Source organism: Camelus bactrianus, chromosome 3, assembly GCF_048773025.1.
Source record: "Camelus bactrianus isolate YW-2024 breed Bactrian camel chromosome 3, ASM4877302v1, whole genome shotgun sequence".
NCBI classification, from domain to species: domain Eukaryota; kingdom Metazoa; phylum Chordata; class Mammalia; order Artiodactyla; family Camelidae; genus Camelus; species Camelus bactrianus.
The window spans coordinates 51,041,431-51,276,919 of NC_133541.1; the positions used below are offsets into that span (position 1 = coordinate 51,041,431).

The 235,489-nt window shown below is 38.2% G+C and overlaps 5 protein-coding genes, 1 long non-coding RNA gene and 1 other non-coding gene across 14 annotated transcripts; 4 read left to right on the forward strand and 3 right to left on the reverse strand.

Moving 5' to 3' along the window:
• Positions 1-7,397: 7,397 nt before the first annotated feature.
• On the forward strand, positions 7,398-37,781 carry HEXB (hexosaminidase subunit beta). The gene is made up of 14 exons (XM_074359812.1): positions 7,398-7,745; positions 11,296-11,441; positions 15,507-15,572; positions 20,959-21,005; positions 21,268-21,378; positions 29,201-29,302; positions 31,524-31,653; positions 33,037-33,217; positions 33,768-33,851; positions 34,938-35,010; positions 35,787-35,961; positions 36,909-36,999; positions 37,127-37,231; positions 37,599-37,781. Exons 1-14 carry the CDS (start codon positions 7,525-7,527, stop codon positions 37,663-37,665), a joined length of 1,599 nt encoding a protein of 532 aa, XP_074215913.1. The 5' UTR covers positions 7,398-7,524; the 3' UTR covers positions 37,666-37,781.
• Positions 12,320-17,078, reverse strand: LOC141576436 (uncharacterized). The gene is made up of 3 exons (XR_012504847.1): positions 16,987-17,078; positions 13,514-13,630; positions 12,320-12,442 (listed from the first exon to the last, which is right to left on the reverse strand). It is a non-coding gene; the product is annotated as an uncharacterized LOC141576436 (long non-coding RNA).
• On the reverse strand, positions 31,092-81,000 carry GFM2 (GTP dependent ribosome recycling factor mitochondrial 2). Of its 5 annotated transcripts, none has more exons than XR_006722657.2 (22): positions 80,782-81,000; positions 75,591-75,674; positions 74,229-74,313; positions 72,248-72,305; positions 71,705-71,802; positions 68,258-68,383; positions 67,481-67,569; positions 64,150-64,238; positions 62,421-62,481; positions 61,986-62,165; positions 58,674-58,754; positions 57,190-57,338; positions 55,260-55,400; positions 55,077-55,176; positions 54,040-54,229; positions 51,878-51,954; positions 49,750-49,888; positions 43,754-43,933; positions 42,345-42,460; positions 38,808-38,990; positions 37,915-38,142; positions 31,092-35,303 (listed from the first exon to the last, which is right to left on the reverse strand). XR_006722657.2 is itself a non-coding variant. In XM_045512363.2 (22 exons), the coding sequence occupies exons 2-21, from the start codon at positions 75,648-75,650 to the stop codon at positions 38,014-38,016; spliced, it is 2,331 nt and encodes a 776-aa protein (XP_045368319.1). In that variant the 5' UTR covers positions 75,651-75,674; positions 80,782-81,000; the 3' UTR covers positions 31,092-35,303; positions 37,972-38,013. The 5 variants fall into 5 exon arrangements, 3 of the variants coding, with proteins under 3 accessions (XP_045368319.1, XP_074215894.1, XP_045368320.1); XR_006722656.2 differs by having other exon boundaries at positions 31,092-31,840; positions 35,123-38,142; XM_045512363.2 differs by having other exon boundaries at positions 37,972-38,142.
• On the forward strand, positions 54,804-54,877 carry TRNAV-GAC (transfer RNA valine (anticodon GAC)). Its single transcript has one exon. It is a non-coding gene; the product is annotated as a tRNA-Val (tRNA).
• A 99-nt stretch (positions 81,001-81,099) lies between the features above and the next one.
• NSA2 (NSA2 ribosome biogenesis factor) lies at positions 81,100-88,294 on the forward strand. The gene is made up of 6 exons (XM_010949290.2): positions 81,100-81,257; positions 82,912-83,099; positions 83,192-83,342; positions 85,003-85,182; positions 86,985-87,177; positions 88,066-88,294. Exons 1-6 carry the CDS (start codon positions 81,255-81,257, stop codon positions 88,131-88,133), a joined length of 783 nt encoding a protein of 260 aa, XP_010947592.1. The 5' UTR covers positions 81,100-81,254; the 3' UTR covers positions 88,134-88,294.
• Positions 88,295-89,304: 1,010 nt separating this feature from the next.
• FAM169A (family with sequence similarity 169 member A) lies at positions 89,305-177,645 on the reverse strand. Of its 4 annotated transcripts, none has more exons than XM_010949288.3 (13): positions 174,429-177,645; positions 130,516-130,650; positions 129,347-129,446; positions 128,955-129,040; positions 126,718-126,889; positions 113,135-113,314; positions 106,956-107,084; positions 106,200-106,309; positions 103,085-103,124; positions 102,419-102,569; positions 97,703-97,859; positions 94,966-95,169; positions 89,305-93,616 (listed from the first exon to the last, which is right to left on the reverse strand). In XM_010949288.3, exons 1-13 carry the CDS (start codon positions 174,627-174,629, stop codon positions 93,068-93,070), a joined length of 2,214 nt encoding a protein of 737 aa, XP_010947590.2. In that variant the 5' UTR covers positions 174,630-177,645; the 3' UTR covers positions 89,305-93,067. The 4 variants fall into 4 exon arrangements, with proteins under 4 accessions (XP_010947590.2, XP_010947591.2, XP_074215924.1 ...); XM_010949289.3 differs by having other exon boundaries at positions 106,200-106,312; positions 174,429-177,644; XM_074359823.1 differs by lacking the exon at positions 174,429-177,645 and adding an exon at positions 151,585-152,231 and having other exon boundaries at positions 106,200-106,312.
• Positions 107,344-109,616, forward strand: LOC141577244 (centrosomal protein of 120 kDa-like). The gene is given in 3 exon segments (XM_074361406.1): positions 107,344-107,385; positions 108,082-108,540; positions 108,542-109,616. Coding segments are annotated over 3 exon segments (888 nt in total). The 3' UTR covers positions 108,929-109,616.
• Positions 177,646-235,489: the final 57,844 nt, after the last annotated feature.

The following is a 235,489-nucleotide window of genomic DNA, read 5'->3' on the forward strand; positions in this document are numbered from 1 at the left end:
CCCAGTGTTTACAAACAAGCAGGTGGGAGAGAAGATCCATATCTTCTGGCAAGACAAGGAAAATTTAAACATAAAAGATCCTCTGCGCTTTGGCCTCCTCTCTCCACCCTCTGTGCACCGTGTATCTGCATTATGCATCAGCCACACCTCCCCCATCGGCAGGAATACCTGCTCAACATTGTCGTAAAACAAAGCTCATAGAGAGCAACATTGTCCTAGCATCAACAAGACAACTCCTTAAAAGATAACATGCCTCCTTGATCTTCTAAGGGGTCACATGACCCACCAGGATGCAGCTTAGATCTGGATTGTGTAAACTGTCAATAATACGTCATTTGATGTACAGCCCTCTGTCTCTGAAAACGTATATAACTGTGCCTTGATTCCTACCTGGTGGAACTGTTCTCAGCGCTTTCTGAGATGCTCTTCCTCGGTTAAAATCCTCAAATTTGGCTCCAACAAAAACTTCCATTTCTTCCTTAGATTGACTGATTAATTTTCCATCAACACAGGGATAAAATTGTTCAAACAGTGCTTTCTTGGGAGTAGGGGAAAGGCCCCTCTCTCTTCAGGCATTCCAGCTAGTCTTTGTTTGAGAGGTTCACTCCAAGGAGGAACAATGTTTTCTGCAGCAGGATCAGCCAATTCACTGGTTGGGTCAGGAACAGAGCCCACAAGGGTGAGGAACAGCACAGGGTCAAGAGAACGTCTGAGGGTCAGTGCTGTCCCAAAGGCTTTGGGCTGGGCTGGCCAGGTCCTCGTACTTGCTTGGGTGAGGGCGGTAGGGCCTGGGACAGTCTTCCTAGTCAGACACATTTCAACTCTGCATTTCAGTGAGGGCTCATTCCTGGCATTACTTATGCTGGTTAAGCAAGCCTCTGTGGTTTTCTGTAGATTTCAGAAACGGTATTGGAATTCATAATTTTGGAGTGTATCCTCTTGATTAGGGTACTTCAGAGGCTCACCCACCATCCCTGAAATGTGGATTCCTGGTTAGGGGTCCTCAAACTCTAACTGGCCCTGCAGCACACATCACACACACTGCTTACACTGGATAATATTAAAGTAAATTATCTCAGGTGACGTGACATCCACTATCCGTAAGAGGTGGATTGGGAAGGGAAAAAGGCTCTCAGGGGAGAGACGACCTGTCCTGTTGTTCCATAAAGGGATGGAGCCTGGCTCTTTGATATCCAGCCATAAAATGCCTGGATTGTGATCTGCTCAGAGGCTGGATCCAGCCCAGGCGGGGTCACCTGGTGGAGGCAGGGGAGAGTTTGCGTAGGGCATGGGGGTAACATCCTAAGAGCTGCCTGCAGTAGTGTGTCTGTTCCAGCAGCTTGTTTTGTCTTGTGTTTTTCTCTGCACATTTTGTCCTTTGATTCTGAATTCTGTGTTTTCCTTCTCAGAGAAAAATTCCATTTCCTTATAAATTCTTGTTCATCTTTCTGCTAGATGGGGGGTTGAGGGGAGGAGGGGGGAGGTAGGTTTTCCAGATTCAGGCGTCCGCAGCAGGAGCTGACTCCTTTACCAGCTAAGAGAACTTCAGAAAGGCAGCCCGGCCCGTGGGAAGAATAGAACGTGCAGTCAGGCTGAGTGGAATTCAGATCCAGGCTCTCAACCTTCCTAGCAGTGCTTTTCTGAGCCTCACTGTCCTCAGCTGTAAAATAAGACTAATCGTATGCACTTTGCAAGGTTGTCATAAGGGTTTGAGATACTGTTTCTAAAGCAACGGGTAAAAGCAGAGCTTTTAAAATGATGGCTTCTCTGGGCCCCCAGGAGCCTCTTGCTGTGAGCAAAGCATCCAGAGAAACAAACACATATGTGGCATGATCAGGTACAGATAGCAGAAGTGTCATTCATTAAGTGCTCTAATTGTCTTGAACTTGAGCAATTTAGTCTACCAAGGATGGTAGCTCAGCTCATTCTTTTTTAAAATTATCCACATATCTGAGTATAGCAAGTAAGAGTGAACATTTGTCCATGTGGTCATGAACCAATCACATTTCCCTATATGGACTCTTGTCCTCTGGCAGTTTTTCTGTAGAGTGTTTATTGGTCCATGTGAGCACTTTCTGTAATAAATATACCATGCCATTACTAGCTGTATTTGCCAGAATAATGCTTAAAGTTCAAAGAAATTTATTTTAATTGGGGTTACTTAACTCACATACAAAATTTTAACAGATTTTTTTTAACTATTGATTTTTTTTTTTCATGATGAGAATCACCCACATCTAAGCCAAGAGGGAGAGTCACCCCCTCCAACTGTTTAATAAATTCTCATTTGCAATGTCTTCTAGATTTTTAAAAACTTGCCTCATCAACAAATCTAGAATCAATTTTGGGAGGGCTAAGGTAATTATCTCAATTGATTTTTTCCCCAAAGAGTTCATCCGTTGTTCCTGTGCCATTAATTGACAATCCTCTTTCTCCCTAACCTGTGGTGCCGTCCTCTGTAATACTACATTCTTACGTCTAGCAGGGTCTGGATCAGGCTGTCAGTTCTATGTCATTGATCTGTTTGCCTCTTCCTAGAGGAGCACCACGCTGACTCTAGAATGCTGATGAGGAGAACTAGGGGACACAGGGTGCCAAGGAGGCTGGCAGAGAAGAGCGGGAAGGACCTCCAGGGCAGACAGTGCCATCTGAGCATAAACAGGGCAAAAGGGAAGTTCAGGCCTTGGAAGAGGGTGAAAGTAGATATCCCAGTTTGGCTGAAAACTGGGGAGGAATCCGTAAGGGTGAGTGTGAGGGGCCAGAGCCCCAGGTTAACAAGAAATTACTGTTGTTAAGGAGAAAAACTACAGGCCCAAAATGGCGTCACTTGCGCTAAAGCCCACGACACCAAACCTAGATTTAATACCTGCCCTAACCGCAGTTTTCGTCTTCCCCGCAAATACAGGCTTAATTGGCCAGCCTGAAGTTTTCTGTTCAGCATCGAGGTAACCTGTTACCCGGGCCCCCTCTCCGCCTGCTCCCCTCTTAAAGAGGTGAACTGCGTAATAGGCCCTCCCCCCAAAGAAGGTGACCAGATCTCAAACAATCCTTTCTTTTCTTCTCCTAATATCCCCTTGCCCCACCCTTCTTCTGCCTATAAACTTCTTCCATTTTGTTCAACTCCTCTGAGCACCTGAATTTTTACTAGATGGGGTGTTGCCTGATTCATGAATTATTGACTAAAGCCAATTAGATCTTCCAATTTACTCAGTTGAATTTTGTTTTTTTAACACTATGTGCAGTAACATAAAAGATGTACAACTGTGGAAGACATATTATTGCCGTCCTCAGAGGCGAGGGCAGTACACAGAAACACTGACGAAAAAATACCCACCGTGAGAAGGGATGACAACGTCACAAGAGCATCGCCAACAAAGTGCTGCAGGGCCAGTAGAAATCTTAAGTGTCTCCTGATTCATCCTTCCCAGAGTGACTCCACCTCTGCTGACCATCCAAACGTCTATCAGCTGGTAAGTGAGTAAACAGATCGTGGTATATCCATACCATGAAGTGGGGCAAAACACAGGAGTGAATGATTGATACACACAACAACATGCATGAGTCTCAAAATAATTACGCTGAGTTAAAAAGCAGGACCAAAGAAGAGAATGTACTGTATGACTCCATTTCTTTAAATTTCAGAAAATGCAAACTAATCTTTGGGGACAGAAGCAGGTCAGCAGTTGTCTGGATGGGAGGTGAGGTGGGAGTGGGGTGAGGGTAGGGATGGCAGGGGCAGGTGGCAGGGATTAGAGGGGTGGGAAGAAACATTGGGAGGTGATGGGTATGTCCATTATCTTGATTGTGGAGATGGCTCCACCGTTACATACATAAAGCTTATGAGATTTTGCACTTTAAATATAGGCAGGTTGTTGTATGTCAGTTATACTCAAGAAAGTTGTAAAAACAAAAATCACTCTCATCTTACAACAGGTGGTTCTGACTCCATAGATCAGGGATGGAACTCAAGCATCAGTGTTTTCCCCAAGCTCCCAAGGTGAGAAGCCCTGGCTATCTGAGCTGCTTTCTGGTTCTCAGATTCTGTCTCTGTGGAATGAGAGAATTCCTTGGCGGATCCTAGGAAAGTATTCTTTTGCCCATATGGAGTCTGGCACCTTGGTAAAACCAGGAAGTAGCCACTCCCTGGCTGCTGGTTATTTCTGCCTCTCTTCTCACACCGGGCCATGACATTTGCCCTCAATCCGGAGATTTTTGTTTCAGAAGTCTTAGAAGTTCAGCTTCTTGTGGATCTTTGCATTTTGTGGCATAACAGCAGCTTTTGGTCACCAAGATGTTTCCTGATGGATTTGAGATTTTTTTTTTTTAACAAAGCATCTCGGTGCTCAGTCTGCATTAACAGATTAAATGACTAGCCAAATTATATAAACATTATTCATGGATAGAGGAAGGTGGAGGTGGCTTGTTGAAGGAGAGAGTGCGAGGATTCCCACCAGGTGGCACTGTTGAATAGATAAGGGAGTGGGAGAGTTGTTTTCCATGGCTAATTTTTGCAAAACTGGGAGAAATGCTTTCTAGGCGCCCGACCAGATTTAACTCCAAACCCCCTTGCTCTTCTGGGAGAGCCCAGTTTGGTACTACTGTGCTCAATGGAGCTTCATCTCAGTTTTCATGATGGCAATGACAGATTTTACAAATATTTCAGGATTGTTTATGGATATGCTGTGACCACAGAGCGATGTAGTCAGAGGCAAGATCCACATCAAAGATCAGGAGCTCCCCCCAAGAACAAGCTCTTTCTCAGGTGGGCTGCTTCGCCTACCCATCTGCCCAGGTCCTAGGCTGTCCACCCACCTCAATTATTCATATCATGTTCTGTGAGGACGCTGAATTTGCTCAGTATCATGTTCAATGAGGATGCTGAATTTGCTCGCTCAGCGTCCATCCATTTCAATTTCCTTCTAGCATGTCTTCCAATATGTCTTCCTGTATTACAGAGGCTGGAAACTACATTTCGCACACTTCCTTGCTGCTGGGATTCCATATTTAGTTTCTGTTATTGCATGTGGTTACTTGAGAATCTAATTCAGAAGTGAGTTAAGCAGGGACAGAGACAGTGCACGAGGTATCCCTTTTAGTGGTGCAGACTGGAGCCAATCGGATTTGGCAGGCCTGGGCAGTAAAAGAATTTACCAGAAAGAAAGGAGGAAGATAGTAAAGGAGCTTATTAGATACATTGCTTTAGGCAACATCGGGCCACAGACAGAGGTATTTATGCCCCCAAGGGTCGTTTGCTGAGGTCTTTTATAAGGGAGAGTAACCTTTAACTCTTTGTGCTTAGTTGATGTTGGGCCCAAAGTGGTGGTAGAGTGTGATCTCCTGCACAATTCTCTGACTGGTTGATGTTGAGGTAACAGGGAAGGGAGGGGGTCATGAAAGGGTAGGGCTAGGAATTTTGGTAGGGTGTTGTAACCGCTCCTGGTGGCCAGATTTCTGGTCATTGTAAGGTTGATCGTTGTATAGAGTAGTTAGTTGAGCTAAGGTAGGCAGATTAGAAAGGAATGTTCTTTATCTTTAAAGATCGGCAACTGGACGCTTGAGAGGCCTTGGAGCAAGAATCTGCCAGATGTCTTTGGATCCCCCAATTCTAGAGTTAACAGCCATAGTAGAGGCTTCTCCAGTAAGCAGTCAGCTTTCTAGTCACAATGGGACCAGCTGCTCAGGGAATTTCAGCCAAGGATCAATTTCTCCCCTTCTCACAAGATTCTGTGAGCCACTTGATATCCTGTAGTTAATTCCTTTCTGCTAAAACAAGGTGAAGTGGATTCGCTTCCCTGCAACTAAGCCCTGAATGACTGATAAAGGACCTATCCCCAAGCCTGAGCTAGAAATATGATAAATTTCCTAAGTGTCCCTTTTCCTCTCACTCCCCATGGCTAATTGGTCCACAAATACGTGTGAATAAGAAGTTTTAAAGAAAAAAATTATTCTGACACTTGTTAAAACAGTAAGACTTTATTCAGGTCTATCATAGGTGACAAGACTGTCACAACAGAGGAAAGAAGTCAGCTCAACTCTGCGTACAAGAAAGACAGCTGGGATTTACAGCCAATGACTGGGGGTGGGGGTGGGGTGGGAGTAGGGTGAGGGTGGGGTGTCAGGGTGTAAAAAAATTATGAAGAGGAGACATCAAGAGTAGGGGAGATTCTTGCTAAACCACCACCAATGGGATTCTTGCTGAAGGAGGCCAGGGTATCAGATACCAAGGGTGGGGGGATTCCTAATGCACTGACTTTTCAGGATTCTAGCTATTACTGGGCTGTGCTGGTCAAGAAGAGGGCTTAAGGGAGCCAGACTCAAGTTTGGTCAAGGAGAAGCTCTTTGCTAGTTGATAGAAGAAACGGTGCTCTCAGCCTAGAGCAACACCAGGCTGCACTAGCTCTCTTTCCCTTTCCCACTGAACTAACACCTAGGTCAGGCTGCGAGGGAGGAGAAAGCTCAGTGGATTCCCGTACCTGAAGGTCAGGGTGTTGGAATAGGGTAATCAAGGGTGGATGTAGTCAGAGAGCTCCGCAGATGCCAGATTCTGCCATACCGTGCGGTTCGTTAAGGAACTTGTATTTTATTCTAGGGAGGGACAGTGGGAAACAAGCCATTGACATGTACTGAGTAAGGAAGGGACATGACCTAATTGATACTTTACAAGGAAAACTTTGGCAGCTGTGTTTCTGCGTTGGTTGAGGTAGGGGCGAGGCCAGTGGTATAAGCAGCAGGTGGAAAGATCTTTCCAGGCCAGTACCTAAAGGTCCACTTCATTCTTTTATAATTTCTGGGAGGAAACTGAGGGTCAGGAGGGATTCTATTAACACCAGCAACAAAAGACTAAAAGGTCTAGGAACATGCCTAATAAGAAAGACTAAGTAAAGTAGACAGGAGACTTCGGTGACAAGCATAAAACAACTGTATAAATTAAGAGATTATTTCTAAATAAGAAGATTCAGTATCGCCCATTCTCTCATAGAATATCTTCTGCTTCATTTATAACCTCCCACCTGTTCAAAACTCTGTCCTAGCGAGTTCTGATGGGAGTCTCTAATAATTAAAGCTGAATTGCCTTGTTACAGAAAAGTCCAGACTTCGGGGCGAATAATCACCCCAGTTTTCCGGTGTTAGGCTGGTGGGAAAGGGGAAGTTGGGTGTTCCGTGGCTTGAGTCCTCCAGTTTCACTGAGGCCAAGGGCTCGAAGGAGCACCCGAGCTGCAAGCAGGAGCATGGTCAGCGTGCCGCTCTGCTCCTGGAAGAGTCCGGGTTGGGCGGGCTGAGGATCGCCGCCTGGAGTTGGCAGTGGTCCCGGGCTAGGTGCCGCCGGCCTGGGGGCGGAGCTGAGGCGGGGCGGTGCCCGGGGCGGTCCCGCCCTCCTGGAGGCGGGGCCGGGGCGGAAAGCACCATCAGCTGACTCAGTGACTCTGGGTTGCGTACGGCTCCGCCGCGGATAAGCAGAGGTCAGGTGCTCGGGCGGCGGCTCGGGCGTACACAGCTGACCAGGCCGAGAGAAGCCAAACAGCCATGGAGCAACGCCGGCTGGGGTGGCCGAGGCTGCTCGGGCTTCTGGCGGTGCTGGCCTCACGCGCCTTCGCCGCGCGGAACCTGGGCCTCTGGCCCATGCCTGGCTCCGTGCAGATGACCCCACGCCTGCTGCACGTCTCTCCTGACCGCTTCTTCATCGACCACAGCCCGGCTTCCAAGGCCGGCCCCTCCTGCACGCTTCTGCAGTCAGCGTTTCAGCGGTGAGCGGGCGGCGGCCGGGCGGCCGGGCGGCGGGGAGGGGCTCCCCGGGGCGGGAAGGAGCGGACCACCCTGGGTCGCTGTGCTGGCGCGGGGGTCGAGGAGAGGAACGCCTTTGCGACTCTAACCACCCACACAGCCATCCTGCCACCCTCCTATCCCCATTTGACAGATGAGGAAACAGCCTCCGAGCCGGCCAGTGACCCGACAAAAGTCACATGTCTAGAAGATGGCAGAGCCGGCTCGAACCATTACGGACTGAATCCCCTTACCCCTGCCTCCTAAGGCATTTCCTGGGTGCTCTGGAACCCTGGTTTGCGTGCGGGGTACTGAGTAGGAGTAGGTTGCTCAGAGTCTGGCCGCGTTCGCGGGTAGAATGGGCTGGATGGAGGGGAAGGAGGGAAAGGGTAGTTTATTGGAAGAGAGTTCTAGGAGGAAGATGAGTGCTTAAAGCTTGGGGAGCAGGGGTTCCTCAAAGTTGCTTCTCCTTTATAAGGCATCTCAGCCCCTCCCCCAATCTGGTAACAATTCAGATGGCAGAAAGTCTCTAGGATGGAGCACTGCCGGAAACTCTCCTTCCCTTCCAAAAATCTGTGCAAAATGTTGGATATTTTCACCTAGCTACTTTGATACGGTCTCTCTGCTGCAGTATCCGCTGCTTTTTTTGTTTCCCAGCACCAGTCCTGTGCTTGCTCTCCCAGCTTCCTGTTTCCTTCTATAGCATCTCATTTCCATAGCCCTCGTGTTTGTCACCCCTTTGGCCACAGGATGAATTGTGTGGTTGGGGAGGCAGTCCACAGCGCTAGCTTTTTGGGGGGAGCAGGGGGTAACTGGGTTTATTTACTTTTAATGGGGGTACTGGGGATTGAACCTAGGACCTCCTGCATGCTAAATGCACACTCTACCACTGAGCTATACCCTCCCCCCACCTCTTTTTAATTGAAGTTTAGTTGATGTACAGTGTTGTGCCATGGCCTAGCTTTGCTAGCTCCACCGTATGCAAAGCAACTTGCCCTTGGGGAGATGTTTTAGCATGCCACACACTGTTCCCTCACTCTGAGGCCTGTGTAAGTGGGACTGTCCTGAGGGTATGTAGTGCCCTGAAGGGTTGTAATTTGGTGCTGACCTTATTGCCCCTTTCCTCCCTCAAATTTTTCTCTCTGTTCCTAGTACTAGGCATTATAGCTTAATTGTGCTTGCAGGACGCCAGAGAGCTGGTCGAAAAATGCAAAACTAGTTTAGTAACATCTGCTGGTCCTAGATAGGCCTGGAGCTGAAGAGACTCAAGATGTTGATGGCAGAGATGGTTTCTTCTCCTTCAGTTTTTGTACAACTAAACTGGCATTGTTTACCCTCCTTTTAGGTGCACACACTGATGAGCCTTTGGTGTCAAGTCTGCTAACAGGTCAGAATGGCTAGAGTCTAGGTGAAGAATTAAAGCCAAGGTGGTTGGTTGTCTTGGGATATTGAGAGGGGAAAAAAAGTACCTGAAGGCTCTCTCATGTATGATCACGACTAGGAAATCTTTTTTAAAAAGACACACTGTATTTGCTTCAGAACTCTGTTTGTAAAACTGGATTTTCCTTCCGTGCCATGCTGCTAATAAAACAAGGACTCTCAGTAAGCTGCAGTGATAGGAATATGGCCGGAAAGCATAGATGACATGAGTTAGCAAGGGTTAGATAACTAGAACTTGAATCAGCTGTGCCATGGTTGAAAAACAAGGCTTGGCGTTTCAAGGAGGTGCAGGTCATTATCTAAAGACATTGCTTAACTAACCTGTGCCCTGCATGTGAAGCAGCTGCTAATTACACCCTGCATTGTTAGGAAGCAGATGATGAAACAGCCGTTGTGGCTAAGACTTCAAAGCATTCAGGTGAGCATTCTAGGAACTCAGGAGGGGCAGCATCTATTTCAGAGTCAGAGCATGATAGGGTTGGAAATATTGAGGAATGATGGAGATATTCCAAAAGCTCTAGACCTTGGGGAACATGCATACCTTGGGCCTCAGTTTGTTTCAAATCTCATGGCTCCTATCTCTGAAGAGCCCAACTTCTGTCTCAAACCGTGCTTTGAAACAGTATGCATTTTGCAGGCAGAGAGATCTGTCTGTTTGGTACATGGCTGCTTCGTGAGCTTCTAGGACAAGATCTGTCATATGCTAGTTACTCGTTTTTTTAAATGAATGAATAGCTTTGTTCCCTTGGTTCCTGAAAAGCTGAATGAACCCAGATACCTTGGACCCCACTGCCTCAGAACCCTCTGAGTTTTCTAATAGAGAGTTTTAATATCCAGGGCCAGGATTTTCCTTATTTGAGACAAGCCAGCACCTAACTCAAGTCTCAAAGCTGCTGGCAGCTTTAATTTCCATAAAGAAAAAAATTTAAAAAAAATTTTTTTAATGGAGTCACTGGGGATTGAACCCAGGACCTCATGCATGCTAAGCTTTGCTCTCTGCCCCTGAGCTATTTCCCTCCTCCTGAAAATTTTTTTTAATTGTGGTAAAATATATATAAGATTACCATGTTAACCGTTTTAAGTATCAGTGAACTTAAGTTCAGTGATCTTAATTTCCTTTTGAGTCTGTTGAGGTTTTCCTATGAGAAAGGCCCTCGCCACCTTCACCCATTCCATTGTCTTGCTGATTAACTTCCATACACTTTCAGATTCATCAGAATTTCCCAACTTCTTCCCTGGAAAAATACAAGACACTCTTAAAGAGAAGTACCATACCAACCTTCTGGCTTATCAGAATCTATTGAATATCATTTAAACAGTTGCTTAGAAGACTGTCTGATCTTTTATCTTTTAACACCTTCAAATGTTTATTTAATATCTTCTTTGATATTTGGGTACTGGTAGATGGTAAAATGTTAAGGCCCTAGGGAGAACTGCGGTGTGCTGACCTTAGGGGAGTTTATGTATTAGCTAGAATAGTTTTGTTGGAGGGTACAGGCACCCTGACTCAATCTGGCTTGAGCACTAAGAAAACCTCTTATCTCACATATTAGGAAGCCCACGAGCAGGGAGGATTTCAGGGCTAGCTGGCTAAGTGGCTCAACAGTATGATTAGGGAATCTGTATTCCTTCCGTCTCTCCTCTGCCTTCTTTGATGTGGCTGCGGCTGGCCCAGGTATCACATACAAAGAAAGTTTTCTTCTTGTGGATCACTTAGGAGATTTTCTACCATCCTCCTTTCACTCCTGCCCCATCACTGGTCAAAATTGGCTTGCACACGTGGGATGATTGGTTTGTACTGGTTCTTAATGAGAACATCATCGGGGTCACTGGGGGAGTGTGGCCAGGAGACTTTTAAAATGCTTGTGCCTGGTTCACACGCTCAGGATTCCGGTTCTGAAGGTCTGGAGTCAGGATGTAGTTGCAAAAAGCTCCCCAGGTGATTCTAATGTGCAGCTGGGGTGAGAGCCTCTGGTGGGACTAAAATGGGGTAGCCTGGATTTGAGGAGTCAACAGCAATGTCCACCACCACATGTGTATTTAAAACTTGGCTACAATGCTTTAAAAATTGGTTTGAATTTATCTCTCACACAGGTATTATGACTATATTTTTGGTTTCAACAAGTGGCGTCATGGCCCTGCTAAACCCCATAGTGAAATGGATTTGCAGAAACTTCTTGTCTCAGTTACCCAGGACCCAGAGTGTGATAATTTCCCCAATATCTCTTCGGATGAGTCCTGTGAGTACCTGCGTCCTAACTATGTTGTAGTCATAACTGCCTGTTCAGACTTGAGTGTCAGAAGCCAGCTCCATGCCGTGAACCATTGTGAGCTCTTGACTTTATAATTCTTGTTTGAAAAATTTGTAATTAAATACATAATCATTGTAGGAAATCTTTAAGTACAGTTGGTAAAGAGGAGGAAATGAATGACTCATAACCCCCACACTCAGAGTTCACCACTTTTATTTCAGATTATTTTGGCAGAGTGATACATTTAAATATTTTGAATGAAACATATGATGAACAGTGGCATGAAAATGGGGTAATCATGTACCTGTGGTTTTGATATTCTTTTTTACATAACAGTGCATTATAAACATGTACTGCACTAAATGTTTTTCTATGACATTTTTAATAGCTGAATAATGTTCTACCAACTATTCAGATGTGTCATGACTTACATGACTAATCCTTTATTTTGGGATATCTAGGTTATTTATTTTGATGTCTGTGTTTATAGCCATGATCTCTATTTAGAATTAATTTGACACAATACAGAACTGGGAGGGGTGAAGCTTTACATTTTCATTTACATTTCTGTTGTATTATGTTTTTATTTCATTTTTATTTATATTGATTTGACAGTATAATCAACATTTAGCTACATGATTTTTTTTGTTGTTGTTGTTACCTAAAACATTATTCTCTAAGGCTTTTTCCCAAGTCGTTTTAGAAGGAATAAACAAATAAGCAGGCCTTTTCAGGGCGTGCTGACTGGGAGTAGTGTGGGATTGTACCACGGAATCAGAGCAGTATGGGGACATGGGTGATGTAAGATGAGTACAGAGAGTAGACGGGTGAGTTGGGTGTAAAAATGGAAAGGAAACTGAGTATCTTACAGAAAAGAGTGACTCAGACTGCCTCACAGAGTGAAGTACATCTCTTCATCCTCTTGATATACATGAGATTTCTTAATACATCTCTTTGAAAAGTAACTTCATTTTTCTTCAACTCTGTAGCTGTTAGAAACAGGATAATTTGCCAACATTAGTCATGTGATTTCATTTGACGTCAGCACTCAGATACTGTATGAGTTAGGTTTTGCAATCTGAAGTGAGATAGAAATGGTCATTTGACTACTAAGGAATCTCTGCTGACTGGCAAGACGACATATTGTAAATGAAAAAAAAATTGAAATGTGTTGAGGCTGGAGAGGTTACAGCCTATCTTCCCTTCAGCTTTGCAAACTCTTTATTCTGAAAGGGAAGCTTCTTGAGACAAGATGATGGTGAAATTTTCTGGCTGAAGGATAAACTAGTTTTAAGTTTTAAACTAGTATTGATGATGATAACAAAAATAACACACACACACGGAAAGAACAAGATATCAACTGTGGTCTCACGTTATGAGGAAATCCTGGAGGAAGTGACAAGTGTTTTAGCATCAGCAATTAAAAATAAAAGTATATATATCTGCAGAGCCAGAAGTAGACTGATTTCTACTGTAGAGAAATAATTACATATAGCAAGGATGCTCCATGCAGTTTGCCTGCAACGGTGAAGAATTGTAAGCTAAACTGAATGTCCATCACTGGAAGAATATATCTTTTCAGTCCACACTAAAGAAGACTGTACAACAGATAAGAATAAAGAATTGGACTTACAAAGAAATGACATGGGGAGTTTGACAAGATAAATTGCTGACTGGGACAAAGGGAGTTGTATAATACTGTGTACACAAGGATACCCCTTACATACCAGCATATACACAAGAGGGTGCGTGTGAAGCAATACATCCTTCTTACACGTGTGCATACAGGTACCTGGGAAAAGGCCTGATGCTTCCTCAGAGGAAAGGAGGGGGAGTTAAGTGGATATCTCAAAGGGGATCTTCGCTTTATCTATAATTTTGTACTATTTTAAAAAGAGGAATATATTAATGTTATTTGTATGTTTGCCCTTAAAAACAGTACAGAAAGAGTAACTGAAAAAAAGATGCCTCCTATCCCACATCAGGGAGGTGACCATCGTTGACACTAAGAATTTGGCTTTGAAATAAAAATTGACATTCAAGAGCTTACGTGTCCATACGTTTAGAAAACAGCCTCCTCCTGCGTGCTTTATCTCCGGATTTGGCGTTGAGCTGAATCAGAACCCTTTGCGATACCAGCCAGCCTCAGCAATTGGACAGTAACTGGCATCCGGTACCTGCCACATAGTAATGTTTTTATTTTTAAATTTTTTTTTTTTTTTAGTGACTATTTTACGTTCTATTTATTTTTTTTAACACCTTTATTGTGGTGTGGTTCCTGTACAGTAAACTACACATACTTCAAATGTGCAATTTGATGGATTTTGATAGATGTACAATACATATGTTAATACTTTTAGATAACTCTTTGTGTTAACCGTTTCTGGGAGATCTCAAAACTATAATGTGGCAAAAAAAAAAAAAAAAAAAGTTTTTCTGTCAGTGACCAATGGAACGTGAGCTCTATCCAGGTAGCTAACTAAGAATTTGGTATAGATGGAGAGGAATCATGATTAGGTTGCAGTCATAAAAGGAATACCACTTTTAGCCTGGCCTTCAGCTAACTCATGACTATGTCCTTCTGATGGAAAGGCTGCCTTGTCAGAAGACTGTCACCGGGTTATTGGCTGTTGATAGAACTGTTTTCCCCACTTGTGGCCAACTGTCATGTGACCGCCTGGGTAGTGGTGGTGGGGGTGGTGATGCAGCCCCAGATACATTAAATCATTAACCTGCAGCCCTCGGGTGTCTTCCCCGTGGCAAAGTCTGCATCTGTCGCACCCTTTAGCTTTCAGTCTCTGTTCTTCCTGGTACTTTGTCTGTGACTGACTTCACTCCAAACCCCTCTGAAAACTAAAAATGACTCCTGGAGCAACCTTGGGCAGAGTATGATTTCAAGGATTGAAAGACTAGCTCCCCTTTGCCCAGAAGCAGCCAACTGGATCCTCATTCCAGATGGGCATGAACTTATTATTGAGGGGGACAAAGCCAGATTAAGCTCAAGTGACTTAGGAAGTGTGTCTGAAGGCAGATCTAGGATGATATTGGGGGAAGGGAGGTACAGGGCAAGAAGGGGAGCCCAGGAAGAGAAGGGGTAGAGGAGAAAGTACTCTCTGGCCATAGAGGGAGTGGAAGATTGAGTGGGACCAGAGGCGTCACCAAGAAATTACAGGCACTGAGAAGTCTGCACTTTTGACTTAAATTCTTCGCCTAAGTAGGACCCTACTCTGTTGAGGGGTAGCTGGGGAGAATAACTCTCCTGCAGGGGAAAATGAGGAATCGTGGTGATGACACCCACGTTCCTGACTTGAGCAACTCAACCTGCTGGAGTGTGGTGCGGAGGTGGGGAGCCCGGAGTCCGCCTGGTGAAGTGGGTGGAGTACGAGACGGGGAGAGTTCTGTCTGGGGCATGTAGAGTTAAAGGAACCCAGGATGTATGGGAGGCAGATGGAGAAACAGGTCTTGAGCTCAGGAGAAAAGATTGATCCGGAAATACCAATTATATGTTGAGGAAATGTGTGTCCCTGAGGGATTAACAAACCTTTTTTTTCTTTCAGTTTTATGAGATATAATTGACATACAGCACTCTAGGAGTTTAAGGTGTACAGCACAATGCTTTGGCTTACTTTCATCATGAAATGATGAGCACAGTAACTTTAGTGAATATCTATCATCTCATATAGAGATGTGTTGAGAACTCAGGATTAACTCTTAACAACTTTCATATGTAATGTACAGCAGTGTTAGTTATATTTATCATGTTCATTACATCCCTAGTACTTAATTATCTTATAACTGGAAGTTTGTACATTTTGACTGCCTTCATCCAGTTCCCCTTCCTCTGACCTCCTGTACGGTAACCACAAATCTGATCTCTTTTTCTATGAGTTCGTTTGTTTGTTTTTGAAGTATAATTGACCTACAACACCATGTTAGTTCCTCTTACACAACATAGTGATTTGATATATTTGTACGTTTCAAAATGATCACCATGATCGGTCTAGTCATCATCTGTCACTGTACAAGAAACTTTTTTTTTTGTTTTTAATACAGATACTTTACAGGTGAAAGGACCAGTGGCTTTGCTGGAGGCCAACAAAGTTTGGGGAGTATTACGAGGTAAGTTCTATATGTGGTTTCATTGTTATTTTCTAGTAAAGAAATACTTTCAGTTGCTGCTTTGGGAAATCAAGCACAGCAAAACTGTGCTTCCTGGGACCCTTTGTAGGATGATTTGCTGGGTATTTGCAAAACAATTTCCATTAGGTATGTACCACTTAGAGCATGGGAGAAAGAGCATTTGACCTTCTAAAAGTACTTAAAGGTTATTACATTCATACTGCTGTATAATGTACTGTTTGTAGAGTTATAAATGGCCCCAGCCTACTCTGATTAGGGAATTTTGTTTCATTATCACTTCTTGCTGCCTTCAGTAGCAAACATCTCCCTTCCCACACTTTGTTTATTAAAACAAAAGTTCTCACATATTTATTTCTGAACCAGCCTATTAGTGCCGCCACATGAAAAAAAGAGAAAAATCATTTTCCCAATAAAACATGTCCAGCTGTCTGTATTGTGGTGATGTTGTCCCCTGGGTGTGCTAAGATGCTAGTGACCTTGAAACAGCATAATTACGCGTGCCATCTGATGTGAGAGTCCTCATCTCAGCGTGGAGTTGGACCTGATTTTATCCCATTTTCATCTGAATCCATTGGGAAATGGGACAGTTCTACTTCTATTTCTTGGCCAGGAATCACTTGTTCCTGGGGGTCTTGTGAGATGACAAGGTGAGGAACAGAGTCAACCACACACACCCTGATGGCAAAGAAAAGAAGAGAACCTTTCCCCCATTTAAAATTCATATGGATTTAGAAATATAAGAAGTTTACAGAAACAGTTTGGAAAGATAAAAACATACTTTTTAGAGTGGTTGAAGGCAGTGGGGAGAAAGGACCTTAAAAGATTTTCCTGTGAATTTCAGTCTGAACTTCACAGTTTGGGCATTGGGACATTTACTTTTGTGTTCAAACCTGCTTTTACCTCTTTTAAGTGGATAAGATACTATTGTACTGACTTCCAGATTAGTACAGCTTTTAAAAAAGGAGAGGAATAATTTTCTTTAATGTGAGTTAGCCAGTCAAAGTTATAGTAATAAAAATAAGGATGGCTCTGGATTTGACTCAGGTTGAGTATTATCTAGACTAAAATAATCATTGTTAATGCTGTATGTTTTATAGTCATAATAATGATCTAATTATTAATTAGATATAATTATGATCTCATTTCAAAATATAACATGAAAATATCTGTAGATATTTACCGCAAATGTAACTGCAATCATTTTCATCTAGGTCATTTGTATATTATGTTATGTGGCTTTAAGCTTTTATCAGCCTCATCTGCCTGTCTTGTCTGGGGTCTGTTAGGGAAAACAGAGCTTTTTTGGTGTTTGCCTTGATCCGCATCAAAATAACAGAACTTTTGAGAGGGCATTGTGTGCAGCTAGTCCGAGAAGTCTTTATTTTCTGCTTACCGTCAGACTTAGAAAGTAACACGCTCTAGATGATAATTGAGTGTAGTGCTGCTTAACAGAAAATTCCCAAGTTAATTCTTCCTGGCAAGGGCCTGTATTTGGGGGTGGAAGAGAGGCATAGTAGAAATGAACTTTTTTGCTTTCCTATTTCCTGTCTTTTTTTTTTAAAGGCAAACTCGACATAACATTATATTGGTTTCGGGTATACAACATAATGATTTGATAGTTGTATATGTTGTGAAATGATCACCACAGTAAGCTTAGTTAACATCTGTCACCACACACAGTTACAAAAAATTTTTTTTCATATGAGAACGTTTAAGGTTTACTGTTAGCAACTTACAAATAGGCAACAGTATTATTAACTATAGTCATCACGCTGTACCTTACATCCCTAGGACTACTTGTTCTATAAGTAGAAGATTGTACTTTTTGACCCCCTTCACCCATTTTGCCAACCGCCCACCTCTAGTAACCACCAGTCGGTTTATATTTATGAGCTTGGTGTTTAAGATTCCACATCTAAGTAAGATCATACGGTCTTTGTCTTTCTCTGTCTGACTTACTTCATTCAGCATAATGCCCTCAAGTTTCATCCATGTTGTCGCAAATGGCAAGAGTTCCTTATTTTTTATGGCTGAGTAGCATCCCATTGTATATACATATATATATACATCTTTATTCATTCATCCATTGATGGACAGTTTGTTTCCATGTCTTGGCTACTGTAAATAATGCTGCAGTAAACATGGGGGTGCATATGTTTTGGGGATTAGTGTTTTTGTTTCCTTTAGATAAATACCCACAAGTGCAGTTGCTGGATTTCTGCTAGTTCTACTTTTAATTTTTTGAGGAACCTCTATCCTGTTTTCCATAGTGACTGAATCAATATACATTCCTACCAACAGTGCATGAGGGTTTCTTTTACTCCACATCCTCGCGAACACTTGATGTGTCTTGTCTTTTTGAGAATGGCCATTCTAACATATGTGAGGTGATAGTTCATTGTGGTTTTGATGTGCATTTTCCTGGTGATGAGTACCTTTTTCATTTACCTATTGGCCACTCTATGTCTTCTTTGGAAAAAAAAAAATGTCTGTTCAGATCCTCTGCCCATTTTTAAATTGGATTGTTTGAGGGGTTTTTTGCTATTGAGTTAGAGTTCTTTATATATTAACCTCTTAACAAATACATGATTTGCAAATATTTTCTCCCATTTGGTATGTTGCCTTTTCATTTTGTTGATGATTTCCTTTGCTGTACAGAAGCATTTTAGTTTGGTGTTGTCCCACTTGTTTATTTTTGCTTTTGTTGCCTTTACTTTTGGTGTCACATCCAAAAAATTTTGTCAAGACTGTCAGAGTTTACAACCTATGTTTTCTCCCAGAAGCTTGTCTATAATCCATGTTTTAGGTTCAAGTCTATAAGCCATTTCCAGTAATTTTTTGTGTATGGTGTTAGACAGCGGTCTAGTTTCATTGTTTTGCATGTGGCTGTCCATTTCCCTAGCACTATTTATTAGAGAGACTGTCCTTTCCCCATTGTATATCCTTGGCTCCTGTGTTGTAAATTAATTGACTATATATGCATGAGTGTATTTCTGGGCCCTTTATTCTGTCCCATTGATCTTTGTGCTTGTTGTTATGTTAATACCATACTGTTTTGATGTTATAGCTTTGTAATATAACTTCAAATTATGGAGCATGATACCTCCATCTTTGTTCTTCTTAAGATTGCTTTGACTGTTTAGGGTCTTTTGTGGTTCTATACAGATTTTAGAATTTTTTATTTGTGTGAAAAATGCCTTTGGAATTTTGATAGGAATTGCACTGAATCTGTAGATGGCTTTGGGTAGTATGGATACGTTAACAATATTAATTTTTCCAATTCATGAGCACAGAATATCTTTCCATTTATTTATATCTTTTTAAGTATTGTTCATTAGTGTCTTAAAGTGTTTAGTGTAGAGGTCTTTCAAATTCTCAAATTTATTCTAGGCATTTTATTCTTTTTGATATAACTGTAAATAGGATTGTTTTCTTAATTTCTCTTTCTGCTAGTTTGTTATTGTATAGACATGCAACAGACTTTTGATACTGATTTTGCATCCTGCAACTTTACTGAATTTGTTGATTAGTTCTAACAGGTTTTTGGTGAAGGTCCTTAGGGTTTTTTTACATAGTATCATGTCATCTGCAAACAGTGACAGTTTTATGTCCTTTCTGATTTGGATGCCTTTTGTTTCTTTTTCTTGCCTAATTGTTCTGACCAGGACTTCTGGTACTATGTTTAATAAAAGTCGCAAGAGTGGGCATTGTTTTCTTGTTCCCGGTCTTAGAGGAAAAGCTTTCAGCTTTTCACCATTGAGTATATTAACCATGGGCTTGTCGTATATGGCTTTTATCATGTTGATGTACGTTCCCTCTCTACCTACTTTGTTCAGAGTTTTCATCATAAATGGATATTGAATTTTGTCACACACTTTTTCTGCATCTATGATTATATGATTTTATCCCTCATTTTGTTAATATGGTATATCATTTGCAGATATTGAATCATCCTTGCATCCCTGAATAAATCCCACTTGATTATGTTTTATGATCATTTTAATGTATTGTTGAATTTAGTTTACTAATATTTCATTGAGGATTTCTACAATATAGGATATTGGCCTATAATTTTCTTTTCTTGTGGTTTCTTTGTCTGGTTTTGGTATCATAGCAATGCTGACCTCATAAAGTGAGTTTGGAAGTGTTCCCTCTTCTATTTTGTGGAAGAGTTTGAGACTATTTCGTAGAATTCTTTTTTAAATGTTTTGTATAGTTGACCAGTGAAGCCTTCTGGTCCTGGACATTTGTTTGTTGCAAGGTTTTTGATTACTGATACAATCTCATTATTAGTAAGCAGTCTGCTCAGATCTTCTGTTTCTTCATGATTCAGACTTGATAGGTTTTCTCTCTCTAGGAATTTACCATTTCTTCTAAGTTGTCAAATTTGTTGGCATATAATTGGTCATAGTAGTCTCTTATGACCTTTCATATTTCTGTGGTATGTTGTCACATCTTCTCTTTTATTTGACTTTGAACTACTGTCAGACCTTGGAGATATTGTGGGTTCAGTTCCAGACCACTGCAATAAAGTGACTATTGCAGTAAAATGAGTCACACACAATTTCCAGTTTCCCACTGCGTATTAAAGTTGTGTTTACACTATGCTGTAGTCTGTTAAGTGTGCAGTAGCATTATATCTTTAAAAAATACGCATACCTTAGTTTAAAAATAATTTATTGCTAAAAAATGTTGATCATCATCTGACAATGCAGGGTTGCCACAAACCTTCCATTTGTGAAAAATGCAGTATCTGTGAGGTGCAGTAAAGTGAAGCGCACGAAACCAGGTCTGCCTGCATTCCTAGGTAAATTTCTCCTGGCAATCTACTTGTCAGCTAGAAAGATGAATTTTCATAAAGTCAAGGCCAGATAGAGGAATTGGCCTGTAATACAGGGAACAATCCACTTGAGTAGCAAAAGTTCTGGAGATGGTCTTTGCAGGTATGACTCAAACACTGTAAGTTGTAAGTTGGGCCTTTATTTATAGTTTCATGGTGTTTTCTGAGCCTCTTTGCGCTCTGGTAAGTTTAGGTGCCTTCTATATTTTATCATAAAAATTCTGGTAATGCTAGAAATTTATTAAGGAACTAGTATTTTGTTTTATGGAGTCACTATTATTTTTTGTGTTTATCATTCAAAGAAAACCCAGGGTATGAAGTAAAGCATTTTTATTAGATGGCAGCAGGGATTTTTTTTTTTTAATTGAGCTGTAAGTTTAGAAAATATGTTAGAGGGTATATGTATAACATTATATTTAATTTTATTTGTCTTTCCTGGTTACGGTTCTGTGTTTGGACAGTACAATTTTTATTATCTCTATTTTATAAATTGATGCCATAAATTATAAATTTTACTTTTCCTAGGTTTAGAGACCTTTAGCCAGTTAATTTATCAAGATTCTTATGGGGCTGTAAGTATGATTATTATGTTACTAACGTTGTTGGGTAGACATAATGCTACAGAAAAATGTAAACTTTTTGGCTATTGTTTCTTGAATGTTTCTTCTCCCTAAGTATTTAACTTAGCTGGTAAATGTAAATTTTGCCCCTTTTTTTCGGGGTGGGGGGGGTCTGTATTAATATTTATCAAATACTTGCATAGATAGATATAATCTTTATTGAGCTCACATCAAGAGAAAATAGTAAAAATCAAAATTTTATTTTGTTTTATAGTTCACCGTCAATGAATCCAAAATTATCGATTCTCCAAGATTTCCTCATAGAGGAATTTTAATCGATACATCCAGACACTTTCTGCCAGTCAAGACTATTCTTAAGACTCTGGTAGGTGATTATTTTAATCCATTGTCTGTTCCGAAAATGTGCCCTTTTATGTTACTCTATGTTGCTTACATACGCTCTGGTGCAGGTTGGAACAGGGGAATTCATTTTTTGTGTACTGAGTATAAGCACTGGGCTTTCGTCCTTCCTTCCCTCCCTCCCTCCGGAAGTGCATTTCCTCTGCTGAGAAGTGGAGGCTCCCCTAGGGAATCACCCTCTGCTTTTCATTGGGGTGGGGGAGGGGCTCAACAAGTCGTCAGCGTCGTTAAGAGAAAGACTCAGTTTTAATACTGCTTATTGGCCTTGTATGTATAATCCTATTTGTCAAATCATGGGTCTAGACTTTTGGTTAGGAATATATGGTGACTGTACCTCTAGTTAGTGTCCTTTAATTTTGTGATCTCCACTTGCTTTTTTTAAGTGGCCTAGAAAAGAATCTGGGAAAAACTTTATAACTAGGGAAATGTTCCAAAGGCGTATGGAGCCTCGGTGGTGGGAGTTGGGGGCCCGAGGCTGACAATAACTACTTTCTCTTATGGACGTTTTGTTGGTTCATCCCCACCATCACTGCCAGTTTTCAGAGGTGAGGAGGTTTTCCTCCCATGTTTTTCTGCCCTTTCATTTGATCACTTATGAAAACATCATGTTACAAAAAATTTATTTTTACATTCACATTCATACCCTGAATTTTTTTCTTGAAAAGATATTATTGCAATTTTTATGAAAGAAATAAATGCTTAGTGTAAAAAGTTAGAGCACAGATATGCATAAAATAAGTAGTGATCCTGTAATTTCATTTATCAAAGATTGATGTCAATTTTTATCCCATTTATCTCATTTTAGGCTCAAAAAATGAGTATCAGCATATAATATGACTTTTTTTACTGGAATATAGTTAACATGCAATATTATGTTAGTTTCAGGAGTACTAAAAAATGATTTGACATTTGTATACATTGTGAAATGGTCACCATGATATCACCATGACAGAAAATTATCTGTCCCCATACAGAGTTATTACAATATTATTCATCATGTTCCTTATGCTGTGTATTACATTCCCATGACAAATGTATTATATTGGTGGAGGTTTGTTCCTCTTAATCCCTTTCATCTATTTTACCTGCCGCCCACACTGTCCTCCCTCTTGACACCCACCTGTTTGTATTTATGAGTCTGTATTTATGTGTCTGTTTTTGTTTCATTTTGTTTGTTTTGCTTTTTAGATTCCACATATAAGTGAGATCATATGGTGTTTTTGTTTCTCTGTCTGACATTCCATTTAACACAATATTAGACGATGTTGTGGATTTATCCATGTTGTCACAACTGCAACAAGATTTCTTTTTTTTAATGGCTGAGTCCACTATGTCTTTTGATTGGAGAATTTAGTCTGTTTACATTTACATTAATTATTGATAGGTATGTGCTTACTGCCATTTTGTTAATTGTTTTCTGGTTGTTTTGTAGCTCTTTCTTGCTCCTTTCATCTTGTGCTCTTTTCCCTTGTGATGTGATGACTACCTTTAGTATTATGTTTAGTTCTTTTCTCTTTTTTTGTGTGTGTATTTATTATTACAGGTTTTGGGTTTGTAGTTACCATGAGGTTCATATACACCAACCTGTACACACACACACACACACACACACACACACACACGATCATTTTAAGTTGGTGATCTCTTAAGTTGGAATGCATTCTAACAGCCTTACATTTTTACTCCCCCTCTCATGTTTACTGTTTTTGACTTCATATTTTGCATCTTTTTGTTTTGTGTATCCCTTAACTACTTATGATTTTATTACTTTTGTGTTTTTAACCTTCCTTCTAACTTTTTAGGTGATTGATCCTCTACTACCTTTACTGTATGTTTGCCTTTACCAATGGTTTTCCTTTCTGTAATTTCCATATTTATAGTTGTGGTCCTTTCTGCTTGGAGGAGTCCCTTTAACATTTCTTATAAAACTGGTTTCGTGGTGCTGAACTCTTAGCTTTTGCTTCTCCGTAGAACTCTGTCTCTCCTTCAGATCTGAACGATAGTCTTGCTGGGTAGAGTATTCTTGGTTGTAGGTTTTTATCTTTCATCACTTTGAATATATCGTGTCACTTTTAATATATCTGGCCTGCAGAGCTTCTGCTGAAAAGTCAGCTGGTTGTCTTATGGGAGTTCCCTTGGAAGCAACTAGTTGCTTTTCTCTTGATGCTTTTAAGATTCTCTATCTTTAATTTTTGCCATTTTAATCACAGTGTGTCTTGTTGTGATCCTCTTTGGGTGATCCTGTTTGGGACACTCTGTGCTTCCTAAACCTGGATGTCTGTTTCTTTTCCTAGATTAAGGAAATTTTCAGCTATTATTTCCTCAGATACATTCTCTGCCCCTTTTCCTCTCTCTTTTCCTTCTGGGACCCCTATAATGCAAATGTTACTGTGCTTCCTGTTGCCCCAGAGATCTCTTAAACTATCCTCATTTTAAAATTTTTTCTGTTTAGCCTCTGTGATTTCCAGTATTGTCTTCTAGTTTGCTGATCCATTCCTCTGTATCATCTAATCTACTATTGATTCCTTCCAGTGTATTTTAAATTTCAGCTACTGTATTCTTCAGCTGTTTGGTTCATCTTTGTATTTTCCAACTCTGTTAAAATTGCTCATCTGTTCTTTCCCCAAGTTCATTACGCATCTTGATGATCATCACCTTGAACTCTTTTTCGGGTAGATCGCTCATCTCCACTTTGGTTAGCTCTCTTTCTGAAACTTTCTTGTCCCCTTATTTGGAACATATTCCTGTCTCCGTGTGTTGCCTAATTCTCTGTGTTTATTTCTATGTGTTAGGTAGGTCAGTTACATTTCCTCATATTGGAGAAGTGACCTTTTGTAGGAGAGGACCCATGGGGCCCAGTAGCACACTCCTGTCTGGTCACCTGAGCCACCTAAGGGGTGCCCCGTATGTGGGCTCCATGGGCCCTTCTGTTATGGGGTGGACTACTGTGAGTGCACTGGTAGGTGGGGCTGGCCCCTGGACGTGGTGGCTGCCACCCCACGGGTGGACAGATCTGGGTCCTGAGGCAGCTGGCTGTGGGGGCTGGGGTTCCTGGGACTGGTGCTGGCCTGCTGGTGGATGGGTAAGCCCCTGGTGCTGACAGTCTAGAGGGAGGACTCCAGAATGGCACTGGCCAGCACCAGTGTCCTTGTGGTAGAACTAGCTCCCCAGAATGGCTCCTGCCAGTGTGTTTGTCCCCGGGGGAGTCCCAGGAGTCTCCTGCCTCACTGGGAGGCTCTGTAGAATCATCAAGTGGGTCTGACCCAGGCTCCTTTCAAATTGTCTCTGCACTGGGACGTGGAGCCCATGAGATTTTTCGTGTGCTTCTTAAGAGCAGAATCTGTTTCCTGTGGCCCTCCAGCTCTCCCGTATGCAAGCTCTGCTGGCCTTCAAAGCTGGATGTTCAGGGGGGCTCATCTTCCTGGTGCAGGACCCCCAGGCTGGGGAGCCTCGTGTGGGGCTCAGATCCCTCCCACTGGTGGAGAACCTCTGCAGTTATGATCTGATCCCATTTGTGGGTCGCCTGCCCAGAGGGTGTGGGTCTTGACCCACCTACCTGTCTCCTTGTGGTTCCCTCTGTGTATCTTTAGTTGTGGAAAATCTTCTCTGCTAGTAGCCTTCAGGTCATTTTCATCAATAATTTCTCAGTAAATGGTTGTAATTTTGGTGTGTCAGTGGCAGGAGGCGAACTCGGGAATCTTCCTACTGTGCAATCTTGGCCACATCATAATGTGACTTCTTAAAAAACTTACTTTTGTACTTCTGCTACCTTTAAAAAAAAACCTATGTTATGGGCATCTTTCTATGAAAGAATATGTAAGGCCTGTATCATCATGTTAAACAGTTGAATATTCAGTTTTATATCCTGTGATATGTTTTTAACCAGTGTCAGACTGATGGACATCTAGGTTGATTTATTATCACCAGCAACACTGCAGAGTAAGCTTTCTATTTGCACACTCGCCAGGGTTGCTTCCTGAGGATAAATTCTTACAAGTGAATTCCTGGGCTTACAGATGTATTTTATCTTTTGATACATTTTGTCTTTTGGTTCTTACCATCAGACTGCCTTCTAGAGGTCACACCAATATACGCCTGGCCAATAGTGGGGCACACCTTTGCCATATACTTTGCTAATCTGTTGATAAAGTATAACTGTTATAATTTGCACTTTGGTATTTAGTGAATATAGGCCTCTTTTACTTACTAGCTATTTGTATTTTTTATATTGTAAACTGCAAGTTTATTTTTGACATCCATTTTTCCCCCTACGATGTTCATTCCTTCCTTGGCTTAAGAACTCTTTAATGTTGTATTTGTTGATAGATATGTCAGTGATACTTTTATATTTTCTTGTATTTATATTATATACTTACCTACCATATATTGTAAAGTTTTCTAAATTGTTTTTTAAACCATGTTTACAGTTTTCTGCCTGTAGAAGTTTAAATGTTTTATAAAGTAGTATCCTTCCATCTTATCCTTTACTTTTTTGGCCTTGGGAAGTATGCTAAGAAAGGCCTCCAAAACAAGGGTAAAAATATAAAAACAACCTCTCAAATTTTCTTTTAATATTACATTTTTTCCTGTTAAATTCTTGACTTGGCTAGAATTTATCTTAATGTGTTGTAGATGATTGATATTTTAACTTTGTTCCCCAGATGGTTAGTTGGTCTCTGGTCCCGACATCATTTTTGAGCAGTCTATAAAGGCATGCCTAATTTTTTTGTGCTTCACTTTGTTAAGATTTGCGGGTAATTATGATTTTACAAATTGAAGGTTTGTGACAACCCTGCGTTGTCTGATGATGGTTTTTTTTTTTTTTTAGCAATGAAGTATTTTTTGATTAAGGTATTTAAATTGTTTTTTTAGACATACTTAAAAGACTACAGTGTAGTGTAAACATAACTTTTATATGTGCTGGGAAACCAAAAACTCATGTGACTGACTTTATTGCAATACTCGCTTTATTGTGGCGATCTGGAACTGAACCTGCAGTATCTCCAAGGTATTCCTATAATCTCCCCCCTGCTTTTAATCTCATGAAAAGCAAATACTAAATCATAAATACATGAGTCAGCTTCTGAACTCTCAGTCTGTCCTATTTACCAGTTTATCTTCTTGGACCAGTACAGATGGCTTTAATTTCTAAACTTTATAGATATTTTTTTTCTTTTGAAGTAACTTCAAACTTAAAGAGAAGTTGTAAGAAGAGTATAAAAAGAACTCCTATATATACTGTTTATTCAGACATCCCAATTATAAAATTGTATCCTACTTGCCTTATTCTATTGAAACATTTTTTTCCTAAGCTATATGCAAGGTGCATATATGATTTCCAAAGACCCTTTAATGTTTCCATTTGGATTTCCACATCTCAGTAACTACAGTACAACCATCACAAATCCGGAAACTGACATGCTACTACCATCTAAAGCACAGACCTCATTCAGATTTTGCCAGTTGTTCCAGTAACGTGCTTTATAGGTCCAGCGTCCAGCGTGGGATCCGGCGCTGCATTTACTTGTCATGCCTCTTTAGCCACCTTCAGTTTGGAGCCATTAATTTTTCCTTGTATTTCAACACCATGAGATTTTTTGAACAATACAGTCCAGTTACTCTGTAGAATACCCTTTAGCTTGTTTTTTCCACAGGATTAGATTCAAGTTATGCCTTTCTGGCAGGAATAAGACAAGTGATGCTGTGTTCTGTTGTGCGTATCAGGTGGCATGATGCCTTATTTATTCCATTACTTGCAATGGTAACTCGTAAGTTGGCTAAGATGTCATCTGCCAGGTATTTTGTACTTGTTAATAAGTAATTAAGTATCTTGTGGGGCATTATTTTGAGACTTATAAATTCCTGTTGTTCAGCCAGTGTTCATCCAGTAGTTTTTGCATCCACAGATGGTTCTTGCCTAAATCGGTTATTACTAAGATGGCTGCCAAGTGCTGATTTTTCTAATTCCATTATTCCTTCTATATTTATTGTTTGGCATTTAATTCATTATTTTTATTTGTATGCACTCAGGGATTACTGTTTTACTGAGTGGGTTATAATCTGTTACTGTCCCTATTCAGTAGTTAAATTGTCCCAGCGTTGGCCAGCCACACTCCTTCCAGAGGGCTCTTGCATCCTTTTGGCATGTCCTCTTCAGTCTTGGAGTACTTTCTTGCTTTTTAAGCACATGATATTCGAGGCTCTTTCCCAGTCTTGGAATCAGACTTTTCTCCAAGGAACCCTTTTGGTAGTGAATGATACTTTGAAGCCAGAATATAAGCTAAAAGTGTACTCTTTGTATCTAAGCCCTCTCAGCAGAGCCAGAAAACATATGTATGTACATACATATGTACACATACCCATATTTCTTTTTTTGAACAGAAAGTTAAATGGATTTATTTTGTATCATGTGGTTATAGGAACATTTCTAATGCTGTGTATCAGTAAATACATATAATAACTTCTTTACTTATTTCAGTATCTATCCATATGAGGGGTTGGCAAACTACAGCCAAAGGACCAAATCCAGTTCATCACCTATTTTGGCAAATGAGGTTTTACTGGAATACAGCCCCATCCATTGGTCTGCATACTATCTCACTCCACAACTGCTGGGTCACTTGTGACAGAAACCATCTGACTCACAAAACCAAAATACTTACTAGCTGGCCCTTTATGTAAGTTTACTAATACCTGGTTTTTATTAAAAACCGTGAGGAACTCCCTTCCCTGACAATGAAATACTGCCATGATCCTCATTTGCTTCTGTGCACAGTTCCCTTGTATGTAAGCTATTTCCCAGATGCATCAGTAAATCCCTTCAACCCTTGTACTGAGCTTGTTTCATTTGTAAGGAAGAGTTGGCACTCAAATCTCAGAATTGTGGGAATTCTAAGTTCCATTTTTTCCTCTGCTCCATTCCCCAACACAGTAGTAGCGGCAGCCAAGAACTATTTCCCATTCTTGGAAAACTCCTAAATACTTACTGGGAATTTATAAGCTTGCTCCCTTCCCACTGGGCAAAGTTATAACTTACTGTTTAGAATAAATATTTCTTTATAGGCTTCTTGAAAAGTGACATGCCATGTGAAGTATATAAGATGAAGAATTTATACTTCTTCACATTCTTCCCTTGCTGAAAAAGAAATTTTAAAAGGAAGCAGACATGCTGGAAACAATCCTGGATGTAGATAAATTGGATTGTATAATGTATCTGTTATATGATTCTTTTTTCCTTCCCTCTCCCCACTGGTAGCCACTAGTCTGTTCTCTGTATCTGTGAGTCTGTTTCTTTTTTGTTATATTCACTAGTTTATTTTTTAGATTCCATATGTAAGTGGTATCATATTTTACTTAACCTTCCTAATCCATCCAGCTTGTGGCAAATGGCAAAATTTCGTTCTTTCTTATGGCTGAGTAGTGTTCCATTGTATATACATCCAGTATCTTCTTTATCCATTCATCTGTTTATGGACGCTTAGGTTGTTTCCATATCTGGGCAATTGTAAATAATGCTGCCATGAACATTGGGGTGCATGTATCTTTTCCAGTTAGTGGTGGTGTTTTCTTGAATATATACCCAGGAGTGGAATTCCTCCATACTGTTTTCCACAGTGACTGCATCAATTTACATTCCCACCAACAGTGTAGAAGAGTTCCCTTTTCTTCACATCCTCGCCATCATTTATTTGTGCCCTTTTTGATGATAGCCAGCCATTCTGACAGGTGTGAGGTGATAGCTCATTGTTATTTTAAGGTGTATAATTTTTTAACATGTTTGTTTGCAGGATGCCATGGCTTTTAATAAGTTTAATGTTCTCCACTGGCACATGGTTGATGACGAGTCTTTCCCTTATCAGAGCATCACTTTTCCTGAGTTAAGCAATAAAGTGAGTAATTCATGTTATTTTTGTCTGTATACAAATATTTTTGGTATAGTTTCATTAGAAGTTTATAGCTTAAATGTTTCTCCTTATGGACAGAATTAAAGTGTAAAAGTTAGATATTTGTGGTTTTACATTTTTTTAATAGGCTGTGGCTGAGCATTTTAGATCCATAAAACGGTTCCGTTTTTATAACTATTGTTATTGTAAATGTAAACAGTCCCTAGGGGCCACACAGATAAAAATGTACAGACTTAACAAATGTAGGAGACCTGAGACATTCGTGCTACATGTAAGTTTAAGTAACTATATTTACCAAGTTGTCCAAGTGTTTGTTTTAAACAGAGTTTTTTTTTTTTGAATTGAAGTACAGTCAATTACAATGTGTCAAATTTCTGGTGTACAGCAGAATGTCCCAGTCTTGCATATACATACACATGTTTGTTCTCATATTTTTTCCATTAAAGGTTATTACAAGATATTGAGCACAGTGCTATACAAAAGCAGCTTTTTAAAATCGATTTTTATTATGTAGTGGCTAACATCTGTAAATCTCAAACTCCCAAATTTATTTCCTCCCACCCCCTTTACCCAGTAACCATAAGATTGTTTACTAAGTCTGAGAGTTAAATTGAATTCTTTTGAATTCTGTAAACGACTACTACTTTTCTCTCTGAAAAACTACACAAAGTAGGGAATTTTAGACATAAATGCCTCATCTTAGAAAATAATGGTAGTCTTAGAAAGTTGTTTTGAAATTGACTGCATTCCAGAACAGTGGCGCTGAGAGCGAGCCTCGGTAGCATCCAGGTTAACCCCCCGCAGCACAGAGACAGTCTCCCACACCCAGAGAAGCCGTATATATCTCACCCAAAGTTGTAGTTGGGAAGGGGCAGTGCCAGAACTCTGGCTACAATTCCAAATATTTTGATGTAGTATGAATTGATGTAGAGTTGAAATCCTAGCAGCACTCCTGTTGTTGTTTGCTTTTGTTTTATTTTTAATATGGAAAATTGCAAATGTATTCAGAAGAATTTGATGAATTCCTGTTTCCTCATCACTCAGCTTCAGTAATCAATAAATGGCCGATCTTGTATTACCTATACTCCCTCCACTATTATTTTGAAGGTAATTCCCAGACATCACATCTTATTTGTAAGAAGGCCTGTTTAAAAAAAAATTATCACAGCTAAAAAATTAGCAATAATTCAGACAGCCAATCATTATTCATGTTTCCCCAAGTGCCTTTTCCTTTTTAAAAAATTTATTTGTACTGGATGCAAGTAAGTTCCATACACTGTGGTCAGTTAATGTCTATTAATTCTCTTTTTTCTTAAAATTTGTTATTTTTGTTGAAGAAGTTAAGTCATCTGTCCTATAGACTCCCACAGTCTGGGTTTTGCTATTCCATGTCCCTGTGTTTGCTATAAACTGGTGGTTAGATTTAGTCTTGATTCATTACAGATTTGACTTTGGGGATGGGGTAGGGTAAGACTACTTTTTAGGAGTTGAGTGTTTATTTACATACCAGATATATTTATATGTTATATTTATACCTTGAGAAATGTGCCACAGTAACACCATTTAATGGACCTTTACCTTTAGTTACAATCAATATTGAGTTCTAATTTTTTAAGGGACCAAGGGTAATCTTTAAAAAAAAAAATCAATCCACTTACCAGAGCATTTCTGGAGTAATTTTTTAAGCTGATAGTAATTAAAGTGACTTTGAAAGGCAGCTGCTATGTTTTGTAATAATGCACGAATTTTGATTCAGAAACTGACAAGGGCAGTGTATGCAGAGTCTCATGGTGGAGTCATTTTATTTGTTTTGTTGTATGGTTACATGAGGTTGAAACAATGTATAATTGAAAAATTATGCTCTACACTGGGATTTGACACAACATTGTAAAATGATTATAAATCAGTAAAAAAATGTTAAAAAAAAAAAAAAAGTGATGGTAGACATTCCTGAAACAAAAGGTGTTCGTAGAGATAGTTCTGTCAGCACATCTGAAGTTAACCCAAAGTGTGCTGACCCCTTACTGATAAGATACAGTAAACAAATAATTTAAATGAGACATCTAATATCATATGGTACTATTTGATACTTTGATATCTGCTGGCAGGTTTTTCAAGTATCACAAAGTACAAACAGAACTGTAAACAATTTCCACGATCAAATCCACTCTGTACCTTCTAATTTTAATAAATGTGGCTTTTATAGGGAAGCTTTTCTTTGTCTGGTGTTTATACACCAAACGATATCCGTAGGGTGATTGGATATGCTCGATTACGAGGGATTCGGATCGTGCCAGAATTTGATAGCCCTGGACATACGCAGTCTTGGGGAAAAGGTAAGGAGTATGTTTGATGAGTTATAAAAAGTGAACATTTGAGGTCCTGCATCTCTTAACTTTATGACTTGGTATTTGCTCATTTTGTTCTTACTTGTGGTTTTGCACAGAGGTAGCACTACTGATAGTTGTAATTCAGTAACTATTTTGTGTCTGTTGTGAGCAAGTCACTGTATCCAGGCATTGCCTAAAGTATAAACACAAGGGATAAAGGAAAACAAAAAATGAGTTGAAGTAGAACAGTGATAAATGAATTAAACAGTTTCATGAATAAGGTGACACTTAAAAGGGATCATTTTTGAGGAATCAAAAAGTATGTTCCTGTTTCAGACAGAAGAACAGGAAAGGCATCTAGTTGGAGTACAGTGCAGCAGAGAGTAGGAGGTACTACAGGGTCATTAAGAACTAGCTCGGGGGCTTGACTGCCTGGGTTTGAATCCTGCTTCTGCGATTTATAAACTGAGTGACCTTGGGCAAGTTATAGAACACCTCATCCTCAGTTTCCCATCTCTAAAAATGGGAATATTAGCAGTAGCTATCATTAACCTTTTTTGAAGATTGAATGTAAAGCACGTAGCACCGCACCTAGCATTTTTAGAGTATACATGGAGAATAGTGGTCAGTCAGTCTGAAAAAAGTTCAGTGTAGAGAAGGTCTTGGTGAGGAATGTGGGCTTCATCACGATACAGGGAAACCAGTGAAAGTTACAGCCAAGAAGAGTGACATGATGGGAGCCACACCACAGGAAAACCTACGTGCAGGAGACAGATTGGAAGGGGAGAGAGACCGAAGGTGCTAGACCGGAATGGTGAAAAAGAAAATGGAGAATAATATTCAGAACTGAGAGACATTCTGGAAATAGAATCCACAGAACCTGGCAACTGACTGACTCCAGGAGGAGAGGGATGAGTTACAGACAAGATGTTGGCAGGCTTTACCAGAACACAAAACTCAGGAGAAACTATCAAAGGAGTTTGCGGAAGAGAGTTTGGTTTTTGTTAGGTCATACTTGAAGTGAAGCTAGGATATCCTACTCTGTTCAGCAGGGAATTTGAAATACAGATTGAAGTGTGAGGAAAGGGACTGGGGTAAGCTGAAGATTTGGGAGTCATTAATATTCGAGATAATACTTGAAACGGATAAAATTTCAGGAAGAGGCTGATAGAAAGGGAAACCGGTACAGGGATAGTACTCAGGAAACAATGCTCCCTTTTCTTATTTGGAAGACGTTACCATAGTAACTGAGTAAATAAACATGCTTCTCTTATTCTGTATAAAATCTCTTAACACTTCAACAAAACATAGTCGTGTAATCATGTGCAAAAGCCGTGTCTTTGTGACTGAAGTACTTCTTTAGCAAAGATTCTTCATGTTTTCTTCCAGGTCAGAAAGACCTCCTAACTCCATGTTATCAAGGAAAACAGTCGTCTGGGACTTTTGGACCGATAAACCCTATTCTAAATACAACTTACAGCTTCCTGCATGACCTCTTCAAAGAAATTAGTACTGTATTTCCAGATAAATTCATTCATTTGGGAGGAGATGAAGTACAATTTGATTGCTGGTATGACAGTTCATTAAAACTACCCCCTCCCCCTGCTTCTTTTAAATTGTTGCGTTTGAAGTAGGTGTAGAGGTCTCCATGTGAAAAGGGAAGATTTGGGGTAACACCTCTGTAAGGCTGGCAACCCCATTCCTGAGATGGTGGCTTTCTATAGAATGTACCTATGGGTGATACGGCAAAGTAAAAGCTTCTAGGAAGGAGAACTTAAAATGGAGATTTTAGAAAAGGCCAGCTAGTGCACAAGAACAGCTTCCATGAAAGAGGGTAATCATTAAATGGGGGAGATTTTTCAAATAAAATTCCTCTTTGCAAATAGCCTTAGATGGAGGAGAGAGGTGAGAGGTTAGGGAAAGCCATTTTTATAGGAAATCAGCTTTTGGAAAAAATTATTCACAGTGGAATGCTAAGATAACTCATAATTAAGTTTTTAGGCTTATTTTACTATACAGACTTTAACAGTTTTAAATCTGTACAATGTTAGGGAAAATGTTGCTTTAAAAAGATTGAGCATGTTAAAACTTAATGAAATTCTAATCATTGTTTTTTTAAGGAAGTCCAATCCAGACATCCAGAATTTCATGAAATCTAAAGGTTTTGCCAATTTCGAGCGACTAGAGTCTTTCTATATGGAAAAGTAAGTTACTTGAAAGTCTACTTCTGTTTTTATTTCATTAGTGCCTTTTGTGAAAGTGTGAGCTATTATTTAGTACTACTGTATTTTCTCATTTTCTTTCCACGCCTTTGCCAAAGTGCAGGTGCTGTATATTGTTACATAAAGTATACAGATGAAAAATCATAAAGGAGAGTCATCCATAACACGGTGACTGACCTTTTTGCAGTAATTGTTGAAACACAAGGATAGGTGTTGTAAAAGCTCAGCGCAAAGCCCTGGCTACCCTGCGAAGTCACCATCCAGCCCCCGGAAGTCATCCCCTTTGGTCAACTCCAGGAGCGTTTCTTTTACTTTATACCTGTGCCGTCTGCTGTGGTACCATAGCCACATGTGGCTACACAACTTTTCCATCACTGCAGAAAGCTCTACTGGACAGTGCTGCTCTGTGTAGGGAGCAGTAAACTTTTTCTGTAAAGGGCCAGACAGTAAACACTGTAGACTTCATGGGGCACATATGGTTGCATGTTCTTATTTTTTAAACAACACTTTACAAATGTAAAAACCATTCTCAGCTCCTAAGCCAGACAAAAACAGGCTTCAGGCAATAGTTTGCCAATCCCTGCACTGAGCAAGCCCAGAGTCTAGCCTCTTCTTGTTAAGCTTTTCGTGTGATATAGTCTAATTTTTTTTTATCCTGTAGAGCACCTGGTATCGTCTGAGGAAATATTTGTCAACACTGTTGGAAGTTACTTAGGTGACATCAGAGACTAGTTTATAGTTTCCTTTATTCTGAGATACCCATGAAATTACCAAAGATTGATGTTTGTACACCTCCCTGTGAGCGTCCACGTCTTCCTGTCTTTGGGGCACGCTTAGCTCATTCATGCGGCAAATGCCTGTTAAACCCCGCTGCTGTGTCAAGCTCTGAGCCACGTGCTAGAAGAGGGAACCGTGTGGGCCACCACCCAACTTTTGCTAGTTCTGCTGTAAAGCTGTGCTGTATTGAAAAGCACCTCTCAATGTTGTAGTCCTTGGTATAAAACGTGCACTCTACACTTATTGGTAAGCTTGTGATCTGAAATAACTGTGTAATTTTCTCAATGGTAGGCTTTTGGATATGGTTTCAACCATGGGCAAGAGATCCATAGTCTGGCAAGAGGTTTTTGATAATAAAGATAAGGTAAGTATGAAGACTGCATTTGATTCAGATAGGAGAGACTTAATACTCTAACATTTTGGATGGAAGGAACCCTAATGAAGCTTTCCCCAACATTAAGGGAAAATTAGCTTACCTTTCCATTTAAACTTCTGTTAGGCACGAGCTGTACAAGGAGACCAGGGATGATGGTATTTGTTTCATTTCTTCCATCTGCTTCATTCTCTAGCGCTTCCTCCTCATCTCTCCTGTCTCCCCTCCTCCCCTGCCGTCTCATTGTTTGTTAATCACAAACTGAAGTACTCTGAAGTATGTTCCTTTTTTCAGAAGGGCAGAACAAACAGATTAGAACAAATAAGTCTTTACTGCCATTAAGACAGTTTTAAGTAAAACTGTCTATTTTAAATGGCATTTCTGACAGAATTTTTAAATTTTCCTTTGGGTCAACTGAGAATTTGCAAGTCCAGCTACTATTGTTACCTTTCTAGAAGGCTGGTGGCATCCTCATTACTCTAAAGTAAAACAGTGTGGTAGAAATGGGACTAACGCCTTAATTCATTACATGTATTTGGTATCATATACAGGCAAAAGTTAAATATCCAACCTTCAGGTTGATGAAACTTCTAATTTTAAGTCCCTACAAGAAATAGCATTTGGCATTAACTCTGAAGGGAAAGAAGAAGAAAAAAATTTTTTTGAAAGATCTTATTTTCTTAGCTACAGTGCTTTGGACTTTTAATTTCATCTACTGTAGTTACTAGACCTAATAATATATATATTGCAATTTGTAACTTTAATAGCTTTCACCAGGCACAGTAGTTCAAGTGTGGAAATCGGACAAGTTTCCTCGTGAACAAAGTAAAGTTACAGAAGCTGGATTCCCTATGATCCTTTCTGCTCCTTGGTACTTAGATGTGATTCGTTACGGACAAGACTGGAGAGGATACTATGAAGTAGAACCTCTGGATTTTCCTGGTAAGTGAAGCAATCATCATTACTTAGTTTTTCCCCCTACCCTCTCACCAGAGAGCCCTTACCTAGAACACCACCTAACTAGCCAGCCTCCTTTTTATATATGACCCTGGATTTTGCTTGTGTATACTTAGACTGACCTCAGTATCGTTTTAAACTTTGTGAAAGAAACCATATTCTTCCCTAAATAAAAATTCCAAAAGTAGACTCCCTTAGATTATATCTCCATTTTCACTTATAAGATGCATTTTAAAGATGCCTGACTCCATCAACCTTGTATCTCTTCTGAGCTGCCTCTCCAGTGTAAGACACCTAAGCGGGAACCGCAGCCCATCAGTGCCTCCTAGGTTCTGAGGTGGTGGCACACTTGGGGGTGGGCATGTCTGAGTGGTGGAGCTCCAGGCTCTCAAAACCCTATCATTATGTCTAAAAAGCATTTTTGGAGAATCAAAAAGTCATAACTACTATAAAACATAGTGTTTGATAGTCTTTTTTTTTTTTTAATACCAAGAGAGAGATAGCTACTGAAGGCAGGAGTGGTCACTAGTAGGCCACCTTGTAGTCTATGGCACACTGTTCACAGGGAATCAGGGGCAAAATCTTTCTGGTGTACAAGTAAGTTTGCATAAAACCAGAGAACAGTGGTATGTTTAATGTCGCCACAGTAGTCGATATATGCTTATGAATACTGTGTGAGTCAAGTCTGAGTCCCTGCTGGATTCTCCTAGCTTACTGTTTTCGTCTATCTCTGACCGTAGGGCATTCAGGGGGAGGGGAGGAGGGAATCACTACCTCTTTTTGTGCCACAACCATGAACATCGCCCAAGGCCCTGCTGACTACAGGAGAGAAATGTCACCCTAGGATGATGACAGAAAAAATCAGTAGTCTCTGTATGTAAACCTTGAGCTGCAACTCCCTAACTCACATCAATTCAATGATTTTAATGTAGGTTCTGAGAAACAGAAAACACTTGTCATTGGCGGAGAAGCTTGTCTATGGGGAGAGTATGTGGATTCTACTAACCTCACTCCGAGACTGTGGTATGGAATTTAAGTGGTAATATTTAAAGAAAGGTGACTGAGCTTTCCTTCTCCATCCAAGCAGGAAAGCATTATTTAAGAAAACATGAATTTAAACTGTACTGGAGGCATGTGGTTTAAATTTTAGGCCCCGGGCAAGTGCTGTTGGTGAGAGGCTCTGGAGTCACCAGGGTGTCAGAGATCTAGCGGACGCCTACAGCAGACTAACAGTTCACCGCTGCAGAATGATCAGGTGAGACAAATGCTTATTTTTCAAGCTTGGATACTATTAAGTACAGGGTGATTTTTTTAACCATATTTAGTGTTAGCTAGCTTATTGGGGTTTTTTGGCTATAAACAGAAAAGTATACCACCTAAGATGTAGTGATTTAGAAGAAACTGGGAACTTTCTTGGAGGTGAGACAACACTACCTGTAAGGAGAAAATGTTTGGTTTTGGACTTGAAGCTGTTTTATAGATATATTAAAAGAACTCCATCTTTTTTTCAGTAATTACTGGTATGGTTTAGTGATTCTCATTTGAGCTACTAGGTTCCTTGAGATGGAGCTGAGTTATATCAATCTAAAACATCTTTTCTTTGTAATTTATCTGTTCTACAGACGAGGAATAAGTGCACAACCTCTTTTTACTGGATATTGTAACTACGAAGATGGAATGTCACAATGAGCTGAAATGAAGAAAAATAGAAAAAAGCTCGCACTTACCTGTACTACAATCAACTTGAGTTTAAAATCATGTTTTAAAATCGTGTTTTTAAATAAAAGATCTTTTTATTGATTGAATCTCTATCTTACTATACATTTAGAAGACTGTCATCTTTGTGAGAGCAGCTTAAAATCAACCAGCAAAAAACCTTGAATATATTCCAAGCAACTGATAGTAGTAACTTCATAGATACACAGTGCATTCACTAACCTTCACAATCAAAGCATGCTGCTAATTCCATAAAGTATCCTTTTAAATTGTTCTTACTGAAAATGAAGTAGGTGGTTTCTGTCCAAGGATCTTATGCACTTAGGACAAGCCCCTTCTCCGGCCGAGCAGCGTACTTTGGTCTTGAGGATTCATGGCTTGGTAATTAGACAGTTCTAAGGCAAAAGTAGCTGAGCCTGATGTTAGCGTTCGAAGCACAGTTGAATAACCCTAATCAAAATAATGTCAGTCAGTTATGGCAGCGAAGTCATGCCTCAAGTCTCTCTTCCTGCTTATCTTCTGACCATGATCAGGAAAGGTCAGGATTAACCATATCATTTCTTCTAAATGGCTCATTTAACATTCTTTTCAGGAGAAATTTGATAAGTATTGTGGAGGACAGAAAACCAGTAGTGTGGGTATGCTTCGAAAGTGTTCCCTGGACCCAGCATTTGGTGAGATGACTCTGCTGGCCTGACTCAGGTACCTGTCCTAGAGCAGGAGAGGCTGGTGGGGAGGAGAACACTTGAAAGCTGGCAATGCTAGAAGTAAGAGAAGCACTTGGAATGGGAAAAATAAATGGTCACTTAGGGTGGTGACACATTTTGGTACAGCAGACCTCAACCTTTGAGGAGGACTGAAAAAGACCTCCCACCCCACCCCGTCCACCCTGTGCTGCTGAAATCCCCTGGATTCCCCCAGCAATTTATGTCCAAATTCCCAATAGTTCCCTATGGATGAAACGACATGTCTCTAAAGCAAAGCCTTGATGCTGCTTTTAGGTGTTATCTATGTTTACCAGTTATCTATGTTTACCAGTCATCTATGTTTGCTAAGCATATATATATATCCTTTGTATTAAGAAGAGTATGTACTTTTAGTCACAAAGTACCTACCATAATTTCTGCTAGGGGAACAAATCCAATAACAACTTTGTTGTCCTGACGAGTCTGGATTTCCTGAATGTTCCCTCTTCTTTGTGCCAGATCTGCTAGGACAGGGCTGAGGTAATCTCTAGTCACTGTAACCTCGAGATTCATCAGTGGCTCCAAAATTTGCTTATCAGCTTTCTTCAGAGCCTAAAGAAATTAAAGCATGTTTATCCTACTTCCTCAAATTGCAGATCAAATTTCTGTTAAAAAGGGAAGAGTCAAAAACACTTATATACTATCCATACTCTTAGGCCTAGAGCCTCTACCAAAAAGACATAAGCCAGCTTTAACACTCTAAGAAGGCGGCAATACTTGCTTGTACATTCATGACAATAGTGCATCTGAGCTCTCATAAATGGTATGTTTCAAGGGGATGCTTAGTAAAGTCTGAACACGTAGAGCACCTGTGAACATGTGCCCAGAGATAGAAAGATAAAATGGTTTTCCCCTTCCAAAGACTTATTTTTTGGTTTTGATGCCTATAGTAATAGGCATGCTACAAGTCAGGAGGGAAATAAAAGGGAGAGCTAAACATACACACAGTAAGTTAATGGAAACACAGCCTCTCTTTAAAAGGAACAGATTGGTAAATGCGTTTTGGATAGTGTTTGCAAGTGCTGTGGCTACTGGGAGAAAGCTATCCTACCTCTCCAGCCCACAGAGGTCAAAAGTAACAAAACAATGTCCTGTAAATGTTAAGCCTCTGGCTGGTGGTCAGGTGGGATGTAAACTTAGATTCAGCAAAGGAAACCAGATGAAAGAGCTAGAGCTCTGGGATGTGGCCTCACCTCTGGGTTTGGCTGGTCATCTCTGAACCCCCGGCCACCGCTCTCGCCTCATTACTACTGAGGCCTTAGGTGTGGGTATTTCCACTGCGTTGTCAAGCAGTGGCCCGGGCCGCCAACCCTTCTGTCCAGATACCTCACGTCCTCCTCCTCTACCTCCTATCTTCATAAAGCATGAAAAATGGCCAGATCAGTAACACCAATAGGATATTCTCTATCATAGAAATTTCAAAAAAACAGAACACATAGTAGTAAAAACATAACCTCTCAGTTCTTCATAGCTGAATTAAGCCTTTAAAATCATTATCAACCAAAATGACTCGACTACAGAAAACCTAATATACTAAAACTGAATGAAAATATTACTAAAAAATAATGTGAACAGCAAACAACTAAATATATCCTCTGTATTCCTGCAGTTCTTACTAAAAAGCTTTGTGCCACTTCACATAATGTCTTTTAGAACAAAATAATAGAGTGGGAAAAGGTTAAAAATTAAGAGAAAAAAACGTTACAACTAAGGAAAGGATTGAGTTCTGTGTAACTGAGCAGGATGTGCCGTGCTCATGGACCTGTCCTTAGTCCTCCCTCCTCGTCAGTCTTTTCCTTGGCAACACCGCTCAGTTACAGGGCCTCAGAAAGTTTCTACACAGCTTCCTCAAACACTTTCAACTTTACCCAGGCCAGAGTTTCTGAGTGCTCCAGCTTTGTAATCCACTGGCCTGTCCTGGGATAGTGTCTGAATATCCTACAGCAACCCCATCTGCCCCAAACTGAACTCCTGCTTTCTTTTCCAAACACCCTGTCTGCTCTTTCCTCTTTCTGTTGATGGCATCACAAGCCTTCAGTTCACCAGGACCTGCACTGTTGACTTCCCTTTTTCTCAAGTAAGCTGAAAGATTTCCATTCCTGTTGCAGGTATCCTAGTACAGACCCAGTCCATTCCCTATCCTAGACTATCCCTTCCCTACTCCAGTCCATCCTGTATTTTAATGATTATACTACTCTTTTCAAAAACTTTAAATTAGTTGCCACTGTTCTCAAAACAAACCTCAAACTCCTAAATGTGGTTTTTAAAGGTTTCTCTAGAGTCTGACTCTATTTTACTTTTCCAACTCTCTTTTTCACTACTCTCCTGCCTTCATCTGGTACTACAGCTAAAGAGACTCTTTTCCCCCTGTCTGGAATGCCCCCCCCCCACTGTGCCTAATCCTTCAAATCATCACAGCTTAAATATTCTAAGAACCCTGCCCAGATTCCCCACTTTTCAGCTTTTATAGATCTCAGTCTACTCTAATATTTTGGCTATTTGGCTATATTTAATTCCCTTCTAAATCATAAACTCCTTTAGGTCAAGAAAAATGTATGCATCTTATTTGTGTCCCTTTCAGTGCCCAGTGCACGGTAAGCACAACACAGATGACTCAATAAATATATGAAGCATCATTAACTTCTCTTAAGCAGAGGGGCTTCCCCACCAGATGATGTTTAACAAGGGCTAGAGTACCTCCATTAGTAGGATTTTACTTAAAGTAATGACAGCCCCGTAAAGTTAATTGTTGTTCTCTACTATGATCTTAATAAAAAGGCTAACGAAGGCATATTAGATTTTTGAAGGACTGAGGCTTTGGGTTAATTCAGAAACATTACATCATCTTTCTGGTTATTGTATTTCAATACCAAAACCAATTTCAGGAGAAACTGTAAGAATTACTGGAAGGTAAATGTTAACAATTTTATTATGACTACTGTACAGGTGGTATTTCTAACTATATGCTTAGGCAAACAATAAGTAACTATTTTTGAAAGTATTTTTTTAAATCAAAAATTTTAAGAAGTATGAATTTGAACTCAGATGAAAGAGACATTAAATTAGGGACTGAGGGTATTTAAATCAACTTTATAATTACTTTATAATTACGGATTCAAATAAGACTACAGAAAATCAAGTCTCAAACATGGTTCAGAAATACTAGAAAATGGTTATAAAACCGAGTATTTTAGTGCAAAATCAGTCACCCACAAAACTAGAGTATTCCCACACTGAGGAGAATGCATGGAATCAGCGTTCAGCACACTAAGGTCCTGGGGGTTAATCCAGCTCTGGTAGATGACTAGGGCAACACACTCAAGGACACACCCCCCAAATAATCACACCAAGAAGACCAGATTGCTTGAGGCTTTGAGAAGGGAAGATGCTTATCTGATCTGTTACTCAGCAGGACTTCTCTGATTTCAATGATCCTTGATTAAAGTAATCTTTGAATAAACATGAACTCCAACACTGTAACCAATATTAGATCTTCAATGTCCTTTAGGTTATAGTACATTTGGGGCCTAGGTTATAGTACATTTGGGGCCAAACTGATGCCAGAAATGTCTTTTACTCAAACCGACCAAGCTTGCCTCTAATGGCTGTGTATCTGGGATGGGGAAAGCAGAGTTGCCACTTAAGAAAACTTGCCTCTTTGCCAGAATCAGAGGATATTTAATAGCTAGCTGTGTTAAATAGTAATTTCTTAGATCCTCTTTTGAATAAAACCTTAGTGATTAAGAAATCAAAGATTCTCTACCGTAAAAACTCTCATTGACTATAAGGCTCAGATTCAAAGACACAAGGTCAGGCACTGCGAGAGCACAGCTGTCGGTGGATCAGTGGATCAGGATCAGACAATACTGTCACCCTTAAGCAACAAAGATTAGGACAATTCTGTACCTTCTGTATGCATCTGGAGACACAGGCAGAAATCATAGCTGTAGAGGTACCGGGATGAATTACCAGTGAATGTAAAGTAATTGCCACGTCTTGAACTGGGGATCCAAGCAATGGTCCTAGGCAAGGAGAAAAAGTTGTACAGTGTCAGGACTCAATATATAGTAAGGAGTAACTGGGAAGTGTAAAGAGATAAAGAACTTCCAGTTTCCAGTTCTGCATGTAAGTAGCTTAGATGTCATCATTCTGTCCTAACGATAAGTAAAAAGCAGAACAGACTGAAACAAATCTTACTGGATCCATAAGACAGGAGAGGACAAAGAGCAAACCACTGCCCCCAAGACAAGAGAAACAGACAGGTGAGTGCGGAGTCACACCTGGACTGTAACTGAAGAATTATTGGAGGCCCAGTGTGGACAAGTAAGAGTTAAAATTTCCAGGGAGACCCAGTCTTGGGGATGGGAGGGGCACAATTTTGTGAAGTTTACCTCTAAGAGTTCAAGCAGGTTTTCACCGTAAATAGCAGAAACTCAAGGGAGGGGGAACTCCATTCAGAAATACTCCAAGGCACTCTGTTGTTAACGAGGCCTGCCCACAGGGGAAACGGAGCCTGACTGACTTGAGGGAAGTACCCAATTCCAGCCTACTCTAGCCATTCTGTCCCACTTATGGGGGGTGGGGGGGGGTGTGAAAAAAACTGAGAAACAGTTGCGTAGTTCAGAGTCCAAAGGCACGGTCTCACTAAAAGACTGAGATCTAATCCTAGGACTACAGAGTGCTCCCCGACACCTCACCACCAGTAACAGAGGCCTGTTTATAGCAGTTCCTTTTACCCATCCATCATATCTGGCTATCAAAAAAAATTTTAAGGCATATTAAATGGCAAAAAGCACACTTTGAATACACAGAGCAAGCACCAGACCAGACATGGCAGGGATGTTGAATGATCAGACTGGGAATATAAAATGACTATGATTAATATAGGCTGAGGGCTCTGACAGATAAAGCAGACATGCAGGAACAGACGGGCAATGACGGCAAAGAGAGAGATCCTAACCAAGAACCAAGAAGAAATGCTTCAGATCAAAACCACTGTCAACAGGAATGAAGAATGCCATTGACAATGGGCTTCTAAGTAGACTGGACGTGTCTGAGTAAAGTCTCTGAGTCAGAGGATGTATCAGCAGAAACTTTCAAAACTGAAAAGTAAAGTAAACAAAAACCTGAAAAAAACAGAACAGAATACCCAAGGTCTGTGGGACAACTATAGAGGTGTGACATATGCATGATGCAAAGAGATAGGGAGAAAACACCATCAAAGTTAGAAAAGAAGAATGAAACAATTTGTAGTATTAGAAGTGATTAAATCACCAAGTGTGATGCTGATGCTTGCTGTTATCTGAGTACTTTACCTTGGACGCATGCACTGTGAATTCCATTTTCAACAGCCTCTCGTGAGGCCTGTGAAAGGTCTTCACCAACACTTTCTGCAAACTCGATAACTGGCAGAAGAGATGAAGTCTCGGCTGGCTTTGCTTCCAGGTCTACAGTCACAAGATGCCGTCTGTCTCCTAAAGTTCTATCTAAGGTATCTGTAAACAAATTGAATATAGTACCTCAGAGATTTGTTCTGGAAAAGTGTCAAGAAAGTCCAGAAATAAACCCATGCACTTATGGTCAATCTATGACAAAGGAGGTGAGAATATACAATGGAAAAAAGACAGTCTCTTCAATAAGGGTGCCAGGAAAACTGGACAACTACCTGTAAAAGACTGAAATTAAAACATCCTCTAACACCATATACAAAAATAAATGGATTAAAGAATAAATGTAAGGCCAGATACTATAAAACTCTTAGAGGAAAACACAGGCAGAACACTCTTTGACATAAATCAAAGCAGTATTTATTTTCAAACCTCCTGGAGCAATGGAAATAAAAGCAAAAATAAACAAATGAGACCTAATTAAACTTAAGAGCTTTTGCACAGCTAAGGATACCATCAACAAAAAAAGACAACCTACAGAATGGGAGAAAATATTTGCAAATAATGCAACCGACATGGAACTAATTTCCAAAATATACAAACAGCTCATACCGCTTACTTATCAAAAACACAAGCAACCCAATCAAAAAATGGGCAGAAACCTAAACAGACATCTCTCCAAAGAAGACATCCAGATGGCCAACAAGCACATGAAAAGATGTTCAATATCACTAATTGTTAGAAAAATGCAAATCAAAACTACAGTGAGGTTGTTACCTCACGTCACAAACCATTAATGCTGGAGAGGGAGTGAAGAAAAAGGAACCCTCCTACACTGTTAGTGGGAATGTAAACTGGTACAATCACTATGGAGGACAGTATGGAGGTTCATTAAAAAACTAAAACTTACCATATGATCCAGCAATCCCACGCCTGGGCATATGTCCAGAGAAGAATATAATTTGAAGAGACACATACACCCCTATGTTTACAGCAGCACTATTTAAAATAGCCAAGAACTGGAAACAACCTAAATGTCCATCAACAGATGACTGGATAAAGAAGATGTGGTGTGTATATGTATATGCATGTATATGTGTGTGTGTGTATGTGTATATGTATACACATACACACACACACACACACACACACAATGGAATACTACTCAGCCATAAAAAAGTTAAAATAATGCCTTTTGCAGCAACATGAACAAACCTGCAGATCGTTATTCTAAGTGAAGTAAGACAGAAAGAGAAAGAAAAAAACTCTATTATATCACTTATATGTAGAATCTAAAAAAAAGACACAAATGAACTTACAAAACAGAAACAGACTCACAGACAGAGAACAGACTTATGGCTACCAGGGGGTAAAGGGGGAGGGAAGGGATAAACTGGGAGTTTGATATTTTGTACCTCTTGGGGAGCGATGGAAATGTTAGCTATCTGTTGTTGTTTTTAAATTGAAGTATAGTCAGTTTACAGTGTTGTGTCAGTTTCTGGTGTACAGCACATTGCTTCATTTATACATGAATATACATATATTCATTTTCATTCTTTTTCCCATAAGCTACTACAAGATATCAAATATAGTTCCCTGTGCTATACAGTATAAACTTGTTTATCTATTTTATATATACCAGTCAGTATCTGCAAATCTTGAACTCCTAATTTATCCCTTCTCACCCCCTTCCCCCTGGTAACCAGAAGTTTGTTTTCTATGTCTGTGAGTCTCTGAAATGTTAGCTATCTTGATTGTGGCAGTGGTTTCACTAGTTTCTCAAAATTCATCGAACTGTACACCTGAAATATTTGTAGTTTACTGTACAGAAATTATACCACAATAAAGTTGTTTAGAAAAAGAAAAGCATCTGCTTCTGTGTTTACTGTTAAAAACCTGCTCTGAATCCCCTATTAAGATTGCTTCAGTGTTTAGAATGTGTTCAGGCAGATGATCACACAAATTTTGGTATTCAGATTATACTTTTAAACATCTTATATGACTGAAAGTCTTTCAATTACAAAATTTTTATTTAAAACAGAGTACAAAAGTTATCTAATGAAAATTAAAAGGCTTTTAACCCTGCCAACCCACAAACTTAAATTTCATGTATTTCTCCAGCAATATTTTATGCATTTCATGTTTGTGATTTTTTTCCCAAAACACTAGTGATCTTTTTCTGACTGAAAATAGGATCTCTCATTTGCTAACAACCAATAGCTGTCACCAATTTCCAATATTTTACTAGAACAAAACTATGCTGTATTTATGTGAGTGACCATGTAATGCAGTGACTACTAGCCCAAATTCAAAACTAAGAATTATAGCCCAATTTCTCTTCATAATTCCTTTTAAAGCTAAATTTTATGACATACTTCATACTTAAAGATATATGCATAAGCTGAAAACAAAAAACATCCATGAAACCTACTATTACTAAAGAAACAGAATGTTACTAGTAACCTAGAAGCCTTCTGAAGCAATTACTATCATGATGCTGTATTTAATCATTCATGATTTCCTTTAGAGCTGTACCACAGATGCATGTATCCTTAACAACAAAGTTTACTTCTGCTTCATTTTGAATATGTTATACTGCAATTATTTGGCAATTTGGTTTTTTTGCTTCACATTTTTGGGTCATCTGGGCTGATACGTGGTGATGTAGTTCACTCTTCTGCATGAGCAAAAGTACAATTTATTTATCCATTCTTCTGCCCACAAGTATCTGGGGTGCTCTCTCTACGTAAAGTTTTATTACAATACTATTAATGAAGGTTCTTGTATCTCTGAACGCACACATATAAGAGTTTCTCTAGGGCATATACCTACAAGGGGAATTGCTAAGTAGTAAGTTCTATACATGGTCAACTTCATCAGAAAGTTGCCAAATTGTTTTCATAGTGGTTATATAATTTACACACCCACCAGAAGTTTTTTGTTTCCATTGCTCAACATCTCACCAACACTTGGCATTGTCAGATTTTAATTCATGACGGTTTTGTTAGTGTAAAATGATTATCTTGTCCTTTTGACTTGCACAATCCTAATCATTACTGAGATTGAGAATCTTTTAATATGTTCCTGGGCCTCTGGGTATCATCTTTTGTGAAGTATCTGTTCAATCTTTGCTCACTTTTCTGCTTGGTTTGTTGTCATGTTTTTACTGAATTTTTGAAGTGCTCTATATATTCTGGATACTGATCTGTCAGCTTTTAAATATTGCAAGTTATCTTCTCTCAGTTTTTGGTATGCCTTTTTGCTTTCTTTAGTGTATTCTAACAAATTCAAAGTTTTAGTGTTTCCAACCTTCCTCTCTTCTTCTTCCTCTATCTTGCATATATTAGCGTTTATCCTCTTTGTCCTTTTGTGCTCCAAGGGAAACTCCTTTCACAGTTAGGTTTTAAATTCACCTGGAATTGACTTTTCTATATGGCATGAGGTAGGAATCTATGTCTTTTTCCATATGGATAATTATCCCAGGCCCATTTATTGAACATCAGTCCACCCTTTCCTACTGCAATATCACTCTGACAGTAATCACATTTTTTTAAATTGAAGTATAGTCAGTTTACAATGTTGTTTGTCAATTTCTAGTATACAGCATAATGTTTCAGTCATACATATATATTCGTTTTCATTTTCTTTTTCATTATAGGTTACTAGTAACCACATTTCCACATACATGAGTCTGTTCCTAGGCTTTCTGGTTTATTCCACTGGTATACTTGTCTGTTCCTAGCTTGATTAGTATCATAATGACTGTGGTTTTATAAGTATTAATGTCTAAAACACTTTTTTGGGTAGAATTGGTATCTTCATGATACTCTTAGCCATAAATAGTACAGTTTTCCATTTAACATTGGTCTTCTTTAACGTCTAGTTCCCAACATTAAGCATTCACCATAGCTGCAAAATGACGATTTCCCACTCCAGTCCTCCTCTTCATCACCTAACACTCAGCACTCCGCATTCCAGTGTAAGGAAGAACACTCTCTTCTCCTTGTTGTTCTATTATCAGTAAGGACTCGTGAGTTCCAACTTTTTCTCAATGGTCTGTAATTATTGTTTGTAATTATTCTGGAGTTCAAATTAATCCAGATTCAGCCAGGGGAGCCTCTTCAAGCTGGTTCTTGTGCCCTTATGGCATGCCCCCATTATTTTTTTGAGCATTTCCTTTCCTTCTCAGACAACACGATGTTCCATTGCCTGCTTATTTTTGATAGTCTCCTATTTCTTACTAATACTTTCTATCCCCTTTCTTGTTCCTTCAATTCTTATTTCATGTTATGCATATAATTCCAGTATCAGAGGTCTCTGCTGGTCTGACTGTGATATTTATAGTGTATACTGCTTTTCTTGCTCGTTGTGCCTTTTCTCAAGGTTTTATGATTTTAAACCCTTTTTTTTTAATTATGAGGACTTCATATTCTTTTATCTGTGGGATTTTCTTTGAGGCCTAGGCTGAAGATACAGTTATCTAAGGAGGCCCTATATTGTTCTCTCCAAATACCTTGGTATATTACCAATCCATCAGCACTTTATACTAAATTCTTAAGAGTTTTTCAGGTCATATTGCTTCTATGAATTTAGGCCAAAAATGTTATCAGAAGCTGATGGTTACAAATTCTCAGCAATTCTGCCCCTTGCCCTCAGCCAAGTCTCCATGGAAACAGCAGAGATGACTGCGAATTCCTCTAGGCTTTGGTGCTGACTTATTCTCCAAGATTCCTGCTCCAGCTTCCTTTTGACCTCTCGAAATTTCCATCACATCCTAACCAGCTCAGCTACTAATTTAAAAGACATTATTTATATTTTCCCAGCATTTTCAGTTTTTCCAGATGTAGAGTCCAGAAAGAAAAATCATCATGTTATTTGTTCCTATATTCTGCTTGTTTAATTTTTCAAAGTTCAGTGAAAAGTAACCACCTGGCCTTTCTACAAATCACTGAGTTGCTTAAAAGCGCCTAGTTGTCTGAAACACCTTTTTTCTGTATTTCTTCATAAACTTGTCCATGTTTTCTCCTTGGGGAGGACAGCATTAACTGTCATGTTCTTTGGCTTAAGGGAACCAAATTCAAATTATCATATTTTGAAAAATCACGAATTCTTACATTTTGGGACAGAAAATATAAAAACTACACTTTCTCAAAAATGTCATCAGCATAGGATTACCATATTTATTAAATAGTGGAAATTATTTTCCACTCACTGTTTTTTCTTTTTAAACTTTAAAAATTACATCTCTAATTTTGAGATATGTGACATAGCACTGTGTAAGTTTAAAGTGAACAACATAATGATTTAACTTACATAGACAATGAAATGATTACCACAACAGGTTTAGTGAACATCTGTCATCTCATACATATACAACATTAAAGAAATAGAAAAAAAGCTTGTTTCCCTTGTGATGAGAGCTCTTAAGATTTACTCTGTTAAGTTTCATTTATAACATATCGCTGTATTATCTTTATCATGTTTTATGTTTCATCCCTAGTGCTTATTTACCTGTCTGGAAGTCTGTGCTTTTTGACTGCCTTCACCACCCACCCCCGCCACCTCCCATTTTCCAATCACTTTATAGAATAAAAATAACACACCAACTTCAAATTCTTATACTTTCCCGGTAGTGAGGACTGGGATGAGCCATCTACTTCAAGGGCTCATCCTGCTGCAAACTGGCCTGATGAGTGGCTCAGCCAATAGATGTAATGAACAGTAATGAAATGAGGCTGCGTTTAAAACAAAACACATCCTAAAAAACAAGAAAACGCAGACATAAAACGTGTCCTCATTGATGGAAGACACTAGAGACTATGAACTCTGCTTTACGCAGCTAAACTAAGAGATTCAGAAAATCAGAAAGCAGATCCTAGAGAGAAACAAAACCAGCAAATTCTAAGTGTTTTTTGTTTTTTTACCTGTGGCACGAACTGAATTTAGGATGGTCTCTCGGTATGCCACCTGGAGAGGCCCTAGGTAGGTTTCCAGTCCATATTCCCTCTTGATTCGGTCATGAATAATCTCAATATGTAACTCCCCCATACCACAAAGGACAGTCTGGTTAAAAGAAGAAGAAAACAAAACAAAAATCAAGGAAAAAGTTATGCTTATCACAAAATACTAATAAAGGTATTATATCAATACATTTTATTTTTCATTACTTACAGTTTTTTCTGTAATTCTTTTTGGCTCTTACATCAAAATACTGTTTTTAGCTTTTCTGACTAGAATAATAAATCAATTAAAAGTGAATTACAATGTCATTCTTTCATTCCTTGATAGCTGAATTATAGCTGGGCAAGTGGCACCTAACTAGGGCTACACTTCCCAACCACACAGCTGAGTTCTGGCCAATGGAACATAACGTATAGGTGAAGGTGGCAACTTCTGGGTAATGTCTTTAAGGAAAGGGCGTTAAATAAAGCCACCTTCTTAATGAAGATGTAGGCAACTGTCTTGAAATGTGAACGAGGGCAACATTCTGTGAATGGCGAGAATAACCCTCCCCCAAGCACTCCCAACCACATGGCTGTTTCTCAGCCATCCCGGGCACCTGACAGTATTGTGGGCAGTCAAAACTTCCAGACTAGCTAGATCTTTATTTGGCAGAGAAGTTGACCTTTATCTTCTTTGAACCAATGTTATTTTGGGTCCTTGTTAGAAAAGCCAAATTTGCATCAAAACCAATTAAACCATGCTTTTTTTTTTCTTTTAAAGCAACAATGGTTATTCCTGAAGGTCTCTGTGTATGAGAGAGTACAGAGCAAGGAATCAACACTTGCCCCCATCTTATTCATATACCATCTGTGTAGTGAAGAATTAACTTTACCCCAAAGAGAGATATGGCCCTTGCCTTCAGCTACTGGGAAGTTATATCTAGGCCAAGGTGCTGCCTGATAGAACAGTCATTGCTTGTCTAGGGCCTTTGTCCACCAGAAAGTCTAACAACTGATTGACGATGCAGGCTTTGGAATAGCCATATCCATTTACAACCTCAAGAATAAAGACAGTGGCCAAAGGCCACAGAGGCACTAAAGATTAAAGGTCAACCACACAGGCAGTATGTGATCATGCCCCAATTAAAAACTCTGGACACCAAAGGCTTAGATGAGCTTCCCTGGTTGGCTTTGCCAGGGGGGTAACAAGTCCCTGAGGATGAAGAAAGCTTTGCATTTGGAACTCTCCCAAATTCTGCCCTATGTGTCTCTTCCTTTCGGTGGTTCTAATTTGTATCCTTTCACTGAAATAAAACTCTAATTGTAAGGAATAACAAAAAACTACTTGGTATATGACGGCTATAATTTGAAGTTAAAGAAGAGAATTATTTTGGAAAAAAGCAAGTTGTAGAATAATACAATAGAATGACTTGTTATAATATACGTCTGTACATATTTGAAGAAGTATATGCTCTGCTTTATAACACAGCACAGCCGAAAAACTGATGTTTGGAAAAGAATAAAAGGCAATTCACCAAGATTTCAGCGATTACATGTATAGAATGGGATAGAGAAACAGAAAGGGAGACTTTAACTCTTTACTTCGTACACTTGCATGCTATTTCTATTTAAAAAATATATATATTGACATTTTTTAAATCAAAGGTTTTTTTTTAATAAAAAGTTTCTGTTGTTGCACCTTCAGGATCAATTAAACTAAACTGCTACTTGATTTGGCTGGTATTTGGGAAAATAAAGTACTCCATATTCCTCAGATTCCTTTGATTTCAAAGGAAATCAGTTTATCCTTTTTAAAGACAAATTTATAATCTCTTTAAGGAACTTTTTCTAGAATCTTGTATAAACTCTCCCCTGGCTTCCTGAAGAGAAAATGCAGAATGAACATGTGTTGTTCTACTGTGCTATAATACACAGCACAGTTCTCTATCTCCTTTGAGACTCTATTTCCTCCCACATTGTTAGGCTGTAATCACTTCTCATCCATTTTATGTGTGTTATCATCTTTAAAAGTGCCTTTGCATCCTCCCTTTAATAAGCTGCTTCTATAAGTTACTGAAAGATTTCTGGGATTAAGTAATAATATGCGTACTTGTCCAGAGTCAGGATCTAGCTTCACTTTCAAACTGGGATCTTCACGCTGAAGGCATTTCAATGCATGATCCAAATCTAGATGATAAATAATAACTGTTACCTTTACGTTTCATTTAAAAAAAATAATGTACCATACATTCTAGTGGGGAAAACAGATGAACAAGCAAATTTAAAAATTTTTTTTCAAACAGCCATAAATGTTTTGTAGAGAATAAAACAAGGTGACAAGATAGTGATGGGAAAGTACTTGGGTGACCTAGGAAGACTTTCCAGGATGATTTAGATAAAGACACAAACCAAAAAGAATGCCCTCGTAAGTAAAATCCTGAAGAAAAAGAATTCCAGATGGAGGAAATGGCTGTGTAAGGAATGATTTCTTTTAGAGAAACAAGAAAGCCAGAGTAGCAAGATACTGGTGGACAAAAGGAAGAGTAGCATCAGAAGAGAAGGGAGATGTATGGCTAGGATGACATCATGTAAGGTCTTGAAGGAGATGGTGAAGAGTTTGGATTTGCACTAGGAAGTCACTGAAGGATTTTAAGTGGGACAATAACATCATCTGATTATATTCTGAAACGGTCAATCTAGGAGCTGACAAAAAATTGAAAAGCCTTCAGAAACACAAACAGTAATGAGAAACTGGCAGAAATAAGCTAAATTACATCACAAATAAAGAGATGCTAACATGCTCACCCTATGATGAATTATCACAAACAAAGAAGACATAAGAATATAATTGAACCTTGAACAACAGGAGTTTGAACCATGCAGGTCCCCTTTTATTCGGAATGTTCTAATAGTAACTACTGCAGTGTACAGTATACACGATCTGTGGTTGGTTGACTCTGGATGCAGAACCACAGGTACAGAGACTCTGACCATAAGTTATACCTGGATTTTCAACTACATGGAGGGTCGGTGCCCCTATACCCCCTGTTGTTTAAAGGTCAACTGTATATTATTTACATTAAATATGCCATCTAAAGTAAAATGATACTTTAATACAATCAAATTGATACATATATATATTTCCTCTTTATAAAAGACATTAGAAATTCCACAGACATAAAGCTGAAGAAAGGAGCTGAGCAATGAAACAATGAAGTAACCTTAGCAGTCACACATTTAAGTGTTCTTAGGTATATAAACCACGTCTTCTAGACCTGCATGGTCCAAAGGGTAGCCACAAGCCATCTGTACAACATATCACTAGTCTGAATTAACATGTGCTATAAGTGTAAAATTCATAACAGGTTCAAAGATTTAACATGAAAAAAAAAAGTAAAATAATTCAGTAATTTTAATATTGATATTTATGTTCAAATGATAGTATTTTTGATATACTGAGTTAAGTAAAATATATTACTAAAATTAATTATATTACCTTAACTCTTTTTAATGCGGCTAGAGGAAAATTCTAAGAAGCAGGGTGGAAAGACTGGAGCTTGGTTGCCTAATGATGTTGAGGAGCCACCCTCCAACCCCTGGGCTACTACCAACTCAAGGGATATTTTACAAGAGAAGGAAAGAAACTTCTGTCATTAAAACACTTGCTATTTGGGGGTTTGCTGCTCTGTGTAACCAAATCTAGCTGGAAATGATACAGCTGGAATTGTGAGCTTTACTATACACCATACCAAGGAGTTTGGGTTTGTCCTATAAGCAGAGAAGCCACTGAAGAATTTTAGGCAAATATGCTAAAGAACAAAGTATTTAACATTCAAAAAGGTCAAATGACATTAACCACAGTATATAAATATCTTGACTGAGTTCTAAAGGTTGAGCTAGAAAACAGGGAAAAGTTGATTTTTATAAATGGTAATGGGAAATTGAATCAGTAATGAATTGGTTACTGTCTCATCTAATACACTTGAAGGGCAGGCCTAAGGTCAGTAATTTAAAATCCCATAGATAACACCACAAGAACAAGAGTAGGGACAAATTTAAGAGAAAAAGGGCCAAGATAAAAGAAAAAATGAAAAGAGTTTGTAAAAATCAAAGCATCTTAAATAAAAACTAGACAAATCACAAGAAATACTTACCAATGAATGCTAATAAAACTGAACTCAATGACATAAGAAATCTTTTGGCATTAAAATGTAACTGTTTTATCAAAATGATCAGAGCACTAATTAATTGATACACCATGACTATTTGTACCTGGCTGTTTAGCCACTGAAGGTGGTTCTATGGTACAGAAGAAAACAGGTTCTGGAATCTCCACCCCAGCCAGTAAAAGCCTCTCTGCTTCACTGTTCTGGCTATGCTTCTTTCCTCCCTCCCTTTCGGCTCGACGAGCTGCAGCTAACGCGCTGGACTTGGATGAGACAATGGTGTCTCCAGTGGAAGTCTGCAACAAACAAGATGCCTTGGGACAAAACAGACTACTGGCGAACACTCAGCTTCCAATAAGAACCACAAAAACCAAAGAAAAATTTTAATGTGGTACTTTCTTTTCATCAGAACTTAAAAGGGAGAGACATCTATAAAGCTCATTACAACTTTGCATAGGTAAAGCTAACTTAACGTCTACAAGAACTCTATCCAAAACACTGCTGTAATAAATTCTAATAACACACACACACAAAATACATTCAAAATTCATCTCGCAAAACAAATGTATCTTTGAACAAAAGAGATAAAAGAACAAGAGACAAAAATCCTTGCCTTTATGGGGATTTCATTGGCAAAATATCTTTGCTTTCTACCTGATCAATTATAAAGTAATTGTCTGCAACAATCAAGATAGAGGAAAAAAAAAACCCGATGGAAATAGTATTATTTTATATAAACTTAGAACATATGTATGTATCCATAAATAATGTATTATTTTACTTAGATTTGAACTTTACATGAATACAATTAATACTGCTTAGTGTCTTCAATAATTTATATTTTTTTCTTTCTTATTAAACGTTTGAAGGGGAAGGGTATAGCTCAGTGGTAGAGTGCATGCTTGACATGCACAAGGTCCTGGGTTCAATCCCCAGTGCCTCCATAAGAAAAAAAAAAAACCTATACCTTCCTCCCCCCCAATAAATGTTTGAGACTCAACCATGTTGATAAATATGCTACAGTATTCATTATTCCACTATTGATAGCTTTTGGATTGTTTACAGGTTTTTGCTAATACAAAATACCTACTTTTAATAAACAATCAAGCTGTTATTTTTAAGAGAAACCATTTGGTCACTTACATGTTTAAGCCCAACAGTCAAAGCAATGTTACCAGCAGTCAGTGAAGGGATTTCTATATGTTGGTCAGCAAATGGCAAAAGCAGACGACTTATTCTCTCCCTGTAAAACCATGGTTTAAATTAGTAAAAGTACTTTTAAAGAAATGAGTGAAGTTTTAGAAAATAACCTAGGCTTCTACTTACGTGCAGTTTCCATTAATATTATGGACAGCCAACTGGGGTTTTATCATGCCTGAGTAAATGCGCATAAAAACCAGTGGTCCTCGCTGCCTGTCATGGAGAACTTTAAATGCCAGTGCACATAAGTCACCCTTGTACCACTGCCTAGAAAATTAAGGAGAAATTCCAGAAAAGCCTTTAAAATACACTTCCTATGCATCTATACAGATCAGAATCAGTGCACTAACTTAACCCTGATGTCCTCCAAAGATTTCTCATATCTTCTAGTTTAGCTACCCAGGCCAATTAAATAATATATTATGTAACTCTTTCTTCCACTAGACAAAATTATTTAATGGAGATCTTACCGTTAATTTCTCAAAACTAAAAACAATGGATTCTCTTCCAAACATTATCTCTATCAGCAAATAATTCTTGCAAAGAACTCCTTCCTCAAAAAACATACCTAGGAACATCACACCACTTTAAAAACTGTACAGAGTAAGTAAACAAATAGGTACTTTCCAACTATTGCCTTCACTTTCTCCTCCCACTTTCCCTTCAGCTGCACAGTCATTTAAATCCACACTATAAACTTGAACTTGTTTATACACAGTCAACACCTACAGAATGACATCCTAAACTGGTGTTTGAATCCCTCTGAAATTACCAAATTTTGTGTATAAGTACATCTTTCTGAGGAAAAGCTCCATATTCTCACTACTTTAAAAGGAGTCCATGACTCAAAGTAGGTTAGACACTTATTTTTTAAATTGAAGTACAGTCAATTTACAATGTTGTGTCTATTTCTGGTGTACAGCACAATTCTTCAGTCATACATGAATATACATATATTCATTTTCGTATTCTTTTTCACCATACGATACTACAAGATACTGAATATAGTTCCCTGTGCTATACAATATAAACTTGTTTATCTGTTTTACATATACCAGTCAGTATCTGCAAATCTCAAACTCCCAGTTTACCCCTTCCCACCCCCCTCCCTCCTGGCAACCACAAGTCTGTATTCTATGTCTGTGAGTCTGTTTCTGTTTTGTATGTAAGTTCATTTGTCTTTTTTTTCCTTTAGATTCCACATATGAGTGGTATCACATGGTTATTTTTCTTTCTCTTTCTGGCTTACTTCACTTAAGATTACAGAACTTCTCAAATCTTTTTCCTATTCTCTCCGAGGTTTAACTTTAACAAATCCTTATACAGAGAGTTTACAATATACTAGGCACTGTTCTATGTGTTTTATAAATATTAGCTCATTTGTCTCTTATAACAGTCCTATGAGATAAGTCATACTCTCTGCATTTTATAGATGAGAGGCTAAGCAACCTGGAAGACCTGAGATTTAAATCAGGTAGTACATAGTGCATGCTCATAACTTCATCATAATGCCTCTCCAACTGGGAGAGATGAAAAGTGATCAATGTGCTAGTTAATAAGATTACAGTCTACTTCTGTCTGCCATTTTGCACAGAACTCACTCAGATTTTAGACCACTTATTATCAAGGACAAAGCTGACAGAGACAATAGTAAAGCAATGGACTGTCCTTATAGTCAAAAATATTTTGAGCTTATGAAAAAAATCTTGAAATCTAGAATAAATGTAAACATATCTATAGAATATTCATCAAACATCCCCAATATACTGCCTTTTATTTTTAAACTAAGATGGCAGGCTCAACACTTAACTTTTACACAGCAAAAGAGCCACACATTCTTAGCTCCATCTGTAAACACAGCAGGTTACAAGAGATGATGACAAATGTCCCTTTCAAGTAAAAATCACTATGGCTGTACATTATGTTATTTACAATAATACTCTTTACCAATGCTATTCAAGAATGGTGATTCAACTTCTCTTTGTGAAGCACGACCTGTGTGCCTACCTGTCTTTTCAAGGCTGTAAGATTTTAATCTATGCACTTGCATACTTACAGAAATTCATAGTTGCGCTCTTCAGGTGAAGGCAAGTACATGGTAATAGCATCTAACAAGGGCTGGACGCCTTTGTTTTTCAGGGCACTTCCACAAAGTACAGGCACTGCTGTCTGAGCCAGTGTTACTCTGCGTATAGCAGTTTGTAGCTACGAAGCAGAGATATGTAAGTGTTTTATGTGCAGTATACTGGTCTCAGCCAAAATACCTCAAAATTAGATGCCTTCCCTAACCAACCACATGAAACAGCACTCCTCAGAACACTTTCATCATTCTTTATGGTCTTATTCTTCTTTATTTTTCATTGTAAGTAATATTAATCACTACCTGGTACATTAGATATGTATTTATTATTAGATATGTCTATCTACTAGAATGCAAAATCCATACAAACACTGTAGTTAAGTCTCATAAAAACACTGCTAAACCACCTGAAACTAGAAAAGTGCCTAAAATAAAGTAGGTGCATAAAAATATTTCTTAAATAAATGAATTAATATACTTGTGATTTAACCTTGATAATCCAATAGAGTAACTGGTTGAAAGTTAGAAATATAAATATGAGTTAGCAATTTCTTCAAATGAATTAAATCCACATCAAATAAAATCCAAAGGAAAATGAGGTATCAAAGTAAAAACCATTTTTATAAGACCTCAAAACCAAGAAAAGCTAACATGTGCTTGCAAGCTATTGATAAGAGAGATGGTAGGTCAATTTCATTTCAGACTGTAACCTCTTTGAAAGCAGGTATCATGTTATATGACTATAGGGCATAATAAACACCACATTTAAGCACTCAATTACTAAACAAGAAAAAAATTCAAAATTATGGCATTTCATTCAAAAGAAAAAAAATCATTTTTTTCACCTCTAACTTCAAATGGCTCGAAATTGATCTACAGATCTTGTTTTTCTTTCATTCTTTTCATGAAAAATAACCAAGTGAATTTGCTGAGTTCATCCTAGAGCCCATTTAAAAACATAACACATATTACTACTTAAAAACACTTTTCACAGGGGAAAGTCCTTGACAGAAAAAACCAGAAATGCCTTGAAGAAATCTGTCATAATTGAAATACTATCAGTATATTACTCGGTTATTCTCTGGTTTAATGTACTTCAAAAGAAAACAAAAAAAAGGAAAGACTTGCAATAAGTTTCCACTAACAATTAAAACAGATTCAGGAAAAATGTTCTGAGAAAAATGATCACGGTAATAGTCTGAAAGACAGTAAATTAAAAAAAAATTTTTTTTTCTGTGACTTTCCTAAAACTAAAGAATCACAATGAAGAGAAAAGGCTGCAGCGAATGGACAATGTTCTCTAATTTTTAACAGTGTTCTCCTAATTTTTAAGCCTACATTTTCTAATGTTATGCAAAGTTGAAAACAAACACACACACACACACACACACCCCTACAACAGAGAAATCAAACCACATCCAATCAGTAAAACTTGGTCAAAGTAAATGAATAAAATATACCTTTTCAGCTGGTAGCAAATCAAAATTTTCACTAAATTCGCCTAGAACCAAGTCAGCAAATTCATCATCCAAATCTGCAACCTATAAAGAAAGGCTTTAGTTCTATAATTTGCATGCATTGTCACAACTATTAACTTAAGTCTATATACCATAAATACACATTGTCCAAAGATTTCAAGCCACACAACGTAACTTATCCAGGCCAAGGAACTCTTTGCATTTTCTAAAGAGATAAAGAGTTTTTCTTTCAAAGAAAAAGAAACTGAAAACTGAAGATACATTCTCATTAGTTTCCTAAACTCATGGGAATCTATAGTCAGATAAAGCAGCTCAATAAAGTGCTACCTACTCTGAGTGCTCAAAAGAAATAAAAGAAAACCCACAATTTAGAGCCAATAATATATACAATGGACTGCTGTTTCTAGATAAATTGGGGGAAATCTTAGTTCATTAAAAAAAAGTTATAATTGGTAGTTGTCTAATATTTTGAACATTCACCAGATCTCCTAAGACAAAGTAAAAGAACTGATGTTGTTTGTAATCCTTCACTGAGGGAATAAATTTAAGTTGAGGGGATTATGGTACCATTTCAACAATAAAAATGCTCTAATTCATGTTCTTTTCATAATCATCTGCCTATATATGACAGGAGAATTCAGTTGACAATAAAATTAATGAGTTTCAAAAGTTTATAAGAGTACAAAGGAGCAAAACATTCAAACTTGGTGAGAAAAACACATTTTTAACAGCTAACTATAGCAGAAATGTACCCAACCATCCTTCCAAAAAGCAGCAAGGTTAAGCACAGCTTCTGGAGTCAAACTGTCTGAAAATGGCTCTGCTACTTACAAACTTGTTCAAAAAAACTTTCGTCAAGTTACTCACCTCTCTTTGCCTTGGTTACTCATGGAGATAATACTAGTACTTACCCTTGGGGCTGCTGTGAAGTTAACTAATTCAAACTATGCTTCCAGAACATTGGTTAAGTATACAGTAAGTATGGTTTTCATCACTATTCACTTTTAGAACACAAAGTTGCTTCTGGTCCACACTAATCTTATTCTCTAATTTAAAAAAATTTTTTAATTGTGGTAAAATATAACAAACATAAAATTTACCATCTTAGCCATTTCTAAGTGAACAGTTAAGTAGTGTTAAGTACATTCACACTGTTGTAAAACAAATCTCCAGAATTTTCTCATATCACAAAACTAAAACTCTATACCCATGAAACTCTTCTTCATTGTCCCCAACTCCAGCTCTACTTTTTGTCTCTATAAAGTTGAGGATTCTAGATACCTTATGTAAGGGAAGTCATACAGTATCTTTTCATAATTAGCTTATTTCAATTATCATAATGTCCTCAAAGTTCATCCACATTGTGGCATATTAAAACTTCCTTCCTTATTAAGGCTGAATAAAACATAGCACATTTTGTTTATCCACTCATCTGCTGATGAACACTTGGGTTGTTTCCACCTTTTGGCTATTGTGAATACTGCTGCTGTGCACAAGGATGTACAAATAGCTTTCTGAGACCTTGCTTTCAATTATTTTGGATTTATGCCCAAAAGTAGAATTGCTAGATCATATGGTAATTCTATTTTACATTTTCTGAGGAGCCATGATACTGTTTTCCACAGTAGTTGCACCATTTTCATCCCTACCAACAGTGCATAAGGATTGCAATTTCTCCACATCCTTGCCAAAACTCATCTTCTGTTTTTTTGACAGTAGGTACCCTAAGAGGTGTGATGTGGTCTTATTCTCTAGTTCTATACATACATATGTATTCCTTGTAATCATCAGCTTATTATTATCTGATAGTCTCAAATTTTCTTTATTTTTATTATATACTACCTTGTCCTGGAACAACAGGGGATATATATGCAAGTATATGTTGGCTCCTCAACCAGAGTACAAAAATCCTTCTTAGGTTTATTCTGAGGTTTAGGCAGCAATTTAGGGTCACTATTCTGTATAAGACAAAACAAAACAAAACCCTCAAAGGGGAACCAATTATGTAACCAATTATTGATTAATGAATGTCAATTCCACTTACATTCTTTTAAGCCCCTCCAAATTAGAGAAGCAGTAACAGCAGAACAGATAAGAGCTCTAAGCGCCAAACTGAGACAGATTCCAGCTCTGCTGCTTATTACCTATATGACAACTTATTGAAACACTGTTAAGCCTCTGTTTCCTCACCTACAAAATGGGGATACTACAAGTTGCCAGGATGACCAAGTAATACATGTAGAGCACTTATGCTAGATCCTAGGAGGTCCTCAACAACTATTATTCAATAATACAAATAGCAACAATCATTATTATGTTGATGATAAAGTTGATGACTACTATATATTATAATGGAAAATAATCACTTTAAAAATAACTTCATATAAAGAGGAATGGAAAAATTAATGATGAGTGGATCTATTTTGCTCAGATTAATTTAGAAGTGAAAAAATCAAAGGATTCAGACTCATGCTTTTCTCGACTACAAGAATCTGGGAGTTTGTACAGGTTATGTTTTACTTATTGCTCTATCCACTGACAATATCATATAAATATTATAAATATTAACAATCTTACTGCTTTGTATTAAAATTTAGAAGGTAGATGAGGTCCAGAGTTATATATTAAGTATAAAGTTGATTATTTTAAAATTTTCTAAATAATGTGACATCTGCTAATGTAAAAAGCGGACATACCCTTTGACCTAGCAATTCCACTCCTATATTTAACAAATTCCTGCACATGTGTGCAGAGATACACACCAAGATGTTCACAGCAACATTGTTTCTAACAGCAAAGAGAAAACCATCTCAAAGTCCATCCACAAGAGAACAGACAATAAATTGTGGGATAATCATACACTGGAACACTACAGAAGACTGAAAATGAATGAAATAACACATGAACGAATCTCAAATATGATGTTGAGCAATGTAATGAGATATAAACAGTATCATTCCATTTAAGTAAAATTCAGACCATGGAAAGCTAAGTTCTCTAGGGATACATTTGCAGTAAACTATAAAAGAAAGCAAATGAAAGCTAAACACTGCAATCAACATGGGAGTGTAGATGATTAGTGGAAGGGAAAGAGAACAGTAAGTAGCACATAGAAATCCAAGAGTATTGCTAATATTCTATTTCTTAAGCTAGGTGGTGATTACACTGGTGTTCACTGTGTTGTTCATTATACTTTGCATATTCCATATGTAATTTTACATGAAACTTCACAGTAAGTATGATTTAACGTTTATAAATATTTATACGATTTTAAACTCAAAGTATTTATTTTACTTGTTCAATTAAGGCATTCCTTGCTTCCGTTGTCTCCTTCAGCAATTTAGGATCACTCATTTCCAAGAGGGGTTTTCTCTCAAAGTCTTTTCCATCATCTGATTTGGGACTCCAAATAAGTTTCTCTTTACATACTACATCCACCACTCCTTTGAAAGTTTTGGCTTCACCAATTGGTAACTATAAGCCAGAATGAGATTAACATTTTATTAAATGATCATTAGAACTCAATTAGAACTGCAATGGTGATAAAATTTGTCTTTCCCCAATCCCTCCCCCAAAATGTCTCTTATTATTACCATAATCTATACCTATTTTTATTTATATCCTAATTTTTTCCAAAAAGAATTTGACATAGCTTCAAAAATGTTTAGTATGTCACAATAAAACAAATTGATGAGGACACTGAGCAGTTGTTGCTATTAATCAACCAACCTGTAAAAGCAAAGGCTTTGCCTTCAACTTCTCTCTGATGCTTTCAACTGCATAGTTAAAACTGTAGAAAGAAAAATAATTAGTTTAAAAATGTTAAAATTCTTAAAACAGGATTTAAGAATGTTCTCCAAAATTATAACCCTTTTTATTATCCTTAATGTTCACCATTTACAGTTTTCCACAGGACAGTATCATCAAAACTTCTAATGTTGATTTCAGATATCAGTGATTGAGTATCTACCATAATTCTGCCCCCACAGATATTTAAGGTACTATTATTATTGTGAACTTCATTTAACTAAAGTTTGAGGTTAATGTTAAATGAATTGATCACGGTCACAGATGATAAATTGGAGTTAGGATTCAAACGCAAGATGTGTGATTCCCAAAGATTCTTTCCTCTAAAAACTACATTTGTTATCACACATAGCTACCCACTTTCTTCCAAAGGCCAGTCTGACTAATTTTTCTACACTTTTATCTTAGACATTTGTAATCTCATATGCTACATTGTTCATTTCTGTGCTAATACTAGAGTTGGCTACCTATGGACCCCCATGCCATCTTGGCACATGGGCTGATTCATATACATATGCAGACCATTCTGGTTCCATTGTCTTTGAGAACCAGCCTAGTTCTCAAACCAGCCTTTGAGAACCTCCCTCCCCAACAACATAGGTGCTGTCAGTCAGTACAGGTAGTACTTCCATCTACCTCAAGGAACTCCAAACAAAAAAGTGTCAGAAACTTATTAGCCTAGCACATTGTAAGGGTGCTATGCTTCTACTAATCAAAACAAAAGTCCTTTAAGCCAGTAGCCTTAGAATTACAGCAGAGAGTTACAGAAACACAAAGCACACAGTGTGGTATTAGGAGAGGCATAGTTTATGTTTTCCCATGGCCACTCTCATATCACAGACTAGGATCTCTCCCTATCACATTTCCCCACAATCCTTTGTATTCTTAATTTTCGCCCTTTCACATTTTCTCCAAATCCTTCATACACTATTGATTTTCTGAATTCTGCTCTCAGATAGCATATCCATTTTGGAATATCACTCTGTAAGTCTGGAGTATTATGACTACGTCTCAGTATTAACTTTTGTCCTACACGTAGGTTTCAAAACATCTTCTCCTCTCCTAGTTTCCTTTTGTTGAGAGCATTTTACCTAGTAGCTAAAGAAAATCAGGGGACAAGGAAGAACACTGTTCTCTGAGGCAACCCTCTACCTTTAGCAATGACAGGGAGCACTGTAATGTTCATCAATATAAGGGCTATACCATACCGCTCTAAATAAAACCAGTGGAATCAGCAAGACATCACTGTCAGGACCCTAGAAACTAGGACATAGCCTCTCTACATCAGAATCAGAATGATTCATCATCTATCAGCTCTCTTTAATCCCACAGGTTGGTACTTAAGCTATGAGTTAGCGGCTCTGAAATGTTTCTAAAAAAGGATTGAATTGGGAGTCCATGGAATATTTATACTCTATAGAGAATACTATTTCTAAATTTAAGTTATAGTCCATTAAAAGCTCAAACTGCACAGCGAAAAAAAATGTGACAATGAATATATGTATGTTCACGTATAACTGAAAAATTGTGCTCTACACTGGAATTTGATACATTGTAAAATGACTATAACTCGATTAAAAAATGTTAAAAAAAAAAAAAAGCTCAAACTGCATTCTTACTTTGATGAGCCAAAGAAACAGACTTTAAATACCTTGCTCCAATTTTGTCCATCTTGTTTAAAAAACAGATTCGAGGTATCTTGTGTTTATCAGCTTGCCTCCACACTGTGAGAGTTTGTGCCTGAAGCAAAGATAAGGAAAAAACCACACATTAAACAAAAATAACTAGGTTACTACACATCGAACAAGCAAATCTAAGGCCCTGCAACATGGAATTGGGCCCTGTTCTAGCACAGAGTTAGTGTCACTGCACATATACCTCTAGACCCACTCTTACACTGTCAGGTTAAAACAGCTAAGAATGTCATCAAGTATGACTGAAGATTGTGCTTCAAACTGAGAATAATACTTTAGGTGAACTCGGACGCAACACAAAGGGAATTAACAACTGTGATATACTAGGAGACACAGAAAGGGGACTTAACGAAGAACTAGAAGACCTACTTTTTCTTTAAATTTTTCAAAAGTGAATTGACAGAACAAGTAATTGATGTACACTATAGAACATTTGTACAATAGAGAACTGCACAAGCAAGAGATTAAAATCACCTGTAATTCCACACCAGGATATGACCACTGTTAATATTTTGGGGGATTTATTAGAAGACCTACTTTTTGTTTGGCTTCACCTCACCTAGTACACGTCTCAATACTGAACTAATCAGTTTTCTGCTCTGTGAAATACGGACTTTTGCCTTAATTCAGACAGGAACAGAAAAGAGGGTATTATAAAGATACTATTGTGATAAAAATCAGGTATTTGTATTGTGAATATTTGGATGTTCATGTATGTAAACTGAAGAGGATTTAAGGGGAAAAAAGAAGCCAATATCTGTATTGCTAAGTTGCAATTCTCATATGCTTTTCTATTTGGCCTCTTTTAATTCCACTTTCTATACATGTTAAACATAAATAGTGTGACTAGTGGAGTCCAAGAGTCCAGAAGTAGAGCATCAAAAGCCTCATGTGTTGACATTAGTTAAAATAGAAGCCAGTTTGTCATTTTCAGGGGAGAGGTTTGCAGGGGGGAGGTAATTAGGTTTATTTATTTATTTTTCAATGGAGGCACTGGGGATTGAGCCTAGGACCTCATGCATGCACGTGCTCTACCACTGAGCTACATCCTCCCCCCATAATTTGTTTTAGTGGGTAAAATATACATATATGATAAAATACAGCACAAGGGTTAGGGGTACCAATTCCTGCAAACTCAAAAATCCTCTTAAAACTTTACAAGCGGCCCTTCCCATCTACAGTTCTGCATCCGTGGATTCAACCAATGATGGATTGTGTAGTTCAGTAGTCTGTACTTAGTGAAAAAAATCCATGTATAAGTGGACCCACAAAGTTCAAACCCATCTTGTTCAAGGGTCAATTGTACAGATTTTAAGCGTACAGCTCAATAAATTTTTATAAATCTACATACTGGTGATAACTATTACCCCAATCAAGAGACAGAACATACACAACATGATAGATTTTTCTTATATCCCACCCAACCATGGCAACCTTTTGTCACCATAGATTCTGCCTATTTTTGAACTTCATGTAAATGGTATGGCTTCTTTCACTCAACATGATGTTTCTGACATTCACTCATGTTGCTGGGTATACTGGTTCATTCATTTTTATTGTTAAGTTCCTTTACACAAATGTACCAGTTTTTCTATCCACCTCTGAATGTGCACTTGGGTTGTTTCTAGTTTGAGGCAATTATGAATTTAGCTGCTATAAACATTCCAAACAAATCTCTGGTAGGTAAATGTTTTCATTTACTTGGATAAAAACAGAAGAGTAGAACTGCTGAGTTATAGAACAAGTGTATATTTATAAGAAACTGCCCAATAGTCTTCCAAAGTGGCTATAGTATTTTACAGTCCACCAACAGTATCTAAGAGTTTCACTTACTCTACATCCTCAACCAAGATTTGCCATCATTTTTTAATTTTAGCCATTCTTATGGGTATAAAACAGCCTCTCTTTGTAATTTTAATTTACATTTCCCTAATGACCAATGAGACTGAGCATCTTTTCATGTGCTTACTGGACACTCACATGTCTTCTTTGGTGAAGTATCTATTCATTCAAGTCCTTTGTGTACTTTTTTATTGGGGTGTGTTTTTATTGTTGATACGTAGTTCTTCATATATACTGGATTGATCACAAACATGTTCTGTGAAAATGTTAGCACATACTTCCTAAGACAGTGATATTCTCTACATAATCAAGTGTTACTGCACTCTGGAAATTTAATATTCATATATTTTATCTAATGCTACAAATTTTCTCACAGTCTAAGGCTTGCCTTTTTGTTTTTCAGTTTCAAATATGTAATTTTGATAAGGTCCAATGAATCAACTTTGCTTTATGTTTCTTGTGTCTTCTCTAAGAAACTGTTACCTATCATCCAAGGTTATGAAGATACTTTATTTTTCCTTTAGAAAATATACAGATATAGCTTAACACTATGATCTACTCCAAACTAAGTTTTGGGGGTGGTGGTGGGAGGGAGGATATTAAAGCCAATCTTGAGATTATAAGGCAAATGGGGTACCAGCTAAAGAGAGCAGAGCTGACCCCAGTGGCAAAAATTTATTATGAACCTATTTTCAGGATTTATCCAAGGAGCTTTACATTAAGTTTTGGGAGAAAATTCTTCATGATTCACTCGCATTTCCCCATGTTTTGTTTAGAGAGGCACTGACTGCCTTTATTCTGCACTATTTTTTGAAAGGTGTCTATACAATGAACAGCTTAGAAAGACAGAGACAGTGTCTCCCTCCAGAGCAAATGGTAGGTTGGCTTGCAACCTTGGAAGACAATGTCTCCTTTCAGAGCAAAGAGCAAGCATGCTTACTACCCATTATAAAATATTTCCATTCTCTAAGCACAAGGTTCCACTGCATGCGCAGCTGTCACCTGACTTCCCTTTGTCACCCTATGGGACTTAGGGCTTGAGGAACCAACACAAGGAAATGCTGGTGCTCTGGATATTGCTATTTCAGGGACTAACAAATAAAGTCCTTTGTCCCTGACTCAGGAATCTCGTGTCTTCTGCCAGAATACATAAAACTATGACAGACTAATTTGTTAGCTTGAAAGTAAGGTATAATCTCGGGCTCTTCAGAGTTATCAAAACTAATGTTCATACTTCCTACAGAAAAGTAAACTTTCCTTTTACTGTGAAATATATGAGATCATATATAGGTAATATCTCAATATTAAATTCCAACTTCCTTTAAGCCTAGTTCAATTTATATGAACTTACCAAATAAAAGGTTATAGTTAAATCAATCTGATACATTCTACTTTTTGTGAAATCATGCTGTTCTATCTTCACTTTATTCTGACAATATTTTTTACCTCTACACCAGCAGAGGCATCAAACACAGCCACGGCACCATCCAACACTCTTAGGCAGCGCTCAACCTCCAAAGTAAAGTCCACGTGACCTAAAACAAAGATGAGAACTCTAACACTTAAAATCTGTAAACAACCACCACCACCACCACTACCACCACCACATGATCCAGCAATCCCATTCTGAGGTATATATCCAAAAGAATTGAAAGGATGATCTCAAAGAGATATTTATACTCCCATTTTCATAACAGCACTATTAACAATGGCCAAGAGGTAGAAACAACCCAAATATCCACCAATGGATAAATGGTATATACACAAAATGTGTTATATATGTGCGTGGAATACTATGCAGCCTTTAAAAGGAAGGAAATCCTTTCACATGCAACAACATGGATGAACCTTGAAAAACTTTACTAAGTGAAATAAGACAGTCACAAAAGTACACAAAATGTATGATTCTACTTGTAAGAGGTATCTAAAGTAGTCAATCTCAGATCTAGAAAGCAGAATGGTGGTTACCAGGGGTCAGGGGAAGGGAAGAGAAGAGTTGTTTTTTAACGCAGATAGTTTCAGTTCTGCAAAATGAAAAGGTTCTGGAGATCTGTTTCACAAGAGTATAAACATACTTAACACTACTGAACTGTACACTTAAAAATGGTTAAGATAGTAAATTTTATGATACACTTTTCTTACCACAATAAAAAAAACCCACACATACACAAACAAAAACCTCAAATGATACACCAACTCTGCATTACGAGAACAGCACTATACCTGGTGTATCAATTAGATTGATTCTATACCCCTTCCAATCAAATGTAACAGCAGCTGATTGAATAGTTATGCCTCGTTCTCGCTCTTGAGCCATGAAATCTGTCACTGTGTCTCCATCATCAACATCTAACCAGGAAAAAAGATGACATAGTTAGGCTTGATAGCAAGTGTATTTATTAGTATTGATATCTATCCAACATAGTTTAATTTGCTTTAATAGAAACTGTTCATAAAATATTTGGTTTAATATTTGAAGCCCTTAATCCTTCTTTAAATAAATCTTCATTCTAGTAAAAGCTTTTTCAGCAGATTAGTAATTTTTGCATAAAGATTTTTTTTCTGTAACAACTAAGATTAAACTCTGTTTAAACATTTCAATTTCACTGAACCATATACCTCTTCCATTTTTTCCCAGTCTAACTTTCATTACCCCTTCTTTATTTGACATTTCTTATAGCTGATCCCTAGACAGGAGGCAGAGTAGTGCAATAAAGAGGACAGACAAACCAAATTTAAATCCAAACTTTATGTCACCTACTTCTCTGTGATCTTTATCAAGTTATTTAAACTTGTTTGTAAAATAAGGCTAAGAAAACCAACCTTGCTGGGCTGTTATAACGTTGAAATGAGACTACATGTGTCAAGTACCTAGCTCATTAAATAAGTAAACGGTAGCTACATGGAACAAGGTAAAGAAAAAATTCCTTCCAAGTTAAATTATCTTTTACAAACCTTTCTCATTACTAAATTTTCCCACCAAAAGGGATTTACTTATACAAATGCAAATTAAGTCTTCGTATAATTTCTACAGCATAAAGTTATGGATAAAGTTTATTCTGACTACCAAAAAGGTCACTCAAAATTACTCTGCAGTAAAATCCTGATTTATGTATTTTACTCTGATGAAATTTACACAGTAAAAGAAATGACAGCTGATTCTTACCTATCAAAATTAAAGAACCCAGGTTATGATTGCTTTATACTACCACTACTACGTCAGCATTAAACCTCTAAAATGCTAACTAGTTTACCCATTATCAAGTTTGTGTGTGTATGTATGTATTTCTTGCTATTGCTATTACACACAGGGGAAAATAGTGAGAAAAATGTATCCGTCAAATATCAGTGTTAAAGACCTGTGTTAGTATTGCCAGTTATTCAGCTTAACTAACCAAGAAAACAAACATCATTAAGACAAAGACCAAATAACTAACCAAAAATTCTAAATAAGGCACTAAGTTTTTAAGACACTCATAAAAATTTTTACAAAGAGAAAGATCTTTATTTCCTATTACTTCTTTATAATTTACACATATCACTCATAAACTCAACCTTGGATCAACAAGTTCTGTCACAATCTGGGTATTTTCTAGGCCTCTGACCTGAACCAGAAAAGAACCTCAAAACATATTTTATATGTTTTGCATATATACATATACATACACACATACACATATATACAATGGAATTATTATTCAGCTTTAAGAAAGGAGGAGATTCTGACACATGCCACAATATGGATGAACCTTGAGCACATTATGCTAAGTGTTAAAGAAGCCAGTCACAAAAAGACAAATACTGTATGATTTCACTTATATGAGGTATGTAGAGAGGTCAGAGTCACAGAAAAAGAAAGTAGAAGGGTGGTTTCCAGGGGCTGGGCAGAGGGGGAAATGGGGTATATAGTTTGGATTTTGCAAGACGAAAAAGTTTGGATTTTGCAAGACAAAAAAGTTCTGGAGAATGGTTGCAAACAGTGTGGATATACTCGACACTACTGAACTGTACACTTAGAAATGGTTAAGATGGTAGATTTCACGTGCATGTTTTTTTAACAACAATTTAAAAAAAACTTGATAATTACCTAGGTCCACCTAATCTGAATCCTTGCTTCAAGGATACAAACTGGGGATGTGAAGGAAGGATTCTAATCAGATTCATGACACAAAAGAGGACGCCTAACAAAGTTCAAAGTTTTGCTGTTTTCCATTTACACAGCAATAATTCTATGAGAAATTATGTTCCCATCCTCATGAAGATTCTAATCCTGAGTGGTTTTCTCCTCTATAAACATTGTCTCCGCCAATTCCAAGGGTGTAGAGAAATAGTTCTTAATAGAGTGCATTTCAAAATCACTGTTGAGCTTTTGAAAAAGATATTCCCACTTCTGGTATTATGGACCTGATGACCTCCATCTCAAATTCAAAACAAACTGTTTTATCACAGCTAAAGAAAGGCACTCTACAATGACAAAAAGATTGATCAGAGAAATATAACCATCATAAATGTGTATAAGTCAAATAGAGAGTTTCAAACTACATAACAAAAATACAGATGTCCAGGCCATACCCAAACAAGCTGAATCTTAATTTTCAGAATGGAGCTAGGGCATTATTATTTATAAAAAAAATTTTTTAAAGCTACATGGGTATTAAATGTGCATGCCTGGTCAAGAGTCATAAATTTTGGCATACTATAATTAAAAAATAAATTCAAAACTTAGGTAAATACTGCTATTACCATGAGTTAAGGCTCAATAACATTTTAATGAGTATACAGTTTGGGTTTTGCAAGATGAAAAAAATTGGGGAGAATGGTTGCAACCAGTGTGAATATACTCAATTTGACCTCTGGTTAACTTTCTGGCTCTTTTCTTCTAGAGTCCAGAAAACAAGTATGTAAATTACATTGCTAGGCAACATACCTTATGGAAAAAATAATTTCTGTTTGGTAAACTACATCTGACCTGGGAAGAACTATAAATGAATTATAAACACCTGGTGAAGTGGGAGGGTATAGCTCAGTGGTAGAGCGTATCTTTAGTGTGTACAAGGTCCCAGGTTCAATCCCCAGTACCTCTGTTAAAAAAATAAATAAATAATAAATAAACCAAATTACGCCCCCCACCCAAAAAAAATACCACCTGGTGAAAAGTCATAGTTTCAGGCTTCCCTGAGTCGGGTATGGCACAGGGTCCCTTGTGGGAAACCTGGAAGATGGCCCATGAAGCTGTAGTAAGAAATATTCGTCCCTATAGGACATTAAGTCTTCTAAGTGAGGGTGGCTCCTATGAATCTTGTTAGCTTGCAACTAAGCTATCACTTTTGAGTGGCCAAAGAAGATATTCCCCACATAGCTATGTAGACTGCTGTAAGAACTTCTGAATAAGACCTATTGTTGGTCTGCTGGTAAGCTATGGTTTCTGTCTCAGCCTTCTGAATAGACCAGTGCCAACTATAGCCCAAGATAGTCTTACGAATCTGAATGTTCAGTTGAACCTAAAAAGACCCTTTGGTGAGTACTGCAACTACCTTAACCTTATTTTGTAGTTTAGACATCAGTACTTCCATACCATACTCAAGATCTCTACGCGGACTTCTTAATCAAAATACTCTCTGATGATTTTTTTTTTAACGGGGGTTGGGGAGAGGAGGAATCCATTCTAACCTCCCAGTGATCTTGTGTATCCAGAATAATACAGTATTCTTTCTGTGGTGGTAGTTTTGCCTGCATCTATATGAGCCATGATTCCAATATTACGGATTCTGTTTAAAAGGGGGAAAAAAAGACACGTATTATAAGGTGAACATCACTAAAACTGTAAAACCAAATATCTATGCCATGCAAATTTCAAAGCTGGTTAGTATTTTTATAATTTATATAATGGTATAAAAACTAGAAAAATGGAAAACATCACTATCACATTACTCTGATAAAATATCTAAGTAACAAAAGAGCTAACTACAATCTTGTGAATATCTTATATTTATTTCTATGAAAAATGTGATGTTGCTATACTAAAAATTTTTAGCACTGAATTCAGACAAGAGAAAAGCTTTTAAGATACACACCGATATCTACTTATAATTAGCTAGGGCAGAAAGTTATACAAATTAGAGCATTCACTAAATGCTGAATTAAGCCTAAGAGAGAAACTTGTAACTTTTCACAGCAGCCTATGGAAAAGACAGTAACAATGACAGTACTTACTTAGCAACGGGAGGATTGATGATGGAATGAAGGGATTTGATATCATTTCCTATTAAACCTAATAGAAAGAGTGTTAAAATTGAATTGTTAAATTTAAAGAAATTTTCCTTTAATTTACAAATGCAGCAAGTTAAAATAATTTTAAGCAAATACTGTAATTCCAATTAAAGTAACATTCAAGCTAAGTAAAACTCTCATTTACCTAAAATTTATTTTCTTGCAATCTTTAAAGAAAAGGCTATGGATGACAATAAAACAAGGTAAAGTTTTTAAATATCAATTTCTAGATTATATCCTTAGAAAAATATAGATTTATCCCAATCTCTGCCACCTTCTACAATTCTATAATAAATAGAATTGCAGAAGTAGAATTAATGTTCTTAATAATAACTTTAAGGCACTAGAAGATAATGAACCATAGAAAAATATAAAATGTACAGTCCTGTAAACCTACACTGTTGAGGCCTGATGGGCTAAGAGTGATCTAAATGTCAGCTAATAATGAATTTTTGTAATACTTGGACACAATGTTTTTAAAGACAGCCTGTGAGATATCACTGAACAGAAGCTATAATAACCTAATATTTCTAAAAGGCCAAATAGTATTTCTGGAATAAAGTCCATAATGACTTACTTCATGCTTACCATACTTTATTAATACTAATGCAACAATGCAGTTACACTTATAAATTTAATCTAACCTTCCTGCTATTTAAACCAGCTCACCCAAATTTCTGTAATAAATTAAGAAGGCTTCTATTATATTTTAAAAACTGCATGGCAGTTTGAAGACTGAAAGATAACCTGTACTGCTACAGATAAATCTGCATGGGCAAAATACAGAAACCCAGGAACACACCAATAATGCAGGTCACTAAATTCACTTGTAAGGACAAGGCACACAGCAAATGAGTATTTTTACTTCATTACTCTCCCATGACAAAGATGGTAACAAGAACAGCTACAGAATGAAGCTACAGGTGACCCTTGAACAACACAGGTTTGAACTGCATGGGCCCACTTAAACCCAAAGATTTTGTCAATACGTGCATGTCACAGTACTACACAGTATTACTGCAGCTGGTTAAGTCTGTGCATGTGCAACTGCAGCTGTTGTCGGCTGACTGTAAAGTTACACATGACTTTCAACTTTCGAGGGGTCAGCGCACGTAACCCCCTCATTATTCAAGGGTCAACTGTAGTTTCAGTGGATCTCCCATATGCTTGCTTACTTCAAACACATGAAGGACAATCAGGGTACAATTGACCATCGAACAACTTAAGGGTTAGGGGAGCCCACTCCCGTACAGTCAAAAATCCGAGTATAATTTACACCTCACCCTCCCATACCTGGCTCCTCTGTATCCTAGGCTCCTCACGGGCAGATTCAACCAGCCATGGATCATGTAGTAGTGTAGTACATGTTTAGTGAACAAATTCTGCACATAAGTGGACCCTCGAAGTTCAAACCTGTTCAAGGGGCAACTGTAGTCACTTTCTCAGCCTTCAGGCTTTTAATAGCCATATTACCTAACCTAACCTAGCTTAGATAAATAGTAAACCAAACTACTCTTAAGAACCGTCAAAATAAATTATTCTGTTAAACCTCTATTGACAGAAAATACTTCTGGTATGAAAACCAGAAAGGAACTAGGACAATCAGTATTTTACAGCAAGCGCACTCTACAAGTAGACTCACCTGCTAAACCTTTGAGCCAGCTACTCAAGCCACCAACCCTTCCCTTTGTTCAGCTCATTAGACAGCCAGCAGCTGAGGAGCATAAATCTACTGGCATCACTTCCTGGCATCTACCAGAACACTCCTCATAATCTCAAGGAAATAGCCAAGAAGTAAAAGGGAGCCTGAGACCCCAAATAAGGGAGATGCTTGAAAATGAGAGAGGGAGAGAGACAGAGACAGAAAGAAGGGAGAAAGCAAGCAAGCAGTTTAAGTAAAATGAAAAGAATCTAACATTTGTACCTGGGAGGGAACTGTAATTTCTTCCAAGAGGCACATGTGGCTTTAATCTTTTTAGACTTGCTCTTATTTTGTAGCAACAAGTATTCTAGTAAGAAGAAAAAGAAACTTGACATTAATTTTATTTTAGCATTACTTATTACAGTAGTTTTAAGATCATGACTCTACTTTGTCAGAGGACAAAATACTGTGAATCTCCATAAAGTAGTCCTAAAATTTCTTAACTGAACTCTAATTCTTTTACAAAGTGACAACACAAAATTACACTACAGAAAAAAAAATAAGGATAAAATTAATACTGATTTGCTCTTTTGAGCCGACCTGAGATGATGGCTTTCATAGACCTGCAGCATCAGCATCACAGGAATCTTATTTGAAAGACAAATTCTCAGGACCTGCTGCAGATAAGAGAATCAGAAACATCAGAAACTCCAGGGATGGGATTGAGAAAAATCTGTTTTAACAAGCCCTCCAGGTGATTCTGATAGCTACAGTTTGAGGATCACGACTGAAGGTTCCAGAAAGTCAGAAAGGTTAAATAAGGTCGCTCACCCTGGATACTTCAGTTCTCCTTTAAGGCTGTTAAGAGCTGGTGGGGGGTCATAAACTCTGAAGCCATTAGGTGTTTTCACCTACCTTTATAACAGTGGCTACAAAGCAGAATCACCTGGAAAGCTTTTCAAAAACATCTGGAGGATGGGGAAGTGGGAGAAGTTGGGTGAACTAGGAACTGGCACCTTTTAAAGTTCCCAAGGTATCTTCTCCTAATGTTCCCACACAGAGATCAATGTTCTCCATCAATCCATGCTTAGACCACTAGATACACACTTAATGGCTGCCAACATATCTGGAATTGTTTGCAAAGTATGTAATGATTTTGGGCTGCCACAAACTGCTTTTCATGATGTCACGGAATGCATACCTGTGCCTTCCATATTATTCCTACTTGAGTTACCAGGTTTCTGGCAATAAAACACTATTATCCTAAGAAAGAGTAGAGAAGAGACTCAAACTACTTAAATTTTCACTTCATAATGACCAGGGTAAAACAAGATCACCTGTCACTGGGTGTATAGTCTGAAAGCATCAGAAATGAAAACACTAAAGAAAAACTATGTAATTCCTTGGGCCACTAATGACCTCAAAATGGACTATAGATAGTCTCAAAATGCTGTACAGGTAATTTTAAAGTAGCAAAATAAATTTACAGACTAATGATAAGGCACACTTCTTTCTGGTTACAAGTTCTCCCATATTCCCTGTTAAGAAGCTGCTGATATACTAATACATAAGATATACTAGGCCTTTGGGAAGTAAAGTAACTGAAGTCATTGAAGTACATTTAATTTTACAAGAAAAGCTTACATTAATGTGCAAGCTGCATATATTCTTATGGTTCACTACAAATATCCTCAGGCTGGACATCTTGGCCCTCTAAATTGTTATTCTCTGAAAAAGAAACAAAATTATAAAACTAAGTTTATGCATTACATGTAAGACATATGTAAGTCAGTCATGTGTAATATACATCGTAAAAATGTATTACTTTTAAAAATCAGAAACAATATTTTTAGCTATCGAAGTCAATGCATATTCAGAAAATAATTCTAACATAAGAAGTATGGTTCTCAAGCTTAAAACATCCCTTATTTTTCAACATCCTTTAATTCTTCCAGAAAGATATGAAGATACTAAAGAAAAAGATATACTAAAACTACAAAATGTCAGATCAACCAAAATGCATTTTTACGTAAAAGTAAGAAAAATAATTAACTATAGAAAGCATCTTGGTAATTTCTCATTGGTAATACAACTTTTTGGTTTATCTGTGTATTCTGATTTTTCTACCATAAATATGTAAAAATAAAATAATGTAAAAAAATACACAGAAGCAAATCCTCTCTATGATCACAGAAATGAAGGATCTTTAGTTTAAATACATTTACTAAATATTCTCTATGTATCAAGTACACTCTCAAAAGCTATGAGAAATGCATAGAAGCATATGAAACTGAGGGGAATGGGTATCAAGTAAACAGGTAAGGTTATACCGTTGTGCAACATGTCAAAAAAAAAAAAAAAAGCTATGTCAAAACTCATTATTATCCCTTATTCCTCCTAAATCTGCTCCTTTCCATATCTTAAGACAGATACAGTCACTATCCTTATTTAGGAAGTCACCAAGTCCTTTTGATTTATTCCTAAATCTATCTTGAATCCATTCCTCTTCATTTCCAATGCCATAGTTCTGAGTGTTTGCAAAAATCATGTATGTTAGATCCATTCTAAAACAGAACAATGGATTCTAACATAACAGAATACAAAAAGCTCACTTATATGGTTTGATTCCACAGTGCAACTAATCTTTAAAAAAAACTCACTTGTCAAAGTCTGGTATATCATCTAAGATGGTCCACAATTTTCTGAAAAGACTATTAAAATACTCCTCCCTTTCCCACACATATCTACGCTGCAAGATCTTCTTCATACACTTCAACTAAAAATAGAGTAACATATGAAATACAAAAGCAGACATAAGTTGTTTTCTATTAAGCCAGACATTTAAGACTTGCAAAATTGTAACACTCTTCAAAATAAATAATTTGTTTTTGAAAATATAGATATTTTTCATAAAACTGTATTACTTATACTAATATTTAATAGATTTGTTACTTTTAATGAATTATTAAAACCTAAGTTTTGTTTTAATTTCTAGTATTTCAATATTAATTATAGCCTATATAAACAAAACTGTTTGGAGTTCTGAATCATTTTTAAAAGTGTGAAGGGTTCCTATTGACCAAAAAATTTTTAAACTTATTCCAATATTGTGTTTCCCAAAGTGAATGCCCATGATTATGTTAGATTAGAGACCAAAAAAAAAATTGTTTACTAAATACATGTTAGAAAAAATAGCCAACAAAATCTGTTATTTTGCAGACAGTGTTGCCTATGATGAAGTTATTTATGTTAAAATGTGAATTAATTTAAGGAAAATTATTAAGTAATTAATAGCACAAGTGATGTCAGTCTTAAAAGGTAGTACTCAGTGGGAAAAACTGCTTTAATCCATTCTTGACATATATCCTTCAAATAAACAATCTCAAGTCATCAATTCCCTACTTAAAAACCTGTAGAAGTTCTTAATATGAAAAATCTGTCCTCAACTACCTTCACAGCTCCGTACTCTCCCCTACTCCCCACTCTATACAGGAGCTCTAGCCAAAACTCCCCAGAAACATCACACTCTTAACATCTTCACACCTCTTTACGTAATGGTGCCACTTTTCTGAAAGCAGTCCTCTTATCCCCAAAGCCACATACCTGGCAAATTTCTATTCAATCTTCAAGCCCTGGCTTGAAAGCCTTTCCTAATTTCCTACAGTTTTTAATACTACCTTTTCTGTGAAAACACTTGCAATTTAACTTACTCATAACAAACATACTTCCAAGTTATCCTCACTACTGTGAGCTCCCCAAAAGGAGGCATCTTCTACTAGCAGCCTGTGCCTCATTTCTTGACCTATAAAGTCATTTATGCCCTGCCATTGACATTCTTCCTCCACATGGCTCAGTGATTTAACAAAAATTATTTCCTACTGGTGCTATCAAGCGAGTTATTTCACAAAGCCCAGAATTCCTTAGGCCTTGGGCAATACATACTCGCTAAACATTGTAACACCTGACGGTCTAAAAAGGACTGGTAATGAGAGAAAATGGGTAAATACCCATTCTACATTATTAGCAACAAATTACACTACCAGTAAATAAAAGAATCCAAGAACCATTTTTAAAAAATGCCTGTAAGGCTAAATATACACAAACAGGAATCATGGGACATAAAGGGCAATCACAAAACACATGCAAGCAGAACTGAGATGCTGCTGCTGAGGATCAAGCAATGCAGGAAAAGAGACCTAAAGGATTAGGTTAAAATAATCTGTGTTTGCACATGGTATTTGTTACTGTACTTGGTAATTTTCCCTAAATTAGAAACTTTAATTCAGATTTGTGTCTTATCCAATGTTTTTTAAAAGTATCAAATGTGAATTAGGCCAATATGTTCATTATTAACTAACATCAATCCCTAATATCATCTTTGCCTTTTTTTCTTTTTATGCTGAATAGATAAACTCAAGCTATTAACTTAAACTCATTTTCACAACAAAATTTAAGTCACAAGTTCTAGAACAAGCTATTCACCTAAATTTTAAAAATTAGTTCTAGCCTTTAACTTTATTGTAGAAAAAAATCTGACAAATCAACTTTTACTTGCTAAAAAAAAAAAAAAGCTCAGTAAAGATACTCTTAAATTTAGGTCACCTGGCCTGAAAAAGCACTTTCCAAATCCCTGATCATCTAACATTTATTGGAGCAACATGAGGAGTTGGTTATTGGAAACATAAAAATGAGTAACACATGATCCCCAACTTCAAGAAAAAAGTTAACTTTAAAAACCCTACACTGTCTCCTGCATATCACAACAAACATTTCATTCATAATGCTTTTTGCATGACTCTTAATACTGTATCTGTTCCTTATTTAACACAAACAAGCTTGATATTTTTAACAGTCTATTTATAAAGCAGTTCTCACATTCTCCCGGCTTATCCTTCTAATCCTATCTACACCAATACTGCCTATAGTCTCATACAGATCAGAGGAACACATTATTACACTTCTGATAGCCAAAATGCAAAGAGTGAGTATTTAGTAAATATTTTTGGCAAATGTAACAAAGTAGTGATGATACCCAACTCGGCTACTACCAAGTACACAGAAAGAAATTTTTTTCAGAGAGCTTTTTGCTGACATTGATCTGTTTAGGCCATTTTTATCCCATAGTCACAGATGAAAGTAAGAACACAGTATGAAGAAAAACAAGATAGCTGACCACTTTGCCTCTATTTTACACAAATCAAAATGTGACCACTGCTTAACATTTGAAACCGTTTATTTTCTATTCCTGATTCAGAAGGAAAAAGGACATTATGGCTCTGAGACTTAAGAAAAAACTACTGATGAGTTCACAATTTAAACAAACCTATTAAAAATTTCTATAAACAGAAAGAGCTACAACAGGAAATAAGGATAAATCTCACAATGTTAAGCAAAAGAAACCACCACAAAAGAGTTCACACTGTGTGATTCCAATTAAAAACAGGCAAAACTAATCCATTCAATTAGAAGTCCGGATAGGGTTCAACCCTGGGAGTGGGCTTCTCGGGCACAGGTTAACACAATTTCTTGCTTTGGGTGCTGCTTATTATGCGTGTATTCAGGTTTTGAAAACCTACTAAAACATACATCTCCAGGATGCATTTTTCTTTGTGTCATAATTACTGCATGTCAATAAAAAGTCTTTTAAAAACTCTCCACAAACTTTAAATTGTAAGAGAAATGTCAACTGGGCCCTTCACTTGTGGTGAAGAGGCCGGAGTAGGCTTTACAGAGGACTTGCTAGAGTCTCAAGTCTTCTTTGATCTTCACTTCGAATCTCTGAGCCTGTGATCCATCACATCACAGGATCCACGTGAGAATTAAATTTCACAAGAATCTGAGTGTCTACTGTTGCCCTCTAGGTAATGGGGTTAAAAGTAGTGAACAAAAGACAAGAACAAAACAGAAATAATGTATCCTAGTTAGTGGGAACAGACAATAAACAAAAGAAATAAATTTTAAAACATAGCACTTTTTATTGTGATAGGTGCTATACAGAAGAATTAAGTAGGAAAGGGGAACCGGGGCAGTAGTTAATTTTAAGTAAGGAGGTCAGGGAAGGCCTCAATAAAATAGTAACATTTAAGAAAAGACCTGACGTAGGTGGGAAAGGCAACACCAGAAGGAAGTGCATTCCAAGAGGATACTTACATACCTTACTGTACTTGAAAACATACAAACGCTAGTTAGAATTTGTTCGAGTTTTAAATAAAATGACAATCACATTAGAAGATGGAGCCTTAAAAACCTGCCTGAAATCCACACTAAGACCTAGAGAGGTGATTAATGTGATTTCGGTAAGGTTATTTCTGCTCACAACGTAACTGAAGGACGTTCCAGACGGTGGAGTAATTAAGGGAACTTCTGTGACTGTGCAGTAAAAAGGTAAGACTGGCCGCTTTCTGAGTTAGATGTACTGTCTTACAGTGACAGTACATCTGGTAGCACTAGAGGACCACTAAATGCAAATACGCTCAGCACCGTCCCGTACACCAAAAGGCCTCAGGAATTTCAGGTATCAGTCTAGAAAAACAGGGCGTTGTCTTTCTTTTCTGACAGCTTTTACCAATTTTGCTTTCTCCTACAGTAAGTTTTCATTCCTCTGTATCCTTCTCAACCTTGCACACATTACACAAGATGACAGGAACAAAGAAGAGCCGCTCTCGCTGAAGGAGAAAGAGAAAGGCCCACACCTGGGCGGACGTCGAGAGGCGAGATGTGGGCAGCCCTGCCGTCCTCGTCCAGGCCTAGCTGTGGCATCCTGGAGGGTAGCCGCTGGCAAGCGTGGGGCAGGACTCTAAACACGCGGGAGTCGCACGCGCGACTCGGTACTCACCTGTCACTCGGTCGCATACCGAAGGCCGGCTTTTTCCCGCCAGGCTGGTAAGAGCGGAGGTGCGGGCCGCCCCCAAGCTTGCAAAGGCCTTCTGTCGCGACGCCCTACCTCAGCGAACGCCCCGGGACGGGCGGAGGGAAGCTAATTTCTTTCGCTCTCCCAGCACCGGCGCCGCACTTGCCCTCTGTCTCCGCCGGCGCTGAGCTTTACCACTTCCGCCGGCGCCGCGCTTCACCACTTCCGGTGGTGCCCCACTCAAAGGCCGCCGGCCAGCAACTTCCGCACTTCTAGCTGAACGTGGAGAACCGAGGGTCGGAACGGCTGCGTTGCGTTCTCTCTGGAGTCGGCCTTTTTAGAAGCGTCCCTTTCCTGTCGCTGGTGGTGTGTAGTCGGCTCGTGGGTCTCTGAGACCCGAAAATTGAGAGCTTCTTCGCTCCCCGGCTGCTGCACCCGGCGGCTCGGCGGCCGTCACCATGGTGAGAGGGTCTCCTCGGGCGCTCGCGACCGACGGCATCAGAGTTGGCTGGGCTTGAGGGCGCTGGGGCTGGCAGTGAGGAGTGGTAGGCAGAAGTGAGGTACTGTTGAGGGAATGAGGGTGGACACCGTGCGGTGCGCTCTGTAAAGTGAAGACGTTCACTTTGGGGCCGTAGAGTCGGGTATTTGCCAGAGCACAGGCTTTGGAGCCAGTCGGGTTTCATTTTATTCAATTCCTGGCTTCGCCGAAAGTTGTCTGGCCATCAGTGTCAGAGCCTACTGATAACTCTACCGTAGGATTTAATCGCGCATTGATTCTCATCTCTGCGGAGCACACTGAAGGTACGCCTTATCACCAGCCAAGCCACTAATGAATTGCAGAACCGAGCATACAGCCCAAATCTGGCTGCCAGATTCTTTGTTTTACTACATCTTTAATCTCTATTTCTCTGCAAAATGGCATTCTTCAGACCTTTCTCACGGTTGCTGCAAAGTTTATGTGATAGCAGTTGAAAACTCCACACCTGATCCCAACTACCTTGTTGTTGCTTTACTTTACTCTCCGTACGGGAGTTGGCTTTGCATTGTTTTAGTCTTAAAGTACAAATGGAGTGGAGCCGCATGTTTAAAATAAAACATCACTGTATAAAATAAAACAGGCACTTAAAAAGCAAAAGGAGATCCCACACATTGTTGGTAAAACGCAAATTAGTACAGCCACTTTGAAAACAGTTTGGCATATGTCCGCACAAAGACTTAGGTGCAAGTATTTATTCACTAAAAACTGGAAACAACCCAAACATCCATCACTTGGTAAATAAATAAACAAACTGGTGTATCCATACAGTGGGATACTGCTTGTTAATTAAAAATTGAAGTATGGATACATGTAACATGAGGGGATCTCAAAGTCTTACGCTAAGTCAAAAAGTTAGATGAAAAAGCCTCATTACTGTAGGTTCCGTTTACATTTCCTTCTGGGAAAGGCAAAACTAGAACAATAGATACCAAATTGAAGGTGGAAAAAGAGGATTGACTTCAAAGTGACACAAGGGAACTTTCTAGGGTGTTGGAAATATTCTCAGTCTTGATTGTGATTACAGAACTGTAGAACTTGTCAAAACTTATAACTCTATACGTACACCTGAAAAGGGCACATTCCATTCTATGTATGTAAATTATACTTCAATAAAACTGAATACAATTTTTAAATTTTTAAATAAGTATGAACAATGATGATACTGAAAAACAAGATTATTGATATTAAGAAAAGAGATCCTGGAATCAGTTTATCCCTTTTGTGGTCCGGTGGATTTTGGACAGTTCCCTTCAATGAACAGTAACTTTCACTGAGATTACTACAGATGTAAATCTTAATGCCTCATATCTTTCAGGATCAAAATGTATGTACATGTATACTGAAACATTATGCTGTACACCAGAAATTGACATAGTGTAAACTGACTATTAAACTTCAATTAAAAAAAAAACTTATGTCATGTGAATAGGCTTAATAGTGCAAGAGTTATTTAATCAAGTGTACGGTGGATGACATTGGATCTTCTGTACTTTATATGCTGCTCAAAAGAAAGTATTAAAGAATAATTTTGTCAGCAGTTTTTTAAAATTAAAGTAACGCCTCTTGCATTGCTACAGCCACAAAATGAATATATTGAGTTACACCGTAAGCGCTATGGATACCGTTTGGATTACCATGAGAAAAAGAGAAAGAAGGAAGGACGAGAGGCTCATGAACGTTCAAAGAAGGCAAAAAAGATGATTGGTCTGAAAGCTAAGCTGTACCATAAACAGCGCCATGCTGAGAAAATACAAATGAAAAAGACGTAAGTGATCATTTATTTGTTGTATCAAGGTAACATCTTTTGAGTAACAGTTATTAAAATTGATCATCTTGAATCTTTTTCCTTCTTGGTAGTATCAAGATGCACGAAAAGAGAAACACCAAACAGAAGAATGATGAAAAGACTCCACAAGGAGCAGTACCTGCATATCTACTGGACAGAGAGGGACAGTCCCGAGCTAAAGTACTTTCCAATATGATTAAACAAAAACGAAAAGAGAAAGCGGTAAGCAATAAAAATTGGAGTCTTTATTTTTGATGTTGTTCAGGAGAATTCAGGAAAATTCAAATTTGAGATTCTTGGTTTCTTTCTTCAGTTTAATTGGAAAAATGATTTCCAACTATTCTCATTATTTAGATATTGAAGTTTTTGTAAATTTCATTTTGTGTAAAATGTTTAGGTAATAAAAACTGCTTTTCATCACCAGAACATTTTAGGATTCAGTGGGTTTTTTTAAATATTTTTAGAATGCCATACATCTTTATTTAAAAACAAAAAGGTTGTAAGTAAGCAGTGAATCTCAAATTCAGTGTTCTAGTGGCTTCCTATACTTGACAACTAACATGTTTTTGTGTAGAAAGATATATCTGCTTCTTGGTTTTTCTATCCTGCAGTGTGCCAAAACTGGTTAAAAGGTAGAATGGTGGAAAATATCCTAAGTGATTTGACTTAAAAATTCCAGTTTTTTAAAAAAAAATAGGGTTGCGTTTTGTGTCAGATTAGGTTAAATTCTGCTAAAAGCAGAGGAAAAGACATAGAAACTATTTTAAATACCTGTGGATAAGTTGACAGAAATGTAGGTAGCAGAATATGCAGTACCTATAGTTAAAGAACTTATGGTTTCAAATTTGATTTTAAAAATCTTACCGCTAATTTTTGGCATGCAGTTTTCAAAATTAGAGTGGTAGAACTTAGGACCAAAACAAACTTTAGAGGTTATCTACTTAACTCCTCCTCATTTCACAGATGAAGAGACTGTAGTCCATGAGATTGTAAATTACTCTTACGGGCACTTACCTATGAAATGGTAGTTGCTTCTGGAACCTGTGACTTAGTAATAAGTCCAAAATTCTTCCTACTGCCTTAAACTGCTTCCGTTTTCTCATAGGATTTGCATTCTAGGGTCGTACAAAATATCAGGTGATGATTTTGTCTTACTAGTAAGGTAATCTTAAAATCCACTCGAGGTAGAAGTACAGAGATGTGTTAAAAGGTGGAGACAGTCTTCCAGTTTTACACTATTAACTATTTAATAGCAAGCACACATACTGCTTAGAGAAATTACTGCCATATTACAGTATTTTTTGTCCATAACAAGGCATTAAAGGTTTTTTGGCTTAAGCAAGTCTTTTTTTTTTTAATGTACCCACGATATGTAAACTTAAGTAGTTCTGATTAATTAGGAGTTTCTGAGGAGACAGTGCAGACCTCTAGAAAACAATAGAGCCAAAATCTTGTTGGTTAAGCAAAAAAAGTGAATCTACTACTTTGTACAACTAAAATATATTTGACTTTCTTTTAATACCTTTATTGTGGTATGATTCCTGTACAGTAAATTATACATATTTCAGATGTACAATTTGATGAATTTTGATAGATGTATACACTAAGTAACCACCACCGCAAACAAGATAGCTAACATTTCCATCACTCCCCAAGACGTGCAATTTTCTAATTCCCAATTTATCCCTTCCCACCCCTTTACCCTCTGGTAACCATAAGATTGTTTTCTATGTCTGTGAGTCTGTTTCTGTTTTGTAGGTAGGTTCATTTGTGCCTTTTTTTTTTAGATTCTACATATAAGCAATATATAGCATTTTCATATTTGATTTTTTATTCTCATTGCCTTTTACTAACTATAAATTTTAACTGTGGTCTATTTTAGGGAAAATGGGAAGTCCCACTGCCCAAAGTTCGTGCCCAGGGAGAAACAGAAGTATTAAAAGTTATCCGAACAGGAAAGAGGAAGAAGAAAGCCTGGAAGAGGATGGTTACTAAAGTCTGCTTTGTTGGAGATGGTTTTACTCGAAAACCACCTAAATATGAAAGATTCATTAGGCCAATGGTAAGTCCCTACTAGAGCCCAGTGGCTTAAATATCATTTCCTGTGTTAAACTGGATAAAGTGATGTACAGTTTCCCAATATTCTTAGAATTGATACATAAAAAAAAGGTTGAAAGATGTTTTTAGGCTATTTTTGTTATTTTAGGTTATCACAGGAATTGCTTAGAACTCTTCCACTACTATCAAGAATCTTATTTTCAGGTTAACAAGAGGTGAAAAAAAATTTCATTACAGAGACTGTCAGTGAATCCTAACTTTTAAACATGACCTTAGAATCTTCACTTTTCCATATACAAAGTCATTTTACTCATTCAACAAGTGATTACTATATGCCTGACACTTGTCTTTGTGAACAGTTAGAAAACTTGAATGGGATTTTTTTAAAGAGTTAATTCCAGTTTAGTAACAAAAGTATCTTAATGCTTTTGAAAATACTTAGTATGCAATCATTGAAAAAAAGAGAATATAATACTAAAATGGGACTTGAATTTCTGTTGACAGCAGTGATGGTCAAAACTAATTTCCTCCTTGCCTCCCCAAGTATAACTGAACATATATTTTGCAAAATCCCTTTAAACAGAATGAACTAATCTCCCAACTGGATATCAGCCTGCTTAGAAAAACAAAGAATCAGGAAAGTTGGCAGTGTTACTCTATCTCTCAACCTGAATAATTTTCAATGGATTAAAATGTTGTCAAACAGCCTGCTTGTATAAATAAAGTTCTGCTAGAACACAGCCATGGTTATTCATTTACATATTGTCAGTGGCTATTTTTTTCTTGCAGAGTTTGAGTATCTAACAGACCATATGGCCTGCAAAGCCTAAAATAAAATGTTCGCTATCTGGTCATTTACAGAAAGTGTTCACTCATTCCTGAAACTCATCATGTACTCCCCTTGTTTTCATTTCATATTCACAATCTTCTAAATACATTTTGGTAACCTTACCAAGTTCTGCAGGGAGAGAAATATACTAGTCAAGCTGTTGCAGACTTACTGTAGCTTAGCAGATGTTTCTTGCTGTGAATTAATCAGATAACATTCTGAGTGGTATATAAGCTTGATTAATGAGTGTATTACTAAGAATTTGATTTACTGTCATTTGCCCACTTCTCACATACAGACAAAAATCAAATTTAAGAGACTACAAAGCATTGTGGCTTCTAAAGTGCTCTACCCTGAAAGACTATGTCTAGGTGATTGGGTGAATCTGGTCTATAATAGAGACCTCTCTGGGCTCTCTCTCGTCTTTGACCAGTATTATCATCAGCACAAAGAAAGCTGACAGACTTTTTCATCATGAAAGGTGGCTGATGTATACAAAGACTTGGAATCAGGATACTTAAGTTTGATTCCATCCTCACACTGTTTAGTATGGGAACAAGTCATTTAATCTGCTGATCCTTGTTTTATAGTTTAAAAAAAAATAGGAGGAGTTTTAAGGTTATCATGTTTAAATGAGCTGTTTGTGAGCTCCAGCATAGCGCCTGGTATGTAGCAAGTCTTCAGTGAGTGTAGATAACTGAATAGAGGAAAATCTGAGTATGATGCTGGGTAGCTGTTCCACAGTGAAAACTTTTCAGTACATGTTTGGGTGTTTTCCCCATATACTTTCCTGTAACTGTCAGGTTTTTAGTCTGTAGGATTAATTCTAAGTATTTGCTGTGATGCCTTAAGATTGGACATTATTCAGTCCTTTTTTGGCGGGATGGGGAAATGATTGGAAAAGATAAGCAAAAAGGATCATTATTCATCATACTTAACATTTTTGATTCAAAACATTCTTGTGTTTGACTTACTAGGGCTTACGTTTCAAGAAGGCCCACGTAACACATCCTGAGCTGAAAGCTACCTTTTGCCTGCCGATACTTGGTGTGAAGAAGAATCCCTCATCCCCACTATACACGAGCTTGGGTGTTATCACCAAAGGTACCGTCATTGAAGTGAATGTGAGCGAGTTGGGCCTTGTGACACAGGGAGGCAAGGTCATCTGGGGTAAGTTAATTTTTGAATATGGGGCTACTGGTGTTAAAATTCTAAAATAGAAATCCTGAAGTTGACAAAGGACAAAGCAAATTTTAGTGCAGTTAAACGTGATGTGAATCAGATTTCAATCTTTAAGAATATTTTTTATAGAAAAAGTAGCTACGAATGCAGTTCTTAAGTTATGGCTTCAGTTATATAAGGTATACTACATTGCTAGATATTTTTTGATGCTGTTTATTTAAAAAGGCATTATGAGGAAAGCAGATGGGAAGTATGATTATAACTGAAAAATACTGTTAGAAAATACAATAAAATAACCATGAATGGGGAAAGGGAGGCAAACATCAAACATAGCCACACTATTTCAGTAATAATTTAAACCTGAAATACGTCATGCAGTGATTTAAATTTTTTTCCTCATTTTCTTAGTTTTCTGCTTTTAGTACCCTGATATTTCTAAACTTTAATATTCTTTAAAAGAGAAGAACGCACTCTATAGTTTGAAACTTCAAATGAGTCATTGGCATGTACTTCATGTTGGCTGACCTCAATTTTAAAATAGGTTGTTAATAGGTTGAAACTTAATACTTGGTGCTTTTTCCAGTGAGAATGGTGTGGGACAGTAGTAATGCTCAGGTCAATGCACAAAGGCTTATTATTAATACAGCATGCTAACAGTATGGAGCTGGCCATTTGTAAAAACAATATTTATATAAAAATTATATTCGGAACTCAAGCTTGGGTCCTGAGTGATTTAATTTTATAAAATTTCACCTATCCTACTACTGTTTATTTTTTCTTTTCTAAAACTATAAATATTTTGGGCAAAGGTTATATGTATTCTTTAAAGTTAATTATTACCTAATGTCTCTCCTTTTTCTGTTTTGTTTCCCTTAGGAAAATATGCTCAGGTTACCAACAATCCTGAGAATGATGGCTGCATAAATGCGGTCTTACTGGTTTGATAGCGGTTACACACAAATAACTCCTTATAGTTACTGAAAATTACACCTCAATCAGGAAACTATTACTGTGATGTTTCTGAATACTGCATGTTTGTAGTCATCAAGAAAACTACTTTATTGTTACAAAATAAACAAACATTAAAATGGCCTACTTTTACAAATTGGTCTTTTGTGTCTGTTCAGTGTTTAGATGTCCATAAAATTGAATGATTAAAAAATCAATTATAGAAATATCCTGCTTCCTCAGTATCTGCATTAATAAGTGGTACTAAGCAGTGCAGGTCTGTCATTATTAGAAAAGCCACTGTAGTTGAAAACACCTTTTATCATAAAGGTTAGTGTGTACTTAAATGTGAGCTCTAGGCCAAGAAACTTTGTCATGTCTACCCGAGGTCTCTTCCACCTCATTGTAGATTACTGATCCTAAGAATCCTAAGAAATACAGCATTAACACAACGTTTAAATGAAAATACTTTATAAACTAAAAGTATATGAGAGAAGGCACACTACACTATAAAGTTCAGAAGAACTTAGATAAAACTTTTTACCCCTAATTAATCCTTAACTTTTTCCTACAGTAAGTCATGGAGAGAATTAATATTTTAAACATTTTTCCCCTCTCATTCATCATATATAATACCATGTACTTGGAACTATATTTTCTATTCAAGACATATGAGAAAAATAAACCAAAATGGGCCACTCTCCCTTCTGAATGAGCTGGACCACACTCTGTCTATGGAGTGTGTATCTACTTTTACTTTAAAATAAGCACCCAACCCCCACATCTCGTGACCTTTCTCTCTCTTGCCTTCTGAAACAACCTGCACTCTGTCTATGGAGTATGTATCTTTCTGAACAAATCTACCTTTACTCAGAAAGAAAAAGAAAAAAAAAAAAAAAAGACCCACCAAAATGGTTGTACTTTAAGCATTTTCTATACTTTAAACCTAGGGTTGTATATTTTTAGAACGGTAAAAATTTGTTTAAATAAGTCCAGGTAAAATACTTTAAAAAAAGACTACACTGATACCCTTAGAAATTTAGTTACTTAGATAATATTAAAAGGGTCATGCTATAGAGTTGTCAAAAACACGTCTATGATCTGAGTTAACATTTGTGACTGAGCCTTAGGGTGCCTATATATTACATTAATTTATAATCACATTAATTGTTTTAAATTCTGTTTATTTTTTAAAGTCTTGAAAGTACAACCAATGTGATTAAATTGTGCCATTAACAAAAATCAATGTCTAAACAAACTCGGTATCTAAACACATCTTCACCAATGAAAGTAGGGGAAAGGGAAGGAATTTCAAAACACAGACCAGGAAACAATCACAAAATATAGGTTTAATTACTACTGTTTAAAAAAAAAAACTACCAAGAAAACAAACATAAGTACTTGAGTAAATCTTGCTATTCTGAATAATATAACATCTTTTCTAAGTTCTATAAACACAGTAAAGTTTTAGAACACAGAGACACTTAGGAAAAGAAAGGCTAGTTCCTCCGGAGTGGCTATCCAGTATGACACAATTACTTCAAGATAACAGAAGCTAACCTTCCTTACACTTAAATTTTAACAAATGATTTTGCCACTAAGAGAAATGGGAAAGGTGTGAATAACAAGTTTTGGAGGATGAAATAAAAGAAATTAGCTAAACACTAGATACAGAACTGAGGTTTGCTTATTTTTCACAACCAAAAATAAGCAAGTTAACTAGCTTGTACAAATAAAGCTTGATACTAAGTATGCAAACAGAAGCATAAACATTTTAACTAATCACACCCATGAAAGACTGGATAACACTTCAAACATCATATTGCTACTAGTGGACATACAAGGCAGAAACTTCTAAAATACTGTTACACAGATGAGTAATGTTAGTATAAATTTTTTATTTACATTAAGATCTGTTTCAGTTTGCTGGTGTGACCAAACCTTAGAAGGTAATCCCTAAGGGTAAAGCAGAATGTAAGAGCAGGTATTTAGATACTAGGTAAAGGCTCAATTTGATGCAATCATAAACCTTCAAGATATTTTTCTACAATCACTGAAACCTTTTTAGGTGGTGTTCGGTGGTCAGCTAAAAGTGAACCATTAATCACTAGCAATTTTTATCCTTGCCATGATAATTCTCTGCACTGAATGGAAACACCATGAATATAGACACATTTTAAGTAGTAGAAGATAGACATTCTGTCATGCTATTTGATTTTATAAAAAATCATAATAGACCCTCTCACCTTTAAAAGTTGTAGAGGAACTTTATAATAAATTCTTCAATATATTTCTGTGATGTCTAGCAATTGAATAATTTAAACTTGAAAGTAGAACTAAAATTTTGCTAATAACTGTCTGCTTTATATTACACAAGGAAATATATACGTATTTATACAAACTGAAGTGAACTTCCCTTCTCCACAAACGAGACTTCTAAACAGAAAAAAGCAGTTCACAAAGGACTACAGAAATGTGACTGGACACTCAACAACTAGCTTATCTGGCTGAAGTATGACCGCAATCCTCTGGAATTCCCAGAGGTTTTTTAATGCCTTTTGCAAAAAGTATAAGTGATCTGATTAAGTTTTCTTTAGATTCCTTATTGAGGATAAATGCTGTTACAAAGTCTGTCGTCACCTACTGAGTATAGAACTCGTCGTTACGGAACACGAAAATTCGGTTTTTCCATGTGACCTAACTTTTTTTTCCTCTACCATCTATAAACCCCAAAATAACATTCTGTCAGAGACACGTGACAAAAATTTTCTTACTTAAACAAAAAGTTCTGAAACTTCTTAAAATGCACTTACTGTTTAAGAATAAACCAAACAAGTTTTATAAGTTTATACTGTTAGTCCTTAGGGATCATATATGAATAATTAACCTTTTTTGTAAACTCAGCGACTATTCACATGTTAAGAGTTGTCAGTGAGCTCAGTCTTAAATTATACACTAAAATACTTTTAAAGAAAGTATTTTAAAGAGAACAATGAAGAATCCAAGTAAAAAAGTAAATACCTAAGTGTTAGGCTTTTAAATCTATTCTAAGAAATTAAAAATGAAAAGGTTAAGAATTTACTAAATCTTTATTTCCCTAGTTGTGGTATTAACAAAAATTTCTCACAAAATGTATAAAACAGCATAAATGTTTGATAGATACACTAGTATTAAGTCATACTTATTCTTTCACTTGATTAGCATCTGTTAAGAAAACAAATGGTCAAAGAGCTTAACTTTCACTTAGAATGAAATGGTCTAGCTTACCTCTGACCAATAAACTAAAGAAAATGTAGGGGACACATGTATTCAAAAATTTTACATGAATAAGGAGGGTTTGCTATTTTGCCTGCTAAAGATTTCATCTCAACTTTAAATCTTTCTGAAATGCCAACATCCCAAAATAAAATTTAACAACATCACCTGACAGTAGACTGAATAAACTTTCAACGTCAATCCTTAGCACCTCAAATAATGACACAAAGTCACAACACATTTTTTTCATTTAAGGACCAAGCAGTTTTAAAAACAACCTAAATGATCTCAAAGCATTCTCAAACTTAAGTGAAAATCTGAGTACACACAATAGGTCTAAAAAGTAGGATTGTTTCAAGATTCTCTTTGGATCATAAGAATAACCATTTTGTTCATTTTTAAATAAATTACTTCAACAACAAAAAAAAAAAAAAAAGAAAAAAAAAAAACAATTGGGGGTTTTGGGTTTATTTTTTGCTTTCAGTTTTCCCAGGCAAAGCCCTTTGTTCTGGCAACTCAATGTACACACAGAGGCTAGCTTGCTTGTAACCTGCCCTCACAGAACAAATCAAGAGGGAGTAAGCCTGAAGGGACAAACGAAGCTCTGATCTGACTTAAGTTCTTGTAACTGCGGTTCCTAGAGTAGCTTATCCCTGCCGTCTCGGTTTAAGATTGTGGGGCGCAGTTCCAAACCTACCAAAAATGAAAGCCAAGGACATAAGCTGGCAGGCAGGCAGGCAGGCAGGCAGGCAGGCAAGCAGATCTTCAGACAGGAATCACTCCATGAGTTAGGGAAGTGGATGAAAGCTGAGGGGAATATAAAGAAGATTCTAGAATAAAGGCAGTGGCAGATTAAGGAGAAGCCTTTGGAAAGGTTCTCACACTTCTAAAGTACACACGTTAATTGGGTGAGGACAAAAGTATAGTCCCGGCTTCAAATGATATTTTAAATAGTAATACTGTCGACATGCCAGAGTTAAATCCCTAGCAGTACTGTTAATACCAGACGTTATAAAGAGTGAGCTGGAAACAGGTTTTGTTTGTACCTTCCCACAGACACTGAAGTCAAAGGAAGAAACTTGCACCTTCAACTAAGAATTGAAAGGCCAAAATACCCACCTTCACAAACCTTTGACCACACATTTCTGAATTTGTGCTCTCATTTAGTTGAAGTTATGTTTATCCTAATTTACTGACATTTTTGTTTAAGCATGCCTACGTTTTTAAAAAATGGTGATTAGTTTTGAAATTTAGGATAAAACTTCTAGAACCTTCACCAAGTTTACTATTAAAACCTTTAGTATAAAAGATTTCTGCGATCCTTACAACTGATGGGAACTCTACTACTTTCAGTTTTTCACTTTATATTTTCTGAAATATTAATGGTCAGATAGCCCCCAACTGCTAATGAAAATATAGTATGATCTGGTTTCCCCAAATCGAAACATGGTTAATAAAAATTAAAAAGTTGTATTTACACAAAATAGCCTGAAAAATTAAAAAGAACGGTGAATTCTAGGTCCTATGGGGGAGGGAAAAACAGCATCATAAATAAGTTCGAATTGAAAATTTGGAATTTTTATCCTGTGTCCCATGCTATTTATTAGTTGCCATATTTTAAAAACGACAATTACGTAACAAAGAAGAGGCTTTTTCATCTGCATTTCTTCTTCATTCAGGTCAGCTTGGCTTTCTTCTTTGCAGGTCCTTTGTGCCCTTTGGCCTTTCTTCTTAAATTCCGCCGGTCCACGACAGGCACCTCCACTTCTATTTCCTCTGAGCTGCTATCCACAGTTTTCTCTGCTGATGGTGTAAACTGATCCAGTTGCTCAGAAGATGCTTCGGACTGCTCCTCTGACTGGTTCTTCTGTCCGGCGTTCTGTGAAAATGGCACATCCTCAAGTTCAACCTCTATCAAAGAACTCTGCGGGAGAGCCGGAGACGTTTCCTGGGGCTCAGGGACCCCCTCCTCAACCTGGTCTTCCAATGAGGAAGTAGTGTTGGGTGACACATTTTCAGAGATCGATTCTTCAGAAAATTCAGTGACCACAGAGTTTGGAAAACCACTATTGGACCGTTCTTCATTTGGGATAGTAGCAGCGTTGTCTGAACTGCCAAAGTGAGCTTTCTTTCTTGAAACTAGAGGCAGCTTCTCCTCAGTGTGCCCTTTTTCATCAGGTGGGCCTTCGTCTAGCAAGGTTTCTGAGTCAGTTATACGTGAAGTCTAAAAACAGAAAACCTGGTGAACTTTTGCAATATAGTTCTTACATCAATTATTCTCAGACACTACTACACAATAACCCTGAACTGTGTTTTAGAGGATTCAGTACTCATTACTTTTGTTAAGCATGGGTACATAATTCTGAATACAGCTCAATTTCTTCAAAACTGTCTTGCATGATAATTTGGATACATTAAATTCTTGCTTTAAATATATAGTAAAGGTAATTTTACCTCAAAAAGTACTTAAGACATTTAAACTTTATATCAAGATTCTTCAAAACCAAGAACCAACTCAGTTTTTAGTCTCTTGGTGTTCCTGGAGCCAGAACCAAGAGTCCTGGGAACCTGATACCGTGCCACCCCACTGAGTTTCGACTGTGAGATGATAGGTGAGGGCAGTGGAAATGGCATTCATTTAATTGTGTGAAACGCTAATAAAAATAACGCTTTATGATAGTTTTTTAGCCTTAAATTGGAATATTCAGTAGTAAAAATTAAATTCTTTTTAGATACATACACACACACACACACACACAAATCGAATAGTATTCAGTCATAAAGACAAGAATGAAATCTTGCCATTTGCAACAACATGGATGGACCTAGAGGGTATTATGCTAGGTGAAGTAAGTCAGAGAAAGACAAACACCACAGGGTCTCACTTACATGTGAAATCTAAAAAACAAAACAAAGAAACAAAACAAAGTGAAAACAGGCTCAGATAAAGAGAACAATATGGTTGCCAGAAGGGAGAAAGTAAGGGGACTGAAACAGGTAAAGGAGATTAAGAGGTTCAAACCTCCAGATATAAAAATAAACAAGCCATGGGGATGTAATACACAGCATAAGGAGTATCGTCAATAATATTGTAACAACTTTGTATGGTGGACAGATGGTTACTAGACTTACCGTGATCAGTTCACAATGTATGCAAAATCAAATCACTATGCAGCACACATGAAACTTGCATAATGTTATACATCAACTTTATTTCAAAAAAAAATTTTATTTTAAAATACTCCATTCAAGTTTTCCTCACTAATCTGATCTGTCTCCCTAATTAAAACAAATTTAAATGACTATGTTGGTCAGAGACTATGTAAGCAATAGGTATTCAAATATTTGGTAAATAATGCTTTATCCAGATATGAATGAATAAGGTTACAAAAGATGCAAATATATGGAATATTATTGACTGCAACTTAAAATACCAAATCTAGTATAATTTAATTTTCCAGAAGGACTGTGCATGTTAAAGTTGAGGCAAATATATATCCTACAGTGCCCCAGCCAAGCCACCAACACTGGAACACTTTAACTATAAAAAAAATTTGGTTATTTCCCCATTACCTTATCCTGAGTAGCAGCCTCAGGGGGGTTTGAAGATTCTACCACCAGTGGAACAAGATTTGTAGAATCTTCACTGGAATTAAAAGACTGCAATTTTAATTCTTCATCTAAAACTTCACTAGTGGAGTCCTCCTCTTCTGGCATAAGTGAAGTTTTAAGAGTATCATCCATTATCTCACCATTCACGGGCTCTAATTCAGATTCCTACACCACAGAGGGGAAAAAAAGGCAGGACACATTACAGATTAACTTACTTGTCATGTAAGATGGGTCCATTCTCAGCTCCCCTCAGAACTCAAGATACATTCTACCACATCACAGGGCACAGGTTAAGGAACAGCGGAGTCAGTAAAAGAGTCCATAAGCACCCGAAATCCCCGCTGTCCTCGTGGAGAGAGGACAGGACCGGGATGCCCTGCAGACCCAGGGTGCGTCTGAGATTCAGTGAAGTGACCCTGCCTCCTTCTTGCTCGTCCTTCTAATGCGGCAATCACAGGAAGAACTTCAGTAAAAAGGCACCAGAGAAAGTCTAAATTTGGTGCCGGCTCTGAACAGAACACCCACTGTTCAGCAGCTGGAATCTTGGAGCCTGTGGGAAGCTGCACTTCACGCTGCCAGGGGGCAGGAAGTACTACAAGTCCTGAGGGAAGCCGAGTTGGCTTCAGCTTCCTCCTAGGAGAAGAGAGGCCCGCCTTGGTCAGCTCATTGTCCAGTCAACCCAGGGTCATTTTTGAACAATCCTGCTCCTTAAATCCCATTAAAATATGGAAAAGCAATCTGATAACACAAACCTTCCAATTTCTGAAATTCTTCCTCCGATGTTTATTGATTAACAAGACTTCCATTTAATGTCTAATATTTCTAATTTATCCTAATGACATTTTAATAATTAGAGGGCATTTTATTTTATTATCATTTTAAAAATTAGAAAAGCAATGTGCTAATTTTAAGAAATAGATTTGAATGGATTATATAGGACCCCTGAAATCATATAAGGAACATTTTCCCTAGGAATAGTGAGATCAGAGACTTAGAAAAATCAATCTGGCCAGATAGTATAAAGAATAAATTGCACACAGAAGGTAATTATAATAAAGCTCATAGAAGGACCAATTAGGGTAGGAGAATGTTAAAAGAAAGAAAATGAGAAAAATACAGCAAAAGCTTTTGTAAAACAATAAAATTTTGGTGAGTAACTGAAAGCAAGAAGCAACAGGAGAGAAAAACTCAGTCCTTCAAGTTTTATGTTTGGAAACAGAATGAAAGATAAATAGGAAAAAAGGCTCAATACTGAAGTGACAGGAAAGAATAGAGACACTGAATTTAAGATAAAAGACATCTGTCTAAATAGAAATATTTAGAAGGCAAGTAACATTATAGGACTACAGTCTGGATCAATGCTGGAAGTCTAGTTACTGGTCATCCCCACAGAGATGACAATTGAGCCATTAGACTAGATGCATGAAGCAAAGAGCAGAAAGTCAAGAACTGAGTCTTTGAGAATGTCCACAAATATAAGGAAAAAAACAAGAAACAGAACAGTCAAAAAGCAGACAAATAAAACCAAACCAAAACTTCAGAGACAAGAAAACGAAAAAACTAAAAAAATACAATCATGTTATAAAGTCAGACCAGAGAATGTTGAGGAAGAGAGAGTAGTCAGTCGAGGTAAGGAAAGCCACTGGAATTGAATGAAAGTGTCACTGGTCACCTGTAAGAGTATTTGCTCAATAGTTCATTGGACAAAAGAAACAGGTTACATGATGTACATACAGTATAATCTGAAGTTTTTAAAAGAGAAAAAGTCCCACAAATACATATTCCCATAAACATCTAGAAACATATAAATCCCTTTTTAAAATATGTGCTTTTCTCCCCATTTTCTACAAGAAAAGAAGAAATGCCATTTAAAAATACAGTTTCATGAAGTAGAGGAAAGAAGAGCTAAACTGGAGCAAGTTAAGGAAATGAAATTGGTAATGCAGTTTGACTTGCTTAACTAGCTCCTCGCTGGACTGGCAAACAGGCAACAGATTTTTAAAGAAACTTAAGCACATCTGAAAGAAGAAATAAGAAATCTATAGACAGGAAAAGACTGAAGATATTGAAGAAAAACAGGACAGGAAATAGAGAAGAAGAAAGAAAGGGACAAATAATTGGGGAGCTGCAGAAATCAAGCCAGATAAAGAGTTTACTCAGTCACAAAGGATTTTCCTACTTGTCTTCTAGTGTTAAAAATGAAATGCATTCAGTTATCTTTCCAGGAATTTATAAATCAATTGTAGTCAAATACATATTTTTTTTCTGGACAACTAATTCTGCCCTTCTAACCAAAATAGGAGTGCAATGGGGGGCCTGTTGAACCTTCAAGTGTTCTAACTTGTTTTATAAGGCAGACCTTGTATAGTCACATCATTTGTGTCACTTCTTAAGTATGTTTAATTCCACAAATTAATTTGTATCTTAAATACACTGAGGGACATGACTATCTAAACATCCTCTATTTTATATTCTCAATAAGTCAACCTTTATAAACTCAGTTTGAAATATAAAGTAACTGTAACTTTATCCTCCACTTCCTGATCTTGCTTAATATAGACATACATGCTTTTAAGCATTAAATCCAATTCCCACTAACAGTCTAAAATATATCATTGCACTTTTCTAACCATATATGATTAAGAAAGTTAAAATTTAGTTACTTCCATTCATTTTATTTAATAAGCGAATCTCATACCTTTTCACCATCTTGCTTTTCCAGGCGTGGCTGGGTTTCTGGTGCTGGCCGAACGTCTTTATCACTACTTCCATCTGCAAATTCCATCACATTCTGTTCAGGTCCCTCTTCCAAGAATTCTTCTGAGCTCTCTGATGTATGTGCAGTAGACTCCAATCTAGAAAACCAAAGTAAACCATCCTAACTTGTTTTATTAAGGATGAATACAAAATTTTAGGAATCTGTTAACAAAGTAACACCTTAGAGAACCAACTAACTGTTGTTTGGTCTAAAACCAATTTCTTGACCTTCTTACAAATCTGTTCTCTTTACTGTCTCATTTTCCAGTTTGATCACCATCTTTTCAATCATGTAAACTAGACCTCTCTTTTACTCTATGTGTACTGACTGGACCTTGTTCTCCTAGAATGCACATACCTGGGAGCAGTTCACCTGGGACAGCCAGTTGAGTTTCCAGCTTGGTCCTGGCAGCAGCTTAACTGGGGGCACACCTTATCTTATTGCACCTCACTTTATTGTGCTTCAAAGACACTATGTTTTACTAATGGGAGGTTCGTGGCAATCCCATGTTGAGCAAGTCTACTGGCACCATTTTTCTCAAAGCACGTGCTCACTGCATGTCTCTGTGTCACATTTTGGTAATTCTCAAAATACTTCCAACTATTTTGTTATGACTACATTTGTTATGGTGATCTGGGACTAGCTGATGTTACTATTCTAATTGTTTGGGGGCACCATAAACTACACTTACATAAGATGGCAAACCTGACGGATAAACGTGTGCTCTGATTACTCCAACCAACCAGCTGTTCCCCCGTCTCTCTCTCCTCGGCCTCCCTATTCTCTAAGAAACAACAATATTGAAATTAGGTCAGTTAATAACCCTGTGATGGATCTAAGTGTTCAAGTGAAAAGAAGAATCGCATGTCTCTCACTTTAAGTCAAAAGTCAGACACGATTAAACTCAGTGAGAAAAGTGCGTTGAAAGCTGAGACAGGCCAACAGCTAGGTCCCTTGTACCAAACAGTTAGCCAAGATGGGAATACAAAGCAAAAGTTGTTGAAAAAAATTTAAAGTGCTACTCTAGTGAACACATGAATGATAAGAAAGGAAAATAGCCTTATTACTGATACAGGGACGTTTTAGTGGTCTGGATAGAAGATCAAATCAGCTACAATGCCCATAAGCCAAAGACTAATCCATAGGAAGGCCCTAAAACTCTCTTCATTTCTATGAAGGCTGAGAGAGGTGAGGAAGCTACGGAAGAAGAGTCTGAAGCTAGCAGAGTTTGGTTCATGAGGTTTAAGGAAAGAAGCCATCTCCGTAACAGTGCCAGATGAAGCAGCCATCACTGACGCAGAAGCTGCAGGAAGTTATCCAGGAGATCTAGCTAAGATCATTAATGAAAGCAAACAACAGATTTTCAATGGAGACAAAACAGCCTTCTACTGGAAGAAGATGCCATCCAGAACTTTCACAGCTAGAGAAGAGAAGTCAATGCCTGGCTTCAAAGGATGGGCTGACTCTCTTTGTTAGGGGCTAACACCACTGGTAGTAACTTCAAGGTGAAGCCAATGCTCATATTCCTCTGCAAAAATACTAGGGTCCTTAAGAATGATACTAAATCTACTCTGTCTGTGCTCTCTAAATGGAACAACAAAGCCTGGATGATGGCACATCTATTTACATGGTTCACTGAATATTTTAAGCCCATTGTTGAGACCTGCTGTTCGGGGGAGGGGGGAAATGTCCTTTCAAAATATGACTGCTCACTGACAATGTACCAGGTCACCCAAGACCTCTGACTAAGACACACAACAAAATTCATGTTGTTTTCATGCCTGCTAATAAAACATCCATTCTGCCACCCATGGATCAAGGAGTCATTTCAACTTTTAAGTATTATTATCTAAGAAATACATTTCATAAGGCTATAGCTTTCATAGATAGTGCCAGAGATGTGACTGAATTGCTGCGATCGCATGATAAAACTTGAATAGATGAGGAGTTGCTTATTATGGGTAAGGAAAAAAAGTGGCTTCTTGAGAAGCCTGGTTAGATACTGTGAAGACTACTGAAATGACGAAGGATTTGGAATATCATATAAATTTAGATGATAAAACAGCAGGACAGTTTGAAAGGACTGACTCCAATTCTGAAAGAATTTCTACTGTACGTAAAATGCTATCAAACAGTATTGCATGCTACAGAGAAACTTTCAGTGGAAGAGTCAGTCAATTTATGTGGCAAACTTCATGGCTATCTTATTTAAGAAATGGCCACAGCCATCCCAATCTTCAGCAACCACTACCCTGATCAATCAACAGCCATCTACATTGAAGCAAGACCTCCAACAGCAAAAAGATCGCTGATGGCTCAGATGATGGTTAGCATTTTTTTACCAATAAACTATCTTTTAATTAAGGTATGTTTGGGGTTTTGTTAGACATAATGCTATCACACACTTAACAGACTATAGTATAGCGTACACATAACTTACTTTTATATGCACCGGGAAACAAAAAAATACATGTGACTCACTTTATTGCGATATTCACTCTGGAACCAACCCACAATCTCTCTGAGTATACCTGTATTAATAATGCCCCTTTCATTCTCAAAAATATCAGTTTGGACAATAAATAATATGGTTTAGTTCTACCTCTAAAATACCTTTCAAATATATCCTTAACTCTCTATTCCCATTTTCATCTTCCTACTTCAGGCCCAATTCTCTCTGGACCACTGTAACGTCTTCCTAATCCATCTTCAGTCTTGCAGTGCATACATTCTTCAGTAAGGTTTTCAGAGCTATGTTTCAAACACAAATATCTGTACCTGTGACAGTCCAGCTCAGAAAATTCTGATGGTTCTCTATGCTTGGAGAATAAAGTGTGCCTCCCTTCAAAGCCTAACATGACCAGACCCTTGTATTTTTATCTCCTACTAGATGTTACAATTTACCCTATATATCAGTTATCCTTATCAACCCCCCTCCTAGCTTTGTGCCTTTGCTCATGTTATTCCTGTAGTCTAGGACTACGCAGTGCAATACAGTAGTCACAAGACACTCATCACTATTCACAGTAACTAAAACTAAATGAAATTAAAAGCTCAGTTCCTCAGTTGCACTAACCACACTTCGAGTGCTCACTGATAAGCACACTGAGCAGTGGCTGCCATATTGGGCAGGGCAGATACAGAACATGTCCATCATACAGAAAGTTGTTTGGACAGCCCTGGTGTACACCAGGGGTCAGCAAACTCTTCCTTTAGGTCTTGTGGGCCATGTGGTCACTGAACAGCTGCTCAACTCCACCACTGTAAAGCAACGCCATCATAAGAAACATGTAAACTACTCAGCATGGATGTGTTACAATGAAATCCTATTTACAGTAGGTGGTGGGCCAGCTTTGGCCTACAGACCATAGTTCATGTACCCTTGGACTAGAAAGTCTTCTTTCTCAACTCTGCTTTCTACTTATCTTTGAAGCCCTGGCCCAAATGTGAAAGTTCTCCATCCCCTCAATTAGAATCAATATGCTCTCCTTTACATGCACAGGATTTTGCACTTCTATTACTGCATGTGCTTGCAGTGCTCTTAATCTGTGTCACAGGCACAGACACGTGTGTTAGAAACCACCGGGCAGTCGATTCTTCAAGGGCAAAGATGAAGTATCTGAGTAAGCATTCAAGCATTTAGCCTCACTGTTACTATTTTATAAAAAGAAAATTTCACAATAATTCTGCGGTGTTCAATTTTAAATGCAGTTATAGTCCCTTCTAAAAAGGGTATTGCATCAAAATGTGGCTCAGTGAATAAACTCATAATTATCTAAGCTCTTACTCTTTTCACAAATTACTAGATTTAAATATTTACTTAAATTTGACTGTAACATGATGAATTTTTCATCAAAATATAACATTTACATACTTAATTACCCAAATCTATACATAATAAAATTAGCATAGCTATAGAACTCTCTACCTGAGTAGAATAATTTCACAACTAAAATGGCAGAGCTATGAATAGTGACTCAGGAACAGTTAGCAGGACTTCCAAGGCAAAAGTCTAATTGTACTGTAATATTCTAAATCTTGCTTTAACATGTTGATCACCATGTCACTCAAATCTGGGTAACAGCTGTGTTCCCTCAGGAGCACTTGATCCACAGCGGGCAGTCAATGCGTTAAGAGTCAAAGGAAGATAGAAAATAAGGTTTTGATCCAAGCGTTTTGTTGATTCGGCTGGTTGGTAAGTTCCTGGAGGAGCTGATGATACCATTTATGGCTATTGCTAATTTATGTTAAGTTTTAAAACCCAGGAAGATGTATCAGTTATAAAGTAAAACTGAGGGTTTTTTAAATTGACTAGAGCTCAGCATTACTAAAAACCACAGCTACTGCCAAATTCAAAGTTGGCGAAAATGACTCATTTGGGATAATACAATCACTAGAATATTCTCCTGGATTTTTACATAATAGATGAAATCGTGAGTTTATTCCATTCTCTTACTAGCAACCTCTCCCTACAACACTGTCAAAGGGACACTTACCAAGTGTCATCAACACTCTTGTGGAAGAATTCAAATACAGACTTCTACACCAAGGTCATTTGCTATACAAACAATATAACCTTCACCTTAAAAACCAAATACTAATAATATGATAAGAAAAAGAAAGAAAATAATGAGTGTAAAATAAACAACACTTTACTTGTTTACTGAAGCTGTAGGTGAAGTCTGGTGAGTCCTTTCATCTTCTGCTTGCGAACTACTAAATTCAGAGTCCTGAAACCGCTTTCCAATCTTTGGCCGCTTTAGATGACTACTTCGAGCACGAGTGGAAACAGGTGTCTTATCATGACCTGAGAAAAACCAGCAACACTACAATTAATTGATTATGTATACAAAGGATTACCCCTTAAATACACAGAAATGCAGGAACTAAGCTGGTTCACCTATATCCCCGCCATCACACACTTCCTTTCTCTCACTTACATCAGGCTAAGAAACCATGTCAGTGTCTTTTTCTAAATTACAAAATAATGTTGTCACTATTCATTCCTCACACTTCTGTGCTACCCTGAGCTCTGCAAAGTGCTTCTGTGTTTTCACTTATATCCTCGGCCAGTAATCTTGGAAAATAAACGAGGTAGACATTACTGTCCTTATTTTACAGGTAAGGAAATGAGGAAGAGAGGTACGACAGCTTACCCATCTGTTCACATGGCAAAATCAGTGGTAGTGGTGGCATTAGAACCCAGATCTAGATTTTAATGCTGGGTACGTCTTCACTTACTCTAAAGGACACACACACATGAACACATACTTAATCCTAAGTGTCTCATACACTTACTGATAGACCAGGTGAATTTCTTACCTTCAGAAGTGCTTGCAAAGGCATCTTTTAGAGAATCAATCTAAAATAAAAACCAAATATAGATATAGATAAAAACCAAAAGTTTTAGATCCTTTTTTCTCCCTATGGAGCTACTTCATTCAGTGTCAAAGAAAATCTTTTAAAAATTTTTTCAAATAGCACTTTTCATGCTCATTATTCATCAATAAGGAAAATTTAGTTAAGAAATAAAAAGGCTATATCATAGCCTGTTTATTATAAGCCTAACAACTTATCAAGCCATCTGTTACAGTGATATACACTGCAGTTTCCCGAGTCCTGTCCTCACCTACCTTCTCTTCTCAGTCCATATCCTTTTCCTGTGTAATTTTATCTGCCACATTTACTTCCAGATCTATTTGCTGATGAATCCAAATACACAGTTTAACCTCCCCAACTTTCCCCCTGATTTCCAAAGCTCTATTTCCAATGAAATATCTCTCCAGTGGATACTTTACCCAATTTCACATACAACCTGTCCCAAACTGAACTCTTATTTTTCCCAATATTATCTTCTATCTAGGTTAATGGCAGTAACAATTCGTTATGCCATTCTAGCCAAAAACCTGTGAGGCAGTAATGACTTCTTCCTATCCCTCATTCAATCAGCCACAAAGCCTGTCAATTTTGACTCTGAAGAATCCCTCAAGACTGCCCCCTCTTTGGTATGACCAATCATCTTTATTACTAATGATTTTAAATCAGGCATGTCTCATCTTTAACATGCACTCCTCAATGGTACCCCTCACTCTAATCACGTGCCCTGTAATCTCCTCCACTATTACAGCTGATGCTTCCAAGTCACAAACGGTACCACTTCTTTGCTTTAAAAAAACATACAAATAACATCAAGATTTGTAATGGTTGATCACCACCTAGAATACAAACTCTCAACCTCTTACAAACCAACATGCCATTTTCTTTCACACCTGTGCTTTTTACATGCTATCTGTTGGAATGCCCTATCAACCTTTATCATAGAACTCCTGTCCACTCTTTAATAAAAGTCCAGCTCAGTTACTATACTTATTCCAGTCCTTGGGCAGAGTTAATCATACTCTGCTATGTACCTTCAATTATTTGCTATATATTCTATTATGGCAATAACTACCCTGTAGTATATTTGTTTACTTATTTGCTTCCAGTAATGGACCATCTACTTCCCCCATGCTTCTAAGAACAATATTTCTGTATGTCCAGTGCTTGGCACAGTACCTATTTTATTATATAAATTGCTGTCCGTTCATTCATTACACATTTATTGAAACCCTACGATATGGCAGACACAAAGACTTCAAGAAGATCTATTTACAGGACACTGACAAACAAGGAAATAACTGTGACAGATAAGATAAAAATTCTGCCTTCAAGAAGCCTACAGTTCAACTAGACAAGGCTAACACATAGATAGAGATGAATAAATAAAAGGTACCAAAAGTATCCTAAGAGAAATACGTGTAATATTTATGCCCAAAAACAGAAAAAAAAAATCAGATAGAAATATCAACATCACCTAAAGACTAAATCAGGTAGTCTTGTAACATATATCAAATGTTATAACATTTAATACATATATCAAAATATCAAGGTGTACACCTTAAATATGTACAATTTTTGTGAATTATACCTCAATAAAGCTAAAAAAAAAAAAAGGAGTTAAAATGAACAAACAAAACCAATTCCCCTGTGGTTACTGATGAAAAGAGATAAATAGTTTAATAGAAAATTATTTTCCTTGAATTAAAATACTAAAGTAATATGAAGACTATATATTTTAAAAACAAAAATCGAATTTATGTTGCCAACCTCATAATATGATACCATTTGAATATACTTTCATTAAAATGACACATTTAAAATTATTTGGCTTAATATAAAATAGATCATTGTTCTCACTACATGTATGAAAAGAGCAGATTTTTAAACGTTCCTTAGTTTTATGATATATGACCAATATTAAATGACTCTGAGTAAATCTGAAGAACTTGGACTGCAACATAATAGAACACGGGCTTATTCTGAAGTCTGAAATTCCAAAGGTAGAAAAAAATAAAAACAAAAACTTGAACTCCTTACATATAGCTATTGTATTATTTACATTATCCTTAAAAATGTTTTACATAGTTTCAAAGAGTCAACACTCATGCTAATTAAGACAGGAAAAAAGAGGCACAAATGACTCCCCCAAAAACACATGTCTCTGAATCACATACACATTTACATAGACATATTCAACACTCACTAAAGATATACTACGGTACTTGTGTACAAAACAAATATGACTGTAATAAATGCCATCACAACAAAACACTGCATAAAAATAGACTTCCAGAATCCTATCAATGGACTTGTATTTTAAGTAATAACAATTAAGTAGATTCTAGAAATGTACCTGGTGAGTCCTCTGGAATTCAGTAATGGGACCTGTCCTTCTACTTCTGGGTTACCTACTATTTGCAAAGTGCATGACATTCTACAGAGACCTAGCATATGTAGCCTCAAACTTCCCAAATAACTTCATACCCTTTGACCTACTACTAATTGTACTTCTAGAAATTCATCTGTGTAAGGAAATAATTACTTTACACAAAGGTGCATGTATAAATGTGTTCATGGCTGGGCCATTTATAAATATAAAAAACTTAAGTGTAATGTGTTAAGGAGATAAATGATAGTTATCTACACAGACTAGAACAGTGTGCTGCTATTTAACAATGTTTTGAAACAGTAATGCCATAGAAAATGCTTACAATAGTATGTTAATGGAGAAAAGCAGTTAGAAGTAGCATAAAATAAGAACAAAAATAAAACATATGCAGATACATGTTTTATTATATATTTAGTACATATATAAAAATTTTAGTTGCTATATCTAGGATAATGGGATTATAGATTTTTATTTTCTTCTATATTATTTTGTGTTTTCCAAATTAAATCCTTAATAACCAGCTAACAGAAAATAACAAAGTAACTAACACAGTAGAAATTACATAAGATTGTTGAATGAACAGTAACATTAAAAGCTAAATATTAGCTGACCCTATTTTTAAAAAACAGCAAACTTAGTATTTCCTACATAAACACACAGTGTACCTACAGTTAGCTGCATCTCACTAGACTGATTATCTTCAGTTCCGGCTTCAAATTCTGGAACAGATGCAAGACCGTATTCTCCAGACATAGGTCTTTTAGCTTCATTGTGAGAAACTGCTGTATGTAGAAAATTTAAAAAATTGTAACCCAATTAATATTTGGTTTTAATTGTAACATCGTTTGTACCGATTTTCACAAAAGCACTGAAAAGCAGCCTGAACAAAAGGGTGTTGAAAATCTGGTGTGGGATATCCCCTTCACCAATATCTTACGGTGAGACTTTGCAGATGTAGAGTCTTTAATAGTTATCTGTACTTAGTGGCTTCGAGGAGAGATGGACGAGACCCCGGTACCAGCCTTGCCCTTCTGATGCCTGTTCTCCCTGTTTGAGTCATCTGTGTTAATTTATCACCCATCAGTTCCTACTGGACTGTTACATTCCACTGGGCTATTCTAGATCCTCTTATACTAGTGACTCAAATGGTTACATAGAACAAAACTTCAAACTTTAGAAAAGAAGCTCTGTTACTAAAGAGATCACATAACAATATACCAATACTTTGGACTGTAAGGTGCAACCATTAGGCACTGCTTTTTTTTTTTTTTAATTGAGGTATAGTCAGTTTACAATGTTGTGTCAACTCCCAGTGTAGAGCACAATTTTTCAGTTATACATGAACATACATATATTCATTGTCACATTCTTCATTAGGTACTGCTTTTTAAGCTGGACTTGTGTTCAAAACGGAAACATTCTTACCCGTAATTTTAAGCGCTTCTCTTTGTAACGCTCTGGTGACTGGTATTCGCTGGTACCAATGTCCAACACCTTCAACCTCCCAAAGGAGCTCATGGTCCCCAGGATACTTTTCAAAATACTGCTTGCAAGCTGAAAAACACATTGAGAATTTTCTAGAAATCCCAAAAATCAATTGTTTGGGAAAACAGAGATGGAAAGTAAACTGCCCAACTCACTTAATGGGGCTAGCATAACCCCGATAGCAAAATCACCAAGCAACGAAAAATAATAAAGCAGTCTCATTTATGAATCAAAATCCTAAATAAAATTCCATATTAAAGTTTTAAGTAACCAAGGAATTAAAGTCCTCATAAAAGATGTACTTCCCCTTTAAAGAGAAAATTACTAAATGTTACTGAAGGACATAAAAGAAGAACTGAAAAAAAAGACTGTTAGACTCAATAGTGTGAAAACACCAATGCTCACCAAATTATTCTGTAAATTCCATGCAATTCTAAACAAAATCCCAACAGAGATTTTCTTTAATGGAACTGGACAAAACCTGATCCCAAATTCAAAATGAAAGAACGAAGGGCTATGAAATAATATTCAGGCCAATTTGAGGGAAAAAAACCAAGGAGGACTTATTCTAGCAGATTAACAAGAATCATCTTAAAGGCACAGTAATTAAAAACAACCTGGTATTGACATAATGTGGAAGAGGAGGAAGAGGAGGAAGAAAATTAAATACCAAGGGGGGGAAAAAACACCAAGAAAGAACCACATATACACTTGAAATTTGGCAAATGACAGAGGAGGAATCACATTTCAGAGGAGAATGAATAAAACTATTAAATAATGATGTTAGAATAAAAGAAGTCAGATCTTGACCTCACATCAATATCATTCATAAAAATAAGTTCTAGATGAATTCTAATACCCATTATAAAAAGCAAAATGTTTAAAGAAAACATAAGAGAATACCTCTAGGATATCTGGGTACTAAAGGATTTCTTATAAAAGATAAAAAAATCACAATCTGTGATAAAATAGTATGAGAAACATGATTATTAAAGTTTAAAACTTTCTATATAGGACTTTCTGTGAAGATGGACATGACCTACAGCAGCACTGTCCAATCCAGTAGCTACCAGAGCCGCATGGGGCTGCTAATGACTTGAACTTACAATCTGATTTAATTTTAATTAACCTAAACTTAATTTGTATCAGTAGCTGCTTTATTTGGACTACATGGTTTATATTTAAAAGGCACCATACCCAGGACTTTATCCGCAGGGCCAAAGAAGATTGTGTCCCCCAAGTTGAACTAGAAAGGTTAAAGATCAAGCAGCTAGAAGGGGATAAACATCGACTTCAGCAGCAGCTCAACGATGCCAAAAACAAGTATAAGATTTTAGAAAGAGAGTTCCATCAGTTCAAGGATCAGCAAAGCAACAAACCAGAAATTCAATTACAGTCTGAAATAAATCTTCACACAGTGGAAAAGGTTGAACTTGAAACAAAGTTGGAACCTGCAACTAAGTCTAAACTACATTACAAGCAGCAGTGGGGACAAGCTTTGGAAGAACTTGCCAGACTTAAGCAGCAGAGGGCAGGAAAGTCAAATGGCTCGTCTTAAAAAACAGCAAGAAGAATTGGAACAGATGAGGCTGCATTACCTGGCTGCTGAGGAAAAAGACACAGTAAAAACTGAAAGACAAAAATTATTGGATATAAGAAATGAACTGAACAGGCTAAGGCAACAAGAACAAAAACAGTACCAGGATTCCAGAGAGACCGCAGCTAGAAAAATGGACGGCCCACGTGGCAGGACGCGGGAAGAAGGTTTGCATGATTATTTGACTCGCCTCCTAGAAGAAAGGATGCTTCTTCTCTGGAAAAGGATGGGTGTGTGTAATCACGAGGATCGAATGATGAGTGAACTCAACCGACAGATCAGAGAGGTTTGGGCAAAAAACAATGCCAGTAATTAATAACATTTGGAAAATCTTTACAGAGACTCCAGTTCTAAATTTTAATTGTAAAACCCTCAAAAGAAGGGAAAATTGATATTTTAAAATGCAATTTTCAATTTTTTATAAGCAAAACTTTTTATGTTATTGTATAGTATTTATTTGACTTTATTTACTTTATGCTGCCTCTCCACTGGTTTATTTCTAACTGCATTTTATCTACTAATTTTCAATGACTTTTCAGGGTTTCTCATAATTTATAATTTCATAGCTAACTTTTTTTTTAACTTTTTTTATTGAGTTAGTCATTTTACAATGTTGTGTCAAGTGGCTAACTTTCAAAACAGCTTTTCACTAAATTTGCTCTCAGAGAAATGACTGAGTTTCCAGTTACATAATTTTTTATGGTGAGCCAGAAGAGTATATGTTGCACTTTAAAAATGCTGTCCTGTTCATTTGAATACAGACATCTTATAAGTTGAGGCCATTTGTAAATGTAACTAGTTTTATTTAATTCATTTTAGAGGATCTGTCTTTTTAACTTGTAACATTTGCAGATGACAAGTTTGAAAACAGAAAGCAGGATCAGGGCAGAGAAGCCATATGTGATCTACTGAGCGACAAATTAGTCATTTATTTAAATAAAGTTACTAGAGATTAAAAAAATAAATAAAGACACAGACTAGGATATAAATAGAATAAAACAAAAGATTAGTATTCTGGGCATATGAAAAATTACTAAAATTGAATTAGAAAGACAAAATAACCCCAAAGAAAAATTGGCAGAGTTATGAACAGGAAATTTACCCATAATGAAACCTGAATGGTCACTAGATGATAAACCTCACTAGCTGCCAAGGAAACGTAAGATGAAACAGCAAGATACCATTTCACACCCATCAGATAGTAACAAGCATCAGAAGAATACGGGAAATGGAAACTCCCACACAGCTAGTGTGAGAACAACTGTAAAGTGGTTAGTAAAGTTGAAGACAAATATTTTATGACCCAATTCTACTTCTAGGGATACCCTAATGATTTACACATATGCGGAAGACATCGTATAATGCATAAAATGTTCATTACAGAACAGTTTTCAAACTGGGGTCAGCGTACAACCTAAGTGCTCATCATCATTAGGGGATATATGAATAAACCATATATGTATACAGTAAAATACTATACAGCAACTTCAACAAATAAACTATAGCTACGTATAATCAACACTGATAAATCTAAAAAAAAAAGTCAATAAAAGAGCAAAATGATATCATTTTATAAGTTTAAAAACACATTAAACACAATGATACAGCCTCCGGAGAAAACAGTTTAGCAATTCCTCAAAAAGTTAAAACACAGAATTCTAAGCCAACAATTCCACTCTTTGGTTTATATCCAAAAGAATGAGAGGAGGGACTCAAACAGATATCTGCACACCAATGTTTATTCACAGAAACACAGAAAGGGAGAAACAACCGAGGCGTCCACCAATGGATAAATGGATAAATGAAATGTGATACAGTCACACAATAAAATCTACTCAGACATAAAAAGGAATGAAATTTTGATATATGCTACAACATGGATGGACCATAAACATTATGCTATGGAAATAAGACACAGAAAGGGCAAATAGTGTATGAATTCCTATTTGTGAGGTACCGAGACCAGGCAAACTCATGACAGAGAGCAGAAAAAAAGTTAACGAATGCGGGGGAAAGAGGAAGGGGAATTATTGTTTGAAGGGTACAGAGTTTAGATTGGGGATGATGAAAAAGTTTTGGGTTCAGATAGTGCTGGTGAGTACACAGCACTGGGAAAGTGATTCATGCCATCGAACTATTTACCCCTATAAATAAAGTGGTAAATATTATGTTATATGAATTTTATCACCAAAAACTTTAAATTTTAAAATTAAAAAAGCACACTAAATAATGCTCTACAGTGTTTATGGACAAAAACATAAGTATGAAACCATGGGCAGGAAGGATATCCACCGACTTCAGGAACACAATTATCTCTGGGAGGAAAGGAGAAAGAGAAATGGGGCTGGGGAGGGATCCAGAGAGAACATCAACTGTATGTTCAACGTTCTGTTTAGGTTTACCTAAAAATAAATGAAAACAAACATGGCAAAATCTTAACAGCTGTTAATCTGGACAATGGATACGTGGACACTAGGATTCTCTCTTTTTTCCCATATGTTTGACAATATTTCTTATGTTTTCTGGTTGTAGTTTTCATACCTAACAGGAAGGGAAAAGCTGGGGGGGGGGGGATGACAAGCCACACTGAGTCCTTTGCCTGAATTAAAATAACTAAAATAGAATACCTTACATAATACATAAGCACCTGTTATCATTTGGTATTCAACTTATTTATCATTAGAATCCTAGAAAAGTGCAAGTAATAAGAGGTTCCGCCTGCAGCAGATGTGGTTGCATTCCTCCCCAGATTCAGTGAAGCACTAATTAGACTTTAAGAGCAAAATCCATTTGCAGATTATCCAAGGTTATACAGGGTTCATTCCATTCTCATGTATGGATTTAGAGAGAAACCATGATTCAAGATGGGCATGCAACCCTTGGTTCTTGTTTTGGGGATTTTTCATATTAAAAAGGAGGAGGAAACAAAAAACAAAAATGTTTTTTCAGTGAAAATAAATATCTGATGTTAGATTAAAATCAATGGTAAAGTATATTTTATAAAAGTTTTCAATAACTTACTTTTCAGGATTAAATCTTATTCATTAAGAAAAAAGTAGTGGTATGGGCTTTATGCCAATGCAAATATAAATCCACCAATAGTTTTTAAAACATCACGACACAATATATCCACACAATGGAAAAATAAACAGCATTGAAAAAGAGAAGACAGAGCTATGTGAATCCACAAGACTGAATCTCATAATCATAAAGATTAGTAGAAAAAGCAAACTGCAAAAGAATTCATACAGTACATATTATTTACATAAAGTTTTAAAATATGTAAAACAACATTGCATTGTTGGAGGATAAGTACGTATATGGGGAAAATAAATGCCAAATTGAGGATGGTGCTCATTTCGGCCAAGGGAGTGAACTAACTGGATATGACAGGAGTACAACTGTATTGACAATGATCCACTTCTCACGATGGTACATGCTGGATGGTACACGATTATTCGTTACCTTTTTCTTTATGTAATTTTTGTATATATATGGAATTTCTCTTTTTAATTTAAAAATCTACCACAAATAACCCAAAGAATGGTCAAAGGATTTCAACAGACACTTCTCCAAAGAAGATACATAAAAGACCAAAATGCACATGAAAAGATGCTAAACACCAAACACAAATCAAAATTATAATGAGATGTCACTCCATAACCACTGAGATGGCTATAATCAAAAAGACAGATAACAAATGGTGAGGATATGGAGAAACTGCAAATCTCTTACACTGTTCATGGGAATGTAAAATGGTGCAGGTGCTTTGGGACACAATTTGGCAGTTTCTCAAAAGGCTGAACACAAAGTCATCATATAACCAAGCAATTCCATTCACACCTAAGTATATACAGGAGAGTTACGTCCAGACAAAAACTGCACAGATGTTTAACACAGCATTATTCATAATACCTAAAAAGTGGAAAAACAATCCAAAAGTCCATCAACTGATGATAGATAAACAAAATGTGGCATATCCACACTACAGAATATTCTTCAGCCGTAAAAAAAATATGAAGCGCTGATTCATGCTACAACATGGATGAACCCTGATAACATGTACACAAAATGAAAGAAGCTAGACACAAAGAGCTTACAGTGTAACTGTATCACAAAATTCCATTTATATGAAATGTCTAAAATAGGTAAATCCATAGAGACAGAAAAGAGGTTAGTGGTTGCTAGAGGAACGAGGAATGGGGGAATACAGAATGACTGCTAGCTGGTTCAGGGTTTCTTTTTGGGGTGAATCTGCAATTAGATAGTGGTTATGGTTACATAGCTGTAAATATAGTCAAAACCACTGAATTGTACACTGTGAATTATATTTCAATTTTTAAAAAAGCTACCACACCCCCAAAATACCATTTGTGTGAGATAAGGGCACATTTGCAAAATTAAGCCCTAGACAGCCAAAGCATACAATTTACTTAATACTGATATGTGCATATTTACAATATTCTGCAAAAACAGGTCAGAAGTGACACTGAGACAAGTATAACTTTTCAAAACTTAATACCTGTGTACATCAGAGAGGTCAGTGGATACCGCAAGCCAAGTGCGTCTTCTGTAAAGGAATCAACAAAGTCCTCCAGCATGTGAAGCCCAAAATCTTTGCCTCGGTATTTCTTTCTTACAAACATTGTATCGAGAACTGGCAGTTGGTAGCTTTGGGTAAGAAATGAGGTACATATGCTGCCTGCAGTCATAAAACAAAAGTCCAACAATTTTTCACATTTGAAAGGCCATATATGTATATACATTTAGAGAACATGGGTTAAGCCTTTCTAAAATTGGTTAGTTTTTCTTACATCAAGAAGAATGTTAAAGAAATGTATTTTATATTTTATTTTACACGACAAAATATTTTCCAGCTATTACACATCATAATGTATACATGAGATGAGAAGAGCTAGGTATTTTATGTTTGCCAACAGTATCTAACAAGATAAATAACTAGTTCTATTTCATGAACTATATATCTGAATACGTATCACTGTTCGTAGACTCGCACAACCTTAAAACTCATCAACTATTAAATTTTCAAATTTAAAGAGTATTTGATGGTTGTATACAGTTTATAATACATGAAGTATCTAATTCCAACCTTCATACCTGTCATCTTTTCTTTACTTTTTCCCTATTGAGTACAGTCTCATTTTTATCTATTTAATGCTGGCAAAGAAATGAACTAGTTCTCCAAATGTTTAAGGACTATAGATTAGGACTTAATGGAAATATATGTTTTAGAAATGGCTAGGTCAGCAATCATTTTGCTGTGAATATACTACTTAAAATATGTATGTTTAAGGTTTAACAGAAGAAATGTTCACTGTAGTACATAAATATGACTCTTCATTACACAGTTGTATTGATTTGTCTTCTAAGAACCCTGATTTGGGTTCTGACCCTCCAAAGAGATGTGACAGCTCCTGCTTTAAGACAGTTTACAAGTTGAGGGCATCATGGTGGGGCATCCCACTTTCTATTAATTGTAGTATTAATTCACAGTTAGCTATTAATCAATATTCAACTCTGCGCCTCAAATTAAATAATCTATTATTCTCATTGATATGATTCTGGATAATTCTAATAATATAGTTCAAGAAAGAAACAAAATTTCAGGAAACAAACATCTCACAAATTAACTTTTACCAATCATATCACTTGATGAGTTGGTCAATATAATAAGACTTCTTATAGTTCAACCGAATAATGAATGATCTATGATTAAATTGGAGAACTTCAATAACCTTTTGTAATAGTCTCCAAGACTATCAGAGACTATCAACTAATTTAAGTTTAGAATACGTAATATACATTGCTATATGCTTGAATCTTAACTGCTGACATTCAGTTAGGATACTGATAAGAGTCAAAATGTCTTAAATGGTGATTTTGGTTAACAATATTGTATTATATATTTGAAAATTTGTTAGAAAGGTACATCTTAAGTGTTGTCACATCAAAAAAAAAAGAAGAAAATAGTAGCCATGTGAGAAAAGACATGTTAATTACCTTGATTTTGGTGAATATTTCGCAATGTGTATCAAGTCATCAAGTTGTACGCGTTAAATATATATAACTTTAAAGTATCAATTATGCTCAACAAAACTGACATAAATAAATAATTTTTGTATGAATCTAACACGTAGTCTCACCAACAAGCTACTGTGACCATTATCAGCTCTTAATGTCTTAAAATCAGGGTTTCCTCACAGTCACTGCCAGAAGTGATAATGACATCAAAAGACACATTACTTCGTGAGTAGCAGTAATTCAGAGGACAAAGCGAAAATGAGAAGAGGAAGCACTGTCTAGTTCTGGTTCTCAGTACAAAGTCTGAGGATCTGCTGCTATTTACTACTGTGCATGCTTCGGTCCTTACAAAAGAATACCAATTGTATGAAGTAAACGTTCCACAAATTGGTTTTTTTTTCTGTTTCCACACAAATATTCCTTTTAGTAGAAAAAAGGTAAAGTCCAGCATCTGTGTTAAAATGGTCAACTTATAAAACCAGTAGTGCTCACAAAGTCTAAAGTTCTATTTACTCACCACGTCCATTTTCATCTCACAAGAGCATGCTAATTCCCTTATTTTGCCTATATCCTGAATATTTATTTTTGTATTTGGAGCAGGGTTCTAACTTTCTACAGAAACAATCAAATAAAGGGCAGAAAAACTTCCCATGTTGCTAGAGATTATTCAGACACGTCAACAGCTAAAGATAATAGCATAACTACTTAATACATAATTACTTAAATGAAGTTTTCATTAAATTAAATCTACTAATTGAAATGAAGTGAAACTTAGCCTTGCACATAGCAGCTTGAATATTGATATTCCTCAGAGTTCCATCTCTGGCCATCTTTTTTCTATGTGCTCTCTCTGGGTAACCTCACCTACTCTCAAGGCTTCTACCATTTATCCAAATGCTCATGACCACTCATCTTTAATCCCTGTAATGCATGAGACTTACTCCAAGATTAACAATGGAAGAGCCCATATAAATGTAAATATAACAAAAAACACATGATCATCTCCATAGAGAGAGAAAACGCATTTGACAAAATCCAGCACATGCATGATTAATACTCAGCATCCTCAACCTGATAAAGAAATCTACGAAAAACCCATAGCTAACATCACACTTAACAGTGAAAGGCTGGATGTCTCCCCTAAGATCAGGAACAAAACAAAAATGTTCATTCTCACCACTTCTATTCAACGTTTACAGGAGGGTCTAGCCAGGGAAATTAGGCAAGAAAATGAAATGAAAGGCACCCAGACTGGAAAGAAATATAACTATGTTCATAAATGAAATGATTTTGTATATAGAAAATCTTAAGGAATCCTGGAAAAAAAATAATTGACACTGATTTCAAACAAAAAAGATTTCAGCAAGGTTGCAGGACACAGGATCAACATACAAAAATCAATTGTATTTCTATACAACAGCAATGAACAGTCTGAAAATGAAATTAAGAAAACAATTCTACTTACAATAGCATCAACAAATAATAAAGTTCTTACGAATAAATTTAACAAAAGTACAAGAAAATTGTGTACTGAAATTTGTATACAAGTATCTAAAAGAAATTAAAGAACACCTAAATAAATGGAAAGACATTCCATGTTCACAGTACAGAAGACTTAACATTGTTAAGATGTCAATACTCCCCAAACAGACCTACAGGCTCAAAATCCCAGCTGTATTTCTTGCAGCAATTGAGAAGGTAATCCTAAAATTCACAGAGAAATGGAAAAAAAAAAAAAGCAAACAGCCAAAACAATCTTAACAAAGAACAACAAAGTTGGAGGACTCACACTTGCCATTTTAAAACTTACAAAGGTACAGTAATCAAGACTGTGTGGTATTGGCAAGAAAATAGAGATCAATGGAACAGAGGTTCCAGAAATAAAACCTCATACTCATGGTGAACTGACTTTTGACAAGGGCCCCAAGGTAACTCTATGGAACAGAATAACGTTTTAAAATGAATGGTGCTGAGCCAAGTGGATAGCCACGTATGTAAAAGAATGACGTTGGACCCCCTTTCCTCACACCATATACAAAAATTAACTGCAAATGGATCATAAACATAAAAGTAAGAGCTAAAACTAGTCTGAGGAGAAAACATAGCAGTAAATCTTTATCACCTTGGGTTAGGAAAAGCTTCTTTAGCTACAACACCAAAAGCAAAAGTGACACACAAAAAGATAAATTGGATTTCATCAAAATTAAAAACTTCTGTGCTTCAAAGGACATCATCAAGAAAGTAAAAAAAAAAAAAAAAAAAAAAAAAAGAAGAAGAAGAAGAAGAAAGTGAAAAGGCAACCCATAAAATGAGAGAAAATATTATCAAAGTATATACATATCTGATAAGGGACTTGTATCTAGACTACATGAAAAAATGCTTACAAATCAATAATTAAAAGACAAATAAAACCCAATGTTAAGAGATGGGCTAAAGATTTAAACAGACATTTCTCCAAAGGCATACAAATGGTCAACAGGTATATAAAAAATATTTAATGTCACTAATCATCAGGGAAATGGCAAATCAAAAAAAAAAAAAAACAGACAATAAATCTTGGCAAAAATACAGAAAACTGGAACCTTTGTATACTGTTGATGAGAATGTAAATGGTACATGCACTATAAAAAACAGGAGGTTTTTTTTTGAGGTTCTTCAAAACTTAAAAAAAAAGTAGAGGTTCCTCAAACCATTAAAAATAGAACTACCATACGAATCCAGCATCCCTACTTCTGGGCACTTGTCCAAAATAACTGAAATCAGTATCTCAAAGAGATATTAGCAATCTAGTGTTCAATGTAGCACTATTCACAATAGTCAAAATGTGATAACAACCTAAATGTTCACTGATGGATGGATGGTCAAAGAAAGTGTGGTTATATATACATATATATACACAACAGAAGAATATTCAGTGATTAAAAAAAGTAAACCCTGCATTATGCAACAACACAGATGAACCTTAAAGACATGCTAAATGAAGTAAGTCTGTCGCAGGACAAATAGTGCATCATTCCAATTATATGAGGTATCTGTAATACTGAAACTCATAGAAGCAAAGTGCAGAACAATGGTTGCCAAAGACAAGGGGAGGGGGAGATGGGAAGTTGCTAATCAACAAGTTTAAAGCCTCAGTAATGCAAGATGAGGGAGTTCTAGAGATGTGCTGTATGACATTCCTAGTGAACAATATTGCAAACTACAGTTAAAAATCTATTGAGAGTACATCTTACATTAAGTTTTCTTACCATAATAAAATAAACATTTAAAAAACCTATAAAGTAAATAATCTAGACAGAAAGTAGATTAGCGGTTTCCAGGGACTGTAGGGTAAGGCAAGTGAGCAGTGACTGCTGATTGGTACAGGAATTCTTTTTGAGGTGATGAAAATGTTCTGCAACTAGACAGTAGTGGTGGTTGCACGACTGTGTGAATATACTAAAAATGACCTTAAAAGACTGAGTTTTATGATACGGGAATTAAAATAGGATGGATCTCAAAATAACTATGCTGAAAGAACCCAGACTAAAAAACAAAATCACATACTTTATGATTCCATTTTGCTAAATTCCAGAAAAGGCAAACTAATATATAATAATAGACAGCAAATAAGTGTTTGCTTGGGAACAAACTGGGGCAGGAGGAATGATTAAAAGGGTGCAAAGAAACTTTTAGAGATAACAGCTATTTCATTATCTTGGTTGTGATGAAATCACAGGTGTATACCTAAGTCAAAACACAATAAATTGGGGGGAGAGTATGGCTCAAGCGGTAGAGTGCATGCTTAGCACACATGAGGCCCTGGGTTCAATCCTCAGTACCTCCTCTAAAAATAAATAAAACCAATTGCCTCCCCCAGCCAAAAAAAAAAAAAAAAAAAGACACACACACACACACACACACAATATGTTATAAGCTGTAAATATCGGCAATTTTTTGTATGTCAGTTATATCACAATAAAGTTGTGGGGGGAGGATTAAAAAAAAAAAAAGACAACCCAATTTAAATATGGACAAAAGATTTGAATAGACATTTTTCCAAAGAGGATATACAAGTGACCAATGTACACATGAAAAGATGCTCAACATCCTTAACCATTAAAGAAATGCAAATCAAAATGACAATTCCATGCCACTTTACATCACTAGGTTGCCTATAATCAAAAAGATAGATAAAAACAACTGTTGGCTGATAATGCAACACTTAAACAAAATATTTATATTATTTATATTTTCTGTGTATCTATATACCTCTTTTGAACAAAAAGAAGCATTTTATCTCCTGTTTGCTTTTTCCTAAATAGTATATTTTCCATTGTCATAACATAGTCTCTGAAAACATTTTTTAAAAAAAAGTGTTGGCAAGGATGTGGAGAAATTGCAACCTGGTACATTGCTGGTGGGAATATAAAATGGTATAGTCACTTTGGAAAACAGTCTGACAGTTTCTCAAAAGGCAAAATTTAGAGTTACCATATCAACCTGGATTTCCACTTTTAGGAACATAACCAAGAGAAACAGAAACATGAAAAAAAAAAAAGCCTTCATAGCAGCATTATTCATAATAGCAAAAGAGTAAAAACAACTCAAAAGTCCATCAACTGATGAATGAAAGACAATATTGGAAAAGCCATACAAGGGAATATTATTTGGCCATAAAAAGGAATGAAGTGCTCATTCATGCTGCAACATGGATGAAACTTGAAAACAGTATGCTAAGCCAAAGAAGCCATACACAAAAAACTACTGATGGTATAACTGTATGATTTCATTTATATGAAACGTCCAGAACAGACAAATCTATAGAGACAGAAATCTATAGACAGCTTAGTGGTCATCCAGGGCCAGGTACAGAGAGAATAGGAGGGGAGGGAACGGAGAGTGACTGCTAATGAGTACGGGGTTTCTTCTTGGGGTGATGGAAGTAATCTAAAATTGGTTATGGTGATAGTTGTGTAATTCTGTGAATATACTAAAAAAGAACTGAATTGTATACTTTACATGGGTGAATTGTATGGTATGTGAACAAACCTCAATAAAGCTGTAAAAAATGTAAATAAAACAACATAAGAATTTATACATGTGGGGTGGGAAGGGATAAATTTGGGAGTTTGAGATCTACAAATGTTAGTCACTATATATGAAAATAGATTTTTTTAAAGTTTCTTCTGTATAGCACAGGGAACTATGTTCAGTATCTTATAATAACCTTTAATGAAAATGAATATGAAAACAAATATATGTATGGATATGCATGACTGGGACACTGTGCTGTACACCAGAGACATTGTAACTGACTATACTTCAATTAAAACAACAACAAAAAAGCAGTAGAAAAAAGTTTATACATGTGACTCAAGTAAACCATTTATAATCAGGTTTTTCATAGACACTCCCCAAACCTGCTCCTCCTCCAGCTGACTGATTTTTCAGTAAATCTCACCACCATTCTACCTATTGCTCAGAGCAAAACATCCAGAACTCATCCCTGATTCTTCCTTCATAGCCCGTGTACAATCCATCAGGAACGTTACAGCAATAACTTCATATTTATCTCAAATATGAAGACTTCTATCCCCATTTCCTTGTTCAAGCCACCATCACCTCTCACCAGGGCTTTTCTGCAACAGCCTCTTAACTAAATTAGCTCTTAACCCTGCCATCTCTCCTTCTGGTTTTCCACACAACAGGGCTACCTCTTTAAAAGGCCAATGAGAGTGTTACTCACACCCAGGCTCAAGACCCTTCAACTGATTCCTGTCACCCACAGAACGAGACTAAGACTCTTCCCTGGGCGTACTAGGCCTGTCAGGATGTGGCCCTGCCTCTCTGAATCCCTTCGTCACTCACTCCCTCCACTCCGGCCACACTGGTCTCCCTGCTGTTTCTAAAACACTCTGAACTTGCTCCTGCCCCATGGGTTTTGCCTGTCGGTACTTTGCCAGAAAACCTCTCCTCTTGAAACTTCACCTATCTCATTATTCCCTCACTTCTTTAAGAGATGCTTCCCTTGACCATTTTATTTAAAATAGTATCCCTCCAAACACAGATGAGGAAAAGGAATGCATCTTGACCACTCTGATCTGATATCCTACAACATTTTTCTCATTATTGTGGGAGAACCAATCACACAGACACACCTCATGGTGTAAGTGACTGAAAAAACCTAATCCCTGACTGGACAGCTGTTGGCCAATGAGAAGACTATAGAAGACGAAACACAAATATTTGGTGAACAGCTAACAGCCTCAGCTAACTTTCTGCTTTCTCTTATTTCCCAGTAGATTAACATTCTGAAAGTTACATTTGGTTATCTAAGGCTGTTGTCAGTAATTTATGGCCTCACATCAATATTCACAAATATATACTCATGTTATAGAATAGTTCTGACTGATCTCATTCAATTTTTAAAATTATACTGAATTCTGTGGCCCACATAAATATGCACACCTCCTCAGGTGGTCCAACTTACATTCCTAACCATGTAGCTCTACTTACATGTCCTATAGGAACGCTGAACTTCACATGTCAAACCTGAACTCAAGTATTACCACGTCCACTCTTCCTTCTATATTCCTGGTCTTAGTTACCAGCTTCCCACATAGGCACCCACACCAAAACCCTCAAAATCCATCACTGGTTCCTCACCCCCTTTCAACACACAGAAGATGGAGTCACCCCACCCTGTCCATTCAGAAATCTCCCTCGACTCTGTTCCCTTCCCTATCCCTAGTGCCATTTCCCCAGTACTGGTCCTTCTTTCAGCCGAACTACTAAAATATCCCTTTACTGACTTCCCTGACCTCAGAATACAATTTTCCTATCCATCAGTAAGTGCTACAAAAATTATCTCCCTAAAATATTTAATGATGTTGCCCCTACATAAAATTTTTGGACTTTTATCTTATTGGCAAGGAAGCTATCAAGCTTTAGTGTGGCATTTAAGACCCTTCAGAAGGGGAGCTCCACCCTCACCTCTCCCCACTCTACACTCACTTTAGTCCCACCAGCTTGTTTAGGGTGCTGTCCCAAACACACCTTGAACTTCCATGACTCTGCCTTCTTTCATATATTCATATTCCATTCATATGTTTGCTAAGGATTTTCCTTTTCTTTCCTCTCTCTGCCTACTTACAGCTCACCTACCCTTAAAAGTCACTTTTTTTTTATTTGAAGTATATTTGATTTACAATGTTGTGAAAGTCACTTTTAAATATCACTTTCTCAGTGACACCTCCCCTTAGGCAAAATTAACTGCTCCATTCTTCAATGATCACTACTGTTAATACCTCGAATATACTACTTATCAAACTGAACTGTGATTAGCTGGCTACAGTCCTCTGTTTTACCCACTAGATCTTTGGTGCTTTTAGGTTCTGACCCCACAAAGTCATCTTTGTGTCTCCTCGGAGGATGAAGTCAGCCTTACCTCCCAATAAATAGAATCTTACTGGAAAGCGTATGCCTTTTAGAAGGGTAGAACTTTCCCAGAAAATTAAGTACCTATCTCATTTCCCCATGACAGATTTCAGGTAACCACAGAGGAGTGTGGGACTCCCCCAGGCCTTTGCTCACTTCCTTAAAAAAAGGATTTTACCCAGACAGGCTCAGAGCCCTAAAACACAACTTCAACCCTTTTCCACACAAACCTGTGCTATGTTTTGCCTTTAGCTATATGTACTATCAGTCTTTACCATTTTATGATCTAGTTTTGTTATTCCTTAAAATATTCTTAAACCAGAAGGGTCAGAAATCTGAATTTCAGTGAACAGAAAGTGAGTAATCTGCTCAAAAAAGGAAGGAAGATGACAGATATAGCTCTCAGTCAAGTCAGAAAGTCAGAAGGAAAGCTAACCAGCAAATGAAGAGAAATAACACTTCCACTATAAATTATTGCAAGTGGAGATTACAAAAACCAAAAATATGTCTCCTGGTATTGATCATAAATCCTTTTAGTAGTGAGTCAACAAACTGATTTTAAAGTACTTGTTGATTAGGCAGTGCTTCCCCCATGTGGTTCTTTTACTGTGCTTTCCCAAACATTGAGTCTTCAGATTGGATCAAAGTGATTCACAGTTGAAGCCAAATAACAAGACATTTCCCAAATAGCACCTAATGATAGTGTTCTCAATTTTGTTTTCTTCTCAGCTTGTCTACGCTGAACTATACCTGATTTATACACGTTTATATCTTTTGTATTTCTTGACATAGGACAGTTACAAAACTTTCACTAAATTAACAAGTGAGTGTCATGTTTTGGTTTTCGTAACTGCATGAGATTTTTTTCATTAGCAGCTGAATTAGCATGGCTCTCCTTTCTAACCAACATCAACTTTATCTTCCTTATATTGAGTTTTTAATTTCCAAGAGCTCTAAGGACATTCTTTAAATATATCACTGTCAAGAATGTAATAACTACTCTTACCTTCTAAACATATTAAGAGTTGTTTTGTTTGTTTTTGCATTGTTGGTCCCTTCCAAATTGCTTTTATTCCTTTTTTTGTTTTGATTTCTTATCTTTCACATCAGGTTTCCCTAAGCTGTTTGTTCATAGTTAAGAATGAGACATTAAAAAGTTGATCAGTGTGCAAGGTGGGGATTGCTGACAATGAGCTGAGACCTTTTCCAGGGGAACTATTTATACTGGTATTTTTAGAATATTTTTTTCTCTTGCCCAAGTCAAATTCCTCAAAGTGTTTTACTCATGTAACCATTAAATAATTTTGAAATACATACCATGTATTCATACATCTTTGGTAACATCTAAAATTTCCAACTTAAGTTTCAATGATTACAAAGGATGTAATTTCTAGCATTTTATCAATATTAACTTTTAAACAACTATTTATTTTTTAAATAATTTTAGACTTACAGAAAAGTTGCAAAAATATATAAAGTTTCCACATATCCTTCACCCAGATTCCCCTAATGTTAACATCTTACATAGCCAAAATAGTATTATCAAAGCCAGGAAATAAACATTGATAAAATATTATTGACTAAACTATAGACGTTATTCAAATTTCATCAGTTTTTCTACTAACATCCTTTTTCTGTTTCAGAATCCAGTCCAAGATTCCATACTGCATTTAGTTTAATGTCTCCTTAAACTCTGGTCTTTGATAACTCATCCTCTTTCCTTGCCTTTCATGATCTTGACACTTTTGGAGATTACTGATGAGTTATTTTGTAAAGTAACCTTCAATTTGACTTTGTCTAATGTTTTCTCATGATAAAATTGAGGTGATGCATTTTGGGCAAAAACACCACAGAAATGATGTTACGCCCTTCTCAGGACACCAAAAATCAAGGTCTCTGATGTTGATATGTCCTATTTCTGGTGATGTTAAACATGATCTATTAGTTAACATGGGTTCTTTATGTACATTTACCATTTTTCCCTTTTCAGTTAACAAATGAAAAACAAAAACTATTACATCGCTCTTCTTTTAAATGTATCAGATGGACCCTAAAAACTATTACCAGTTTGATTTGGTATCTGTCATCAACTGAACAAATTATTCCTTTACTACTGAACTAACCATTCCTTAACACTCAGAAAGTTTACATTGTTCCTTTTTACCCCGAACTTCTATTATATTTAAACTACAGACTGTTATCCTTATGTAATATTTTTATACTTGAATTATATATGCTAATTATCTAATCATTCTCTGCAAAACAATTTGTATATAAATTTTTAAAATTTCTTATAATCATAAGATTCTAAGTACCAATCCAAAAGCAATTTTTGAGTTACCATTATACTTAATATCAGTACATGATGGATCAAAACACAAGTATATTACACATTTGGAAAACTTATACTGAAAATACATCTCTTAATGAAACTGATGGAGCTTACCTTGGTTTTTTTTTTTTTTCCAGTTTATGAGTCTATGAATTAATCCTGCTTACTACCAGAATCAGACAAGGTTCAGCATTAATCTTGTTCTTATTTTTTATTTTTAATGGGTAAGTCTTTATTAACAGTAAAAGGGACCAGAAAATCTTGTTACAGTGATGTTACTCAATATTTTTATACATCAAGGCTATTTCTATGTTCCAACTAAAAACAACCTGTTACTGATTTACTAGGTAATTTAAAAATCATAAATAAGTGATATCATTAAGGTTTTTATTCAACTATAAATGTATTTAATAAGGATTTTATCTTTTTGCTGCTGGTACAGTTTTTTCCTGATATGTACATTAGGAATATTTCTATCACAAAGTGTTTCAGTATTTTTTTGGACGGTTTTTCAAAAATACTTTATGCTTAGTTTTTCTTTGTATAAAAAGTACTTTCGGACTGAATTAGATGGCTATGACTCAAAGGCTAGCATAAGCACGTCTAATTCCATTGTTCTCTGGTAGATGAGAGCCAGAGCTGAGAGCGAGAAAGAACTGAAATAAATAGTAAGGATGTAAGGCAATTAGTAAAGCATGGGAGGTGTTGACAGTGGGAGACAAGTAGCATTTGGAAGCTCGGGCATACAAGACTGAGTTAACCACCAGAACAAGCAAAAATAGAAGCCAGGTCCCAGAGGAGAGGAGGAGCCCCAAGTACACATAAAACAAAGAGGAGCCCTCTCCTGGAATCAAACACTAACCAGTAATACTGAAAGGGGAACGTTGCTATGCCCTTTACTCACTGTATGTCTTTCATCTACAGAAGCTCTAAATAAAAAAGTATAAACTCATATGGGCTCCGAACGTTGATGTGCTAGTTTCAGGTAGAAAATCCACCTGGAGCCAGTGTGAGCAGCAAAAAGCCTCCAATTCCCATAGGCGTTATCTTGTATAAAATAAAGCATCGGATATTTAACCCATTGACTGGCCTCAAACTTATTAAAACATTTTATTTAATTTTTTTAACATTTTTTAATTGAGTTATAGTTATTAAAACATTTTAAAACCAATAAAGTGATGCCTTTTATGCAATGCAGCACTATGCTTCCATTTAACAAACATTATTATTCTGCCTCTGTATGGTGATATCTTTCTGGAGTTACAGAAATTATTGGTTCTATTTCAAATTTACACAGGAATAAAACAGCATATTACAGAATTAAAGTACTTACTAAACAGTAAAACCATTTAAAACTATAGATCACAGGTTTTTTTACTCTTGAGAAAAAGTGACCTTCCTTTTATTGACTCTATGTACTAATTCTCATCATAAATGTGTACTAATTATGTAATTAAGGTATTAGTCACAAATGTCCTTCAATATAGCAGTGAATCTGGTATGATCTTAGACTGGTTCTGACCAGAAGAGCTTCATTTGAAAGGTTTGAAATGTAAAAAAAGACTGAAAAATAATGTGAAAGGTCTTTTGGTCAAGGTACAGAACAAGGCTGACTTTGTTACATGGTGGTTGTAAGGCGGGGGGTATGCGTGTGCACGGAGTAAGCAGGTTTCCTCTTTCTGGCTCCAGTAGCTCTAGGGAGCTGAATGGACAGGAAAATTGGTAAAGGGAGATGCAGCTGCACTAGTCTTTTAGGAACAGGGTACAGTTGAGTTTCAGGATCAGAAATTCAAACTTTACAGGATTAACTATTTCAAAAAAGCTGTTTAGATTCTCTAAACATATTAAAGTACTTTGTTTTTCATGGTAATTAGCAAAGCTGCCTTTAATATGTCAGGCTGAGTCAGCTGCACTGAAAGAAAAAGGCTAGGCATTTGGTCCACAGGTAGACAGGGGATTTAAAAGAAGCCACTAACAGATAGCGGCAGGAATCAAAGTAAAACAAGGACTTCCAAATAAAGGGAAAGACGTCGGAAGGAAAGAAGACAGACAAATCTGAGGCTCAACATACAATTCTCTTTCCACATATGTGGAAAAATCTTCCCCTCTGTGAAAGGTTTATTTTAATTTTCTTTTCAAAAGACTTTCCTAACAATCCTCACTTATATAGAATCACAGTACTCCCAAGAAATACTAAGTAAAATCATCTCAATTTGTACTCTAGAGATTCATTTAAAAGGGGCAGTGACACAGTTGGGGTCCAAAAAGTGAGTTTCCGTAATACATATTTTAAATAACTTTTAAAGACTCACCTGTAGGCTTAACTGAATAAAACCCAATGGCCTCTCCTTTCTTCCACAGAATCTTAGCATAATCAGTACTGCTATGACACAGGAATGGGATCTCATTCCTCTCCATTTCCTGCTTTCTATAAATAATTCGATTCAGAACATAGAGAACCACTCTCTCCCCGAGAGTTCTCACCTACAAAGAGAGTCAGACACCAGGCACAACAGTTACAATACGCAGCAATTCAGAGATGCAGTCTACCTTGCTCCCTGCTTCCATACCTCATACTGACGTTCACAGCACTTTGAATACATTCAAAATGATTTGTAAACCATTTTATGATCACAAAATGAGACGAGTCATTCATACCAATAACAATTCATTTCTATAGACACAAATTATGCATGGAATAATGCCTCTCAGCAAATTCTAAAACAGGCAAAACAGGCTTCCAATATACCAAGCCCCAGCATCTCCTCTTTTAACACTCGGTGTTTTCTTTCTGCTTCCAGCTGCCCAGATCACAGTCTCTAACTGCTGACCCCACCATCTCTAGTGCTTCAACTCTTTTTCACCCCATTCCAGCCTAAACATTAAAAAAAAGAAAGGAAGGAAGGGGGGACCCTTTGTGTTATCCCCTAAAGACTTTAATAACAATTATCTCATTTGATGAGCAAAGCCATAATTATGCTCTTGGGAAAGGAATCAGTCTCATCTTTTCCAGGTAAAATGTTTATTTATCAATTATGTCTCTGCTGTCTAACTATAAGGAATACCCATCTACCCGCAACACACATACACACATAGCCCTCTGCCAGACCAGATGAGCAATGACAGTGACATCAGGATGTCTGGTGACTTGAGGCAATCACAGAATGGAAACAGAGCCTCACTTCCTACATGCAGTCCTACAGGGGACCCCGTCACCAACTATCTGACATTGAACAGTGGGGTTTTCTGCACAGACACCTTTCACTGCTGAAAATAAGAGTCTATCCGTGAAATCTATTTTTCTCCCAAGTCTCCTAACAGAAAAACAAGAGTCTTCTTTAAGTAGGTAAAGGGAGAGAAAAAGCATACACAACTCCTCAAAAACCTCCCTGAGAGGGGATCTGTAATACCAAACACCACATGAAATGACAAAGCTCGCTAGCTTACAAGGCAGCCCATGCCTTCCTTGAATGGCTCTGACCAGGATAAAACTCCTCATATTGAGCTGAAATCTCATTCCCAAAGACTATACTTTGATATTCTGGAGCCACAGTCTACAGATATTTGAAGACAGACATGATATTCCTCTAAATTTCATATCAAAGCTAAACACAGGAAAAGACTAATCCAAAACGATCTGGGGTGCTCCTGCCTTTCCAGTCCTCTCCCCTGAAATTACCCAATAGCTGTAACATCTCTCTTCAGGCTGGGCACACAGATATTACAAATATAAGCACTGAAGAGACTGAAAGCTAATGGGGCTTTTCTGCGTAAATGTTAAGGTTTTTATTAGCTTTCTTGCTTACCTTGATTTTATTTCTAATTAACTAAGCCCAGCCTTTTTCATGTGTGCTGCTGTTTTAGTTTGGTCTTCATGCTGTACACATACAGCTAGTTTTTTGAACCCAAGGATCTGACTTCACCTAGTCACTTATTTTCATCGTGTTAGTTCTTTCTCTTTGCTTCCTAAATCTGCCTTTACAGATTAGTTCTCCCATTCAGCACTGTGGCATGCAGAATTGATAAGCATGCCACCTATGTCTTCCTCTAAGTAACTGATAAAATGGTGACTGGGACAGGACAAAAGACTGTTTCACAGCATGCTGTTGAGGACCTCTCTCCCATTCCACTGTTTGAAACAACTGAATAGACTATCCAAAATGGCCCTACTTATAAGCAAGTTTCCTGGTCTCTCCTAGAGATGGAGAACCGAAGCAACCACACCGAGAGAATGAGCTTTCTCCCACCCAAAAGGAAACTCAGCAACTGACGCTGATGTGAGTAACTACCTCTCAGCTAAACCACAGGTACTCATTCTCCGCGCCACCTCGCACCCCCATTCTCAGACACTTTTAGAACCACATAAAACTGAGGAAGCCCAAGCTGAGTGCCGATTTCACAACAACAATGAAACTCTAAGGGCTAATACCACCTGCTAACACTGAAGTGGAGAAGAGCTCAATAACTTCAAAAACTATCACTGTTTATGGGAAACATACCATGAAATAGCCTCATAAGAGACACTTCTAAAATTACACGATCTTGTTACCTGCTTAAGCCCCTCTCTAGAAGGGACAGATGTTTTCACAATATCATCAATAGCCCACCACTGATCAGCAAGGTAAAGGGCCACAGCTAAAAGAGAATACATGATTATTAACAGTTAAGTCTTAAAGTAAACAATATTACTATTTGGTAAGGTTTATACAGATACGCTGAAATATACCTATACTTTACAATACAATGTGGCCCCATTTATACCATTTTTATTTTATTTTACTCACTAAACATTTAATTATAAGCAAATGAGCATTATATTTTCCTAAATTTACAGTTTGAAGAAGGTTTTTTTTTTAATTCCTTCATGTACCTATTTGTAACAAATTTCTAATTGTTTGAAGAAAAATTCGTCAGTGTATAAAGATTAAGCAAAATAGAGACCTGTGAGTGAGTCCTCAGGTGCAAAAAGAGCAAGAATTTTCTGGGTTTGATCTCCACCATAAAGAGGTACAAAGCCTACATTTGACAGGCTAATAGGAATCTGCAATGACAATTGATTAAAGATTAGTGAAGAGTCAGTAAAGAAAATATCAGACAAAAACACCACACTTCTACCAAAATTTTTAACATACATTAACTCTAAATAATTTCATTTCATAGGCGATATTTGCAGTCTCAAAAAAAAAAAGAGTAATTTAGATAGACTTCATTTCTGCAGGAATTTTATTATCTTGCCAAAAAAAAAAAAAAAAAGAAAGTCTATTTCAATAAATACTCCTGTGCTCTAGCTATGCATCTGAATAGCAACAAAAGCATGATATGATCACTAACATTGTCAAACAACTTTATTATCTGTTATTTAGACTACTTGAGGAGGAAAAACTCCATTTTCTAGTAAAAGATACCAGGACAAATTCATTTTTCCAGTGAGATATATGCAATAGTTTAAAATTTTTCTGCCTTCATTAATCTGACACTAATTCCCTATTTACACACAATATTACAATTCAGGGAATTGTAAAATATTGATGCTGGAAGAAACTTTGAAGAATCCTTTAAAATAAACATCATTTTCCAGAAGAAAACTCCAGAAGAAAAGGCTTAGAGAGGTTAGAGAATTTGTCTATCATCAAATTCACACTAGAATTCTAATAATTTCAAGTCTAATGATCTTTCTATCAAATACATTTCAGCTTACTAACTACAGCTTATTTTAATACTTTGGGAAAAGGAAGATTTGTGATTAAAAAAATGTGTAATTTACTGTTTTGCTTAATTTTTTAATTAAAAAATTTCTAAAACTACAAATTCCAAATCTAAAGTAAATGAGTTAGCTTAAATATGGTAACCAGTCTTAGCAAAACCAGTAAACTACTTAGATATAATTTTAAAGGCACAACACAAATAATAAGTAATAGCCTATAGTTTGTCTTTTTAAAACTTGATCATGCTTTTTTACCAACTAATCAATATTATCCACTCTACTGAAGTCTTCTGATAAAAATTTCAGAAGTGATTAGCTAACACTTTAAAATGATAATAAAATTATATTGATTTCATGTATAAACTCAATTGAAAAGATTGATAAAAATCACTGCAGAACGCCTTACCGTAATATTGAGAAGAGAAAAACACTCAGGATTTTCAGGGTCTCCACACCTTAGATCTGACATGTAATCTTCAGCAGAATTTTCCAATTCCTCGTGACTGCAATTATCCAGCATATCCACAGGGAATGCCATCCTCTTTAACAAACAACAGGGGACAAAATGTTTCAGAATATGAAATGCTATCTTCTTTAACTCACAGAAAAAACTTTTTATTGTACTAGTGCAGCATTTTATTGTAAGGAGACTTCTTTTTTACTATGCCAAGGTAGACTCCAACTTGAGCCTGCTGATTTAAATGTATGTCAAAAAGAAAACTTTAAAGCACTCATATGTATTAAAAACCAGCAATGAAATAAGAATTAATGCCCACACACATATGGTCAATTAATATGACAAAGGAGGCAAGAATATACAATGGAGAAAAGACAGTCTCTTCAATAAGTGGTGCTGGGAAAACTAGGCAGCTACATGTAGAAGAATGAAATTAGAACATTTTCTCATGCCACTTACAAAAATAAACTCCAGATGGATTAAAGACCTAAATGTAAGAACTAAAACCATAAAACTCCTGGAAGAAAACATAGGCAGAAGACTCTTTGACATAAATCGCAGCAGTATTTTTTGGATCTGTCTCCTAAGACAAAGGAAACAAAAGCAAAAGTAAACAAGTGGGACCTAATTAAATTGAAAGGCTTTTGCCCAGCAAAGGAAACCATCAACAAAATGAAAGGACAACCTACTAGGAGGAAAATATTTGCAAACGATATGACCAATAAAGGGTTAATATGCAAACTATATAAACAGCTCATACAACTTAGTAAAAAAAAAAAAAAAAAATTAAAATATGGGCAGAAGACCCAAATAGACATTTTTCCAAAGAAGACATACAGATGCCCAAAAGACACATAAAAAGATGCTCAACACAGCTAATCATCAGAGAAATGCAAGTCAAAATCACGAGATATCGCCCCAACACCTGTCAGAATGACTATGATTAAAAAAGACCACAAATAACAAATGTTAGAGAGGATGTGGTGAAAAGGGAACCCTAGTACACTGTTGGAGGGAATGTAAATTTGTGCAGCCACTATGGAAAATAGTATGGATGTTCCTCAAAAAACTGAAAATAGAACTACCATATGACCCAGCAATTCCACTGCTGGGTATATATCTGAAGAAAAACAAAACCACTAATTTAAAAAGATACATCCACTCCAATGTTCATAGCAACATTATTTACAATAGCTAAGATAACGGAAGCAATCCAAGTGTCCATCAACAGATGAAAGGATGAAGAAGACATGGTATACAGGGGAATACTACTCAGCTATAAAAAATAATTTTTTTCTTTTAAAGAATAAAAGAAAAAGAACAACTTGGATGGACCTAGATGGTATGATGCTTAGTGAAGTAAGTTAGAGAAAGACAAATATTGCATGTTATTACTTGTATGTGACATTTAAAAAATAAAACAAATGAATGTAACAAACCAGAAAGAGACTTACCAATACAGAGAACAAACTGGTGGTTACCACTGGGGGAAGAAAAGGGGACGGGGCAAGATAGGGGTAGGGGACTAAGAAGTACAAACTACTACGTATAAAATAAGCTGCAAGGATATATTGTGCAGCACAGAGAAATACAATCATTATTTTATAACTTTAAATGGAGTATAATCTATAAAAATATTGAATCACTATGTTGTACACCTGAAACTAATACTATAAATCCACTATACTTCAATTTTAAAAAACAGGTAATTCCGTAATTGATAAATATTTATACAGGTATAGGATATATACATACACATATAAACACACATACAAACATATCCTCATATACCTGTCAACATAAAAGTCACTGTAAAACAACACAAGGGAACTTTTTAGAAGAACAGAAATGTTCTACAACTAGATTGTGGTGATGGTTGCATTACCCTATAAATTTACTAAAAAAAATCACTGAACTGTACAGTTGGAATGGGTAAAAATTACAGTATGTAAGCTCTACCTCTCATGTGTACAGCTGCTTAAAAAAAGCCAGCACCTTAGAAGTGAAACACTAAAGACTGTTTCACTAAAGTCAAGAAAAATAAGGACTTCACTAATATGTAACATTACACAGATACTTTCCAGTGCAATTAGATAAGAGAAAACCACTCAAGGCATAACAACTGGGGATGGGTGCAAGGGCTGGTGGGAGGGGAAGACTATCTCTACTTCAATTTGCAAACAATATATTTAATTGAAAAACCCAAAAGAATCAATGGAAACACTATTCCAAACAATAAGAAAATGTTGTAAAATGGCAGATTGTAAGACTACATACACAAATCAAGCCCTCACATACCTAATAATAACCAGTAAGAAGAAATAATAAATAGAAAAGATGACCCTGTTTACAACGGCAAAAACACAGACTTAAATTTTAACAACAATAAACGTAAACCTATATAAGGAAAACTATAAAATAGCATGCCTGAAAGAAGCAAAGTGAACAACAGGGAAGAAAAACCACGTTCTTGAAAAGAAAGATTCGGCATCATAAAGGTAGCATTTCCCCCTAAAACAACCTATTAATTTAATGTAATCCTAATGAAAATATCTTTAGGGTTATTTTTCCCGAAGCGCAAGTTGATTATAAAGTTAATTTGGAAAAATAACTAGAAAAATCCTAAAAAGGCACAGCAATGACTGGAGAAAGGTTCTAGCCCTCTAAGGTATGAGAACATGTTATAAAGCTTCTACGATACAAGCATTATAAAGCTTCTCCGTGATCCAGACATACAAATAGACCAATGGAACCAGATACAGAAGTATACCCTAATGCCTATGGAAACTGATACATGATTAAGGAGCTATCTCAAATAGTGGGAGAAAGAGGACTTTTTAATAGGTACTATTGTTTCACTGGTCTGTCTTACAAAATGTTTAAATGAGAAATTAATTTTGCCCATTTTTGAACTTTTTATATATGAAATCAGACAGTATGCCCTAGTCTATAGGTCAATTCCTTTCACTCAGCATCATTTCTGTGAGAAACCTAAGTGGTGCTGCATCTATCATTTAATTTGTCCCCTTTTATTGCTAGGAGTATTCCATCATACACATACACACGTTACCATTCTACTGCTGGTGGGCATCTGGACTGCCAGGAGCATTGCTGCACAAATATTTCAGTGGGTAAACACACTTATCTGTGATGGGTCTGCATACTCACACTTACCAGTCTTACTAAAAGCAAGACAACCAAATACTGTATGTATCTAGATGTAATGCAACAAGAAAATTGGAGCCAAATCTAATGAAGTCATTAGACAAATATGTGAAATGACGTTTAAAGTATGCAGCCAGCCAAATTTAGAATAACTCAGTTTCTTCAATTAATATATGGCACAGAGTTTGAAGAGTGGAAACCAATGTAAATTAAAAGAAACTTAAGAGACATCAATCAGATGCATTGTGAAGATGACCCTGATTTCTGTACTCTTGAAAATACCCATCATAAAAAGATAAGTAAAAAATAAACTTATGATCTATGTCAAATACTGATCTATCGGTTCTTAAAAGAGGTATAAATAAAGTTAGTATATATTATCTTGTATTAGCCAACATAAAAAGTGCAGAGCCCCACTGCTACTATACCTGTCAATAACTTCAATTCTAATTTTTAAAAAAATTTATAAAGGGAAAGGCAGAAGAAAATAAACTGAGAATATAAAAGTTACTTTCTCTAAAGTGATATTCAAAGCTATTTTATCACAACAAAAGTATTAGTAGACAAGGAACTGAAAATCTAAGGGAAATATGAGATAAACACATAAAAGACAAGACTCGTACATGACTCTTTCTAAAAAGTGTATTATATATTTTTCTAAATTTTGAAGATACGGTCATGAGAGGAACTTATTTTTTTTTACCATAATCTGAAATCTTGGTCCCAAGGACTTTAAAACTTGACATACATGTTTGGGAACCTAATTTGTGTATGTAAATTTACACACACACACACACACACACACACACATATATGTATTTTTTTTTAGTCAAATTGATTTTTTTATTTTAAAAAATCAAAACCTAGAAATAGAACATATAAATTCAGTCCATCTGTTAGTAAATATAAATGTTTAAATAAAAGGAGAGAGCAAGAAAAAATTTTGAAACTATTTATGAAAGCAGTATCACAAGATTTCCAGCCAACTTACAAAAAGGAGGGGAAAAGCTGGATTTCAAGAGAGATTAACCAGGATTTAGCTTATCTAAATAAGATGTTATAGTTAGAAAGGGACCATAAAATAAAACAGCAGCTCTACAGTAAAGGAAGCTTATTTGTTAGTGTGGCAAATCTTTATATCTCTATCAAAGTCAATATGCAACAGAAAACTAAGTAAAAACAACATTACGTTTTGTGGTCAAATCTAACAATTGCAACAAAGATTAAAAACACAAAACAAATAGTCAATAGTGGATGAAAGAAGCACAAACAGCTTCTTAATAGCTGTTTTTCCTCTCTTACGTAAGATCTCAGTTGTGCATCCAAGTAAAACATTTGAAGACATTTAATGTACCATACCATTGACTAGATGAAGCCCAGGAAGGGTTACTATCACAGTATTCCCCTTAAACCAACTCAAAAGACTCTAGCTACCAAAACAAGGTATGAATGAAAAATTTAAATTTTTCATTTGCAAACAGTAATCATGATTAAAAAGGATGAAATGTAAATTAATATGTGAAGACTGCTGCCAAAAACTTGGTCCACAAAAGCACAGTTGATTACAATCACACAAAAATATCATATTTTAGACAAAGAATACAAAATGGACATATAAGGAAAAAGAGACTGATAGAACAGCAAGTTTATGGGTGATTTTCTTTCTTTTTCATCTACTATTACTAAATTAACTTTCTTAAAAGATTTTAAATGCTAATGTTATGTTCAAAATGTATTTTCTTCTTTTGTATAGCTAAGGATACCAACAATAAAATGAAAAGGCAACCTACAGAATGGGAGAAAATATTTGCAAATGATGTGACTGACAAGGGACTAATTTTCAAAATACACAAACAGCTCATATACCTTAATATCAAAGAAACAAGCAATCCAATCCAAAAACGGGCAGAAGACCTAAACAAGCAATTCTTCAATGAAGACACACAAATGGCCAATAGGCACATGAAAAAATGCTCAGCATTGCTAATTGTTAAGAGAAATGCAGATCAAAACTACAATGAGATATCACCTCATACCAGCCAGAATGCCCATCACTGAAAAGTCAACAAATGATAAATGCTAGAGAGGACGTGGAGATAAGAGAACCCTCCTATACTGTTGGTGGGAGTGTAGATTGGTGCAGCCACTATGGAGGACAGTATAGAGGTTCCTTAAAAAACTGAGAACAGACTTACCACGTGATCCAGCCATCCCACTCCTGGGCATATATCCAGAGAAAAAATTCAAAAAGACACATGCACCCCAATGCTCATAGCAGCACTATTTACAATAGCCAAGACATGGAAACAACCCAAATGTTCATTAACAGATGACTGGATAAAGAAGATGTGGTACATATATACAATGGAACACTACTCAGCCATAAAAAAGAATAAAATAATGCCATTTGCAGCAATATGGATGGACCTGAAGATTGTCCTTCTAAGTGAAGTGAGCCAGAAAGAGAAAGAAAAATAACATGACATCACTTACATGAAGAATCTAAAAACTAATAACAATAATAATAATGACACAAATGAACTAATTATTATTTTGATTTCTTGAATATGTGTAAGCACATTTGACTGTCCTTTATGACTGGATTACCATATTCTGTTGATTCTTATTTTGTAGTTGGCTTTATTCCTTTGATAACTAAGTAAGTTTAAAAAGCTAAAGATCTAATCTGTTCTTAGAAACAATAATTGGTACATATATGTAAACTAAAAAAAAGTGCAATATACTGTATATATGTATTTGCATGCAATATAAAGTGTATGTGCAAACTGTAATAATTCTACACAATAAAACTGAAAAAAGGAAAAAAAATATTTTCTTCTTTTTTTTGTTGTTTTATTAATGAAAAGAAGGAAATTCTATTAAATAGGCAAACTAGGTCACCTGAATAAAGAACCCAAAGGCACAGCCCACAATCAGAGAACTTCAGGGTAGTAAGTAGTCTTAGAAGTCTTGCATTCTCATCCAATGCTTTTTACAGAGTGGTGAACGGGTCCACTCTAAGTTCATAGCAGGATGAGACTGAACACAGACCAGGTTCCCCTCCCTAAGTCACGGATTTTTCCTTTCCAGGCATTAATTAAACTTCAGTAACTTGCATACCACCATCAACATTTTTTCCAGTGTATCAAGTGCCTCTAACACTACTTAACTACTGTTTTTCTCAATTCATTTTTTCTTCTCCTCCCCTTTCTTAATTTGGTAAAATAAACATATAAAATGTACAATTTTAACCATTTCTAAGTTCACAATTCAGTGGCAGTTAAGTACATTCACACTGTTAAAAATCATCACCACTCTCCAGGTCCAGAAGTTTTTCATCAACCCAGAGAAACTATGTACTGATTAAATAATAATTCCCCAGTCCTTTTCTCTCCAGCCTCTGGTAACCACTATCCTACTTTCTGTCTCGATAAATTAGTCTATCTAGGAGCCTAATAAGTGGAATCATACGGTAATCATCCTTTTGCGTCTGGCTTACTTCATTTAGCATAATGAAAGGTTCACCCATGTTGTAGCATGCATCAGAATCTCAACTTACTTTTTTAGAAACATTTTATTCACCTTACACTATAAAACCTATGAAACCACCAACTTGATATATTAGATCATACAAAGTTTTATTGTAACTTAAATGTTCACCTGAATACCAGTTAAAAACATCTCCTAAATCACTGACAATACGTCAGCATACTCCAGAAAACACTGCACTGTGTATGTATGGGGCTGCTTACCAGAAAACTGCTGCAGAGCAAAGGCAAGAATTATTAAACTAATTAAAGCATAAAAAGAGAAATTCATTATCCTTCATTCTTAAACCTTTTTAGATTACGGTTTTTAAATAGAAAAATAATCACTTCTGGGCTTATTTCTATTATTAGTCAAAGATTATTCCTTTATTTATGTTTTTACACACACAAAATGAAACAGTCCTGTTTTCCTGAAATCCAATCATTTAAATACTCTGAAATTTGCATCAAGAACATTATTGGAGGGAAAAAAAAAAAAAACCTCACTTGGTAAGTTGGGATTTCTTTTTTAACAGCTATCTTTTATTAAGTGCCAGAATATGTCAGAACTGTGCTAAAAGCACACCATTCACTCTCATTCAAGCTTTACAGCAAAGATATGTGGTGGCCCAATTAATATTCTTATTTTACAGGAAAGCAAACCACCTTGGAGAGGTTCATCATTTCCCTAAAGTCACACAGAGAATGAGTGGCAAACCCCAGACCTAGACATGGATCTGACACCCAAGCCCTTCCTCATAGAACACTGGGTACTGTGTCACATTTGAGGACCCTTAAGAGCATGTCTTACAGTGAAAAACTTTAGCCTTGGACCTCCAGAAATCTGGCAATTTCCAGATACATCCTACTTGATTTTAATATTGTTGATCTCAAGCATTCTTTTAACCTTTTCTTGAGATTTGGAAGCATTAACTGAGTAAGTCCTTAAATCCAAAACTGGCTTAAAAATGAATGTATTTCTTCTTCACTACAGAAGGAATTATTTCAGTGTTCTCTCTCATCTCACCTCCAAGGCATCTCCCAACGAAGTTAAAAGTTGTGAATTCTGCACCAGTCAGAATGCCATCATTCAAAAGTCCACAAATGACAAATGCTGGAGAGGCTGTAGAGAAAAGGGAACCCTCCTACACTGCTGATAGGAATGCAGTTTGGTGCAGCCACTGTGGAAAACAGTATGGAGATTCCTCAAAAGACTAGGAATAGACTTACCATATGACCCAGTAATCCCAATCCTGGTCATATATCCAGAAAGAATCCTACCTCAAAAAGACACCTGCACCCCAATGTTCATAGCAGCACTATTTAATAGCAAAGACATGGAAACAGCCTAAATGTCCATCGACAGATGCCTGGATAAGGAAGATGTGGCATATTTATACAATGGAATACTATTCAGCCATAAAAAATGACAACATAATGCCATTTGCAGCAACATCGATGTCCCTGGAGAATGTCATTCTAAGTGAAATAAGCCAGAAAGAGAAAGAAAAATACCATATGAGATCACTCATATGTGGAATCTTAAAAAAAAAAGAAAAAGAAAAAGACAAATGAACATAAATACAAAACAGAAACAGACTCATAGACATAGAATACAAATTTGTGGTTGCCAGAGAGGAAGGGGGTGGGAAGGGACAGACTGGGAGTTCAAAATTTATAGATACTGACAGGTATACATAGAATAGACAAACAAGATTATACCATATAGCACAGGGAAATATATACAAGATCTTGTGGTAGCTCATGGTGAAAAAGTATGCACCAATGAATATATATATGTTCATGTGTAACTGAAAAATTGTGCTCTACACTGGAAATGGGCATAACATTGTAAACTGACTGTAACTCAATAAAATAAATTTTTTTAAAAAGTTGTGAATTCTGAATACAGTTTAAAAACTATAGCATCATAGTTTTTAATATGAAAAAATAGAAAATATTTCCCTAATTCCAAAGCCCCACACACACATACCCCTTCTAAAATCTTTTTTGTGTTTTCGTAGCTGTTCTTAAATCCATTACTTTTATTATTAGTCACTCTCACTGCTCAATTTTATTGGCTAAATAATCACCTATTTATTAGTATTTAAAGAAGATGAAAGAACGAGAAATTATTATTAAATCAGTAATAGCAGCAGGCAACACTTACTGAGGAGTGACCACATACCAGATTTTAAAGAGACTGTTACATTTAATATACAATAAGGTACTTCTATCAGCCCCATTTTATAGATGAAGAAATGGAGCTTTAGAGATTAAAAGACCTGATCAATGTCATACCACTATGGAGCTAGAAGAATATGAATTCAGACAATCAAATATACCTTCCAATATAATTATTTCACTCAATATGCAAAATCAAATATCACGGTATTTGTCATGACTATATGAAATTTCCTTTTGTAAAATTCTGCAACAGTTACTTTGTTATTAAATATTCTATTCACATATTACACCAGAAAGCACTAGAATTAGAAGCCTGTGGCCTTGTCTCCTGGGTCACCTCTGCTACTAGCTAGCTCTGTAACCCTAGGCAAGATACTTACCCTCTTTAGGCGTCTGTATTCTCATCTGTAATGTGATGCGATAGGACAGGATAAATCCAAAGACCTTTTTCACCTCTAAAAGTTTATAAATGTTTATTTAAAAAAATAGCGGTTAACTTAAGACTGTGCAACTTACTAGCCTTATGCTGGTCCCGCTAGTTTAGGGAGTCAAGAAGAGGGAAATAGAGATTGCTGTGATACATCACTCACTTCTCCCTCTTTTTTGTTGTTTTTAAGCGTCTGTTCTGTTATGTAACTGAAAAGCTGTCAGATCAAATTGTGTCAAGTAGTTTATGCTCTGCCCATGGGAGAAACCAAAAGGCCTAACTAGATTCTACATGAATGAGAAAGCTTAATATTGCCTTAAGCAAAGTAACTCATCAAAAAATTTACGCAGAATGAACAACGAAGTGTAAAAAGTGTCCAAATTAATTTATAAATTAAGCAAATGGCTTGCTCATTAATCCTGGCTAACCTGTATAAAAACTTGATAACTCACATCTCTTACATAAGAACTCCAAGATGCCCACCAGCTATTTTACACCCATCTATTAGTAATTCATCCCTTTTTCCTGAAAAATTATATAACTATCTGAAAGACTGAATGCTCTTAACAAGAAAAAAAATATGAGAAAGAGTTAAAAATCAAATTCCTATTATTGTGATTTTTCCCCTATTTAAGGTTAATCACTAGATATCAAGTATACTCTTAAAAGGGGGAAATATACTTTTTAAATTTAGTTCCTAAATTATTTCAAGATTCTTATAGATTATTGCTATTATTTGGGGGCTTTTGAAGAAGAAGATCCAAAAAAAATGGAAATTTTAGAGCTGAAAGAGTTCTTAAAGAAAGAATAACAATCTCAACCAAGTCATGATCCTACCACTCCCGACTGTTTCCCCAACACCGAAAATAGTTTAGGTATCCAAGCAACATAATCCGCAATGCTCTCAACCTGTTACACAAAAAGCCTGTTTCTGGACCTTATTATGATTCTTCTCATGATTCTTCCCTTGATTCTTCCCTTGTCTGTTTTCTCCCTAACGTCATGTCCTTCCCTAACTAACCTAGTCTCTGTGCTACATCAGCTCAACTGGTCTACCGTACTCACTTTTATTCTTCTACCTCTCCCGCCCTACACAAAGCCCTAAAGCCTAGATTAATCCTTCTCCACTCTTAGAGCTGAGTTTTTGAGTATGACAAAAATGAAACCACTGAATAGGCTGCTCCAACTATCCAATCTCAGGTGGGCTCAACACTGCTCAGACATCCTTTTCTGTCCTCTGGGAAAGGAAAAACATTTGATTACGTACAGGTGAGAACTGCCTATAAGTTTATAGGTAACGAGGCAGAAGTTAAATGGGGTTCATACCTATTGCCTCTTTTTATTTCACGTAGAAAGCAAAATCATCTTTTGAAGTAATAATCACTGAGCCAACAGGGGACTATGTGGCTACTTCTAGCCAACACATTTCACATGCATTCCCTGATAGAGCTTTTATCCCAAACCCATGAAGTGGGTAATTTAATTATCTCATTTTGGGATGAGGAAACCAAGACAGAGCAGCAGAGTAACTTGCCCCAGGGCACACTATAGTGCGCGGCAAAGCTAGGACTTGAACCCAGACAGTCTAGCTCTAAGGACTATTCTTTCAGTCACCATGCTGTGTCTGAAAACATAGCATCTTAGAACCCTAACTAAGATGATATGATTGCTTACACATATGAAGAGAAATCTTACCAGTTTTCTTTCTAAGGGTTTAACTCCCTCCTCATGTCTAAGAAATGGTCCTAGATCTAAGAAATCATTTAAACACAAAGGTACTGGGTATTTGGAATATCTTAGGGCTTCAAAAGCAAAATCTAATCATATGGCATAGAATTTGGGGCCCCTAACAGGGGAATATGTAGAATACTAGTTAAGGGAGTGTGCTCTTGAGCCAAACTGCCAGGACTATCTCCACATGACCATGGGCAAATTACTTGAACAGATACAGGAAAAGGATCTCCGAGGAAGGAATACACTGCAAGGGTAAAAACCAGTAACTTTCAACATATATTAAAATTTTTACATCTAAAAAACAAAAAACTCAGAGACAAACTATAACCAATATGACACATACGAGCTAGTATCCTTAAAACAAATACAACTTTGGGGGTGGGGAGGAGGTAATTAGGTTTACTTATTTATTTTTAATGGAGGTATTGAGGATTAAACCCAGGACCTTGTGCCTGCTAAGCTCAAATTCTACACTGAGCTATACCCTCCATTCCAAATACAATGGTTTTTAAACTAAGATGCAAATAAATAAGCAAGTGGCATAAACAGATAATTCATAAAAAAGGAAAAACAAACATCAAAAATGTTCAACTCCTAATGCTGGAGAGGCTGTGGAGAAAAGGGAACCCTCCTACACTGCTGGTGGGAATGTAGTCTGGTGCAGCCATTGTGGAGAACAATATGGAGATTCCTCAAAAGACTAAAAATAGACCTACCATATGATCCAGCAATCCCACTCCTAGGCATATATCCAGAGGGAGGCTTAATTCAAAAAGAAACATGCACCCCAACATTCACAGCAACCCTATCTACAATAGCCAAGTCATGGAAACAACCTAAATGTCCATCAACAGATGACTGGATAAAGAAGCTGTGGTATATTTATACAATGGAATACTACTCAGCTATAAAAAAAAGAATAAAATAATGCCATTTGCAGCAACATGGATGGGCCTGAAGATTGTCATTCTAAATGAAGTAAGCCAGAAGGAAAAAGGAAAAAATACCATACAATATCACTTATATGTGGAATCTAAAAAAAAAAGACAAAGTTATTTACAAAACAGAAACAGACTCACAGACATAGTAAACAAACTTATGGTTACCAGAGGGGGAAAGTGGGAGGGAAGGGATAAATTGGGAGTATGAGATTTGCAGATACTATTATATATAAAATAAACATATAGCACACAGAACTACATTCAATATCTTGTAGTAACTTATGGTGAAAAAGAATATGAAAACAAATATATGTATGTTCATGTATGACCGAAGCATTATGCTGTACACCAGAAATTGATAACATTGTAAGCTGACTATACCTCAGTTAAAAAATATCAAAAAAAAAAATGCTCAACTCCTATTTTTTTAAAAAGCCAATCACAAATATTTTTAAAACAAATTAATTTACAAAAAATATTAGTATACACTTATATGATTGTAGAGGAAATTATCTGGATGGGGTTACATTATATTGTTAACAGAAGTAATAACCTGGTGAAGGAGGAAGAAGGAGGGACTCAAGGGAGGGGACAGGTGGGGAAGAAAGGAGATTCCATATGGAGCCTCCTTCCTCAATCTACTCACTTTGTAGTAAGTCTCTATTGGATGCATCTGAGTGGCAAAATTTAGGTTACATGCCTGCATCTGACCTCCAAGGGAGACAGAATGTGATTTGGGAGGAGGCGGGGAGGCAAATTAGGGCTCATAGGGCTAAAATGAGACTCATAAGCAAAGTCAAGTCAGAACATAAACACTAATGACCACAGCCAGGAATGGATGTGAAATCCTTGCTTTACTATCTACGCACTTGGAGCAAGATACAGAGAGAGCTACTGACACTCCTCAGATACATATGCAAAAGCTTAGCAATAAATTAACAGGTGATATCTGAAAGGAAGAAATAAAAATGTGCTTATAACTGAAGCATCCACTTGGCCGACTACATACGGTTCTGCAGAAAAGACATTTGCCGCTAGAACACATCAGCCACTCAGCCACTCAGCCCCTCAGGACCCAGATTCCTGAACACTGTTAACAATCTCACAGAAGCAGTTTACAAAAGTCAAGAAAACAAAATAAGAACTATTTAAATGAGTGTATCATAAAGTCTTGTCCTTCATTTCAACATTAGACAATCTCAATTTCTTTATTGTTTTTACCTGGCTTCTTTACCATATGAAAGATCTGACTTCCTTATGCTTTAGTAAGGTTAACAGGGGTTTGGCATAAACCTCAAGGAAGCAGGCAATTTTAAAAAATAGTCTAAATAATATGCATATTGTTGTGGATGTCTTTAATATAAAATATCACAGAGGTTTGTCTCATTTAGAATCACGAAGACTGAATTTTCATTAAAAAAAAAAAAACGCCTAGCTCAAAACAAAAGCAAAAACAAAACTTGGTGCTTAATTTTGACATTCAACAGATGAAATCTTCTGCTGAGTCACAATCACCATCACCACCCACCACCATCCCCTAATATTTTCACTACGCAACTAAAAATGTAACCAAGGGTTTCCACTATCTGCAGAGCATCACATCAACTTGGAAAAACAGCAGCCTCTGAACCACAGGCTAACCATTCCTCTCTCCCTTCCAGGTTTCCCCAACTCTGCACTCGAAGCCGCGGCCCCATACACCTGCCCGGCAATCCTCTTGCAAACTCAGGTGGGTTTGCTTACCCAGATCAAGTGAAACTGTTTTCTTACCTTTCACTGGCAGCAGGCCTAGGGGAAAAAAGACAGTAGTAACCTTCCTATCTGGCTTCAATACAGATTTACTAAGTAAACGAGTAAATAAATGACTAAACAAAAGTGTGTATAAATAAAGTATGTGCTGGTGCGAGGAGGAAGAGCTGCCCCAGATGAGACACATATACAGTTCTGCTGCTGGATGAAGAGATGGTCCCTCAGCAGGCAGAGAGAGAAGGAAAGGCCCTCTAAGAGGAAGCCAGAAAGCATGCTGAGAATGGCAAATAGCTGGGTTCACTAAGACAGTTAAGGTACATACAAAGACATTATCGGTAAATAAAATGAGGGTGGAACACACCAGACTAGAGTTTGGACTTTTATTTGGCACACAGTAGGAGGCAATTCAAGATCCTGAGCAGAAAAGAGACACCCAAGGCTATACTATACTGTAAGACAACTTATCCAGCAGCTGTGTGTGGGATGCATTAATAGGTAGAATTTAAGGAAGACAAGTTGAGAAACGCTTATGAGTTCCTCTTAAGTAACTCAGCATACTTCTTTTAACATACTTTATCTATCACATGATAGTGAGATTTACCTTTCTTCATCTAACCTACCAGGCTCAGATCTCCAGAGAAGCATAATCTATTTTTCCAAACATATAGAAAGTAGGGATGGGTCAAATGATCTCTGATGTCCCTTCTAATAACTTAGGTGCCCACACGTGATTACTTGGAGGAAGAAGATAGGAAAAAAGGTCTTAAATTTACAGAGGGGTGGTATTGTCAAATTCGTTTATAATCACTTTTTATAACTCGGAATGCTTTCTGAGGATGACAACAGAACTACAGTTTATCGCTTGCTTACCTTGCACAAGGCATTATGCTCAACACCCTACACATACTATCCCACTTATTCCTCAAAATGACCCTATGAGGCAGGTATTCGTACACACATTCTCCCAGAGAGGAGGCTCAGGTGTGGAAGGTCAGGTAAGCTGCCCAGTTCACACAGCTAGTAAGTGTCAGAGTCAGTTTCCAAACCTAGGCAGCCTGTCTCCAGGGGGATTTCACCTGGTGGCCAGGCTGCCAGGTCAAGACAAAAGGTCAATATAACCCATGATGTAACTGACGGATTACACAACTATCACAGAACATATCAAGCATACTGGTCAATCACTCCTTAGGCATTTGATTTTTTAAATCTTGCAATATCTTCTCTTCAGACTTTAGATGCTTGTTCTAATCACTATGATCCATCTTCTTCAGAATGCTTAAATGTTTACTACACAATAAATCCAAAGCCAACTGTTTTAAAGTTTAAAAAATGAAAGGGAAACAAAAGCTGACAAAGTAAAATGTCTATCAAATATTTCCTTAACAAACTACTATAAAATAGAGCTAAGGGGAAAAAATGAAATTCACTAAGTTGCATTATAGTTTTTTTTTTAATTACCCATTACTGAAGAACAGAGATAAATAAGACCTTGAGATTTAGATGATACTAGACTCAACACAAACTAGTGAGCAAGGTTTGTTTGTTTATTTTCAGTTAAGGCAAAAATGACCCCAGAATAGGGCTTCATTATTAGGATTCTGACTATCCAGATGCAGAGATAGAAAAAGATGTCTGCCCTCTTCATGAGTCAGACAGCATCCATCGTTTTTTATTCCATTCTGATGATCACATTTTAAGAAAAAGCACACCAAAAAACTGGAATGCCACCAGTGGGAAAAAACCAGGATGGTAAAGGATCTAGCAACCATGGTACAGGAGACGAGCAACAGGAATTGGGAGAAATCAGTGAGGTCAAGTCTTGGAAAAGAGGAAAGAAAGTTACCTTTCAAATATTTGAAGTGTCAATATGTAGATGAAAACTTAAGATTTATTCTACATATCCCTGAAGAGTAAAGGAAATGCGCATTGGTGGGAGGAGGGGTAGCTCAGTGGTAGAGTGTGTGCCTAGCAAGCACAAGGTCCTGGGTTCCATCCCCAGTACCTCCACTGAAAATAAATAAAAACCAAATTACCTCCTTCCCCAACCAAAAAAAATAATTAATTAATTTAAAAAAAAAAAAAAGAAATAGGCCTTTCCAACAATAAATTCGACCCAAATGTATCACACTGCATGAAAACCCAGACCGGTGAATTAGCTGGTCAAAGAGTGTGGAGAGTTACAGGTGATCCAGTCCAACTCTGGTTGGAGTAACATCTCTATGCTCCGTTGTAAATAAAGCCACAAGAACTTCCATCTCCATCCAAGCCAGTTCTAGCAAGGAGAGCCAAGAGTCCACAGACTTCAGTTGAGTGGTTATTGTATATGAAATTGTAAAATCATATGAATCATTTTATAAAAGAAAATTACGTCTTTTTTTTTTGTGGTTGCCATTCTGTGAAGCTACTCAGATAAAAGTATTCTCCAAACAAAAGTTATATTCAGAATCACTTCAATTTCTTTTTTCATGGTTTAGAAAATAGTATCAATAAATCTCCTCAGCCTTGAAATTAATTTCCAGTACTTTTAGATTTGCATTGTATTACAAAACTAAATACCAAGACTTCTAACATGTGGTCGCTTTTTGCTAAATTTATCTATATTTTCCACTCATATACACAAATAATTAATAGAAAACAGGACCAAATCTAAAATTAGAAGACAGATTCTTTGCTTGGGATCCACAAAAGCTATAAAGGGGATTACAGGAATTATTTTCAAGTTTTAAAAAAAACATGTATTTCCCCTACATTAATACATGAACTAACAAAACCCAAAGATTTCCATAATTTTAACTAAAATTCTACCAGCTCAACTCATTTGGTATATTTTATCTCATGAAGAGCAAAAGCTCTGATTGACAAGTGGTAGAGAAATCACAATGTAAAAAAAAAGTAAATCACTGCTTTGAAATGTACCTCAAAAAAAGTGCTGTACAAGGGGTGGCTGTGGGGCAACAACCATAATAAAAAGGAGAAAAAGATGAAGAACACTGAACTAGATACTCAAATATATATATATATCCTAATTTCATTGATATCAGTACTAGCTCACCTTTAGGAATATTATCACATTTAATTCTGCCAACAACGTTTTGAATGAACTCTGTTGCAACTACTCTTTTATGAAGCCAGGGTTCAAACCTATGTCTCTTTGGCTTAAAATGTGGCCTTACACTGCCTGTGAATAATAACTACTGTTAACTTAAGAATGAGTTCATCTGATATATTAAGGGTGGGCTGATCCAAACTTGAAAGCACCGGTATGTATGCATAAAAGACTTTTAGACGACGATAAAATTCCTTATCAGTACAACTTACTACTTTACCAATCATTATACAACAAAAAGTCAAGGTCATTGACTTTCCTCCATGTCTCCTCATTCCTAAATCGGCTTCTCCCCTTACAGTTGTACCGACAATACGCCTCCTCAGGCCTCCAGTAGCCTCTCAACTCCCAAATTCAAGGGATTATTTGTACTCTCACCCCTCTTGTCCTTATGACAGACGAGACCCAACTGACTACTTTCTGCTACTTAAAAGTCTCACTCTTTCCTTGGACGACACTCTCCCTCAATGCTACTTCTTGGTTTCTTTCCCTCTCAGCTTCTTTCAGCAACTGAACCCGCTCCTTTGCACAACCCATGACTCCAAGGGTCCCTGCAACATGCAATCTGCCACTTTTTTAAAAGATACAACTTACTAAACTGATTTGTTCCCAATTCATATTTGCAAAAATCTTTGTGCATTCAGATTTTACGGAACTTTTAACATTTCAACTCACAATACTTCACTAACACCATGAAGGTGGGATCTATTTGTTTTTCTGCCCAGTAACATAAAGACACTCAGTGTTTGTTCAATAAATGAAAGCCACTTTTGGTGTTAACCTAAAACATCTCATTGGAGGAGCTGTAACTAAAATAACACTTTTTTTTAAAAGTATGTGTTAAGTCACAAACTTTCTGGCCCAAAAAATAGGTTGGGTTAGGTGAGTAGATCCCTCCTACAGAGCAGATAAACCTTAAGGTCTCATATACCAGCTCTAAAATTCAATGAGTCTTAATAATTATTTTATAACGTCTTCAATAAAGTATCACTCTTCCCTGATCATTTTTAAATCATCATACCTTTCCTTATAAACTTAACCTTGGGTAATTTTGTTGTGGTTGTTGGAAAGAATCATGAAATAGCCCTACTATCAATGAAGCATACCAAATTTAGAACTTTAATTTCAGGGTTAAATACACAAAGGATCAAAAACTTAGTGGTGTGTGAAGAGAAAAATCACTGTAAACACAACAGTCATGCCATTCTTTTTTTCAATTTAGAATCAGAAAATCTTAGAAATGGGAAGAAACATGAAGGTTTTAAAGTCCTACCAACCAACAATCCTTGCTACAGAATCCTTGATAAATATTTTTGAACATCTGTCTGAATACTCAATCCTTTTAAATTCTAATTACCTCTAAAAAGTAAGTCTTTTTGCCTTGTTAGTCAGATGGCTGCGCAGAATACACAGAGAAGGCTTAAAAGGGTTAGTTAGGTAGGAGCTAAGGAGAAAAATGTTAGAGGTTCTTTTCAAGTTTTCAACCACTGGTAAAATAATGCTCAAAATCCCATGCTATGTTCAAGATAAAAAGCACATCAAGATCACTTGCAGACTCGCATTAATTAAATACAACACTACCAATTCAGTGAACTTCTTTGATACGTGTATCAACAGAATCAATATAAAGGTGTAGGGACTGTGTCTGACACCCTGCGGAACTCAATCCCCAAGGACCTAGGATAGGTCCAGTCAGGGTACATGCAGTCCTTAGCAATCTCTACCTACGTAAGTTCTCTAAAACAAGACTCATCTGATCTTTCAATGTCCAAGGTCCCTTTCACTTTCATAATTCCACAGAACATGTCATTAAGAAGAGGCATGACATTTCTGCGAGGGATGGTACATGATATGGAATCATTTGTTTGCACAGAGAGTAAGTGGCTCTTCAACCAATCAGAAAAAAAAAAAAGTTTAGAGTAATTTAATAAAGAGAATGACTGTCAAAAGCATCTAATCATATATTTTTTCTCCAAATCAAAGTTAAGCCTTTTGTTTGATGTATATTGTATCTTTATTAGAGAAAGGATATCATTTGTAATCAATTGAAAACTATTTCAAAGGTCAGACTAATTTGAAACTTGTTAGAACCTAAATCCACAGGTAAAGCATCTTAGGTCATAATTACTCAAGCAGCAGGCCAATGTGGCTACTGATGTAAGCTTTTTCTAAGTTCCCTAAACCAATCCTCATCATAAACTCAAAGAGAGACCACTATGACAGCTACAGGCTTTCCATGAAAGACTGTGATATTTTGCTTTTGTACCGGAAGTCTTACCACAAATAGACTTTTACCAGGTTCCTTTCACCACTACATTACCTGTGCTCGCTTCCGCTCTCCCCCTCCAAAACAAACAAACAAAAAGATTAAAAAAAACAACAATAACAAAACAAACTTAGTCTTGTTTCTATTAGTCACTAAAAACCGCTCCTCTTGTAGGAGGAAAATAAGATACAGTTTGCAAAGATAACCTGTACATCTTTTGTACCTACGTACATTCCTGCAAACAGATGATACACTGCACAAACCCAGATCCGTTTGGTGAATTCCCTCCAGGGCCCAAATGTGTGTATTATGCAACAACCACCATTCCAGACTTTAATCCCCGTCTGTGATGCAGTGATAAAATACAAATGGCCAGAGTATAATCTCCTAGGTACCTAGGCACATTTGCGAGGGGACAGAACAAGAATTACCATATTGTCAGAAACCTTGAAAAAATGATAAATACGTAACAGTTCTGAATCACAGTTACAAGTTTTCCTTTGGGGAGTCTTTTAGCAACCTGTCTCTTTCCCCGCAAAAAAACCTCACTCGAGAGCATTTCAACTGAGGGTCTGAAAGGCTATCCCAAAGGGGAACGGGGTCGTGGTTATTTTAGAATCTACTCCAGGTAAAATACCCATACCAATTTCCAAATGCTGAAAAGCCAGTGAGATACTTCATCATCTCTCCCAAAGGGCTATAATGGGAGTAAATGTAATCCAGGTCCCTGAGCCATAACAATCCAGAGCTTCACCCATCGATCTCCTGGGGCACAGGCCTCGGGAAATTGCATAATGGGCCCCTAAGAATTAAAACAAAATTGCAGTAACCTGCATTCTGTAAGAGAATTTAAACAATACCTATTCCAAAAGTAGTGAAAGGTAAGGGAGGTGGTTAGAGCATCTTTGGAGGCCACCTGAGTGGCTGAACCCGAACCTCAACGCTTCCGCTCCACCCGCCACCAGGTCCGCTTTCCCCATGCCAAGGCGATGGACTCGAGAGGACAGGCTCCAGGCGGGAGAGCCGGGAGGGGAGGGGGCTCGGCAGGCAGCAGCCGGGGAGCAGGACGCCGGCCGCGGCGGGCGGAGGAAGGAGAAGGAGGCATTCCCTCACACAAAATGGTGGCGCTGGCGCCGAGGCCGGCACACCTGGGGGCGCACCACACGCCCCGCGGGGGAGCCGGCCGGCCGCCCGCACCTGGACGCGCGCCCCGGGCCTGAGCGGCCGGCGTGGGCCTGCGCGGCGGCCGAGTCCCCAGGGCGGCCCGCAGCGTGTGGCCCGCGTCGCCGCCCGCAGAATGCGGGGCCGGGACCTGCGGGGCGCGAGGCCGAACCAGGCAGTCTCGGCCTCGGCCGGCGGCCCCGACCTGGGACGGGCCGCGCACTCACCTCGGACGCGCCGCCGGAGCCGCCGGAGCCGCCGAAGCCCGGGAAAGGAGGCGGAGCCGCGGGAATGAATGGAGCCGGCGGCTGCTCGCGGGCGACCCCCGGCCGGGCCCGGGCCGCGCCGCTGGCGGCTGCCGGGGCGGGTGCGGCCGCCTGCCCCTCGCCCGGGACGCCCGGCTCCTGGTCGGCGGGTCGGCCGCAGCCCACCGTGCCCTCCGCCGGCGTGACGCACTCGCGCTGCAGCGCCTCCAGTCTTTGCAGCCGCGCGGCGCCCGCGCCCACCGCGAATCCCCCCGCCCGTCCGTCCACCCGCCCGCGCCGCGCGGCCCCTCCTCGGCGCCGGGGACGCCGCCCTGCCTCCCGCCAGGCCCGCTCTTCAGGCGGGCGCCGGGCAGGTACTGGCTTGACCGGCCGGGGGGCGCCACGCGGCCCCCGCCCCGCTGCCCGCGCCCCCTCTCCCCGCCCTAGCCGCCGTCGCTAGGCAGAGCGCGACGCCCCAGCTCATGCAAGGGCCCGGTATTAAAGAGTGACCTTGGCTTAGGTATAAAAATAGGTGCGGGTAAGCTGCGGGGACCACGACGCTCAATTTGCGTATTCCTTTAATGTCAACATTCGCAGAATCCCGTTTGCACGCCCCACGGAGTTTTCCTCCATCGAGGGGCGGGACCTCCGGGAATCTACCCCCGGTGGGCGAGGCCAGCTCGGCCTCGGGGCAGGGGTGCGGAGGGCGCCGCGAAGACGAAGGGACCCCTCCCGCCACCTCCCTCCTCACTGCCTCCCAGGAGGATGCAAGGGAAAAGGAAGCCAAGAGTCCCCTTCACAATCTGGACAAGCCCAAGCGCCCAGACTTCCATCTTGAGATAATAAGGAACCACCACATTCCTGCGTTGACCTCTTCTCTTTCAGAATCTAGCACAAGCAAACACTCCCTGACCCAGAAGGACGGCAGCTCCACCCACCTTTCCTCCCCTTCCCCTCCCTACTGACTTCATCTGCCTCTGAGCCCAGGGCCCTGTTGCTAATAACACTCCCAAGAAAGAAAGATAAGCTCTCAAGTATTTAGAGCATGGTAGATTTCTTTAAGGTAAGGCATGCCATGGTTTCAATAGGTTTAATAATTGTATTGAGGAATAGTATTTGTATTTGGGTAATTTTAAGACTTCCTTGTATCAATAAGCTCTGAAAAATAAACTCATCATCTAAGAGCAGTGGCATTGTTTTCAGCTCATCCAGAACATTTGAAATTGCATCTTTAATTCCTCGGAAATATTTAGCAATCACAGTACCAACCTTTCACGAATTTACTGATGATCAACAAAATCAATAAATATTTCAAAGAATACTTGTTGCTAGAGATATACTTGATTCAGGGTTTTTTTAATCAAAGACTTCTGCTTCCAGTTGCTCGTAAGAATCAACCTCACTGTTATATTTAATTTGTAATATTTAATTAGCAGCAATCTTAAATGTTATACAAAAAATAGTTACCATTTTTAGTGGACCCAACACTGAACTAGATTTAATTGAGTGGGAATTTTGAATTGTTGAATTGTTTTAATCCACAGCAAATCTTGAGTGAATGAATGAAGTTATATAACGTTTGAATTTGTATTTCCTGAGCTGTATGTAAGTAGGAGTCCCTGGGGCAATTCCAAACAATTCCTGCCACTTTGGGAAGATGTTCTTTTGGCTACCAGACTGCAGGTGTTGAAGCCTTGGGCCCTAGTGCAAAGCTAGCCAGTACAACTTGTTCGTAATGTTTGAAATGCATGAGTGTGATTGGCTTTTAGATATTATTTCAGTGCATGAGTACTTGTGCCTGGGAGGCCTCTCAAATGTCTGGCCACTTTGCTAGAAATAAGAACTACACCCTCCCAGTCCCATAAAAGAGAGGGTCCAGTGGCCCCCATTCAATCAGCTAAGCCCAGCTTTCTTCCTATGGCAAGGTCTTTCCTGCTGAGACCTACAAAAGTCCTGTCTCCTACCTTGTGACGAGTGTCCTGTGAGGAGGCTCTGACTTCATCCTCTTTACTTGCAACATGATAAGGCTTTGAATGTTTCAAGGGGGAAAAAATTGCTTCTCTCTTTGGCTGAGATGCATAAAATCTTGCTTGTATCTTTACCCACACTCTGAGGATCCATGCACTTGTTGACTGAAAAAAATGCAGAACCTAAAAGCTGAGAGTTACATTCTATTCCTAGGACATTTCTGAGGATTTAAGCCCAGGATGCTGCCTCTCCGATCACTCTAAGAGACTGCTCCAAAGAGGCAGGGGAGGAGTCAGGATACATAGGAGTTTTTGCAACAAAGACCAGGTAGTTGGACATCAAAAGATTACTGTTAATTAAAGAAAACCAGTTATCTCAAGTTAAAGAATTTAGCACATTTCTATACATGGGAAGATGCAAAAGTCTGGGCTCAGTGAAATCATTCCCTTGATGTGCATGCACTCAGCTGTCTAGGACCAGTATCCTATTCTTTCCCATCTTGAGTTCACTCAAGGTGTAACTTTGAGGGTGGTGTCAGAAGACGGGCTGCCAGTCTGTCTCCATTCTGAGCTCCCTCCCGCCCTCCATCGTGGGCAGGCTGCAGTAGTGGCTGATGACTTGATGGCTGCAGTGTCCTTTGTTTACTGATATGGCAGGCAATATTTTGCATTCATAGGCTTTTAGTGGACAAAGAACTAAAAAAATGAGTTTTTATCAGATTAATACATGCTGTAAATCACTATCAAAATATTTTGAAATATGCTTTGAGGCTTTTGTCTAAAGAGTTTTGTAGAGAGTAAGAGGATGATGGCTTTGGTTTCATTGTTGTATATGCTTCCTTTTATTACTTTGTTAAGTTATAAGCAGAAAGAAATATATTAAGAGTTCTCATTGCATTTTTAGTATATGTCAAAAGGGGAGTGGAACCATGTTAAGAGAATCTTGCCACAACACTGGATTTTGGATGTTGCTGATACAAATGACCCAGCAAAGAGCCCTTAATTTGTACTGGAAAAGAGGAATTCCTAACGGCTAAAATAATGACTAATATTTTTGATTGTTAACAAATTGCCAGGCACTCTACTAACTTCTTTGTAGAAATTAACTCATTTAATTCTCATAACCATCCTTCGAGATACGTATTAATGTTATCCCTAGTTTACCTAAGAGGAAATTGAGGCACAGAGAAGCTAAGTAATTTGCCCAGGGTCACACAGCTAATAATTCTGGCAGTTTGGCTCAAGAGCACACTCCCTTAACAGGTGTTCTATACCGCCTTTCATGGGCACAAAAATCCTACGCCATATGATTGAATTTTGCTTTTGAAACCCTAAAACATACCAAATACCCAATACCTTCATGTTTAAATAATTTCTTCGATCTAGTAGTATCTTCCTAGACGTGAAGAGAGAATTAAACCTTTAGTTAGCAAGATAACTTGGAAGACTTCCTCACATATATATTAAGCAAAATTGTATGATCTGTTAGTTTTTGAAAAGCAAAAAAAATTTTTTTCACATCTTTTAAGGGTAATTGTTCTCCAAGTTCTTTTTTTTTTTTTCAGGTCCCAGAGCAGAGTTATAAGTTTTGTTTATGTATTTATTTACTGAATGGAAGAAACACAGTTCCTCGGAAAAGATTCCTCACCATCTTTGACACCCCATTCAACTTCAGTGGGTAGAATTAGGATCCAACACATACAATACATATGTTTTATGTTCATAAAATTACAGTGTGAAGGTTTTAATGACTGAGGTGGTCCAGGGGCTTTTAGATCTAAAAGATTAGCCAGTTAGTTTACTAGTTAGCTAATAGTGTCAGCCACAGCAAAGGGGAAGCGAGAAGGTAATCTTTCCTACTCCACCAGGAGAAAAAGGACTGCACATCACAGAAGGCTTTAATCCTTCCTCACGTATATAAAGTGTGTCACAGAAATGCTTTCAGGATTAAAAGCAGTATTTCTATTGGGTTTTCTTTGTCAAAACACTGTAACTATCTGCAGATTTCAAATTCCTGAGTGACACTTTGAACTGAGAAGGAAAAAAAAACCCAAAACTAAAGAACAAGAGAAATAACAGGTTTGAGAAGACGAGTTACATGTGTTCTTCTAGACTGGTTGGGTCTAAAATGAGATAAAAGCTTAAGCACAGTGTATTTGGTAAGTTTAGTTTCTGTTTAAGAGAAAGATGATGTGATATTTTTCGTATTACCAAAGAAAAATTACAAACATATTGGCATCCATGGCAGATACTGCAAGTTGCCCAGTCAACATCCATTTTCCCCTTTTCTCTGCTGGACCCAATTCTGTTCAGGGTGGCAATGTGCCCAACTAAAGCTATCTTCCTTCCCAGGCTCCTCTTGCAGCTTATATGATCATTCGACCAATGAAATGTAAGCAGAAGATTATTTGGTGTGGCTTCCAAGAAACGTTTGTTTTCTGATAAAAACACCCTGAGCTATCCCTTTGCCATTTGTACTTTTTTCTTCTTCTTGTCTGGAAGAAGGACTTACCTTGGGGATCAGAGCAGCCACCTTGTACCCAGAGCTGACCATGAGGATGAAATCTGTGACTTTACTATGCCAGAGCCAAGAGATGGGAACATGGGACAATGGTAACATTATGAAGCTCCCATACCAATGCCAGAGTGCCTACCTCCAATCTTTTCTGTTACTTGCCAACAAATGCAGTCCTCACTAAAATTCTAAGTTAGCCACTGTCTCCTTGATACAGATAGAAAAAAGAACACTCTTCTATAACATATATTCTATACTATGTAGATGCTGTTCTTGGATTTTGCTACTGTCTTAAGTAACTGCATTTTGCAGAAATCAGTGCTCTCTGTGACTTACCTACCTAGTATTTGGTGAAGAACACACACTACTTCCTGACTATTAAAAAGAATATCTTATACTTAATCATATAGTGCATTTGATTTTACACATTTCACACCAGACCTCAGTTAAGTCTCAAATATCACTGTGAGAAAGGACAAGTGACCATAGATAGTGGTCTAGAAACAAGTTACTGGCCAAAGTAATCACCGTGCCAAGTACAGAAAGACTACACAGAAAAGTAAGTTACACTTTTCATGCTTAATTAAAAACAATATGAAAATGAATATATGTATATTCACGTATGACTGAAGCATTGTGCTGTACACCAGAAATTGACACACTGTAAACTGACTATACTTCAATTAAAAAAGCACACACACACACACAAGTAGAAGAATCAAGACACAGAGAGGGATCCTAAAATTAGAATGAGTAGTCTGTACTTTATAGAAAGCAACTCGGCAAAACTGATGAAAGTGAACGTGTTCCCCTTAATACTAATCTTAGAAATTTATGTGAAGGAATTTTTTAGGAAGAAGAAAAATTAACTACAGTCTAATGTTTTTTATTGAGTGTATTTCCAAAAGTGGCTATTGAATAGTTAAATGACAAGAAAATAAGTAAAATTTTCAAAACTGGGGGGGAAAAAAAGCTAAGTGCATGAAGATGTCACTGAAGCATTTTTTTCAAGAAAGCCAAAATGTATAAATAATACCATGAATGTCTAAATCAGTATATTGCTATCAATCAAAGAAATACAAAAAAGTTTGCCTATTTTATCGCCGGAAATAAAAGGTATTTTTTTTTTAACTCTTTTAAAAAAATTTTTTTAAATTTACTTTTCTGGGGGAGGAGGTAATTGGGTTTACTTACTTGTTTACTTTTTTAGAGAGGGTACTGGGGATTGAACCCAGGACCTGTGTATGCTAAACATGCACTCCACCACTTGAACTATACCCTCCCCACAAAATGTATTATTTTTAATTGCTAATAACTACCGCAAGGCTTACTGAAACAGCAACTCACTCTATAATAGGTTGGCATGCAAAATGGACCACCCATCTGGAGGCAAAGTATCATGATCACCATTGTCATTGTTGCTGGGTTACATTTATTAAACACTTAATGTGCCAGACATTATACTAAATATTTTACTTGAGCCGTCTTATTTAATCCTCATACCATCTATTTGAGGTAGATGAGGAAACTGAGGTTTAGGGAGGTGAAGAAATTGATCCAAGGTGGCAGAGTAGGATTTTGCCCACTGTCCTGAATTACTCTAGACTTTAGACACTAGACTATAGACTTAACTGCACTGCTTCTTAATTAGTATCTATCCAAGCATCAAAAAATAATAACAACAACCTCCTCTCAGCCAATGTTACACATCTATTGACTCGACATGTGTCTTTTGAAAAGTCTGTCATGCCAGGCTCTGGGTTGGGTAGACTGTGTGATGTGATAAAGTGACATATGGGACTGGCAGAGCCAACGAGAAATGTGGATGCACCTGAGGAACGATGGCTTACTAGCAGACTGGGAAGACAACCATGGTCTCTTTTAGTAGAGAGCAGAATGTCAAGAAATGGGGCCAGAGAAACAGGCAGGACCAGTTATTCCTTTGAAAAGCCCTGGTCAGCCATGGTAAGTGTGGATTCCCTCCAAAGGCAAGGGAGAGCCATTTGAAAAGTTGAAGTTTCAGAGTGACACGACCACATGTGCATGTTAGCAAATTTTTTCCAGTTGCAATGGGAAAAATGAATTGAGGAAAATAAAACTGGAGGCAGGGAGCCAGCGATGGAACAGAATGAGTAATCTGGGTGAGAGATGGCGGTCTGGTCTAGGGGTCACAGTGAGGATGAAGAGAAGTAAATGAATTCTGAAGCTCAAAGGTGAGAAATGGGATCAAATAGGACTTGGCAAAATATGCAACATAATAGAGAAGACAGCAAGACCACCAGGTGTCTGGCTTGAACCACAGGGTGGATGTCGGTGCTGCTTACTGCAATAGGCGTCACTGGAGGTTGAGGATTTGGGAGGAAAATCATGAATTCCATTTTGGCTGTGTTGAGTTTTATGTGCTGTGAGACATCCAGGTGGGGACCTGTGAAATAGTGAGATCTTCAGGAACTGGAGCTCAGCTCGGGCAGTCGGGGATGGGGAGTCGGGTGGTGGTGGATTTCCCCCTCTACTCCTCTTGGATTCTTGACTGCTTGTCTTATAACTGAGCAGGACCCTGTGGGGCCTCTCTGGGACAGATCCCTTCCCCCATGTCCTCAGCTTTAGCTCCTCTCAGAAGTACCTAGATAACAGTATCTGATGCACATTTCCTGAGTTGTTTTACAGACGCTAAAACCCCCAGCAAATGGAAGAAGTTAACTACTAGGTGACCATGAGCATGCAGCCTCCGGACCTGCTAAAACCTGAGGACTGATAATGTTAACCCCTGTGCCATCACCCTGTTACCTCACCATCAATCAATCAGAGAATTGTGCACAAGCTGGTCACATCCCCTGTGACTCCTCTCCCACACCTTGCCTTTAAAAATGCTTCCTTGAAACCCATCGGGGAGTTTGGGTGTTCTGAGCCCCAGCTGCCCTGGACTCCTTGCTTGGTGCCCTGCTGTAAACGCTACACTTCCCTTCACCTCAAACCGCTGTCAGTAGATAGGCTTTATTGCACACAAGTGAGTGGACCCAAGTTTGGTTCAGCAACAGCGATTGGACTAATATACAAGATAAATTAACAGGAGAAAAACCAGTTTAATTTCATGCACATAGGAGATCATAAAATGATGCTCAAAGAGTGATCAAAAGTGGGCAGCTTTTATATCTTTCCACACAAAGAAACAATAAATTTGTGAGGATTTGACAGGACAAAGAACCTTATATTTGGGTGCTTAATTAATAAGGAATTTAAGCAAAGTTTGGGTTTGGGTGGTAAATTAGTAAGAAGGTTTATTTACACAAGCTTCTTGCCCTGAATTCCCTGTCTCTGGTGATAAGGATGTCTTTCTACCTCCCGGTACAGGGAGGGCACCTTTCATGTGGGAGATTTATTTCTTGCTTTCAGAGAGACAGCGAGTAAAACAGCAAGACCCTGTGGGGTCCTCTCCGTGTCACCGCTTTCTTGTTTGTAGGAAATAGGCTTCACTCAGCCTCTTTGACCTTTCCTGAGTTCCAAAGGGCAGATTCAAACAGTTACTAATCAGGGAAGGGAGGGAATGCAGAGACAAGGGAGGAACTGTCAAGAGACAACAGTGCAGCCTTGGGGCAGGGTCCTGGTTCCTCCTCAAGGGATACACATAACAAAATATCAGTGAGTTCTTCTGCAGGAACCAAGGCCCCCACCCAGGTGGAGGATGGTAACTTCAGGCTGAGCACAAGATTCCTGGAGCACTGCTCTTTTACCTCAGCACCAGCCAAGCAGAAGAAAGTCACACACCCGGCAGCCCCCACCCCAGATTTTTCCTTTTAAAAAAAAAAAAAAAAACCTCCCTTAAAACCATCTGGGAGTTTGGGATTTTCAAGCATGGGCCACCTGTTCTCCTTGCTTGGCCCTACAATAAACCTTTTTCTGCTCCAAACCCCAATGTTTTGGGTTGTTTGGCCTCTATGTGCATTGGGCACACGAACTTTAGTTTAGCAACAAGAGGAGGGTCAATGTATCTATATTGCATCAGCTGTTTCTTAAGTAACTTTCATTCAAAATCATCAGTATATTGGGGAGGTATAGCTCAGTGGTAGAGCTCATACTTAGCATGCACGAGGTCCTGGGTTCAGTCCTCAGTACTGCCATTATAAATATATATATACATACATACATATGTACGTACATGCATACATCTAGTTACCTACTGTGGGGTTCGAGGACCAGTAAGAGGCCCCATAGAGAGCCAAAGGGGGCTCCAATCACAAGATGTCTCCCTGCACCCTAATCACTCATGTCATGAAGAGAGAAACCAGAAAACACAAAGAACATTCCTCTCCCAACATGTAATTGTTTTAGCCCAACTAACAACCCTGAATTATGACCTAACAAATCCCCTCCTAAAGATAAACCGTAACTTCCCCAAACATAATGAACTTAAGCCCTTAGATAATGATCAACTAACGTCTGGAAACCTTCAACACAACCACCTTCCTTAAAGCAGGTAGATGGTCAGGCCCTTCCTTATAAAAGACTCTAAGAATCTGCTTCAGGGCACACAGACACCTCTCACCTGTTGCCTGTAGCAGCGTATTTAATAAACTTTTCTTTTCACTTTTGTTTCTGATAAATTCTTTTACCACCCCTATGGTACCAGCCTGCCTTGCCCCACAACAACCATCCCCTAAAAAACAAACAAACAAACAAACAAAAGAAATCATCAACGTGCCATTGAGGCTTATTCTGAGGCCGCCTGCCCTGTGTCCCCACAAGGGAGATATCTAGACTGAAGCTACAGACGGGGAGTCATCAGCGTAGGGATGGAAGTTGGAGCCATCGGATGAGTGAGCTCACAGCATGCAGGAGACTGGGAGGGGAAAGCACAGGCCCAGGCAGAATCTGATGGGGACAGAAGAAGATGCTGCATGGGAAGCACAGCCAGAGAGGAAAGGGGGAATGAATGTGGCGTCATTGAAGCCCAACGAAAGAGGCAGTTGAGTCATCAGTGGAGTTAAACGCTCCTCTCAGAGTTTATCCGATGAAATATTTAAGGGTGAGCACAAAGATTTGCCAGCAAGATGATTTCAATATTGTTAATAAGGGGGAAATACTGGTGGTGGGGAAGCCCACCAAGATAGTTGTGAAGATAATGAAATGTTGGTACATCCGTACAATGGAACATGGGATAGTATTTAAATCACCTTTCTGAACATTTAAATCGCCATTGTGAATATTTACTGACATGGGAAATTGTTAAGTAGAAAAGAACCTGTCTAAAAAATATGATCTCACTTTTGCTTTTAAAAGTATGCTGAATCATACAGATATATTTAAAGAACGTATAAACCATAAGGATATATATTGAACTGTTAAGACTGGAAGTTGGAAAATGGATTCAAAAGAGGCAAAACTGGGTAGTGGGATTACGGGATAGGTGATTTGTATTTTGTTTATACTATTTTTCTCATTTTCCATGATGAACGTATAGTCCTTTTCTAATAAGAACAGATTTAATGGGTTTTTGATTAAGAAATTTATGGCACATAACCCATCATACACCATGATTAAATATTATATTTATGGAAACTAGACATCAACATGGAAAAATACATGTGCTAAAATGTTGTTATGGCAAGTTATGTTACTTTTACAGAAAGAAGCTCAATAAGAACTATCAAGGATAAACAAAACCACACACTAGTTAAAGGGGTTAAAGACAGATCTTATTCAGCAACTCCCACAGCAGGGAACAGAGGTGAGCTCAATTCCAATTTGTCCAATTCCAAATGACTGGGCATTTCAAAAGGAGAATTAGGGGGTAGCAAGGGGGGCGGTGGCCATTGAGCAGAATTAGAAAAGGGAAAAGTTACCAAAAGCAGGTAAGAGGGTTGGTTAATGTCAGTGTGATTCGATCATGTGTGTCTGCTAACTGGAATTCAGCCAAGTTAGGCTTCGACATCCCACAGAGCCTGAAAGACAGAGACCTTATCATCCTGATAATTGCACTTCAAAGCTATAGCTCAGGTCTCTTGAGAAAGACCTTCTTGGGTTGTAGGAGGTTCACATACATCCCAAAGGAACAGAGGAAGGATTCACAACTGTAACTTTTTTCAATAAATGCTCTGAGAATGGGCATTCCAGGGTCTGTCATCAGGTGTTGGCTGGAACAAATAGTCATTCTTTTGTCAACTGAGAGCTTTTCCAGACCGGAACTTAAGGGAGGCTGGGTTACCCCAGCGCCTCAGGCTGCTGGAAGCCGGGCTAGAGTCTGGCCACGTCTCCTAGTGCTGGGGTTTGTATGGAGTCATTTGTACCCAGAGTTTTTGCAGTTTTCGGGGCCCACGTGTCCCAGATCAAGAAGAGGGGACAGATCTAGGAGAGGCTGCATAGGTTCTTTTCCCGCACAACTGGGTAATGGCCATTGCCTCACCAATCTCATAATAAATGAGCCCCTGCTCTTTAATCCTTGCCCACTCACCTGCAAAGGCAATCCCTGGAAGAAGTGGGAGCCTGGGAACACACACCAGAATGTCCTGGTTCCATGGTCTTCACACATGCTGGGCCGTGCACAAGGCCATACACCAGAGGAGGCACAAGGAAAGGCTGCAACCTACCTGTGCTTTGTGGGCCACGCCCAGCGCCCTAACTCCATCAGCCAGAGGACAGGGCACCTTTTTCTAATCTGTCTATCCTGGGAAAAAATAACCTTTTTTTTTTTTTTTTAAACAGAACGAAGTATTCTTCTACACTAAGGTGATCCTAACTATATTGAGTGAAGGATCTTTGATGCTGGAAAGCAGATCCAAGATAATTTGGGATCAACCTTTATGGGACTTTATAAGAAGACATAACTCGTTTTAAATGGAAATGAATTTTGGCATATTGTTTTTTGGTGGCACAGTCCACACTCTGAGCACATTGTTACGCAAACACTCGACTAACCGAATGTACACAGTACTTACACTTGTGCTTACTAAAGATAAAGAGGAATTGCAATACCACACCTGCCATTCACCCTCCTACCCACACCTCCAACACTGCCCAGCCCCACTGTAAGCAAGCAGGACCCTATGGGGCCTTCCCAGGACAGACCCCTCCCCATATTCTCTGCTTTAGCTCCTCTCTGAAGTACCCAGATAATATCTGACGCACATTTCCTGAGTTACTTTATAGATGTTAAAACCCCCACCGATTGCCATTTTAGTTTACCTCACCATCAGTGAATCAGAGAATTGTACACAAGCTGCTCACAAACCCAGCAACTCCCCCTCCCTCACCTTGCTTTTAAAAACGCTTTGATGAACCCCTTCGGGGAGTTCAGACCTCTTGAGCACTCGCTGTCCAGACTCCTTGTACAGCACCTCACAGTAAACACTGCACTTCCCTTCACCACAACTTCATGTCAGTGGATGGGCTTTACTGCACACAGGTGAGCAGGCCCAAGTTTTGGTTTGATAACACCACTGCCAAGTTCATTTACTGATTTTTGAAAATACTGCGAAGCAGAAGGCGACATTACTAATTGGCTTTTTTCATGTCAGCTTAGTTATGGGAAGGAGGGGTTTGATTAACAACTATATAATTCTGGCCTGCAGATAATACTGGAACTAAAAATGCTTTCAAAGGAAAAATTTGCAGGTGGAAACAATGTTATAATCAAGAAAACATAAAGCAAAGACTCTGTTTCCCCAGCTTCAAAACTAAAAAAATCAATCAAAGTAACAAACAAAAACCTGTGAAATTCTGAATCCTCCAGCTTCACTAGGTTGACTAGGAAAAAAAAAAAGATCAGGCAAAACATTTAGTTTCTTTTATATTGGAAAGGAGCAAAAAGAGAAGAACTTTCAATCCAAACAAAGGCACATCCGGCTATGAAAGGCATGTCCTGCCAAGGCGCAGAAGAGGGCCAGTCTTCTGTGTCTCCCACAACAAGGCTGAAACAATACACAATGTCTCTCAATTTTCAGTTTGGCCTTGGTTTGCAAACGCTACAGTGGAATTGATTAGCGCCGCCGGGGGTGGGGGCTGGGCTGGAACTTGGCCTTCAGTGTGCAGGCTCCCTGCGCTCCCCACCAGCTTCAGTGTTAAGAACACTGAATCCTGAGTCTCTTCCCTCCAAAGATTCCAACCCAGGACATCTAGAATGGGACCAAAGAATCTGCATTTTGAGTAAGCATCATAGGTACTCCCTTTATTAAAACTGTATAGATGGTGAGATTACTCACACAATAGAGAAACTGAGATGAGACAAAGTGCAGGGATGTAAACTTCTGAAATTTAACTAAGGCATCACATTTGCAGGAAAGTGCATAAGGTCTCTAATATTAATTGTACAGTTCAATGAATATTTAATGTGTAGACGCCTAGTAACTACCACCCAAATCAAGATAGAGAACATTTCCCAACATGTCAGCAGGGTCCCCCCAAACCCCCTCCCAGTCAGTACCTCTCCCCAGAGATAACCATAATTCTGACACCTGACAACATTATGTTTCTGAACGTCATATAAATGGAATCATACTGTATGAACTTCTTTGTCTGACTTTTTTGCTCAACATTATGTGCATGAGACTCACCACGTTGCTGAGTGTAGAAGTAGCTGTTTCTCCTTGATTTCTGTGTAATATTCCATTTATAAAAATGCCATGATGGATTTGCCCCTTCTCTGGTTGAGGGACTCAGTCATTTCAAGATTGTTTGGCATTTCCGTAATTGTTGCAGAGTCATTTGATAGGATTTTAAATCTCCTTGTTTATGATAAAAATGAAGTTGTTTTTAAGAATGAAGATATTGTTTTGATATAAAACTGAAATCATATGTCAGGATGTTATTATCCACATCTGTGGCTGCTGCTAAGCATTCAGTAGCTCAGCTGTAGAACATATGAAGAAGAAATTCTTGCGAAGGGACATTTAGACTATAAATACCGAGAGTTTGTGAGGACAGCCTGAGAGTGTTCGGTTTGGGTAAGGCCACCCTTTGCTGATCTAAATAGCTCTCTGAAGACCTTAAGGCATTAGCACCTGACATGGTAAAGGCAACTCTTTGATCAGCAGTGCTGAAAGCCATGCAGCAGCGTCCCCAAGAAGATCATCTGCCCGCCAACACCAGTGCCATGGTTCCCTAGCAACGTGTTCTAGCAACAGGGGACTTTTCATTTTTATTCTTCTGGCAGCTGGATGTCAGCTGATGGTTAATTAAGCTGCCTCTCTCCAAAACCAACTTGGGTAAAGGTATACCTTGAACTAAATTTGGACTTTATTCCTTTTATCTCCCTTTGCCTGGAACAATAGTGTCATGAATCAATCATTTGTTTGAGCTATGTTTTTTATTGACTTACTAAGAGACATTACCCTATATGCTATTGGTTTGTGAAATTATAATTCCTGCAGTAAACCTGTGTCAAAATAAATAAATAAATATTGGCAAAGATAATCTCAGTCTCTGAATATAGTTTGCTACCACCACCCTCAAACAAAACACATATAAATTTTAGAAGCAGTTTGTCCATTTCTGCAAAAAAGGTGGTTGAACTCTTGATACAGATTGCACTGAATCCGTAAATCAATTTAAGGACTACTGTCATCTTAACAATATTATGTCTTCCAATATATGAACACCAGATATCTTTTCATTTCTTTAGAATGTCTTTTATTTTAACATTGCTATAGTTTTCAGTGTGCAAGTCCTGTACTTTCTTAGTTAAATTTATTTTATTTTATTCTTCCAAATGCTATTGTACTAAAACTGTTTTCTTAATTCAGTTCTCAGACTGTTCATTGCTAGTATATAGAAATAAAACTGATTTTTGTATATTGCTCTTGTACCTGCAATTTTGATTAACTTGTTTATCAGCTCAAATCATTTTTTTCCTGACTTTTTTTTAGGATTTTTCTATGTGCAAGATCATGTCATCTGCAAATAGAAATAGTTTTACTTCCTCCCTTCCAGTTTTGATTCCCCTTTTTTCCTCCTCTTTCTTGCCTAATTTCCCTGGCTAGAACCTCTAGCACAATGTTGAGAAGTAATGAGAGCAGACGTCTCTGTCTTGTTCCTGATCTTAGGGGAAAACTTTTCAGTCATTTACCATTAAGGATGATGTTAGCTGTGGGTTTTTCATGGATGCTCTTTATCAGGCAGAGGAAGTTCCCCTCTATTTTATTGAATGTTGTTTTTTTTTTTTTATCATGAAAGGGTGTTAGATTTTGTCAAATGTTTTTTCTCTGACTGTTGACATGATCCTGTGGTTTTCCTTTTGTTTGTGAATATCATGTATTACATTGCATTCTTGGGATAAATCCCAGTCGGTCACGGTGTATAATACTTTTTATGTGATGCTGGATCTGGCTTTCCAATATTTGCAGAGGATTTTTGCACCTATGATCATGGGTGATACTGGTCTGCAGTTTTCTTGTGATATCTTTGGCTTTGTTATCATAGTAATACTGAACTCTGATAGAATGAGTTATGAAGTATTCTCTCTTCTATATTTTGGCAGTGTGAGGAGTCTGCTTCTTTTTTGTTATATTCACTAGTTTGCTGTATTTTTTAGATTCTATGTATAAGTGATATAATACTGTATTTGTCTTTTTTACTTATTTCACTTAACATAACACTCTCCAAGTCCATCCATGTTGCTGCAAATGGCAATTTTTTTCTTTTTTATGACTGAGTAAAATTCCACTCTATATACATACACCACATCTTCTTTATCCATTCATCTGTTGATGGATACTTAGGTTGTTCCCATGTCTTGGCAATTGTAAATAATGCTGCTATGAACATTGAGATGCATGTATCTTTTCAAATTAGTGGTTTTGTTTTTTCCAGATATATAACCAGGAGCTGGGTCATTTGGTAGTTCTATTTTTAGTTTTTTGAGAAATCACCATATTGTTTTCCAGAGTGGCTGCACCAATTTACGTTCCCCCCAACAGTGTACAAGGGTTCCCTTTTCTCCACTTCCTCACCAACACTTGTTATTTGTGGTTTTTTTGGATGATAGATCTTTCTTCTTTTTTATTTTTTTACAAGTATAAATTTCCCACTTAGCACTATTTTTGTTTTATTTACCTCAAAGTATTTTTAAATTTCTATTGGGATTATCTCCCCCTGCAAAACCAAACCAAAAAAACAAAATTTCTATTGGGATTGCTTCTTTGACCCATTGGTTATATAGGAGTATGCTGTTTAATTTTCACATATACGTGAATTTTCCAAATTTTTTACATTATTAATTTCTAATTTCATTCCATTGTGATCAGAAAACATACACTTTGTACAATATCAATCTTTTAAAATTTAGTGGGGGAAGGCTAGAGCGTTTGCTTAGCACACATGAGGTCCTGGCTTCAATCCCCAGAACCTCCACTAGATAGGTAGATAGGTAGATAGATAGATAGATAGATAGATAAAATTTATTGATATTTGTTTCCTGGGCTAAAGTATAGTTTATCTTGGAGAATTTCCCATGTGTACTTAAAAAGAAAAAAGAGTATTCTGCTGTTGTTGGGTGAACCATTCTGTGTATGTCTGTTAAGTGTAGTTGAAGCCTTCTATTTCCTTGCTGGTTTTCTTTTAAGTCTATTCATTATTGAAAGTTGGATGTTCAAATCTAACTATTATTATTGAACTGTCTAATTCTCCACTCAATTCTGTCAAGTTTGCTTCATGTATTTTCAGGCTCAATTTTAGGTAAGTATTATGTGTGTAATTGTTATATCTTCCTGATCCTTTTGTCATGATAAAATGTCACTTTTTATCTCTGGTAACTTTTTTTGTGTTGAGGTCTGCTTTGACATTTGCATAGCCACTCCAGTTCTCTTTTGCTGTTTCTATGGTATATTTTTCCATCCTTTTATTTCTTTGATGAACAGCATCTTTTTATGTGCATATTGGCCACTTGAATATCAGCTTTCGTGTCTCTTCAAGACTTTGCCTATTTTTAATTTTACCTTTTTTTCTTTTTCTTATTGATCTGTAGGATTATATGTCCTGGATATAAGTCCTTTGTAGGATGTATTATTCCAAATGTCTTTCCTAGTTTTTAGATTCTCTTTTCACCCTTTTAATAGTGTTAATGAATAAATTATAAAGTTCACTTATCAACGTTTTCATTTCTTTTCATTTTTCTCTTGTGTCCTGTTTAAGAAATCTTTGCTCACTTGGAGTTGTTGTTCTTATTGTTGTTTTAACACAGAATGATCGTGGCATGGCTGACTAATACATGAAATACTGCCAACTTGTCCTCCAAAGCAGTTGTATAACTTCTACTCAGATCAGCAGTATCTTAGCATTCCATTGCTCCACATCTTCCCCTTGTCAGACTTTTAAACTTTTGACAAGATAATAGATGTAAAATATATTCTTACTGTAGTTTGTGCATTTTCCTAGTTACAATGAGATTGAGAATATTTTCATATGCCTACTGGTCATTTGGATTTATGCCTCCATTTATTGACTATTTACTTCTTATATATATTCTTCTGTATGCTTGAAAGATCCCAGAAAAAGTTGAAAAAAAAAAAGCAAGGTGCAGAACAATAGATACAGGGACATACATATGTGCGTGTGCTTACATATATGCAACACACATACACCTGTATCTTTTTATATGAATAGTGTATTTTTAAAAAATATGAAGCCATAAAGTTGGAAGAATTATTTCAAAGACATTTATAGTGAACTGTAAATGGAAAATGGCAAAGTTCAGTATAATCTGTCAAACTCATCAGTAGAGTTTTTAAAAAAGTGAAATAAGATTGTAAGTCAACACATTTCAATGAAAAGCAAAATTAAAAAAAAAAAAACTACGGGACACATGAAGGTGACAGCAGGGAGAGTCTAGTTGGAAATGTATCCTCTCCTTCAAATGCCTTAACTTAGCATTCATAACACACACCGGCTGGAAGGGGAGGCAGACGGGTCACGCTCCAGGCCTGGGATTCTGAACATAACATCTGTGTTAGACACAGCCTGAATATCTCAAAAGCAGGTGTCGGTGGAGAAGAAGATACAAGCATGAAATCACAGCAATATTATTAAGTCCCTTTCTGTCACATCAGGTTGTCACAGTAACCAAAGGAGAACATACTGATGGTGCCTTGAGACGTTTCAGTGTCCTTCAAAGAAATATAAGGTGCTCTGTGTTTATGATTTTTTTTAAAAAGTGAAGTAAGAATAAAGCTCGTGACCTCTGTGTGTGTGCTAAGGGGGTGAGGGGACAGGGTGGCGGGGCTTCAACATTGTTAGAATTTTGGTGGAATTGAGCAGGACCTGGAGAGCCAGCCAGATGGCCAAGTGAGACTGATCTCAAGTGAATCCAGGTGATGTCTTTGAGCTCCCTCTGGTGAAGGAGTTCAAAGGAACTGAATTACTGTCCACCTCCTCCGGGGTGGAACTAGAGCAGGAACGCTCAGCCCTGGCTGCATGCCAAGATCACCTGAGGCGCTTTTAGAATAAAGGCCTCGGCTCCACCCCCGAACAATTGAACCAAAATCTCTGTAAGTAACTCTGGAAACTGTATTTTCCTAATTGCGGTATAATTGACATATAACATTATATTAGTTTCAGGTGTACAACACTGATTCAGTATTTGTACATACTGAGAAATGATCACCACAAGAAGTTTAGGTAACATCCATCACTATATATAGCTACAATTTCTTTTTCTTGTGATGATAACTTTTAAGATCTACTTTTAAGGTCCAAGCAACTTTCAAAATAAAATACATGGGGAGCATAATATTTCCCCAGGTGATTCTTATGGGAAGACAAGGTTGACATTCCACAAAGCAGACACCGATACACAGAACTTCAAATTTCACTGTTTAGGAAAATAAACTTTTTAGGCATATATGGTTATTACAATCAGTTTTTTAAATTGAAGTGTAATGAAATTAGGGAAAAGTTTTGTTTATTTATCATAAGTGACATCAGGAAAAGAAAGGAAATTGTTGCTTTAAAATGGTTTCTATCTCAAGATATGGTTCTTTTGAATGATTTTCATTCAAGGAGCATTTATTGAGAACCTATGACATGCAAAGCCCTGTGCTAGAATCAAGAGATTATTTTTTAATGGCTAGAGAGAGAAATGGCTGTTACCTTCAAAGCTGTTATAGTCTGGTTGAGATGTATAAATAACTAATGATGGAACAAGATTAAAGAAAAATCCATGGGAACACTGAGGAGGTGATTCCAGCAAGAAGACTGGGACTGGGGAGGCTTTATGAAGAAACCAGGATTTGAACTCAGCCTTGAAGGATGAGCAGAATCTCCGTATGTGGAGAAGTCGGGCTTGGAGGCAGATTCCCAGTTTGGCAAGGAGCAGGAACAGAGCCTCCACAGTGACAGAATGCATATACTGCACACCTCATCTTCTCCTGGATCTGCTGCAAGGACTTCCTGACTGATCTCCAGTCTGTTCCTCCTCTAGCCTCTGCAGGCCCCCATCCCTGCCTCACACCACTGCCACTGCTCTCTTATTTCCATAGAATGTTGGGCATTTATTGTGTGTTCACTATTAGCCTATATCTGCATAATGTTCCCTAAATTTTTTCCAGGTTTTTTTTTATTGAAGTATAACCACTGTTAATAGTGTGGGTAGGTATCCATCCATTTTCTCCATCTCTCTGACTCTCTCTAACTGCTTTTTTCTCCCTATATACAGTATAGAGATCTAGATATACATATATACACACACATTATGTACATACATACATATCATATTATTTATATATAGATACTTACCAGACTATATATGTATACACATACATGTATGTGTATATATATAACATACCATATGTGTGTAAGTACAGTGAACTAAGCAATTGTATATATATTTACATACATATTTGATACATTTATAGAGAATCTAATGCCTTTAAATACAGTGTGTCTATTTATCCATACATGCACATAAATGTTCACGTGTGTGTAGGAATGTGTGTTTACTCTCACATCTGTGGATTTTGGAGGACTATTCCTTTGCCTAAAACCTTTTGCTGGGCACATCACATGCTGGGTTAAGTCCCAGCTCTTAGCCCACTGTCCCAAGCCCCACGCAATCAGGCCACAGCCTACCTCCACCTCCAGCCACCTTTCCAAGGAATCTACAGTAGGGAGCAAAAGGAACACTGCTCCTCCTGAGCACGTTCTTCAAAACTGGGGTCCTTTCAGTGATTATTTTTCAGGATCAATATGCTGACATGACTTGTTAAGGCCATGGTGAACAAAAGCTAAGGGGAAGCAGTGTGAGAGCAAGACTAATAAACATGCAGAGAAGTCAAATGCCTGTCTTATGGGCTCCCTCGCCCCTCCCAAGACATGAAGCCCTCCCTCTCCCATCTGACACCCCTGTGTTCGGGCCTGACCTTGACACTGCTGCACTCACGCTGAGAGCTTTATAAACTGCTCATAGGTCCTTGAACAAGCCCAGCTGTATCCCGTCTCTGTGCTTTTACATAATTTCATTCCTCCAGCTGGAATGCCCTTACTTGCCATAGGCTGCTAGGCAAACTCTAATTATCTTTCAAAACTTGGCACACACAAGGGTGTTTTTTCTTTCTGGAGGCCACAGTGAGATGTCTCTTACCCAGTGATTTAGAAATAAGGCTACCACAGAATAAATCAAGCAAACCACATACACCGTGTATGTGATCAGCCCTCTGGAGGACAAAGACAAGCAATTGTGTATAAATATGTGACTGAAGAATTTAGAGATGCTTGGATTTCAAAAAAGAGAGAAAGGGGAAAAAAACCCCGCAAAACCCTGTAATTTAATAAACAGAAAGGCAATGGATTGTATTTGCCTTGTTCACAGTAAGATCATGTGAAGAGAAAGATCTGGTAAACCCAGGAAGCAGAGCGGAGAGAACAGTGAGACGTTCACAGAGACACAGGCTGGCAGGTGCACGTCATTAATGTTCACTGCTGTGTATTAATCTAGCACGTGAATCAACTACAATTTGTCTCCTATTGGTGGAAATTAATATGGTTCTGATAACTAGCCGTTATAAATACAGTTCAGTGGGCATTTCTGCCCATGTTTCTTTATACTCATGAGCTTGAATTTTCCAGAGTGTCTTTTCAGGAGTGGAATTACTGGATCGTAAGCGCTGAGTCTGTTCAACTTTACTAGATAAGGTCGAATTGTTCTTCAAAGTGGTTGTGCCCATTTCTGCTGCAGCCACCAGTGGAATAATGTTTCAGCTGGTCTGTATTCTTACCAACACTCACTATTGTTAGTCTTGTTTGCTGGTGGGCTGCACTGAGAATGTGGTCTCATCATTGTTCTGCTATGCATTTCTCTTATTACTACTGAGACTGTGCACATCTTTCACACTTACAGACCACTGGGTCTCCTCTTCTATTTATACCCTTTCCCCCATTCTTCTATAGGCTAATTTTTATTCTATTTATTGTTTCACAGGAATTCTGTGTGTGTGTGTGTGTGTGTGTGTGCGTGTATGTTTTGGATATATTCTTCTGGTCCATGACTTGTGTTTCACTTTTAAAAAATCATCTGTGCCTCAATTTTCTCATCTGTAAAATGAAGTAACATTACTAAGCAAGTACGTATTATTAAGTGTCATCCAGTAAGTACTGAGTATTATTAAGCAAATATGTAATGTATTTAAAACAGTGCCTCGCATCTAGGAAGCACTATATAAACATACATTACTATCATCAGTGTCTTTTGATGGCAAGAAATTTTAATTATTTTTATAGTATCTTTTGATGAATAGAAAATTGTGGTTTTAATGTCTCAATGTATTAATCTTTTCCTTCATGGTTTGTGCTTTTTGTGCCTACAACTGGCTTTTTATAATTGTTCTATGTTTTGCCCATTCTATGAGTGTTTTTACAGTTAAGGTTTCCCATAAAACCCTATGGAACCCATTAGAAGAGGAAGCTTAAAGAGAACACTTAAATCATTGCCTTTGTGTTTTAAAGAACGGTGGGTTTTCCTTCTAGACTTTACTGTGAATACCAAAAGTGTGCTTTAGTTGACTTAATTAACCTTATAAAACAAGACTTTTACCATGGCTTCTTATTGAACATATATTGGTAGTTCTTATATGGTATTTAAATTTAAATTTTTTATTTTTTGTGATTTTTTTGTTTTCTTTCCTACAGTTGCTTTTTGTTCAAATGCTGATATTTTACAGATATGATAGAATTAGTCTTTCATTCTCACAAAACTTACCAGATGCCAACAAATACATGAATTGCTTTACCAATGACCACGTCTGTTCAGTGAACTGAGTTGATCTGTGGTTCTGTGAAAAGAAATCCTACACATCACATTAGCTAAGTATTGTAGTCATCTTGCAATGTCATTCTCCATGATTAAAATCACTTCCAGGCCCCTTTGTGGTTGACTATTCCCTTCTGCTCTATTGAAGACATTACAATACTCGTTGGGAAAGTTCCGTGCCTACAAAAGCAGTAGCAGTCGCTATTCAGTGGAGATGCTGGCGGATACAGAGCAGCACTGTCCAAACTCGTGATCAAGATGAGCTACCAGCCACAAAATTGAACTTCACAGGACAACCTGATAGTGAAAATAAATGCTGGGAAAGTTCCAAAGCTGCTTTCTGGAGAAATGTCAGCTTTGCCTAGCTACCCCTGGGACTCTACCATTTGGAGCTCCTCAGAGAATAGATATTGAATTTTCTGCCGTTCAGTTTATATCACAAATCTAGCCCAAAGTGATACTCAGGGAAGATCGGCTGTAATTTTCCATTTTGGTGGTGGGGGTGGGGGTTATGAAATTCTTTTTCTAAGACAGTATTATTCAGAAGTTACTCTGGTTGAAGTGGGAGGGGGACGTTCAGAAATTTAGTTCAAGAGAAGGAACCGATAGACTTATTTCTTTCCAACAGCGAGAGTCATATATTAGAATACGTGTTCTTTGTTTCCCTGGCCAGGAAGTTTAATGCCCAATTTAAACTGCAATCGTAGCATCTTTGTTAATGTTTATTATTAGTACCTATGCATTTTATTTTTCCCTTGGTCCTGATTTTCTATTCCTATTTTCCTAAATTACTACGTATGTTCTAAATATCTGTCTCCAGCTCAGATCACTTTCCAGAGATCCAGAACCAACTGTCTTCTCAACATCTCAGTTTCGATTTCCACAAGCATCTCAAACTCAAAAATGTCTAAAGCTGCATTGAATTCCCCACCTAAAAAAAACAAACAAAACCCAGCTCTTTCTGCCTGCTTTTCTCAGCCCCGTCCATCCAACAGCCTAAGGCAGAAGCAATCTTAGTTATGTTTGGTTCCTCTCTTTTCTCACCGTCTGTTGTTGTCAGGACATGCTAGGTTATACTGCTGTTAAGCAAACAACCCCCAACTCTCAGTGGCTTAACACAGTGGAAGTTTATTTCTCCTTCTGACTATGGAGTCCAAGTGAGGGCTCTGCCCCACTTTCTCACAGCCCCCAGGTCCCAGGCTGAGAGAGCAGCCACTATCTGGGACATTCCTGGTCAGCATAACAGAAGGAAAAGAGCTCTGAAGGGTTCCATCCCGGCGATTTGATGCTCAGCCCCGAAGCTACACACATCACCCCTGCTAGAGGTAATAACTTGGCCCTATCACCCAGCCATGGAAGGCCAAGAAGCACAACCCTACCACGCACCCGGAAGGCAGAGAACAGAAACATTAGTAAGCAGTGTTACTGACTACCACACTGTCTTAGGATGCAGTCCTCAGAAGCAGACCTGAGATGAGGATTCATGTGAAACTGACTCAGGAAATGCCACTAGGAAAAAACAGTAAGGGAGGGAGGAAGGGAAACATGGGAGAGAAGGAAGTGAAGCAAGTATTTGATATCAAACAAAGTCCGTTGGAGGGGGATTTAGGCTCAACTCCATGGAAGAGTCTGGAGACAGTCATACCTGAGAGCAGTCTGGACCAGGGTCAAGGAAGCTGGAGGAGTTATACTTCTGCGCCAGAAGCCATTTGCTCTGTCTCTCCGCGTGGCGATGTGAATCCCAGATAGTCTGGCTCTCCTTGCAGGTGTTGGCTATTGGAAGTGAAAACACAGCATGAACTTGGTAAAGGGATCCAAGCGCACACAGGGGGAGCATTGACATCATCTGCCAACTCCCTGCTTCAAACCAAGAGATCACCACATCCTACTAGTTCTGCCTCCCAGGTATTTCCTCAATTGTTCCGTTTCTCTCTACTCTTGGCTGCCCCCTCCCTCAAGTACCCCTTGAGTCCACCATCCTTGATCTTCTGCACACTGCAATCAGAATACCCACCTGCCGTCCTGACAGCTCCAATCTATCTTCACACCACAGCCGCTAAGAATCACTTTCTGTTTCCCTGGTGATATCTCAAATTTGTCATGCCTCTTTCCTAATCAAGATACAATCCCTATTTTGTAGATAAGAAAATTGAACCTCAGGGAAGTTAACTTGCCAATTCAGTTAGTAACTGGTAGAGCCAGAATATAAATCGGATACATATTAACTCCAAAACCTTTCCCATTCTATTTCACTGTTTCTGGATCATGATTAACTGTCCACTTTACCCTGATTACTACCCAATTCTATAAGCTTCGAATTCAATTTAGTTAAGCGAAACTTACCATATTCCTTACCTCCCTCATCAAATGTCCTGCTCTTGAGTCCCAAATGTCAACAGTGGCCCTGCCATCTTTTGATGTCACCCTTTACTCTTCTTTCTCCTTCCTTTCTTGTTTTTCCACAGTTCCTGTACTTCTAAGTGCCCGTTGCGGCAGGTAGGGCTGGCGTTCTGTGCCAGACAAGCACCCACACGTGGGAGCTGGGCCCAATGGGGGCTCATTAGTAGTGGATATCATTCCAGTGATATCCACTGTGCCAAGAAATGAGATCAGAATCCAGGGCATGAAGCCAAAATTGGCCAGTCAGTTTGCCAAGCTGGAAGTTCTTGGACACAGCAATAAGCACAGGGAGACAAGCCAGTGGAGAGGACTGACTGATGATGGAAATGAAAAAAGCAGATATGGTTGGAGCAGGGTCCTGGGGGAGGCAATGAAAGGGATCACCATATGGCTCTTTGGGAGTGGACTGACTGATGACTCTGGTCTCAAGGAGAAGGAGGTGTATGTCTGGCATGTAGTAGGTGCTCATAATAATACTGAAAGTTCTTAATGAAAATATCTGTCCTCTAGTCCCTGGAGGCAACTATTTTGAACTAATTTAGTTTTCCCCCCCTAAACTTGGCATTTATCTTCATATTTCTAAGTAATATATTTATACTGCTATTTCTTGATTTATCAGTTTAAAACTCTTAACTTCCTATTAGGTAGATGATAATTTAGTCTGTTGTATTGCCACCTCCTACTTCCTTTCTTCTCCAGGATAAAAAAGTCTAGATAAATCAGTAGCCAATGTATTATTATGGCTATGTAAATGTAGTTTAGTGATGATCCAATTAATTATATATTATATCTTGCATAAAGTTTTACCTTTCCTGGAATGAACAATTTTTCAAATTCTGTTTTCTGTTTTCCAAAGTGGTTCATCTGCTCTGTCAAGCACTCTCAGTAGGTTTTTCTTTCTCCCACAGTGCTCAAGCCTACTGATAATCCATTTCCATGGTTTTCATGGAGGCCTCTCTCCCACAGCGCGCCACCCACCCATGCAGTCTGGGCGAGTTGCTCTTCAGCCCCACCGCACCGCGGTCATGCTGAGAATTCCCTGCTCTCTCAAACTATTTCTCTTCTGTTGGGTTTTCTTTTCCTAGATTCAACGATTATCTTTCCCTTGGTTTGCTCTCTGTGTTAGCTGAAGGGCAGCTTCCAGCAGGCTCTAAGAAAGGAGAGTGTCCCTTAATCAACCCCTACACCTGACTCATGGTTTGGCTGGATGATTTTAAAGGCATTACTCCATTATCTTCAATTATCCAGCGGGGTTGAGAAGTCTTATGACACTCAGATTCTCATTATTTTGTGTATAACCTGTTGTGTCTCTCTGGAAGCTTTTAAGATTGCCTCCTTATGTCTGACACTCTGAAGTGTCAGGGATGCGCCTCCTTGTGGATATTTTGCTTCTCATGAGGGCCCTTTCAGTCTGGAGGTTCTGTGTCCTTCAGATGTGGGACATTTTCTTGTATTTTTCCTTGGGAAACATTCTGTCTTCCTTTTTTTTTTTTTTTTTTTAATGATGTCTGATCTCCTGGATTGATGCTCTGTTCATGTCATCAGCCCCTTTCTGTTCTATTCTCTATGTTTTTGTCTTTTTATTCCACTTGCTGGATGATAGACTTGACTTTCCAACTCTTTATCACAATGTTTTATTTCAGTTTTTATATTTTTTGAATTTCCAAATGTTCTTTATCTTTCCATGCTACCCTATCCTTGTTTTATGGATGCAAAATCTTCTCTTGTTTTTCCAAAGATACTATTTATTGATCGGTTTTGTTTCCTTCTGTCCTTATTCACTTTCATTGGGTTCCTTTTTTTCCTGTTAGGTTTGTTCTATCTTTTCTTGTTGGAGTTTTTAGAATCAAATGTTTATTGTTTCTGGTCTGGTAGATTTGGAAGAGGTACATTTTCCTCTGGCTCTGAGGATTCCCACAGGCTCCTCTGTGGATGGAATTTGCCATCCTATTATATAACATACATTTTAAAATTAACAATAAGGTTTTTGTCACCTTGATAAATCTCAAGATAACCTTTTGAGGGATCATCCTATCCAGGGACAGTCTAGACAGTTGCCCTGCATGAGCACATTCAACCTGCTTTTTTCAGAATTCTGTCCCAACGCAGCTCATTTCTGCACAGGTGGGCTGCACGTTATAATAGCCTGAGCTGGATTGCCTTTCCCCTTTCCTCCCCAGCTCAATCCTAGTCTTCTTCAGACTTCGGTGGGGGGTGTCATTTCTTCCCAGAAGTCTTTCTGGGTCTCCTTTTCTCTCCTAGAGTTCCCCGAGTTTACCTCCATCTCAGACGGCACTTCTCACATGATCTGCTCGGCACTGGTTCACTGAGCCGTAAGCTCAAGGACAGAGACCTTGTTCCACTCATCCCTGTCTAGTGATGCATCAGCAGTCATGTTCTGAAGGAATGAATCCAGCCCCATTTGGAATCGTTGCTCCTCTGTAGAGCAGGTGGATGTAAAGGGCGGGTCATGTCTCGTACATCTAACAGCCTCCTTTCCTAGGGGAGAAGCCAGAAAATGAGAGATGCTTCAGTGTGGATCTCTGGAGTAGTCAAGAGCTTCAACCAACCTCCTCTCCCAGAGACAGTTTTCCAAGACTTTCTTGAATCTCGCTTCCTTTTTTTACCTTGCATATCCACCCTTGCTGGAAATGCCAAAAGATAATAATGTAAACCAAGCACAAAGAGACAGAAAGAGAGTTTGCATCATGAGTTCCTACATTAGTGGGAAGGGGGCAAACATTGTACTTTATTCACGTGCGGGGACTTCACAGCCTGTTATGGGCTGAATGTTCATGTCCCCTCTCCCCAGTTCATATGTTGAACCTTAACCCCCCGAGCATGACTGTATTTGGAGTGAGGAAGCAATTAAGGTTAAAAGAGGTTGTAAGTGTGGGCCCTGAACGAACAGAACTAGTGTTCTCCTAAGAAGAGACACGAGGGAGCTCCCCACTCCACTCTACACTTGCGCGAAGGAAGGCCATGTGAGAACAGAGCGGGAGGGTAGCCTTTTGCAAGCCAAGAAGAGAGCGCTCACCAGACACCAGTTGACTGGCCTTGTAGCCTCCGGAACTGTGAGAAAATTAATTTCTGCTCTTTTAGCCACCCAGTCTATGATGTTTTGTTATGAGAGCCCGAGCAGACTAAGACACAGCTCTTGGAACATACCTTCTTCTTAGTGAACAGTCGATAAGTATTTGTCAAATGTGTGTGTATGTAATGATCTGTCTATAAAAGAGTTAAAAGATAGCTGTCTGTGAAGATTGTGACTATGAGTCATTTTCATTTTTGTTACTTATATTTGAGTATAATTTGAACTCTTTATGGGGTAGGTATATTACATTCTATAAAGTTGTTTAAAAGTCACAGCTAGATGGTGTGATATGCAGAAGAGACCAGGATGTAATCATAGGTCTTAGAGACAATGTTCAGGACTGTGGAGCAGCAGACACTCCCCGTGTGGGCTGCACACAATGTCTCCTATCAAGGCAAAAGCATCTGTGGGGGTGAATTTCCTGAAAGTCTGTGTGGAGGTCCTAGGATGGATGGCACATGTGTGAGCTCTGCAAGGCTGGGGTCAGGGTCTCACTTTGCTCATCATTATACGCCCAGTACCTAGGACAGTGGCACATGGTAGTGAATATTTGTTGAGTCAAAAGAAAAAGCCCATCATTCTTCTGGTTAAGTATGAAAAGAATAGGAAATATTTGCTGGACAATCAAATGAATGACCCAAGGGCATCTCAGACTCAGAGTGATTATATTTCTCTGGAAATCTGAGAATGACTATATCTAATAAGAAGAATCAAGTCATAGGAGATTTTGACAGGAAGTGAAGGAGGGAGGCAGGAGGGCACAGTTCAGCTGTTTGACACCCAGCTTTCTGAATTCCTGAGTTACTGTCCCTGGTTTCTTTAAATAACTTTTGTCAGTGTCAGAAGGTCTGTTCTTACTGTTTGGAGGCTCTAAGACTAGAATTAATGAACCTGTCCCCACTCCTAAAGAGGCTGACTTGCTGGAACTTGAACCCAATAGGCTTCCAGTTGTGATATAACTGGTGTGCTAGGGGCCTCTTGTGGTAACTCTGCACACTTCATCTCTCAGCACCTAGAACATACATGCGCGCGCACATACACATACTCAGAAGCGAAATGATTGTTATTATATGGAGAATAAGTACAAAATCGAATGCTAAAAATGCAGAAATACAGATGGTCAGTAAACATTAAAATTTTTTCAATATCTCTAGTAATTAAAGAAATTTAAAGAGTGTGTGTGTGTGTGTTTAGTACTGAATTTTAAAGAAAGTTATACCCACTGCTGGGATAAGGAAAATAGGCATTAGGCATTCCTGTAGGCTTGATGTGAGTGTGTACTGACACAAAAATTAGTAAATTAGGCTTTAAAATTGCTTTCAAATGTTCACATTTCCTGACCCAGTAATTCTACTCCTAGAAAATTTTCCAGTGGAAATGACTGAAGATAGAGATAAGTTTGTCATATTAGGATTTCAATGAAGTTAGTCATACAGCAGAAAAAAAGGAAATGTGCAAAAATAGGAATATGGCCAAGTAAATGATATTTCCACAGTATTTTCAAGTAATATTTGTTGACATGGAAGCATGCTTATAATATAACGCAAAGAGAGTAAAGCAGAATTACAACTGTAATTTTTTTTAAAGTTTACTAAGCAATTATTTTATTTTATTTGGGGCGGGAGGAGGTAATTAGGTTTATTTATTTATTTTAATGGAGGTACTGGGGATTAAACCTAGGACCTCATGGATGCTAAGCACGCACTCTACCACTGAGCTATACCCTCCCCACTAGAATTACAACTGTGATATTTATATATCTATATCCCAGTGCACATATGACAGATGAAAAATAGAAAGAAGGAGAAACAGTGAGGTAGAGAGACAGGTAAGTTGGAAGGAAATCTACCAGTTTGGCTCTAGGAATTATTTCTGTTGGGAAGTGTTATGATTCATTTTCAATTTGCCTTCCTAAACTTTTCTGTATCTACCATAACCTAGACAATGAACATAATATCAAAGAGTTATATGTCATACAGATATATTCTTATTATAAAACACTAGTTTGGCCTTTACTTTTTTAAACTTATAGCAGTACTATGTATAGTGTTCTAAAATTATTTTTTTCATTACGTGTTTTGGAGATATTTCTCTGTTAGTACTAATAGTTCATATTCATTCAATGAATATTCATTTTTATTTACAGAAAAAGATATTATTTAAAGCTGAAAACATATTTGTTGCTATCAGTTCAGTTTCAGATACATCCTTCCCGGGGAAATATCTAGTTCCACCAAAGAGGATGTGAGAGCTTTGATGAGGTCAGCTGTTTCCTCTCTAATGAGACTCTAAGATGAAATCTTAGGAAGAGCTGCACTGTCTGGTGAGCAGATAAAGAACTAGAGAGCAGGATGCTTCTGCCCATCTCTGCGGTGACTTGGATGAGCCCTCAGCGCCTTGTCTAGGCTCCTTTCCGAAGCTGGAAGGTTAGAGTTGGCAATTAAATGAGTTCCTTAGAGGAGAAGGTTGTAGGAACCTAAAGCAGTATGGTTGCAGCCTGCAACAAAAGATATATTATTTAATGCATTTTTAGTGAAAATGAGAAGAAGGAGCCCCTCTCAAAAAAAATTAGGTAGATTTTAAAAATTAAACACACATGCAAAGTATTCAAACAATATGAAAATGTCCTCTTACCTCAGACCCCAGTCCTCTGTGCTCTCTCCCCAGAGTAACTGTTAGCATGCTGTATTATTCTAGAAGTATTCTATTTGTATAAAAGTAGTGAATATGAAGCAGGGAATAAGAGGCAGCATTCTTAGTGAAAGGGTGAACTAGGACAACAGCTGGCCCACAAAAAGAACAGTGAGAAAACTCCCATTTGTAGGGAAGGAAAGTCCCCATGAAAATGTTTCATAACCGTTTTTAAAGAACCATTGCCATAAATAATGTTCCTGCCAACTTAAATGCTAAAGTCTCCACCCTGTCTTTGCCATATTCAGTCTTTTCCAATCGTCACAACTGGTCCTGAGTACATGACTTTCAGATAGTCTGTCTTTACAGTCAATGTAAAGCTGTTTCGAATGTTCCTTAGATACTTTAAGAAAATTCACCGCCATAAGGCAGAATCTCTTCTGCTCAGAACTCCTGAAGGTCTCTCCTGCCCAGCTGCACTAGATGCCACCAGGCTTGATGTAGCTGAAAGTGTGCTCGTTGTTGGCCGCGCTCCAAGAAAGCAGAGACGAGGGACAGAACTGCTGCTGTGGGCATGTGTGTTGGTGAACCTGACATAATGATTCTGGATTCATTTACACCTATAAATATGACTCCAAATATGTATAAAGCTGAAATTGACAGTAATATAAGGATTAATTGAAAAACTCGTATCACAGTGGAGGATTTTTTTTAAAGAATAATATTGAAATTCATTTTGCATTTGTAGTTCCATCGTGTCTGTAATGAATTTCTAAAGTCATAACACCTAAATAGAATTCTATGATGCACTGGGATAATTAATATAAAACTGAATTTACTTCTTTTTTTTTTTTACAGTGGAGGATTTTAATATACCTCTCAATAACTCTTAAATCAAGTAGAAAAAAAAAATCAATGAATGTACAGAGGATCTGAAGAACACAATCAAACAAGTTCATATAAGCTCAATGCCCAGGATGTAGAGAATATGCATTTTTAACACAAAGGAAGCAGTTATGTTGTACATCAGAGGGTATAGCTCAAGTGGTGGAGTGCACACTTAGCATGCATGAGGTCCTGGGTTCAATCCTCAGTACTTCCTCTGAGAATAAATAAATAAGTAAACCTAATTACCTCCTCCCACCATAAATAAATGAATAAATGAATAAATGGGTTCACATATTTTCCTAGACTTCCCCAGGGGTTGTCGGAGTTGAGTTTTAAAAAGGGAAATACACCCCTGGAGAAGAGGGGTTGAAAGATTATGGTTTAGTAGGGGAAGAGGTGTAGGTGGGAGAGAGGGTAGCTGAAGAGTTAAGTGTTGGCTAGAATTGGGTCATTGTGGGCTGGGCAAAGGAGATTAAGACAACTCTTACCGCATCTATTTTGGGATCAACAGCAATATTAAAAACTTTGCTTTTCAGTTGTACAACATAGGGAAGCCAGCCTAAAACAATAAAATGATGTTAGAGTTTTCAAAATTCTCTTTTGGTAGCCAACGAAAACTCACAGAGGGATTGTAGCGAGCCTATACAAATGGGTGATCTGTTTCATGATACAAATGATCATCCTATTTGTGCAGATATAGGTATATTTTAATAGTTGGATCCAAGTACAAAATACCTTGGAGAATGCACAAATGGGTTATTATAAAAATTCTACAAACAAGTCTTTACCTACAATGAAGGTGCTTGTTAAGATTAAACAAAGATGTTCAAACACACATTCACAAGGATGTCCAAAACATACACCCTTCAGTTCTTTCAGGATGAGCCAAAAGGAGGTATTCAAGTCTTAATGGAAAAAAATATGAAAACAAATATACGTATGTATATGCATGGCTGGGACATTGTGCTGTACATCAGAGATTGACACATTGTAGTTGACTGTACTTCAATAAAAAGTTAATTAATTAATTAATTTTTAAAAAGTAATTCAAAAAAAGTGTATTTTTACTGAACATCACATAAGAAAGTAAGTGACTAATAATAACAGAAGCGGTAAAAATCTAAGCACCATGAGGACCACTGCTAGAAAACCCTGTGCTAGCCAGTGTTCTGCGGTCAGTGAGCACCAATCTCCCCTCATCGCTTCCTAACAGAAACGACACAAACTCAAATGACAGAGGCAGGGCACTCACTGCCTTTCTACTCTGGTAAGGTTATGTGTGAAATTGTATTTTTCGCCTCTAGATGGTGCAAGCTAAAAGCAATTTCTCTTTTTCAAGGTTTAGTTACAGGAGATGATTTGTAGTAACTTTAGGTTTACTTTTTCTGCATAAGCTTATAAAGGGCCTTTCTAACCTTCTTTATTACAGTTTGCTTAGTCTATTTCTTTTTCTTTTTTTTTCTTTGCTTAGTCTATTTCTTAACACACATCTATGATCCACAGAAATCAATAAATATGGAAAAGAAATTTTACTAAATGTTCTTAACACCATTTCCTATCAGATTCGATTGAGTGAAATTTCTAATGCAAAATGATTATTTTAAATGGTCTAACAGATATTCTGGAGGGAAAAAAACTTTAGCTTAAAATAATATAACATTAAAATCTAGTAGAACCTTCTTAGAACATAATTCAACACAATAGATTCAGATCGACTAAAGGTCAAAACATTATCATGGTTGGCAAACTTTTTCCATAAGGGGCCAGATGGTAAATATTTGAGACTCCATTATAGCACAGAAGCGGCACAGACAATATGCAAACAAGTGGACGTGGCTGTGTCCCTGAAAAACCTTATTTATAGAAAGGGGACACGCTGGATTCCTCTGAGCTGGAGTTTGCTGATTCCTGTTATTTATGGGAAAAGGCTGATTTCACATGATAAGTCACCATCATTTTTAAACGCCCCCACAAAACTGGATGCCTGAGTCAGTTACAGCTTATAGACAGATTTGGTTTCGGCCACGATACAAAAAATAGCTGAGTTCACATCAAAATCCAGATTTCCTTCTTCTCTTGGAAAAACAAAAAAAGAGGACCTGGAATAATGAGCCCAGATAATGAGCTGGGGTTGAACAGTCTGTTCCCTCCTTGGAGGGATCAGGTGATGTCCGGCTGGGCTGCCACTGCTGCCACAGGCTGGCTTGCTCACTTGCCTTTCCACAACGCCGGGCACTGGAGCTGAGACCTCTTAGAACTGGGACACCTCCGTTAATTCTGTCCCCTAACGCTCTTCCTTACACCCTTTCACTGACTACCCCTGTATCCTATCACACCTTGGCTTACATTTTTCTATATTTCAACTCTCAGTTTTCATTTAAATTTATCCAAAACACATAATAATAACATAATCGCAATGCACAATATTTTACAACACACTTTTGCCACAATAGGAAAACAATAGTTCTTATTACTATAAAAATCTTCATTTTGATGAACTCTCCTCATATACATCCTAAGAATGAGATAATATTACTATGCTTCGTATATAAACCAGGAAACATTCTAATCTTTAAAAATCTTCATCTAAAAAGAGAAGTCCCTTTTTAAATTTAAAAAGTAATCTTTTTATAGTAGTTTGTGTTGTTTTTTTTTCAAAAAACTTTTATATACATTAACTAACATCCATTGATTTCTGGAATTGGAATTGAATACTAAATCAGAATAATTTATTAAACTCCTCAGATTGTATCATTACCCCTCTTCATAGAATTTTGCGTCAAACTCATCAAGACATGCCTGAATCAATGTGAGAAACGATTTCTTGATCAACGCCCACCTGAGAAAGACACTCAGTCCTGCACTGTATGGACTTCACACATGTCTATCTTATTTACTCCTCTATTTCCCTCTTTCTGTATTTCTTTCCTCTTTCCATGTTGAGGAGGAGAAGCAAATACTTTTCCTTCTTCACAGCGTGTTCCTAGGTTTATGTCAGCTCATGCCTCAGTTTAAGGTTCCCATGTGCCTGACATCATGTGTTCCTTTCCTTCACTTTCGAAATGAGACACAGTTTCAAAAACCCATTGATTTTAAGCCTTTTGGCTTTGATGGAGGTGGATTATTATTGAGGCTTTTGGATGCAGCTGTCATCTCTGGATCTGCGTCAGTTTGTCAGTGATTCACCTGTGAAATTCTGTGCTGTTCACATCAGCTCTCGGGAAAAGTGGGTCAACTTTCTTTTATTTATTTATATATACATACACACACACACACATATATATATACACACATATGCACATATATATGTATTTTTTTTAATGGAGGTGCTGGGGATTGAACCCAGGACCTCATGCATGCTAAGCATGCACTCTACCGCTGAACTATTACTCTCCCCCATTTATATTTTAAATCTCAGTTCGAGCAGGTAAGACATGCACGTCAAATCAAAGCATTTACGAGGCTGTGTATACCGTCATCTGTCCTGTCCACACAATTTCCCCTATATAATCACTTTTATTAGTCACTTTTATTTTTTGTATGACCTTTAAAAGTTTATTTATGCAAATATATACATATTCCTCTTTCTTACACACAATCAAGCACACTATATTCTGGAGATCTTATCAGTCCACATAGAACTGTTTCTTTGTATTCTACAGTAGTTTTATACTGTCCAACTTTTATTTTCCATCCTCAGGGCTTATGTTTTAAATTAACAGTGTCCATCTCTATAGAAGTCTGAAAGTTTCACACAGAAAGATATGATAAAAAGCCTTAGGTTAGAGGTTTAATTCATGTCCTTAGAATCATCTGTCAATTCAAACGTGGTCCATCTGAATTTTGTTTTGCTGTTCTAAAATTGTTAGTTTGCCTGATTTTTCCCTCTTGGTTTTTGAAATTAAATGTATTGGAGTATTTGTACATTGCTGTGGATTCCTGGAAGTTCAACTGAGTGGCTGTCTTTTGGATGACTTGTAGGAAATATGGCAGATTGAAGGAACAGATATTTTTGGAAAGGAGGTGGTTCAAAAGTAGTCAAGACTTTTCTGATTGTAGAAATGGAAAGCCATTTTTTTGTTTGTTTTTTGTTTTTGTTTCGTTTTTTTTACAGAGGGAGGTAATTAGGTTTGCTTGCTTCCTTATTTATTTATTTATTCAGTGAAGGTCCTAGGGAGTGAACCCAGGGCCTCATGCATGCTAAGCACGTACTCCACCACTAAGCTATACTCTCCCCCTCCATTTTTTTTAAATCGAAGTATAGTCAGTTTACAATGTTGTGTCAATTTCTGGTATACAGTATAATGTTTCGGTCATACATATACATACATATATTCCTTTTCATATTCTTTTTCATTATAGGTTATTACAAAATATTGAATATAGTCCCCTGTGCTATACAGTATAAGCTTGTTGTTTATCTATTTTATATATGGTAGTTAGTATCTGCAAATCTCGAACTCCCAACTTATCCCTTCCTACCCTCTTTACCCCTGGTAACCATAGTAACCCTAAGTTTGCTCTCTATGTCTGTGCGTCTGTTTCTGTTTTGTAAATAAGTTCATTTGTGTCTTTTTTTTTAGATTCCACAAACGAGTGATATCATATGGTATTTTTCTTTCTTTCTGGCTTACTTCACTTCAAATGATGATCTCCAGGTCCATACATGTTGCTGTAAATGGCATTATTTTATTCTTTTTTATGGCTGAGTGGTATGGAAATCCAATTTGAATTTGCTTAGTACTGGAAGAAATTCGTCGACTTGAAGATGTAAACTGGAGGTCTAGGGAAAATGATCCTCAAGGACCCTCAGAATCAGAGCCTTGGATGCAGCTGGGACTCCCTCTAATTTCTCATCTCTACTTCCCTCTTTGCCTCGGCCTCATTCTGTCAAGTCAGCTTCTTCCGTATGACTGAAATCTAGCCGCCTGCAGCTCCCAGACTCTCATCTCTCATCTTCGACATCAGAGAGGGTATGCCTTATGTCTCTCAGTGCAAATTGAAAAAGATTTAAGGGAATGACTAGCATTGACACAGATCTTATTACACTCTTAACCTGGACCAATTATTCATTGGCAGAAAGTAGGACGCTACCGTTATGATTGGCACTTTCTAGCAGGTGCTAGTGTCCCTTCAAACTTGCCCTGGAAAGTCACTGCAAATTGCTGCCGAACTCACCTGTGGCTCCCTCCATCTCTGTGGTACAGGTGCACACTCACCCTGCGTGTGCTGCAGACCCCCAGTGCAGTACGTGGAGCATCCTTAGACAAAGGACAGTTGGGCATTGGGAGAGAAATACTCCTGCTCCTCACCTCCTGGTGGGACAATTCTGAAGTATGCTCTACAGTTTCTCAGAGGATCGTCAGTGGGACTGAAGCCCAGATATTCACAGCAGTAACCCATTTGACGATGTACCTTTTTTTTTTTTTTTAATGGAGGTACTGGGCATTGAACTCAGGACCTCATGCATGCTAAGTATGCACTCTACCAACGAGCTATCTCCCTCTCCCCAGACAATGTACTCTTGATTGGTTCTTCCCTCTTCCTGTCCCACTTCCTGACTCCTGCACTGTGCTATCTGATATCCCGTCTCAAATACTCTGCTAACACCCAAATCCTTGCTTTAGTATCTCCTTTTTTGGGCAGATCCAAACTAAGACACAGCCCCAAACTAAGACTACAACAGTGAAAGTGAAGGGAAGAACAGTTACCCCAAAGGAAGAGGGTACAATTCTTAGAAGAGGGGGGGGGAGGGGTGTTGTGCAGACGAACGATAGCCATCCAGGCTGGTGGGCTATTCTACTTGCCAATCAGTGCTGAATGGGACACTACGTCCACTTAGTTCTGACACAGAGAGCACCCTGTCCAAGAAGTAGGGTTTCTTGTCCCCTAGGTGCAAGGTGGAGTAAACCTCCAGGACACCAAGGGGTCGCTTCTTACTGCCAGAACAGAGAATCACAGTATTTGGGCTGAGTGGGATCTTAAAGGTTAACATTTCTCAAGCTTGATAGTTTGGGTACCACGTGTAAAGACAAGAATTCTCATTTCTGCTTTACTCACACTCAGAATACTTCTGACATCAGATGTGTTGGGGTTTTTTGTCACACTGACCAGTTCTCTGACACCAGCTGGAGGTCCTACAATTCAATTTAGTTCTGACACTATCTACCTGGAGTCAGCATCAGATCCCACAGTTACGGGCTCAGTCACAAGACTGCCCCTACTTTAGGCACCAGTGGCAGGTCCTAGTTGTCACCTGTACTTCTGATGCATGGGTTATAAATCAAGGTTCCCACAACCTCCTCTTTAGGCTTGATCATTTGCTAGAATGGCTCACAGAACTCAAAGAAACACTTATATTTGCCAACTTTGTTAAAGAATATGAGAAAGGCTATAGATGAACAGTAAGAAGAAGGGGTAGATAGGATGAGGTCCTGTAGAGTCCCAAGCACACGAACTTCCGTCCCCCTAGAGATGAGACACACTGTCCTCCAGCACTTGGGTGTGTACACCACCTTGGCAGCTCTGCAAACCCCATAGTTTAGGGACTTTTTATGGAGGCTTCATTGCATGGGCATGATCAATTATTAACTCTATCTCCAGCCTCTCTCCCTTCCACAAAGGATGGAGGGTAGGGCTGAAAGTCCCAAGCTTCTAATCATGGCTTGGTCTTACTGGTGACAAGTCCCCATCCTGAAGTTATGGAGAGGCCCACCAAGAGTCACCTTACTAGAACAAAAGGCACTCCTATCACCCAGAAAATTCCAAGGGATTTAGGGGCTCTGATCAGGGACCAGAGTCAAAGACCAAATACTAGAACAAAAGATGTTCCTAGCACTTTTACCACTTAGGAAGTTACAAAGCCTTTAGGAGCTCTGGCCAGGAGCCAGAGCGAAATATCTATTTCTTATTATATCAAAATATCATACCATCTTAATAAGTTTGTCATGTATATGTACCATCTGAACCAGTACTTAAATCTTTAGTTGATGTATCTCTTATATAAATTATTTTAAAATAAAAAATTACTATTTAAAATGTTTAAACATTTCGTCAAACAGACCACTAATATATTTGAGAAACACTTTGAGGGCTCACCAGCTTCTAAACTGAGTGTGAGAAGATTTCCAAGTGCTACATGGGCACAGGTGTTTGGATGGAAGTGTTTCCACCAGACCTTTCCTGTGACACACCTGCCTGAGAACCTGCCCATGAGAGAGTTAGGATCTCCAATCCCTCCTCTTTCAACCCCTCTTCTCCTACTTTATGAAAGAAGAAGAGTTGTTCTATGGTGCGTCACCTGGGGGACATGGGTGGTACTGCGCTAGAAAACAAAAGGGCAGTTTGAAATATTTGTGTCCGTTTTGAAAAAAACGAACGAATATAATGACCAGATTTAAAAATCCATTTGTCAGCCTGGTGTTCTCTTTTTTTACTTTCAACAGCATAGACGGATATAATTTACAACTTTCAATGATAGCGTACTAAACACATTTTGGCATAAAACTCACGAATTCACAGTTTTTAGCTGCTCTAAAAAAGCCTCATTTCATCATTTAAAATATATTTGTGTGAATGAGGTTTCTCAGTGCTTATATTTATAAAAACAAAATACAGGAATAGAAATGAACACTATCTTATTCTAGTAATAAGTCATATTCCTCCACAAAGTCATGAACTGGGGGAAGTAAAAAGCAACCACTTCTTCAAGAGATGTACTTCCAATATCATTTTACTTTTCATCAGAATTTGATTAAAATTGATGATATATTTATTTGTTTTAGTCAATTGTCAATTAATAAAATTCAATTGATATATATTTTTTATTGCAGGGAAAAATAAAATGACCAATACAAGACTTTCAAGCACAAGATTTATTAGGATCAAATTCTGTGTGGAATGGAAATATCAGTTCAAAGACAAAAGGGACTATGTAAAGCTTCTGACTGTCAAAGAGCTGGCTCATGTATCTTTGAAGTGGATAACGGTGGATATCAAATTGCTATGATATTCAGACTCCATTGGCCACTTTAAAAATAGTCAAGGGATAGTTTCATTTTAAAAACTCAATACATACCATATGTTGGAAAATACACCTTTTGTTCCTATTTAAACTTATGGTGTAAACTTTCATATGTCAATTTTAAAATGTGTGAGAGGGACACAGTTTTACAAAATTCTTTTCAAGATTATGCTAGCAAAATAATTTGAAAACCACTGGAGAAGAAATCTTACATATGTCAAAGCTTTTTAAATCTACTAATTGTAAAATAAAGAATGTTGCCCACCACCCAGTTCTACAAGAAGCAAGTCACTCACCACTACGGTTGCTGACCTATAATATACTCTGAAAGGAATTCAAGGTAAAGATCAGAATGAGGGACTCTGTGCTCTGGGAAAATAGGTCAAAACAGGTCCTTAGATAGAAATATTTCAGGAGAAATTTTTTCATGAACCCAGATTCTTGCATCTGCCATACTTAGGAAAAGTACTAAAATCATTAACTGAGATATCCGTTCTTTGTAACTAGCAGCAACCTTCTTTGAGATGTGTGCTTGAGTGCACAGACCTTTGGGCTCAGATCACAGATACACTGACCTCCCCCCTCCCTCTGTGGAGCAGTTCCTCATAGCCATGAAAGAGGCTGTCTCCCGGGCTGTAGTCCTCATTAAGTCCCCCCAATAAAATCGAAATTCATTGCTCTCACATTGTGTATTTTTATTTCAGTCAACACATTCATGAAACCTTACTGAAAAAACTTACTCAAATACAAATTCCAGCCACCAGAGAAATACTTAAAATCAAGAACTCAAGACTGGAAAAGTCAGAGTAAGAAAAAAGAAGTGGAACATTGAAACAAGTTCACCTCACAAAATTGAATGTCAATAGCTGCATTAACATTTGTTTTCAAATTTAAAGTTTTTCAAAAAATGAACTTGTAACAAATACAAATGCTAAGGCAATTCTTGAAAAGGATTTTGGTGGTGAAAAGAAAATGCTGTGAGCGTACAACCCCAGATTAAACTAGCAACAACTGGAGTCATGGCAAGTAAATGCTTGACAACTCTCAGATGCGTTCATTTGCTCAAGGAATACATGTTGAGTGCCAACTATGTGCCAAGCACTGTTGGAGGTACTCAGACTCTAACACTAAACAAAATAGTCAAACACGCCCACTCTTGCAGAATTTAAAATTTTTTTCTTGTAGATGTTCAGGGAAAGGGGAGTAAAGAAAAGTTCTGTTTTTGAGTATCCTAATTAGAGACACAGAGTTTTGTTGGAATTTAATATAGGGACTTGACTTTCAACTGAAGAAATACATAATCATAAAATGAACAGCAAGAAATGCAGGGGAAAGGAAATGCTAAGAAAAAAAAAAACGGCCCAACTATATGAATATGTAAGTGTTATTACTCTATGAAACGCAGGGTATGTGAATGCATGGAGAATATACCTCCCTCCCCACCAGATGCACCCTCTCTTGTTTCCCTCCAGTTTAATTGAGATATAATTGACACACAGAGCTGTGTAAGTTTAAGGTGTACGGCATCATGACTGCACTTCTACACATCATGAACCGATGACCACAGTAAGTTTAGTGAACATCCATCATCTCATACAGATACAAAATTAAAGGAATAGAAAAAAAATTTTTTATCCTTGTGATGAGAACTCTTAGTATTTACTCTCCTGGCAGCTTTTACACATAACATACAATATACAGTGTTAATTATATTTATCATGTTGTACATTGCATCCCTAGTACTTATTTATCTTATAACCGGAAGTCTGCACCTTTGACTGCCTTCATCTAATTCCCTGCCTCCACCCCTGTCTCTGTTAACTGCAAATCTGATCTCCTTTTCTATGAGTCTGTTTGTTTGTCTTTGATGTATAATTGACCTAGGACACAGTGCTAGTTCCGGCTACACGTAGTGCTTCAACGCATAAACAGATGTTGCCTGCCATTCCTGCTCTACAAGGATCAAGTCACTAACTGCTGTAATCAAAGACCTACAGTGCACCTGAAAGGGATTCAGGACAGAGCATTCTGTGTTGTGGTTACAAGGGCCCCTAGATAGTTAAGATGCATATCTGAGGAAGAATTTTAATGACCCTAGATTCTTGCATCTTCCCAAACATAGGTAAGCACTAAAATAATAAACTTGAGGTATCTGGGGTTTTTTTTGTGTGTGTGTGTGATTAGCAGTAATCTTTTACCAAGATGTTTGCTTGACTACATGTATTTCCCAGACACTAAAATTCATCTACATCCTGGCTCCTCCCCTCCCTCTTTGGAGTAGTTCCTGGCTGCTGAGAGGCTGTCTCCAAGGCTATAGTCCTTGGGAAGACACTGAATGAAACTCAACTCACAGCTCTTAAATGTTTCACATTTTGTCTTCAGTCAACAAATACTCCTATACATTTCAAACTGATCACCATGGTAAGTCTAGTTACCACCCACCAGATGCTCCCTGTATCCAGTCATTTAGGGGTTTTATGAAGATTCCACCATGTAGAAGTGACTGATTAAATCGTTGGCTATAGGTGATTAGCTCAACCCTCAGCCCCTGTCCCCTCCCTGAAGGTCAGGGCATAGGGCTAAAAGTTCCAATTCTTGAACCAATTGGTTGGTTCCTCTGGAAATCAGCCCCCATCCCCCAAAAGTCACCTCACTAGCAGAAACTCAAGTAGGGGCTTATTATGAATAACCAAAGACATTCCTCTCACCCCTGCCACTCAGGAAGTTAAAAGGGTTTTAGATGCTTTGTGCCGGGAACTGAGATGAAGACCAAATCCATATTTCTTATGATATCACAGCATCACAACGTGTGTGTGTGTGTGTGTGTGTGAGATAAGGAGGAGAGAAAGGGAGAGACAGCGTGGGTGGGAAAGGAGGAAACTGTTCCCTTACTCTTTCTCCATCTGAGGAGGTGGACTGGGAGCCAGGTGAAAGGTAGGGACCCCCACAGGCCAGAACCTGCACTACGTGAGGGTTCCGGTCTGTGAGGTCAAGAGACCTATCAGTCACCTGTCCTGAAGGGTGTACAGGTACACCACCCAGGTGGGGCGTGGAGATTCATGTCCTAGAAGGCACCCCCTCCCCTTCCAACAGCTTCCTTCCTCTGGTAACAAAGTACAACCCCAACTCATCATGAACAGAGGGGTTCTGGTGTTCGGGAAGGCCTGCTGGGCTCACACATTGTTGAGAGTGGTTTCCATGAAGCCCCACCTGTGATCAGAGCTACTCGGGGCAGCCTCAAACTAGGAAAATTAGCAATGAAAGAAATTTTCACATCTTGAGATATAGGGAAGTCATTCTGGCTTACACATGAATTCACTTGAATTTTATGCTAACTAAAATAGCCTGCTTATGGCTTCTCAAACATACATTGTACATCTGCTTTAATTATTAAAGAAGAAGGCACACTGACCAGAAGTAAAGAATGTCCATGTTAAAAATAAAGATTAAATGCTCCTCTTCCTGGTGTTCCAGAAAAAACAGCCTCTGTGCCCCAAAAAATGAATTAAGACTCAGAGATAGAGTTTTGGGAGCATCAGAACAGCAGCTTTACTGCTTTGCCAGGCAAAGGCGGCTCAGAGCAGGCTAACGCCTCAGAGACTGTGAATCCATCTTGGGGTTGGGGTCGTGAGGTTCTATAGGAAAACTGGATGGAACCGAGAGTGATAACAATCAGGGGTGGTGTGTGGGCGCTGTATTCTTAACCTTGATAAGTCGGTCTAGCATTTTGAAAGACTCCTTACAGTCTGTCCGCTCTTCTGAGGCTATCAACCCGTAATCTTCCTGGAACATAGCTTCTGGGTAAAGAATGTATAGGGAAGGTTGGGAGTGGATTTAGCAAAGCAGTTGAGCAAGTAAACAAAAAGAAAAACAAGATGTGTCAGAATGACTCAGCACACAGCCTTAGCATCAGGGAAGCCGTTTTGTTAGGTATGTTAGGTTTCTACTCTTTCACTGCTAGCTCTCTGTGGATGACAGGACTCCCTTCCCAGGTGACAGATGTGCTGCATGTGTATGTGCTGCTCTAGTTTTTTTTAAGCTTTGGAGAAGTGTATCCCTGACTTGTTTAATGATCTTTGTTCTGACAAGATGAAAAATCATTCTAGGAACCATGCTTCTCTGGGGCAGCTTCTCAGAGTAATCTGGGAAGCAGGTTTCTGGTCTAGTCCTCGGTTTGGCTCAGATAAAACTGTCTAATATTCTTCTTATCGATTGATTGTTGATATTTTTGTCGACAGCAGCAAGGGTTTTGTTCTTCTCTTTTGTGAAGGGAGGAACTTGTCAAGTCATTTACATGCACCGGTTCTGATCGGATGCAGAGGAAATCAAGTTTATATTTACACGACTATCATTCGCAGCAGGTTCCAGGATTTGAAGGCTTGACTGGGGCTAGGATCTACATCCAAAGTGGTTCACACATAAGCCTGATAAGTCAGTGCTGGTCATTGGCAGGAGGCCTCAGTTCCTCACCCATAAGCACTCAGGTCCTCACCTTGGCTTCCCCTGAGCAAGTAATCCAGGTGCCAGGTTTTGGTGCAGAGAAAGGAGTTCCTGCTAGAGTAGTTTTCCTGGTCTATTTCCTCACCTCTCACGCATTCTTGCCCATGAGAAGAGGTGGAATTTCTTTTTTTAAATTTTTTTATTGACGTATAGTCAGTTTACAATGTTGTGTCAGTTTCTCATGTACAGCATAATGTTTCAGTCATACATACTTTTAAATATTTCTTTTAATATTCTTTTTCATTATAGATTATTATAAGATATCGAATATAGTTCCCTGTGCTATACAGTAGATCCTTGTTTTTTATGTGTTTTATATATAGTACTTAGTATCTGCAAATTCCAAACTCCCAGTTTATCCTTCATCTGCTCCTTTCCCACCTGGTAACCATAAGTTTGTTTTCTATGTCTGTGAGTCTGTTTCTGTTGGAACTTCTGATTGGTGAATTTGGTGGAAGGAACTAGGCATGGTCAGTCAGCTTCTTCAGGGTTATTTTATTTTGGAGCAAGCATGTCTCCAGGATGCAGGCATCCTAATCTGTTTTTGGCCAGACCAGGGTCAAGGGCCAGCACTCTGGGGAGTCTCTGACTTGTCCAGCTATGCCAGGACCTGAATGGGTAAGTCCATCTCATTGGAGTGAACTGATGGTAAACCCACATGGCTGTAGATCTAGACTCATGATCTCTCATCAGCATTGCCAGTGATATTTTGAGCTCTATCTGTAGGATTCCTACATCCACTAGCTCTGAACACTGGAGGGGAAGATGGAGCCTCTTCAAACTTCAAAATTTGCAGGAAGAGAAGACAACTAGAGTCATTCAGCCGGTAATCTGAAGAACCAATTGCTTCCCTGCTGGCTTAATTCTAGCACCGTCAAGACTGAGGGCAGTACTGGTTTAATTTTTTTTCCCTTTAGAGCCTAAGAAGGTATTTATAGGACTTCTTCTAGAGGAGTGTCTGGGTAGAGAGGGTAGAGAGAGTGGGAAAGAGGGTCATTTTTCTTTATCATCCTTGCCCTCAAATTCTCTCACCTAGTTAAGTCAAACACCTAGTGGTTGTAAAAATGTGAGAAATTTTCCTGAAAGAATTGCTGGCTCCAATTTCCACTTCCTGTTAATAATAATAAGGAGAAGGAGAAGGAGGAGGAGGAGGAGGAGGAGGAGGAGGGGGAGGGGAGGGGGAGGAGGAGGAAAAACGGGGCTGGTCTAACAAGATAACTCACAAGTCTAGGAATGTGAAGGAGAGGCTGGGCTGGTCTAACAAGATAACTCACAAATCTAAGTATTGGAATACTGATCTGAGTTCTGCTAGACTAACTTGTAAGTCTAGGTTAATTAGTGTTGGTTTGCTGTTCATGTTTTTTTGCTAGCCAGCTGGGTTTTCAAAGATACATATCTGGCTTTGGAATGTTGGTTTGCTGCCTCCCCACCTCCACTTTTGTGATGATAATGCTGCTAAAGCTGTTCCATGCCTATTGGCCGAATAGCCCAAGCTTGTACTTTACCCTATAAAACCTCATGCGCACGTCTTGGAGGGGCTCAGAGCTTTGGAGCAGAAGCCCCTCTGAGCCCGCCGGCATAATACATCTGAGTACTCGAACCCTCCGAGTGGTGCTTGTTTCTTGACTGGCCTGTCGTTTCCGTAACAATAAAACAATAATGGCACTATTTTGAGCACCTGTCACTGACTATATTAAGCACCTTCCATGAGCCAACCAGGAGACTGTAAGCTTTGTATACACTGTGTCTGATCTTTACATCAACCCTAAGAGGCAGATATTTTCATTTTACAGAAAGATTAAGAGATGTGCTCCAAGTTGCACAGAGCGGAGACTGGAACGCCATTCTGCCTGACTCCCAAGCCCATGCTCCTCCAGTTGGGCTGCTTTTCTCTCAGCCCTTGCGCCATCTCAGCTTTTCAAGGTGGGCAGGGCCAGTTAAGGAAGAGGATGTGCTTTTTTTTCAAGGCTGGCTGACTTCTCCCCTCCCTAGTGGGGTTTTCCAAGTGGGAGTCATTAAGGCTGAGAATCCTACTCAGAGGCTACTCTACCTTTCTAACACCCCTATCCTACCCGGCACTCTCAGCCCACGCTCCCTCCCCCACCTTCCTAGCCATGAAACTGATGCGGTACCCATCTCAGAGTGGTGCTGAGAGGCCATCTGCTCAACCAGGGGGTGCCATTATCTTTATGGTCCTCTAAAATGGCCATTTCCTGAAATTGCCTTTGATAATGAAAGACTGGATTCTGAGTCTCTGAGGGACCATATCTACACTGCTATCTTGTCTTTCAATGGCAAAAGGAATTTGAAACAACTTTAATATTGAGGGAGAAAAGCAACAATTCCCTTAATAGGCATGGTGGGCAGAAAAACGCTTCCCCAAAGACGTCCATGTCCTTTTCCCTGGGACCTGCAAATATGTGACTTTACATGGCAAAGAGACTTTGCAGATGTGGTTAAATAAGGATCCTGAGATGCAGGAGATGATCCTGGATTATCTGGTGGGGCCAACGTAACAAGAGTCCTTTCAAGGGAAGGAAGGCAGAAGAGTCTGAGAAGGAGAAACAGAAGCAGTTGGGGTGATGGGAAATCATTGCTGGAGGCCATAAACCAAGGAATGCAGGAAACCTCTAGAAGCTAATTAAAAGCAAGGAGACAGACACTCCCCTAGAGCCCCCAGGAACAGCAAAGTTCTGCCAACACTTTGATTTTATCCATGTGAGACCCATTTCAGACTTCTGACCTCAAGAACTATAAGATAATGTTACCAAATTGAACTCGGGTCTGCTCACCCACTGCACAGCAAAGACAATTTACTGACACCAAGTTGTGGTGATGGAAAGTACAGATGCCAAGCCAGGAGAACGAGCACCTCACTGAACTTCCTGATGACTTTCAGGGAAGAGTTTTTAAAGGCAAGGGAAGGGAAGGGGTCGCAGGGTGTATGATCAGCTTGTGGCCATCTTTCTGATTGGTTGGTGGTGAGGTGACAGGGTGATGTTTTGGGAATCTTTTTTTTTTTAAATTTTTTAAAACATTTTTAAAATTGAGTTATAGCCATTTTACAATGTTGTGTCAAATTCCAGTATAAAGCACAATTTTTCAGTTATACATGAACATACATATATTCATTGTCACATTTTTTTTTTTGCTGTGAGCTACCACAAGATCTTGTATATATTTCCCTGTGTTATACCGTATAATCTTGTTTATCTACTCTACATATGCCTGTCAGTATCTACAAATTTTGAACTCCCAGTCTATCCCTTCCCACTCCCCCTACCTTGGCAACCACAAGTTTGTATTCTATGTCTATGAGTCTGTTTCTGTTTTGTATTTATGTTCTTTTTTTTTAGATTCCACATATGAGCGATCTCATATGGTATTTTTCTTTCTCTTTCTGGCTTACTTCACTTATAATGACATTCTCCAGGAACATCCATGTTGCTACAAATGGCGTTATGTTGTCGGTTTTTATGGCTGAGTAATATTGTTTTGGGAATCTTAGTCATCAACCTTCTGATTCCAGCCAGTCTGGGTTCTGCATGCTCATGGGCAGCCAGTAGTCACCATTCTTAAAATATAATTTCTTGTGCAAAAATGTACTGTAATGCTGGGACACAGTAGTCCAGGGGGCAAAAGGTGGGGTAAGAAGAAACAGGAAAAATTAATAATAAAAACCAAGTGTACAGGTATTTGTGAAGGTCATTGTCAGAATTGGGGAAGTTGAGAAAATATGTCAACGACAGCAAATGAAAATTGTCCACATGCTGATTAAATATCTCCTCACTTTTAAAGATGGTATTAAAATGGAAGATCCTTTTAAAAAAGGGGGGGGGGGGTCTTAGTTTCTGCAGAACTCAAAGCTATGCATTAGATTGTTATGTGTATCCCTTGAGGAAGAACTAGGGTACCTGCTTCATTGCTGAATACTGTTTCTTGGATTGCTTTTCCTTTGCTTCTGCACTGCCTCACTTCCCTAATTAGTAAGTGCTTGAGTCTGCTCTTTGGAACTCAGGAAAGGCCTAGGAGGCTAAAGTCTTTTTCTAGAAACAAGAAACAGGGGACAAGAAGGGGCTTTTGTACCCAGGAGGGCCCCCCAAGGGTCCTGCTCAGTTTCAATCTCCTCTTTTCTTTGATACTCCTCAATCCTGGCGGGAATAGGGGCAGACAACAAAGAGAATAAAGGTTTGGATAGAGAAGTTAATCATAAACTCAGGCAAGAGAAACTCAGTTTCAGGAGGACTCAGTTTCAATAATAAATTTGTGTTGCTTTGAGGCACTCAGTTTGTGGAATTTGTTACAGCAGCAACAGGAAACTGAGACAGTAGAATACTCTCCACCTTTCCTCTGCTTAATTGTTTATCCAATTGGCCATTAAGCCTCCTGATCAGAAACTCCGTGTCAGTTAGTGACCCTGCCATTGACACTTTTCTCACCAAATGGGACATCGCGGCATAGTATGTCTGGTGTACCCTTTTGTTACAGCCTCTATTCATAAAAGGCTTTTGGAAAAACGACTTTACACAATCTTGTTGCATGGTGATGAGATGAGACATCTCCATAGATCAAGGCCATTTTGGTGGAGACAACCACCAGAGGCCCCTGCATATCCCCTTATCTACTCTGAGGTATAACAAATAAAATCGACAGCAGTGTAACCAACAGATGTCACATGTCCACCTATTGCTTGTGCTCCTGGAAAGCAAGGCATGCCTTATCACCACTGGGAAACTCCCCTGGGTTTCCTGATTCCGGTATTACCAGGAGAGCTCTTTCAATGCCATAGGAACCAATGTGACAAAGCCCATGACTCCTGATCAGGCTCCAAAGGAAATTGTGCAGCTAACGCAAGTTCCTCGGAAGCTGATTGCATCTGCTGGTGTGGAACCTTAATGGCCCTGGGTTGAGTCCCCATTGGAGGGTCTTTTTCTTTTTTTTTTTAAATGGAGGTACTGAGGATGGAACCCAGGACTTCATGCCTGCTAAGTACGCACTCTACCACTGAGCTATACCCTCCTGCCATGGAAGGGTCTTAACTCGGTTTCCAGCTAAACATTTTAGAAACCGCCTCGCTGATTCAAGACATCTAATGTTCAAATGCCAGCCATCAGGAGTAATGATTCAAATAACTTTCCTGATGCAGCTGGTGGGAACTCAAAGCAGTCATTTCTCAGTGGAAATTTTCACCACAAGACAAATGCAACTGATTTCTGCCCGCTCCTCCCCTCCTCGGTGGAAAACTGAAAGAGCAAACCAGCGCTCGACGGTTAAACCAACGATCCCTCCAGGAGGGCTGCAACTGGCCAACGCTTCTGGGGTCCAGAAGCGTTGGGTCCCAATAAACCCTTTGTGGCTACTGTGCCTGGTGTCTGGCCACTTCTGGATTCTCGCACACTTGCCCTGGGCTGTCTCCTCCTTGCACACTAGGGGGAAGGCTCCCATTCCTTTTTAAAGGCTGCATCTCTCCTTAACGGGTATTTCTGCAATGGCCACATTACTGCTAAATCCTGAATAAGGCATTCCTGCTTCAAGCATTGGAAATCATTGTGGGGCAACTGGTGTCCTTCAAAGTCCAACGACCCCCACTCCTGGGCTCTCAGATGTCTGCCTGCGATCCCTCAACAGATAAAGTACATTCTTTACTGGGCATGTTTGTCCCAACAAATGAATAGCCCTAGGTAATGCCTAAACTCATAATAGCTCAGGTTGGTTTGTTTCAGCCCAGAGTCATAAACCCCACTGCCTCTTTCATGGACCCTAAACTTCTTCCCTTTCCTGCAACAGTCAAAAACTTGTGCAGTATCTGATGTAACCCTCCCTAATAAAAGACCTCAGGAACCAGCCCTCAGGATTCACACAGGCACCACTCGTTCGTGTGGCTCGCTGTTGTCTACAGCAGTTTATCTATTAAAACTTTTCTTTGTCTTTGGTAAATTCTTTTACTGCCAGTGACACCAGCCCACTCTGTCCCCTAACAATCATCCTAGTGATTTGCTAATGCTTGTCAGAACTTCAGAATTAACATCAAATTATTCGACCAAATTACCCGAGGAAGAGAGAGAGAGAGATTTTGGCTTTCCCCTTTTACTGACAGGGCTAGAAATCCATCTCCCTTTCAACATATTCCCTGAGCTCCCCTCCAATGTGCTGGCAGACTTTGAGAATGCTAGCTCACCTAGTGCTAATGTGTGCAGTTAGGACCCTAGACCTAAATCTCAGGAGTTTCCCAGATTGTTCACAGTTTGGGATTATTTACATGTCTGTTTCATCAGTAGAAAGCCTGCAAGATGAACTTCAATGAAAACTGAAGTCTGGGGTAGACTGACCCTCTACTAGAGGTCTCTTTTAATCTACAGAACAACTGTGCTCATTTGGGTCTTCTGAGAAGCAGATGCTGGTTTGTCGGGGAATAACACATGTGAAGGGTATAAAGTAGAATGAACCGGCAGGAAGAGGCCCAGGCCATGACACAGAGCTGATAGATTCAATGCCAACTCAGCTGGGGTGGGCTCGGGGGGTTCCATGTTGGGGAGAAATGGTCACCCTGTAAGACCCCGCTGCTTTGGGTCACTGGCTGGGCTCTATGCAAGAAGAATCTGGCCTTGACTCCAATGATGTGGCAGGTCCCAAAGGCACTAGAGCTGGAGGTTGTCAGCTTTCTGCACGCCTCAAAGCTAAAGGGTGAGTTCTATCCTGAAGAGGGAGGCACTGCTATGATGTGGAAGGGAGGCAGAGTTTCCTTTCTATCCTCTTAGAGGTTTTCAGCTGAACCTGAGAATTAAGCTGACGTAAGACAGATTCGCAGGAGAAAAGCACACACATTTGTAGAAGTTGTGTGTGACACATGAGCTCTCCTAAGGACATGAAGACCCAAAGAAATGGCGATACCCATCTACTTTTACATCAGGTTGCATGAAGAGGGGCAATTGTGGAGAACTAACTATGTGTGGAGGCCAAAGCAGGGGAAGAATTATGTTAACAAGGTCTCTTTGAATAGAATTCTCTTGGTCTCAACGTCCTGTCCTGGATGATAAGAATGTTAATTTCCTTTCGGTACAGGGAGGGCTTCTTTCACACGGGACTTTTTATCTCCTGTTTTCAGGAATAAAAGGTGAGATTAGAATGCCCTTCTTGCAGCTGCTGTTTTTTCAGGTGCCTGTACCTCAAAATAATCCTTATGACAATGTGCCATATTTTGGGGAGGCATATCCAGCCACCCTTCATGTGCCTATTTCATGGGAAACAAAAACAGAGAGATTTGAAATAATTTGGGAAGATGATATATCTAGTAAGCATCTTTTGGGGCGGAGGTAATTCGGTTTGTTTATTTAAGTGAAGGTTCTGGGGATTGAACCCAGGACCTCCTGCATACTAAGCATGCACTCTACCACTGAGCTATCCCATCCCCCACAATAAGCATCTTTTTTCCATGATATCTCACTGCCTCTCTAACAAGACTAATGAAGATTTGCCACCTAGGGTATCTAACAGAAGAAACAAAACAGGCGCTAATCAGTAGTTCACGCACAATAGGTGTTTGAAAAAATAAATGGAAATGCTTAATTGCAGAAATTTAAGTACATAATATGTGTTTTATTAACTACGGCAATGAAGTATAGAAGCTCCTGGTAGTACAAATGCTGTAGTAATTGAGGGAGTCTTTTTTCTAAAAGAGGTCCTCTACTGGCCATTAGAGCATTGAAACTTCACCACTCACTCTTTCATACAGCGGGTACTTAAAGCAATGGGGCCAGTTGAGATCACCAAGGGAGTGAGTGGACATGATACGGGAGGACCAGCGTCAGAGTCCTGGACTCTCCAACATTTAGAGACCAGGGAAATAAGAAGTTAGCAAAAGAGATTGAGAAGAGACACAGGAGGAAAAACAGCTGAAAGAGGCAAGCGATATCAAGTGATCAACTGTGCTAAATGCTGGTGATGCGGCAGGTAAGGTGAAAAGTGAGACACAACCATCGGATTTAGAAATGCAGAGCTCACTGGTGACTGAGAAAAGGCATCTCAGTGAAGTGGTGGGGATGAAACCTGACTGAAGTGGGATCTGGAGAAACTGGAGACAGTGGGTTTCATCTTTTAAAGAGCTCTCTTGTGAGAAGGAGAAAATCAGGGCAGGGTTGGGAGGAAAATTGAGATGAAGAAATGAAAATTATGACAGCCTGTTTGTATGTTGATGAAGATTATTCAGTAGTGAAGAAAAATGGATGGTTTAGAAGAAAAAAGGGAGAATTTATGGTGTGATGTCTTAAGTGAGAGGAGAGAGAGGACCCAGTGCACATGTGGAAAGGCTCAGCATATGGCTGGCCTCAAGATATGGGATGGTTTGGAGGATTTAGGAAATGGACAGAGAGAACGCCTTTAGAATTTGCCAGTCACTGTAATCTTTCTCCTGCTTATTCTGGGCACATGTGCTCGCCTAATACAATCCAGCTTTGTTGTCAGGCCTCCTCCAAAATCATAGTTGAGCTGCGAGGAGGACCATATGGCATTAGTAATCTGTGCATGGGGAGGACAGCTGTATAAGCCCAAGCACGGTATACTACCGAACTTTTATTGCTGCCACATCACACTAATAGCTCATAAGTGTGGCCCACTCAGGTCCCAAGATCTTCTTCAGATAAGCTGAATACTGACAAAACAGAAATGGGACAGGTAAACATATATGAAAGAGGGAAGTGGCTCTGAAAACTTGAGAACTAGAGGAAAGAAAAATACACAGAGATGAGGCCCAGGAAACAGCAGGACGCTGCTGAGTGCCTGGCCACAGAGAGGAACGGCGCCAAAGGGGAGAGGTTCCAATAAGAAAGCAAATTCTGCCCACTTAAAAATTCACCTTGGGGAGGCCTTCATTTACATTCTGCTTCCATCACTAAATTAAAAAATCAGATACAGTTTATTATTTAGTTTAATTAATATTTCAGCTGGTAAATTCTGAGGTTGGCAAAGATGGAGCATTAGATAATTCTGATTGGTTGGCTCTTTGCAGGCTCAGGGAGCTGCCTTCGCAACCTGGACTCGCATACAGAGAGTTTCACAGGATTGAAAGTTAGCAAGAGTGGGCTCAACAAGAAAAGGGAGGGAATGAAGGAAGATGCGGAACACCAGCTCTGCCCACCCTGAACTACATATTCCTTCCTTCCCTTGCTCCTCTTGGAGGCCTCCAAGGCTGGGTCAGAGATGACATAAAGTGGGGGCATTTGCAGGTTGGCAATTTAACTTGATCTAATAATACTCCAGAGGCTGTAGTCCATGCCTTTCTTTTGACAGAGGTCCTGAGTGAATGTAACTTCCTCATACTATAAAGAAATACGTATACAATAACCAACTGTTATCTAAAAATTGAAATGAGTAATAGTTAAGGAGAACACAAAGTGCATAGATTGCACCCAGTTAAAAAGGTATGACTGCCAATGTTCAGCACATTACTCTGGACTTGACAAAGATTAAACACAAATGTAATTTATTACTTTTGAGGCTTGACAACTTTCCTGAATTATGATTCCTCAGGGAAGACCGAATGATCTGTTTTCTAATACAAGACTTAAGAGCAAGAGTTTCCTACTATTTGTCGGCCAGCTGAAGAAATGATTCTTGACGACTGGTACTAGCAAACTGATAAAAAATACATATGCATAAATATTTTAAGGGAATTGAAAGAGACATATAAGAATAGAATAAAATGATGCCAAAAGAAGCAAACACTATGAAACAGTGAAATCCTTCAAAGGCTGCTGATGGGGCTCTCTTTGCAATCTTCTTTTTGAATGACTTAAGAAAGTGAAAAATTAGTAAGCTCATGAGAAAAATTTACCAGCATTTAAAAGAACGCTAGTAGTTAACCTTTTCATTAAATACAGCAATGATCACCGTAAAAATTTACAATATTTTTGTACAAATAATATGTATGTATTAAAAAATACAGACCTTAAAAAGTCACTTGTAATCTCACCATCCAGAGAGAATCTGTTAACATTTTGGGCTCAATCTTTTCAGACTGTCTTTTACATAGTAATGGCTTTGGGGCAGAGGAAAGAAATGAAGTAGCAGAGATGACATCAAATATTAAGATATTTTGAGGGTCTTTTGAGGAATTTTAAAAGGTATATATAAATATTGACAAGTGAAATTATTTTCAAATAATTGACAAATGTAAGAATTTGCGGAAGAAATAGTAAAAACTCGAAGACAATGAAAACGTCCCAGAGAATGAGTGAAAGTAGATAGTCCAAGGGTGCAGTTAATCAGTGCTTTTAAGATGTGAGTGGTGAGCCATTTGTCAGTTACAAAATTAATGCATCTTGACCAGCATTAAAACAAAAAAGGAAAAGGAGAAAAAGAAATCGAATAAAATTGGAAGTATCCTTATGCAGTTTTGAAACTTTTGTTTCAAGTGTGTCCTAGTGTGTGTGCACGTGCTCAGTTACTATGAATAATGCACTTTCTTTTTTATTTAATTAATTTTTTAATGGAGGTACTGAGGACTGAACCCCAGACCTCATGCATACTAAGCACGTGCTCTACCACTGAGCTATACCCTCCTCCCAATAATGTACTTTCTATTCTGAGTTGAAGTGAAAAAATATATGAATGTCACAGTAGTAGACGGAAATCTTACAGACTGAGTCCTCAGAGAGTAGAACTAAGAGCAAGTAGAGAAAGAATTTCACCTCCAGATGATAATACTCTCCAGACCAAAGACGGAAAAGAAAGGAGAAAATCATTGCATCAATGAAAACCTTATGCTCTAATGCCAAACTCATACTGTCCGCTTAATGGAGAGGGACTGACCTGTTGACCTGCTGGATGCATCATTAATACTTCAGAGGCTCATCACTGTCCCTCTCATAAGAGAATTGCACTCCTTCAGAATGCTCCTGATGCTTCACTCCCAGGTCAGTTGACAGATTATTCTTTGTCTGCCGGCTTTGTCTATGCCTTGACGCCTTAACTAAAAACCCCCTTAGGCTTAAGGAGTTGGCTGAGCCAACACCCTAGGCCAAGCCGAGAGCCAGTGATTCTCAGTTAAATTAAATCACAGCAAGAACTACAATCCTGTGGAGGGAGAAGACTGCCAGTGGTTTGGAACATAACCCAGTGTGCTATTAAAATGCCCAGAGCAACAGATTGATGTGCTGTCCAGATGAGTTGTAGAAATACTGCCATCAAACACAAAAATAGGCTTGCCAGAGGGCAGAGGGCAGGGTGAGTATGAGTCATCGAGTCCTGGAGACCTCGGGCCATTAGCTGCAGTCAAATGTCAGCCCTGCCAATTACTACTAATTGATGACCCAGGACTCTGCTCGGAGTCCGCTAGTGAAAGCGAGCCACGTGTCCACCGTCACAATGACTGAGAGCATCATTTGGTGGACACGTTGAAAGGACCAGGTGTCAGGGCTCATGTGAGATGTACAAGATGGCAGAATTCACAGACACAAATGTGAAATTCATCACTGTACTGTAGGGGAGCTCAAGTTTGGTCTTGAAGTCATTCATTGAAAAAGAAATGGCAAACATAAAATTGCTTTCTTTGTAAATTCCCCTCTTCACGTGAGAGCACAGAGAGGGAAAAAAAAAAGCCTCGACAAGTGTCCATGTTTATTATTAGGCTTCAAGGCATAGAAAAGAATAAAGAATGTTTCTGGCCTGAGAAATCGTACATGATTTCAAGTGTCTCCAAATCAAGTCATGCAACATGGGTTTCATTTGCACAGCTGTTTTCCACCCACATCTGCTTTCTATTGGTTGACGATTGCTGCACGGGAGGCTAGGAGAGCTGCCTCTCACTCCCCAAATCTTCTGTTTCTCCTCAACTTCTGTCTGTGTTTCAGTTCTCCACGGCGTCTCCAGTCCTGGGGAGTAACCTGGAACCGCAGAAGCACCCAGTTCTTTCTTTTCCTTGGATCAAAGGCACTCAAGAGAGTCTGAGTATGGAGAGGCAAGGGAATCCTACACATAAACAAATCCTCTACGCATCGTCTTTCTTTCCTTTACTGCTTTTCTCTCAACTATTTACACGTTCTGAATTCCATCCTCAGAAGCATTGTCAGAAAAAAAACAGAGGTTTGCTGCTGACTGTTCTAACTCTGGCTGGATCCCTATTTGGTAGTTGATGAGTTAGAGGATTTGAAAGAGCAGTGAAAATCCTAAACCAGGGAGAACCTAGATGTTTACAAGACCCTCTCCCTTGGTCTTAGAGTGACAATGATATTTAGTCAGTAAGTATTGATTGAATCCCTGTGGTATTGCAAGTCTTTGCATAAAGGGAACACAACATTTTCTGTTTCAGTGATGACTTCAGTCATATGATAATCAATCCCCACATCTTCTGAGACAGTATTTCTTCTCTCTGACTTCTTGGTGAAATCATCTTTTCTTGGATTCATGCAAGCTCTTCTCCAAAGCTGGGCTGGTAATCTTCAGGACCACCCATTGTCCTACCTCTCACGTATCATACGAGTATGAGAATACAGGAGCCCAGAGGCTTCCAACGCATATGAATACTGGGTACTGAGAGAGCCCATAGGCAGTTAAAATGCACGCACAGCATCTTGCCTGCAAGAGTTTCTGAGTGCTCTCAAAACACTTGGGTCTAATGATGCCTCTATTCTGTAACAGGATCATTGCCGAGGTCAAATGACTTGCCCTGATATCACTCCATGACACAGTAGCTACACTAGAAATAGAATCCTGCCCAGGGTTCCTGACTGCCGGGCAGGAGCTTAAAACACTGCAAATCCCAGGGGCAGGAGAAAGAAGTCAACCGTGGAGTCACTGTCCTCGAAAAAATACAGAAGGTCACCTGGCCTCTGAGGTCATAATGGCCCTTGCAACTTAGGGCATGCCAGCATCCCCCCAAACCCAGCTCAGTTCTGAAAGCAACCCAAGGGAGTGGTGCCTGCTGCTCTGTTGGAGCTCAGGGTGGTGTTCCGAAAGGTAATCGAAACTGCTGGTGGGGGCGAGCTCTCTGAGGCACGCGCTAAGGCTGCAGAAAGGAGATGAAGGATGCTGCTCCACAGTTCTGCCTCCTTGCTGAACGATTCATGGAGCAGAAGTGCTGGCCTCAGAGGGCGGCTGCCCAGTTGTTGGCTGGAGCAGAGATACAAAGCAGCAGAGTACGCAGAGGCTGAGATGCCGCAGTAAGACTCCTGAGTTCAAATCCCAGCTCTCGGGCTGGCAACCACTTACTACCAGTAGGACACTGGGCAATTTATGTCACTACGTTCTGTCTTAGTTTCTTCATCTGCAAAATGCAGGTGATAATAGCACCAACCTGATAGGTTCCGTTGCTAGGATTAAGTGGCTAAGTCAGTAATGTACTTAGTACCTGGCATGTAATCGTGTATCATATAATTGTTCACTAATATGTACCTACTCAAAAGGCTATTTGGTGACCATTAAAAATGATGATTATAAACTGTGATGTGCTGGTAAATGTTTAACTGCTGGCTCCCTGGGGAAAAAAAGCTCTGATATGTAATGTTTGCTGATTCCCATGGTTTAAATATTTCCATCGTGACTGATTTCAAGAGTACAGAATTGGGGAGAAGTGTTTACGATCAGCTCTCAAGAGCTGGCATGTCACTGGTTATGAATCCCAGGTAATAAGATGAAACATACTATGATAAATTATGTGAACAAAGGAGTAGTACAATTTGAAATACAAAATGATTACCAACTGAGTGAAAATCAAGGGTGTTCAAAGAAAAACAATGCAAGATAATATACTAAATTCCCACATTAAGAGTGGTGGGAATGTAGTCAACTTTTTAATACATTTATTTGTTTTCCTTAAACAGCTTGTACTAACTTTAGAATGGAAAACAAGTGAAGTTCTAGGGAGTGCAGCTAAGATAGCAGAGCTAAAAGACTACAAGCTCACCTCCTCTCATGGACACACCAAAATTACAACAACTTATAGAACACCTACTGATGAAACAGACCAGAACTAATCGTAAAAGATCTTCTACAACTAAAGATATAAAAAAGAAACCACATTGAGACAGGTAGGAGGGGGCGCAGTCACAGGATAGTCATGACCCACATTCCAGGTGGGCGACCCACAGACAAATGCAGAGGTTCTCCCCAAGGAGCAAGGGGTCTGAGACCCACACTGGGCTCCTCAGTTCAGGGGTCCTGTGCTAGGAAGACGAGCCCCTAGGACATTTGGCTTTGAAGGCCAGCAAGGCTTATGTCTGGGAGACCCAGGGGGCTGTGGGAAATAGAGACTCCACTCTTAAAAGGCACACACAAAATTTCACATGCTTCAGGACTTAGGGCAGAAGCAGTAATTTGAAGGGAGCCTGGGTAAGACCCACTTGCTGATCTTGGAGAGCCTCCAAGAAAGGGAAGGCAATTGGAGCTCATCCTGGGGACATAGACACTGACAGCAGCCATTTCTGGGAGCTTGTTCTACCATGTGAACATGGGTTCTGGCAAGCACCAGTTTGGAATCCTCCCTCTACCTTATTAGCCTCAGGACCCAACTTTACCCACCAGAGGAGAAGAGAGAAAGGGCACAGAACATACTTGAAAACATGATAGCTGAAAAATTCCCTAACCTGGGAAAGGAAGCATCCAAGTCTAGGGAGCACAGAGAGTCCCAAAAAGTATCAACCTAAAGAGTACCATGCCAAGACACACTGGTTAAATAATATGCTACCAAACAACCAATGGTTCATTGACAAAATCAAAGCAGAAGTGGGGAGTGTATAGCTCAGGGGTAGAGTGCATGCTTAGCATGCACAAGATCCTGGGTTCAATCCACAATACCTCCATTAAAAAAATAAATAAATAAATAAGTAAACCTAATTACGTCCCTCTGCAAAAAAAAAAAAAAAAAAAAAAAAAAAAAAAAAAAAAAAAAAAAAGAAGAAGAAGAAGAAGAAAGAAAGAAAAAAAATTTTTTAAAGAGTAATTAAAAAAGAAATCAAAGCAGAAATTTTAAAAAACACCTGGAGACAAATGAAAACAAAAACACAATGATCCCAAATCTAATGGATGCAGCAAAAGTGATTCTAAGAAGAAAATTTATAGTAATACAAGCTTACCTCAGGAAATAAGAAAAATCTGAACAAGAAAAAGAAGAACAAACAGAACTCAAAGTTAGTAGAAGGAAAAAACTATAAAGATCAGAATAGAAATAAATGAAATAGATACTATTTCAATGAAATGAAAAGATCAATGAAACTAAGAGCTGGTTCTTCAAAAAGATAAATGAAATTGATAAACCTTTAAGCAGATTCATCAAGAGAAAGGGCCTAAATCAATAAAATCAGAAATGAAAAAGAAACGATAACTGTCACCACAGAAATACAAACGAACATAAGAGATAAATACAAATTTCCAATAAAATAGACAACCTAGAAGAAATGGACAAATCTCTACAAATGTACAATCTTCCAAGACTGAATCAGGAAGAAATAGACAATATGAGCAGACCAATTACCAGTAATGAAATTGAATCAGTAAATAAAAAACAAAAAACAAAACAAAACAAAAACTCTCAACAAACCAAAGTCCAGGAACAGATGGCTTCACAGGTGAATTCTATCATTTAGAGAAGAGTGTACACTTATCCTTCTCAAACTATTCCAGAAAATTTCAGAGGAAGAAATGCTTCTGAACTTCTATGAGGGCAGCATCACCCTCATACCAAGAACAAAGATAATCACAAAAAAAGAAATTACAAGCCAATATTACTGATGAACACAGATGCAAAATCCTTAACAAAATATTAGCAAACCGAATCAAATAATACTTTAAAAGGATCGTATACCATGATCAAGTAGGATTTATCCCAGAGATACAAGGATGGTTCAATATCTGAGAATCAATGTGATAGATCAACAAATCAATTATCTCAATAGATGCAGAAAAGACTTTTTGACAAAATTCAACATCCATTTATGATAAAAAGAAAAACTCTCCAGAAAGTGGGTAGAGAGAGAATATTCCTTAATATAATAAAGGCCATATAAGATAAGCCCACAGTTAACATCATAGTCAACAGGTAAAAGCTGAAATCATTTCCTCTAAGATCAGGAACAAGAAAAGTTTGTCCACTTTCATCACTTTTATTCAACATACTATTGAAAGTCTTAGGCACAGCAATCAGACAAGAAAAAGGAAACATATTTCTGTATTATCTCATGTAGTCTCACCGGTGATAGAATTAGGTATCAGCATCAATCCCATTTTACATATCAGAAAACCAAGGAAGCAATGTTGAAGTCACTTGCCCAAGGTTGAATAGTTAGCAGGTGGCAAAACTACATTTCAAACCAGGATTGTCTGACCTGAGGGCTGAGCTTCTCCCCTGTAGTGTATGTATACTGCTCCTCTTTTTCCACCACTTCCATAGTCAGTACAGATCTTCCTTGACTTACAATGGGGTTACATCCCAACAAACTCATCGTAAGTTGAAAATATTATAAATCAAAAATGCATTTAATACACCTAAACTACTGGACATCATAGTGTTCTCAGAACACTTAACATTAGCCTACAGTTGGACAAGATCAATTATTATAAATCCTATTTTATGATTAAGAGTTAAATAACTCATATAATTTATGAAATACTGTACTAAAGGAAAAAACAGAATGGTTGTATTATACAGGATACGTTTAACTTTACTGGTCATTTCATAACACATATCACTAGCCCAAGAAAAGATTAAAATTCAAAATTCGATGTACAGTTTCTTCTGAAGGTGTACCACCTCACAATATCATAAAGTTGAAAAATTGTAAGTCAAACCATTGTAAATTGGAGACTTTCTGTATATGTTATGGTCTGAATGTTTGCATCCCTCTAATTCATATACTGAAACCCTAATTTCCAAGGTGATGGTATTAGGGGGTTGGGCATTTGAGAGGTGATTAGGTCAGGAAGGTGGCGCCCTCATGATTGGGATTCACGTGTTGGCATTCCAAAGAGACCCCAAAGAGCTCCCCTTCTGCCATGTGAGGACACAATGAGAAGTGGACAGTCTGCAACCAGGAAGAGGCCCTCACTGGAACCAGACCATGCTGGCACCCTGATCTTGGACTTCCAGCCTCCAGAACTGTGAGCAATATGTTTCTGCTGTTCATAAGCCACCCAGTCCATGGTGTTTTGTTATAGCAGCCTGAACAGACTGAGACAGTATATGTACACAGAGCCAAACTGTACAGTTTGGAGCTCATGGCGAGCATATCCTTCCTTAGTTCCCTGAGGTCACAACCTTCTCCCCGCTCGCCATTTATCCTTTCAGTCATTTATTCAACGATTATTTGTACTTGAGCACCGACAATGTGCCACACCTGGAACAAGGCCCTGGGGATACAGAGATGATCAATCCCTGATGGGGCCCTGCTTTCATGGAACCTACGGTTTCCATGGGACACCAACACAGACAGTCACACACAAATGTAAAATTGCAGCCAGGACAAGAGCTACACAGCAACCAAATGAGGTGCTGTGAGACTGTGTCAAGAAGGAAGCACACTGGTTAGGGAGGTCAGGGGAGGCTTCTGTGACTCAGCGACAAAAGAGGTGATAGCTAAAGAAAGAGGGGAGGGGAAATTACACCGGTGGGAAGAACAGCATGGGAGGAGGCTCTGTGACAGGAAGGGAGGGTTGCACATCCTGGAACTGGAAATTGACCAGTGGCTGGAGGAGGCTTGGCCCTGTTAAGGACTTGGTTTTGCTCATAAGGGCAGTGGGAGGCCACTGAATCTCAAGTCTGGACTCCATTCTTGAAAAGTTGCTCAGCGCCAGCAGTGCCCCTACAGCCAGCATCTGTGCCCCTACAGCCAGCATCTGTGTCTCTCCCCTCTCTCCCCTCTCTCCCATAGTACCCACGGAGCATCAAGGAGGCAGATCTTCACAGCATCAGCATCCCTAGAATTAAGTTGTGATGATGGGCAACTTGGGAATAGGGAGACCCGGACCCTGGCACCTTCTTGCCCTGCTTGTAAACTCGCGTCCTTTGACCTGGTAGGTAATGACAATTCCAGGAAGACAAAGGGTCACAAGGCAGAGAAAATACTTACAGAAGACTACCTGTACCTCTTTGCAAGCAAATTGCCCACAATAAGGAGTTATTTTAATACACTCAGTTCACAGAATTCCACAGATTGTACCCTCTATCCCTGCCTTGTTCTCCCAGATAACACCATGAATTATCTCCTTGAGAAACGCAACTACATGTAGTTCTCTGGTAAAAAGCTCCCTCTGGCACTCCACAAGCATAAAAGAGTGATGATTATGGTGACTCATTTATTACTCTTGTTACTTTAACGTTATTCACTAAACTTTGTTAGCAATAAAGATATACTATAAAACAACTTCTCTGCCTTCCTAGATGTAATTTTCCTTTTGCTTTCAGATGTCGTTTCCAATGCCATTTAAGAAAGCTCACTTTTCTGAAAGGGTTTTTTTTTGAGGAGGGGAGAGGCAGGTGCTACTTACTTGTTTATTTATTGTTTATTTACACTTTTATTTCAATCTGTCTTTCAAGTTGCCTCAAGTGAATGGTTCCGACGTGGGCACGTACAGTCCCCTTCCACAGACTCAAAGCTCCTTATGATGATGCAGAGCTGGGTGTCATCAAAATAATTTCCAAAAGACTGACACTTTTTTTCCCAGAAACATTCATTTTTAGACTTCAAAGCTGAAAGTGTCAGCTAGAGGCCTTTTACATAATCCCTTTAAGTCTAAAGAAGCAAACCCAAAGTCATCCTTGACTGAGGGATCTGCGTTTCTGGATTGAAAGCTTACTTGGTTTTGCCCTTGCACAAAGTTGGGATGGGGAGAACCCAGTCTATAGCCTGTGTCAAGTGAGGTCTGCTCCAGGTAAAATCTGCTATCTCAGCCCATGCCTGGGGACAGGGGGTGTCAGTCAGGAAGATCCTCTGGAGAAAGTGGGGGAGATGGTGAATTTTATGTCTATTTGGCTGGGTGAATGGGTGTCCAGATATTAAACATTATTTTCTCTTTGGATGAGTTTAACATTTAAATCAGTAGACTGAGTCAAGCGGATTCCCCTCCCTTTTAAGGATAGGCACAAACCAATCTGTTGAAGCCTTGAAGAGAACAAGGCTGACCCTCCCCAGAATAAGAGGGAATTCCTCCTGCCTGATTGCCTTCAAGCAGGGACATGGGGTTTTCTCTTGACCTCAGACTCAAACTGAAACACTGATTCTTCTTGGGTCTTAAACCCGCCCGCCTTCACCACACCGCTGAGTCTCCAGCTTGCCAACTACAGATCTTGAGACTTGCAGCCACTGTAATCATGGAAGCCAACTGCTTATAATAAATTTCCTCTCTATATATACACATCCTTAGGTTCCGTTTCTCTGGAGAAGCCTGACTAATACAGTGGGAGAGTTGGTTCATACCTCCCCCACCTCCCGCCCCAAAGAGTGTGTTAGAGTTATGGGAAGCCTTGACCAATGAACCACTTCCATTCTCACCTTCTAAGTCCCACATTTCTCTGTGAAGATTCCTCATTTTCTCTATTTCAGTATTAAAGGATGGGGCAGGAGAAAAAGTAAGAGAAACAGAAACATGCCGTCCTCCAGGTTAGGCCTGAATACTCGGAGAGACTGCTGTGTGTTGGTTAAGAGCAGGGCTCTGGAGTCTGACATCTTGGGTTCCACCTGGTCTCCACCTCTCAGTAGCTGTATGACCCTGGGCACCCACAGGCCTTACTTGACTCATTTCTAAAATTGTAAGAATAAGAGCACACACCTCATGGGTTGTGAGGATGATCCCTTGAGAGTGTTGGGATTAGCAGATACAAATGACTATATATAAAATAAACATAAAGTCTTACTGTATAGCTCAGGGAACTATATTCAATATCCTGGAATAAACCATAATAGAAAAGAATACGAAAAAGAATATATATATATATATATCTAAATCACTTTGCTGTACACCAGAAGCTAACACAACATGTAAATCAACTATATTTCAATAAAAAAGAAAAAAGAAAAATCACAGCAATGTTTTTTTGAACCAGCTTCTAGAGTAATGGAAATAAAAGCAAAAATAAACAAATGGGGCCTATTTAAACGTAAAAGCTTTTGCACAGCTAAGGATGCCATCAACAAAACAAAAAGAATGAGAGAAAATATTTGCAAATGATGTGACTGACAAGAGACTAATTTCCAAAATATACAAACAGCTCATACAGCTTAATATCAAAAAAAAATAAGCAACCCAAACTAAAAATCGGCAGAAGACCTAAATAGACATCTCTCCAAAAGAAGTCATCCAGATGGCCAACAAGGACGTGAAAAGATGCTCAACGTCGCTAATTGTTAGAGAAAATTGCAAATCAAAATTACAGTGAGGTATCACCTCACACCAGTCAGAATGGCTATCATTAAAAATTCACAAATGATAAACGCTGGAAAGGGTGTGGAGAAAAAGGAACCTTCCTGCACTGCTAGTGGGAATGTGAATTAGTGCAGCCACTATGAAGGACAGTATGGAGGTTCCTTTAAAAACTAAAAATATACTTACCATATGATCCAGCAATCCCACTCCTGGGCATATACCCAGAGAAATATATAATTCCAAAAAAACACATACACCCCTATGTTCATAGCAGCACTATTTACAATAGCCAAGACATGGAAAGAATCTAAATATCCATCAACAGATGACTGTATAAAGTTGTGGTGTGTATATGTGTATGTGTGTGTATGTATGTATGTATGTATGTGTATATATACATACATACATATAATGGAATACTACTCAGCCATAAAAAATAATAAAATAATGCCATTTGCAGCAACATGGTTGGACCTGGAGATTATCATTCTAAGTGAAGTAAGCCAGAAAGAGAAAGAAAAATGCCATATGATATCACTTATATATGGAATCTTAAAAAAAAAAAAAAAGACACAAATGAACTTATTTACAAAACAGAAACAGACTCACAGACATAGAGAACAAACTTACAGTTACCAGGGTGTAAAGAGGGTGGGAAAGGATAAATTGGGAGTTTGAAATTTGCACCTCTTGGGGAAGGATGGAAATGTTAGGTATCTTGATTGTGGTGGTTGTTTCATAGGTGCACACATCTATAAAATTTATCAAATTGTACATCTGAAATATGTGGTTTATTGTACAGAAATTATACCACAATAAAGTTGTTTAAAAAAAGAAAAAGAAATGTAGAGCTCAGGCACCTTAAGGTTTGGTCTAAGGCTCTGATTAAATGACAAGGAACACAAGGCTAGTGCTAGATTCCTATGACGATACCTTAGAGACAGACCCCTCTCCAATTGAATCCTGATTAATGTTCAACTCTGGCCAATGTGATAAAAACCAGATTTAGAGGAAGGATTCTGAATAGCAGAAAGAGGAGAACTAGGGGAGGGCAGGACTAGGGGAGGCTGCAGTAGGAGCGCCTGGACTCTTCCACGGCACTGACGTAAGATGCCTCAACTCCACTTGCCTAGTGTATTCCAGTCAAATCCCCTTTGATCAGCGCAATCTGGGTCACCATCTCAACCGGCTCAGGTTGACGGGGTAGCTGTGAAGGTGCTGAGCCAGGAGCCACCTCCACTCTAAAGACCATCTTCCAGAAAGATTTTTGCTTCTAATGGTCTTCACAGATGTCCATTTAAATGAGCTATACCAGTTGACGACAATGGAGTCTAGACAAAGTTAATATATGCTAGGCATCTCCAAATTGCCTCAAGGAAGAAACGGTAAAGGGAGCCTGACTCAGAAAGCAGTTATTTTTGGAGAAGAGTAGTATATTTACCCAATTAAATTATTCATAACAACTGCTAGCACATTTGTTGTGTGTTCTTAGTAGACATTTCATTTGGGGGAGTTTAATCAGGTGGAGGATTCTTTGGGGATTGGGCCTTCCTCTGAAAGCACCATTACTAGAGGGACGGATGACTGCTTGACTTAGAAAATAAAGCCTGAATTTCCCAGAGGGCCGTATCTGGGCACTGATACCAGAACTGGGCTACAGTAATCAGAGGGAGAAGAAAGAAAGATTTCCACACCTTTATCTGAATCATTGTTTAATCTCTGACAAAAATATGCATGTTAATAAAATCCTAACCATCTGGAACTCAGGTCAGGAAAAGGAGAGGCACGTTTTTGGCTCCCAGCTCATGCATTAAAGGAGTATCATAGCCACATCTTTGAAATTAATAATGCCACTGTTCTTTGGATCAGCTTAAGCCATACCTGGCGTGTGTTCAGGTTTGTGTGCTACATTCTAAGAAGGGCATTGGATGCCAGAGGATTCCAGGTAAAGAGCATCAGAAAAATGGAGAAAAGTTATGGATACCAAGTTACACAAAGAACCATATAATATAGAACCAGGAACGGGGAACCACAGAACTGAGGCAGAAGCAGCATCTTCAGCCGGGGTGGCCATATGGACGAGACAGATCACAGACATGCTCTCTTCTGCTCTGGAGTGGGAACTGAGGTCATTGAGCAGCAGTTACAGAGAAAGGGATTTTGAATAAACATAAATGTCATTTATCTCTGGCACAGAATTTCTCTCATGGAGAAAATTGCAATGATGAGGGAAAATGCCTTGATACAACTAATTTGTGTTGGAGATATTGCTGGAGCAGAAATGTTGTCAGATTTTAAAAGATTAGAGGAGGGGAGAGAAAATCCTATCAAGAGGCAAGCAGAGGGGGATGTTGGTGATGGGGGATATAACGCATGTAGGGGCAGGGGGTGCGCGGGGAATCTCTGCAACTTCAGCTCAGTTTTGCTGGGAACCTAAAACTGCTCTAAGGAATAAAGTCTATTTTTTAAAAAGGGAGAAGCAAGAAGAGGAATTTGTTGTGTTCCTGAGAGGGAGGAGCGAGTAAAAAAAGGGGGAGGGGGAGAGGAAATCCAGCAAGAAGTGGGAAGCTAGGAGAAAGGCACAGAGGCAGATCTGGTAGGACAGAACGGATTTGGGAGAACCGAAATCAACCTACTTTCCTTCCTCCCTCCCCATCTTCTTTCTTTCCTTCCTTCCTTCCCTCCCTCATTAATCAATCAATATATATTTTTCAGTGCCCCAAACTCTGTGCTAGGTGTTATCACAGCCACTGGGGACCGGGCAGCAGAGAGATGGAACCTGCTCTGTTGGGGTGCTCATTCTAGCGGAGAGATGACCAGAGACCAACACAAATAAATATACAATATGTCAGGCCACAGGAAGTGCCATGAGAAAAAACAAAGCCGAGGAAAGCAAGTTGGGTGAACAGAGTGGTCGGGGAAGGCCTTTCTGAGAAGATGACATTTAAGGAGGAAACTGAATGAAGTGAGTGGTTGAGCCTTGGGAGTATCTGTGGGGAAAACTTTGGGGGGAAAGACTGTGAAGTCTAGGGGACTGGAGCAGAGGGTAGGAGGGAGGGGAAGTGATGGTAGGGGAGTTGGTGGCTTTTCCATTGTCAGCTGTTTTGTGAATGCTGCCCATTGCCTCATCCCCTAAACACAATGCGTGCAGACGTGGAGTTTGTACAAGACTGAGGCAGTTTGTGAAGATACGTGAGCCCAGAGCCTGAGGTGGAGTCCCAACCCCCATCATAATGTAAGGTACCTGCCCCCTCTCTGAAACTTGCAAGTATCTTGGTGAAAACTTTGAACTTCAACATGCTATGAAATTGTTACCAATTTTATGCAGATCTTGCAGGGGCAAGGAAGTTCCACCTACATCTGATTGATGAAACATGGACCCTTCTTTTTAGAAAGTTCTCATGGGTAATTAAATGTCTAATCTCTGAAGGGATCTGCATCAAGGCTCCCAGAGGAGGGTTACTGCATCGTGTAGGAGGTTGAAATAAATGGTTCTTAGGCCTGGCTTGGTACCAGAGTCACCTGAAGACTGTTTCAAAAATTTAAGTTTCTTGGCCTCACCTCAAAAATTCTGAATCACAACCTCTGGAAAATGGAGACCAGAAATCTGTCCCCATTTTAAAAAAAAGTTCTTATAAAAAGTTTCCCTGGTGCTTCTGATGCAATTATAACACAACTTGCATTTGGAAACCACAAAATTAGATGACTTTTAAGGTTTTCTTCAGCTCAGAGTTTCTGATGACATGAAATGTCAGCTCTTCCATGAGGTCAACTCTAACCTTTCCAACTGGAGTTTTAGAAACATCTTTTTATGGTTTGAAAGGAATATAGGTTTGGTGTAAAACTTTTTGAATAATATAGAATTATAGTCTGTATACCCCCAGAAATAACTATTATTAATGTTTGGTGTCTATTATACCAGATTTTGCCATCTATGTGTGTGCGTACATATAAATATATACATATATACATACATATACATTATATAATAAAATCATTAGCCCTTCTGGTCATAAAAATATGACCATAATTTACTGCAATTTGTTTTGTGTACTTGCTAATATATCTTAAAGGTCTAAGTCAGTACATACAGAGCTATCCCATCCTTATAACCACCACCTAGTGTTCCACTGTATGGCTGTATCATAATATACTGGATATTTGGGCTGTTTCCAATTTTTATTACTCCAAAACTGCTGTAATAAACAGCACTGCAGTATATTTCTTGGTGTAGAAAAAACTACCACACAACTGATGTTCTGAAATGCCAGAGTAGAATACTGAGAGTAGAGGAAATAATCAGAAGTATGTTTTTCTATGAGTCTCCTTTGCTCATTTTTCTGTTACATTTGAAATTTCTTACTGATTTGTGTGAGCCTTTTACTTATTATGGCTTGTCTTAGTCAGTTCGAGCTGCTATAAGACAGGGTGGCTTCAACAACAATTATTTATTTCTCACACCTCTGGAGGCCAGAAAGTCCAAGATCAAGGTGCCAGCAGATCTGGTGTCTGGTGAAGTCTGCTCCCTGGTTTGCAGACGACTGTCTTTTCACCGTGTCCTCATATGGTAGAGAGAGAGAGAGAGAAAGAGAAAGAGAAAGAGAGAGAGAGAGAGAGAGAGAATGCACAAGCTCTGGTGTCTCTTCTTATAAGGGCACTAACCCCACCATAAGGGCTCCACCCTCATGACCTAATTACCTCCCAAAGGCCCTTCTTCCTAATAACATCACATTGAGGGCTAGAATTTCAATATATGAGTCTTGGGGGACAAAAACATACAATCCATAACATTCTTGACACAAACATTCAGTCTATAACATGCCTATTAATCCTTTATGTCATTTCCCTAGAACATCATTTATCTTTCTAATTTAATTTTAAAAATTAATAGATACTATATTTTATAAGATTCAAAAGTCAAAACTACACAGAAAAGTCTCATTTCCGCCTCTATTCCTCGATTTTATTCCTTCCCATCTCCTACTGGAAACCAGTTTTCCTGTTCTTCACTTTGTAAACATAAGCAAAATGTCTATAGAGTCTTTTATCTCCTTTTCTTCCATAAACTGTTGCAAACTATAAGAAATGTTCAGACCCTGTTTTTTTCATTTAATATTTCATGTACTATACACTGCGGGTCTCCTGGTGATCAGTGCATATCAGTACCGTGGAGTCTCCCTCGTTCTGTTTCCCAGGCGCCCGGTGCTCTATTGTGTGGATATTCCACAGTTTCTGCTGGACATTTGGGTAGTTTCTAGTTATTTTACAATTATAAACAGCACTGAAAAGAACAACATTTTACATATATCTGTGCAGTATAACTATAGGATACATTCCTAGAAACGAAATTGCAGGGTCAAAGGATTGTCACTTGTCTCTGAATTTTGTTATGTCTTTCATTGTAAAGAAATGTTAGGTTTTTATGTTTTTCTTCTATATAACACTTACGGATTTTGTTATGTCTTCCTTGGGAAGACCTACTCTGACCCCAAATTATTAACACATTCTGTTTTCTCCCAAAGTGTGCATGGGCATATTTAAACACACATGTGTCTTTATTACGTATGGATTTCATACTGTCTGTGATGTAGGGATCTAATTATGTTCTCCTATAAGGATGTCCTGCAATATTTCATGCCTCAGTTATGGAACTTATCATCTTCTTTCTCCTTCTGCCTGGAAAGATAAATTTGTGTCAAATATTAACTTCCTGCTGGACTGTGAGCCCCTGTATAGTAAATATTGTGCCTTATTCATCTTTATGTACCTGATAACTCTTAACACAGTCCTGGCTTATGATAGATGTCAAATACTTCCTTGATAAATTCAGTACAAAGTATAGAGTCATGGCCAGCTTTGCAATTTCAGGCATGACGGAGTCAGAAAAAATAGACTTATGTTGCCACTAGAGACAGTGGAATTTGTGTTGGGATAAACTCCTAAGATTCCAGTAACATGAGACACTGGTGTAAATGATAAACAAGAAGTAAATTCTTGGAGGTCTCTGACAGTCAATGAAAATTCTGGGTGAAATGAGCCAGAAATGTTTAAAAGCAAGTTTTATAATATTGGGAGCAACAATTTTATAATATTGAGAGTGTGTTTCTATGACTTTTTTAGAAATCAGTATCTTATAGGGAGATGTTTCATCCCTTCAACAAATATTAGACTGAGCCAGATGAAATTGCAAATCTTCAACTATTTTTGATCTATGAAGGCTGTAGTTTCATATGGTACCATCCAATATGTATTGAAGTCTGAATGTGCCTCAGGTAGTATGTAAACATAAAAAGTGATTGATGATATTTCAGTGAAAAAACCACTGGTCCTCATCCTAATGGAGCTGAAAAGTTAGTAAGCAAGACAGACAAACAAGAAAGTAAGAAAACAAATATAAGTTATGACAAATCTCTAGATTACTATATCCTTCTGATACTGGAATCATTCAAAATATGTTGAAGGCGCTCCATATAGTTTAAAAGAAAATGCAATCTTTTTATTACTCTTTGCTTCTATCTTAACCTTCTTTATATCCTATGTACTTTCTAATCTTATAAGCACTTAATTATTTATCATTCTTATTATATCTAATTGTTAATTCTTGTATTATTTTAAAGTCAGTTTTAGTGAGGTACAATTTATATTCACAATAAAATTTAGTCTTTTTAAGTGTACAGTTCAATGTATTTTGACAAATGGATGTGGCTGTGTAACCATCTCATCAATCAAGATATAGAATATTTTCATCACCTCAAGACAGTCCCTCATGCCCTTTGTAGTCTACTGTTGAGTTGATTGACTTAACTATCTGTTGGCAGACTGGCTTCCTCCAGATCCCAGCTTTTATTTCACGGACAGCCTAGTCTTCTAGGTGTGAGGACAGCGATGTGACACTGAGAAAGGAAGTTGCTGGGATCTTCATCATGCCCAGGAGACCTAGAGTTTTTCTGAAGCACCTCACTGGTCATTCAGTTTGGCTGAGATCAACCATCTGCGTCGAGAGCCCACAACATGCCAAACATGTCTGGGGACGTTTGCTGTCAACCAGAGAGCACAGACCATCCGTGTAGGCCTCCCCTTTAGCTCACCGATTCTCTTTAGTTTGCCCACATGGTTCTGATCTCAGTCTTCCTGAGCACTTGCACTTTTTTGGAAGCCTTAAACTTTTTAGGTGTGGAATTTATGGTCTCTGGATGTCTGTGTAGGATGGGCATGTGTGCTATAAGCTTGTCCTTCACTGAAGGGTCTAAATATTGGAGAAAGGGAAAGATGATTCTGGCACATGAAAACCTCTGTGGCTCAGGGACATTTGCTCAGATTTACAGGGAGTTGTGCTAAGTGACAAAGCTCGTGATTCAGATGTGGAGTCAGCAGCTCTGCAGAGGTGGTGATGAAACATTAGTCATTGCTTTATTCCCTTGCTAAGAATAACTGGATGAAGAGTAAATATTGCCAAGCAGTCACAGCCATGTCACCAACCTTCCAACCAAAGGAGCACCAGCCACCGGCGTCCTTTTCTGGTCTTCCGGATTTGCAATCACAAGCAGGCTGTTTATTTTGACAAACAACGAATACAATAAATCAAAGTAGCAATGATGTCTAAACAAATTCTCACTAATACATGTAGTATGAGATAACCAATACATTGATGAGAACCTATTAATGGGTTTTCAATCAACTTACTGGTCATTTAACAATACATATGTTACTATAGTGAAGTAATTCCCAAATACAAGTGAATCTTGGAATTATCTTCAGAGCCTGTTGAAAATACAGATTCCCTGGAGATTCTGACAGAGTCATCTGGGGAAGGGTCCCAGAAACCCACATTTTCATCAAACTCCCCTGCTGGTTCTGACGCCAAAATATGGAAGCAACCTGTGTCCATCAACAGATCAATGGATAAAGAAGATGTGGTTTATATAGACAATGGAATACTACTCAGCCATAAAAAGAATGAAATTTTGCCATTTATAGCAACTGGATGGACTTGGAGGGCATTATGCTAAGTGAGATAACTCAGACAGGGAAAGACAAGTACTGTATGATGTCGCTTATATATGGTATCTAAAAAATACAACAATCTAGTGAATATAACAAAAGAAACAGAGTCACAGGTACAGAAATCAAACTAGTGGTTACCAGTGGGGAGAAGGAAGGGGGGAGGGGGGCAATATAGGGCTAGGGGAGTGAGAGGTACAAACTATTAGGTATAAAATGAGCTATGAGGAAATATTGTACAATGTGGGGAATATAGCCAATATGTTATAATATCTGTAAGTGGAGCATAACCTTCAAAAACTGTGAATCACTATATTGTACACCTGTAACTTGTATACTATTGTACAGCAACTATACATCAATCAAAAAAAGAAAAGAAAAAGTGGGGTTGGTAAAGTTCACACTCTCCACGTAAACCACTCCCCATTCACGGTGCACTCTGTAAAACAATTTGCTGTGAATGTCCCGGCTTCCCTCCACAGCACTTAAGGCCTTCCACTCCCACTAATTTCATTGTGTGCTTACCAACAGTCAGTTGTGACTGTTTCCAAAACTGCCTGTGAATGTTGCACTAAGTAATAAAATTATGTAACTGCATGAAATATGTACCCAATGTATTGAGGAAGAATTCAGAATATGCAAACTGAAAAAATCCAACATTTTCTTTCTCAGATAGACTGTGTTGAATTTTTCTCCCTGACACTGAATGGTCTCCCTAGCAAATCCCATTAAAAAAAACCCCTCACTTTTTATTAAAAAATGCACACCAGTTTAACATCAAAGCTTCTTCCCCTCCTCCAGTGGGGCCTGACTGAGTCTCAAAATCCCATCAAGGATGTGGCTGGCTTCTCATTATTTCTCCATCTTACTCCTCCATGCCTCCTCCCCTACTCATGGTGCTGCATCTGGATACAAGGGTTGAAAACAGGCAGAGAAGGGGAAAGGAATGTGTACAACCAATGACTATAATCTGGCACCAGTGCCCCTGAGTGGCAGATGCCCAGATGTTTGCACTTTCTCTCTGGGACACTTTTGTGGATTCTACCATCACCAGCACTGCATGGACTTCCCACCTCACCGTTCCCAGTGATACAGGCAACACTTCTCTGTGGGCCATTTAGGACTCTCCACTCAGCTTTTAACTTCGGATGAGTACTTTGCCCTCGTGGACAGATGTCTTGGACAAGGCCCTTCCAAGATGATCAGTTTCAGTTACCTTCAGTGTTGTCCACTCTGGCCAATGGGAAATGTGCTTGTCTGACATTGGAGGAAGCACATGACTTTGGAAGTCCAGTTGTTCTCACGGTACCACTCTCTTCTCCTCCTGCAGCAGGGGTAGCTTCTTGCCTTTAAATTTTTCTGGGCACAAGTCCAGCTTCCTGTCTTGGTGATCCTCAGCTCCAAGGATCCACATCATGCTGTCCTAGAAGTTCACTTGAAAATCTTCCTTATCCCAACTACAAGGAACTTCTATCAGCCTTCTTCAATAGCTCTCCCCTTCTCTTGTGCCGCCTAGAAGTTGGGGTTGAGCCAAATTATGGTGGGAAGGTTTGGCCACACAGCTTAGCAAATCCTGCAAAAGTGATCTGGGTCTTCTCTTTAGAGAAGAAGAAAACAAACTATGATTGCCGGGGGAAAGGGATCAAGGGGAGGAATAAATTAGGAGTTTGAGATTAAAATATACACAATACTACATATAAAATAAATAAACAACAAGGACCTACTATACAGCACAGGGAACTATAGTCACTATCTTTAACAACCTATAATGAAAAAGACTAAAAAAGAATACATATGTGTATATGTATAATTGATTCATTTTGCTGTACACCTAAAACTACCACAACATTGTAATTCAAGTATACTTCAATAAAAATTAATTAATTAAAAAAAAAGAATGTGTGGACACTTAATAACCTTTGCTCTCAGTTTTGGGGCCTCAGCCAAAATTAGACAATGGAAATGTTTCATTTTGACATTCTCCTTAGACTTCTCACTTAAATGGGGAAAATGCAAGTATAAGAGGGAGTTGCTTCTGTGAACACTAAGTTAAATGGTTAGGAAAGGCAAAACAACAAATAACAACATAAGAAAATCAAAAAAACAAAAATTCAGAAACTCAAATCATTTAAAAGACCCTGTAAAATCAGGCGTGGATAAGATAACTATGGATCGGGAGGATTACAGAGATCCCTGGGGTTTCATCCTTAGACAGTTCAAGATCCTTAAGTTCCTACTTCTCTCTCCCTCTTTTTTTCCCCCAAAGAGAAGAATCTGTTATTCCCTGCCACAATATATTACTTCAACCTACTTTGTATCCATGAAGGCAAACCAGACACTTATACTTTAAAAGCAAAGAAACTAGAGAATACTGTACTTTCACTTTTCAGCTTATATTCATTTAACTCTGTTATCTAAAAGATTCACATATTCCTTGATCCGTATTTATGAATCTTCAAACACTTGCAGTTTCGCATACTACAGATGAACAATCCATGAAACAGATTCCGAAAATTCACATATTTGGATGGAGAGTTCATTCTCAGGTGAGCTGTGTCACTGGTAGATTTCAGAATATACTAGTCACCCCTTGATTCAACTTGTCACTCCTCTTTTCAACTTCAAAATCCATTTTTTTTTTTTTTTAAGTAGGGACTCATCTGCCAGTTTCTGCTCCTCCAGCTTTGCAATCAGATCTTGGTTTTGGCTGTTGTCTTCTGAAAGGTTTCTGAGGGCATGAACCACCCACTGGGTCAGAAAGAGGTTAATGTTATTGACGCTGGAGCTGTCCAGGATCAAGGGACTTCTGGCCAGATCATTTACCTGGATCCTGATCATCTTTATTCCTATAGCACAGTTTTGCAGTCAGACAAATGAAATGAGGCTTAAACCCCTCAGCTATATTTGAGATGTACCTTCTGCTTTTATGCAACCAGAGGTACTGAAGATGTTTGTGGTGTTTTTTTCCAGCTACATGAATCAGTTGTAAAAATTTAGATTGCATATTTATTATAAAAGGATGTAACTCAAGAGCAGCGAGATGGAGGAGATGCACAGGACAAGGTGTGGGGAAAGGGCATGGAGCTTCTCTCTAAGCACACCACTCTCCCTGAACCTCCACATGCTCACCAACCTGGAAGCTTCGGCTTTTCTTCAAAGAAGCTAAAGTGATAACCACTTAGCAAATGCAAGACTGACTATAATTAGCAGCCTCTCACTCAAAGAAAGTGATGAATGAACATACTTTGATACGGTAAAAGTCGAAAGGAACATTTAAGGTAGATACTGTTAATGTGCAAGTATCTGTCTGAGTCCCTGTTTGAAATAACTTTTTTCAATTACCAAACCACCACCAGGTTTAATAGTGTTGGCTAAGAGGTTTGGGGAGAATGCTGTTTCCCTGTCATTATCTATATTTCCCTTCTTTCATATGAAGAGTTTCTATTTTTAGTTGTGCTCTTCTAGCCCCCCAGAATAAAACTATTTCTCTTTATCCCTTGAAGCTCAGCATAACCATGTGACTAAATGCTGGCCAATAGATTTATATTGAAATATTTGGGGGGAGCTTCTGGGAATGTTCTTTAAGCAAAAGTTACCATGTGCCCTTTGCTCATTTCTTCTTTGCCTGTCTTCCTACTACCTGGAATGTAGATGTGATGGCTGGAGCTCTAGCCACCAACTTGGGTTATAGGGAAAAAATGGAAGGTGCCTGGGTCTCTCAGGATTTTGTGGAGCCAAACAGTGAGAATAACATGGAAATAAGAGTCTGCCTTCGTTAAACTGGTGTTGTTTTAGGTTTCTGTGATTCATGGATTCATGCTCAAGTTTGAATAGCTATGATGAATGGATGAAGAGAATTTGAGCCTTATTATTTTTTTCTGAACTGAAATGAAACTTGCTCTACATATTTGACTAAGAAACTTAGAGGCAGCCAGTATCTATGTAGACTTTATGACAACACTCAGGGGCTTTATGGAAGCGATACCAGAATTAGGAAGAGAATCCTCCTCAGGTCTTTAGACTCAAAAAGATTCCACAGTGCTCCAATTTACTTGAAGAGTATTTGTTTTTTTAATTATCAGAAAGTCTATACCTTGCCGTGAGATAATTTTATTAAAATCAGTGATTTAGCTTCGTGTTTATGGTAAATACTTCTATCTGCAAAAATTTCTCAGGCCAGATTGATTTATTTTCCCTTGCCCACCTTGAGAAATAGCAACACATTTTTAGAGCCAGGACCATTATGTTCACGCGTCAGAACTTGATGACAAAAATGCCATATTCCCTCAACTTTGAGAAGCCATCAATAGAAGAGGCATCACCAGTTTGTAACAGTTTTTACAATAAAAGAAAAGCAAGGTGAACAAACCCTATTTTTCTTAGTAAATATTAACAGCATACATATATGCACTACTTTTTTCTTTGGTACCATAATCAAAGTTTGAGTTTAAATCTTCTTCACACTTGGTCTAAAAATTCTTGTGAATTACTTTTGTTATACAGCACATGGACTTCCTACTTTAACAAACTGGTTTTTGTGTTTTGGAGTCTTCTGCACATTTGTCACTAGTACCATGAACAGTTAACACTCTATGCTCCTATTTTTTTTTTTTAACATTTTTTATTGATTTATAATCATTTTACAATGTTGTGTCAAATTCCAGTGTTCAGCACAATTTTTCAGTTATTCATGGACATATACACACTCATTGTCACATTTTTTTCTCTGTGAGTTATCATAACATTTTGTGTATATTTCCCTGTGCTATACAGTGTAGTCTATTCTACAATTTTGAAATTCCAGTCTATCCCTTCCCACCCTCCACCCCCCTGGTAACCACAAGTCTGTATTCTCTGTCTGTGAGTCTATTTCTGTCCTTTATTTACGCTTTGTTTTTGTTTGTTTGTTTGTTTTTGTTTTTGTTTTTTAGATTCCACATATGAGCGATCTCATATGGTATTTTTCTTTCTCTTTCTGGCTTACTTCACTTAGAATGACATTCTCCAGGAGCATCCATGTTGCTGCAAATGGCATTATGTTGTCAGTTTTTATGGCTGAGTAGTATTCCATTGTATAAATATACCACATCTTCTTTATCCAGTCACCTGTTGATGGACATTTAGGCTGTTTCCATGTTTTGGCTATTGTAAATAGTGCTGCTATGAACATTGGGGTGCAGGTGTCATCCTGAAATAGATTTCCTTCTGGATACAAGCCCAGGAGTGGGATTCCTGGGTCACATGGTAAGTCTATTCCTAGTCTTTTGAGGAATCTCCACACTGTTTTCCATAGTGGCTGCACCAAACTGCATTCCCACCAGCAGTGTAGGAGGGTTCCCCTTTCTCCACAGCCTCTCCAGCATTTGTCATTTGTGTCTATGCTCCTATTTAATTGCCTTTAGATAGTTTTTTTCATCCCTTTCTCTATTTTTGGTCATTAAAATGGACCTTTTGGCTTGATTATTGTTTTGAGAGTTAATTAATGAAATTGTGGCTTTAAAATACACAAGAACATTTCTCTGGTTTTTTTATGCAACACAGAGGCTTATATGAAAATACGTAAATATAACCAATCATCCTTGGAGATGTAATTTGAATAAAGAACTTCTCCTAAAGTCTTCAGAAAATTTTGCACGTGCCATGAAAAATAAGCACCAAAAGAAACCTACAAATTGGTTGTCTTACTTGATTATTTGCTGCCTTGGTACTAATGTTGTATTAACATCTCTGTGCCCTTAACTGTACAAATACTTGTAAGATCACCCTGTCAGATTAGAAAAGGATAATTAGCACTTTTCTATCACATATATAATAGAAATAATAAATGCTTACAACTCATCTTAACAATGAGATGGACAGTTTTGCCACATTTAAATTTACATTATAATTTCAAGGCTTATAAAAAAAATCAAGGCTCTAGATACCCTAAGATTTTTTTTCAAACATCAATTGTGATTCTACAGTCTAGTTTCAGAAATATCACTATTTTCAGAAATCCAGATTTTTAAATAGATCTGAAAATCAAGAAAACTTGGTATCTTTGTAATGTAATTCTTGTCGTTTTATTTCTATGTGCCAGCAGATATTTGATTGTCAGAATTATGTTTCTGTAATTGGAGGGCATTCTTCACAGCACATAATGTTTAGGAGAAATTACAGTTAAGTCTCCTCTATCTCTTACTATTTTGTGCTGGGAAACTCTGTTTAAAATAATTATCAAGAGCAACTTAAAGCGCATGCTTAGCATGCATGAGGTCCTGGGTTCAATCCCCAGTATCTCCTCTAAAAAGTAAATAAATAAATAAACCTAATTACCTCCCTTCCCCTCACTTCCAAAATAAAATAGCAAAAAAAAAAAAAAAAAAAGAGAGAGTGACTTAGAAGTTCAATTAAAGTGCAGTGTCTTGAGGAGGCAATGACTGGCATGTGAATGGTGTGTGGGAGGGGCCAGGAGCCTAGATGCTTTCTGGCCACCACACCAGTCACGTGATCCAGGAGATGAGGGACATTCTGTGCTACCTTTATATGGACACTCAGGGCTTTTAGAACAACAGGGAGCAGAGCCACGCCCACCTCTTTTTCTAGCCTGTTGTCTTCTCAAATCCTTGGCAAAGTCCTCATCCAGTCTCCTAAGCAGGTTGGTATGCAAATACATTGTTCCATTCTGTGCTGCCTAAGGGCAGTGTTTCCCTAACTTTAATCATTCAGGGACCACGTTTCTGGTTTTTGCTACTTCTATATTATCTACTTGATATTTTGTTAAGGCTCTCCTCTATTTCCTTAAATACATTTATTTTAAAAGGCAACTTTATATTATCTTAAATGGCAAAAGTAGTGCCACACTATAAATGGAAGGCAACTGCAGGCCAGAGATGGGCTTACGTCAGAAAAACCCAGAATATTCAACCATGTGCTCCCTGCTTAAAACAACCGATGTCTTCTGAATGCCATTCCCAGCTGACAAAGTTCTGCATGATCTGACCTCTCCAAAACCACCCTTCACATCCTACAGTCCTGGCCCACTGACCTTCTGCCTAGGACCTAGACTCGTCAAGCTCACCTTTCTCTGTATTTGGCACGACTAGCTTTTCCTTATCATTCCAATGGCAGCTTAAATGTCACCTAGCACAGTCATTGTTGGTGTCCTCCCCAGAAACCCTTAGATACCTTTTACTAGCTCCATTTTATCAAGCTTTTTTCCACAGTCCCCCATGGTACCAACAGAATACTTTACATATAGTACTTTGTCTAAAAAAATTTTTTTTATTGAATAGAGAAGGGAACATAGATAAATGGATAGATCAATATATTTGAAGAATTAAAATTAATTAATTGATTTGAATGATTTATTAACTGATAAGGCAGAAAACTTGTTAATTACTAGCCACTTGACAGAATAGTTTTCCAGATAATAGAGATTCTGCTGAGGCAATGAAACCAAGACAGGAACATCTAAACAGAAATTTTCAAGACTGGGCATCACAATCAGAGAGGGTCGTCCTGGGTGAGTTAGCACAGAGGAGGAGGGATGGTCCACTTATCTGGGGACTAGCACAAAAGGAACACAAACGACAAATTTATTTGCTCTTAATTTACCTTAGGCAAGCCCGTAAGATATCACAGTTTTGATATCAGGCCGACTGAGCCTTGAGAAGATCTGGCACAACACCAGTATCTGGTTACTGTATTTGGCAGGTTGGAAAGTGGTTGACGATGCTGCCTAGAGGGCCAACGTGGCCATTTCAGATGATAAAACTCTACTGTCATCAGCCCCTCTGTGATTTGATTTGAATCACTAGACTGGTAAGAGCCAGTCTGGAGAGGCTGGGAATCATTTGGCTGGATGTCTTCCTGCCTGCCCTCCTCCCAGTTCATTGATTGGGTTGAGTACTTAGCCGTCACATTCCCGCTGAGAAAACCGCGTAAGTGCTCCTCTCTGCTCTCCTGCTCTTTCAGACACAAAGGCACAGACCCACTCCTAACCGGAGATGAGCTCCAAGGCTCACAGCAGTAATCTAATCTGTTGATTGCACTTTTCCTGTGGCCTTTTCTGAGAAGATGCATTATTGGGATGGCAACGTGTGGAATTCCTGAAGTTTGTAGGAAACAGAGGTTGAAATAAGATACCAGCACAGACAAAGGTGCCCTGTTGTGGGACCCAGTGTCTCATGGGTGACTGAACCACTTCCCCAGGCCTCCCTGCCCATGGGGGCCCATAGGTGGCCCGCCTTTTTGGATTTTGGCTAGTACCAAGTGCACACGTGCTCACTGAATCACATTAAAACACTTGAAGCTCAGGCCCTGTAAGTGACAAGGCAGGGGAGAGGGCAAGACGTGGAACTGGGGGATTTTGTTCACTCACAGCCTCCACCATCCTCCTCCAAAGTTGCCGGAAATAAATATTCAGTCTATATAGTTGTTTCTTGCTATGTAAATGCAGTTTCACAGTAAGTCCCTTAACACTTCTTCCAATCATAAGGCTGCCCCTGAACCCCTTCTGGAAAGAAATTCTGAACTAGGGGACAATTTGGCATCAAATTCTTCCTTAAGAGAAGTTTTACAAATTAGAGTAGTATATTTGACATTCCAATGGCTCCTTTCCTAGTCTAGACATATTGAAGACTGCACTTCTCAGTTTTTGTAGTCCTTGAAGTTGAACAGAGCCACGTGACTAGTTGTGATGATCAATATAATGGCACACATCATTTCCAGGCTGAGACAATGAAATGCCCATGAGTGATTCTCCAGGTTCTTTCTTGCCCCACTGAGGCAATCATGGAGAAGGCCTTAAGCGGAGATGTAAGGTCCAAAAGATTGAAGCCTGGACAACTCAGTCACCATGCAGAGGACAGCTGCCCTAGAGAGTTGCCTGGGTTACAAAGGAATTTGTTTGAGAGAGAAATAAACTTTTTCTGTATTAAGCCTTTGAGATTTTGGGGCTTTTTGTCACTGTAGCATAACTTAGCCCATCCTTACTAATATAAGAAGTAATATTCAATGGAGTGTCTGTTAATTCTCCTTGGATCCCCTCTTTCCCCTCCTCCAACCAGGTACTCTTCCAAGCTAGACCTCTCTCCTCCGGTCTTCTCCCAAGCCAGTTATTTCCCCAGGCCTCTCACAACCAAACCATCCTCAGACCTTGCTCAGTTGTAGAGTTCACGCTTAACCACCCAACCACCCGTGCTTAACACTGAAGACCCACGCATCTTTCTCAGTCAGATTGACCTAAGCAGGAAATTCTGCTTAAAACTCATCCAATTGTTTCAGGAAACAAAAATTTGTAAGCCCCATGGAGAATGAGTTTGAGTGTCCAGGGAAGAGAATATTTGACTCTCTTCACTTCATAGGTATCTCTACTCGACTAAATTGTAAAGTAGGCCAAGTCTATCTTTACGAGGTGATGATAAGAACTACTTTCCCTTTTTCCTGACACTTGTAAGTCAATCTTAGGACTTAAAATGTTGGTGTAAAAATAATTGCTTTTTCTTTTTCTGTAAAGTTAACACCTAAGCACCCAGAGGCTCCGCCAGTGACCCAACTCTGAAAGCCCAAATACATGCACAGAGGGGTGCCTCCCTGGCCAAATGAAATGCCTCCTTGGCCTAGGACTCGGGCTTGCAGGCTTGTGAACCACGCCATCAGTCTGTCTGGAACTTGGCAGCCCCACGCCACGACTGCTGGGAAGAACGCTAGGAATTAAACGGCACTCCATTCTCCCTGATCATCTCTGAGCCGAGCCAAACAGGATAAACAAGACAACGGCTCCTTAGGTGCGCCGTAAGAAACCTTCTGAGTTAATGAAGTAATTATCACTCGGATGGTATGTCCACTTGCTGTTTTAACTTACTCAGAAGCAAACAGCAGAAAATCTCACTAGAGAGGCTTGAACAATTAGCAATTTAATTGATGATTTCTCCTTGGTTTGATATTTTAGAGTTTCAAAGACCTCCACGAAGGTAAGAAGCAGTCCTCAGAGAGCATTAGAGTATTATCTCTGGTCCTCGGGACACAGGAACTTAATATCAGCTATAGAAAGGTTGGAAAGCAGCCAACTGTCAGAAACGTCTCTGTGGACTCTGTGCAGGGCAATGACGCTGATTTTACTTTGTGTAGAAGAAACTGGTGGTTGCCTCAGTATCAAAACCTATTAGTTATCTAACCAATATCCTATGTTCCCCTCCCTTTCCTTCTCTAGTTCTTCCAAGTGACAAAATGTCCAGTAATAAATTGTACTTAACTTAAGTCAATTGGAATAACACTGCTTTATCAGACTCACAGATAAGAATGGTCTCATTATGGCCAATGAAACATAAGGGTAAGTTTGCTAGGAACTTTTGAAAAAATATTTGCATTTATAATGAAATGGAGAAGCACGGTTGTCATTAGATCCTGCCTTAAATGTAAAGATAATGTTTAGTGATATAGTAGTCATTTGGTGATCATCAGGCTCCAAGCATAAGAGAAAGTTTCAAGAGAAAAATTAAGATGCTAGCTAGCCCTCCCCAAGGACTTCTGCTCCTGGCTAAGATGGAGGAACAGGGAACAAATTTACTCTTCTACCTGAAATGAACATGAAAGAGGACAAAATATATGAAAGGACAGATTTCAAGACACTAGGACATCAGGCAGTGAAAAACAGTGTTACATAAGAGGCTGGGGAAAAAATGTGAGCCCTATGTTTGCCCCCAGATTCCTGCCTTAACAAGAGTTTCGAGGCTGTGGTGGGGTAAGGGGATTGGAATTCAGGTAGAGCCCAGAGGACTTCCTGAATTGAGGTGACAGAGCTAAGAATCTGAGCTAAGACTGAGCTAAGCATGGCAGATAGTTTTGCAGGACAAAGCATCAGAGAAAAGAGAGCATACAAAGAGAGAAATCCAGAGGTCTACAGAGGGTTCTCCTTGAGTTTCAGCCAAGTGCTGATCAGCACTTGCATGTAAGAAAATTACCTAAGGCTGGGGAAAAAACCCAAATGGATTGTGGTATGTTGCCTGACCACATGAAATTAAATTAGAAATTAACAACAGAAAGATCTCCAGAAAAAATCCCCAAATATTTGGAAACCAAACACTTCCCTAAATAATTATAATCAAAGAAATAAAAAAAAATTAGAAAGTAGTTTGAATTGAAAAAAGAAAAACAATGCATCAAACTTTATGGGATGCCACCAAAATAGTACTTAGAGGGGAAATCATACTGTCTGTATCAGCAAAGAAGAAAGATTTTTAAATAGTCTAAGCTCCCATCTTAAGGAAAAAAAACCCAGAAAAAGAGCCAATGAGACCCAAAATAAGCAGAAAAAAAGGGAATAATAAATAGCAAAGCAGGAATCAATGAAATAGAAAACAGAAAAATACAGAGATCAATGAAACCAAAAGCCAGTTCTATGGGAAAATCAATACATGTAATTGATAAATCTTATTAGGAAAAAAAGAAAGAAGACAAAAGTTACCAATGTCCAGAATAATAAAAGGGATGTCACCACAGATTCTACAGATATTAAAAGGATAATAATAGAATATTATGAATAATTTATGCCAATAAATCTTTTTTAATATATACTTTTTTCTTTTAATTGACATATAGTCAGTTATAATGAGTCAATCTCTGGTGTACAGCACAATGTCCCAGTCATGCATATACATATATATATTCATTTTCATATTCTTTTTCATTAAAGGTTATTATAAGATATTGAATATAGTTCCCTGTGCTATGCAGAAGAAATTTGTTTTTTATCTATTTTTATATATAGTAGTTATTATTTGTAAATCTTGAACTCCCAATTTATCCCTTCCCACCAGTAACCATAAGATTGTTTACTATGTCTGTGAGTCTGTTTCTGTTTTGTAGATGAGTTCATTAGTGTCTTTTTTTTCTTTTTTAGATTCCACATGAGTGATATTGTATGGTATTTTTCTTACTCTTTCTGGCTTAAACTTCACTTAGAATGACAATCTCCAGGTCCATCCATGTTGCTACAAATGGCATTATTTTATTCATTTTTATGGCTGAATAATAGTCCATTGCATAAATATACCGCAACTTCTTTATCCAGTCATCTGTCAATGGACGTTTAGGTTGTATCCATGTCTTGGCTATTGTATATAGCACTGCTATGAACACTGGGGTGCATGTATCTTTTTGAATTAGAGTTCCTTCCAGGTATATGCCCAGGAGTGGGATTGATGGATCATAGGGTAAGTCTATTTTCAGTTTTTTGAGAAATCACCATATTGTTTTCCCTAATGGTTGCACCAAACTACATTCCCACCAACAGTATAGGAGGGTTCCTTTTCCTCCACACTCTTTCCAGCATTTATTGTTTGTGGACTTTTTAATGATGGCTATTCTGACTGGTGTGAGGTGATAGCTCATTGTAGTTTTAATTTGCATTCTCTGATAATTAGCGATATTGAGCATTTTTTCATGTGCCTATTAGCCATTTGTATGTCTTCACTGGAGAATTGCTTGTTTAGGTCTTCTGCTCATTTTTGGATTCAGTTGTTTGTTTTTTGGTTATTAAGTTGTATGAGCTGTTTGTATATTCTAGAAATTAAATCTTTGTCAGTCTATGCCAATAAATTTGGTAGCTTAGCCGGAATGGAAAAATTCTTTGAGAGACACATAGAAAAGCTCACTCAAAAAGAAATAGATAACCTGAATAACCCTATATCTACTGAAGAAATGGAATTGACCATTTAACATGGTCCAGATGGCTTAGCTCATAAATTCTACCAAACATTTAAGGAAGATTAATCCTACAGAAACTCTTCCCCAAAAACTGAAGATAAGAAAAATACTTCCTAATTCATTTTATGAAGCC

Coding starts and splice junctions, on each gene's coding strand:
- NSA2 (XM_010949290.2), top strand. Junction 83,100..83,191: donor AAAATACAAATGAAAAAGAC/GTAAGTGATCAT, acceptor CCTTCTTGGTAG/TATCAAGATGCACGAAAAGA. Junction 85,183..86,984: donor AAAGATTCATTAGGCCAATG/GTAAGTCCCTAC, acceptor TTGACTTACTAG/GGCTTACGTTTCAAGAAGGC.
- FAM169A (XM_010949289.3), bottom strand. CDS start 174,629: ATGATGTCAATGCTCCCCCTGTGTGCGCTTGGATCCCTTTACCAAGTT. Junction 129,447..130,515: donor TTTCTCTTCTCAATATTACG/GTAAGGCGTTCT, acceptor TTGTCATTGCAG/ATTCCTATTAGCCTGTCAAA. Junction 95,170..97,702: donor AAAAGCAAGATGGTGAAAAG/GTATGAGATTCG, acceptor TCTGTGGTGTAG/GAATCTGAATTAGAGCCCGT.
- GFM2 (XM_045512363.2), bottom strand. CDS start 75,650: ATGTCCAGCCTGAGGATATTTGTAGTGAACCATAAGAATATATGCAGC. Junction 62,166..62,420: donor CAAAGCCTTTGCTTTTACAG/GTTGGTTGATTA, acceptor TCTGGCTTATAG/TTACCAATTGGTGAAGCCAA. Junction 55,177..55,259: donor AATATTAATGGAAACTGCAC/GTAAGTAGAAGC, acceptor ATGGTTTTACAG/GGAGAGAATAAGTCGTCTGC.
- HEXB (XM_074359812.1), top strand. CDS start 7,525: ATGGAGCAACGCCGGCTGGGGTGGCCGAGGCTGCTCGGGCTTCTGGCG. Junction 21,006..21,267: donor ATCAAGATTCTTATGGGGCT/GTAAGTATGATT, acceptor TTTGTTTTATAG/TTCACCGTCAATGAATCCAA. Junction 33,218..33,767: donor GAAGTACAATTTGATTGCTG/GTATGACAGTTC, acceptor TGTTTTTTTAAG/GAAGTCCAATCCAGACATCC.